This window comes from Chelonia mydas, chromosome 8, assembly GCF_015237465.2.
Source record: "Chelonia mydas isolate rCheMyd1 chromosome 8, rCheMyd1.pri.v2, whole genome shotgun sequence".
Lineage (NCBI taxonomy): Eukaryota > Metazoa > Chordata > Testudines > Cheloniidae > Chelonia > Chelonia mydas.
In genome coordinates this window covers 104,336,573-104,580,365 of record NC_057854.1, presented here as the reverse complement: position 1 = coordinate 104,580,365, position 243,793 = coordinate 104,336,573, and the positions used below count along the sequence as shown (strand labels likewise).

Sequence of the window (243,793 nt, the reverse complement as noted above, 5' to 3'; positions counted from 1 at the left end):
GGCAGACCCCCCGGCGAGGCCCCCGGCCGGCGCCCGGCCCCGCTGTCAGGCAGCCAGGGCAGCAGCGCCGGGGCGCGAGCGCGGCGCCCGCAGGCCTCGGACCCGCCCCCCCCGCGCCCCGCCCCGCCCTCCCCGCGCGCGCCCGCGCCCGCGCCCCGCCCCCCGCCGCGCGCCCGCCCGCCCGCGGCTGACTGAGGGCGCGGACAGACAGACAGACAGACCCCCCCCGGCGCCTCGCGCCCCCCCCGCCATGCCGCCCCCGCCGGGCCCCCCCGCGCTGGGCCGCTGAGGCGCCGGCAGCGCGAGCCCCCGCAGCCCCCCCGCGCAGCGATGGAGCGACGGGGGCCGGCGGCGCCGCAGAGCCTGGACTTCACGGTGGAGAACGTGGAGCAGGTGAGCGGGGCGGGGCCCGGACCCCCCCGGGATCGCACCCCCGCTGTGTCTGCCCCCCCCCGGGATCGCCCGGCCCCCACCGCTGTGTCTGCCCCCCCCCGGGATCGCCCGGCCCCCCCCCTGCTGTGTCTGCCCCCCCCCCGGGATCGCCCGGCCCCCCCCTCTGCTGTGTCTGCCCCCCCCGGGATCGCCCGGCCCCCCCCCCGCTGTGTCTGGCCCCCCCCGGGATCGCCCGGCCCCCCCCTGCTGTGTCTGCCCCCCCCCGGGATCGCCCGGCCCCCCCCCCTGCTGTGTCTGCCCCCCCCGGGATCGCCCGGCCCCCCCCCCTGCTGTGTCTGCCCCCCCCGGGATCGCCCGGCCCCCCCCCCTGCTGTGTCTGCCCCCCCCCGGGATCGCCCGGCCCCCCCCCCTGCTGTGTCTGCCCCCCCCCGGGATCGCCCGGCCCCCCCCCCTGCTGTGTCTGCCCCCCCCCGGGATCGCCCGGCCCCCCCCCCGCTGTGTCTGCCCCCCCCCGGGATCGCCCGGCCCCCCCCCTGCTGTGTCTGCCCCCCCCCCCCCGGGATCGCCCGGCCCCCCCCCGCTGTGTCTGCCGGCCCCCCCCCGCTGTGTCTGCCGGCCCCCGGGATCGCCCGGCCCCCCCCCGCTGTGTCTGCCCCCCCCCCGGGATCGCCCTGCCCCCCCCCGGGATCGCCCGCCCCCCCCCGCTGTGTCTGGCCCCCCCCCGGGATCGCCCGGCCCCCCCTCTGCTGTGCCTGCCCCCCCGCAGGATCGCTCTGCCCCCCCCCCGGGATCGCCCGGCCCCCCCCCTGCTGTGTCTGCCCCCCCGCAGGATCGCCCTGTGTCTGCCCCCCCCCCGGGATCTCCCAGCCCCCCCCCGCGCTGTGTCTGCCCCCCCGGGGATCGCCCCCCCCCCGGCTCTGCCCTGGGCTCCCCGGGGCATCGCTCCCCCCACGCCCCCAGCGCTGCAACTGTCCTGGCCCCCCGCCCTGGAGCATCACCTGCCCCAGCACAGTGACTGCTGTGGGCATCCCGGCTGGGCCCCCTGCCCTGGGGCATCGCCCCCCCCTTGGCAGCCGGGGCTTGGCCTGGGTGCAGGGCTGGTGCAGAGCCTGCCGGCCGTGCCTTGCCCAGCTGTCGCAGCTGGCGGCTGAGCTAGCGGCAGGGGGACTGCGCGTCAGTGTGGCGGAGCCTCGCCGGGCGGCTGGCATCCCTGCGGAGCAGCCAGACTGGGTTTTTCTTTGGTTTTTGCCTCCACCAAGGGGGTGTGCTGCTGTTGGGGTCAGTGACAAGAGCTGGTGCAGGTCAGCGGGTTTCACCCAGCCGCGGTGGTTTGCTCCGGCCTGTTTGCCTCACTGTGCCACTCCCCACTGGCCTTCCCCTCGGGCTGTGACCCCCAGGGCCCTCTTTGGAGACCGCCCTTAAAGGTGACCCGCAAAGGGGACAAAGAACGTGGGCTTGTGGCCTTTCTTGCCGATGGACATGAAGGGCTGGAAGGTGTGTTTCTTCCCCTGCTTGTTTTGTACATTGGACATTCAGATGCTGTCTGGCATGCCCGTGAAATGACACTACGAGAACCAACCTTCAGCAGCAGACCCGGGGCGGGGGGTGTTGTCATCATAACGTTCTGGAGAAAGGCCCTCTCAGTAAAAGATTCAGCATCTACGTCCTTCCACTGCACATCTCTGAGGCCCCCTAAGGCCTTGTCTCTGCGAGGGAAATCGGGGCCCAGAAGTCCCTGCTGGTGACACACTAATTGTGATCACAATGATGGAAATTGGAATGCAGACATTGGTCAGGTGTCTTTTAAAGTGTCACTGTCTTTTGAGCAGGGTTAGTGGACATGTGGCTGGTCTGCCCTGGGGAGCTGCTGTGGTGGGAGGATATGAGAAAACCTCGTAGTGCAGCCTGTGAAGTAGGTCAGGAGCATTCTCCCCATTTCACAGAGGAGGAGATCCAGGCCCAGAGCAGTCAAGTGATATGCCAGAGATCAGTCGCAAAGCTAGGGGTAGAATTTGGGCGTCTAGTGTTTTGCTGAGAGATTCAAGTTATTTAAACTTTTAATTTCTCTCTTCAAACCCCAAACTCAACAAAACAAACCCCTCCCAGGAGTTCTGACTCCCAGTCCTGTGCTCTAGTCACTGGTGTGAGCACCACAACTCTCCCCACAGCCCAGCAGCTCTTTGAGCAGAATGCTCCTCTCCGCTCCTCTTCTGCCCCATGGAGCAGCAGTGCCCGCTTGCTCATGCCATTGGTGTGTGTTTTGACTGATGATGCTGTTCTCCCAGGGAGGCTCCTAGCATTTCTTGCAAATATGCCAAGGGGCTATGAGCTAGTTACTTTCACCACCTCCCGCAGTTCCCACCCGGTCCTCTGGTTTTTTTTTTTTTTTTTTTTTTAAGAATAGGTTTTGTGGCTAACTGGGTGATCCATGTGCTGCAAACCCTACTCCGGTGTCACCAGATTCATGCCGTTCTTGGGGTGGTGGGTAACTATAATACGCACTTCTATCGTGCCGGTTGGTATAGTATTTGGGTGCGGTAATGGTCAGTTCGTTATGCAGCAGTCCAGTGGGTTATCAAGAAAGCAACTTTGTTAGCCTGCCACTCCCTTGGCTACAGAGGGTCAGATGAGCAGACTTCTGTGTATAGTCTTAGAATCGTAGGACTGGAAGAGACCTTGAGAGGACATCTAGACCAGTCCCCTGAACTCAAGGTAGGACTAAGTATTATCTAGACCATCCCTGACAGGTGTTTGTCTAGCCTGCTCTTAAAAATCTCTGACAGTGGAGATTCCACAACCTCCCTAGTCAATTTATTCCAGTGCTTAATCACCTTGACAGTTAGCAAGTTTTTCCTTATGTCCAACCTAAACCTCCCTTGCTGCAATTTAAGCCTGTTGCTTCAAGTCTATCCTCAGAGGTTAAGGAGAACAATTTTTCCCCTTCCTTGTAACAACCTTTTATGTACTTGAAACTGTTATCACGTCTCGCCCCCACCCCCGACCCCCAGTCGTCTTTTCTGCAGACTAAACAAACCCAGTTGTTTCAATCTTCCCTCATAGGTCATGTTTTCTAGACCTTTAGTCATTTTTGTTGCTCTTCTCTGGACTTTCTCTACTTTGTCCACATCTTTCCTGAAATGTGGCACCCATAACTGGACACAATACTCCAGCTGAGGCCTCATCAGTGCAGAGTAGAGCGGAAAAATTACTTCTTTTGTCTGGCTTACAACACTCCTAATACATCCCAGCATGAGGTTTGCTTTTTTTGCAACCATGTTACACTGTTGACTCATATTTAGCTTGTGGTCCACCCTGACCCCCAAATTCCCTCTGTAGTAACATAGTCCTCACTTGTACAGGACACTTCATCTGATGATGATAAAGCACTTTATAAATGTGAATTAATCGTCAGTCTCTCTGCAGAGAAGGTAAATCCTGTATAAATAGAGAGAGATGATGATGTGGCTGGCCTCAGGCTATGCAACGCCAGAGCTGGGAGTAGAACCCAGGTATCCAAGCCCTGTATTTGTACAGTGCCTAGCACAGTGGGCTCCTGGTCCATTACTCAGGCACCTGGATGCTATGGTAATATAAAGAATAATTAATAATAATCTCTCTCCTGCTTTAGAAACAAAAGGACACTGGCAGTTAGTTTTAGACCACAGTTATGTTTTTAAAAAGGCTTTTCAACAGAATAGAAATGTTAAGAATGTTCTACAGTATCAGTGAAAAGAGGGTTCTGGTTGCACATGTCCTCCTTCAGGGTTGTGGATCACACTAGAGCCTGGAGACCCCCAACGGTGGGGGGCAGTGTCAAGCATTGTCTCAAGCACTGGACAAATACATGAAAGAGGGAAATCTTACAACCTTCTATAAGGCAAAATAATGATTACAGGCAAGGAAAAGCTTCCATACAAAGAGAGCAGTTCTAAAGGGGATGTGGTAGAGGGTATAATAAATGATGACTGGGCTAGAGATGGTGGCCATCTGCCACGAGAACAAGAGTCAGCCAATTCCACTGAAAGATGACAAATGGAAAATTAAGCAAAAGAAATAGTTGTTTATGTAATTAACTTGTGGAACTCATTGCTACAAGGGGTCACTGAGATCAGGAGCTTAGTAGGATTAAGAAAAACTATTGGACGTGCATTTGGATAATAGAGGATCCATAAATACAGCTTTACTGATGGGAAGTGTGTATGTGTTGTGGGAGGTGCCAAGCAGTAAGGTCATTCCCTAATTGCCCAGTGGGTGGTTTCTTGTGCCTTCTGCTGAACCATCTGGTCCTGACCACTTGTGGAGACAGGACACTGGCATAGCCGGACCATGGGTTTGATTGGGTGTGGTGGCTGCTCTGTCCCTGAGAGACTGCAGTTGTTTGTAACAATTATATTGTACACTAGCCATGAGCACAGCGAGATTGTACAGAGTCATTCAGGTAGTAGGTAATATTTGGTATTTGCCCCTGCAGGCTACTGGCTTAACCATTGTCTGGAGCTAGAGAGCCAGAAGGTGACGCTGACCTGTCTGTTGTTGCTGTCTGAGACAAATTAAACATGGTAAAAATGATGGACAGGAAGTGGGAGCTGAGTGGCCCAGTGAACAGATGTTCTTCAGGACATTGTTACAAGGACCCAAGGTGGGGGGGGAATATGGTTCTGTCTGGGGCTTGAGCACCCCACTTGTCTACTTGCCTCTGGTGAGCGGGAGGATCCTACACTAGCAGTGTCTGCAGAACTTAGCTTTCATTGTCAGAAAATCAACCTGTTTCTAGCTCTCACAATGGTGAAGAGCTTTCAGGGTGTGACTGATAAGGTGAGATCTGCCTCAGCCTGCAGCCAGCTGCAGTGCCTCTGCTACTGCTCAAGGCCCTCCTAAGCAGTGGCAGAGTAAAATGAACGAGTCTGTGGTCAGTTGCATTGATGCTCTCTAGAATCCAGTGAGCAAGCTCCTGCTGCTTTCTGGAAAAGCTCTGAGCAGTATCAAGGCCAGCCAGGCATTTAAGTTAACCATGGAGTTGAGGACAACACATAAATGACTGCTGGCGAAGGCAGAGTAGCAGAGAACTTTCCTTACAGTAGCCAAATGGCTCTGGGGCTTGGTTTGAGGGGTGGGAGACAGAGGTTCTCTTTCACAGGCATATCTGTGGGATAGGTGAGCTTAAAATGGATTAGACGTGCACTCTCCAGGGGCTGCTCAACAGATGGATCCAGTAACAAGCTCCAGAGACAGCCAGTGGGAATCCCAGTATCCTCCCCTTTCCCAGAAAAAACAGATGTTGGTTTTCTCACCGAGGCGTTGCCCCTGGGCTCGCTCATGGGCACCTCATTCATGTTTGTCCCGGGTCTGTGTCTGGAAGGCTTACTCCTCTGCTTAGTAGGTGGCCTTGGTCAGGACTCTAATCCCATCTCCGACACTGCCATCCTTTGTGCCTTGGGTAAATCTCATCTCCTCTGCCTGGGATCTACCAAGTGGGGACAATGCCCCTGGGAAGGGTGTGGGGCTGGTAGTGAGGATTAGTGAATCTCTGCAAAGTGCTCTATAAACGCGGAGCTCTGCAGTCTAATCTGCATATGTTTAGTCTACTGGGTCATTCTGCTCCTGAATTTTCCCCCAAGGGCGCACGCAGACAGAGATGGCTCTTTTGTTTGCGCCAACAATAGAACGAATGTTGGCTCTCTGAAAGGTCAGTGGCACTCCGGGTGGTGATTAGCCCGGCATGTGCTGGGTGAGTTGCTGGTGTGCAGAAATGGAGCTCTCCGTGCTGCTCTGGAATGAGGCTCCCTGCAATCTGGGAGTAGGTGAATGTGCTCACTCGGATCTGCAGCTTCCCTTCCCCCAGCCTGCCTGAGCCTTTCCCTTTGCAGGCCTGGCAATCTCAATATTGTGCTTTCCTGTAGCTGCAGCTCCGTACTGGGTGGGCTCAGAACTGCTGGCGAGCTGTTCTGGGTGAGGGGCTTCACAATTTGGGGGTGTGGCCCTGTTGGTGGGAGTGGGGTTTTGGGGGCAGAGCCCCAGTATAATGAGTCACTGTCCAGATCGGGCATCAATAAGAATTAAAGGCAGCTTTAGAGACATGGGGCTGGAATCACTTAGTGCAGGGTAAGCAAAGCCCTGGGGTTCAAAAGCCCTTTGCAGTGACAGCAGGAAAATCTACTGCATCTCTGCTTTTCCAGAGCAGGGTTTTGGACTATTCTGAGACTAAGTAAGAAATTGGCTCTTGCTGGGGGCTGGACTCCTGGGAGGGCTACTGGGGGAGCAGCTTTGTCTGTTGAGTCTAACGAATAGACAGCGCTCCTACTGGGCTGGGTTTTCTCTGCCGTTTGAGTTTTATGGCAGCTCTAGTAATGACATCCGACAGGACTAGAAATGTGAGGTTCTGACTCCCATCTGGGTCAGGTTAATGCAAACACTGGTGCTTGGAATATGAATGGCTTAAGGGAATTGGGAATGGATTATGGAGCCTTTCATCTCCAGGCCACTTGATCTAAGCCAGCCCCAAATAATGGTGGAAGGTTATTATACACTGATTGTTGGTGGGGCGGCCTCCATCCAGACAAATGGCTGCAATTTAAACACTTTACTGGTGTCTCAGTAGAGCCCAAGGATAAGTCGGGAATCTTCTTTTGCCTGTATAGGGGGCAGGTGCACTTGCGGTCTGTGCTGCACTTGCTCTGTGGATATACAGGCTCTATGGTGTGTGAATCCAGCACCTTTTGCTTGCATGAAACTGCCAAAGAGAGAGAAAACTGGTGGGCAAGGTGGGGCTGTGAGGTTTTCCTCGGCACGGCAGCCATGGGCTCGGCCAGGTCTCCCTTTCACCCTCCTGCTGGTGCCTTGGTTTATCCTGAAAGCTCACTGCAAACAGCTAAGCAGCAGGTAATGCTGTTGGTTCCCAAGACAGTGCCAAGGGCTGCACCCTCCCCAGGTGCCTGGGAGAGCTCTCTGGAACCATATTGAAATGTGCAGCCCATAATCTTGCTCTGGTCTCTCAGTGCTGAGCTCCTTCCTGGCAGACAGGAGGGGAGAGGCCCCGTCTCTGGCTGATGAGGCTCAGGAAGGTTTTCCTTGCTGTCAGAGGGTTTCCCAGCTCTTGGGCTCTAGAACTTCATTGCTTTCTTAAGCCAGGCTTTACAGGCAGAAGCTGCACTGATTTAAGTTAAATCACTTTAAAAGCCAAATGACTTAAACGAGTGCAAGCCGGGGTGGCCGCACATGCATCAGTCAGTCCTGGCTGCTGTGCGCTCCCAGGGGGCCTGGGCTGGCTTCCCCTTCCCCTCACACCTGCTGGTGAATAAGGCTGAGCTCGCGCAGGTGGAAGAGTTGGCTTGGTGACAGGAAGGGCTCAACAAGCCAAGAACGCCAGCCAGTCCTCAGGGCCTGCTTCCTGAGGCATAGCCTGTGCGTAGGCAGGTAGGCAGAGGCATTGGGTCTTGCCCAAGGCAGGGCTGCCCTGACGGCACCAGCCTCATTTCCGGGAGGGAGGCATACACCACCCTGCAGTATGGCCTCCTCTCCGGTCTAGGTGGATTATTGCATGCTGATACCTGACCTCTGCTGGCCACACCTCCCTGTTAAAGCGGAGTCAGCAGGCTGCATTGTAGGACTCTTGTCTTGCCTTTTGGTCCTCGCTGGGTTGAGATCTGCGGTATCCAGCACTGCAGCTGGGGGACAGGGAAAGGAGGCTAAACCTCTCTTTCCCTGCTTTAGATGTATTTCATCTGCCCCAAATACCTCGCACCTTTGAAAACAAAGAAAAGCCCACAACTTTCCTGGATGATTCAATATCCAGGCTTCTATGGAAACCCCAGTTGCACCTGCTCCCTTTCTGCTGGAGCTGTGGCTGATCTCCTTTCTGCATCCTGCCCTTTGCTTCCCCGCCTTTCCCCCTTTGCAGTGCTGGAATATTTTGCTGATGTGCCCTCTCTGACACAGTATAGTGCGTATTTATAGGGCTGCGTATGTGACAGGTTGGATCACAGAAACACCCTTGGGGCTGCCAACTGATGTGTAGAGACTACTTCTGCCCCTGCTTTCCCTGCCCTCCCAGCTTGGGACTTCAGTGCCCTGCCTGGTTTGAGCCAGACCCACTAGCCTGCTGCAAACCCAGACCCAGGTCTGAACCAAGTCCCTTAACAGCTGTAGGCTTAGACTGAAAGCAGGTTAAGAAGTGTTCCTGTCTTTAACACTCAGATGCCCAACTCCCATTGGGGTCCAAACCCCAAATAAATCCATTTTACCCTGTATAATGTTTATACAGGGTAAACTCACAAATTGTTCGCCCTCTATATGTCACGGAGTGTGGGGGAGTCCGGGCCCTGCACCCCTCTTCCTGGGATCCACCATGACTCTCAGCCAGCCAGTAAAACAAAAGGTTTATTGGACAATAGGAACACAGTCTAAAACAGAGCTTGTGGGTACAACCAGGACCCCTCAGTCAAGTCCTTCTGGGGGGCAGGGAGCTTAGACCCCAGCCTTGGGGCTCCCTGCATTCCAGCACCAAACTGAAACCAAACACCCCCCCACCCCCCGCAGCAGGCTCTCGCCCGCAGCCTTTGTGCAGTTTCCCGGGCTGGGGTGTTACCTCCACCCTCCTCCCCACTCCTGGCTCAGGTGACAGGCTCTCAGGTCTCCCATCCCCAATGAAACTCCCCTGCCACATTCCCACGTCAACACTCCCCCCTCCCTGCTGCATCACATCTCTCCCCCTTTCAACACTGAACTGAGCGGGGTCACTCTCACCAGTGACCTGGGGAAGTTCAGGGCCCCCTTTCCGGGACAACGCATCCGCTATCATGTTGGCACTTCCCTTCACGTGGACCACGTCCATGTCCTAATCCTGCAGGAGCAGCCTCCACCTCAGGAGTTTGACGTTGGCTCCTTTCATCTGGTGTAGCCAGGTCAGGGGAGAGTGGTCGGTGTACACGGTGAAGTGTCGCCCGAAGAGATAGGGCTCTAGTTTCTTAAGGGTCCACACCATGGCCAGGCATTCCTCCTTGATGGCCGCGTAGTTCTGCTCCCGGGGTAGCAACTTCTTGCTCAGGTACACGATGGGGTGTGTCTCCCCCTTTTCATCCTCGTGCATTAATACCGCCCCCAGTCCCGTGTCGGAGGCGTCGGTGAACACCACAAAGGGTTTGTCAAAGTCTGGGTTTGCCAGAACTGGGCCACTGACCAGAGCCTCCTTCAGCGCCCGCAAAGCCTCCTGGCACTGCTCGGTCCAGACGACCTTCTCTGGCTAACCCTTCTTGCATAGCTCAGTGATGGGGGCGGCTATGGCACTAAAGCAGGACATAAACCTTCAATAGTATCCTGTCAACCCAATAAAAGCTTGGACCTGCTTTTTGGTGTGGGGAGCGGGCCAGTCTCTGATCACGTCCACCTTGGCTGGTTCCGGCTTTAGGCGGCCGCTCCCACCCAATGGCCCAGGTAAGATACTTCAGCCATCCCCACCTTGCACTTCTCCGCTTTTACGGTCAACCCAGCCCCCTGGAGTCGGTCCAGCACTTGTCTAACCTGGGACACATGGTCCTCCCAGGTCTGGCTAAAGACACAGATGTCATCAATATACGCCACAGCAAAACTCTCCATCCCCCTCAGTAGCTGATCCACCAGGCACTGGAAGGTGGCCAGTGCTCCCTTGAGGCCGAAAGGCAGGGTCAGGAACTCACAGAGCCCCAGAGGGGTGGTAAAGGCCGATTTCAGCCGGGCATCTGCATCCAGCGGCACTTGCCAGTAGCCCTTTGTAAGGTCCATGGTGGTAAGGTATCGAGCTCCTCCCAATTTGTCTAGGAGCTCGTCAGGCCTGGGCATGGGGTAGGCATCAGATACAGTGATGGCATTGAGCTTCCGATAGTCCACACAGAACCGGACCGACCCATCCTTTCTGGGGACCAGCACCACCGGTGAGGCCCAAGGGCTGGCAGATGGCTGGATCACCCCCAAAGCCAGGATGTCCCTGACCTCTCTTTCCAGGTTCTGAGCAGTTTTCCCTGTGACTTGGAAGGGGGAGCATCTTATCGGCGGGTGCGATCCTGTCTGACACAGTGGACAGTCAGATTAGTGCATCCAGGCTGGTTGGAAAACAGCTGTCGGTACGGATGCAGCACCCCCCTGATCTCAACTTGCTGGGCAGCGGTTAACTGATCCGAGAGGGGAATTGTTTCCAGGGGGGAGCCAGCCCTGGTCTCAGGGAATATATTTACCAAAGGGTCGTCTCCCTGCTCCTCCCGATGTCCACACACGGCCAGCACCACATTCCCCCTAGCATAATATGGCTTCATCATATTCACATGGTACACCCGGCGGTGGTGCACCCGGTTAGACAGCTCCACCACATAATTTACCTCATTGAGCTGCTTGACAACCTTGAAAGGGCCTTCCCAGGCGGCCTGTAGTTTTTTTCTCACGGGGATGAAAACCATCATCTGATCCCTGGTGGCGTAGGTGCGGGCCTGCACCGTGCGGTCATACCAGACCTTCTGCTTCCTCTGGGCTCTGGCCAGATTCTCCCTGGCCAGGCCCATGAGTTCAGCAAGTCTCTCTCGGAAGATCAGGACATACTCCACCACTGACTCTCCATCAGGAGGGGCCTTCCCCTCATGTTCGTCTCTCATCAGGTCCAGTGGGCCCCTTACCCTCCTTCTATATAACAGTTCGAAAGGTGAAAATCCGGTAGACTCCTGGGGTACCTCCCTGTACGCGAACAGCAGGTAAGGTAAGTGCTTGTCCCAGTCCTGCAGGTCCCTCTCCTCATGGTCCGTACCACACTGAGGTCAGCCAGGTCCCTGAGCTTCCACAAGGAGGGATCTTTCTGCAACTCGGCCTGGAACTCAGCGGCTGGGGAAGGGATGGGACCCGGTTCCCTCTCACTGGCTGGGTCTGAGGCCACAGCCTCTCTGAGCCGTGCCCCTTGGCGCTCCCTCCCCACCAGGGTAGGGTCCTGCGCCTCCAGTGTGGTACCCTCCCCGAGGTCAGGGCACAGTGCCCTCGCCAGCTCTGGCTATGGGTCACAACCAGGGTGGTCTGGGGGTTGCTTGGCCAGTCCTCTAGGTCCCTCCCCCAATCAAAACCTCAGTGGGCAAATGGTGGTGCACCCCCACATCCTTGGGCCCCTCCTTGGCCCCCCATTTCAGGTGTACCCTTGCCACGGGCACCTTGAATGGGGTCCCGCCCACCCCCATCAGGGTCAGGTAGGTGTCGGGCACCACCCGATCTGGGGCCACCACCTCAGGCCATGACAGCGTCACCTCCGCGCCCGTATCCCAGTATCCATTGACCTTCCTCCCATCCACCTCCAGGGGAACAAGGCACTCTCTCCGGAGGGACAGCCCTGCGCCCACCCTGTAAACGGAGAACCCTGAGTCCAGAGCATCCAGCCCTCCGGAGGAGCTGGCCTGGGGTTCTCTTCCCTCCTGAGCAGGTGGTAAGCTGGCATCCCCCCTTGCCTGGGCCGTCTGCCCCTCATCGAGCTGGGTCCCTACCCAGTTGACCGTGGGTAGGTTGGGTCTGCTCAGTCTGTCCCTGTGCCTGGGGCACTGGGTCTGTACGTGGCCTCTCTGGCCACAGTGATAGCAGCTCAGGTCACGTTGGTCCCCTCGAGCGGGTCGGATGGTCCTGACGCCAGGTGTTCCCCTTGGGGGAGGGGGTTCTCCATATTTCCCCGCTGGGAGGTCCCATGGTGACTCTCTCTCTGCATCGTGGGGGGGCCTGTTCTTTTGGGACTCTTCCCTGCTGCCCCCGACCGACTGTTCACAAACTCGTCGGCCAGCTGCCCTGCGTGCTGTGGGTTCTCTAGCTTTTTGTCCACCAGCCACAGCCTCAGGTCGGAAGGGCACTGTTCATACAGTTGCTCCAGTATGATTAGGTCAAGCGGGTCCTCTTTAGCTTGGGCCCCAGCTGTCCACTTGCGAGCATATCCCTGCATCCTGTTGGCCAGTTGTAGGTAGGTGACCTCAGGCGCTTTACGCTGACTCCGGAACCTTCTCCAGTACATCTTGGGGGTCAGCCCAAATTCACAGAGCAGGGTCTGTTTGAACAGTTCATAGTCCCCTGCCTCTGCCCCTGTCATTCGGCTGTACACCTCCACGGCTTTGGGGTCCAGTAAGGGGGTGAGGAACTGGAGCCTGTCTGCAGGGTCAACCCTGTGCATCTCGCAGGCATGCTCAAAGGCCATCAGGAAGCTATCTAGGTCCTCCCCCTCCTTACGCTGGGCCAGAAAGCACTTATCAAAGCTTCTTGCCGTCTTGGGTCCCCCCTCACTCACCGCAGCCGGAGCCCCACTGCTCCTCAGCCTGGCCAGCTCCAGTTCATGCTGATGTTGCTTCTCCTCCCGCTCATGCTCATGTCGCTTTTCATGATCCTCCAGCTCCCTCATTTTCATCTCCCTCTCCCATTCCAGCCGCCTCCGCTCCAGGGATGGGGAGCTCCGCCAGGAGGATCCCCTGCTGGCTGCTGGGGTCAGGGTGCCCTCGGTACTCACTGGGTTTCCCTTAACCCCTCCCCTAGGCATAGGTAGGAAGGGTCTCGGGATGTCCTGGGCAGCAGTCTGACTCCTCCCAGCCCGGTCAGGCCCCAGGGCCCACGCTGCGTCCCCCGGGCGGCTTCCCTCAGGGACAGGGATCGGGTCATCCAAGCGATCCTTCTCCTCCAGCTGGGCAATCAGCTGTTCCTTGGTGGACCTCCCAACATGCAGCTCCCTCTGCCTGCACAGCTCCACCAGGTCACTCTTAAGGCGTTTAGCGTACATCTCCCTGCTGGCCACTCGCAGGCCGGGCAGCTTTCCACGGTTTCCAGGAAGAACCCAGTCCTTCTTGAGGTCACCACATCTTTGCCAGGGTCGAGCTGCAGACTCCTCCGCCCCTGGGACCACTTGCTGCAATCCCCCGGGGGACCCTGTTACTGCAAAAGTCCTTCTCTCTGGTCACACACTCCCAGGGGTTAACTGCCCCCTGAAACCGTCTCTCTTTGAATCTTCAGCACTCCTGGTCCCCGTCAATTCCCCTTCATTTTATTGCTCCCCAGTCACTTACTGCAGGAAGTGCCGTCTACAGGGTGCAGCTCATCTCACCGCTACCACCAGTTGTCACGGAGTGTGGGGGAGTCCAGGCCCTGCACCCCTCTTCCTGGGATTTACCGTGACTCTCAGCCAGCCAGTAAAACGGAAGGTTTATTGGACAATAGGAACACAGTCTAAAACAGAGCTTGTGGGTACAACCAGGACCCCTCAGTCAAGTCCTTCTGGGGGGCAGGGAGCTTAGACCCCAGCCTTGGGGTTCTCTGCGTTCCACCACCCAGCACCAAACTGAAACCAAAGCCCCCCCAGTAGGCTCTCGCCTGCAGCCTTTGTCCAGTTTCCTGGGCAGAGGTGTTACCTCCGTCCTCCCCCCACTCCTGGCTCAGGTTACAGGCTCTCAGGTCTCCCATCCCCAATGAAACTCCCCTGCCACATTCCCAGGTCAACACTCCCCCCTTCCTGCTGCATCACGCCTGCTGCAAACCCAGACCCAGCTCTGAACCAAGTCCCCTAACAGCTGTAGGCTTAAACTGAAAGCAGCTTAAGAAGTGTTCCTGTCTTTAACACTCAGATACCCAGCTCCCAGTGGGGTCCAAACCTCAAATAAATCCATTTTACCCTGTATAATGTTTATACAGGGTAAACTCACAAATTGTTTGCCCTCTATAACACTGATAGAGAGATATGCACAGCTGTTTGCCTTCCCCCTCCCTCCCCCCCCCCCGTTATTAATACATACTGTGGGTTAATTAATAAGTAAAAAGTGATTTTATTAAATACAGAAAGTAGGATTTAAGTGGTTCCAAGTAGTAACAGACAGAACAAAGTGAATTACCAAGCGAAATAAATAAAATAAAACAAAACACGTAAGTCTAAGCCTAGTACAGTAGTAAAACTGAATACAGATAAAAACTCACCCTCAGAGATGTTTCAATAAGTTTCTTTCACAGACCGGACACCTTTCTAGTCTGGGCACAATCCTTTCCCCTGGTACAGCCCTTGTTCCAGCTCAGGTGGTAGCTAGGGGATTTCTCATGATGGCCGCCACATTTGTTCTGTTCTGCCCACTTATATATCTTTTGCATAAGGTCGGAATCGTTTGTCCCTCTGGGTTCCCACCCCTCTTCTCAATGGAAAAACACCAGGTTAAAGATGGATACCAGTTCAGGTGACATGATCACATTTCACTGTGAGACTTCATTACCCACTTGCCAGGACACACGTATACAGTGAATGCATCCGATGAAGTGAGCTGTAGCTCACGAAAGCTTATGCTCAGATAAATTGGTTAGTCTCTGAGGTGCCACAAGTACTCCTTTTGCGAATACAGACTAACACGGCTGCTACTCTGAAACACGTATACGGGAAGACTTACAAGTAAAACAGAGCCATCTATAGTCAATTGTCCTGGTTGATGGGAGCCATCAAGATTCCAAACCACCATTAATGGCCCACACTTTGCATAACTACAGTAGGCCCTCAGAGTTATATTTCATATTTCTAGTTTCAGATACAAGAGTGATACATTTACACAAATAGGATGACCACACCCAGTAGATTATGAGCTTTGTAATGATACCTTACAAGAGACCTTGTGCATGATGAAGCATATTCCAGTTACATTATATTCACGCTCGTTAGCGTATTTTTATAAAATCATATAGAGTGCAACGTCACAGCGTGAATTCCACTCAGCCTTCCCAGTGGGTCTTTGGGGAGCAGACACCCCAAGTCTCTTCCGTGGATAGTGAGAGTTGGTTTTGATCACCTCCTTTGAGACAGGGTGATACTGGACCTGCGTGCTGTGACAGTTGCCGTGGCTGCCTTCAGATGAGGAGACTGAGGAATAGAAAGACAGGTGCATCTGCTTTCTTCAGAAAATGTTACTGCCCATTTACTGATGCCAGAATAGAGAGATCTGCAGAGGCTTCTGAGGCACAGGGCTGGATTTGGAGGGGCTTTCTCTTTCCCAGTGTGTTGCTGAGAGCAGCAGCATCCCCTGAGCTGCATCTTCTCCCAAAGCAGCGGAGACGTGACTTAGATGGACGTATGGCCTTGCCAGAGGTGAGGGCAGGTGTTTGCGGGGAAGTGTTTTGAGGGTCCCTGGGACATTCACGATTGCATCAAGTTCCTTTGCTCCCAGAGTACCTTCTTCAGTAATATTAGATTTATTTAAACTCCACCCAGGGCAAACCTTTGCCACAGTTCTTAGAGCCTTCCTTTGCCCTGGTAGCTGAATAAATGGGATGTCAGCATGGCTGTCCAGTTCCCAGCTCCGGTGCTCTGTCCTGGCAGGCCCTGGGCTGGAACCTTCACTGCCAGCTGCATCCTGTCCTGCGTTCCGCCCCTGTTGCGAGGTGGGGGAATCTCTGTCTCTTACCTGTTTGCCTGAATTTGTCCCTGAAAGTGACAAAGCTGTTGGAAAGAAGCACTGTGTGTGCGGATGCTGAGGAAGCTCCTCTCACCATCAGCCCTCTGCCGAGGCTGCTCGGTCCATGACCCACGGTCTCCCTGCTGTTCCGGTCCTGCGCTCTCTTGCAGCTCTGCTGATGCACTTGTGCCATACAGGTGTTTTCCTATCCTACCTGTGCTGCTGCAATAGGGCGGGCTGTTGCTGCTGTAATTATTCTCCCCCTTCCCCTCCACCGCAGAAATAGCCAAGCCTAATGCCATCGCCTCAGGATGGTCCATTGAGGCTTCAGGCCCCCCCAGGCCTAACCTGCCATTGCTGAATTGAAAATGATCTGCCTGAGGAGTAACTGGCTTGGCTGGAGGCCCCTCAGTGTGTTGTGTAGGGAGGGGACGACATGGTTACTGCAGGATTGACCCAGCGTCATTGGCAAGGCCTGTGTCACCCCACCTTCCACCCACCTGGGGAGGCAGTGCTGGCTGCCAGCAACCCTGCAGGATCGCTGGGCCTGGCTGGCAGGAAGCAGCAGACTGCCCATTTGGTCTGAAAGAGAATGGGCTTGTACTTGGGGAGCCCAAAGAAAATGATGCTGGCTTGTCCCCAGTGACTGTGCTTGATGAGGAATGAGCTGGGAATTTCCATTTTGTGCCCTGTGTTTGACTGCCTGCTCTCGTTAGGCAGAACAGAGAGTCTCCCTATCCAGTCGTGGTGGGGGGAAGGTGGTTGGCTTTCCTGGGGGGCCTGGAGCTCTGGTTGCTTGGTGTAGCCATGGTTTCCGTTGCTTGGTGGCAGTAGGCAGGGCTGACGCAGGAATAGGATGCTGGCTGCGTGGGTCTGCCTTTGGCCAGTGGGAAAGGAGCATCTTCTGCAGGAGACAACGCAAGAATGATTCCTTCTGGACATAGCAGCATGATAGCTTCTGCCAGCCAACAGTGCCGTCCTTTAGAAGTGCAGCCCCCGCTGTCTTTGCTTTGTGGGGGCTGCCAGTGCTAGGTCGCTGGGGCCATGGCTCGCATACAGGCACTGTGCTCCTGAATTCGCTGCCTGATGTCTTCCAGACCTGCTTCGCAGGCGGTGCACCAGCACCTGTATTATCTCTGTTTGTTCAGCCAGATAAACCCCCTGAGGTGCGGCATCTTGCTTTCATGAGGCTCCTGGGGGATGGGATAGGCTAGTGTGAGAACATACAGTGAGTTCCTGGTATGTGGGATGCAGGCCTGACTCTGTACCTTACCCCCTACTGCAGGGCACTGTGAATCCTATCAGCCCTCCGACTCCACTGACCGCTCTTGTCTGGGCACCCATCTCTGGTGAGCCGGCAGCCCCCACTCTTATTTATTTACCTAGAGTGCTGTCAGGGAGACAAACTGCTATTTTTTTTTTTGCTCTGTGCAGAAACTCATAGAAGGTGAAGAAAGGGAGGGGAGGGCTCCAGGGATGCCAGGTCTCTGGCAGGTTCCAATGCTCCCTTCTTAAAATATTAGTACTAGGATGAAAGCTCTAAAGCCGTCAGCTGGCACTCAGGCTCCTGGGGCTTGCTTGTTACTCCTTTCTTTGCCCCCCAACATAACCAGATTAAAAGCCCTGAGCTGTCTCTAGTGGACATCTGCGCTGTCACAGTGGGAGGCTTGTCAGAGTTCCCAGGTGGCTGCTATGCTGTGCAGGTAGCTAGGACCTTACCAAAGCTTAATGCACAGCATTGTAGAGCAGACACACTCCCAGCTGACAGCAGGCTTACCTTACTTTCACTCCAGCAGAGTTCTGAGATGTTGGAGAAACCTCATCCTTTGGTCGAGAGCATGCCAGGCAGGCCGGGCTGTTTACGAGGTCTAAGGTTACCTGGTCAGCTGTGGAGAAGCCAGCTCTGGTGTCAGACACACAAACAGTGGGCGGGGCAGAATCCACAAAGTCCTCCCTGGAGCTGTCACTTCCCTCTCTATCCACCCCCCCACCCCCACCCCCACCCCCACACACTCTGAGTTTCATTCCTTTTTCTTTCCCTGGCATCAGACTAATGTGCTTGTGCTGGTGATCAGGAGACTTCATTCTAGAGCCGAAGCCATGGTCCAGCAGGACTGAAGCAGCCTGGAGTGACAGTCAAACAGCAGCAGGTGCCAACACTTGCCTCTCAAGTGCCCTGGCATGAGAACTTTGCAGTGACCTTGTCTTCTCTGCCTGGGGGCATGGGCACACCATGCACTGAGCGGGCATTCTGTAGAGCACAGGTAGCCCTGAAGCGTGCTCTCCCAGCTCAGCATGGTGGGGTGGGGAGAGAGCACTGCTGCACCCAGTGTAAGAAATTGGGTCAGATTAGACCAGATTTCAGTAGGTGCCTGTCCCAGTGGGTCTGCTAGCTGGATTTCTCACTGGCATGCTGCAGGCAGTGACAGATTCCGGGCACAAATGCAGCCAGTCAGAACACTCCACATCAAACCCGAATCAGCAAGCCCCAGCGCAAACACCTCTTCTTGTCTCTAGCTGCCTTCCTGTTTGGTTTCTTAATGCAAGTTCTGTTTCATAACAGGAGTGAGGTTCTCCAGGTAGCACATTGTTGGGTGAGGACTGTGCTTCTCAGGAGGCTCCTGGCTGCTATAGCTAGATGTGTAACGCTATGTGGAGATTTCGGAGTGGTTAAGCACTTAAACGTCAGGAAGTGCCAATGGCAAAGTCAACAGTGCACCCTTAACTCTACCCCCATGCTTGTGTGCAGCATTTGGATTCTCTCGTTACCTGATTGCACACTGCTTCCAAAATGTCGCAATATAATGTAGACACGTGCCTTGCCTTTGCCTCGCAGCAGGGAGCTCTTGTCCTAGCTTTCATTTTATGCACTCACATTTTTCTCAGTGTCACAGTGCACTAGCCAGGCGTGGATTTAGACTGTGTGCCAAGGTCTTTTGTGTCTAACACAGGTACAGTGTTTTAATAGTTTACACTGCAATCCTGCAGCTGGTCCTGGCTGGTCAGCCCCTCTGAAATCGGTGGGGTCCATGCAAGCACCAGGCTCTGCATGCTCAGAGCCAGTGGCAGGATCAGGCTCTCGTCAGCAACTGTGTATTACGTATTCTTTAGTCAGAACCCACTGCCACCTTCTAGTCACAGCTCAGAGGGTGGGCTTGCACCTGCATTAGCTTCGTAGTTGGGTGGGCTGTCTGTGCCAGCACATTTTCACCAGTCATCTGCCATGTTGTACTTAATGTGTAATGTTGTGTAAGAATTGTTTCCTGCGCGCTTGTCGTTTAAATGACTTTAATGGACACTGTCTGACATACACACAGGAGTTCACTGTACTACAAATTGCTGCACCCAAGCTTGTAGATGAAACTGCATGAAACCTTTGTATTTTATTTGACAAACTGTATGATTGAGTAATCACAGACTCTGATGTAATGCATAATGGTGCATGCAAAGGGGCAGAATTAGGGTTATAACTTCGGCCTTATCTTTGGCATCTCCTAACGATTATTATTCGACGCTTGTAATGCAGTAGCAACTAAAGGTCATGACCAGGTTGGGTCCCGTTGTGCCAGGTGCTGTACAGATGTGATGGTCCTTTAGCAGAGTACTCACCAGGTTCTCCACAGTTTGATGTGAGATTTTTTTAAATCCCCTGATATAGAGGTACTCAGCAGGACCTCTTGGACTGGCCTGACCACACACTTTGGGATGGCACAGGAGGAAGCTCCTCTCCTGCAAGCCTGGTACAGCTTCTGCCTTGCAAAGGGTACTGTGACAGCAAAGAAAGTGAGTTTTTTTTTGGCTGCAGGCAGCTGAGTTCTAGTCAATCAACCCTGGTTTTATGCTATCCCTCTTGCTTCCCTTCCAGGGTTCTGCAGCCACACTGAAATGCACAGCCTCCCAGAATCCTGCTGCCTGCTTTCTTACCCAAACTCCATCCTCTCCGGTCCCAGCTGGGACCTCTTTCATTTCAGAATTGCTCTCTGTAGTCTTAAGGCTCTACATGGGCTTCTGCCTGCCAGCCAGCCTCTGAGGACAAGTCTCTCCCTCCCTCCCACCCCTCCTTTCCCTGCTCAGTCTTCATTGAGGACAAGCCTCTTCTGCTGACCAGACAGCAAGTGTGAAAAATCAGGACATGGGGTGGGGGGTAATAGGAGCCTCTATGAGAAAAAGCCCCAAATATCAGGACTGTCCCTCTAAAATCAGGACCTTTGGTCACCCTGCCCCCACTGGAGGTTCAGGAGCCTTCTCCTGGGCATCTCCTGCCATCCAGAACAGCCTCCCTGTACGTCTCTCAGAAACTCTCCTATTTTCCCCCCTCCACAAATGTTGTCTAAAGCACCTTCGTTTCGTAAATCTCTTCCTTTATCCCCCCTCCTGCTACTGCCTTAAAAACAGACGCCCTGGACCATGTCTTCACCCTGCCGTTTTCTGTAACATATCCACCCCGCTGCCTGATCTCATGCTGGGAAGTGGGGAGGTTTGGTCAGGAGGGTTTACTCCTCTCCAAGGCCTGAGAGCCCCACGGGAATTCCATAGGTTTTCGAGGCTGGAGGGGGGGCGGGGGTGACTTGTGAGGCCCAAACAGAGGGAGGAGGTGTTGTGCTAGATCTTGACAAGCAGCAAATGACAGTGATGAGTCAGAAATGAAGCTGAGCCTGTTAGTGTCATGATCCAGACTAAGTGAAGGGCCTCAGCGGTGAGCGCAGACGTGTAAGAGAAGAAAAGGTTCTTAGCATCTGGGGATGCAAGGAGAATGGTAATGTCTCTCCAGCTCCCCCTGTCTCATGTGCTGTGGTGCAGTCCAGTGAAGCAGGTCACTTAAACCAGCTGCTCTAATCCAAGACATGGGAAGTGGGGTGGTCTCTTTGGAGACCTAGAGACCGAGTGCTTGGAGGGCTGGTTTTGGGGCCTGTCCCTTGTGCTGTTGACTGGCCATGGGGCGGGGGGTGAGCCATGGCCCAGCCCTGCTCCAGTTCCAGTGTGCTCTTCTCTCTCTTCCAGGCACTCCATCAGTTATATTACGACCCAAATATTGAGAACAAGAACCTGGCTCAGAAATGGCTGATGCAGGCACAGGTCTCGCCCCAGGCATGGCACTTCAGCTGGCTCCTCCTCAATCTGGACAAGGTGCCAGAGATCCAGTACTTCGGGGCCAGCGCCCTCCACATCAAGATCTCCCGGTACTGGAACGACATCCCTGCCGACCAGTACGAGAGCCTCAAGTCGCAACTCTTCAGCCAGATCACCCGCTTTGCCAGTGGCTCCAAGATCGTGCTTACCCGGCTCTGTGTGGCGCTGGCCTCGCTGGCACTCAGCATGATGCCTGAGGCCTGGCCCTGTGCTGTGGCGGACATGGTACGCATGTTCCAGGCGGAGGACTGCAATGTGGATGGACGGGCACGCTGCCTGGCACTCCTGGAACTGCTGACAGTGCTGCCGGAGGAGTTCCAGACCAGCCGCCTGCCCCAGTACCGCAAGGGGCAGGTGCGCAGTGTACTGGCCCAGGAGTGCGGTTCTGTCTTCCCTTTGTTGGAGCAGCTGCTGCAGCAGCCGGACTCCCCTGGTTTCATCAAGCAGAAGGTGCTGAAGTGTTTCTCCAGCTGGGTGCAGCTGGAGATCCCGCTAATGGACTGCGAGAACCTGATCCAGGCAGCCTTCACCTCCCTGCAGGACCCGGAGCTCTTCGACACGGCTGTGGAGGCCATTGTCAATGCAATTTCCCAACCGGATGCCCAGAGGTAAGAGTGGCATTCCCTACTCCCTGCGCAGGCCGGGTCGTTTGAGCCTGTTTGCCTGCAGGGATGGTCTGGTCCCCTTGGGTATGAGAGTGGAGGGGAAGCCTCTGGATTCTAGCTCACTGAGCTGGCTGCAGACGGAGGCATGATGTCAATGGCACAGGTGGGCATAGGAGCCTGGGGGAGGGGAAGAGAAGCCTTGGCCTTGAGGGTTTCAATGCGGTGCTAGTCTATCTTGGTGACTTCTTATCCTGCCTTACCCACAGGCCTGGAGGTCAGGGCTGCCAGCTCTCTACATACATGTTACTGCTACTGTCCATCCCACTGCAGGCTGCCCAGACGCCCGCACGCTGAGCTGGCTCAGGCTGGAGAAGAGGGACATGGTTAGCCATTTAGTCTTTCTAGTGACTGGAGAGCAGGGCCTTGAACTCCATGAGTGCCGTTCAGAGGCTCCTTGCCACTGACCCATGAGCTCTTCCTCAGACTCCTGCTTTGACAGACGCTCTGTCTGGGGCTGTCTCTGAGGGGCAGCAGCTGCCAGCTCTCAGCTCTCTGAAGAGCCCTCAGGAAGTAGATGCTATGCAGCTCTGCCCTTCTCTCCTGCAGACAGGGTTTCCTGTTGTCTCTGTGTCTGAGGAATGAAACACCTGGCTGAGAAACAACTGGCTCAGCTCAGTCCAGGGAGAGCTCTGCTTGGCTGCACTGCAGACACCGGGCAGCCAAAGAGCATATTTCATGTAGGCTTGTCTCCTCTCTCTGCGTCCCTAGCGGCTTTGTACGTCCAAGGTGTGTTGATTCCCCTTTGATCTTCGTTGCAACTCTCCCTGGAGAGCGGAGCCATGAGACAGCGAGGACTAGGGGAGAGGCCCCCTCGGACCATGGCTCTAGCGCCCTTTGACCCTAATTAGGCCGTATCTGAGCAGCAGCCATCTTCCAGGCCGTGGCGCTGATACCCACAAAATGGAGAGTACGTGGGTCTCATCGGTCACGTTCCCACTTCATTGCTTAGCACCTCTCCCCATTTTCCCTGGGAGGAGAAGGGCTGAATTACAGATCTGGGTGAGCTAGGTGTTGCTCTGCATCAAACTATGGCTCTTCCACAGGAGTCTGCGTAACTGCCGGCATTCCCAGCATTGGTGCAGACGCTGATTCTAGGGCAGAGGTTGCTGAAGTCTAGGCCAAGGTTCACAGGGTCTTCTAAGACACAGGTGCTTCTTCTGGAGACTAAAGGTCCCAGCATGCCTGATTGTTTGGATGGTGATGGAGCGTTGCTTCCTGGGAGCTGTAGTCTTCTTTACCAGCACTAAATGAGAATGGGCACAGTCTACTCCAGGCAAGCTCAGACACTGTGGTGATGGGCGTGATATGAAAAACCAGAGAAGCTGCTGCCATGTTCAGTTCTGTTAATTGCCTCAGACCATCGCCCTCTTTCCCAGGGCCCCAGCTGACTTGCTGACCCTGTGTGCCCTCCTTCCATCCTGCCTGTCCCCAGAAACAGCAGCAGGCACTGTTGGGGAGGGGAGCCCTGGATACCAGCTAGCATCCTGTGACTTACGATAGCTTCTCCTGGAGTGATTCCTCTAGCCCTTACCCTTCCCATCTCATGAGCCTGTGGCATGGTGTTTTGGGGTGTGATGACCTTACAGCTGGGCTTTGGACGTGAATTTGGGCCTGGTGAGAGGTGTTGGACTGACAGCCTGGGGAGCCATAAGGAAAGCCTTGCCAAGGACACAGGTACCTGGGGGGGTTTCTAGCATCCACTGCTGGCCCGCACAGCATTTCATAAACCAGTCCTCCCCAGGCCCGTGATGGAGCTCTGTGTTCTCCCCACCTCACAGATGGGAAACCAAGGTCACAGGGAGCCAAGTGACTGCCCAACGGCACATGGGAATTGGCCTCAAGGCTGGGACTAGAACTCAGGAATTCCTGGTTCCCAGCCTCCTACTTGGTCCGCTGGACTCTGCAGTCTGACCATCTCCCCTGGAGCAGGCAGGAACTTTAATCCCCCTCTCCCATGGTGTGCAGGGATGAGATACCCAGGCTTTGAGCGCACTGAGTGTTTATCACTTACTAATATGTAAAGCACCTTGCACTGAACACTATGGAACGTGTGCAAACCTGACCGTCCTGATCAGCGTGCATCGTTCTGGGGCTGCCGCGTCAGGAAAACAGAGATGAGACGTGTCATCAGCACAGACTCGGTGCCAGGCACCGCGCAGCACAGATCTCCGGGGGCGGGGATACCGCAAGAGGGGCAAGGTGAGGCACAAGGCCTTGCTCTGAGACATTGTTCTGCGCTGGCAGCTGCTCAGGAGAGGGATTGTCCGTAGCTCTTTACACAGTGCTGAGCGCGCACATCTGAGCAGTCAGTAAGGTGTGATAATGAATGGTGGGGGGCCGTGGGGGCTGATCCTGATGCAACAGTAGTAAATATAAAATGGGGAGGTGTTAGGGCTGCTAATACAGCTCCTCATGCTGTCAGTCAGCAGGCAAACATCCGTCTGTTTGAGCTGGGCATTGTGGGGTAGGTCAGTGTTGTCGCTGCTCTGTGGATAAGGGAGCTGAAGTGCTGAGGTGGTGATGTGACCACGGTGACAGTAGCAAAGGACCCAGCCCATCAGGACATGCCAAGGTGGCGGCTCCCAACATTGGGGCTGGATAGTGGGACTCCACTCCCCTTCTCTCCGCCTGCTGTTTCGGTCTGTCTGGCCTGCCAGGATGCATGAACCTGGGGCCTGAGTGCTCCTCCTTGGTGATGGCGGGTGTTGGGTCTGAGCTGCTGCTGCTGACACCGTTGCTCCTGTCTGTCCAGAGTAGCAGGTGCTCTCCCCGTAGGCTGTAGGTCTGTGGATCCTTGACCGTAGCCTCAGTGCATTACCGTTTGTCTCAGTCCAGCAGCCAGTTTCCTCCGTTCACTTTACGCTGCTGTCCTGCTCTTCCCCCGTCCTGGTTCTTTTATCATGCTGGTCGCTCTTGTGGCCCGAGGGGCACTGAGATCCATCAGCTTCCTGCCTGGCATTCACAGTCCCCTCCTTGCTGCCTTGCGTCCGTAAGTCTTATAGAACCAGAGCAGGCTAGTGGATGTCTGCTCTTTCGGGGTATGCCTCTGCTCCAATTAGACCTGTGGCTGGTCTGTGCCAGCATGCTTGGGCTAAGGGGATGTTTAATTGTGGTGTAGACATTCAGGCTTGTCTGGAACCCCCCATCTCACAGGGTCCTAGAGCCCAGGTTCCAGTCGGAGTCCGAACGTCTATATGGTAATTAAACAGCCCCTTAGCCTGAGCCCCTCGAGCCTGAGTCAGCTGCCATGGGCCAGCCATGGGTGTTTAATTGGTTATGTCTACACTGCAACGTGTCCCTCTCCATCATCGTTTGTTCTGCGGGTCACCAGCCAGCCATCCCTGTGCATCTGTCTCACCTGCGGGAACATCTCCCAGCTTGTTAGATATGACTCCCCACTGCGTTTCTCCCTGTGTCTATCTTTGGGAGCATAGGAGAGACATGAGGTTCTCTAGAAGGGACTCCATTGGCCTTGGGAGGGAACAGGGTGTGTTGGATGGGGGTATCTGACAGTATCCTGGGGCCAAACAGTGTTTCGTCTTGTAACAGCTCCTCCTTCACTGCATCCCCAGGCTCCTTGCAGCACTCTGAGTGGGCAGAGTCACCACGAGCAGCTGGCACACAGCGTTGGTCCACCCTGGCTCTGCCCTGCTTGTTTCTTCTCCTTCCTGGATGTGCTCAGCCCCACCCACTCCTGTCTGTGTTGCTCAGCGGTGAGAGGAGCCGCAGCCCATCCTGTTCTCCCAAAAGCCTCCAGGGAGTCTCCTGACCTTTTTGTCTGTCTGGCTCTTTCCACATCCATCTCTGAGGTTCCGGTTGCTTCTGAGCCACATTCCTCCCTGCTCTCCCATCTTTGTTCTTGCAGGTGCCTAGCCCTGGCACCTGTGCTGCTTGTGCACCCTCCCTGCCTCCCATCCTGGAGCTGCGGGCAGAGACCACCCTTAGTGTTCCTCCGCTGACCTGGACCATGATCGAGTGACAGACTCCACACAGTGAGTCACTCACCTCCCCAAGGAGGGCTGGTTCTGGCCTCCTGGGAAGCAGGGACTATGTAACTCACCTCCCCAAGGAGGGCTGGTTCTGGCCTCCTGGGAAGCAGGGACTCTGTAAAAGATTTGGGGTCTGGTGGACAGTCTACTCCTGGGGGAATTCTGCGACACTGCGCATGCACAGAATTTATGTCCCCCACAGATTTCTTTGCTTCCCTGCAAAAAAATGACTTTCTGAGGGGGAAGCAAAGGGAAGCCACAAGAGCAGTCATGCGACCGTCCCTAGCAGTATGTTTTGGGTGCCCATGGCAGCTAGCAGAGAGGTAAATCACAGTAGGGCGGGGGGAAGGATCGGGGAAGACCTGGCTGGTGGCTCCTACCCTGTGCCGGGCTCAGCTGGTAGTCTTGGCTGGGCTGGGTAGGACAGGACTTCCTCTTCCCCGGCACGGCATCCAGGGCAGACCCACCCCCGGATTTCCCTCCCAGCTGTAGGAAGCTCTGCAAATTCCACCCCAGCTTCCTGCACCCATCGCTTCTCAGCTGCAGGGGAAGGGATCACTGTACCGGAAGCTGCTCTCCCACCTGCCCAACAGCATGCATCCAGACCCCCGCATACCCAGACCCTCCCGCTGAGCCTCACACCCCCATGACGAGCCCCACTCCCCCTGCACCTAGACCACCCCGATGAGCCACCCGCACCCGGATCCCCACCAGACCGAGCTCCAACCAGCTGCATCTAGATTGCCACCCCACTGAGCCCTACTCCCCCAGCATCTGGCTCCCTCCACACCCAGACCCCTCTTGACGAGCTCTATCCCGCCACATCTGGGACACACACTCCCTCACTGAGCCCCAACCACCTTCACCTGGACCCCCCTGCAGCGTCCCATTACAGTTGGATCCAGAACCCCCTAACAAGCCCCTGTGCATCTAGATCCACCCTCACCTGGATCTCCCACTGAGCCACCTACACCCAGATGGCCCCACACAGAATGCTCTCAACCCACACCTGGATCCCCCCACACTAAGCCCCTCCGCACTTGAATCCTTCCAGAGTGGGCCTGCCTGCCCGCACCTGGCACGGAGGGGCAGGGCACGGCACTGGGGTGTTTCTGGGGCAGGGCCCGGTCCTTGCGCTGTGTCATGGTTGGGTGCAGCCTCACCACTGAGTCCGTGTTCTGGGGGAGGGCTGCAGAGTGATCTCCCACCTCTGTGCAGCCAGTGCCCTGTGCTCCATGCTGCAGCCTCCACATTTATTTGACAAAATGAGCAGAATTTTAAAATACGGTGTGCAAGATTTTTTTTTTTTTTTGCTTAGAATTTTTAATCGTTTGGTGTAGAATGCCCTTGGGAGTAACAGTCAGCGGATTCTATTCTCCTTGTACCTTGTTTGCAGCTTCAGATAAACTTTTCTGCTTCTCCACCCCGTTGTGATTATTGGGTGATGCACACCGGGCAACGAACCTTGCTGTTGTTCGCCTCTGGCACTGGGTGCTGGCAACAACCTCTTACCACGACAGCCCCACTAGGCATGGTATGTTGGCATTTCAGACTGTCAGGAGCTTCATTCAGAGAAACATTGGGTACATCTACACTGCAGTTAGACCCCTGCGGCTGCTTGTGCCAGCCAGCTCGGCCTACGGGGCTGTTTCCTTGCTAGACACTCAGGCTGGAGACTGGGCTCTGGGGCCCTGCGAGGGGGGAGGGTCCTAGAGCCCGGACTCCAGCCTGAGCCTGAACATCTACACTGCAGTTAAACAGCCCCTTAGTCTGAGCTCCCGGAGTCGGCTGGCACTGGTCAGCCATAGGTGTCTACTTGCAGTATAGGCATACCCAATGTGGCCTGGGAGCCCAGGACTCCTGGGTTCTGTTCCCAGCCCTGACACTGACTTACTAAGTAATCTATTCTCTCTGCACCTTACTGTCCTTCTCTCTAAGAAGGGGGGAGTAGTGCGTGCTTTGCTAGCTTGTGTGAGGTGGGACAAGGATCTCTGTAGCAGGAGAGCACATTATCTATTGTGGCAGTTTGCAGCCCTCTGTGCTTTACCAATGAACGGCAGCATTGACGAGGCAAGTGGCTTCGTGTCCCTCACCCTCCCACTGGCAGTGGTGCCAGGGAGGAGAGCAGTGCTGTGTGGGCTGACCTGGTAAGGGACTTGCTTAGAAACTGCTGGCTCCAGCATCTCTGCACAGACTAGGGGAGCCTTGGGAACTGCAGGCAGCTCCTGCGTAGACTTAGGGCCGGTGTGGGGAGAGACTGACTGAACTGGTGCCAATGAGAAGGCTGGGGTGGACCTACCTCCAGCGGTTGGAGAAAGGGGCGGAACTGGGTCTCTCCATCTGCCCAGCCCTTTCCATAGGCTGGGGGATATTACTTCATTTTTTGGTCTCTTTCTGCTAGTAGGATGACACATCGCCACTCCACGCCAGCATGTGGGGAGAATGGGAGCCAGGAGCTAAGGCTCGCCGTTTGAAATGGGCAGTTCCTGTCCCCTGAGAAGGTGCTGGGTGGATCACTTGGTGTCCTCTTTTGCTGTTCTTGGTCTGTCCTCTCCAGTAACCAGGCTACTGGATTCCCATCCCAGAAGAGGAAGCTTCTCTAGGAGAGCAGGCTCAGATCTTCCCCTGGTGGAGTGCACACAGATTCTTTAATCAGAAAACCCTTACGCTTTGCTGCTGGGTTGCTGGTCAGGGAAGATCAGATTGTCCCTCATTGTTCAGCCATTCTTTCTCTCCTGATAGTTAGATAAAGGATCTGTCCACAGTTCGATTGCGCTGGAATTTGATAGCAGGGCTCAGCAGAGAGCAGCCTCCTTTATACTGAGGCTCAGTTAGATGAGAATTTGATCTTCCATCAGGTCACTCAGGGCAACAAAATCCATCTTCTCCAGCACAGAATCCTAATGTCTCGCTTTGGGGTGGCCAGCTCTCTGCCTGTCATTACATGTTGTCTCAGTGCTCGTCGCTTAGTGCAGATTCCCCAGGCCCAGTCTCTCCTGGGTTTTGCCATATGGTAAAGGCACACTCCCCTGTTTTATTTTCATAGGTCCCAAGGCCAGAATGGACCGTTATGATCATCTAGTCTGACCTGTATAACAGGCCAGAGAGCTACCCCCAAATAATTCCTAGAACAGAGCTTCTAGAAGAACATCCAGTTGTGATTTTAAAATTGCCGGTGATGGAGAATCCACCATGACGCTTGGTAGATTGTTCCAATGGTTAATTCCCCTTCCTGTAAAAACTTAGGCCTTATTTCCAGTCTGAATTTGTCTAGCTTCAACTTCCAGCCATTGGATGGTGTTAGACCTTCCTCTGCTGGACTGAAGATCCCATTTGTAACTATTTGTTCCCCATGTAGATACTTAGACTGGAATCATCACCCCTCAACCTTCTTTATTAAGCTAAATAGATAGAGCTCTCTGGGTCTGTCACTAGAAGGCAGGTTTTCTTGTCCTTTAATCATTTTCGTGGCTCTTTTCTGAACCTTCTCCAGTTTATCAACATCCTGCTTGAATCATGGCCACCTAAACTGGACACAGGATTCCAGCAGCAGTTGCACCCAGTGCCAAAGACAGAGGTAAAATTACCTCTCTGCACCTACTCAAGGTCCCATTTATGCACCTCAGGATCCTGTTAGCTCTTTTGGCCACAGCATCCCACTGCAAGCTCGTGTTCAGTTCATTATCCACCATAACTCCGCAATCTTTTTCAGAGTCACTGCTGCCCAAGATAGAGTCCCTATCCTGCAAGTGGGGCCTGCATTGTTTGTTCCTAGATGTGTACATTTACATATAGCTGTATTTAAACACTGCATTGTTTGCTTGTACTCAGCTTACAAAGCAATCCGGATCGCTCTGTATCAGTGACCTGTCCTCTTCATCATATATTGCTCCCCCAATATTTGTGATCTGCAAACTTTATCAGTGATGATTTTGTGTTTTCTTCCAGGTCATTGATTCAAATACATTAAATAGTGTAGGGCCAACACCTGGCCTTGCGGGATCCCACCAGAAATATGCCCACTCAATGATTCCCCTTTCCCAGTTACGTTTTGAGATCTATCAGCTAGCTTTAATCCATTTGAGATGTGCCATGTTAATTTTCTATCTTTCTATCCTTGTCCCTGAGATCTCCACACCAGTGTGGTTTGAGGAGACCACGTTGCTGTTTCTGGGTTCTGGGAGGTCTCTAAGTGGTTTGCAGAGGGGTCTCTTCTTGGTCTTCAGGGTGAAGGCTGCTTTTGAATCCAGCAGAGCCCTCAGCCCGGTCCTGCCAGCTCCATGGGCTTGTAAAGAGTCTTTCAGCATTTTAAAGGCTTGCCAGAGTCATGGCTCTGAAACAGGAAAGGGTCTGTGGGGGAAGCACATACCTCTACTCTTCATCCTGCCCTTGGAGCCTTCACTTGGAAAGTCCTAACTCCTTTGCCATAAAATCTCAGCCTTCAAGCACGTTATCGTTCTTTGCATTTCCTTCTCTGACAGAAGACAATAAAAAGCCCCCAGTGAGCACTCTGCTCTGGTCCTACCCGTACTTCACTGGCCATTCCTCGTTCATTGGCAGTGGCACTCTCAAGTAAGGGCTGGGGGTGCTGGACCCCGCGTGGAGCTTGTGTGTCTGCATGTTCTCTCTGGCTGGGTGAGGGTGGTAGGGGAGCGCGGAATAGCTGCATCTCCAGATATTGTGCCTCAGTGACCAGGTAACTGACAGACTGCATATTAGCCTCCTGCACTGCCTCTCTCTGGGGGCCCATCAGCTGTTCTTCCCTGTCACTTCTCGCTTGTCGCCATGGTTATAATCCCTTATTGGCAGCCCTGAGTAGATTGACAAGCGTGGAATTGCTGCATGGTCTGGAATGCTGCTGTGCCGGGCAGCTATCGGGGGCCTAGGCACGGGAGATGGGTACGCATGCAGTAGTTGATCCTGGGAAAAGGGGGCCAGCTCGGCAAGAGGGGCAAGAGAGCCCTCCGTGGCGGCCTGGGGAAGGGAGAGATGGGACAGGAAGCATGCAGTGCCTTCTCTGTTGTAAAGCACTGCTGCACTGCGCATGCAGGAATGCCGGCTCAGAGAGCTCTGTTAGTGCCAGCTGTGGGGTGCCCGTAATTCAGGTGTGGCAGGCACTGCCCAGGTGCCATGACCTCCTTGCTGCAGCGTGTGTAACCCTGATGATGTTGCTCCCTGGAAACTTCACTCACTCCCCTACTTGGGGGCGCTGGTGCAAACAGTGTCCATGTGGTGTGGGAGCCGTCTGCCTCAGTGCAGGTGCAGCAAGTGTGAGTCTCCCACATGCAGCGTGGTGTGTAATGGTGATGGAGGTGCGTGGTGTGCTGAGTGGGCATGGCGCCAGGGGATGCCACCCCTGCTCTCAGGGCGCTGTCTCTAGGCTTGGGTGTTCTGCTCACGTGGAGTTATCAAGTGGCTTTCCATTACAGATGGCCCAGAAAGTACCCCCCCACTCCCCGGAGCTCCCTGCTGAGCAGGACTGGGGAGTCAGCGACTGAGGGGCAAGCGTCTCCTTGATGTACTCGAGGGATTTGTGTGAACGCTGACTGGTGTGCTGCTGCTGGAAGGCAGGCCCCTGCGTGTGAGCTGCCTGAGCCTCCTCACAGGGCCAGTGTATGGTGGCTGGGGCTCTCCCCAGAGCTGCTGCCAGCCCACCCTGCCTGGGGAGGTGAGGAGCATGGCAGAGTGATCCATGGCTCCTCCATGCACACAGAGTCTGGAGGGGAGGATGATTAAACCCACCCCCCCTCTGCTTCTTCTGGGGCCAGAGCTCCCATGGCTCCTGCCCAGGGCAGCACGTGCTGCTGGAGAGTTTTTGGGGAGCCTAGAGGTGACAGAGGGCCGGGGACTACCCCCTCAAGCCTGTTCTGTATTGATGCTGGTTCTGGGCCCCTCTCTCCTGCTGCATGGGCTCAGCTGTGGGAATGGTCCAGGAGGGCCTTGGGTCCCGCGTGGCCTTCCTGCTCAAGCCCATCTCCCGCTGATGGGAGGAGAGCATCCCTCTGGGGATGAGGAGCCAACCACTGGCTCGTCTGAGCCAAGAAGGAGAACATAAGAACGGCTATACTGGGTCAGACCAAAGGTCCATCTAGCCCAGTATCCTGTCTTCCGACAGTGGCCAATGCCAGGTGCCCCAGAGGGAATGAACAGGACAGGGAATCATCAAGTGATCCATCCCTTGTCACCCATTCTCAGCTTCTGGCAAACAGAGGCTAGGGACATCATCCCTGCTCATCCTGGCTAATAGCCATTGATGGACCTATCCTCCATGAATTTTATATAGTTCTTTTTTGAACGCTGTTATAGTCTTGGCCTTCACATCATCCTCTGGCAAGGAGTTCCACAGGTTGACAGTGTGTTGTGTGAAAAAATATTTCCTTCTGTTTGTTTTAAACCTGCTGCCCATCAATTTCATTTGGCGGCTCCTAGTTCTTGTATTATGAGAAGGAGTAAATAACACTTCCTTATTTACTTTCTCCACCCCAGTCATGATTTTATAGGTCTCTATCATATCCCCCCTTAGTCGTCTCTTTTCCAAGCTGAAAAGGCCCAGTCTTTATTACTCTCTCCTCCTATGGCAGCCATTCCATACCCTATATCATTTTTGTTGCTCTTTTCTGAACCTTTTCCAAGTCCAATATACCTTTTCTGAGATGGGGCGACCACATCTGCACGCAGTATTCAAGATGTGGGCGTACCATGGATTTACATAGAGACAATATATTTTCTGTCTACTATCGATCTCTTTCTTAATGATTCCCAACATTGTTCACTTTTTTGACGGCCGCTGCACATTGAGTGGATGTTTTCAGAGAACTATCCACAATGACTCCAAGATCTCTTTCTTGAGTGGTAACACCTAATTTAGACCCCATCATTTTATATATATAGTTGGGATTATGTTTTCCAATTTGCATTACTTTGCATTTATCAACACTGAATTTTATCTGCCATTTTGTTGCCCAGTCACCCAGATTTGTAGCTCTTCGCAGCCTGCCTGGGACTTAACAATCTTGAGTAGTTTTGTATCATCTGCGAATTTTGCCACCTCACTGTTTACCCCTTTTTCCAGATCATTTATGAATATGTTGAATAGGACTGGGCCCAGTACAGACCCCCTGGAGGACACCACTATTTACCCCTCTCCATTCTGAAAACGGACCATTTATTCCTACCCTTTGTTTCCTACCTTTTAACCGGTTACTTTTAACCAAAGACTTGGCCGTGTGGTGGGTGGGAGGGAGGGAAGGTGAGACCATCTCCTGGCAGGGGACAGGGCCTGTGGGGTGGGTGAATGTCTCCTTGTACCTGATGCAGGCTCTCCTCTGCTGGCAGGTACGTGAACACCCTGTTGAAGCTCATCCCCCCTGTGCTGGGCCTCCAGGAGCAGCTGCGCCAGGCCGTCCAGGGTGGGGACATGGAGACGTCGCATGGGATCTGCCGAATTGCTGTGGCCCTGGGAGAGAACCATTCCCGGTGAGTTGGGGATCCAAGGGCTTGGCATTGCCCTGGAAGTGCCCATGCTCTTGTGGAGGGGGAATGTTCGCTTGGGCTGATGCCATGATGTCCACTGGGGATGGGAGAGTGGGTACTTGGTCTCTACTGCGCCCCTCCTTATCGCTATGGCTGGGCAAATCTGCATGGTGCTGTGTCAGATTTCCTGGGGGGAGGGGGAAGGGGGAATGTCGCCTTCAAATGCTGAGCTGAACGGGCCATCCCCTGCTGCTCCTCCCACCTCGCCTCTGAGTGTGTATGGAGGAGCCCACGGGACCTGTCATCCTCCCCATCCCCTCCTGGGGCAGCCTGCTGCACTGGTTAGCAGGCCTGTGGGCATACCGGGTTCTTCACTAGAAAGGAATTTTAAGGGGGACTGAGTCCAGACTAGCCAGCTACACCAGCACAGCCTCACTTCAGAGATTGTGCCCAGCCATGGTGGCATATCCGTGCTCTCGGTGGGGCTTGGCCTTGCCCTGGGTCCTTATTAGTGTAGGGGCCTGTTATATTCATTTAGATGGAATATATGGGCCCAAAAAGCCAAAGATGTTAACTAGGGCTGTCAAGCGATTAAAAAAAATTAATCACAATTAATCGCGCAATTAAAAAAATTAATCATGCAATAAAACAATAATAGAATACCATTTATTTAAATATTTTGGATGTTTTCTACATTTTCAAATATATTGATTTAAATTACAACACAGAATAAAGTGTACAATGCTCACTTTATATTTTTCATTACAAATATTTGCACTGTAAAAAACAAAAGAAATAGTATATTTCAGTTCACCTAGTACAAGTACTATAGTACGATCTCTTTATAATGAAAGTTGAACTTACAAATGTAGAATTATGTACAAAAAAAACTGCATTCTAAAATAAAACAATGTAAAACTTTAGAACCTGCAAGTCCATTCAGTCCTACTTCAGCCAATCCTCAGACAAACAAGTTTGGTTTCAGTTTGCAGGAGACAATGCTGACCATGTCTTGTTTACAATGTCACCTGAAAGTGAGAACAGGCGTTCGCATGGCACTGTTGTAGCCGGCATCGTAAGATATTTACGTGCCAGATGTGCTAAAGATTCATATGTCCCTTCATGCTTCAACCACCATTCCAGGGGCCATGTGTCCATGCTGATGACGGGTTCTGCTCGATCACGATCCAAAGCAGAGCGGACCTACGCATGTTCATTTTCATCATCTGAGTCAGATACTAACAGCAGAAGGTTGATTTTCTTTTTGGTGGTTCGGGGTCTGTAGTTTCCGCATCAGAGTGTTGCTCTTTTAAGACTTCTGAAAGCACGCTCCACACCTCGTCCCTCTCAGGTTTTGGAAGGCACTTCAGATTCTTAAACCCTGGGTTATGTGCTGTAGCTATCTTTAGAAATCTCACATTGGTACCTTCTTTGTGTTTTGTCAAATCTGCAGTGAAAGTGTTCGTAAAACGAACAACATGTGCTGGGTCATCATCCGAGACTGCAATAACATAAAGTGTATGGCAGAATGCGGGTGAAACAGAGCAGTGGACATACAATTCTCCCCCAGGGAGTTCAGTCACAATTTTAATTAATGCATTATTTTTTTTAACAAGCATCATCAGCATGGAAGCATGTCCTCTGGAATGGTGGCCGAAGCATGAAGGGGCATATGAATATTTAGCATATCTGGCACGTAAATACCTTGCAATGCCGGCTACAAAAGTGCCATGTGAACGCCTGTTCTGGCTTTCAGGTGACATTGTCAATAAGAAGCCAGCAGCATTATCTCCTGTAAATTTAAACAAACTTGTTTGTCTTAGCGACTGGCTGAACAAGAAGTAGGACTGAGTGGATTTGTAGGCTCTAAAGTTTTACATTGGTTTGTTTTTGAGTGCAGCTATGTAACAAAAAACCCTACATTTGTAAGTTGCACTTCCATGATAAAGCGATTGCACGACAGTACTTGTATGAGGTAAATTGAAAAATACTGTTTCTTTTATCATTTTTACAGTGCAAATATTTGTAATAAAAAAGTAGTAATATAAAGTGAGCACTGTACACTTTGTATTCTGTGTTGTGATTGAAATCAGTGTATTTGAAAAAGTAGAAAAACATCCAAAATATTTAATACATTTCAATTGGTAGTCTATTGTTTAACAATAATTAATCACCATTAATTTTTTTAATCAGTTAATTTATTTTAGTTAATTGTGTGAATTAACTGTGATTAATCGACAGCCCTAGTGTTAACATGACCCTGAAACTGTCCAGCATTAAACAGTGTTAAACAAGGGGTCAGGGTTTGCTATCCAGAGACCTCGGACTGCTCTGTCCCAAGGCAGACACCAGGAACAACCCTTCAGCCTTTCGTTAAAGATACAGGAAAAGAAGGAAAACCAGTTGAAGCCTTTGAAATATGAAGTATTTAGTCAGGTTTTCGTTGTAACAACATCCCTTGTTTTAGAAAGCCCCCGCCCCCTCACTCGACATCCTGGTAGATGGTGTCAGAGACGGGAGTAACTGGCCTTTTGGGGTTAGTGGAGCTGGCATGGAGCTGCTGCTGTTGAAGTTTGATCCTGTTTCCTAGAAGATGAAACCAGACGAACACACATAAAAGTGGGAGAGAAAAGAGCAGCAGGGAGAGAGGCTGCAGCTCCTGTCTATGATATTGACGCTCTTGCATCCTCACTGCTGGAGAAACACAGGCCCAGCCCACAGGCATATCAGCCACTCCAAGGCTTGGCAAACTGGTACCGGCATCGGGCTATTTAGGGCATTGATTTTAGTTGCTTCTCTGGTCGCAAGCTTTCAGCAGCATTGCAGAATAAGACAGTATTGGCCGGCTCAGCCAAACTCTGCTGAGCCAGAAGGAGAGCTATAGGAGAGAGAAGAGATAAAGTGGGAAGAGAGAGGATACATGGGAGGTATGATAGTCTCCGTCTCAGGTGGTGGTTGGGAGATTAGCCAGAACCATTAGAGACAGAGGTGGCAATGTCATCTGGGTGCCTCTCTCTGGCCTGGCCTGGCTGGGACGTCTCTCAGGCCCAGGATGACAAAAGTCTGTTCCCCCCACCCCGCCCCCCGCTTAATGTTAGGGTAGATCCTGGGATCCCCGGAGACGGTGGGAGTGGCAGCCATGATAAAGCTTGTTTCAGCAATTGTCAGTAGACAGCTTATTCTTCTGCTGATGATTTTCCCCCCGAGACTTTTCTCTGCAAGCACCTGAGGGGAGTGGTGTGTGGAATAGCCCGTCCCCTCGTTATTTTGTTCACCAGTTAGGCCTAATTTCTGATACACCCATTTTGGCCTTTGATTTCTGGTCTCGCGCTGTTCTTGTGTACCAGCCGGGCTGTTAACGCAGTCCTCGAGTTCCAGTAGGGGCCTTTTTGTTTGGAGTAGTTTCGGCTGCCTTGCTGTTGGCACCTTTCCCCAGCAGCATTTTTAGTGGTGGGCTATTGAAAGTCTATAGCTTCCACTCGCTCCTTCTGTGGGCCCAGTTATCACAGCAGCCCGGGTGCCCTCTGCTGTCCCCCCAGAGCCCTGCTGGACCAGGTGCAGCATTGGCAGAGCTTCCTGGCGCTGGTCAACATGATCATGTTCTGCACTGGTATCCCCGGGCACTACCCTGTCAACGAAACCACCAGCTCCCTGACGCTCACCTTTTGGTACACGCTGCAGGTGAGTGACCGTCCCTCGTGCAGTGGCAGAGCTGTGGGGAAGTGGGCAGCTGGCTGGGGGTCCAGGCAGTGCCCAGGTCACTGCCATGCTCCCTGCTCTATTAGCACCTCAGAGCCCACACTGCAGCCCTGCATCTGTTTGGAAGGGGGGGCGAGAGCTGGGAGTCCTGCCCTCCCCAAGCATGCATTGCACTGGGCAGTTGTAGCCTGGAGCAGCTCATGGCCAAGTCAGGGCTCAGCCTCCTCTTGCAACTAAGTGTGGCTCGGTGGCAGAGCTGAGGGGCAGGCCCATGCGTGCAGGAACACACGACACTGCTCTCTGGCCCGGGGTCGCTGCTGTGTGAGCTAGAACACTGGGCGTTCCCCCACCACGTGGTCCCAGGCATGTCAGGGGAACTCAGTGGGCACTGGCTTGGTGAGGGACTGCGCACAGATGGGTATTGGGCTGCCTCCTCGTTTATGGCTCGAGCGCTGCACCCAGGCATTTACCCTCCATGTGAATGTCTGAAATGGGCCCTTTTCCCTGCAGTACTGCCCCCGTCGGGGTGTGGCTGAGCAGAGCTGGGAACAGAGCCCGGCTCCAGCCGGGAGAGGTTGCGGGGGGACCTGCTGGGAACTCACTGGGGCAAGTCACCGGTCAGCCATGGTAGAGGAGAGGCACGGGTCTGCTTGTCCTTCATAGAACTCCTGCCATGGCCGCCAGAACTTGCGGAGAGGGGCTTGGTGTGTGCCAGCCGGGGGCTCTCTGGGCAGGCCTGTCCTCTAAGTGTCTGCCTCCCTGCAGCTCTGCATGGCCAAAGTTTGGCCCCAGCAGTTCAAAGCCGTTGCAAGAGGGTGAGATTAGGAGCATGGGCCCTGTGACTCGGTTTCCCCACCCCCACATTCCCTTGGGGTCTGAGCTGGAACAAGTCTCTTTATAATGAGTTGCTTCCCCCGCTGAAGCAAGATGAAAGAGGCCAAGCACTTCCAGGGCCTCATTAGCATGGCTAATTAAAACTTCACACCCCCGCTTTGCCCAACAGCAGGCCTGATTGTCCAGCCCCTGGCTGCGTCTCTGGCTGCCAGCTGCAGAGGGAGTTGGGGTGACACATTATCTGTTGTTGGGCCTGCAGTCTTGTCTTCTCCTAAGCTGAAGAGGCTTCTGGCTTGGCCTCCAGGAGCACCGCCTGTCTCCTGGAGCCGGCCTGTTAGAATCTGATGGCCTTACCCCTGGGCTGTTTGGGGTCAGTGCAGGTGGCACGACTAGTGGACAGGGCTGGAATTTGCTACAGGTCTCCCTCCTCCTGGGCTTTTGCAACCCCCCTTTTCCTTGTGATGACACATCAGCTCAATGCAGAGGCTCCAGACCTTAGAGGCCTCCACGCCCTGGCAGGCTTTGCTGACTGCCTCACCCTGTGTGTGCCCTTCCCTTCCTCCGCCCCAGCATCTACGTTCGGATGAGAAACAGTCAAATGAAAAAAAGTATCATTCAATTACATCACGTAATGGCAGACAGCTGAAAAGTGACACGTTTTTAAAATGCTTATATACCAATGCTAGGAGTCTAAATAATACAATGGGTGAGCTAGAATGCCTCATATTCAGTGAGAATATTTATTTAAGAGGCATACAGAAACTTGGTGGAATGAGGATAATCAATGGGACACAGTAATACCAGGGTACAAAATCTTTCAGAAGGACGGAAGAGGTCGTGCTGGTGAGGGAGTGACATTAGATGTGAAAGAAAGTGTAGAATCAAATGAAGTAAAAATCTTAAATGAACCAAACTGTACCACAGAATCTCTATGGATAGTAATTCCATGCTTGAATAATGAGAATATAGCATTAAGGATATATTACCGACCACCTGACCAGGATGGTGATAGTGACTGTGAAATGCTCAGGGAGATTAGAGAGGCTATTAAAATTAAAAACTCACTAATAATGGTGGATTTCAACTATCCCCATATTGACTGGGTGCATGTCACCTCAGGATGGGATGCAGAGATGAAAGTTTCTTGACACTTTAAATGACTGCTTCTTGGAGCAGCTGGTCCTGGAACCCACAAGAGGAGAGGTAATTCTTGATTTAATCCTAAATGGAGCACAAGATCAGGTCCAAGAGGTGAATATAGCTGGACCGCTTTGTAATAGTGACTATAATATAATTAAATTTAACATCCCTGTGGCGGGGAAAACACCATAGCGGCCCAACACAGTAGCATTTAATTTCAGAAAGGGGAACTACACAAAAATGAGGAGGTTAAAGAGAAACTAAATGGTACAGAGCCTGCAAGCTGTATGGAAACTTTTTAAAGACACCATAATAGAGGCTCAACTTAGATGTATACCCCAAATTAAAAAACATAGTAAGAGAACCAAAAAAGTGCCACCCTGGCTAAACAACAAAGTAAGAGAACCAGTGAGAGGCAAAAAGGCATCCTTTAAAAAATGCAAGTTAAATCCTAGTGAGGAAAATAGAAGAGAGCATAAATTCTGGCAAATGAAATGTAAACATATATTTAGGAAGGCCAAAAAAGAATTTGAAGAACAGTTAGCCAAATACTCGAAAAGTAATAGCAATAATTTTTTTTAAGGACATCTGAAGCAGGAAGCTGCTAAACAACCAGTGGGGCCACTGAACAATCGAGGTGCTAAAGGAGCACACAAGGACGATAAGGCCATTGCGGAGAAACTAAATGAATTATTTGCATCTGTCTTCACGGCTGAGGATGTGAGGGAGAGTCCCAACCCTGAGCCATTCTTTTTAGGTGACAAATCTGAGGAACTGTTGCAGATTGTGTTGTTATTACAGGAGGTTTTGGAACAAATTGATCAGTAATAAGTCACCAGGGCCAGATGGTATCACCCAAGAGTTCTGAAGGAACTCAGATGTGAAATTGCAGGACTACTAACTGTAGTCTGTAACCTATCATTTAAATCCGCTTCTATACTAAGGGACTGGAGGATAGCCAATGTGACGCCAGTTTTTAAAAAGGGCTCCAGAGGTGATCCCGGCAATTACAAGCCGGTAAACCTGACTTCAGTACCAGGCAAACTGGTTGAAACTATAGTAAACATAATTTGTTGGGGAAGAGTCAACATGTTTTTTGTAAAGGGAAATCATGCCTCACCAATCTACTAGAATTCTTTGAAGGGGTCAACAAGCATGTGGGCAAGGGGGATCCAGTGGATAGAGTGATTTAGATTTTCAGAAAGCCTTTGACAAGGTCCCTCACCAAAGGCTCTTAAGCAAAGTAAGCTGTCATGGGATAAGAGGGAAGGTCCTTTCATGGATCAGTAACTGGTTAAAAGATAGGAAAGAAAGGGTAGGAATAAATGGTCAGTTTTCAAAATGGAGAGAGGTAAATAGTGGTGTCCCCCAAGGGGTCTGTACTGGGCCCAGTCCTATTCAACATATTCATAAATGATCTGGAAAAAGGGGTAAACAGTAAGATGGCAAAATTTGCAGATGATACAAAACTACTCAAGATAGTTAAGTCCCAGGCAGACTGTGAAGTGATACAGAAGGATCTCTCAAAACTAGGTGACTGGGCAACAAAATGGCAGATAAAATTCAATGTTGATAAATGCAAAGTAATGCAAATTAGAAAACATAATCCCAACTATATAGCTGTTACCACTCAAGAAAGAAATCTTGGAGTCATTGTGGGAAGTTCTCTTAAAACATCCACTCAATGTGCAGCAGCGGTCAAAAAAGTGAACAATGTTGGGAATCATTAAGAAAGGGATAGATAATAAGACAGAAAATATCATATTGCCTCTATATCAATCTATGGTACGCCCACATCTTGAATACTGCATGCAGATGTGGTCGCCCCATCTCAAAAAAGATATATTGGACTTGGAAAAGGTTCAGAAAAGAGCAGCAAATATGGTGAGGGGTCTGGAATGGCTGCCATATGAGGAGAGATTAATAAAACTGGGACTTTTCAGCTTGGAAAAGAGACGACTAAGGCGGGATATGATAGAGGTCTATCAAATCATGACAGGTGTGGAGAAAGTAAATAAGGAAGTGTTATTTACTCCTTCTCATAACACAAGATCAAGGGGTCACCAAATGAAATTAATAGGCAGCACGTTTAAAACAAACAAAAGGAAATATTTTTTCACACAACGCACCTGTGGAACTCTTTGCTGGGGATGTTGTGAAGGCCAGGACTATAACAGGGTTCAAAAAAGAACTATATAAGTTCATGGAGGACAGGTCCATCAATGGCTATTAGCCAGGATGGGCAGGGATGATGTCCCTAGCCTCTGTTTGCCAGGAGCTGGGAATGGGCGAGAGGGGATGGATCACTGGGTGATTCCCTGTTCTGTTCATTCCCTCTGGGGCACCTGGCACTGGCCACTGTCAGGGACTGGGCTAGATGGACCTTTGGTCTGACCCAGTCTGGCCGTTCTTACGTTCCTCCGAATCCTCCCAGGACCAGTTGTGGGGTGAGCCGATGACTGGGGTAGCGGTCTTGGGAGCCCTGGTTTCACCGGTGGTTCCTTGGCCTCCTTTAGCACACAGCCAGCGGCATTGTTGTCGTCCTTCGTGTATCGTGGCTAGGCTGAGCCCGCGAGGCTCCAGCGCTCAGCCCCCCGTGGTAGGGCTGGTGAAGAACCTGCACGGGACAGCGAGATCTGAAGCTGGGCTGCTGATCCCCTGCCACTCCCAGCCCCTTGTGCTGCCATGTTGGCCAGTACCTCTGTGCTGAAGCAGGGAGCACAGCTCCTAACTTCCCGAGCAGTGCGTGCCATGCATCCTGCTGCCAGCAGCCAGATATGGGGCAGGAGCTCCCCACTGCTGTCCCGACCAGACTGCCTGAGGCTAGCCCTCACAGCTTCGGAGACCCCTGGGACCTGGAGCTCCGGCTGATGGCTGAGCTCCTTGGCCTGATCTCTCTCTGGCTGTTGTGTGGAGGCAGGGCACAAATGCACAGGGCCATGGGCTGTGTCCCTGCTGGTTGACGTGCCCTAGCCACTCTGCAGTGCAAGCCGCGCTTCCCTTGTGTGGCAGTGAGGAGAGACAGCGGGTCCCTCAGTGGCGCAGGATTAACCCTGGACTGGGATGTGCCCTGGTGTCTGCCTGCTGTGGGAATATGGCCCTTTGCAGGCAATCTCTGCATCTCTCCAGGAGACAACTGTGCTCAGGCACTGGGGTCTGTCCTGACTGCGGGGCGAGCGCCCCAGCCTGCAGCTCCATGGCAGTATTCACCAGGCGCCAGCCCCTCTTAGCAGGTGTCACAGGAGAGCACAGCCCACATCTTGCTGTGGGAGTGGGGGTGGGGAGAGCCTGAGGCTCTGTCTGCCCCTGCTGGGAGTGGAGCTGAGCAAACGCTCCTGTCTGCCTCTGTCCCCCGCTGGAAAGAGGCAGCAGAATGTCACCACCAAGGTAATGGTCTATTTTTAGCCCCTAGTTCAACCTCTGTGCTCCTTCCTTTGCTTTCTGCTCTGCAGCTGCCAAGGTGCTGCTGATTGTGGGCGGGGGAAGGGGGGTTGTCAGCTCAGTGCTGGCTGCTCTGACGCCAGCCAGGGCTCAGCCAAGTGGCTGGTCTCCAGGCAGCCCCAAGGGAGAACGTGGAACCCTTGACCTTTACTTTGAGTCCACGTCAGCCCCCTGCTGTCGCTCACAGAGTGGGGAATTCTCGGGGCTTGGGTCTGAGGGTGCTGCGAGGAGGAGGAAGTTGCCCCCTACCTGGGGCAGAGTCGGCTGGGTCTTGTGAGCCTTCCCTGAAAGCATTGGCTAAGCAGAGTTTGCATGCAGGGGGAGTGTGTGCCCTGGATCCCGAGCCTGGAGCCCAATGAAGAGCATGCCAGGGGGCGTGACATGGGCCATGCTGTGGGCTGTGAAGGCCAGCAGGTCTGCCACGGCCCTTGGCATCTCCTCCAGGGACACGGCCCCAAGAGCTATCCTGGGCTGGGGCTCCAGCAAGTTCTGCCCAGGCCCTGCCAGCCCCTGGAGGGGCCTGTTCCTCCAGGGCCCAGATCCTGCCAGCCCCTGGAGGGGCTGTGTTGGTGAATCTCCAGCAGATCCCTCCTAACCCTGGGGAGACAGCTAAGGGATCCTGGGATGTCAGTGCTGTTGGACCAGAGGCGGGCTGCCGCCTCCTCTCTGAGGTGTGGTTTGTGTCTGCCCTCCCAGGACGATATCCTGTCCTTCGAGCCCGACAAGCAGGCCGTGTACCAGCAGGTTTACCGGCCCGTCTACTTCCAGCTGGTGGACGTGCTGCTGCACAAGGCCCAGTTCCCCTCCGACGAGGAGTACGGGTTCTGGTCCTCGGATGAGAAGGAGCAGTTCCGGATCTACAGGTAGGCTGGGGCCGTGCCATGGGGGGTGCCAATGCCCCTCCCTGCCTGGAATCGTTTCCCCTGGGGGTGACGGGAGGAGAGCATGCTGTTCTGTGCCCCTAGGGGCGGTGTGCATAACAGGCAGCGGATGGCATGGGATAACCGCCTGTCTGGCAGGGTGGCCTGACCTCTCCAGGAAATGCAGAGCCCCCGGGGGATCCCTGTGGATGGTCAGTGGGCACTTTGCTTCCTCGGGGAGGAGTGCAGCGTGAACCTCTCTGGGGGCACAAATGGCTCTCTTGGGGAAGGGACTGCGGGGGTGGGTTGGGGTTTGGAGCTGACCTTGGGGTGCTGACGGCTCGGAGCGCCTCCCAAAGCGGCTGGGAGATGGTAGAGCAGTCTGTGACGGGAAGGGCAGTGCTCAGCGGTGTGATTCAGATGGGTGGAGGCACTGTCCCCCTTCTCCCCTGCCAGGGACCCAGAGGGCAGAGCTCTTTGGGTGCGGGGCGCTGCCGACAAAGTGCCGGGGGAAGGTGGGCAGCGCTCGGTGACTCCCATGGAGGCTTCCCTCCCCCAGGGTGGACATCTCCGACACCCTGATGTACGTGTACGAGATGCTGGGAGCGGAGCTGCTGAGCAGCCTCTATGACAAGTTGGGCCGCCTCCTCACCAGCACAGAGCAGCCGTCCTCGTGGCAGGTAAGCAAGGAGCCGCGCTGGCCCCTGGGGCCTGGGTCCCCCTCTTTGGGCAGGGCTTGGCAGAGGAAGGGAGAACAAAAATACCAGCCTGCGTGGGGACCGAACAGCCGAAGCCGTTACCCCCGGGCGTGTGCTGGGGGGCATCCGGAAGGGTGCCCAGTGCCTCGTCTACAGGCTCACCATAAACTAGTTAGGCAGCGTCGGGGCCGGGCCAAGCCAGCTCCGGTGCTGCGGCATGGGAGCTGAGGGAGGGCCAGGGCGCTGCTGTGCGCTCATCCGCATGTATCGTCAGCCCGCGAGCTCTGTCAATCGCACCTCCTTCATCACTGTCAGCCGGCGGGAGTGCTGATTCGCAGCCCAGCCACTGCCAGCACTGATGGCTGCAGCCTCCCTGGGCGGGCTGCCCCTGCTGCCGGACTGTGTCCCACCTTCCCGTCTGGTGGTCAGTGTCCATCCGGAAGGACTGCGGGCAAGTGGCCAGGCCCCTGCTCGGGCATACAACAGCGATATGGAGTGAGCAATGGCTCTGAATCACGCACCCAGGGTAGGGGCTCTGGGGGCCCAGCCCTGCCCTCAGTTACCATGTTTCTGTACTGACGGACACAATGTAGACATTGTCAGGGGTCAGAGCACCCTAGAGGCTTGAGCAGCTGGGAAGGGGGTAGTGGGGCTTTTGGCTTGTGGGGTCAGCTGGCTGTTTCTGCTAAAGGGGTGTTGCCACCGACGGTCCCATCTCTCCAGGGTTGGCTATGTGCCCTAATGTAATGAGAAGGTTAGTGTGTAGGTGGGCGCCAAGGGAAAACAGCATGGCCCACCTACACACTAACCTTCTCACTACATAAGGGCACATAGTCAACCCTGGAGAGATGGGACCGTCGGTGGCAACACCCCTTTAGCAGAAACAGCCAGCTGACCCCACAAGCCAAGAGGGCAGCATTCTTCCTAGGGAGAACACTGGGGACTCTGCTTTTCACAGCCTAGCAGCCCTGCAGCCCCCTTCTAGCCCAGCCCTGGATTCCCCCTCCCCCCACAGCTCTGCTGGTGCCTCTCCCTCCCTGTGCGCAGCCCCCTGCTAGCCCAGCCCTGGGCTCCCCCACAGCTCTGCCAGTGCCCCTCACTCCAGACCCACAGCCTCCTGCTAGCTCAGCCCTGTGCACCCCCACAGCTCTGCCAGTGCCCCTCACTCCAGACCCACAGTCTCCTGCTAGCTCAGCCCTGGGCACCCCCACAGCTCTGCCAGTGCCCCTCACTCCAGACCCACAGTCTCCTGCTAGCTCAGCCCTGGGCTCCCTGTTCTCCCCCACCTCACTTGCAGGCAGTGAAACCAGGAGTCCTTTTGCCCATGTGGGTAACTGTTTAACCCTCTGGCTGAAATTCACTCACCAAGCCCCAGCAGCGTGCAAAGGAGCTGGAAGGTGCTGCAGATCTCAGCACAGGACTGGAACCTGGGTGGGGTGCTCCTAGGGGTGGGGCAGGGCTCTGACTTGGTGTGTGTGTCTGCCCCGGTAGCACACGGAAGCCTTACTCTACGGGTTCCAGTCCATCGCAGAGACCATAGACGTGAACTACTCTGACGTGGTGCCGGGTCTGATTGGCCTCATCCCCCGGATCAGTATCAGCAACGTGCAGCTGGCCGACACTGTCATGTTCACCATCGGTGAGATGTCTGGAGGGGAGGTGCGCTCGCCGGGGGCTAGGGGAGGGAGGGCGCCCTGCAGAGGAGCTGACCCCTTCCCTCTTCTCCTACTTCCAGGCTCCAGCTGCTAGGCCCTGCTTCCTCCTCCCCATTGGCAGCCCTTCATGGTGCAGCCGCTCACAACATTGTGCCTTGAGAGCCACAAGCCACTGGCTGCAGGGCCAGGCCTTCTGCTGCCTTGACACTGAGCATCCCCGCCCCGCCCACCTGCCTTTCTGGGGAGCCGGGCTGGGGTCTGGCAGGGCTCTCCTGGGGAAAGAGGCTGTAGGCTGTTGCAGTGAGAGGCAGAGAGCGGGATGAGTGGCCTGCGGCATGGTGGCGCCGCTCTGCAGTCTGACCCTGCCTCCCGTCCGCTGTGCGCAGGGGCCCTGTCCGAGTGGCTGGCTGACCACCCCGTCATGATCAACAACGTGCTGCCCCTAGTGCTCCAGGCCTTGGGCAACCCAGAGCTCTCCATCTCCAGCGTCTCCACCCTGAAGAAGATCTGCCGGGAGTGCAAGTACGACCTGCCCCCCTACGCCGCCAACATCGTTGCTGTGTCCCAGGTAAGGCGTAGGTGTGGCCCGGCAGCGAGGGGGAGCCTGGAGCACGCGGTCATGGAGCCCGTCCTTGTTCTCCTGGGCCAGGCCGGAGTCTGGGGGCAGGGAGGGGGGTGGGGCTGCCCAGCATAGGCCCACGTACCCTGCACTGGCCCAAGGGTGCAAGGGCAGCATCGGGCTAGGGAGCAGAAGTGGACAGCGGAGCAGGAAGCGGAAGCGGAGTAGTACTGGGGAGGCGACTTGCCAGGCCACTGAGCCAGTGACATCAGCGAGGGGGCTGGACTGCACTGAATTCAGCCTGGGCCTGTTGGTGCTGCATTCAGTGGGGACTGTTCTCCACGCCACGAGGAGGGGCCCTGCCCACCCAGAGGGCTGCTTCCTGAGCCTTGAAGGAGGCACCTATCAGGGAAGCCCAGCCCTCCTTAAGCTGCCTGCTGAGCTCCCTTCTGCAGTGCCGCTGTGGGGTGTTCCCTGGGGCCTGCTCGGTGCCAGAGATCAGCCGCTCTGTGCACTAAAGATCTAGGAGCAAAGAGTGGGTTCGTTTGCTCCTTGTCCAGCCTTATGCCCTGCCCAGCTCTTCCAGGGCTGCCTTGGGGCTCCCGCCGTGCCCTACCTGTGAGCAGAAAATGGCAGGTAGAGGCCAGGAGCTCACAGGAGCGCCGTCCTGGCTGTTAGAAACCAAGGAAGGCCCCGCCCCTAGAGCCCAGGGCTCACTCTGCCCTGGCGCCGCGGGGCCGGCACTCAGAGCACAGACTGGTGCACACCTAGCATCAGCACGTCCCCCCCAGGAGAGCTGTGGGATGGGGGGGGAGCGGCTTGAGTTGTCCAGCCACGTAACTGGGCCACAGCACGGGGTCAGGTGCAGCGGAAAGCTCCGAGCGCCCAGATCGGCTGCTGACCTTCCTCTGGGACTTGGACTGATAGGGCCAGCAGGTGCGAGTCCCTGGGGCTCCAGAGCTTGGCCCGGTTCAGCCCCACAGCCGGGGCCAGGGTAAATTGTTTTGGGTCTGGTGGGAGACTTTGGTCAGATGCAGAGCAGGTTCTGTGCGCTCCTGCGGGGCGTGTGGCTGGTCTGGTCTGGTCTGGTCGACAAGCCGGTGTTCAGGTGGCACCAAGGGAAGCGCGGGTCTGGGCCCTGCAATCCTGCTGTGCTCTGACCCAACCCTGGGGCTCCCCAGCACCCATCACTGCACAGGGGAACGGAATCGGCTGGAGAGCCCCTGTCCTGGCTCAGGAGGCTCTGCTGGGGAAAGAGGGATGGATTTAACTCCTCCTCCTCCTGCTGGTTGTGAGGGGGCCCCAGCAGCGTCGGGTGCATGGAGAGCCGCGCGCCGTTCCCGTCTGCCAGGCGGCACAGAGTTGAATTTGCTCAGCAGTTGTAGCTTGCCCTCCCGAGATTCAGACTCTCTCTCTCTCTCTCTCTCCACCCCCCCCCCCCCTTTCAGGATGTGTTAATGAAGCAGATCCACAAGGTAAGGCATGCTCCTTCCCCTCTTCGGTAGTGCCACCGGCTCACCCAGGGGCCCTGCTCCCACGGCACAGCTCAGCATCCTGGCAAGGCAGAGAAGGACGGAGACCTGGATGGGGAAAGCCCAAGGCAGTCGTGGGAAGGCATGGTCCAAAGGGCGACCTTACGGTTGCCTCGGTGGCACAGCTCTTGTCTCCGGGCTGCCTCCTTAGCTTGACCTGGAAGCAAACGGCATTGCAGAAAGGGACTCGGTGCGACGCAGGGGCCAGCCTGGAATGGGCCTCACAGACCTTAGCGTCTGTGATGGCTCCCTGCCGCTCTGGGGGCTGCCCACCAGCCACCTCTGGCCAGAGGGGATGGCAGGTCTCTACCTCTGTCCAGACAGGAACCTCTCCACCTAGCCCATTCAGCAGGAGGGGGTCTTTTCAAGCAGGCAGGCAGAGGGCAGATGTCACCCCAGAGATGAGTTAGTAGAGGCAGGTGGCAGCCAGAGCGCGATTGTTGTTGTTTGGGACATGGCTGTCCCTCTACCCAGCTCGGGGCAGGCACCCCTAGCATATCTTGTCAGTGTTGGGCCTCTCCCCTGGCCCAGAGCTCTTAGCCACAGTGTGTGCTCAGGGCAGGGGCTTGAAGGTGACAGGCTGGGCCATGACTTATCCCCCAAATCTTCTCCCCAGACGAGTCAGTGCATGTGGCTGATGCAGGCTCTGGGCTTCCTGCTCTCGGCGCTGCAAGTGGAGGAGATCCTGAAGAACCTGCATTCCCTCATCACTCCCTACATCCAGCAGCTGGAGAAGCTGGCTGACGAAACAGTGAGTCCCCAGCCCCTGGGGTTCCTCCTCTCTGGCCAGTTCTGCCGCTGCCCTTAGCCCTGCCCGGCCCCACTCCCAGCTCGGCTGGCCGAGGCTCCCTTTGGAGGGAGGAGCTGCTGAACAAAAGGTGCTTTTCCTCCCAGCATAGCCCCCCATCAGACCCAGAGATGCGGGGCCCTTGCCATGGGGTGCAGGTTGCCTTTGCTGTCCCCTCTGCCCCCGTGGATCTGCAAGCCTCCATCCTGTGCACCAGAGACTCCCTGGGCTCTCATGGGCAGCAGTTCCCTGGCCCCTCGGGGTCATGTCATGGGGCAGACTGGTGCCAGACAGGCTGCGTGTTAGCTGTGCCACCTGGCCTGGCTCACAGCAAGTGTCCGTGACGGCTCTCTCCCCCCCTCCTGCTGCTGCCAACAGCTGGGACTTTGCTCCATCCAGGGGAAGCACACGGGGCTCCCTGAAGTCACTGGGGCTCCTCAGCTGGGAGTTGTGCTGGTAGGAGGGTGTGGCGGGGTGAAGGTGGGGGGTGCATTGGCCCTTGACCAGGTGTGGGGAGTGACTTGGGTGGGGCTGTCTGCGGGAATCCCAGTGCGGTTCTGGGCTGGGAGAGGCTCCGTCCCATGTGTGGGCGGCCTGGAGCTGATGGCTTTGCTTCCCCTGACAGCCCAACCCCTCCAACAAACTGGCCATCATCCACATCCTGGGCCTGCTCTCCAACCTCTTCACCACGCTGGACATCAGCCACCACGACGACGACCACGAGAGCGCAGAGGTCAAGAAGCTGCCCGTGCCGCAGGGACCCAACCCGGTAGGTGCAGCAGATGTTAGGCTCCAACACTTCCCCACCCTCCCTTAGTGACAGGCTCTGAGCAAAGGGCAGCCCTGCTGGGGCTGTCTAACTGTCACCTTCACCAGCCCACGGAGCAGCTGGCCTGCAGCCTAGCCAGAGCCACCCCTGCAGGCTGGCTGCGTGAGGCTGGTACAGCTGGGCAATGGAGAGGCAGCTAACGCAGGTCATGTCTTGTGGATGATGGTGCTGGGAACCCAGCTGCGCTGCTTTCCTCGCCTCTCCTGCCTTGCTGAGCGCAGGGGCTTTAGCAGGATCCTCGCTGGCTGCTCTGGCTGGTGGCTGCATTGTGGGTTGCCCATCTGGTGGGGGAGGCGTCTGTCTGGTGTGGAGGAGGGAAGGGTGTTGCAGTCTCTGAATGCGCAAGGGTTTGGGTCTGGGCCTTGTTTAACACCCACCATCCACACAAATCCCAGAAGTGGGCAGAGCCCTGTCCGTGACAGGGGACTCCGGTAGGGCAGCTGGGTGCGGTATAGCCGAGTGACTGGGCTGTCCCCTCTCCTCCCTGGCAGGTGGTGGTGGTTCTGCAGCAAGTCTTCCAGCTCATCCAGAAGGTTCTGAGCAAGTGGCTGAACGATGCCCAGGTGGTGGAGGTAACTGGCACCTGCTGGGTCAGACTGATGTGCCACAGTGCAGCCTCACCCAGAGAGGGCAGTCCGATCGGCAGGGATGGGCAGGGCACTGGGTGACACCACTGGCCACCTGCTGTGGGCAGAGCCTTTCTGTTCTGCAGATGGAGGGGCACCGGCAGAGCTGGGGGAACCCTGGGCAGGGATAGCGGGGGGCTGCGGATTGGGAGTTGCTGGCAGAGCTGGAGGAGGGGGGGCCAAGGCTGGGATAGCAGGGACTGCAGGTTGGGAGAGAGGGGCATCGGCAGAGCTGTGTGTGGGGAGCCCAAGGCTGGGATAGCAGGGGCTGCGGGTCGGGAGTGAGGGGCACCGGATGGGCTGAGATAGCAGGAGCTGTGGGTCGGGAGTGAGGGGCACCAGATGAGCTGTGAGGAGCCCAGGGCTGGAATAGCAGGGGCTGCGGGTCGGGAGGGGCACCGGATGAGCTGTGAGGAGCCCAGGGCTGGAATAGCAGGGGCTGCGGGTCGGGAGGGGCACCGGATGAGCTGTGAGGAGCCCAGGGCTGGAATAGCAGGAGCTGTGGGTCGGGAGTGAGGGGCATCGGCAGAGCTGTGTGTGGGGAGCCCAGGGCTGGAATAGCAGGGGCTGTGGGTCGGGAGTGAGGGGCATCGGCAGAGCTGTGTGTGGGGAGCCCAGGGCTGGGATAGCAGGGGCTGTGGGTCGGGAGTGAGGAGCACCGGATGGGCTGGGATAGCAGGAGCTGTGGGTCGGGAGTGAGGGGCACCGGATGAGCTGTGAGGAGCCCAGGGCTGGAATAGCAGGGGCTGCGGGTCGGGAGTGAGGGGCACTGGCAGAGCTGTGTGTGGGGAGCCCAGGGCTGGAATAGCAGGGGCTGTGGGTTGGGAGTGAGGGGCACCAGATGAGCTGTGGGGAGCCCAGGACTGGGATACTGGGTGGAGGGAGGGAGGTGCATTGCCAGTTAAGTTAATCTGCACAGTGCAGCATGCTTCTCGGTCTGGCTAGTCTCTGAGCCCGTAATGCTGGCTCCTTCCCTCCCACTGCACCTGTTCTGCCCTGCGTGGTGCTGGGTGTGTGCTCTGAAGTGTGACTCACAAGGCCCCTCCTGTCTCCGCAGTCCGTCTGCGCCATCTTTGAGAAGTCCGTGAAGACCCTGCTTGATGACTTTGCCCCCATGGTTCCCCAGCTGTGTGAGATGCTGGGTCAGATGTACAGCACCATCCCCCAAGCGTCTGCGCTGGACCTCACTCGGCAGGTACGTGTCAGTGCTGCCTGGCCACCGCGTGTGCCAGGCACTGGGATTTCGGATCTGGGGCCAGAACCCCACTTGCTGTTTTTGCTGGCTTGGGTTGTTCGCTTCTCGCCAGTTGCCTCTCTTGCTCCTGCTGCAGGAGGGCATCCCACGCAGGCCTTATGATCCAGCCCTGCTGCTGGGGCTGGTCCCCTGACCTAGGAGAGCAGTCTGTGTTGTAGAGGTGACCCCACAGCTGCTCCCTTGGCCTCCAGCTCCCTGTAAGCGGGGAAGGGCAGGGGTCTCTCTGCCCATCCAGCCTGGAAGCAGGCAGGGCATTGCTTTGCGTGCTGGGCTAGAGCGCCTGCTGCTGGCGTGCCCCTGCAGCGCGCGTGCTGGGGACAAAGCAAGGCCTGCAGCTGGGCTTGCAGCTCCGTCTAGACTCCCTGCAGCCCTGGGTGGGTCACAGGCCACCCATAGCTTCCATTCTCTCTCTTCCAGCTGGTTCACATCTTTGCTCATGAGCCTGCCCACTTCCCTCCCATCAAAGCCCTCTTCCTGCTTGTCACCTCCGTCACACTCACCCTCTTCCAGCAAGGTACGTGTACAAACTCTCCCTCCTGCTGGGGCCTGGTCAGCCTGTTACATGCATGGGCTCTCGGGTGTCTTCCCAGGAATGGCCATTTTCACTCCTAGCCGAGCTCACGGGGCCCCCTCTGCTCCTGGGAGGCGGGTCCCTTCCCCTCCGGCCCAGTGGAAGTGACAGACGTCTCCTCCCCCCAGTGCAGAACTGTGAGTTCGGCTCACAGCCCAGCCCCACGCAAGCTGCTGAGAGCACATCCCAGGGGGCTGGTGTACGTTGCAGGAAAGCAGAGCCTCAGTCCAGGGTTGGCGGTGCCCTGCAGTGTGGAGCGGCCCTGCTGGCAGTTCTAGCCGTGCCTGGGCTGCTCTCATGGGACGTGTAGCGCTGGCTGGCATCAAAGGGTTAATGTAAAGCTGGTATTGGGGTGGTTCTCACAGGCCAGTGGCGTTCTAGTCACCCCAGCACCCAGCAGGTGCAGGAGCAGACAGGGACATCCCTCTTCAAAGCTCCTGCTCCCCTTCCATGGGCCAACCCCAGAGCCTGGATTCCTTAGGGGCAGGGTCGCCCCCGACCCAGCCCAGAGCTGAGCTCTCAGGAGTTCTCTTCCCCTGGGGTGTGGTGGAGCTAGGAGCTCTGGAGCAGCTCTCTCTCACTGGTGGAACCGGGTGCACGGGCCCCCTGGCCTCTCAGACCATGTCAGCTGTGCTGTGCACTGCCCCCAAACGGGTTTGGGGACATGCAGCCAGCCCTGCACTGGGGCGAGGCAAGGGCCCTCCCCGGCGTGGTGTGTCCCGAGCCCAAGGGGGCTTGCTGGGGTGAGGGGCCTGTGCTAATGATGTAGTTCTGGATTTCTGTCAAACGGCTGGGCCTGCTCCCATGGAAGTCTGTGCAGAACTCTGCTGATGTCAGTGGGAGCAGCTTTTGGGGGGGTCGGGAGGGGGGGGATCAGGGTGTGTCTATGTCCAGTAGAAGCTCTTCGGCCCAGGGCAGCAATGGTCCTGGCTCTGAGGAGCGGTGGGTAGAGAGCCTCACTCGTTTCAAAGGGCTGGGAAATGAGCACGGTCCAAAGCTGCCGAACCAGCACCAGGGGAGACCTCCTGCCCGAGTGCAGCTCAGCACCCTCTAGCCACGGGGGCTTCACCCCCTTCAGGAGCTGGGGACCCTGTTCTGTGGCAAACAGCCCTGAGCCAAGCAAGTGGATTCTGTGTGCGCGTGCTGGCCGGGCCTGCACAGGGAGCTGGACTGAATGCCTGACCTGTGTTAGCTGAGAGAGGCTTGTGTAGAATCAGAGGCCAGGTGGCCGTGCCGTGGAGTTCTCGAAGCTGAGAGCGCAAGCACAGAAGGGACATGGGGAGCCGGCACTCGGCTTCCTGCACGCAGAGTGGATCGCAAAGCCAGTCGAGCGTCTGGGGAGCAGGCCGGGGAGGGTGGCTGTGCCAGAGACTCCGGTGACTCGGGAGCCTGAGCCCCCTCCTGGCCTGTTGAGCACTTGCTGAGGTTTGTCATTTATTTGCAGTTATTTTTCAGGACTGAATGGTTTTGCAGACGTCCGTTCAGTCCCCCAGTGCAAACACTCTAATTCTCCTCGTGGAGATGGTGCCCAGCTAGTCCTCCCGCTCCTCCTCCACTCCTCCTCCTCTCCAAGACACGAAGAGCTCCTCCTGGGCGCTTGGCCGCAGTCCCTGGGGGCTTCGGACCCTTTCCTTTGCGGTTTCTTTTTGTTCTTGGGTTCTCCAGTTTCATGATTTTTGTATGTTTTGTTTCTTTAACTTGCTTCAAGCTGCTCATGTCCCCCCTCCTCCCCCCTCGCACCCCTACCCTCTCCCCCCACACTCCTGTTTTCACTTGTAAATTCTTTCCGTATCACATAACTATATGATGTTGAGTTGCTGTTTGTATGATTTTCTCTTAAGTTACATCTTTATTATATTTTTAGGGCCCAGGGATCATCCTGATATTGTTGATTCATTTATGCAACTCCTGGCACAGGTGTGTTTTAGTTTCTTATTCATTCACTTTCTGTTCTCTCTCTTTCTCTTATTTAATTCAATTTAAACCTATTTTTAGCTTTCTGTTGACAACGTTTTTTTCCTTTTAGTTGAATATCGAGTTTCTCCATCTGTTTCCGTGGAAGTTGAAAACAAAACATTCTCCTTTAGTTCTGGGTTTGCGCCATCCCCCGGGCAGTGCCCTGCTCTGCAGGAGACTCGGAGCTGCCGCCTCCCGGCGAAATGCTGGGGGGGGGGCGGCTGGACCCGGGACGGGATACCTCTTGCTGCTCCGAGCTCAGACTTGTTCTCAAGAAAACTAGAGCGTGTTCCACTCCTCCAGCTGCCTCTCTGCCACGTGGGAGGTCCTCTGGAGCCGAGTCCAGCCTAGCTAGATGGCTCTCTCGTTGGGAGTAGTGACCCCAGCCATTGCAGCGTGGCCCCAAACTGCCCTTTAGCGAGGCAGGCTCCATCCAAGCCTGGAGGGGGAGCAGCGTCTGGGGCTCAATCTGGAGCCATCTAGTAATGGGAGCGAGATGTCTGTGGTGGCAGCTGGGCGCCAGCCTGTCTGCCCCGTGGGTCCAGGGAGCCTCTTCTGCCGCCTGGTGTCGGCTCGGGGAGAGCCCTGCACTCGTCCTGTGCCGCCCACCCGCAGCCTGCTCTCACGCCGGGGCACTGGCTCAGGGATGCTGAGACCCGAGCCCAGGGTGGTCCTGGAAATGCAGTTTCTGAGGGCAGGCCCTGAAGCCGCATGGGGGATGCTGCCTGGCTCTTTGGCACGGGAGCAGATGGGGCGGAGACAGGGCGGTCTGTCCCAGGGACGGCAGAGTTGGTGTGTGCAGGTCTCTGACACAACGTGCGCTGGCCGACCCTCTTCAGATCTCTGGGCTCGGTGCCTTTCTCTGGGCTGCTGAGCCTCGAGGTGAGGGCAGGCTCCCGCCTGCCGGAGGCTGGCCACGCAGGGCTTTGAGAGCTCCGGCTCTGCCGCGTGGCAGCGTGAAAGGCCTGCTTCGCCAGAGGCAGCACCGGCTGCCGGCACAAGGGGCGCTGTCCGAGCCAGCCCAGCTGTCAGAGCGCCCGTGGTTTGGAGGGGCTGGAGCGCAGCGCTGCGTGGAGGCAGGAGTCTGTGTTATGCTGGTGTGTATATACACCTCTCGGGGAGACAGAACGCTGGCACCTCGCCCCAACCCGGGAGCCAGCTTCCCAAAGGGAACCTCTGACACCCTCAGCAGGAGCAGGGCAGCCTCTGGGCGCAATGCTGTGTGCAGCTCCCGCTTCCCAGGACAGGGGGACCTCTCACCAGGGCCTGGAATTGGCCTGGGCCTCGCCCTCGTGGTGGGTTTGAAGAAACCCCACCAAGGAGCTGGCACGCTGCTCTCCTCAGTAACGAAATGGCCAGGCCTTTGATGGTGCCTGCACTGTGCGGGTGCCTCAGACAGGGCCGGGCCTCTCTGGACTGATGGGTGGAGCAGCCTCCTGACTGGGTCGGCTGGATCCCAGCCTCCAGGCCCTACAGACATGGTCGCCATGGGCTGGCCTAGGCAGTCGGTGGGGTGGGGTTGGGCTGGACGCAGTTGCGATGAGCGGGCCCCACGGCCCGCTGCGACACAGGCTGAGTCGTGTGTGGGTCCAGCCTGGCTGGCTCACTTGCTGTGGCCATGTCCGCCATTGGGAGCGGATCGAGACGGCACCTGCTGCTCCAGGAGAGCCAGGCTGGTCAGCGAGTCACAACCCCTAGCTCCCAGGCCAGGGCCGCCAGGCTCCAGTGTGTGGTGCCCGGGACCCGCCCTCTGTGGGGAATGCTGGCACCAGCTGCTTCCTCCAGTCTGATGTTCTTACAGGTGCTCTGTCTGCCTGCACAGTGATGCACCAGCGCATGTGTCTGGGCCCCACAAACCCGCGTGGCTGGAGCACACACTGCAGTGGGCTGTAGATACAGGTACGTCTGTCCTGCGCTGCTCCTCACTGAGCTCCGCTCCCTCCTGCTGCGCTCTCTAGCATAGAACAATACAAGCCCAGCCACCACTTGGCTTTTGTTTTCCAGCTGTGCGGCACCTCCCAGCCTCTGCCCTAGCTGCTGTACCCTGCAGCCAGCAAGAGCACTGGGCAGCCGGGGCCTGGGATCTCGAGTGCAGCGTGGAGGGGAGTGGGGTGGGGGCCTTGTGCTAGAGCCTCGGCCAGCGCCCTTCTGCCTCTGAAATGTGCCCAGTTCTTTCAAGTGCAGAACTGGCTGGTGCTGGAACGGGGCAGTTAGTACGGGGGGCGTCCTGGCAGCCCTCCTGAGCTCTTCCTAGCATTCCCGGCTACCAGTTTCCTGCCAACTTCCTGCCCGCCCTGGCTTTCCCCTGTAGATTGTCCAGCTGCCCCCTCTAGTGGGTGGAGCTGGCAAGGGAGTGGGCGGTGAATTATCTTGCATTTCACAGATTCGCTTTGCCTGACATTGGTGTAATGAAAACTAATATATAAATGTGGTGTTTTGAAACTCAGCCTTCTGACCCCAGCCTACTTCTACCCACCTGACGCGAGAGGGACTTCCCAGGGGCTGGTCGCTTCCCACTGACATCCAGAACAGTCATGAGACTATTGCGGTGTCTTGAAAATGTTGAGTTTCCTCTGAGCCCTCCCAAGCTGCCGTGACCCCTCCTCTGTGCAGAGATGCAGCAAAGGCTCAGCCTGGCTCCTCCGCCCATCCCGGATAATGCCACACCCGCTGGCCTCCCAAGGCCGGAAAGAGCAGGTTTTTCTGGGCATTGCCCCTGCCCCGCCAGAACTTGGTGGTTGCCCATGCGCCCAGCCTTCCTGCCCCCAGGAGCACTGCTGGCAGCTGGCACAGTGTCTATTTCTCCTGGGAACATCTCTCTCCTGCCTGCCCCAGCATCTCTGTCGGTGGAGGGAAGGACTCCGCATCAGGGGTGTCTGTTAGGGTCAGGTGGGAGATGCAGCGACTGCACCCCACCCCTCCCAAAGCCAGTCTCTGCCTCAGCATCTGTTGGATGCTCATCATCCCCCTGCCCTTCCTCGCCCCTCTCTGGCAGCCCCATGCATCCCCCTCTGGGACGGCAGCCTCTCCATGGGGCACAGCGTTTCTCCGCCACACGTTACAGCTGAAGGCCACGTGTTTTAATGCAGTCTCCCAAGCCCTTCTGGCTTGTCCTAGCTGTAGCTGCCACCTCTTCTCTGGCCACCTCTTTCTCTAGACAGACTCTGAGGAATTGCCTTGTGCAGAGGAAGGCAAAATCTCCTCCTCCTGAGGACTCTGATTCCAGGAGCTGGTCTGACGACGTGGGCCTGGACGGCCTCACTCACCACATCCAAGTGCAGCTGATTTCTGATGGAGAATCCACCATTGCCCAGGCACTTTGGTCCAGCAGTTAATCACCTTCCCCGTTCGAAACCTGGGCCTGATCTGACTGAATTTGTCTGGCTTCAGCTTCCAGCCCTGGGTCCTTGGCCAGCCTCTCTCTGCTTGTTCAAGAGCCCTTCAGTACCTGGGATTTCCCCCCCAGGCAGGTGCCTGCAGATAGTTGGCCGGTCAACTCTCGGCCTTTGTTTTGATAAATTGAACAGACGGAGCTCTTCAAATCTCTCACTGTCAGGCATTTCCTCCAGCCCTCCAAACAATTTTGTGGCTCTTTCCTGCACCCTCTTCAGTTTTTCCACATCCTTTTAAAAATGTGGCCCCCAGTGCAGGATGCAGTGTGCCAGTGTGAGTCTTGTCATTGCGGCGTACAGAGCTGTAATCCCCGCCCTACTCCCACTCCCTGCTCTTCTGTGGCTTTATCCCTTTGTGCCACAGCAGGGCACTGGGAGCTCCTACTGAGTGGCTTGTCTGCTATGACCACTGGATCCTGCTTTCCAGGATACCGCCCCAGGCTGCAGGGGCGGCAGGCATTCCTTGTTCTCTGATGGATGACTTTGCATTCGGCTTGGTTCCCTGGGCCCAGCTTGTCAAGCCATCCGGTTTGCTCCATATGACTGTCCTGTCCTCATTACTTAACATGCTGCCAGACTTCGTGCCACCCAGAGATCTTCTCAGCAGTGATTCTGTGTTTGGTGTCAGGCCTCGATCCGGTTCCTGGGGGACCCCACTAGAAACACCCCATTTGATGAGTTCTGTCAGCCAGACAATTCTTTTCTTTAAGAACATGACAACATGAGAATGGCCAGACTGGGTCAGGCCAGTGGTCCAGTTAGCCCAATATCCCGTCTTCCGACAGGTTGATGCCAGGTGCCCCAGAGGGAAGGAACAGAACTGGGCAGTGATCCATCCCCTGTCGCTCATTCCCAGCTTCTGGCAGTCATTTATTTAGTATGTATAAATCTAGTTTATATTTATTTATTTTTTTCACTTTCTTATACTAACCCAAACATTCTAGGTGCCAGCCTATAGGAGCACTACACACCAGAAGTGAGAGAGCAGCAGATTCATGAAATCTTGGGTTTCCGCATGTTTCCAGAACATGGATTTTTATGGCACATGTTGGGGAGGAGAAAGAGAAGTTAACTAGTTCTTAACCCCTTTATCATGTGCTTTCTTGTAGGTGTTTAGTGCTAGTTTTTATTCCGAATTTCATGCCAAACATCTACAAAAGTCAAAATGTTCCATCTGTGCACTCACCTTCATCAGCCGGACTTGTGGTCTCAGCAAAGAATGGAATCCGATTTGTGTAGCAGAGCCTGCTTTCCATAAAGCCGTGCTGGCTGGCATTGATTACATCCCCATTCTTTATCAATTGAACCCAGGCCCGCTTTTCTATTATTCTGCTTGGGACTGGGGTCTCCCCCCAACCTGAGCAAGCCTCTGGCCATGTCTGCCATGTGCTTTATAAGGTCCAGAAGCACTTGTGCCTCCAGACCAATGTGGATGCCTTGAGCCCGAAGCCACCCAGAGAGTTTGGGTCTCTGGCTCAGGGCTCTGCCTCCCGCTCAGACTCAGCGGGTGCATGTGGGAGCGGTTGCTCCGACACCAGCATGGGGCCCCCTGCTTCCTTTGCATTACGCTGGCCCTGTGGGACACAGATCAGACTCCCCTCCCCTTAGCCCCTAGCCTGGAGAAGGAGGAGAGGCCATGTTTTTCATTATCTGGGCAGCCCTCATTCCCACTGCCTCTGTCTCAGCGGAGCCGTCTGTCAGCAGCAGGAAGAAGCGCACTCTTGCTCCTTCCCAAGCTTTGAGCTGCCTGGGAGCCCGGTTCCTGGTGCAGCAGAGCCCCTCCTTCCATTCAGCAGTGCCTCCAAGGCCCCAGGCATGTTCCAGGCCTGCTTTCCTGTCCACATGTGTCAGCAGGCCAGGGGCTCAGGACTGTGCTACAGGTGAGGCCCCTCCAGGCCTTCCTCCTCTCTGGCCTGGTGGTGCTCTCCATCCTAGTCTGTCAGTCTCTGGGATGGGGGCTGCTGGGGAGTCATGTGACTCACCCAGAATCCCAGCGGATGCTAGCCTGCCCACAGGGGGCAGGACTGGGGCGTGAGCTCCCAGAGAGAGTCCACAAGACCAGGCTTGGAGCAGAGGGCCCAGCCCCTTTGCACTTTCTCCACCACACTTGATTCAAACAGGATGTCGCAGTTGGGCAGCAGGTGCCTGTTACTGCCTGGGCAGCCCCAAGAGCTTCTTCCTCGGCACCCAGGCTCTCCACATCTCCGCCCAAGTAGAGCGCACCCATCGGACCAGGCTGGCCCCCTATGTCCGTGGGAAGCTGGATCTAGGCAGATTGGATGAGCAGAATATCCCTTTACTCAGTTGAATCCTGCAACCCTCGGCAGTGCTGCTCCATGTGGGGCCTCCGTCCCAGCTCAGCAAGCAGCTCCCGGTGTGTCCTCCAGCTGTGGTGGGCGCACACCTTCCTCTTCCATTGCTTGGGGCTTGGGCAGACCTTTCCCAGGTAGGTCAGAGGGTACTGACTGGGGGTAACTCTCATTGCCTTCCCCAACCCTTGGTCCTGCTGGGCCACGGCTTCGTCTCCGGGGACTCCCCTCTGGCAGGAGCCATGCTGCAATGGGAGATGGAGCTACTGAACTTACGGGGCTGGAGGTTGACTGGCTGCTCCCATCTCTCAGCTGATCCCTGAGAGATAGAAGGCATTTTGCACAAGCCATCGGCAGCCTGGCCGCCCTTTCCATGGCATGAGACTCAAAGCCTTTGTCCTTATGGGTGTGATGATTTCCCCAAGCTGAGTTTAGTAGGGGGCCCAGCTACAGGGCTCTGTAGGAACTGCTGCTGCCTTGGAGCTCAGCTACAGAGCCCGTCCGGGCAGCTGCTCACGTCTCAGGCCCGCTCGCAAGGGCCTGTCAAGAAGTGGAGTTTCAGTTTGGCCCCTTGTGTTCTCACCATGGCTCCTGTGAGCCTCCTAGAAACACTTCTCCATCTCCACCCACAGAGCAGCTACCTCTGAGCAAGGAGCCCTTCCTGGAGGGGCCCCTGCCCGGGTGAGCTTCCCAGCTCCCATCGGCTTGTCCCCTCAAGAGCTGGCTGCTCCCTCTTTGTGCCCTACCCCATCCTCCAAAGGAAGCAGCTCTGCCTCATCTGACAAGCCAGGCCTGTGGCCACTGCACTAAGGGACAGCGAGACCAAGGCTCTGCTCTCTGTGCAAAGTGCCCCTAGAGCCCTCTCCTGGACTCGGCTCGCTCCCATCGGCCTTGCCCCGAGGAGGACAGAGCCTCCTATGGCCACAGCTGTGAAGCTGCTCCCCAGGCCTCTGGCTGCAGCCTGCCTGCCTTCCTCCTCTGTTCTACTGCGTACTGCTCCGCTCTCTTCCGGGCCTGCACCCTTCCAGAGTGGCCCTCTTTGCCTGGCTCTTCTCTGGGGCTTTGGGCGCCAGCATGGCCCGAAGGGTACGTCTACACACACCTCCTGGGCCAGCTGATTTGGGCTCAGGCTGTGGAGCTGTACAATGGCTGTGTAGATGGTCGGGCGCAGGCTGGAACGTGGGGGCTGGGATCACACGAAGGGGATGTACCGCACGGGCTGTGCATGGATACATGTGGATACGGCGCCTACATACAAGGAATATGATGGATCATCCAAATGTTACACTGAGCTGTCTCCCGTGGCATTATGGTACATGGCTGAGGTGGAGGCAGGGAAGTCAGCTGCCCCCAACCAGTGCAGAGAAATCTAGTTCCAGCAGCAGGCTGCACGGCTTGATTTATAGCAGACCTGTGCTGTGGGCCCACAGACCGGGTAGATGGCTCTCATTCCTCGGGCCTGTGTCACTGGCCGACTCCCGTAGTGCCCGAGAGGTCAGTCTTCGCAGAGTGAGACGCTGGTCACAGCAGCAGGCATGCAGGCAGGGAGCTGCCCGTCAGCAGAGGCTGATGTCCCAAATTGATGAGAACAGCTGCAGCGACGCTATGCTAGAAATGGGGGGTCTCAGTGCTCACGCTTCAGAGCACAAAACTTCCATGCCATCCTACAGAGAGGTGCAACTTCCTGCAAACCTGGGCCGTTAGCCTGTCACGTAGGGATGTCGGGCCAGCCAGCCCGCTGCTCTGATGTGGGGAGAGCCCTGTGCAGTCACCACAGCCGCTCTAGGGAAAGGGTCAGGGAACTATTTTATTTTTTACGGTAGACGTCCCAGCCTTTCCCACTGCCCTGTGAGCAGACGGGGCCGCTGGCTGCCATGGGGCATGGAGAGCTGCGTCCTGTTTGTCTATACACACCTGCATAATCAGACCCCCCCGTCACAGCTGTAGAACCAGCCCTGTTTGCGAGGAGCACAGCTCATGGCCGGCCTGTCACTCAGCTGGCTCAGGGTGGCTGAGGCCAGGGTGGAGCTTGTGAGAAGGGCAGGGGGCAGTCTGTTGGGATCGCGGGTGGTGGGCTGCTTGCCAGTCTGCAGCATGCTGAGGGGCTGGCATGATCCAGGGCAATGGGAATCAGGCAGCGGCAGGTGTCTAGGTCTGCGCCTGCCCCAGTAGCTGGGCACGCTGCTCAGCGAGAGGGTGGTCAAAGACCCGCTGGGGCAGAAGCCGGTTTCCCGGTTGGTGTTTGTCACTGGTAGCTTGCCCCTACCCTCCGGCTATGTGCACAGGGCGTGGGCCCTGTCTGCTGGCCGGTGTTTCTCTGGGCACCGAGAGCTGCAGCTGCTCGGTGACCAGGCTGGGAAGGATGGTCAGCTGCGCTGTCCGTGGTGCTGGTGAGCCGCGCTGGGCACTAGCCAGGCCAGCAGTGTGTGTCCTCCAGGCTCCCTTGCAGGCTGTGGAAACGGCATGCGAAGCTGCCCCTCTGCCCGGCCAGTCCCTCCTGCCGTGGGAGGGCTCTGGGATCAGGGAATTCCTTGGCTTTCTTCCGCTGGGCAGAGGTTCTGCCCTAGAGAGGGCTGGGTCCACGCCAGAGCAGCTTGGTTTGAATCCCTCCATTTCCCGTTAACTGGCGACGGAAATCCCCTGTCTCGGCGAGGGTGTCACAAGCCACCTGGCTGGAGGTGGCCTGGCGTGCCAGGGCATAGGGCACCCCTCCCACCAAGGGAGGTGGCTGAACAGCAAACGTCTGAGCCTGCCAGTCAGCAGAAGGCCGAAGCTCCTCATGCTACAGAGCTGCTTGCTAGTCGGGAGATGCCAAGCAGCCTAGAGCTGATTCCCCTTCTCCAGTCCCCCCTTGATCTCGGCCCCCCAGAACCAAGGTGTAAGGGGGTGACATGTTCAGACCTGGTGGCCTGGAAGCAGGGCTGTTGCTCTGACCCGGTAAACCCCGTTAGCCCCCCAAGGGGAAACTCCTCTGTTCGTAAGGAAAGGGGTGGCCTAAACCTGAGTGTTTCTACTGCCCCTGCTGAGCCGGGCTCTGCTCGGCCCTGGCAGCGTCCCTCTGCCGCGGTGGGAAGAGACGAGCTCCGTCCGCGTCCGTGTGCCAGCAGTGTGCACGGAACAGCCGTGGCCGCCGGCCGCAGAGTCCCGGGGCCTAGGGGAGCACCGGGATGGGCTCGATGGGTGTTTTCTGGGGGAAATGGGTTTTCCCTTTCTGCCGTGGGAAAGCTGCTCTTCAGACTGGCTGCGCCAGGTAAGTGTGTGCCCAGTGGTGGGGCAGTGGTGAGCTCTGGGTTCGCTCTGTCTGCTGGCTCTGCAGAGCGGGTTATTGTGGCTGTGTGTCTGCTTTGCAGGCTCTCAAAAGGAAGCCCGACCTGTTCCTCTGCAGCACCCTGGACGTCCAAGCGGTGTTCCAGTGCGGTGAGTAGCCCTGGCAGCCGGGGCCGTGGCAGCCAGCCCCAAACCCTCTGGGGAACCGCCTCCCCCTTGTGGGGAGACTGCAGAGGGCCAGGGTAGGGGTGGGGGGTGTCCTGGGGAGGAGGGGTGGCTCTTCTGGCTGCTAACCCTGGTGGTTTCTGCCCCTCAGGTGTCCTCTCCCTGAAGTTCCCTGAGGCCCTGACCGTCAAAGCCTCCTGTGGCTTTTTTGTGAGTGTTGCGGCTTCTCTCTCTGGCTGGTGCTGGTCGTGCGGCTGCACTACAGGGGCCTGCTTCGGGGGAGTTGTTCCCCTGGGGCCCAGGCCGGCAGGCCCCATCCCTGGGTATGGAGGAGGAAGGCTTAGATGACCAGGGCTCCTCTTCTGCTGCAGCTCTGGGACTTGGTGCCCTGACCCTAGCTGGGTCCCCTGCACCCTGGGGTTGGGTGCCGTAACCAGCTGGGCCCTGCCGTGCAATGTTCTGTGCCCCTCCCCCGTGGCTCTGCAGGCACCGGGTGTCCTGCTCCTTTGGGCCCTGGGGCTTCTCTGGGTTGTGCTCCAAATTCACTGGCCCTGCTACGGAGGAGGGGCTAGAGGCGATGGGCTTGGGGGCTCCTAGGCAAGTGACTGCCCTGTGCCCTGGGGGTGGGGGAGGGTGGGGGAATGGCGGCTCTCCGGGCCCACTCCTTGGGCGCTGCCTGAAGGGCTGGTCTCTGGGGCTGAGCTGAACTCCCCCTGTCCTGTTGCAGACGGAGCTGCTGCCTCGGTGTGGAGAAGTCCCCCCTGTGGGGCAGGTGGTGCATGAGCATGGCAAGCTGCTGCTGCAGGCTGTGCTGGAGGTAAGGGGGCAGGCCCCGGAGATGGGGGAGGGGCAGGGTTTGGGCCAGGGGCCTGGGGGGCACAGAAGGAGTTGGGGGGGCGGACCCTGGGGCACGTATTACCTGCCAACGTAGCTTCCCCTCAGCAGGCCTTGGCCAAGCGTTGAGTCCTCCCTGCGTGGACCTGTGCCGGGTGGGTCTTCCCACAGGCGGGTCTGCACTGTCCCTGGCAGCTCCTTGCGCCCTGGGCAGTGCGTTGTTGGTGCTGCTACGTCAGGGCTCCCCCCAGGAGCGGGGGCTCCGAAAATCGGGCCCTTGGCTGGTGCTGCCAGGCCAGCACTCCTCTGGCACGCGCTCAGCAGGGTCTGTGCTTCGCAGGGCGTCGGGGGCCAGGCCTCCCGCAGCCTGATGGATCACTTTGCAGAGATCCTCTTCACCCTGAGCAAGCACTGCTTCAGCTACCTGAGCGTCTGGATGAAGGAGGCCATGCAGCAGGAGGGCTTCCCCTCGGCCCGCGTCAGCCCGGAGCAGAAGGACACCTTCAGCCAGCAGATCCTCAGGTGGGGCTGACCTGGGGAGCTCACAGCCCAGGCTGATCCCAGAGGGGAGGCGCCCCTTGCAGGAGCAAACCTCTTCCCCCCCCGCCCCCCAAGCTCTGCGTGCCAGCTGGCCCTGCCTGTGGAGCCCCCCCCCAGCTCTGTGTGCTATCCAGCCCCGCAAGGGGAGCCCCTGCCCCCCCAGCTCTGCACACCTGCTGGCCCCACAAGGGGAGCCCCCCCGGCTCTGTGTGCTATCTAGCCCCACAAGGGGAACCCCTGCCCCCCCCAGCTCTGCACACCTGCTGGCCCCACAAGGGGAGCCCCCCCGGGTCTGTGTGCTATCCAGCCCTGCAAGGGGAACCCCTGCCCCCCCAGCTCTGCACACCTGCTGGCCCCATAAGGGGAGCCCCCCCCAGCTCTGTGTGCTATCCAGCCCCACAAGGGGAGCCCCTGCCCCCCACCTGCACACCAGCCGGCCCCGCAGGGGGAGCCCCCCCGGATCTGTGTGCTATCCTGCCCCCCAGCTCTGCACACCAGCCGGCCCCGCAAGGGGAGCCCCCCCAGATCTGTGTGCTATCCAGCCCCGCAAGGGGAGCCCCTGCCCCCCAGCTCTGCACACCAGCCGGCCCCGCAAGGGGAGCCCCCAGCTTTGCATGCTGCGTCCACCTGCTCTCCCCTCTGGCTCTCCCGTGCCGGTGCTGCTGGTCCCTCGGGCAGCGGGCTGGCTGTGGGCCAGGGGCGAGCACTGGCAGAGTCTGTCCCTTCTGTCTGGCTCACGCGTGTCCCTGTCTCCGTGTTAGCAGAGAGCGCGTGAACAAGAGGCGCGTGAAGGAGATGGTGAAGGAGTTCACCCTGCTGTGCCGGGGACTGCATGGCACGGAGTACACAGCCGACTACTGAGAGCCCCGCCAGGAGAGCAGACGGACCGCCCAGGCCGGCTCTTCCCCGCACGGCAGCCCCCGTCCTCCCCGCCCCGCTGCAATCGGCTCGTAGAATAACCCTCCACCTAGAAGTAATCCGCTCCGGATGCTGCTCAGCTACGACCCTGCGTTCCCCAGCATGCTCCCCCCGGCAGGGGCTGGGAGCGGGCAGCAGCAGCTGCAGGACATGGTGGGGAGGCTGGACAGACGGACCTGGCACAGTGACTGCCCTTGCTGTGGCTTGGCTGCCAGCCCTTCCCGTGGGCAGCCATGGGCTGGAGTCCCTGCAGGAGGCTGCTCCCTCGCGTGTCCATGGTGGTGACCGTCCCGCACCGGGGGCCTTGCCCTCTGGCCGTGTGTATATGGTTGGGGGGAGCCCTGCACCTAATTATAGTCAGGATATTTCTATGCTGCGGCCGTGCTTCTTCTGCTGTGCCTGGGGAACCCCCCAGAGCCTCCCCTCTCCGTGCGGCCTTGGTACTCCTCTGCACATGGCCAGCAGGGGCCACTCAGGCTGCAACCCAGGGGGAGAGGAGCTCAGCACGCAGGGGTGCTGGGAGCTGCTGTCTGCCAGGGGTTTGGCTAGTTGCTTCGTGCAGCAGCCCCCTTGCCCGGCTGCTCTCTGAACAGGCTCTGGGCCCTGGGAGCCCAGGGCAAAGAGTGGCCAAGGGGAGCTGGCGTGAGGCTGGCACGGATGGGTGGAGGGGCTTTGCCCTAGCTGTGGCTTGGGAGCCCTGGCTAGCTGCCCGAGGGGAAGCACCAGGCCAGGCGAGCTGGTGGCCGTGCTGCAGGCACCGGCCTGAGCACAGAGCCAGTAGTCGATGCATCTGACTGCAGCTCGGCGCTAGCCAAAGTGGCCTGCAGCAGAGCAGGCCAAGGCTTGTCTGCCTGTCCATCTGGTCTGGTGAGGGGGCGGCTCTCACAGGGGCCAGGGCTGGAGTGTGTCTATGGCCCAGTGACGCCCAGGTGCCGGAGAGCCCTTCTCTTCACAACTGCCCTGCGGCCCCTCTCAGCAGGGGAAGGGGCTGCCGCAGAACCGGCCCAACTTTCAGGGGTCCAGCAGCTCCTTGGGTCGCCCAGCTGATGGGCCCAGCTACGCATCAGCCCTGTGACCTGGGGTGGGCAGGGCCCTTCATCCCTAGGGCTGCAGGCTCATCCGGCCTGCACCAATGCAAGCCCCAGAGTGAGCGAGAGCAGCTGCTTCTACGTCTCAGCTGGCCAAGCCTCCTGCCCCCAAGGCTTGAAACTCAGCTGGGCAGCCTGGCCCAGCCCCTGGCCATTCTTGTGCTTAGCGGGCCTTGGGGATGCTCAGTTAGGGGTGGCTCTGGGCCTGGCACAAGCAGGGTGGGAACAGCCCCCACATGCTGCCAGTTTGCGCTCTCATTTGGGACCCTGCCTGGTTCATCCCAGTCTCACCGGCTTCTCTCCAGCCTCAGTTAGTGGGAGGCCACGTGGGTTTCTCAAGCGGGTCGGGGAGAGGCTGCCCCATGGCATGGGGCCAGGTTTAATTTCCCCCGCCATACTTAGCCTGCCACTGTGTGATACTGTTGCATCAACCTCGTAGGTTTCCTTTGATATGGGGCAAAGGCTGGAGCTGATGCATCTCCCCACTGCCCCCCCAGGTGTGGGGCAGCCCAGTGCCTGGGCCTGGTGGCTCCCTGCCCCTCATGCCTTGTCCTTAGCAGTGGGTCAGTGGGGTGGAGTGCAGCAGGATGCGCTGGTGAGGAAAGGCGCACACTGGGCAGGGCATGTTGAGACCCAGCTCTGGGAGGCAGGGCCCGAGCCTGGCCCAGACTGGTGCACGAACAGCCAAGGCAGCCCCTCCCGGGCCTATTAGAGCCACCCTAGCCCCAGCCCGAACGGGGGCCGAGAGGGGCAGAGGCGCAAGCCGCTTTTCCAGCGCTGTGGGGCCAGGCTGCCCCTTGCTGCTGCCACCAGGGCCCTGCTGGGAGTTGGCTCCCAGTCACCCAGGGTGTGGATGGCTGATGTGCCCGCTGCTTCCTGCACCATGCACCCTGGGGCTGCAGGAGGGAGCTGTGGGAACAGCCCCGCTTGAGGGCAGCAGGCTCCAGCTCCTGGCAGCCTTTCCAGGCTAGGCGGGGGAGCACCAGATGACAGTAGGAGCAGGGGGTGCCCTGCCCCTCCCTCCCTCCCAGCCTGCCTCAGTTGTGTCTGGCGTCCTGTGGGTCAGCAGGCCTGGCAGGGAGCGGGTCAGCCCCCTCCTCCCCCCCCCCCCCCCCCCCGCCCATGTCATGGACAGCCTGGGGCGAGCCCTGCCCCGCTGGTGCCCGTTCCTCAGGAGGAGCTGCCAGGGCGGTGGCCGGCTTAGGGGCAAGCTCCAGCCATCATGGGCCCCCCCCCCCCCCCCCCGTCAGCCCCCAAAACCCTGGAGCCGGAGGATGGGTCTGTAGAGTGTGATCCCAGCTCTGCTGGTTCCCCTCAACCCTGACCCATAGCCCCTGCTCATGTCCCATTGCACTAGGCACTGTGCCGCTGGGGGGGGGGGGGGGGTTTGTGGGTACAGGGCCATCCCCGTGGGGTGAGCCCCACATCTTTTATCCCCCAGGTTCCAGTAGCTCCTCCTCCCATCCCTTTGCAACACCTTCCTGGGCCAGCCCCCTAGCGGCGGTGCTCTGGGGCTAGGCCCTTTGGTCCCACCTGGGACTGCAGCCTCCAGCAAGCCAGGCTCTCTCTCGGGGTCCTCTCACGCGGGTGTCCCCCCAATGTCCCCTGATCTCTCGCCTGCAGTGACTCTCTGAAGCGGGCACAGGCTCAGCGCCATCAAGCTGCATCTTTCCCCATCCAGGGGGCTCAGGCTGCTCTTTGTCCCCCCTCCTCCAGCCACCCCTAACCAGCTCACGGGGGCCCGCGCTCCTTGCCCTTCCACGTGCTAGAGCGGGCTGGTTCCCCGAAGGGCTGGGCGGCCAGGGCACCAGGGACGAAGTTCAGCAGTGTCCGGGCTGGAGGCAAGGTCACACCTGGCCCTGGGCATACATGGGGCGCAGACACGCATTACTCATGCTACTCCCCCACTTCGTCACCCCCCAGGGCCCCCCGCAATGAGCTGGAAGGGCGGGGGTGAGTGAGGACACCCTTGTGCAGGTTAGCTGGGACCAGCGAGGCCTGAGCGCAAGGCAGAGAGCCCTGCCCCAGCCGCGGGGGGCAGATTCCTGCCCCGGGAAGTGTTTGCGTTGGACCCAGTTCCCAGGGGTCGGGCTGCACAGTGCGGTCATTGCAGTGACGCTTTGCCTGGAGCCTGGGCACTGGGAGGGCTCTGCCCACTCCCTGGGGCAACCCGCACCCTGCGTCTGCCCCTCAGGGTCACATGCTGTCACTGGCGTCAGCCCCTTGGCTTCCACCCTCCTGGGACCGACCTCGGACCCTCCCACAGGGCTGGGGCAAGCCAGGCGCACCCCACAGCGAGTCTGCCTGGCTACACCCCGCAGGGAGCGTCCCCCCAACGCCCTGACTCTGGGTGACTGCATCAGCAGGGTAAGAGCAGGAGGGTTTCTGGACACGGGGTCAAGCACCCCTGCTTAGCAGAGAGCAGCAATTCAGTGGGTCAGCCTGGAGCCCCCGCGTGCTCTTCTGAGCCTTTCTGTGGCCCCAGCCAGGTGCTTCCCTGACTCCAGCAGCCCGCACTTACCCCCCCCCCCCAGCCTTTGTCCTTGTTCCTGGGGAACCCGCGTCACCTGGCCACCACCTCAGGCCTCCGCTCTGCAAAGGGCTGCCTTCCAGAGAGGGCAGCCCCCAGGCGCTAGTTGGTAGGTACCCACCGTCCGGGCAATTGGACTCTCCATGGAATGGGGCCAGGCCCAGCTAGGCATTAGTCACACACTGCAGAGTAAACAATCTCCCCAGCCCTAGTTAACCATGCAGCTCTTAGGGGAAACTGAGGCACACACCGTAGTCATCCCACAGGAAAAAGCCCCCCCTCTCAAAGGATGAGAGTTCATGTTTGGGTGGCTCATTCATTCCAGGCAGCAGGTTAAACACAAACAAGAGGAAGTATTTCTTCACACACCACACAGTCAACCTGTGGAACTGGTTGTTAGGGGATGTTGTGAAGGCCAAGACTGTAACAGGGTTCAAAAAAGAACTAGGGAAATTCATGGAGGGTAGGTCCATCGATGGCTGTTAGCCAGGATGGGCAGGGATGGTGTCCCTAGGCTGTTTGCCAGGAGCTGGGAATGGGCGATGGGATGGATCGCTGGGCGATGCCCTCTTCTGTTCATTCCCTCTGGGGCCCCTGGCAGCGGGCACTGTTGGCAGACAGGACATGGGGCTGGACGGACCTTTGGTTTGAGCCAGTCTGGCCCTTCTTAGGGCCAGCACCCCGACGCCACGCCCTGTAATGTGCTGTGCCAGCAGCTGGCAGGGCCCCTTGTGACCAGTGAGTGTGACGCACCCAGGCCAGGGAACAGCCCCCACGCAGAGCTGGGGCTGTCAGTGTTGGGGGGACGTGTCCCTGGAGGTTTCATACCATGACATGTGCTTTCCCAAGATTACCCTTTAATTCCTGGTGACCCCAGGGCACTCCTGGAGGGCTGGCCACCCTACGCAGCCCATCTCCATGTAAGGGGGCACACGGGTTTCCGCCCCAGGCAAGAAGGGGTTAATGGACCACCTGAAGGCCCTGTTGGAGCAGGGGGCAGGCGTCTGGGCAGGGAGGAGGAGAGCGGGCAGTGCGTGTGGGGGGCAGGGGAGGTAGGCCCAGGGCAGGCTGGGGAGGCCGGTCTGCTGGAGAGAAGCGAAGCGTTCAGGTCATTTCCTACATGTTTTGGACAGGGAGGGGCAGAGCTGGGTCACCACGGCAGGGAAACCGAGGCTCAGTGGTTCCACACACGGCCAGCAACACCCCATCCAGCGGGCCTGGGGGCAGGGGTGGAGCCGGAGGGGCTGCCAGGCAGGCTGGAGGAGCAGGCGAGCGAGGGGTGGTGCGGTGCTGGACGGGAGCGTGACAGGGGCAGCCGGGGCCCAGGGCTGGGCGCTGGGGAGACCCGGGCTCTTACTGGTTCTGCCACTCGTCCTGTGACCCTGGGAAGGTCATGCCAGGCCTGGACGCACCAGATGGAAGCAGGGCCTCCCCCTCACTCGGCTGGTCCGGCAGGTGCTGCTAAACCAGGGCCAAGGCCACAGCGGGAGCAAACTGCAGCAGGGGGCTTGTGGGCAGGCATCAGCTCCACTCCTCCGCCCCCTCAGCGCTGGCCTGGCTTCGCCTTCACAAACCTTTAGCCCGCAGACTGTGAGGAGCTCAGAGCCGCGGGCACAGCCAGGGCAGGGGGGAGGGGAACACACAGGCCCCCCAGGGCAGGTCCGTGGAGCCTCTGGCAGCAGCCCCAGGCCTGTTCCGGCTTGGATGAGCTCCCTGGCGCTGCTGCTCCGGGCCAGGCCTGCCTGGGCGCCGCCTCCCGCCTTCAACCACGGCTGCCTGGCCTCGCTGTCCTCAGGCTAGCGCTGCCAGGGGAGCCGGGGGGACGCCGAGCTCCTCTACCTGCCCCCCGGCGCTGGGCAGGGGACCCAGGCTCAGGGCGGAGGCCAGGCCCTGCCCAGCCCAGGCCTTGCCCCTGGTCGCTGCCGGCTGGGGTAGCGAGGAGGGGAGGTCACTCCCCTGTGCCCTCTGTCCAAGGTGGCCATGGAGGCTCGTGGGGGAGTGGGCCGGGGGTGTCCGCCTGCCCTGCGGAGTCGCACCCCGAATGCCATCGGGTTCTCTAAGGCACAGCTGTATCCAGGCCAGCGTCACCAGCAGCCCCAAGGATCCTGCACTCCCCAGTCTCCAATGCCAGGCCCCAGCGGGAGAGGGCCACTCTTGGCATCGGCCCCAGGACTGAGCTGCAGACGGGCCCAGGGCGACCCAGGGCAGGAGGCTGGAGCCCCACAGGGCCCATCTCCCAGCAGTGGCGTCCCGCAGGGTCAGGGTCACCCACAAGCCTCGTCTTCGTAGGCGATCGCGATCCCCCTCCGGCCCGGCACGGCCTTTGTCACGGGCGTCTGGCCCAGCTGCTGCTCCAAGCCCCGCCAACTGCGCGACTCCAGGAAGGAAGCTGGGAGCAAGGGAGGGGGAGAGCGGTTAGTGGGAACCGGGCACAGGCCTGTGGGGGAGTCCCGGCTGCTCCAGCCCGGGCTTCTCCCAGCAGGGGGCACTGCAGGGACAGGAGCACTGGCTGGGGGTGGGGGTCCCGGCTATTCCAATCCCAGCAGGGGGCACTGTGGGGAGTGGGGCAGGCTGGGTGGGGTTCCGGATACTCCAGCCCCAGCAGGAGGCGCTGTGGGACGGGGAGGGCTGGCTGGGTCGGGTTCTGGATACTCCAGCCCCAGCAGGGGGCGCTGTGGGCAGAGGTTTGGCATCACTTTATGGGGTGGAGAGGGTGGACAGGGGAGACACAGGGAGGGTAAATAAAGCAAAGTACAAACCCGCCGGGCTGATCTCGGCCAGTGCGAGCGCCGGGTTCCTGCAGGCCAGGGCAGAGCTGGAGGATGGGGCCGGGGAGCTGGAGAGCCCAGCTGCGCGCAGCTCCCCAGTGATCAGTGACACATCGGGAACGTCGCCTTCTCCGGGGACCGTGTCTGGGAAGCCGACATGTGCACAGCCACCTGCCCGGGTGAGAGTCATCAGAGAGCAGCCTCCGGTGGCAGCCAGCCCCAAATCCACCCTACCAGGCTGGGGCCCACACCCACAGCTACCCACACTGGGGTTACCCTGCATCTGGAGCCTCACACGGTCCAGCTCACCCAGCGAGTCAGGGTGGGAGCCGTGTGGCCACATAACGTGAGAACTGGGTATGGCAGGGCTCCCGGCTACTCCAGCCCCGGCCTCTCCCAGCAGGAGGTGCTGTGGGGAGCAGGACAAAGTGCTGGCTTGGGGGGAGCCCCAGCCCCGGCCAGCAGGGGGCGCTGCAATAGCTCCCGGTGGCTCTGGCGCTGCCCCCTTGGCACGGAGCCGGCCGGGTACCTGGCAGCAGGTCTCTGAAGTCAGTGACGTAGAGGCTGCTCCGTTCCCGGGCTGGGTTGCAGGCCAGCTCCAGCTCGTAGGGTGTCACCACGGGCCGGTAGAAGTCCCTGGAGTCCAGCAGGGAGTTCTGGGGACAGGCCACCAGCACGAAGACGTCCACCTCCAGGAAGTTGGCCAGCTTGGCGGGGCTCAGCTTGCCCATGGCCAGGGTGTAGCTGCGCTTGCCGGCCCGGCTCAGGGTGCCCCGCAAGTGTTCCAGGATGGAGAGGTAGCCGGCCACGCCCAGCGTGCCCACCAGGATGCCCACCACGCGGGCGTCCCGCGCCCGCTCCACCAGGTAGAGGCGCCGCAGCAGCGCCCGGTTGCTGTCGAGGCTCTCGCGCCGGCCGTGGCCCGTGGCCGGGTCGAAGGAGCTGAAGGGGCAGTGGTTCCAGCTCAGCATGAAGTTGGTGAGGGCCAGGCCTTCGGCGCCCACGTAGAACATGGCGTAGTCCTTCAGCCCGCTCTGCGTCTCCACTGCAAAGAGGCGCCCGAACTGCCGCACCAGCCCCGGGCCCTGCGGGCAGTTGGGGGCCTCGTCACTCGCCAGGCGGGAGAAGACGACGTGGGGGTACTCCGGGCCCAGCAGCTGCTCCAGCTCACCTGGGGGGAAGGGGATGACAGGCTGAGCAGGCCCCACGCAGGCCAGCCCCATGCAGAGAGCCCGCCGGGCAGGGACAGGAGAGGGCTGCCAGGCGGGGGCATCGGTAGGCCTGTGTATGGGGGACCCAGGCCGGGGCAGCAGGGGCCCGTGGAGCTCAGGGGATCGGACGGGCTAGCCAGCCTGGTTTGGTTCCTGCTGCTGCTCTGACCCATCCCCCCAGGCGAGGAGCAGTGCGGCAGCGGGCGCGCGACCCCCCCTGCACGCTGTGACAATGCACCCCATACTCCCCACAGTGATAGGATGAGGATGATGCATCTGGTACAAGGGTCTCCGGAAAAGTGATGACTTGCTGGATAGGATCACCCGATCCGTGGGCATGTGTCAGTTTTGTATCTGGAGTTACAAATATTGACTGGGGACCTGCACTTCAAATGGGCTCTCCCTGGGCGACACCCACAGCCAGCCTGTCAGGTACAGCAAGGAAGAAGCTTGACTGTGCCGATGGCCTGTCAGCAAAGCCAATGGACCATGGAAAAGCTTAGCCTTCCAGTGAACGTTTCAGCCAGCCAATGACTAATGGCTGCTATGACCCAGCAAGGACATGTCACCAGACCACATGACCCTGAACTCCATTTTGGTACCTGTATTTTTCCACAAACTGGGCTGGGAACTTAGCTGGGATCAAAGGGTTCCTGCCAAAGGGAGAGACTATATAAGGTGTGGAGTGAGATCATGATTGTTCTTCACTCCCCCACAACTCAACACCTGGAAGCAGCTTCAAAAGACAAAGGACTTGGAATGGGGGAGGGGAACCCAGGTTGCCCAGCAATTGTAGTCTTTGCCTTAACAATCTGCAAGCCGGCTTGTCCCATCAGTCAGGGTGAGAAGCAGCTAATTCAAATGCCATGTCTAGTATGTTAGGCTTAGTTGCGGTTTTGTTTATTTGCTAGGTAATCTGCTTTGATCTGTTTGCTATCCCTTATAATCACTTACAATCTCTTTCTGTAGTTAATACACTTGTTTTAAGTTTTATCTTAACCAGTGTGACTTTAAGTGAAGCATCTGGAAAATCTCAGCTTGGTTAACGCGGGCTTGTTGTGCATCTCTCGCCCTCATTGAGGGAACAATATTAACGAGCTTGCACTGTATAGATCCCTGTGCAGTGCAAGATACTATAATACTGGGTTTATACTCCAGTAGGGGTGCAAGGCTGGGGAGCTGGGAAATTGGCTGGTGTCTCCTGTTTGTCCTTGAGTGGCTTAGGTAAAGCACTCAGGTAGCTCAGCTGGGTGTGTGGCACCACCTGCTGTTGTGTTGGGTGATAACAGGGCCTGGAGAGGCTGGCTGAATCACTAGCACAGCAGCGTGAGAAGGGCCAGCCCAGCTGGATGATTTAGGGGGTACAGTGGTTCACACAGCCCCCAGACTGCACCCCGGGGGTGACAACCCATCAGGCATGGCCCACCCTGGACGCAGCTCTCACCTAGCGCATGGGCGTAGACCACATCACTCAGCACCACCACGTGGCTCTGGCGGTCAGGGTAGAGCTCCCGGAAGGCCCCGGCGCAGCGCTCCGTGTCCAGAGGCTGCCGGCCAAACACGTGCAGCACCAGCAACTTCCTGCAGGGGCTGAGACACGCTGGGCCATAGTGCACCACGGCCTCCGCCCCCACGTGCTCCGCAGCCACCTCGTCCACACAGCAGCTACCGGAGGAAGGGAAAGTGTCAGCCGGAGACACGGCGACCTCAGGGAACGCAGCACAGGAGGCTGCTCTCCTCTGCCCCCACCTCCTCCCGCTGGGCCCTGCGCTCCGACACCGGGGTGCCCGGCCACTCTAGGCACAGTCGCAGCGGGCCCAGCATCGCTTTGGTCAACCTCCCCGGAGCCTGCACTGGCCACGGTGGGAGAGGGGGGCCCGACAGCCCAGCAGTGAGCAACGCGCCCTGCTCCTCACGGAGCCTCCCAGGGGAGGGCAGAGGAACGGGGATTCACAGGAGCCCCTCAAACTGATGGGGATGGCACGGGCGACCCATCAGTCAAATCAAGCCCAAAGCTGCCGTTGCTTACGGGGCGGGGTACAAGTCACGCCCCTCCCCGGAGGGGAGCAGCCGGTTGCTCACTGTAGTGGGACCTGGCACAGAATGATCAGACGGGCGTGTTAACAGGACCCAGGGCGAGCAGCGAGAGAGCCAGAGGGGCCGCAGGACAGGAGGAAAAATGGGGGGGGGAGCCCTCTGAGCCCCAAGAGGAGGCAGGGGCCCAATCGGAGGGGGATGGGCCGTGCCACCTGGCAGCCCAAGGCTGGGCGCACAGCAGCTCCTGTCCTGGGGGGCAGCTTCTCACCTCCCACGGATCCAGCATGGGGGAAGGGCTGAGGCTGGAGCCCAACCTGAGCCCAGGTGTGGGGGGCCCCACGCCGCCCCTCCGCGGCACCTACCTGCCGTACGACGTGTCCCCCAGGATGTACATTTTGCTGCCGGTCGCCTCCTCCATCTTGGCTGCGACGGCGGCTGAGTCTGCCAGGAGCTCGTCGGGGAACTGCAGGGCAACCTGCCGGCAGGGCCAGCACAGGGAGACGTGGGTACATGCAAGGCCCAGCCCCCCGCGTATGGAGCCCCTGCCCAGCCACGCTTAGGGCAGCCCCACCGAGCAGAACAGGGATCTCTGCAGCCAGCTGTGGCCCCATCGTGGGCTGCCTGGGTCAGGGAGCCCAGGAGCCATTCAGTTCTCTCTGACACCCCCTCAGCCCCGGGGTGCTGCTGCCCGCTCCACCGGCAGGCCGGGGCGCCAGGACAATCCCCAGCTCCCCAGGGAACCTGCCCCAGCTATCGGGAGAGGCGCAGCCAGGCTGAAGGGCGCGTGCGGCCAATCTCTGTGGGAGGGTCACTGGCAGCGCCAGCTGGTGTGGGCCTGCACCTGGGGTGGGAGGTGGGTCTGACACCAGCACGCTACCCAGGGGAGCTAAGGGACCACGGACAGGCCTGGGGGGAGAACGTCCAAGCTCTCGACACCGACTCACCCTGCGAAACCCGCTCGCTGTGACGAAGGCCGCGGCTCGCTCCAGCTCGTAGAACTCATCGAGGGCCTCGGCAGGGGTCCTGCCGCTCGACTCCTTGACAGCCAGGGCCCTCTGGACCACCTCGGCCCCATCGTGACTGAAGAGGGTCGCCATGGTTACCCCAGCATCACCTGCACCCACAGGCCGTGGGGAAGGAAGGTGGAGCATTTATCAGGGTTTGGCCGCGCTCCGGAGGCTGCAGTGGCCTGGCTGTGACGGGTCAGTGCAGCCGTTACAGTGCCAGGGAACCCCCCGGGTCGGTGTAGGTCCCCCGCCTCCCTCCCACCAGCCTAGCGCCGGCCACGCGGGGCTTAGGTCACTTTCCCCATGGCGCTCACGGCCCCGAGCGATGCTGCGCTGAGCGCAGCCTGGCCTCAGTCTCTGCACCTGAGCGGCCGCTCGGCGAGGGTGTCGCCGGGCCCCACCCGGCCCCTGGGAAAGGAGAGGGGCAGGAAAGCACTGGGCAGAGCTCCCCAGCTGGGACCAGCGCTCAGGGGCCCCTGCACTGACCTGGCTCCCGAGCCTGGGGCAGGGGACTCAGGGCCTTTCGCCGCTAGGGGGCGCCGACCCCGATCCAGCTCCAGGGGGGCGGTCTGGCTGGCTCGGGGTGGGGGGGTGTCGGAGGGACTGGCTGGCTCGGGGAGCGCCATGGGGGCGGGACTGGGGGTCAGAGTGGAGGGCAGGGGGGAAGCTGGGGCAGGCTGGCTCAGGGAGAGCCCTGGAGGAGGGGCTGGGGGGGCAGAGTGGGGGGCGGGAGGAAGCTGGGGCGGGCTGGCTCGGGGAGAGCCATGGGGGAGGGACTGGGGTGCAGAGTGGGGGGCGGAGGGGGGAGCTGGGGCGGGCTGGCTCGGGGAGAGCCCTGGAGGAGGGGCTGGTGGGTCAGAGTGGGGGGCGGGGGGGGGAAGCTGGGGCGGGCTGGCTCTGGGAGAGCCGTGGGGGGAGGGGCTGTGGGGGGCGGGGGTCTGGCTGCCGTGGGGGGCGGGACTGGGGGGCTGGAGGGGGCTGTGGGGGGCGGGGGTCTGGCTGCCGTGGGGGGCGGGACTGGGGCGCTGGAGGGGGCTGTGGGGGGCGGGGGTCTGGCTGCCGTGGGGGGCGGGGCTGGAGGGGGCTGTGGGGAGCGGGGGTCTGGCTGCCGTGGGGGGCGGGACTGGGGGGCTGGAGGGGGCTGTGGGGGGCGGGGGTCTGGCTGCCTGGGGGGTCCCAGCGGGCTCCGATAAGGAGCCCGGCGCCCAGGTCTGGCCGTCACTAGGGCCCAGAGTGAACAGCCACCGTCCCACGCGGGGTCCCAGCCTCCCCCACTCACCGGCCTCCCCGGCAGAAACCACGTGGACTCGCCCGAGACTCGCTCCCAGGGCAAGGACAGAGCCAGCCAATGACGAGCCGGCATTGTCCCCGCCCGGAAATCCCGCCCCAGAGCCCGGAGCCAATCGCAACACGTGTGGGAAGAGGGTGCGGCCGCAGCCAATGGGAGGAGCCGGCACGGACGTGCGGTGAGGAAGGGGCTGGCGCGGAGCACTCTGGGCTTTGTAGTTTGGTCCCCTGGTACCGCCCGCCCGCCCGGGAGCCAATCGCCAGCCTCGCCTCGGTCACGTGCCGGGGCCCCGGCCCGCCCGGTCACATGGTGTGAGTCAGGTGACCTGCCCCCGTCCCGGCCGGTCCTTCCCCGCAGTCCGCGCTGAGGAGCCGCCGCCATGTCCGGGCCCCTCCTGCTGTACGCGGGCCTCGGCCTCGCCTTCTGGAGCGCGCTGGCCGGCGTGGGTGAGCGGCGGGGCTGGGGGGCCGGGGAAGGGGGGTTAGTTGGGGGGGAAGGGGTCAGAGTTGGGGGTGTTGGGGGTCTGGGGAAAGGGGGGGGTTAGTTGGGGGGTGCAGAGATGGAGGGGGCCGGGGGAAGGGGGGTTAGTTGGGGGGTGCAGAGATGGAGGGGGAAGGGGGGTTAGTTGGGGGGAAGGGGTCAGAGTTGGGGGTGTTGGGGGGCTGGGGAAAGGGGGGGTTAGTTGGGGGGTGCAGAGGTGGAGGGGGCCGGGGGAAGGGGGGGGTTAGTTGGGGGGTGCAGAGGTGGAGGGGGCCGGGGGAAGGGGGGGGTTAGTTGGGGGGTGCAGAGGGGGCCGGGGGAAGGGGGGGGTTAGTTGGGGGGTGCAGAGGGGGCCGGGGGAAGGGGGGGGTTAGTTGGGGGGTGCAGAGGGGGCCGGGGGAAGGGGGGGGTTAGTTGGGGGGTGCAGAGGGGGCCGGGGGAAGGGGGGGGTTAGTTGGGGGGTGCAGAGGGGGCCGGGGGAAGGGGGGGGTTAGTTGGGGGGTGCAGAGGGGGCCGGGGGAAGGGGGGGGTTAGTTGGGGGGTGCAGAGGGGGCCGGGGGAAGGGGGGGGTTAGTTGGGGGGTGCAGAGGGGGCCGGGGGAAGGGGGGGGTTAGGGGTGGGGGCTGGGGGGTTAGTTGAGCGGCCGGGGGAGATGGTCAGTTGCGGGAGGCGGAAGGGGTCAGAGTTGGGGGGAAGGGGACGGGCTGGGGGGGCAGTGGCAGGAGTCCCGGTGTGTGAAGTCCCTTCTGTCTGGGCAGGGATCTGCCTCGCACCCCCTGCCCCAGGGCAGCGCCCTCCTGCCTTCGTTGGCACCTGCTGGGGCAGGAGAGTCGGACGGGGCTGGCTCCAGGCAGGAGCTTGGGGCTTCTTGCTCCTGTCGCCCATTTCGCTGAGCCCAGGCCAGTGGCGACCCGCAGACCGTGGCAATGGGACAGGGGGCCCTGCCTCTCCTGCTGCGGGGTGCTCCCAATCTCCTCTTTGATCACAGGCAGCTAAGGTTGGCCCGCTGCCTGGTGGGCTCTGAGCGTTCCTCCTGTCCGGTTTGGCTCTGGCTGTGGTGCGTGGGCTGAGCTGCAGTTTGTACCAGTGTGCTTTGCCCCTAGGCTGCGTTCCTTAGCTGGGCATTCGCTTGCAAGCGTCTGCCACAGTGGGGTAGAGCTGTCCGGTTCGTAGTGAGTCCAGAGCCCCCATCTGTCCCCTTTGGCAGCCCCTGCAAAGGCCAGGAATGAATGACCCTGGAGACTGAGCCCCTTGTGCCCGAGCATGAAAGGACCTGCAGTGTGGGGGCTCTTCCGGACAGGGTTCAGAGGCATCAGTGGGGGGCTGTGGCAGGTTTGCGTCGCTGCTGTCTGCTGGACAGGTCCTGTGGACAAGCTGGGGGGGAGCTGGACTGGTCCTGTGGACCAGCGAGGGCCCAGTCTCCCTTCGCTGCAAGGATTCTCCCGCTAAGACTTCCCTCGGGTAGGAGTTTCTCTTCCCTGCTGCGCCCGCAGGACTCTTACGCTAATCTGTAGTAGTTCTTGGTCAGCATCCCCTGGGAGTGTCTTCAGCTGGATCTAGTCAGTCACTTTTTGGGGGGCATTTCATCCCCTCATGTTGAAGGGGACAGGTCTACCAGGCAGAGCACAGAACTGGGAGCCAGGCCTCCTGGGTTCTATTCCTGGCTCTCTGACCCACCCTGCTTCACCTCTTCCCCGTTGGTAAACAGGGGTGACCGGTGGTGTTGTGGGGGCTTGTCTGTGTCTATCAAGTGCCAGGCAAGTTGTCATTTGGCTCAAAAAGGGAGGAGGGGCAGCAGCAGGACTGGAGGAAAGCAAGTAACTCTGGCTTTCCGGATGGAGGAACCCAGCCTCTTCCAGGCTGAGAAGCTGGCTCTCCTTCGTGGTTGTCAGAACTATGTTGTTTTGAGTAGGTGCACAAGTTTTTCCAGCTTTGGCTTGAAGCCGGTGGCGTAACAATTCTGCAGCGCAAAGGAAATGCCCCATGGAAGGGCAGCCCTCCTGGCAGTGGGGTCAGACTGTCTGGTATCCTCGTGGTGACCATGGTTTTGAAGGTCAGAGCGTCCCTGAGCACTGAGGACTAGTCAGGCTGTACTTTGATGGAGTTGCAGGTTAGCGCCTGCTCTCACAGCCTGGCTCCTCTGAGAGACAACTCCAGGCTCGGTGCTCAGCTGAAGGGGCAACTGAATAACAAGGTGACCGTGCTGCTGGCTCGCTAGTTCGGTCAGGATCTCCCTGGAGGTCCTATGGGCCTGCACCGCTCTAATCCACCCCCTGCTGAAGTGAACACCACATCCAGAGTCGGCTTAATGAGATCCACAAATCAGGCAGCTCTCGGGGACATGCTGAGTGCAGCATCGGGGACGTGTGCTTGCCGAGCCATCGGGGAATGGTTTCTAGTTGAGACCAGGCATTGACTGCCCATGTCTGGTGCAATCCCGGCTCCAGTAAAGAGCAGGCAGGGACCGATCTGTGCCTTTGTTTCTGCATTCTTGCATGGTCAGCAAAGTGCCAGAGAACTACCACCGGGAATGCGACAGGGCTCGCTGGCAGCACCGCTGCAGCCTGCAGTGACCCCCGCCTCTGGCCTCGCACCTGCGCTGTGCAGTGTGGGAGCTGGCACACAGTGGAAACCGTGTCTGTCACCCGGCCTGTTTTGTCAATAAAACCCAGGGCCGAATATGTTCTGAGCCAGTGAGAAGGTGCTGTAGGAACCTGCTTTGGGTTTGGCCCCGTGCTAGTCAGTGGCAGCTGTGACTGGCTGGGCCTGGTGGCAGGACCCCAGTCTGTAGAGCAGGAACTGTAGAACCCAAAACAGTAAACAGCCCCAGTGCAGACAAGTCTGCCCTGGCAGAGACACTCGGGCATCTGGGCACACGCGGGAGTGGGGAGAAGGGAAAGGGGCCTGCAATGCTTCTGCCCATGCTATAGGAGTGGTCCCTGCCAGGAACAGCTTCCCTCCCCTGCGGGAGCAGTGCCGTTCCTTGTGCGGGTTGCTCAACTGCCAAGAATGACTCGTTCCTTCCTCCTTTCGTGGGGGGGCCTTCTGGGAATAGCTTTGCTTCCTCTCTTGCGCTCCTCACCCCGTGGCAACTCCAGCCAGAGCTTGGGGTGTTAGTTCACCCTCCCCCAGGTAGCGAGGGGCCCCCGCTTGGCATGTTGCAGTCAGGCTGGCCGTAACTGACCGGTGTGTGGTGACTCCAGTCTTCCAGCTCCTAGCATGGGGAGAACACCAGCCACTGAGGCCCTGGGGCTATTGTTGGGGGTGTCTCCAATGGGCCCAGGATAGATCTCGGCAAACTGCCCTGGAGAGGCCTGCACTTTGTCCCAGATCACAGGGTGTGGGGGCAGGAGTGGGCAGGGCCGGGGTGGTGGGTCCTGGGCATCGCAGACACCTGTTTCTCAACAGAAGCGAGACCCAGCAGGCTGGAATAATCTCCCGGCAGGCACACGGCTCATCTGGAGCAGGGCAGGGCTAGATACCTACCTTGCCCAGCTTCCCTGCCCCAGCCCTTGCTGGCTAGAGGCTGGGAGGCAGGCAGGGTGTAGTGGGTTCTGAGCTGCTTTTAATGCCATTTGAGCACTGTCAGGTGAAGAGCCAGCACCATGTGAGCTGCCAACCCCAGTGATTCACGGGCTAGAGGCTGGGGGTCCCTGGGTGACTGGCTGCATAGTGCTTGCTGTCGTCAGTGGTCAAACGGCAGGGCCGAGCCTGGCTCCCCTGCATGCAGCCAGGACTGGCCCCTCTGCTGGCTGGCTGGAGCATTGACGCTGCCCAGAGCAAGCGCCCCAGCCAGCCTGGTGGGTTAACTCTGGGCGAGCCCCTCCGGCTAGAGGCTGAGCAGCGCGGCTGGCCACGGATGTGATGGGCCAGTGCAGCCAGCCACCTTCCCTCAGGGCTTGTGGTGCCAATCGTCACCCTAAGGCCTTTGGGGGACCCTGGGTGCCGTCCTCCATGCAGGCCACCCTGTGTGTTCTGACCCGTGTGGGGTGGCTGGGCTAGCTGCCAGGTGACCCTCTGCGAAGGTCTGCTCAATGCACTGAACGCTCGGTGCTTTAGAGACCGCCCGAAGGCCAGCTCCCTGCCCCAAAGAGCCTGTGAGCGCCCGGCACGCGAGGCACCCGGCTGGTCTGCATGCAGGGTGAGAACCGGCATGGCAGCAGCAATTCAGCACTCGGCCAAATCAGAGCCCGCTGAAGGGCAGTGATCCCTCAAGAGCTGGTTCAGTCGGCGCAGCTTGGTGGTGGACAAGGCCTAAACGGGGCTCGGCAGCGCATAGAGGGAGGGGAGCGGGCCGGGGCTGATGTGGGCCTGCTGATCCGCCCACTCCCTGTTGGGGCTGTGTTTATGGCAGTGACTAAGGGGCACAGGCCCATGGCGAGCCTGTGAATTCTGCGGGGGCTGGCGAAGCCATGGATTCTGGCCTTGGCGTACGAGGGAAGGTATTTGAAGCTGTTTTGGAGGTGACTTGCCGCTCTCTCTTCCTCCATGTTCCCTTCTAACCCTGCTTTGCTGAAGGTGTGATTGACGTGCTGCATGCACCATCCAGCCTTCGCGCTGCTGCTGCCGTCTCCGGGGGTTACCCACCCCATGTATCTGGTGTGATGCCAAGGCTGTAATGTCTGCCTTCCCTTATCTGCTCCTCGGAGCCGGAGCGAGGCTTCCTCTCTGCCTGGGACACACCCTGTCTGTTTCTGGGGCTGTATAAACAATGCATGTCTTCTCCATTCTGCAGCTCCATTTTCCAGCTTGCGCTTCCTAGTGCCCCTTGGGAAGCGCGAAGGAGATGTGCCGTTAGTGAGGGGAAACTTCGGACAGCCAGTGTCCAAGGCAGGGCTGGGCTGGCCTGCTGGAAACCTTTCTGATTCAGGTGTCCCCGCACTGGAGGGGGGGCTAAGTGCATGTGAATTTCAAACTCTGTAAAGGGGGGAGCTGGACTGGATGGAGCTGGGCCCTGCTGCTGGCCCTTAGCTGTCCTTGTTTGAGGCCCAGGTTCTTGGCTGTGACCTGACAGATGAGTTGTTGGCCTTTTCCTCCTGCAGGCAGAAATTGGTTCAGGCTTTAGGCTCCGCACAGCATGCTGCGATTCAGAGCCTCTCCTGCTCCGAGCACTGGTCAAGCTGTCCCCGATTGGGGAGCGTTCGAACCCCCTGGCTGGGTGCTCGTTACTCACCTCTTCAGAGCTACTTGTTTTTACAACGCAGCGTTTGTACCTGTGGGGTGAGGCGGCTCCCTCCCCGCCAGCCAGAGAACTCTGCCCAGCTTCAGCTGTCGCATCAAGCTTCTGGCCCCGATGCGGCGTCACCTTCTGGCGTCACCGGTGCCTGCCACTGCTCAGAGGGCGCAGAGAGAGATGGACATGGCACTGGGCAGCTCCCTGCTGCAAAGGGGAAACCTGGGGGCAGTCAGGAAACTGACCCAAGGCTTGTTAATTTCACGCTGCTCTTGCTTGGGCAGGCTCTGAGCAGCAGCTGGCCCTGAATCTGAGCGGTGGCTGCTCCCTCTCAGTCTCTCTCTTGTATCCCCTCTGGCTGGCTGGGGAGTGGGGTGCCTTCAAGTCCTGATTTGGGGGCCGGGGGAGTTGAACTATTGATTTAGGAAGTTTTACTAGGTTTACGAGTCCCTGCCATGTAACCCTCAGAAACAAACCAGTCATTACAACAGTGTGCCTTTGTTTGAAGAGACTTGTGAAGGATTTAGTCACCAGCTCTGGTGGTGTGAGCGTGTTAGTGAGCTTCGGTGCAATGCCCGGGCCACGCGGTTTCTAGTGATCGCATTAAAGCGGATGCACTGATTGCAGGGGAGCAAGCCTTGCGCTGTGTACCCCTCCGTACAGCAGGTTGTGTCCATGGGGAGGGTTTGCTAGGCCTAGTGTGTCTAGCAGGGCTTGTGCACGGCAGCTGCTGTGGGTGCCAGGGAAATAAGGAGATTCATAGATTCATAGATATTTAGGTCAGAAGGGACCATTATGATCATCTAGTCTGACCTCAAATTCTGATTAATTCTGGGGGAAGAGGCCAAGTGCTGAGGCATGAGAAATACCTTTACAAGCAAGACTGTCATGGGAAGGAGGGGGCTGAGTCCCCTCCACCAGCCACTGGCACGGGAGAAATGGCCCCAGGCTACAGGGGAGGCCAGTTTCAGTTAGACTCCACCACGCCTCCTTTACGATGGGCACTAGGGCGCTGCTGGGGATGCTCAGGGATATGCTGAGCAGGGCGTGGAGGCCTCTCCTAGCCCACCTGAGCTGGGCTCCTTGCAGCTCTCGATGTCACCGTAATGGGCTGACCAGATAGGCTGCTAGTGGGTGAGACTCATCCCCACCAGAGCGTGGCCTGCTGCCCCAGCACGCAGAGAGCGCAGGAGCACGTCCCCTGCAGCTCCCTCACCAGCCACCACAGTGCTGGGCCCCCCGCGCTGTTGAAGCAAGCAGAGAGAGGTTTTTCAGGAGTCACGGAAGAGAACAAGCCACGAGGTGGAAGGTCAGGTGATGGGCAGAGCCCACGCAGCTTCCATGGCTCCTGCAGGGCCAGGATCTCTGCCAGCGCGAGGGCCTGTGTCCCAGGGTGACGGCCCAGGGAGCCCCACAGGATTGTACCCACCTGTGGACCAGAGGGGCAGGGCTGCAGCACAGCTGTGTGCCTGGCTGGGCGAGGTGACGCTGTGGCCAAGAGCACCAGAGGCGCTGCCCTTGGGCTCCTGGGTGTCAGGTCCCCCATGGGTTGGTGCCGAACCGCAGGGGACCGTACAGTCCACAGACAGCTGCATGTCCTAGCGGGAACACAGTCCTCCTAGAGTCCGCTCCTGGGTGAGCAGGGGCCCAGGCCGACCTGGGATCCTCCTTGAGCAAGGGGCCGGTGGGTGCGCTTGGGCTGGCACGTGCTCCTCAGTCCTGGGGAGGCTGCTCCGGCTCATTTGTGTGTTTGGGGGCAATGTGCTCTCGTGCAGCGATTCTCAACCCGCCGGCCACTTGCGGCCCATCAGCTCACAGCTGCAGCCCATGTGACCCCCTCCGGGCCATACAGGCAGCATATATATTGTGTGGATGGGGCCCACATAACAGAGGGAGCCGCATATGCGGCCCATGATGGTAGATAGGTTGAGAGCCAGTGGCCTAGCGGTTGGAGCATGGCTCTGGGAGCCCGGAAGGGCAGAGTTCTAGTCCTGATTGCTGCTCAGCCCCTGCTCCATATTCTGCTGGCCCCTGCCGGCACTCAGCGCATGCCCAGGCTGCTCCTCGGCCATTCCCCCGCAGGGCTGTCAGACCTAGTGCCCCAGAGCTGAGCTGTGGGACAGCCCAGACCCATCACTGATTGCTGTGCCCAGCCGGCTGCAGACTGTCCCTGCCCTGTGGCGCTCCCGGGGCGACTGTCAGTGACTAGTGCTGGCCCTGACTCATGGTGCGGTCGCAGGCTCAGGGTGACGGGGCAGCATGTGAGGATCAGTAGTAAAGGAACCCGGCCTCTGTGCTGTGGAAGGAATGAGCCAGCCTTGCCGAGCGCTCACTCACACTCTCTTGGAGTCAGGGGCCCCCGCTGGCTGGAGGGGCAGGGCACTGGGTGAGCTGGACAGACCCCGCTGTGCCCTGAGGGCTCCCTTGCCCAGGCTGGGGGAAGGGGCATGGCGGGCGACCTCTTCTGTGCCTTCAGGGCCAGATTGGCCCCCGTGGTCCTGCTGGAATGGGGCGATGGTCTCTCGCTGCTGACCCTGCTTTGTGGGTGGAGGAGGGGCCAGATACCATGGTGATGGGCACAGTAGCAGCACGCACAGGATCTGTCTCCAGTCAGTGTTGGTGCGACGCCCCCTATGCGTGCGAATCAGATGGTCGTCAGGCTGGACCATGGCTGCTTTCAGCGTCTCTGGCGGGAATTGCCGGGATAGCTGCTGCCGGGGGGAAGCCACGGGGAATCCTTCCCACCCTAAGCTCCCCAGAGCAGGGTGTCTGTCTGGAGGGCCATGCCCCAGAATGCTGCCTGACACGGGGCTTCCTGGTGCCCTTCTGTCCACTGGCAGCCAGGCTGCGCGGTTGGTGTGGGTGGCTCACAGCAGCCGGGCTGGGCAGGGTGGGAGCAGGCAGGCCAGGCGGGGGCTTGGGCCGACTGAAGGTTTCCCTCTTGCTCTTGTTTTCAGGTATCTGCTACACGATATTTGACCTGGGTTTCCGTTTCGATGTGGCCTGGTAAGGTGGCTACACCTGGCTGGGCCAGTGCCCTGCTCACTCCCACCATGCACTGTCCCATTCCACTGCTGGATCCTGCCACAGGGTGCCGGGCTGCGGCTCCCCTCCCCACCCCTCCCCATTGCAGCCAGCAAAGCCTGCACCCTGCCCTCAGTGTCCAGTCGCACTCTGCTGCCCCTGCCCTGGCCCTCCACAGCTGCCTGTGGTGCTCTTTGCCGGCAGGCACTAGCCAGATTGCCCTGGGCTGGGCTGGCTGATTCCCCCAGCAGCCAGCCCTCCGCCTTCCTCCACCAAGGGCAATGGGAACAGGGCTTTCAAGTGTTCTCCTGCCTGGCCTGGCCTGCACTGCAGGAGGAGCCTGCCCGGCCATGTCAGGGCTCTGGGGGTGAAGGCTGGGGACAAGGAGTGGCTGGGTCTGCTTGGAGCCCCGGGCAGCGTCGGGCTGGTCTCTTACCGAGTTCATGGCTCTGCCACGTGCTGGGGAAGGACAGGTGGGCCCTGGGGTTCCTTGCTATGTGCGGCAGACCCGAGGCTGGTGACTCCCCTCCCCTTTCATTGGGCACCCACGTGGGTCTGGGGTGGTCAGGAAAGCCAGTGAAGTGTCTCCGTGTGCTGGCTGTGTGGTGCTGCAGGAGGGGGTGGGGGGGAGCCGCAAGGCAGGCAGCCGTCTCGCCTGCTGCCCTCCTCCCGTGGAAGGGAGGCGCTGGGCTGTCGTCCCCTGGCCTGTGGCCCTCAAATGCTGGGGTGGGTAGGGCCAGCCCAGACTCTGCACTAACGAGGTTCCCTTCTGCGTCTAGGTTCTTAACGGAAACCTCCCCCTTCATGTGGTCCAACCTGGGCATCGGTCTGGCCATCTCGCTGTCCGTGGTGGGCGCAGCCTGGTGAGTTGGGTCCCATTGTCTGGGACTGCCGGTCCCATGGGGTTTGCTGCTCCCAGAGCCTGTCTGCTGGGCTGGGGGCAGGGGAGACGTGCCCTGGGGGCGGGGACTTGCTATCAGCCGATGCCTGAGTCAGCCCCTCGGCAGTGGCCTGGCTCCAACCTCATGGCAGGGCCCCCTCGGGTCTGGGGCAGCGCTCTGACTGGCCTCGTGCTCCTGCTGGCGGCCTGGGAGATGTCAGATGTCTGGCTGGTCTCCGTGGGTTCTGTGCCAGCGAGTTCCAGTCAGGCTGGCGGCTGCCCTGTGTCCCTAGGTGCCGCTGCTTTTCCCAGCCCGTCTCACCGTGCGCGCCTGTGGTGTGAGCAGGAAGGGCCGGGCATTCAGCTCCCGCTGAGCTTGCTGCGAGCTCTCTCCAGTCAGCGCTCGGCTCTGCTCCAGGGAGGCACCATCTCCTCGTTGGCAGCCACTAGCTCCTTCCGGGCTCCTGCAGGCAGGTGCCCACCCCCGGGCTCCCTCACTGACTGGCCTGTCTCTCGCAGGGGCATCTACATCACTGGCTCCAGCATCATCGGTGGGGGAGTTAAGGCCCCCAGGATCAAAACCAAGAACCTGGTCAGGTAAGGACAGCTGGTACCCCGTGCTTGATGCTCTGGGACAGATCCTGGCACCTGGAGCGCACAGTGCCCCAGGGGGCTAGTCAGCGGTTCACCTGAGCTGCTCACACTTCCCCAGCACCCGGGCCCCTCTGGGCAGGGCCTTGTGCTGTACAGTGCTGACCCTGCTGGTCTGCGGCTGCGTCCGGTGCTGGGATCCCAGCCCTGCTAGTGGTTGGGCTGGATCACTGTGCAGCTGCCGGATCGAACAGCTCCCCACCCCACAGCCCGCCCCCTTCTCTGGCCCACGCGCCCTGGTGTGCGGGGGCACCGGTCAGTCCCCACCTGAAGGAAACGGCTCCTGACCAGGCCTCGGGGCTCTGCACCCTTGGACTGGAAATGTGAAACATCCTGAAGCACCAGCGCATGCTGGGAAAGGCAGTGCTTCCTGTCCCTGGCTGGCTGCAGGCCTGTGTGGGGTACAAGGCCCCCCACCCGTGTGTCTGCCTGTTGGATTGCTGTGGGATGCTTCCCATCTGTGCTGGGATGGCTAAGGGCCAGCACTGCCCCCCACAGAGTGTCTCAGCCTGGGGGCCGAGCAGGGGGAGATGCCCTGGGTGGGGTCAGTGTGGGGGCCCTCGCAGGGAGACAACTTGTCTGTCAGCACGACAGGCAGCTGTGGGGGGCAGAGGCTGGGCCGTGGGCTGCTGGGTCTGGTTGCTAACGCTGCCCATCATCCACAGCATCATCTTCTGTGAGGCCGTGGCCATCTACGGGATCATCATGGCGATTGTCATCAGCAACATGGCTGAGGTGCCAGGGCCTGGCTGGGCTGCCTGCCGCCGGAGTGGGGTGGCGGGAGGGTGCAGCCCCTGGAGATCTGCACAGTCTCTCCGACACGTTCTTACGGGGGAGGAGGGGCATAGCCAAGGCTCGGGGTCTCTTCACTGCTTCCCTCAAATATCGCTGGGCAGAGCAGTAAACCCAGTGCAGGCTCCTGGCGGGGGGAGCCTCTGCCACATGGGGTGTCCCTTGGCTCCCCTGGCCTGTGGTCCTGGCTCTAACTGGCCTGTATCAGCTGCGGCAGTGGGCAGAGCTTGGCGCCCCATCGGGCTCGGTGCTGGCTGCCCACAGGGCGTTTTTTGGCTGGGATAATGGGCGCAGGGATCCAGGCTCTGTGAAGCCACTGAGGCATGGAGGAGCTGAGCTGGGCTTCAGGAGGGGAGATGGCAGGGCTCTGGTAAAACCCTGTTATTCCAGCCTAACCCGGGCAAGAGGCAGTGCCCGAGCTCGCTGCCAGAGCAGGCTGGGCCCTCTCAGGAAGGGTTGTGGTTCCCTTGTCCAGAGCAGGGCAGGACTCGCCCCGGGTCCCACCGTGACTTGAACCAGACCTGGCTGTGAGTCCCAGCCCATCTCCAAGGCAGGGCCATTTCTCCCTAGCCCGCCAGTCACTCTGGGGAGCCGGGGAGAGTTTGTCCAGTGCAGCGCGGGTGGTGCTGCTTGGCCAGGGCAGTGCGACACAGCAGGGTCCTTGCCACCATATGCCCGCTCAGACAGACCCAGACGCTGGTTATGTGCTGGGGGAATCTCCCTGTGCCCCAGCATGTGGCGGGGAGGGGCCTGTGGAGCAGGTAGCTAAGGCCCTGGACTGGGACTCTGGGGATTTGGGTCCCAGCTCTGGGCAGCCTGTGCCTGTCCCCATGGCAGGGAGCTCTGGCCAGGCTGCTGTACCCCTACCGCTAACCCTGCTCCATGTGTCTCCTTCCAGCCTTTCAGCGGCACCACCCCAGAGACCATCGGAGCCAAGAACTACCATGCAGGTAAGCGGCGCCCTTCCCCATGTCTGGAGGGGCCTGTGGGGCCAGCGGGCTTTTCCCTGAGTGGAGGGAGGCTCCTGCACCCTGGCCCCATGCCAGTGCCTGTTCTCGCTGCACGCTCCGGCATGCTCTTCCCCAATGGGTGCACAGTGGTCCTAGTTCGCGCTCCCCAGTGAGCGACGGGCCCCTATGTGCTCAGTGCAGCCCTCCCTGGGAAGTTTGGCAGCAGCCGGACCCCTGCGAGAGCAGCTGTGAGCCCTGCCCCTGCAGGTCCAGCTGTTCAGGGTGGTGTCACGGAGTCCCTGGGCGATACTCTGGAACTGCTCCCCATGAAGCCAGTCAGGACTCTGGGGCAGTCGCCTTTCTGTGAGCAGCCTGTCTTCAGGACACACAGCTCACACAGCTTCCACCTTCCTGGGTCTGACCTCGGAGCATTCAGCATCCTCTGCCCCTCCGTGCGCTTCCCCCAGCGAGTCCGCTCAGGCAGGGCTCCTGGGGAAGCCAGAGGGTCCTGCACCCCAACTTCGCAGTCAGACTTGACTCTCAGCCAGCCAGTAAAACAGAGGTTTATTAGATGACAGGAACATGGTCTAAAACAGAGCTTGCAGGTGCAGAGAACAGGACCCCTCAGCTGGGTCCATTTTGGGGGGGGGGGGGGCAGTGAGCCAGACAACCACGTCTGCACTTCACTCCATGTCCCAGCCAGCCCCAAACTGAAAACTCCCTCCAGCCCCTCCTCCTCTGGGCTTTGTTCCTTTCCCGGGCCAGGAGGTCACCTGACTCCTTTGTTCTCCAACCCCTTAGCTCTCACCTTGCATGGGGGAAGGGCCCAGGCCATCAGTTGCCAGGAAACAGGGTGTCGGCCATCCTCTGTGTCCAGACCCCTGCACACACCTGCCCTCTAGGGCTCTGCAGTGATCATACACCCTTACCCCACCCCCTAGATACTTAAGAACTGCCTAGGGGAAACTGAGGCACCCCCACAATATTCGGAGGAAACATTAAGAACAGTCCCACTTCGTCACGGTGGCTCGCCTGGCCTAGCATTGGGAATGGGGGTGTCTGGGCTGGGTGGAACCCAGCCCTTGGGCCCTTTCCTGAGTCTGCCAGCGGAGCGCCCTCTGCTCTCCCAGACTCCATCCTGCTGGGCACCTGCAGCGGGCTCTGGACCTAGGGCGGCTGCCGCAGGGCAGGGCAACGTTGTTGCCCCTCAGGTGTGCCTATGTGGCCATATTTGGGGGTCCAGTCTCTGGGGGCATCTACCTTGGTAGCTGGGGCTCTGGGTTCGCTACCTCTGCTTCCCCTGCCCCAAACGCAGGGTATCACCCGCTCTTGGTGCGCGGCGGCTATTTGAGCTCGCCCTGGCGCTGCTGGAGCGGGTCCATGGCCGGCTGAGTGCACAGGGCCCTGCCTGGCAAAGGTACTTCAGGGAAATGGCTGGAATTTGGCAGCCTTGGTTTGTCCTCTTCATGTTCTGCTCTGTCCCCTTAACTCTGCCCCTGGCAGCTCCTAACAGTTTCCTAGCCTGGGCCAGTGCCCGGAGCACCCTAGCGGGCTCTTGCAGGAGGAGGCCGAGCCCCTGTGCAAGGCAGGCCCTGGCCTGAGACCTGCCGCGTCTCACTGCTCCGTGCCCCACCCCTCCAGGTTACTCCATGTTTGGAGCCGGCCTGACCGTGGGCCTCTCCAACCTGTTCTGCGGGGTGTGCGTGGGCATCGTGGGCAGCGGGGCTGCGCTGGCCGACGCCCAGAACCCCAGCCTCTTCGTCAAGATCCTGATCGTGGAGATCTTCGGCAGCGCCATCGGGCTCTTCGGGGTCATAGTCGCCATCCTGCAGGTACTGGCTCCTGCCCTGCTGGGCCCAGCATGCTCCTGGGGCCCCCAGCCCCACATCTGCCCCAGGCATGGGCTGCCCAGCTCATCAGACAGGCCTAGGCGTCTGCAGGGCCTCTGGAGGGCTGCAGCCACTGCTCTCTGGTGAACAGAGAAGTCCACCCGGGGGACACTGGCGGGCGGAGGAAATGATGCAGTGGCTCCATCTAGCCTGGCTGCTGGAACCCATCTTGGCACTGCCAGTCCCCCTCCGTCCCCCCGCCTCTCCCCCAGCAGTCACAGGGAATGGTTCAACTGGGCACCGGAATTGGAGCTGATTGTGCACAGGGCTGATCGGGGAGGAGCAGCCTGCAGGTCCTGCAGCTTCAGGCAGGCTGCCTGATCAAGGCAGTTGGGGGGGCACCTGGCAGGGTGTGCTCCTGGGAGGGGCTCGGGGCATGCTCTGACCTGTCTCCTTTCTCTCTGCAGACATCTAAAGTAAAAATGGGGGACTGAGCCCCTGCCCGTTCCGGCCTGGCCCCCTGCGGGTGCGTCTGTACATATTTATTTAATGTTTCTATTTCCTGATCGGGGGCATCGCTTCGCCGCCTCGGGCGCGGGAGCCCAGGTGTATAGAACCGTCCCTGCTGATCCACTGCCCTCTGGCCCCATGGAGGAAATAATCATCTGTGTGTGAATTCGGCTCCCTCCTGTCGGCCCAGCCAGGTGGGGGGGAGGGGGTTGCTGCCTGAGTGTTCCCGGTGTGTGTAGAAATCAATCGACCAGTGTAAGTCAGTGTCACGTGAAATAAACATGGTTCCTGTCCCCGCCTGCTGCATTCTGTCTGTGCCATGTGCTCCCCTACTGCCCTCAGGGCATGCCGGGGCACTGCCAGCCCTGCCTGGCCACGGACATGGCACTGGTGTTCCCAGAGCCCTCTTCCAGCGGTGGCAGGGCTAGCCCAGATCTAGCTCAGCGCTGCAGGCAGCTGCCAGCCCTGGTGCTGCCCCCTGCTAGCGCCCGGGGAGGCACGAGAAGAAAATTCTTACGCTGGTGTGGACCTGTGCCCAGTGTCCCAATGGGTTGGTGGAAGGGCAGCCTGCCTGAGTGTCCTCATACAGCTGCCTCAGATCACTGCTGCAGCCGAGGGAGGCCCAGGGGTGGGGCTGGCTCAGAGCTGAGGGTTGGGAGTGTCTTGGACTGACATCAGGCTAACTGGGCTATAGCTTGCTGGGTCAACCCGTTCCCCACCTTTCAATAGTGGTGCAACCTTAGCTTTTCCTCAGTGCTCTGGTGGAGCATGTTCAAAATGACGTAATGGATTTAGAGAGCTCCTCGGCCAAGTCTTTTAATAGGTTTGGGTGCAAGTTATCCAGGCCTGCGGATTCCAAAGGTTTCACTTTAATACTTGCTGTCTCACATTCGCCCTAGTCCCTGAGGGATTAGGAAGTGTTTCATTATCACACTCAGCTATGGACGTATCATCCTGCATCTTCCCAAATATATAAGAGAAATAGTTGTTGAGTACTTCTGTGATTGACGATTTTAGCATCCTGCTCTAATACTGGCCACGGACCAGTGCTAGGATTTGGCTTGTTCCTGATCTATTGAAGGGATTCCTTCTCGGTCCTTACCCCTCCCGACCATATTCCTTGCTGATACCTTTAGCTTCCTGAACAACTGTCTGCATTTCCTAACGTCCAATTTCTACTCATTGCTACCAACTTCTCATTTTTCCATTTTGGTTTAGGTGTGAGGTGGGGAGAGGTCGGGTAGCAGCTGTCTTCACCTCCCCTCTTTTAACCCAAGAAGGCACCTGTCATGATTGCGGAGTTGGTTTCTGGGGGTCGAACGCTGCATCCTTAAGCAGTTCTTTGCCTTCACGTGTTTTGTTGACATTTGTCCTCCCAGTCACCCACCATTGCTCACGATTCTTTTCAGCCTTGGGGAAACGGGTCCTTTTAAAGCCCAAGTCTGGCTATTACCAGTTGGGACATTGCCATGCTCACAAATGAGCTTAGTTCGTGGTCGCTAGCATCCAGGTGTGACAGGTTCGGTCACAGAGACCCCCTTGGGACTGTCACCCAATGTGCTCTGAGCCCTTTTCCCTGTCGGCTTGGGACTCCAGAACCCTGTCTTGTTAAGCCACTCAGCAGGTTACCTGTCTCCAGCTCCCAATGGGATCCAAACCCCAAATAAATCCGTTTTCCTCTGTATAAAGCTTATACAGGGTAAACTCATAAATTGTCCGTCCTCTATAACACTGATAGAGATGCACAGCTGTTTGCTCCCCCAGGTATTAATCACTTACTCTGAGTTTAATAATAAACAAAAGTGATTTTATTAAGTATAAAAAGTAGGATTTAAGTGGTTTCAGGTAATAACAGACCGAACAAAGTAAGTTGCCAAGCAAAATAAAACAAAACATGCAAGTCTAAGCCTAATACATTAAGAAACTGATTACAGGTAAATCTCAGCCTCCGAGATGTTCCAATAAGTTTCTTTCACAGACTAGATGCCTTCCTAATCTGGGCCCAATCCCTTCCCCGGTACAGTCCTTGTTAGCTCCAGCTCAGGTGGTAACTAGGGGATTTCTCATGAGTGGCAGTCCACTTTGTTCTGTTCCACCCCCTTTTATAGCTTTGGCACAAGGTGGGAATCTCTTGTCTCTCTGGGTTCCCACCCCTCCTTCTAAATGGAAAAGCACTAGGTTTAAGATGGATTCCCAGTACCAGGTGAGATAGTCACATGTGTTGCGAATTATACCTGACAGGTCACGCGCAGTTCGAGTCTAGGCTGAGGCACATGAACAAAGTCCACAACTGCAGAGTTCCCAAAGATATTAAGTTTATTATGCTTGAGCGTGGTGCCCCCCCGCTAGTCAGAAGGGGACCCCGAATGCAGGTTATACAAAGATTATATACCTTTTAGCAAAGCATGTTGCCCTCGTGCATCGGAAACCTTAGCCAGTAGACAAACCCTTCCCTTATCTACCACCTATCCCTGCTAGGTACATTCCCCACACTAAACCGTTACTTCAGCTACACAACCTGGCTCTAAAGCAATGCGCCAGTAGCCTTTCTTATCAGGACGGGAGGCTCACATCAAGGCCAGAAGGCAGGGAGTGAGGAACAGACAAAGAACAGAAACCGGGAGTCGAGACAGGCTGTAAACAAGGGGGAGGGTTTTCACAGGAATGCAGTATGGAAGGAACACTCCTCCTAGTGCATCATGTGCTTGCTTTTAGACAATGGTGGGCCCCAAACCAAAATGGAGTCATATATGCTAACTTTTCCTTAACACATGTCACTGTAAGACCTCATTCTTCATTACCCACAGGCTGGCCCCCACATCTATAAGAAGGCTTGCAGGTAAATAACCCATCTACAACCAGGTTTCAGAGTAGCAGCCGTGTTAGTCTGTATTTGCAAAAAGAAAAGGAGGACTTGTGGCACCTTAGAGATTAACCAATTTATTTGAGCTTAAGCTTTCGTGAGCTACAGCTCACTTCATCGGATGCATTCAGTGGAAAAAAAAATACAACCAATTGTCCTAGTCCATGGGAGCCATCAAGATTCTAAACCACCATTAATGACTCACACTTTGCATAATTACAGTAGGGCCCCAGAGTTATAGTTTATATTTCTAGTTTCAGATACAAGAATGATACATACATACAAATAGGATGACCACATTCAGTAGATTATAAGCCTTGTAATGATACCTTACAAGAGACCTTTTGTGTAAAGTATATTCCAGTTACATTATATTCACACTCTATAAGCATATTTCCATAAACATAGGGAGTGCAACCTCACACCAGGCAGCCATAATTTTTTAGAGGGACAAGGTGGGTGTATTGGCCCAGCCTCTGGGGGTGAGAGAGACGCTGTCGAGCTTACACAGAACTAGACATCTTGGTCTAATGCCTGCGTCCCACCTGGCTATAGCAACCCTGCATCCATCAGGTTTTAGGTCAGTGAAGAATTCAGTGTGATCAGTGTGTCTAATACAAACTTGGCTCTTGTTGGTTGCAATACTGTTTGTGTAGAAAGTTCTGTTTTCGACTGGCCCACTGAGCTCTGCAGCTTGTGTCCCACAACCTGAAATCCCCCGTGATCACACGGGGTTTCTTTCTGCACAGTGGGATGTTGGAGGAGCAGCTCCACGTGTTCCCTGTCTGACTGGGGGGCTCTAGCCAAGCCCTCTCGCGTTTTGGGATGCATGGGAACGTTGACCCAGGAGCACCCTGGAGCCTGTCCTGCAGTAGCAGTAATGCCAGAGCAGGGGATGGTGTCTCCAAGACCGAGGGCCACCTGCCTGCCCGTGACACCCCCAGCCCCCATTCCCAAATGGAGCAGAGCCAGCGTTGAACATGGCAGCCGGGGACTCCCCCCACATGTGTAGCACACTTGGTGTCATACACCAGTGTTTTTAATTCCTCTTGTCTATTACCCAGGAGTCTGGTGTTGGTGCCCAGGCCCCTACCCCCAGGGCACGGCCCTCTGCCCCCCAGCCCACTCGCTGGTGCACAGGCCCCCACTCCCACCCAGTGGTGCCACCCCACCTGCTCCCTGGTGCCCCTTCCCTGCACCACCCACACCCTTGGTGCCCCCGTCCTGCATCACCGCCACCCAGCGGTGCCCACCTACACTTGTCCCCCTGGTGCCTCCACCCTGCCCTGCCCCACCCCCACTTGCTGGTGCCCCCTTACTGCCCTGTCCCCGCTCACTGGTGCCCAAGCTCCAGGGCCCTGCCCCAGACAAGGGGGGGTTCCCGCCAGGAGTCTGCCTTGGGGGTCCCATTGCAGGGGTGGTGCCCGACGCTGTAGGGACCGAGGGGAGGGGATTGGGGGCAGGGATGGAGCGAGGGCGTTGCTAGGCCTGAAGGTGGGGCCTATTGATGGAGGGGGCACGGCTGGTCTTTGGTGGGGGCGGAGAGGTCATGACCTATGGAAGGAGTGGGCCGGGCAGGTCCTGGGGTCACAGCAAGGGTGGGATTAGGGAAAGCGGGGGCGGGGGCGGGGCCGGTCCCGGGGGCGGGGCCTAGGGCAGTGGAGGCGGATCGGGGGCGGGGCCGGTCCTGGGGGCGGGGCCTAGGGCGGCAGCGGGGCGGGGCCGAGCGGGGCGGGGCCCAGGGCGGCGGCGCTGCGGTGCGGGAGCGGCCGGGCCTGGTCGCTGCGGAGCGGAGGGCGGAGCGGAGCGGGCCGGAGGCCCCGCAGCCCGCGATGGGCGCCCCGTGGCCCGGAGCGGGCGCTGCCGCTGCAGACGGGGCCGGGCTGCGGGGCTGGCGGGGGAGCCGGAGCCGCCCGCACTGAGCCCGGCCGGGCCGGGGGAGCCGCCGCGTCCCGCAGCCGCCCGGCCCCCGACACCCGGACCGGTGAGTGCGGCCCCCCGACACCGAGCCCCCCCCCCGTCCACCCCCCCGTCCTCCCAGAGTCAGCAGCCCCCGGGGGCGGGGCGGGGCCCCCCAGCTCCCGCCGCCTCCCTCCCCCCCCGGTGGGGCGGCCCGTGTCTGCCCGGGGGGGCCGCAGGCCGGGGCAGAGCGAGCGGCCCCAGGGCCCCTGTTTGTAACCCGGGGCTGGGGGGGGGGAGTCCCTGCTCAGGCCCCCCCAGGCTAGCCCCGCCCCCGGCAGCCCCCCCCCGCCCAGCTCCTCCTCGCCTTTATCCCCAGCCGTCTCGCCCACCCCACCCAAAATGGCTCCGGCGCGGCGCCTCGGGCCGCCCCCCCAGGAGCGGGGCCGGGCGGCCCGCGGGGGGAGCGGGGCCGGGCGCGGGGCCGGGCGGCCCGCGGGGGGAGCGGGGCCGGGCGCGGGGCCGGGCGGCCCGCGGGGGGAGCGGGGCCGGGCGCGGGGCCGGGCGGCCCGCGGGGGGAGCGGGGCCGGGCGCGGGGCCGGGCGGCCCGCGGGGGGAGCGGGGCCGGGCGCGGGGCCGGGCGGCTCGCTGCTGGGCGCGGCAGGAGGCTGCGGGCCGGGCGCGGGGCCGGGCGGCTCGCTGCTGGGCGCGGCAGGAGGCTGCGGGCCGGGCGCGGGGGGCCCCGTGGGAACGGCGCAGTCCTGGGGGGCAGGCAGCCTGGCTCATAGCGTCGGGGGGCTGGGGCGGACGCCAGCGGGGAAGAGAGGGGGGTTGCCGGGTTCCCAGCGGGGCTGTGCCCTGGCGCCACTTGCTCCTTGTCTCTGGCAGCTGGGTGGGCTCCGCAGCGGGCCCTGGGCAGAGACCGGGGGAGGTGACTGCGGGTGCGAGAGACAAGCCCTGGCAGGCGCCGGTCCAAGCCAAGCGGTGACCCCGGCCGCCTTGTCGCCCGGGTCCTGGGACCCAGCAGCGCTGGCAGCTCTGGGGGCTGCGGGAGACTCGCCCCCCCAGCAGCCGTCGTTGCTCTGGGGCCCTGCTCCGGGCGCCCGCCGGACCGCCTGCGGAAGCGGGTCGGGCTGCCAGGTCCGGATGGGGCTCCCCGGGGGCAGCGCGTCCAGCTTTGAGTGGCCTTTGGACGGGGCACCCGCCAGTGCAGGACTGTCGCTCAAATCACGTTCTGGGCAACGGGTACACGTGGGCATTCGCACCTGCCATCTGCCCGCACGGGGCGACTCCGGAGCGGGGAGGACAGCCACCCACCCATGCTGCGGGGAGGCTTGGCTTGAATCCTGACCAGCCGTGACCCTGTTTCTTTGCACTCTGCCAGTGTTTGTGCCAGCAGCGTTTCTCTCTGGGAGTGGCTGCTGATCCCGGCCTTCACACGGGACCGGGGGTATTGGGGCTCCAACAGCGGTATTTGCTAGGCCAAAAGTTTCCCTCATCCAGTCGGGCCGCGGAAGAGGGAACTTCTGCCTTGGGCGACCCGTCCTGGCTGGTCAGAATGGCCGGAGCCCCAAATGAGCCGTTTCTGAGGCCCGGAGACCTGACTGTAATCGCTGTTCTCACGGGCAGTTTGCAAAAAGCCTGAACTGACCCAGTTATTCACAACAAGTAACTGGCCTGGCTCTGCTCAGATGCCGCAAACTCCATTAATGGCCTATTCAAATCACCCTCGGCCTCCTTCCCCGCTTGCTGGCACACCCTGCCTGGGCCAGGCCTTAACGGCTCCATTGAGCTACGCGCTTTAGAAGGGGGTGTGACGGAGCAGGGAGTGGGGCGGATTGACCTGGGACTGTCCCCATTGGGGATGGGATGGCAGGGGGTGGCTTCACTGGAGGGACGATACCTGAGCCAGGAGCTGGGGCCAGGTGACGCCTTCTGCCCGGGAAGCTGGACCAAGGCTGGAGGAGGAGTCAGGGGGAGGCTGGGGGAGTCAGCTGGAGGGGGTTTTGAGTTGGGAGTGGACTGGGGAAATGGAGGGAATCCCAAGGCTGGGGTCTAAGCTCCCTGCCCCCAAGAAGGACCTGAATGGGGGGTCCTGGTTGTACCAAACAAGCTCTGTTTTCGACTGTGTTCCTGTCGTCCATTAAACCTTCCGTTTTGCTGGCTGGCTGAGAGTCATGGGGAATCGCAGGAAGAGGGGGGTGCAGGGCCCGGACTCCCCCACACTCCGTGGCAACAGGAAAGAAATAGAAAATTTCTCAGATGGGCCACCCTTGACCCTGCATTTCCACACCCCGGGGTTCCTAGCATCCCAGCCCCAGCGACTGAATTGCTGCCTTTAAAAAAAATAATAATTTAAATTAAAGAAAGGTAAAATAGGAAGGAAACTGGCTTGTGGATGCTGTGGGGTGGGAGGCAGCGCTGCTCTGGTCCTTAGCAAAGTTCACTTGTGTTTAGACTCCTAGATCCCAAAGCCAGAAGGGACCATTGCAATCCGCTGGTCTGACCTCCTGTGTCTCACCGGCCCAGAACTCCTGGAGCAGAGCTGCTAAACTGAGTCTGGATGTTTTTCTAATACTTGCCAGTGACGGAGAATCCACCCCCACCCTTGAAGGGTTAATTACCCTCACTCTGAAAAATGGTGTCCTTGGCAGGTTTTCCACCCCTCTCCTCATTCTCGTGGCTCTTCTCTGACCCCTCCCCAATTTATCAGCATCCTCCCTGAACTGTGGCCACCAGCCCTGGACACGGGATTCCCGCAGCGGGGCACCAGGGCCCCACACGGTACAAGAACCTCTCTGCTCCTCCTCGAGATTCCCGTTTATGCACCCCAGGGTCCGACTCTCTCAGCCTCGCACTGGGCGCTCAGGTTCAGCTGATCTCGCCCCCCCCCCCACCCCCGAATCATTTTCAGAGTCCCGGCCCCCCGGGATCGAGTCCCCTCTCCTGTAGGTACGGCCGGCGTTCTTTGTTCCTAGGTGTACCCAGCGGACGCCTCAGCCTGCCGGTAAAGAAGGGGTGTTTCTCTCTCGCTCAGTACGGGCTCTGTGTCTTAGGGGCAGTTCCTGCTAGCCTGGCTGATTTCCAGCGTGGCCTGGTGAGGTCCCTTTCCAGGCAGGCCGCGGCTCCTGTGGGCCCCGGGAACGGGGTGGCCGGGCAGGCGAACGAGAAGGAAGATGTAGTTCCAAACCAACGGCAGAGACATTGCTCCGCGTGAAACGCTCCTGGAGCAGCGCAGCCCCAGAGGCACGTGGAAGGGAGTCGGGGCCCTGGGCGCTGTGTGGCAAGCTGCCCCCGGGTTCTGTGACCTGCCCTGCGGCCAGTGGGGCTTGCAGGGCTGCCCTGTGGAGGTGAACGCCTGGGGTCCGCCAAGGGGACGGGCAGGAGTTGGGGAGGCGCAAGCAAGCTGGTGACTCCCCTGCCCAGCTGACTCTGAATAGACTAGCGGGGCTCCGTGTCCCCCCCTTCCTTCCTCCACCCCCCCCCCGGTGCCCTGGGCTCTGTGTCCCCCCTTCCTTCCTCCACCCCCCCCCCCCGGTGCCCTGGGCTCTGTGTCCCCCCTTCCTTCCTCCCCCCCCCCGCGTGCCACGGGCTCTGTGTCCCCCCTTCCTTCCTCCACCCCCCCCCCGGTGCCCTGGGCTCTGTGTCCCCCCTTCCTTCCTCCCCCCCCACGTGCCACAGGCTCTGTGTCCCCCCCTTCCTTCCTTCCCTCCCGCATGCCACGGGCTCTGTGTCCCCCCTTCCTTCCTCCTCCCCCCCCTGCGTGCCACGGGCTCTGTGTCCCCCCTTCCTTCCTTCCTCCCCCCCGCGTGCCACGGGCTCTGTGTCCCCCCTTCCTTCCTCCCCCCCACGTGCCACGGGCTCTGTGTCCCCCCCTTCCTTCCTCCACCCCCCCCCGGTGCCCTGGGCTCTGTGTCCCCCCCTTCCTTCCTCCCCCCCCAGTGCCACGGGCTCTGTGTCCCCCCCCCTTCCTTCCTCCCCCCCCTCCGCGTGCCCTGGGCTCTGTGTCCCCCCTTCCTTCCTCCCCCACCCCCGCGTGCCACGGGCTCTGTGTCCCCCCTTCCTTCCTCCACCCCCCCCGGTGCCCTGGGCTCTGTGTCCCCCCTTCCTTCCTCCACCCCCCCCGGTGCCCTGGGCTCTGTGTCCCCCCTTCCTTCCTTCCCCCCCCCACGTGCCACGGGCTCTGTGTCCCCCCCTTCCTTCCTTCCCTCCCGCATGCCACGGGCTCTGTGTCCCCCCTTCCTTCCTCCTCCCCCCCCTGCGTGCCACGGGCTCTGTGTCCCCCCTTCCTTCCTTCCTCCCCCCCCCGCGTGCCACGGGCTCTGTGTCCCCCCTTCCTTCCTTCCTCCCCCCCCGCGTGCCACGGGCTCTGTGTCCCCCCTTCCTTCCTTCCTCCCCCCCCGCGTGCCACGGGCTCTGTGTCCCCCCTTCCTTCCTCCACCCCCCCCGCGTGCCACGGGCTCTGTGTCCCCCCTTCCTTCCTCCACCCCCCCGCTTGCCACGGGCTCTGTGTCCCCCCTTCCTTCCTCCCCCCCCCCCCAGTGCCACGGGCTCTGTGTCCCCCCTTCCTTCCTCCCCCCCCCCCAGTGCCACGGGCTCTGTGTCCCCCCTTCCTTCCTCCCCCCGCCCCGCGTGCCACGGGCTCTGTGTCCCCCCCTTCCTTCCCCCCCCCGCGTGCCACGGGCTCTGTGTCCCCCCCTTCCTTCCCCCCCCCCCGCGTGCCACGGGCTCTGTGTCCCCCCTTCCTTCCCCCCCCCCCACGTGCCACGGGCTCTGTGTTCCCCCCCTTCCTTCCTCCACTCCCCCCGCGTGCCACGGGCTCTGTGTCCCCCCTTCCTTCCTTCCTCCCCCCCCCATGTGCTGCAGGCTCTGTGCCCCACCTTCCTTCCTCCTGCCCCCCCCCGTGCCCTGGGCTCTGTGTCCCCCCCTTCTTTCCTCCCCACTGCGTGCCACGGGCTCTGTGTCCTCTCTTCCTCTCCCTCCACTAGGCTCTGTGTCCCCCACTTCCTCTCCCCCTCCCACGCCACAGGCTCTGTGTCCCCCCTTCCTCCTCCTCCCCCCCCCGTGCTGTGGGCTCTGTTCCTCCCCTCCCCCCACCGTTCGTAGTGGTCTCTCTCTCTGGGAGAGACGTTCTTCTGGGTGCCAGCCTGTTACCTCTCTTGGGGCCGGGCAGGGTGGGCTGGGGGCACTAGTGGCTGCCCTCAGCCAGGGCTGTGATCTGGAGACCCCTGCAGCAGTGCTGGAAGCCGTGTCTGTGCCCGCGGGATGCCAGGGCTCCAGGTGTGACGGGACGGGCATGCGGAGAGGTACCATCAAGGCGAGCGTGGGCTCTCCCGAGCTTGGCCGGCCAGCCAGGCCGGGGGTGGGCGCGGGGAGGGCTGGTACCTGCTCTGGTGAGCCGGGGGTGGGCACGGGGAGGGCTCATACACTAGCTGAGAGAATACGGCTCCTTCCTGATCTTGTGCTTTCAAGTCTGTGACCCTGCGGTGGGGGGTCCTCCCAAGCCTGCCCTGAAGGGCCCAGCCGGCCAGTGGGGCTGTGGGGAATGACGACAGGGAAGCCTTACCTGGAAGAAGACGCTGCCTATGGAGCAGGCCGTGGGGAAAGGCTGCAGTGGCTCCCTGGGTGGAGGGGGGGCTTGGAGGTGGCAGAGACATGTAGGCTGGGAGGGCGAGTGCCAGGGTAGGAAAGGGCTCAGGGAAATGCAGCAAGCTCTGGGGTGGAACAGGCCTGGGCTGCAGACGGGAGGGTCCCTGAGCTGGAACCGAGAGTAAAGGGCGGGCCCAGCCCCTGGGGACGTGGCACCGGCGGGGCAGTGAACAGGAAGACTGCTTGAGCCTGTTCGTGAGAAGAGATTTTCCTGCCCCCAGAAGGGGAAACCCCGAGTGTGACCTAGCTGGAGGCTGTGTCCTGAGGCCGGGGCGGCTCCTGGGGCGAGAGGGGCTGCAGACAGGGGTAGAGGGACAGTGAAGGGGCATCGACCTCACGAGCCAGGCCCCAGCATGGCCAGGTGGAGGCGCCAGCTGGCGGTGAGTGACGCCCCCATCCGAGCCCAGAGGAGCAGGTTTTCTCCCAGACGGGAGGGGGACGGTGGCTGGCTCCCTGTCTACAGCGAAGTTATGCCAGAGTGCGCCCAAAGCCAGTGGGCGCCCCCTTTCCAGCCGCGTGCCGAGGAAGGGGCGACCAGCGGGAGCTCACCCTGCGCGCGGGACAGAACAGTGTGTTTGGGAAGCTGAGACGAGCCGGCGTGCAACGGCTGGACGGACGCGAGGTGCCGGAGTGCGTGCGAGCTGAGGAGGAAGGGCTGTTCTGCCGGGGGCCTTGGAGTCTCTGGGGCCTGAGGAGAGGTGCGCCCCAGCTGCTTGCGCGGCCCCTCCTGCTGCTCTGGCAGGCCCTGGCAGAGAGCCGGCCATGGCTGGAAGGGGGAGGACCAGAAAGACCCCAGGCTGTAGCTTGCAAAGTTCAGTCCGAGCCCCTCGGAAGCGTGTGACTCTGATTTGCTTGTAGCTGGTTTGTCTTTATCCCTGGTACTTGAATTCTCCTAAAATCCTCGGTGTTCGTAAACGGGTTCCCGGCGTGGGGCTGGCCGGGAACGGGCGGGATCGGGAACTTGGGGAGCCAGGCTTTTGTCTCTGCGCAGGAGCAACAAACCTAAGAGTTTTCTGTGCCCCAGGAGAGGGCTGGGCACGTCGGGGCAGACGGCTTGGGCGGGCCTGCAGGGCATTGGGGTCGCTTCGCTGGGGGAGACCAGCATGGGGCTGGGGAGTAACAAGCAGCTGGAATCGGAGTGGCTGAGCTGGGGCACGCTCGTACGCTGGCTGGATGCGTCCGGACGGGGCACCGGGTTACAGGACACGTGGGGACCCGACCTCTCCCTGGGCTGGGTGGGGTACAGGGGCTCCCTGGGGCGCAGGGGCCTTGTCCTGACTGGTGGTGTCCCCTGGGCAGGACTGGTGCCTTGGCGGGAGCCGCCCCAGAGCTCGGCGCACATGCATGCCCGCCAGTGCCCAGAAGATGACCAGGCTGCTCCTGGGGGTGACCCTGGAGAGGATCTGCAAGGCCGTGTTGCTGCTATGCCTGCTGCACTTCGTCATCATCGTGATTCTCTACTTCGACGTCTACGCCCAGCACCTGGACTTCTTCAGCCACTTCAGTGGCAGGAACGTCTCCCGGGCCCAGCCCTCCTCCAGCTCCTCCCGGCCCAACGGCACCGCCCCCAGCTGTGGGCCGGCCGGTGCTGACCCAGCCTCCAGCGCCAACCACTCCGGCACCGAGAAGCCCTTACTGCCCTGCCAGGAGGTGCCGCCTGGCTTAGGTGAGTCGCTGGGGCCAGGGAGCTGGCTGGGCTGGGGGAGGGTGGGGAGCTGGCTGGGGCGGGGGGCTGGCTGGCTGGGGCAGGGCGGAGCAGGGAGCTGGAAGGGGCGAGGCTGGGCTGGCTGGCCAGGGTAGGGCGGGGGGCTGGGTTGGGGCAGGGCTGGGCTGGCTGGGCCAGGGGAGGGCGGGTTGGGGCAGGGTGGGGAGCTGGATGGGGCGAGGCTGGGCTGGCTGGGGTGGGGCAGGGCGGGGAGCTGGAAGGAGCAAGGCTGGGCTGGGCGGGGCGGGGCAGGGCTGGGCTGGGTTGGGGAAGGGTGGGGAGCTGGACAGGGCGAGGCTGGGCTGGCTGGGGTGGGGCACGGCACGGCTGGGCTGGCTGGGACGGGGCAGGGCAGGGCTGGGCTGGGTCGGCTGGGCATGCCCATGTGTGGCCAATGCTGGCCTGGCCCTGTGGGGTTGAGACTGACTCTTCCAGAGCTGCCAGCTGCCTCCTTTCGCTGCCCTGTGGCCGTGAGGGTGGGAGTGTGACGAAGCGGGACTGTTCTTAATGGTTTCTCGGAATAGTGTGGGGGTGCCTCAGTTTCCCCTTGGCAGTTCTTAAGTATCTAGGTGGTGGGATAAGGGTGTATGATCATTGCAGAGCCCGAGAGGGCAGGTGTGTGCAGGGGTCTGGACACAGACAATGGCTGACACCCTGTTTCCTGGCACCTGATGGCCTGGGCCCTTCCCCCCTGCAAGGTGAGAGCTAAAGGGTTGGAGAACAAAGGAATCCGGTGCCCTCCTGGCCCGGGAAAGGGACAAAGCCCAGAGGAGGAGGGGGCTGGAGGGAGTTTCAGTTTGGGGCTGGCTGGGGACATGGAGTGAAGTGCAGACGGGGTTGTCTGGCTCACTGCCCCCCAAAATGGACCCAGCTGAGGGGTCCTGTTCTCTGCACCTACAAGCTCTGTGTTAGGCCATGTTCCTGTCGTCTAATAAGCCTTCTGTTTTACTGGCTGGCTGAGAGTCATGTCTGACTGCGGAGTTGGGGGGCAGGACCCTCTGGCTTCCCCAGGACCCTGCCTGGGCGGACTCACTGTGGGAAGCGCACGGAGGGGCAGAGGAGGCTGAATGCTCCGAGGTCAGACCCAGGAAGGTGGAAGCTGTGTGTCCCAAAGACAGGCTGCTCCCAGAGAGGAGACTTTCCCAGAGTCCTGCCTGGCTTCATGGGGAGCAGTTCCAGAGCATCGCCCAGGACAGGGTGACTGCCCTGCGCAGCATCGGGGGTGGCCTGGGGGCCGCCTGGGATCTGGCTTCCTAGCCATTCCCAGTCCCTGGCCGTGCCCCCAGCCAGCAGGGGCTCACAGCCGCGGCCCCATGGGAACGTCAGATTTCCCCCATGCCCCGCGCCGGGGTCGGCACCAAGAGACCAGCCCCTGGGCTGGGCAGGAGGTCGCCTGCCAGGGCCGAGTGGAGCAGGCCTGAAGCCAGCTAGGGTACAGAGCCCTGCCTGTACCATGGCTCCCCCCTGCAGCGCCCAGCACTGAGCTCCCTGCCCGGTGTGCCCGTCCTGCCACAGGCCCCATCGGGGTGGGGGCACCGCCAGCTGCAAGCCTGAGGTGTGTTGTGGGGCTGATTGCCAAGTGCTCGCTGAGCTGCCAGGGCGCAGTCCCTGGGAGCACCAGCCAGGCTCACTGGCACATGCTGGAGGCTAACCCTGCTGACGCGTGGCCGGGCTGGGCCTTTTCCGGCTAGGCCCCGACTGGCCCCATCTCCCCTCGGGGCTCGCCCTGTGAAATCGCCGTGGACATGGGGAGCACTGCGGAGGTCGGAGTCCTGGCAGGTGACTGTCTCCTCAGCCCTGCTGCACGGCGGGGTCGGGGCAGGTCTGCAAAGGTGTTGACGCCAGGTCCCTTCTCCCAGCACCTTGGCACTGACCGCTCGTTAGCGGGGCTGCCAATGGGCTTGTGGGGGGGGGGGGGCATTGCTGCACTGACATGGGAGCAGCCCTGCACCCCAGGGTAGGGGAGAGGGAGCCTTGCCCGGGGGGGTCCCTGGGCACACCCGATTCACCGGGGCATTGGGGCTGGGGGCTTTGCATTCCTGATGCCAGTGGGTTCACCGTTGCCCCGTCAGAAGCGATTGCACCCGATTCCTCGGGCACTGCCAGTCCCGGGTGGGGAGCCCAGGGCGGGGTTGCCGGGGGCTGTGGGTCAGCACTGAGGGCACTGGCAGAGCTGTCACAGCTCCCCTCTTGCCAGTGAGCCCTGCCTGCTGCTCCAGGGGCTGCGCGTGGGGCACCTGGTAACCGGCTCCCCCAATTCCCTGCAGTTGGCCGGCTCCTCATCGAGTTCAGCTCGCCCATGAGCATGGAGCGGGTGCAGCGGGAGAACCCAGACGTGAGGGAGGGTGGCAAGTACGTGCCCCCAGACTGCCAGCCCCGCCAGAAGGTCGCCATCCTCATCCCCTTCCGCCACCGGGAGCACCACCTGCGGTACTGGCTGCATTACCTGCACCCCATCCTGCGCCGGCAGAAGGTTGCCTACGGCATCTACATCATCAACCAGGTGGGGGGCCTGGGGGCAGGACAACAGCCCCTGCCCCAGATGTCAGGGGCCCAGCTCAGGGTTCTCCCATTCCCAGCGGGAGGCTGAGCCCCGGCAGAACTCGGCCCCCGAGGAGGGCCCTGCAGTCTGGCCTGTGCATGGCGTATTCGGGGCTGGCTCCGTGCACCCTGCCGGCTGAGCCCAGGGCAGACCGCGTGGCTGCTCCTCCGGCCCTGGCTGGCTTGGCTCCCTCCCTGGCTGGGTTCCAGGGATGCCCCTGGGGCGAGCTGCGCTAAACGGACCCGTTTGCCTGTGGCAGCTGGCCGAGACCTGCCGGCCGGATTTGAGGCCTGGCTCCGCTCATGGCCCCGCCGGTGCCCCTCAATGCTGACCCGCAGCCCTTCCGACAGTGCCCGTGGTTACGGTGGCTCCAGCCAAGCAGGGCGAGCCGGGGACACGAGGCTGCTGCCCAGAAGTGACTGGGCAGGGCCCGTGGGCTGGGCCGGCGGCAGAGGGCCCTTTCCTATCGCTACTCACTCAGCGCCTCCCTCCAGGAAGGGCCCTTCGAGCGCCTCTCCCTGGCGGGACAGCCCAGTGCGGGGGTGCTGGGCTGCTGGGGCCGGCGGGGCGTGCAGGAACGGGGCAGCACAGTGGGGTGCTCGGGGGGTGGGGCTGTTCGTACAGCTGGGCGACGCGTCTGAGTGCGTAGGGCAGGAGTGCCGGGGGGGGCAGGCGGCTGGCACTGGCCTGGTAGCCCCCCCTAACGCTTGTCCCCCCACCCCTGCGCAGTACGGCGAGGACACCTTCAACCGGGCCAAGCTGCTCAACGTGGGCTTCCTGGAGGCCCTGAAGGACGAGGACGACTACGACTGCTTCGTCTTCAGCGACGTGGACCTGGTCCCCATGGACGACCGCAACTTGTACCGCTGCTACGAGCAGCCGCGGCACTTCGCCATCGCCATGGACAAGTTCAGCTTCAGGTGCGTGCCGGGGGGGCCGCGGATGGAGCCGTGGCGCGAGCCAGCCCTGGCCCCGTGTGCAGGGCCCCGCTCGGCGGGCAAGGAGGTGGCTCTCTGGGAGGGAGGTTAAGTGGGAGGGGCGGCGCGTGCCCTGGGACTGCGGGGAGCCTGGGGGCAGAGGGGTGGGAGTGGGTGGCGGAGGTGCCGTGCTGGGCATCGCAGAGGGGCAGGGGGTGCCACTTGGCAGAGAAGCGGGCCATGGGGGGAGAGGGAGACGGGGGCTGGTGGGCTGGCAGCAGCTTTCCTTGCAGGCTCTCGGTCCTTGGGAGCCTGGCCCCCTTCCTGAGCCAGAGCAGAGCCCAGACAGCGCCCGGGGGGCAGAGAGCACTGCCCCCGGCTCTCCCTTGGCCTGCCCGCGCTGATGCGGCTGCTGCTTGTCCCTGCAGGCTGCCATACGCTGGCTACTTCGGGGGCGTCTCAGGCCTGAGCAGGTCCCAGTTCCTGAAGATCAACGGCTTCCCCAATGAGTACTGGGGCTGGGGAGGCGAGGATGACGACATCTTTAACCGGTGGGTGACCCCCGGTGCTGCGTGCCAGGTCCCTTGGTGAGCTCCCCTCAGTGCCGCTGTGCCAGCCCAGAGCCCAGCCCTCCACTGCGGCTGGAGGGCCCGGAGCCCAACCGTGAGGCCCTGAAAGAGACACCTGCCCCTCAAAGCACCTCCCGTCGGTCAGGCTCCCAGGCAGCCCCACCCACGGATGTCACAGGCCCCGGCATGCGGCGCTCTGCCCCCCTGCGGCCGGACTTGGGATGGACAGGGCTGGCTGGGGGTGTGTGTAGGTGTGGTCAGGAACGCAGCTGCTTTGGATTGGGGCCCCATGGAGCGGGCTGGGCAGGGCGAGGGCTCCTGGGTCCTGCCCGCCATTCGGCTTGCCCCTTGCTGCCTCCCCCGGCAGGGCCTGTATGCTGCACCTGTGCCAGGCAGCGGGGTGGAGCGCCCAGCTCCGGGGGGCGGAGGGGAGGCGCCATCTCTGCAGTCTCGTCCATCCCACTGCCAGGGAGAGGAGCCGGCCGTGCAGCCAGCCCAGTGTGACCGGCCCGGCGAGCCCCGCTGAGCTGCCTGGCACTTCACATGCCCTCCGTGGTGCGGCATGGCTGCATCACGTTGCTGTGCCCTGCCTTACGTTGGGAGGGGCTGGTCGGGCCCAGCTGGGCATGCCCTGTTGGCATCTGTGGTGGGCCCGGTGCAGGATCTGCCCCCGAGCTGCTCTTGCTGCCCTGGCGCTTTCCCGGCTCTTGCGGGACTTGTCGCCTCGGTGGCCACGTAGATGCCGTCGAGGTGGAGATGTGGCTTAGTGCTGCCACGGGGCAAAGCCAACGCGTGGTACTGGGTCCAAGACGCAACTGGGATGGGGGCACGTGGGGAGAGGGGCTGTGCCAGTGTGTTGCACCAGGCTGGGCATGGAGCAGGGCAGCGCCTGGCCTGGGGAGACGGAGAAGCTGCCACTGATGGATCAGGGAGTGCTTGCGAAGCGGTTGGGGCTGGGTGAGTCTCATTCCCTAGGCCAGCAGCTCCCTGCAGTGGCTGGCTCCAGGTGGCTCAGACTCGTGCCCGGAGGCCACTCGGCAGCAGGGCGGTTTGATTGAAATCCTCGGGTTCAGTCATGGTTTGCATTGGTCCATTTGAGTTTTGTCCATTGGTGGGGGGCCAGCACCGACTACGTGGCTTTGTAACCCCAGAGAGCCTCCCGCTCAGCCCGGGGCTGCCGTCTGCAGCTGGCTTGGGGCTGATGTTAGCAATTCCCTCGCTTAGCATGCATGTACGTGTCCCTTGGTCCCCGTGCCCTGGGTTAGAACGTGGGGAGGGACACGGCTCTGGTTTGCTCAGTGGTGACATTTTACTCCTGGCTGGGCTCAAACTGGATTTGGATGGAAATTGGAGGTCAGTTAAAATGCGCAAAACCCAACCCTTGAAACCCACCCTGGTGGCTGGAGACCCCAGAAGAAAGAAGCCCTCAGACTGTGTTTGGTATTGACGGGGCTGTGTTAAAGCAGTGGCGGGTGGGCTGTAGTTACTGAGTTGAGATTGTTTATGCTTCCCAGGGCCCAGGCTCCAAAGGGATTTAGGAGCCTAAAGATGCAGCTAGGTCGCTAGTGGGACTTTGGAAGCAGGGTTAGGTGAGGTGCCCGACTCCCACGAAATCCAGCTCAGGAGCTCTTGAAATCCCCCCTTGCCCCCTGGCTTCCTCTTTAGGTGCCTGCCCACCTTCGACCATCTGGCCGCAGCCTTTGTGTGGGGGTTGGCAGCTCTCCTCCTCTCCCAGCTGGTTTGCAAGGGGAAACCAGCTGACCTGCTTCCTCACCTCCTGGTGGGTTCCTCGATCTGGAATGAACTAGTCCAAAGGGAGGGAGGGGTCCGATGCACCTGCCAGTCAACCTGGCACCTAAAGGCCTAGTGGCAATGGCTTTTTGGCTGGGATGGTGCTGACCCGGCCGAGCGGGACTGGCAGCGTTGTCTCCGTCATGGAGGGGGAAGCCCTGGGTCTGGCTAGTTCAGGCAGTTCCTGGCGCGGTTCTGAAGCTGGAGCTGACCTCGGAAGCTGAGAGGTTTCCCCGTTTGTGTAAATTACGCAAGGAGCCGGGCCTTGAACTCCCCAGTGCGCGGAGGGCTCCGTGCGCAGCCCCTTTTTAGTATTTATTTAAATGTTAACGGGTCGCGGGGAGCGTTGGCTGCGGGGCGGGGGGGCAGGCGGGGAGCGTTGGCTGCGGCGCGGGCGGGCAGGGTGGGAGCGTTGGCTGCGGCGCGGGCGGGCGGGGTGGGAGCGTTGGCTGCGGCGGGGGCGGGGAGGCGGGCGGGCGGGGTGCGTTGGCTGCGGCGCGGGGGGGCGGGCGGGCGGGGAGCGTTGGCTGCGGCGCGGGGGGGGCGGGGGGGGAGCGTTGGCTGGGGCGCGGGCGGGGTGGGAACGTTGGCTGCGGCGCGGGGGGGCGGGGGGGCAGGCGGGGAGCGTTGGCTGCGGCGCGGGCGGGCGGGGGGGCAGGCGGGGAGCGTTGGCTGCGGCGCGGGCGGGCGGGGAGGCAGGCGGGGAGCGTTGGCTGCGGCGCGGGCAGGGTGGGAACGTTGGCTGCGGCGGGGGGAGCGTGGGCGGGGGGGCGGGCAGGGTGGGAACGTTGGCTGCGGCGCAGGGGGGCGGGCGGGGAGCGTTGGCTGCAGGCAGGCGGGGTGGGAGCGTTGGCTGCGGCGCGGGCGGGCAGGAGGGCAGGCGGGGAGCGTTGGCTGCGGCGCGGGCGGGGTGGGAACGTTGGCTGCGGTGTGGGCGGGGTGGGAATGTTGGCTGCGGCGGGCGGGGAGCGTTGGCGGGGGGGGCGGGCGGGGTGGGAACGTTGGCTGCGGCACAGGGGGGCGGGCGGGGAGCGTTGGTTGCGGTGCGCAGCTTGACTTGATTTCATAGTTCATGTCAGTCAGGATGATCACAAAGAAACGATTTCAAAGCCCCTGGATTTGCCCTCGCCCCGGTCAGCAGTGCGGTCCTGCTCCAGGGCCCTGGTGGTGACTGCCCCCTGCTGGCGTCCCAGTGGTGGTGCAGGTGGGGCCTGTGGGCATGGCGGTCTCCCTGAGCAGCCAGCAGCATCTGGCCTTGTGCTGCCTTGGCCCTGCCCTTGCTCCGCTCCCCGGTCACGCTCGGAGCGGCAGGAGCCCTGGTGCTAGCTGGGCCCCGTGGAGGTGTGGAGGGGCTCAGGCCAGTCGCTACAGACTCGGGGGGCATAGGGCTCCAATCCCTTTCCTGCTTGTAGCGACGGCAGAGGGCCGGGCCCACCGGGGCTGGGGCCAGATCCCAGCTGGCCCAAACCGTGTGCCCCTCTTGCCAGCCTGGCTCACTCTGTCCCCAGGATCTCTCTGAACGGCATGAAGGTGTCGCGCCCCGACGCCCGCATCGGGAGGTACCGCATGATCAAACATGAGCGCGACAAACACAACGAGCCCAACCCACAGAGGTGAGACCCCGGGCCCGGCCTGCCCCGCGCCCCCCAGCTGGTCACCGCCTCCAACGCCCCATGTGTTGCCTTGGCTCCGTGGCTTGGCACTGCCTGCGGGAAGCCTGCCTAGGAAAGCTCCCCCCCGCCCCATCCAAGAGCCCTCTCCAGGCCGTGGGGTCATTCAGGCCCAGACCCCACCCGCCCCCAGCTGAGGCTGCTGGAGAGGGGCCAGGGGAGCCAGCTCTGCCTCCAGATGGGCACCTCAGCAGGCAGCAGAGGGTGGGGACAGCTGCGGGGTAAACGCTGGGGTGTGGTGCTGGGAGCCAGGATGCCTGGGTTCTCTTCCCTTCTCTGCCACTGACTCACTGTGTGGCCTTGGAGAGGCGCCCCCGCCCCTTTCTCTGTGCCTCAGTTTCCCCCACCCCCGGGTGAACCTGCTCCTTTGCACACCTGGTGCTCTCTGGCTGGGTGAGAGGGAAGCCCTGCTGTGCAGCGCTGGGCTCCTCACCCTGGGCTGGCATTGCCAGGCAGGGACCACGGCCCCAAGGGCCACCCCGGGCTGTGCCCTCTGGGGCTCCTGCTGGCCAGGGGAGAGCTCAGCGTGCACTCACCTCTCTGCACCTCTGGCAGGTTCACCAAGATCCAGAACACCAAGGTGACGATGAAACGGGACGGCATCAGTTCCCTGCAGTACCGGCTGGTGGAGGTGACGCGCCGGCCCATGTACACGAACGTCACGGTGGACATCGGCAAGCCGCCCCCACGCCCAGCCCGGGGCTAGCACCTTCCCCCAGCCCACGGGAGCTGGCCGTGCCCTGGCAGGGGAGGCTCTGTGCCCTGGGCTGGCTGGATGCGGAGCCGCCTTGCCCTGGCCCAGGGGTGCGGATCGAACCGGGACGTGTTCGGCCCACGCTGTCTGCCTTCTGGATGTGGCTGCGCCTCAGACTCCCCCCTCACAGCGCGGTGGTTAGCCCTGCCCCGCGGGCCGGGGACAATGCAGCAGCCCCCCCACTCTCCAAAACGGCCCCAGCCAGGGGCTTGTGAGAGCTTCAGGCTCTGGCTAACAAACCCCAGCCCTTGACGAGGAGATCCAAGCACTGAACTCCGTCTGCAGCTTCCTCGGGACCGGGCATGCTCTGCGCTGTGGTCCTGGCCGGGCGTGTCACCCGCAGGGTCCATCGCTGCCCCAACCGGCTCAGTCTGGGCCAGCGGCAGAAGGGGCTCTGTGCCCTGCGTGTTCAGTTCTAGCTGGGCCAGGGCTCGTTTCTGTGGGTGCTCGCAGGGCTCCTGTGGGGCAGTGTGACTGGGAGAGGGGCCAGTGCCCTCCGCCTGGCCCCGTCAGGCTCCCTGCCACCTGCTCCCCCTCCTGCCCTGCCCTGTGGATGCTTTGCTCCCAGCAGGGCACAGGGCTCTGAGCACAGACGCAGCCCCTCTCGCTGTCTTCCTCAGCCGTGTCAGCTAGTGCTTACAGCCCAGGCCAGGACACCTGGGTCCTAATCTCAGCTCTGCCCCAGGGGCAGACCTTGGGCAAGTTTTGTGCCTCAGTTTCCCCCATACCAGGGGCTCATGGGCTGGCCCCTCCCGCACGCTGTGGCTGTGTGTGTGGGTGTACTGTATCCCTGAGAGGCTTCAAAGGGACTATTCCCATCCTGGCCCTGCCGATGGGCTGCGCTGAGGGTGTCACAAAGCGGGGGAGCCCTTCTCTGCCCCCCTCACTCCCTACAACCCCCCTGTGCGGATGCTCCACTTAGCGGGGGAAGGCGTCTCGCAGCCTGGGGAGGTGGGTCACACCAAAATGGCTGCTTCTGGAAGGAAGGTTGGTGGCTCTGTGGATATCCCCAGCTGTGGGCGGGGGCGCAATGCAAGCCTAGACCCAGCCCCTCGCTCGCTGTCCCCTGGTGCTTCCTGCCAGGCAGCCCTGTGCCTCCCCCGCCCGCCGACTCCAGCCGCGCCTGGTGCTGCACCCACCCAAGGGCCCTTTTTCCAGCACAGAACACTGCAGCCCAGCTCTTCTCTAGGGCCGGGCCCTCAGCAGGGGGCGGACATGATCTCCAGAACTAGTTTGCCTGGTGCCCTAGGAAGGGGAGGGCTCCTTGGTGGGGATGGGCACTGCTGGCCCTGGGGGGCAGGAGCTGGTGGTGGGGCAGAGCCCTGGGGGTTCCCTCCCTCTCTCCAGCCCAGGGCCATTGCACTGGCATGGAGCTCTATGTATAGTTTAACCTGTCCACCCCCCCTCCCCAAGACATGGCCCCATCCCTCGCTGCCTGTCCCGGCTGGGCCCCAAGCCTGATGCGTGCGAGAACACTGCCAGGGGGCAAGGAACCAGCACCACCTTGACTGCCAGGAAGTGGGGGGCACAGCATCCTGCCACCCCCCCTCCCTTGTACTGCTGCCCCCCAAGCCCTGCCATGTACCACTGCTCCCCGCCCCCCCCATTCTGAGCCCCCGAGTCATGGCCTGGTCCCAGCCCTGCCCTGGAGCGATGAGAGAGAAGCAACCAGTGCCTGGGTGGGGCGACTGCCCCTGCCCCCAGCGGTGATGTTCCCTCTGCACGCTGGGGGGCAGGGAAGGCGGCGGGCAGCACGCCCAGGCCAGGGACACCGCTGTCTTCTGTCCGTTTGAATGTTTGACCGGTTTTGAGCGTATCCCGAATGCAGCCTTTGGTCCCAGCGACCAGACTTTTGTATTTAATAAAGTTTCAAAAATTCAGAGACTGTAATGTGGAGTCAGCGGAAGGGGACAGAGGCTAGGCCCGGGGCAGAGTAATTATGTCTGTTCTCACCCCCCCAGCCTGGGCCCCCTTTGTGTTGGTTAAAGCCAGGGTGGTGGGGCCAACCCTGCAGCCCCCCCCCCCCCCCCCCACAGCTACACTCTGGGCTGGGGGACCCTAGCAACTTCCAAATCTGATGGTGGGGCAGGGCCATCTTCTGCCCCCAGGGTCTGTGAGCCAGCCAAGCCCCCCAGCTCCTCAGGCCCAGGGTGGGGGCAGGTCCTGACAAGAAGCCGCCAGAGGGAGTCGAACCAGAAAGTAGCTTTGTTGCCAGTGGCTCAGGGCTGTCCATGCTGGAGCCGCTCGGACCCCAGGCGGGGGCTGGGTTTCAGGGTCTTCCCAGCAAGGCTGCGGGCGGGAGCTGCACGGCAGAGGGGCGTGGGGGACTCTGGGGTGCCCCCTAAGCACCCTGCTGGTGTGGGCATCCCAGGCCCCACAGGGGCCCTGCTCAGGGACAGGCTGGGAGCCCACCCTGCGGGGTCCATGGCAGGGATGGGTGGGGTGGCTGCCACTCGGCTCCCTGCCACAAGGCTGGGGGTGGGTGGGGGGACTCCAGAGGGAGCCTGGCCAGGGCTGAGGGGGGCGCTGGAGCTGGGCTGGGGAGGGGGCCCGTGGTGCAGCCTAGCTGGGGGAAGGGGGTGTTGGGGAAGAGCCATGGGGCTGGGAAAGGGTTGGGGTGGGGCCCATGTCCAGAGGAGCCTAGTGGCATAGCTGGGAAGGGGTCAGTGGTGCAGCTGAGGGTGCTCTGCGACCCAAGGGGAAGGTGAGGGAGGGGTGTCTGTGATTGGGCCAGGTTGAAGGGGGGCTCTGCGGCCCAGCGGGACATAGGAGAGGGGTGTTGCAGGGGGAGGAGAGGGAGTTGGGGGGGGAGGGGGCTCTGGGGCCCAGCGGGAGGAAGGGGAGGGGTGTTGCAGGGGGAGGGGGGCTCTGCAGCCCAGCGGGAGGAAGGGGAGGGGTGTTGCGGGGGGAGGGGGGCTCTGGGGCCCAGCGGGGGGGGGGGAAGGGGTGTTGCGGGGGGGGGGGGGCGTTCTGGGGTCCAGCGGGAGGGGGGAGGCGGCTCTGGGGCCCAGCGGGAGGGGGGCGTTCTGGGGCCCAGCGGGAGGGGGGGAGGGGTGTTGCGGGGGCTTTGGGGCCCAGCGGGAGGGGGGGGCTCTGGGGCCCAGCGGGAGGAAGGGGAGGGGTGTTGCGGGGCGAGGGGGCTCTGGGGCCCAGCGGGAGGAAGGGGAGGGGTGTTGCGGGGCGAGGGGGCTCTGGGGCCCAGCGGGAGGAAGGGGAGGGGTGTTGCGGGGGGGAGGGGGCTCTGGGGCCCAGCGGAGGGGTGTTGCGGGGGGGAGGGGGCTCTGGGGCCCAGCGGGAGGGGTGTTGCGGGGGGAGGGGGCTCTGGGGCCCAGCGGGAGGGGGGAGGGGTGTTGCGGGGGGAGGGGCCCAGCGGGAGGAAGGGGAGGGGTGTTGCGGGGGGAGGGGGCTCTGGGGCCCAGCGGGAGGAAGGGGAGGGGTGTTGCGGCGGGAGGGGGGGAGGGGTGTTGCGGGGGGAGGGGGGCTCTGGGGTCCAGCGGGGGGGTGTTGCGGGGGGGAGGGGGCTCTGGGGCCCAGCGGGAGGGGGGGGAGGGGGCTCTGGGGCCCAGCGCGAGGGGGGGAGGGGTGTTGCGGGGGGGAGGGGGCTCTGGGGCCCAGCGCGAGGGGGGGAGGGGTGTTGCGGGGGGGAGGGGGCTCTGGGGCCCAGCGGGAGGGAGGGAGGGGTGTTGCGGGAGGGGGGGGCTCTGGGGCCCAGCGGGAGGAGGGAGGGGTGTTGCGGGGGGGAGGGGGCTCTGGGGCCCAGCGGGAGGGGGGGAGGGGTGTTGCGGGAGGAGGGGGCTCTGGGGCCCAGCGGGGGGGTGTTGCGGGGGGGAGGGGGCTCTGGGGCCCAGCGGGAGGGGGGGAGGGGTGTTGCGGGAGGAGGGGGGCTCTGGGGCCCAGCGGGAGGAAGGGGAGGGGTGTTGCGGGGGGAGGGGGCTCTGGGGCCCAGTGGGAGGGGTGTTGCGGGGGGAGGGGGGCTCTGGGGCCCAGCGGGGGGAGGGGGGCTCTGGGGCCCAGCGGGAGGAGGGAGGGGTGTTGCGGGGGGAGGGGGCTCTGGGGCCCAGCGCGAGGGGGGGAGGGGTGTTGCGGGGGGAGGGGGCTCTGGGGCCCAGCGGGAGGGGGGGAGGGGTGTTGCGGGGGGGAGGGGGCTCTGGGGCCCAGCGGGAGGAAGGGGAGGGGTGTTGCGGGGGGAGGGGGCTCTGGGGCCCAGCGCGAGGGGGGGAGGGGTGTTGCGGGGGGAGGGGGCTCTGGGGCCCAGCGGGAGGGGGGGAGGGGTGTTGTGGGGCGAGGGGGCTCTGGGGCCCAGCGGGAGAAGGGAGGGGTGTTGCGGGGGGAGGGGGCTCTGGGGCCCAGCGGGAGGGGGGGAGGGGTGTTGCGGGGGAAGGGGGCTCTGGGGCCCAGCGGGAGGAAGGGGAGGGGTGTTGTGGGGCGAGGGGGCTCTGGGGCCCGGGGGGAGGGGTGTTGCGGGGGGAGGGGGCTCTGGGGCCCAGTGGGAGGAAGGGGAGGGGTGTTGTGGGAGGGGGGGGGCTCTGGGGCCCAGCGGGAGGAGGGGAGGGGTGTTGCGGGGGGAGGGGGCTCTGGGGCCCAGCGGGAGGGGGGGGCTCTGGGGCCCAGCGGGAGGGGGGAGGGGTGTTGCGGGGGGGAGGGGGCTCTGGGGCCCAGCGGGAGGAAGGGGAGGGGTGTTGCGGGGGGAGGGGGCTCTGAGGCCCAGCGGGAGGGGGGGAGGGGTGTTGCGGGAGGAGGGGGCTCTGGGGCCCAGCGGGAGGAGGGAGGGGTGTTGCGGGAGGAGGGGACTCTGGGGCCCAGCGGGAGAAGGGAGGGGTGTTGCGGGGGGAGGGGGCTCTGGGGCCCAGCGGGAGGAGGGGAGGGGTGTTGCGGGAGGGGGGGGCTCTGGGGCCCAGCGGGAGGAGGGAGGGGTGTTGCGGGAGGGGGGGCTCTGGGGCCCAGCGGGAGGAGGGAGGGGTGTTGCGGGAGGAGGGGACTCTGGGGCCCAGCGGGAGAAGGGAGGGGTGTTGCGGGAGGGGGGGGCTCTGGGGCCCAGCGGGAGGAGGGGAGGGGTGTTGCGGGAGGAGGGGGGCTCTGGGGCCCAGCGGGGGGGGGGTGCTCAGGAGTTGTGCCGGGCCAGCGGGCGGCAGGTGCGAAGCCGCTCGCACTTGGCCACCCGGTTGCCCTCCCAGTAGCCCGCGTCCTGGCCGTCGTGGCAGCGGCACCGGGTGCAGGGCTCCACCCAGACGGCCTCTCCGGCGGGGATGACGCGCGTCCGGCTCCTGTCCGCATAGCAGTTGGGACCTGGGGGTGGGGGGCTCCGGTCAGCAGCAGGCACGGCCGGGTGGCTCCTGCTACTGCCAGGCCGCCTGCCACGGGAGACTCCAGCCCGGGCCCCCCAGCCGGGCAGAGCCTGTGCCCCCATGGGCCCAGAGCAGGGCCCTGTCCAGCCCCACCCCATCCAGGGCCATTCCCCAAACTTCAGGCTTTGCCTTCCCCTCCCCATTACCTGGCCTCCCCTCTCATTCTCCGCCCCACAGCTGAGCACCTTCCCCCCCCCGCCCAGATCCCCACAGCAACTGCACCTCTCACTGCCTCTGGGGGTTCTGAAAATGCCCCCGCCCCAGGGCCACCACACCCCCTGTGCTTTCCGCCTTCCCCCAAGCCCCTTCCCCATGCTCACCGTCCTGGCACGTGGGGCAGCACCGGCCCTTCTCGTAGACGGCGTTGACGCAGGGCGGGGGGGCGCAGTCGGCCACCAGGCAGCGAGCGATGCCGTCCGGGTCACAGGTGCATTGCTCACACTCCGAGGGCTGGGGGACAACAGGCCGTGGGTCAGAGGTGAGCTGACCCCAAGGGAGCATCCTCCCCACTCCCTCGCTGGGGGTACAGGGCTGCCCCCCACGTGCTCGGCTCCCAACACCCTCAGTGCCCCTCTTGGCCCCACTCTGAAATCCACCAGCTCTGTTCCCAGTTGGGTGGCCCAGCCAAGGGGGCACAAACCCACATGCGCTCTGGGACCCCTGGTCCCGCCCATGCCATTGCTCGAGCAGCAGACGTCGGGCACCTGTCCTAGCCACCAGGCCCAGTGCCAGGCTCTGCACCCTGGGGGGGCACCCTGTGACGAAGTGGGACTGTTCTTAATGGTTCCTCTGAATAGTGTGGGGGTGCCTCAGTTTCCCCTAGGTAGTTCTTAAGTATCTAGGGGGTGGGGTAAGGGTGTATGATCATTGCAGAGCCTTAGAGGGCAGGGGTATGCAGGGGTCTGGACACACACAATGGCCGACACCCTGTTTCCTGGCACCTGATGGCCTGGGCCCTTCCCCCCTGCAAGGTGAGAGCTAAAGGGTTGGAGAACAAAGGAATCCGGTGACCTCCTGGCCCGGGAAAGGGGCAAAGCCCCGAGGAGGAGGGGCTGGAGGGGGAGTCAGTTTGGGGCTGGCTGGGGACATGGAGTGAAGGGCAGACGTGGTTGTCTGGCTCACTGCCCCCCAAAATGGACCCAACTGAGGGGTCCTGTTCTCTGCACTGACAAGCTCTGTGTTAGACCATGTTCCTGTCGTCTAATAAACCTTCTGTTTTACTGGCTGGCTGAGAGTCCCATCTGACCGCGGAGTTGGGGGGCAGGACCCTCTGGCCCCCCCAGGACCCCGCCTGGGTGGACTCGCTGGGGGAAGTGCACGGAGGGGCAGAGGATGCTGAATGCTCCGAGGTCAGACCCAGGAAGGTGGAAGCCGTGTGAGCTGTGTGTCCTGCAGACACGCTGCTCCCAGAGAGGAGACTTCCCCAGAGTCCTGCCTGGCTTCATGGGGAGCAGTTTCAGAGCATCGCCCGGGGACTCCGTGACACATGCGCCCCCCCCCGGTGAAGCGATCCCACAAGGGGAGGTGGGAGCCCAAGATGGGAAACACCCCATGAGCCAGCCAGTTCCTCTGCCCTGGGGCTGACTGAGAACCGGTGCCTCCTCCAGGGGAAGTCTCTGTACCCCATTCGCCATGCCCACGAGCCCCCGGCATCTGGGCTTTGGGAAGCCTCTGCTGGCAGCACCCCAGCTTGGCCGGCACCTGTTGTCAGAGCCCGGCGTGCCCAGAACCGAGCTGCGCCAACTCCTAGGCCAGGCTGTTTCGGACGTGCCCCTTTGCACATTTGGCTGGCAGAGGAAATGTGGCAGCAGAAGGGGCCATGCCCCGGGGGCACACTGAGGCTGGAGGACATGGGCACTGGCCATAGGAACCCGGGGATGCCTGGGCGCCAACCCCTCCCTGGCTCTAGGATCCCACCTGGCAGGAGCAGGCCAGCGGGGTCCTGCCTCCCCATGCTCCTGACAGGCCAGAGCAGGGCTGGGCCCTTGGCCAGGCCCCACCAGTGCCCCAGGGATGGGGATCGGACTGACTCCGCTCCGCTAGAATCCCCTGCACAGTCACGTCCGTGCTGCTCCGCCAGTCCCGGCGCTTATCCCCGTCGGCTCCGGGATGGGGACATGGGCACAGACAGCTGGACCCACCTCCCCGGCACCACCCACCAGACCCCCCAACCCGCGAGCCTGGAACAGAGCCCAGAGGAGTCCTGGTGCTCAGCTGGACCCACCAGTCCTCCCTCTGGCGCTGCCCCTGGAGACGGCACTGGCCCTTGGTGCCTTTTAACCAGCCCCTTGGCGGTGGCACGAGCCCGTAGACCCTGGCCCATGACTGCAGCAAATCCCCCAGCCCAGTGCCCATCCCTGGTGCCCAGCCTGTCCCCTCGCTCAGTGCCCACCTCTGACCAGCACCATCCCAGCCCCCACCGCTCGGTGCCCACCCCCTGGTGCCCAGCCCCACCCCCCACTCAGTGCCCACCCCCCCGGTGCGCCCCCGCGACCAGCCCCCACCGCTCAGTGCCCACCTCCCAGTGTGCCCCCCCAACCAGCCCCCATTGCTCAGTGCCCACCCCCTGGTGGCCAGCCCCACCCCGTCCCCCACTCAGTGCCCACCCCCCCGGTGCGCCCCGCGACCAGCCCCCAACGCTCAGTGCCCACCCCAGGTGCCCAGACCCGCCCCCCCCGCTCAGTGCCCCCCCCGACCAACCTCATCCCGGCCCCCCCGCTCAGTGCCCAGCCCCGCTCAGTGCCCCCCCCGACCAGACCCTGACGCATGGTGCCCAACCCCTTGTGCCCAGCCCCGCCCCCCCGCTCAGTGCCCACTCCCCGACCAACCCCATCCCGGCCCCCCCCGCTCCGTGCCCCCCGGCGCCCAGCCCCGCCCCGTGCCCGGCCCGGGGGCGCACCTGGAAGCGCTGGCCCAGCCCGTAGACGCGGCCGCGGTGCTCGCAGCCGACGCGCTCGCAGCGGGGGCAGCAGGCGGCCGGGTAGCGGCTCACGTGGATGCAGGCGGGCGGCAGGGCCGGGCAGGGGGCGCGGGCGCAGGCGGGGCCCCGGGCCGTGCACTCGCAGCGGCTGCAGGGCTCGCCCGGCGGCACGAACCGCTCGCCCGCCGCGTAGCGCCGCCCGCCCGCCTCGCAGAGCCCCGCCGGGCCCGCCGCCGCCTCGCCCGGCAGCGCCGCCGCCAGCAGCAGCAGCCGCAGCAGCAGCAGGGGCCGCATGGCTCCGGGGCCGGGCCGCCGCGCAGCGCCCGCGGTCCGCGCTGCGAGTCCCGCCGGCCGGGCGAGCCCCCCGACCCGCCCCCCGCGCCAGCCCCCAGCTCCGCCCCCCGTGCCAGCCCCCCAGCTCCGCCCCCCGCGCCCCCCGCGCCAGCCCCCCAGCTCCGCCCCCCGCGCCCCCCGCGCCAGCCCCCCAGCTCCGCCCCCTGTGCCCCCCGCGCCAGCCCCCCAGCTCCGCCCCCTGTGCCCCCCGCGCCAGCCCCCAGCTCCGCCCCCCGTGCCCCCCGCGCCAGCCCCCCAGCTCCGCCCCCCGTGCCCCCGCGCCAGCCCCCCCGCTCCGCCCCCCGCGCCAGCCCCCCAGCTCCGCCCTCTGTACCCCCCGCGCCAGCCCCCAGCTCCGCCCCCTGTGCCCCCTGCGCCAGCCCCCCCAGCTCCGCCCCCTGTGCCCCCCGCGCCAGCCCCCCCAGCTCCGCCCCCTGTGCCCCCCGCGCAGCCCCCCAGCTCCGCCCCCTGTGCCCCCCGCGCCAGCCCCCAGCTCCGCCCCCTGTGCCCCCCGCGCCAGCCCCCAGCTCTGCCCCCTGTGCCCCCCGCGCCAGCCCCCAGCTCCGCCCCCTGTGCCCCCCGCGCAGCCCCCCAGCTCCGCCCCCCCCAGCTCCGCCCCTGCCCCCCGTGACCCCACGCCAGCTCCCCAGCTCCGCCCGCTGCCTCGCCCCCTGTGCCCCCGCGCAGCCCCCGTGCCCCGCCTCCTGTGCCCCCCGCGCCAGCTCCCCAACTCCGCCCCCCACGCCCCTGCGCCAGCCCCCCAGCTCCGCGCCCCTAAGCCAGCCCCCCCAGCTCCGCCCCCTGTGCCCCCGCGCAGCCCCCTAGCTCCCCCCCTTCCCCGCCCCCTGTGCCCCCCAAGCCAGCCCCGCCAGCTCCGCCCGCTGCCCCCCGTGCCCCCACGCTAGCCCCCAGCTCCGCCCCCTGTACCCCGCTGCGAGTCACGGGGGGGGGGGCCACCGGCACCTTTTGGTCCCTTCCCCTTTAAGGGGCCGAGCGGGCGGGAGGAGGCGGGGCGTCACTATGGAGACGGGGAGTTTATCCTGGTAACGAGGGGGCGGGGCGAGGAGCGTCGGGCTGGAAGGGGCGGAGCCACCCCCCGCCTGGGGCTGTGCGGGTTCGGTGGGGCAGGGCCTGGGGGGGCTCCATGGGGCGCAGGGTAGAGGAGGTAGATGGGGCAGGGGTAGATGGGATGTGGGGATAGAGCGATGTGTGGGGCAGTGGGGGGGTAGACAAGGGTGTGGGGTGGCAGAAAGAGAGTGGGGCTGTGGGGGGCAGACGGGGTGGGCAGTGGGGCCACAGACGGGGTGTGGGGGGCAGATGGGGTGGAGCAGTGGGGCAGCAGACGGGAGTGGGGGGCAGACGGGCGGTGGGGCGGCAGACAGGGGGTGGGGCTGTGGGGGGCAGAGGGGGGTGGGGCAGTGGGGCAGCAGACGGGGTATGGGGGCAGATGGGGTGGGGCAGTGGGGTAGCAGACGGGGTGTGGGGCTGTGGGGGGCAGATGGGGTGGGGCAGTGGGGCAGCAGACGGGGGGCGGGGGCAGACGGGAGTGGGGGGCAGACGGGCGGTGGGGTGGCAGACGGGGTGGGGCAGTGGGGCAGCAGATGGGGGTGGGGTAGTGAGGCAGCAGACAGGGTGTGGGGGCAGAGGGGGTGGGGCAGTGGGGCAGCAGACGGGGTGTGGGGGCAGAGGGGGGTGGGGCAGTGGGGCAGCAGACAGGGTGTGGGGGGCAGAGGGGGGTGGGGCAGTGGGGCAGCAGACAGGGTGTGGGGGGCAGAGGGGGGTGGGGCAGTGGGGCAGCAGACGGGGTGTGGGGGCAGAGGGGGGTGGGGCAGTGGGGCAGCAGACGGGGTGTGGGGGCAGAGGGGGGTGGGGCAGTGGGGCAGCAGATGGGGGTGGGGGCAGATGGGGGTGGGGCAGTGAGGCAGCAGACGGGGTGTGGGGGGCAGAGGGGGGTGGGGCAGTGGGGCAGCAGACAGGGTGTGGGGGCAGAGGGGGGTGGGGCAGTGAGGCAGCAGACAGGGTGTGGGGGCAGTGGGGCAGCAGACGGGGTGTGGGGGGCAGAGGGGGGTGGGGCAGTGGGGCAGCAGACGGGGTGTGGGGGCAGAGGGGGGTGGGGCAGTGGGGCAGCAGACGGGGTGTGGGGGGCAGAGGGGGGTGGGGCAGTGGGGCAACAGACAGGGTGTGGGGCAGAGGGGGGTGGGGCAGTGGGGCAGCAGACAGGGTGTGGGGCGGCAGACGGGCGGTGGGGCGGCAGACGGGGTGGGGGCTGCGGGAGATGTCGGGGGATAGGGGCAGGGTGTGGGGCTCAGCCTAAGATTAGGGGCCTGCCTGCGCTGAGCCAGCCTGACCACCCCTCTCTCCGCCCCGCAGCGGGCGCTGCCCCCATGTTCCCTGCCCCCTTGCAGCCGCTGCCCTCGCTCTGGAGGCTGGTGGAGGAGCAGGTGGTGCCCAGCGAGAAGCCCGAGGTGAAGAGCATCCTGGGGGTGGACGTGGTGGAGCGCAGCTTGGAGCTGCACGCGGAGGTGAGCCCCCCGGCCAGCCCTGGGTCCGGCCCCAAGCCCAGGGAGCTGCCCCCATCCCGCAGGAGCAGTTCATTTCCCTTGGGGTGTAGCCACCTGCACCCAGCCCAGTGCCCCTTCTGGCTGGGTGCAGGCAGCTCCCCTGCTTGGGGGGGAGGGTTCCCAGTGGGGTGAGGGGGCCTTGTGGGGCGAGGCAGGATCCTGGCGTTGAACGAGCCGGGCTGGGATATCAGGGACGCCGCCTGAGGGCAACCCTGCCAGGTGGGGTGGGAGTAGGGCGTGCCCATCAGAGAGCCAGGCCCCTGCTCTCCTGCAGCCTCCCTTCACGAGAGCTGCTCACAGCCTCAGCAGATGTGGGTCCCCCTCCCCGGTCCCCTGCAGTGGGGCCCTGTCCCATGCCAAGGGCTGGGCTCAGCTGTTCCCCAGCGAGCTGTGGGGGCTGGGCGGGGGCGGGGGGGACGGGACAGACAGTTCTTTCCCCAGTGGGAGAAGCATCATTCTTTGGCACTGTGGATGGTGCCACCCTGGCCACGGGCCCCTCCTGCGTCGAGAGTCCAGCCCCTAACAGAAATGCCCGCAACCAGGGAACGTGGGGTGTTGGGTGGGGGGGGGTTGCAGCCACTGGGCAGCCTTAACTCTGTGTTCCCCACCCAGCCCCCTCCAGGATGCTGCCAGCGCGCCCAGCCCTGGCCACACACCCAAGGGCCCCCACCCCCCGGCGCTTGCCGCCCCAGGCTGGGCCCCTGGGTGAAGGGCTTCCATGTAATCCCCGCCCCCCACAGGGGGTGTGTGTCTTCTTCACCCTCCTTCAGGCCCATCTCTGTTGTCAGCTGCTGGGCTGGCCCTGCGATGCCCTCGGGGCAATGCCAGAGCTGCAGCCCGGCTCCTTTCACATGCTTCCCTGCAGGCCCCTAAACAGCCCTTCCCGACCAGCCCGTTGTCCCCTGCCCCTCACCCTGCCCCCCGTGACCTGCACTCATTTCTCCATGGCAGTGGCCTCAGAACTGGGGGCAGGGCAAGGGGCAGCAGCTTCAGGCCTTTTCGGGAGCCCGAAAGCTGCTGGCTGCGGGCCTGTGCCCTCTGCCCCGGCTGTGGGGTCATGGTGCCCTGGGCCGGATGGTGCTGCGGGCTCCTGCCTGGGGACGGGATGGCGGGGGTGCCTGCCTGTGTGTGTGGGGTGCACGTGGGAGGGGTGTCCTCATCCCTGCTGCCGGAAGGGGTCCGTGGGGGCCTCCCTGCCCCTCTCCCTCCATGCAGAGTCCCACTTGAGCCGTGGGTGGGGCCAGACCTGGTGCGGTGCCATGGGGCTGAGGTGGGGCTCAGGGCTGCATTCCCAGCTAACGCCTCTCCTGCCCCTTGCTGTCTAGGTGGAGACCCTGGTGGAGCTGTGGCGGGAGGAGCGCTCGGCCTGCGCCGGGCTGGATCAGTGCCCCCGGCAGGGGGCTGGGGGCTGGGCTCTCCTGACAGCCCCCACCCACCTCAAGGAGCTGGTGAGACGGGAGCTCCGGATGCTGCTGCTCAGTCTCCAGCAGAAGGCGTCCCAGGAGGGCAGGTACCAGGGCTGGGCGGCGTCCTGGGCACTGAGCCCCCCATGGCCCTGTCATGGACCCCCAGGACCTTGCCCCTCCCGCTGCTTGGGAGCCGTGTCTGGGAGGAACCTTCAGTGCACCAGACCCCCATGGGGCCCCTCTCTGCCTCCAGGGCCGGCAGCACCGCCTCCGAGACAGCTCTGGGCACCCTCCTGCTCCATTCAGCGCGTGCACCAAGACACCCCTGGGGGAGCCCGGTGCCCGGCGCAGGGACACACGCACCCCCTGCCTGCAGCGAGGCTCCCGCAGCGGGGCCGAGCCAGGGGGGTTTATTGGTCAGCCGGACGCAGCATGGGCCTCCCTCCTCAGCCCGAGCCCATGGCTTGGCCTGTGTTGGTCTGACCCCGAGGAGCCCCCGACTCCTTCCTGCAGCCTCCCCCACCAGTCCTTTTTTCTGGGCTCAGCTTCCCTGCGGAGAGGTGGGCAATCCAGCTCCTTTGGGCCCCTCCACCAGTCCTTTTCCATGGCCCATCCTGGCTCAAACAGCTGCGCCATCCTTATCTCCGTCTCCCAGCCTGCCTGTCCCCCTCCCCGCCCCGGTAACACTGACAATAGAGGGGAAACTGAGGCACACAGACGCTTCATGAAAATACGACAGAAAATTTCCCCTTTGTCAGACTCCTCCGGGGGGGAGTTGTCTCTGCTCGGTACCCAGCAATGGAGCCCCGTCTCCTCACTCCAGCCTCCCCAGGGCCCCCAGCCCTTCCTGATCGCTGCCCCGCTCCAGGAGCGCTGTGTGTGGGGAGCTATCCCACCCTGAGACCTGCATGCCCCAGTCGGCATGGGGGGCCCTTTGGGGTGGGGGTTACCCTGGCGCTGACCCCGCTGTGCTGTAGGGCTCGGTGCTCTGCATGGTGCTGCTGGAAGGGCCCTGCTGGGGGTGGGGAGCCGAGGACCCACACGCAGCCAGCCCCAGCTGGAATTCCTGGCTGCCTGGCAGTGCCGGGGAGTGCAGGGGCATTGGGCCTGGCTGCGCTCATGGCTGGCTGAGCCCTTCTCCCTGCCCGGGGGCTGGGATTGCAGAACTGCTGACTCAGCAGCCGCCCGGCTTAGCCCCTTCTCTGGGCCAGCTTAGACTCCAGGAGCACTTCAAAGGGCTCTGGGAGCCGGCATTGGCCAGCTGCAGCACCCGGGGCGGAGCAGTCCCCCGGCAGCGCTGGAGATGCTGCTTGGGCCAGGCGCGAGGGGCCATGTGCGGGGCACCTGCAGCTGGAGGGGGCTGGGGCAGAGTGGGGAGGTGCCCTGGGATGTGCTGGGCACTGAGGACTCCACCAGGCAGCAGGGCGCCGGGTCCTGTCCATTGCCGCTGACTCCCTGTGCCTGCGCTCGCTTTGTCCTCTCCCCCGGCTCTGCCAGTGCCCCTCGATCCCGACAGCCCTGGGCTGGCACTGTGCCCGTCTGTGTCAGCATGAGCAGCTCTGGGTGCTCTGTGCTGGGCCATGTCTGGCCGGAGCCTGGGCTCCCTGCTTGGGGGGCATCCCTCATTCCAGCCCTTCATGCCCACCTGGGCCTGCTTCTTGGGGTGCCTACAGCCCCCAGCCCATGAGCTGCCCAGCCTGGCCCAGCCGTGGCTACTGAGCCCCTCCAGCTGGTGACCCTCCCCAGCCCAGTCCCCCAGGGCCCAACCCAGGCCAGGGGGCTCACACCACGTCTCCTCCTCGCCACAGGGACGCAGCTGGGGCCATCGCCAAGTACAGCCCCCACGTGGTCAGCTTCGCCCTGGGGCCACACGCTGGAGGGGAGTGCGCAGCACAGGACAGGTCCCTGTCTGGGGGCACCAGCACAAGGTGGGTCTGTGCCCGGGCACGGCGAGTGCTGCTCCTGCCCCTCAGCTGGACAGATGGTCTACCTAGCTGGCCCCCATCCCGTGGTGTCTGGGCCCCAGTCACCCACCGCCCTGGGAGCAGGACTGGGCTCGTCTCCACTGGACAGATGGGAACTGGGCCACCCACGAACTGACACCCTACTGGGCAGCCCTCCCTCCTGTGGGTCAGCAGCAGGGCGCTCCTGGGGCATGGGGGTGGTGGCCGGAGGGCGGGTGGTGCAGTCAGTGTGGGGCCAGCCCTGTGTATGCCAGATCCTGGCTACTGCATTGGAGCGCTCCTGGAGCTGGGCACCGTGAGGGTGCCACCCACCCGAGTGCTCCGCCCCAGTCGTCCCCACTGTCTGGTGTCACGGAGTGTGGGGGAGTCCAGGCCCTGCACCCCTCTTCCTGGGATTCACTGAGACTCTCAGCCAGCCAGTAAAACAGAAGGTTTATTGGACAACAGGAACACAGTCCAAAACAGCGCTTGTGGGTACACCCAGGACCCCTCAGTCAAGTCCTTCTGGGGGAGCAGGGAGCTTAGACCCCAGCCCTGGGGTTCCCTGTGTTCCTCCACCCAGCCCCAACCTGAAAACTAAACCTCCTAGCAGCTCTCTCCTGCAGCCTCTGTTCACATTCCTGGGCAGAGGTGTTACCTCCCCCTCCCCCACCTGGCTCAGGTTACCGGCTCTCAGGTCTCCCATCCCCAGGGCACATTCCCAAGTCAACACTTCACCCCTCTCTGCTGCGTCACATCGGCACATCTGGTAACTCTGGAACCTAATGGTGACAGGATACTGCCAACTGGCTCTTTCCGAACCCCCAGCTCCTGGTGCTCTGGTTACAGTGGGAACGTGTACACATCTCGGACCCCAAACTGCCCCTGACACTTCCCCAAGGACTCAAAGTCCTGCTATCCCCTTCCCACCCTCCCGCTCCTCCCTGCCAGTGACTCTGCCACCCAGCCCTGCGCCAGGGCTGAACCACTCGCTCACCAGCGGCCTCTCTGTGGGGTTCCTGGGGGCTGGCTGTGGGGCCCAGCCCAGGGCCCAGGTCTGTGAGCGCGTGGAATGCCCCTGCCCCAGTCAGGGGGGGACGAGCCAGAGCTGCCAGCCCTTCCCCCACCAGAGGTGTTGCTCCCTACACCCCTAATGGTTCTGGGAAAGGGGCCCCCCGCCATGGTCCCCTGGCAAACCCTGTCTGTCCTCTGCCCCAGCCCAGACCCCGACCTTGTCCACCACCTGGAGCCCCTCAAGGACAAGCTGAGCGTCTCCCGCATCCACGAGGCGCAGACCCATCTCCGGTAGGTGAGCCAGGGGCTGGCAGAGACCGTGCGCCCCACCCCAACCCAGACCCGCCTTCGGGGAGCCGGGGAGAGGCCCAGCGGCTGGGCCTGGGAGCAGAGGGGGACTGGAGCGAGCGCCCCGTGGGGCACGGGGAATGGAGGGGTGGGCTGGAGCAAGGGGCCATGCCAGGGCTCAGAGCGATGCCCCCGGTGCTGCAGCTCTGCCCTTCCAGCCCAGCGCTGCTGTGGGCTCACTCTGGGCTTTGCTCCCAGAAAGCCTCCCAGCCTTGCCCCCATCGCTGTGCCCTGCCCTGCAGCAGGCTCCTGGCAAGAGCCAAGCGCTAACGCCTCCCTTTGGGTGCTCGCCCCAGCTGAGGGTTGGGACTGAGGGGCACTGCAGAGCTGTGGGGGGGAGCCCAGGGCTGGGATAACAGGGGCTGTGGGTCGGGAGTGAGGGGCACTGGCAGAGCTCGGGTGAGTCTGGCTTCCCGCTGGGTAATGGGTTGTTTCCCTGGCGGCGTTGGCATGTCAATATCTCGACCCTCCCCGGGAGCAGCCCCTTGTGTGGGAGGTGCCGGAAGTGGGACTGTGGCAGGGGAATATCAGCGCCTGAGGGGGGTGTAACGAGGCTGGTTCTGACGGGACACAACTGAGAGGCGCCAATTCAGGACAAATTGCTTAGAGCAGGGCAGTTACAGCCCCAGGCTGGGGTTCCTATGCCCACCAAGGCAAACCAAATCAGCCAGACAGAGGACTTCAGTTTTACCCCATTGGCTAACCACAAGTCACACAAGCAATTCCCTTAGACACCCCAGTTTCCTGGTATCCCCACCAGGGCCACTCGTTATGGGGACAGATGGTTATAAAAACCAATACCCCAGTAAAAGAAAAAAAGTTCCCTCGATCCCAAAGGCCCAAGCCCCAGACCCAGGTCAATATACAAATCAGATCTTACCCACAAATCACGCTGTTGCCGATCCCTTAGAATCTAAAGGTTTATTCATTAAAGGAAAAAGACAGAGACGAGAGCTAGAATGGGTTCAGTGGAATCAATGACACACAGTGATGGCCAAGTTCTTGGTTCAGGCTTGCAGCAGTGATGGAATAAATGGCAGGTTCAAATCAAGTCTCTGGAGAACATCCCCAGCTGGGATGGGTCTTTCAGTCCTTGGGTCAAAGCTTCAGTGTAGCCAAGTCCCTCCAGAGGTTGGAAGCAGGATTGAAGACCAGATGGAGGAGCTGCAGCAGGTTTTTATAGTCTCTTGCCATGTGGTCTCTTTGTTTGTCCCAAGGACAAGCTGCCCATCCCATGGCCTGGAAACACCTCAGAGTTCTGTCCCTAGGCAGGTCCCTGCATACCTGGCTGAGTCCCAAGGTGTGTCTGCCTTCTCTCACTGGGTCAGTTGTGTCGCTGAGGGTCCTTAATGGGCCACCCAGCAGGCTGGGCAGAGCTGACACCAGCTTGTCTGGGGTGTCCCCCGGAAGCAGAGCACAAGTTTGAAATACAGACAGGACAGAGCCAATACTTACAACTTTAACTACAAAAAAGATACACACATACAGACAGCATAACCCTAACCAGCCAACTAGAACCTCGTCTTAGACACCTCATTAGACCCCCTGTATACAAGATTTGGTGCCACTACAGGACCTTGGTTGCAACAATGATCTATACGGTCCCAGTTCAAGTCAATAACGTCACAGGGGGGCCATGCCCCAGCGTCCCCCGGCCTCCTTCACTGGCTGTCTCCCGTGTGCAGAGCCTGGCAGCCGGGACTGGGGCCCGTGGCTTGGAGAGAACAAAGGGCGGATTGTGCGGAATGAGGAACTAACGGGGCCAGAGGGGAAGCAGGTGGTCCTGTGGTCTGTCTGGGCTGCCCTGCCCCCTCGCTGCCTGGCCCCTGTGTGCTGCCAGCTGGGGGGCAGCCAGGCCTCCTGGAGGGGAGGGGCACTTGGGGGCCAGTGGCCGTTCCACCCCTGCAGGGCCCAGGGACAACCTCCTGCCTGGTGACGTGCGCAGGGGGTGTCTCTCTGCTCCCCGGCAGCCTGGGGTGGGGCGGTGCCTCCTGCTGATCCTGCCATCCCAGGGTCCTCGGTGGGATGGGCTGTGCACAGAGAGGGGAGAGGAACCCTCACCACCCCACTGCACAGCTCCTGGCCTGGGCCCAGGGCTGGGGGGTCCAGCGTGGGCTGGGGTGTCAGGCTCCATCCCTGGCACTGCCACTGGCTCCCTGGGGTGCATTCCTTCCCCGCTCTGTGCCTGTCCCGAGGGTCAGGGGTCGTGATGGCTCCCAGCCCCGGGACGGGGAGGCCTCTCCCATGTGGGCACCAGGGGTTACCTGTACCCAGCCTCCAGGCGAACCCCTTCTGTCCAGCCCCTCCTCCAGACATGGGTTCCCATCCCAGGAGGTTGGTCCTCTGTCCGCTCTTGTGACCCTTCCCAGCCACCCTGCCCAGCCACACAGCTCCAGGGCTGGGGGGTCTCTGGGAGGCGGGTTAACCCTGGCATCTGGTGAGACAAGGTCCCACTGCCATGTGCTGTGAGGGTGCATGTGCCCAAGTGCCAGGGGTTGTGCCCAGGGGCCCCAGGGCATGGCAGGGAAATGTTTAAAGCAGACGCTGACCCTTGTCCCGGCCCCCTTCATTCCCGTGCATCTGGTGCCCACCTAACCCACCTGTCTCTTCTGCCAGGGCCCTGCTGGAGGAGGAGTGCCGTGCCCTGGAGAGACACATCTGCCAGCTCCGGGTAGGACCCCTGGGATGGCGGGATCAGCAGGGGGCACTGGCCCCTGCCATGGAGTCCCCGGGCAATGCTCTGGAACTGCTCCCCACGAAGCCAGGCAGGACTCTGGGGAAGTCTCCTTTCTGTGAGCAGCCTGTCTGCAGGACACACAGCTCACCCGGCTCCCACCTTCCTGGGTCTGACCTCGGAGCATTCAGCATCCTCTGCCCCTCCGTGCGCTTCCCCCAGCGAGTCCGCCCAGGCGGGGTCCTGGGGAAGCCAGAGGATCCTGCCCCCCAACTCCGCAGTCAGACGGGACTCTCAGCCAGCCAGTAAAACAGAAGGTTTATTAGGCGACAGGAACATGGTCTAAAACAGAGCTTGTAGGTGCAGAGAACAGGACCCCTCAGCCGGGTCCATTTTGGGGGGCAGTGAGCCAGACAACCACGTCTGCCCTTCACTCCATGTCCCCAGCCAGCCCCAAACTGAAAACTCCCTCCAGCCCCTCCTCCTCTGGGCTTTGTCCCTGTCCCCGGCCAGGAGGTCACCTGATTCCTTTGTTCTCCAACCCTTTAGCTCTCACCTTGCAGGGGGGAAGGGCCCAGGCCATCCCTTGCAGGAAACAGGGTGTCGGCCATTGTGTGTGTCCAGACCCCTGCACACCTCTGCCCTCTAGGGCTCTGCAACGATCATACACCCTTATCCCACCCCCTAGATACTTAAGAACTGCACAGGGAGACTGAGGCACCCCCACACTATTCAGAGGAAACATTAAGAACAGTCCCACTTCGTCACACCCACCCCCTAGATACTTAAGAACTGCCTAGGGGAAACTGAGGCACCCCCACAATATTCAGAGGAAACATTAAGAACAGTCCCGCTTCGTCACAGCCCCGCCCTGGGCTGTCTGGGAGCAGAGAGACACCCCCTGAGCCACCCTGCGCACCTCACCAGGCGGGAGGCTGCCCTTGGTCACGCCAGGCCATGGCCCCCACCGGAGCAGCCTGCTGTGCCGTGCAGGGATGGACTTGCCCTGCCCCACAGCAGCCACCCTCACCCTGGTCCCCAGGGCGCGTGTGCAGGGGAAGGGCTGCTGGCAGGAGTACTGGGAGTTGGGGCTGGGACTCCTGGGTTTGATCCCTGACTCTGGGAGAGGAGCGGGGTCTAGTGGGTTAGAGCGGGGGAGGGCTGGGACCCAGGACTCCTGGGTTCTGTCCCCAGCTCTGAGAGGGGAGTGGGGTCTAGTGGATTAGAGCCGGGGAGGGCTGGGAGCCAGGACTCCTGGGTTCTATCCCCAGCTCTGGGAGGGGAGTGGGGTCTAGTGGGTTAGAGCAGGAGCCTGGGAGCCAGGACTCCTGGGTTCTATCCCCAGCTCTGGGAGGGGAGCGGGGTCTAGTGGGGTAGAGCCGGGGAGGGCTGGGAGCCAGGACTCCTGGGTTCTATCCCCAGCTCTGAGAGGGGAGTGGGGTCTAGTGGATTAGAGCGGGGGAGGGCTGGGAGCCAGGACTCCTGGGTTCTATCCCCAGCTCTGGGAGGGGAGCGGGGTCTAGTGGGGTAGAGCCGGGGAGGGCTGGGAGCCAGGACTCCTGGGTTCTATCCCCAGCTCTGAGAGGGGAGTGGGGTCTAGTGGATTAGAGTGGGGGAGGGCTGGGAGCCAGGACTCCTGGGTTCTATCCCCAGCTCTGGGAGGCGAGCGGGGTCTAGTGGATTAGAGCGGGGGAGGGCTGGGAACCAGGACTCCTGGGTTCTATCCCCAGCTCTGGGAGGGGAGCGGGGTCTAGTGGGTTATAGCCAGGGAGGGCTGGGAGCCAGGACTCCTGGGTTCTATCCCCAGCTCTGGGAGGCGAGCGGGGTCTAGTGGATTAGAGCGGGGGAGGGCTGGGAACCAGGACTCCTGGGTTCTATCCTCAGCTCTGGGAGGGGAGTGGGGTCTAGTGGGTTATAGCCAGGGAGGGCTGGGAGCCAGGACTCCTGGGTTCTGTGGCACTGTGCTGGGGAGGGGTTTGTGGCTGCGTGAAGTGGTAGCGCCCTCTGCTGGGGGCCGGTGGCTTGGCCACGGCATGGTTGTGCTCTGGGTTTCCCAGTCCAGCGTGTGCTGGTGAAATATTTCACCGGGCCTCTTCTGGGCAGTGCCATGGCGATGGGCCAGGACCAGCCCCCCTGTGGGACTGCTCCGGCCCCTGGAGGCGATCAGTACAGGGGTGGCTGTTGCAGACACTCCTGGTGGGGGGGCTCGCCCTGCTCTGAGAGACCCTACAATAACATGCCCCCCCACACCTGGGGGGCAGTGGGCAGGCAGTGCTCTGACTCTCCCCCCCTCTCCCCAGCGCTGCCTGGAGCAGGAACACCGAGCCGCTGCAGGGCCAGCGCAGGAGCCAACGATGGCTGGTAAGGGACCTGCCCGACCTCTCCCCGGGGAGCACAAAGCCAGTGTCCCGGCCCAGCCTCCTTGCCCCGGTCGGGGTGCAGTGCCACGTCCCCATCACGGAGATGCAGCTGGCTCTGGGGAGGGTTGCAGGGTGTTTAACAGCCACACAGGGACAATACCCAGTCGTGCAGGGCAGCCAGGAGCTGCGAGCTCACTCAGCACCCCCGCAGGCCCCACTCTGCACCCCCCTGGGCAGTGCTTGGGGCAGGCCAGCGAGGGGCGCTCTGCCTCTCATCAGCACTTCCCTTCTGTGCAGAGCTGCAGGAGCAGAGACGAGCCATGGAGCGGGACCTGCAGCTGGGCCAGCTGGACCCCAGGCCTGGCTTCTCCCAGGAGGTCCAGTGCCCTGAGCCTGTGGCCCCGCGACAGCCCAGGTAACCCCCTTTGAAGAAATTGCCCAGGGGAACCCTGCGTACCAGCAAATACAAGCACCTCAGGCTTGGGACTGAGGGGCACCGGCAGGGCTGTGTGTGGGGAGGAGAGGGGCCCCAGGGATGGGGTGGGCTGTGGGTCAGATCGAGGGGCACTGGCAGGGCTACAGGGACCCCAGCGGGCAGCAGGTCATAGTGAGGGGCACTGGCAGGGCTTCAGGGGGCAGGCTGGGACTCTGGGGGGCAGCGGGTTGGAGTAAGGGGCACTGGCAGGGCTGCAAGCTGGGACCCCAGGGGGGGCTGGCTGGGACCCTGGGGGGCAGCGGATCGTAGTGAGGGGCACTGGCAGGGCTGCAGGGGGCAGGCTGGGACCCCGGGGGTGGCAGGTCACATAGGCCGTGCTGGTTGCAGGGGGCCCCATTGCAGGATTATTGCAGGGCCTCAGGCTATCACTGCAGGCTGGGGCGGTGGGTTCGGGGTCGGTCCTGGCTGAACCCTGCCCCCTGGACGTGAGCCTGTCTTCGGATGTGGGGCGGGGCGGGGCGGGCGGTGCTCTGTCCCGGCGGGGCTCTGCTGACGGCACTGTCTCCCTGGCTCTGCAGGTGTCCCGTGGGCCTGGAGAGCCCGGCACCAGCCAGCGTGTCCACCCGCCTGGCACCAGCCGCTCCGTCCCCGTCGGGCCGCCAAGAACCAGCCCCGCCAGCCCCGAGCGCTGTGCTGGGCCGAGTGCCCCTCGACGGGTGCAGCTGCAATTTGGGCAGCCTGGCTGGGGGGCTCCACGGAGGGGCTGCAACCCCCGGCTGGGCCTCTGGGCACCAGGACCTGGCCGCGCCATCACCCCCAGGAGCTGGGGTTCCCCCTGCAAGCCCAGCCTGCAGCCGCCTGGCCCCCCTGCCAGCAGGGCCCAGCCTGGCCTTCCTCCCCTCGCCACCCGCAGAGCAGCGCCCGCCCCTGCGCCCCCTCTCCGGCCGCCACCTGAGGCTGCTGGGGTGCCAGGGGCCGAGCTAGCGCAGGGAGCCTCTCCCCGCCTGCCCTGGGGCACGGGGCGGGGAGCCTGGGGCAGCCTGGCATGGGCAGGAGGTCCTGCCCCATCTCCGCCCCAGCTCCAGCGCCGCTTCCTGCCCCGCTGGGTCCCTCTGTCCCCGGCTCGGCCTTGCTCTGCCCTGGAGGCACCCAACCCGCAGGGGCATTGTCGTCCCCTCCACCCCGGTATCAGCCCCCTCCACGTCTTGGGGGGCAGCTCCTGAGCTGAGCCCTGGGCCTGGCCCGCAACGCCCCCTCCTGGCTGCCCCCTGCCATGGTGCGCGGGGAGCCGTGCAGCGTGCACTGGCCTAGGGGTCGGGTGGGGGAGGGGCGCAGGTACCGTGTGCCCAGGGGGTGGGGGGCAGAGGGGGAAGGGAAGCTGTCTGGGGCCTGGGCACTTCTCAGTGCTCCTGCCTCTGGGGGGGATGGGCCCTTGGAGCCAGAGGCAGGTGCTGGGGTCTGGCACCGTGCCCTCTCTGCGGGGCCCCCTGCCCTCACCCACCCTGGGCAGGACCCACACAGCTGCCCCGTGGGGCTAGGAGCTCTGCCCAGCTGTGGGGGGGAGCTGGGACCTGCTGTGGGCATGCCGGGTGCCTCTGCCCAGCACCAGCAGGTAGCAAGGCCAGGCGTGGGGGGCAGGGCCTGGGCCCCTCCGTGCAGCCTGGCGGCTGGGAACGGGACCCGTCGATCTCCTGGCTGCACCAGGCCACAGCATCTGGGCCAGGCCTGGGCGGGCAGTGCCGTGGGGACGGGGTACCAGGGTCGCTCACGCGTGCCTCCCCCCCTGCCCCCCGCCAAAGAAAGGCAGCCGGCACGCGGACGCAGGAATATAAATTTCATTAAAATCTATCAGACTTTAAAACTCTACACGGGGTGTCACTGGCGCGGGCGGCGCGGCCCAGGCCCCAGCACCGTATTGCTAACAATTAGACGGGAAGAGGAGCGTGGGCATCACTGGCACACGGGGCAGGGCACAGGATCCATGCAGGAAGTAGTGCAGCTCCGCGTCGGCTGGGGGGGGCAGGGCGGGTGGGGGGCGGGGAGAGGTGCCCACAGGGTGCCGCAGGCCCCCACCCAGCGTTGGCACCTTCCCCAGCCGCTGCCTGGGTGGCAGAAGTGGGGCCGGCTCCGCTGCCAGTGGTCCCTGTCCCGGGGGCGTTGGTAAGTCCCACCAAACTCACTTCACTGATGGCCTGCGCAGCCCCAGGGCACTGCCCGCCCCCTGCCCTGCCCGTGAGGCTCGGCTTTGTTCGGTGCCCGGGCATGGTGGTGGCGAGGCCGTGCCTGGCCCAGGGGGGCACTGGGCTCCCGGCTGGAGGGGGAGCACCCGAAGGAGTGTGCCTGCCCCCCTGCTTGGGCCAGGCCCAAAGCTGGGGGTGGGGGAAGGCCCAGCTGCTCCCCGGCCCCTGACACACACGGAGTCATGGCTGGACACCTCCACGCACCGTGCAGGCTGGGGGCCGGTCCCCCTCATGCCCGGCTGGAGAGCGGGTACAGGGACCCAGGGCCTGTCTGAGCCAGCCCAGCCCAATGCCGTGGGCACCCTCCTGTGGGGGGGCTGTGGGCAGTGATCTGGGGAGCACCCCCTGTTGCAGTGAGGGGCTGTATGCAGCCCCTCCCCCGTTAACACTCATCTGACACAGAGGAAAGTGCCTATTGGGGGAAGCCCCCCCACGTAGTGCTTCTGGCCCCAGGGGCCTCGTGTGCATCTCCTTAGCAGCAGGCTGGGGCGATGCCCCTCCCCCTGGCTGGCTGCCCCTCACCACCATGGGGGCTGTGGGGCCCAGGGTGAATCCAGCTGGGTCAAGCAAACTCCTTCGCAGTAGGGTTTGGAACCAGCCCCCTGGCCCATAAAGTGCTTTCCCCCCCCAGGGCAGAGCCATGAGGGTGCAGGGCCACCCTGCAGCCCCATGCTCAGCCGCACCAGCAGGGAGAGACAAGGCCATGGGTCCTGCTCGCTCAGTGAAGGGGGAGCCCCAGGGCAGGGCTGAGCCCACGGAGAGGACCCCCCCACCCCGCCATGCCAGCCACAGCCTAACCCTTGCAGCCTGCTGCGGCTGGCTGATGGCGCAGGCGCCGGGCTGGACCCAGCCCAACTGCAGCCCCTCATGGGACACAGCACCGGGGGGGGACCTGGCCTGGGCTGGCCCTGCACCCCCAGGCAATGTGCATGAGAGTGCTGTGCGGGGGGGGGGGGGGCGCGTATGTGCATGCATATGCCTGGGCCGTGCATGTGTGTCGGCACGTGTGCTGTGCGTGTCTGGGCCGTGCATGTCTGCACGTGCCGTGCGTGTGTGTGTGAGAGAGAGTCCTGCGTGTCGGCCCATGTGCTGTGCGTGTCTGGGCCGTGCATGTCTGCACGTGCCGTGCGTGTGTGCGCCGGGCTTTTGTGTGTGCTGCGAGTGTGCTCTATGCCGTGCGTGTCTGCACGTGGGCCGTGCATGGGCCGGGGGGGCAGTGCATGTGGGAACGCATGCTGGCAAAGGGCTCCCCCCCTCAGCCCTGCATCTCCATGGCCATCCCTCTCCAAGTGCCCCTCCCTTGGCGCCAGCTGGGGGGGCTCCCGGGGAGATGGTGCCACACTACGGCTTGGGCCATGCCTGGGGCACAGGTAGGAGTCCTGCCAGGTGGGTTGAATCCTGCCTGCCCCAGACACAACCCTGGCCTTGGCACTGCCCCCCGCCCCCCGCCAGTCTCAGCCAGACACCATCTCCCTCCACGGTAACAGCAGCCCCCACCCCGCTTCGGCCCAGCCAGGACGGGAGGGCCTGGAAGACAGAGCAAAGGGCTGGGCTAGCCTGACCCAGCTGCTGCCTGCCTGTCACCCCCCCAACCTCCACCCCATTGACTCTCTGCTCCCCTCCCCTTCGCTCCCCCTACGCAGCGGGGCGCGGCTCCTCCTGGCCCTGGCAGCCGCTCTCCTGGGCCCCCTCCTCCCAGAGCCACAGCTGCGCGGCCTGCGTGGTCCGTGGCCCCTGTGCCGCTTTGGGCCACGTGGCAGCTGGGACCCCCCATCTCACAGGGCACGGCCCCCAGCCCAGACACTTGGGCCCCGGCTTCCCCATCCCCCAGTCACACACTGGGCAGGGGCTGAGCCGCCCCTGGGCTCAGGCTTGCTCCCCCCTGGTCCGCACACCCGCCACGGCTCCTTCGGCGCTTGCCAAGCGGAGCTGGGCAGCCGCTCCCCTGCGGCCGGCGGTGCGCTGGGCCCGGCTGCGGGGCCCTTACTGTAAACACGAGGGGTGACACACACCGTGGGGAGGGGCGGGGGGTGGGGACGCACACACGGGGAGCCCCTGGCGGTGCCCGGTGCAGCCTGGGCTCCCCCAGCAGGGGGCACTGCAGTGCGTCACCGAGCAGGGCGGGTTGGGGGCGCAGGGGCTGGCGCCGGGTCACAGTCTGGAGTCCTGGCTGTGGGCTGAGCCGTTGCTGCCCTGCACCGGGAGGGCGACGTCCTCGCTCCGTGGCTTCTCGGGGTTCAGCGGCTGCACATCCAGGCAGACCGCGGAGCTGGGGGCGTAGCGCCCGGCCCGGTGCTCAGCCAGCGCTGGGCCCCAGTCCTGGCTGGGCTTGGTGGCGTTTTTCAAACGCTAGAGAGAGGGAGAAGGGACGTTAGCTTGGCCACGTGGGCACCGGCCCAGTGCCCGTAGGGCCCCAGCCCAGAGCCTCGATCGCCCGCCTCCACCTCAGACCCCTTCGTGACCCCCAAGTGGGGCAGCAGCCAGACATTCAGCCAGGCCCGAGGGGCTGGCAGGGACCCCCAGCCACCTCCAGGGCAGGAATCTCCAAGCCAACCCACTAGACCCCACTGCCTCCTAGAGAGAACCCAGGAGTCCTGGCTCCCAGCCCCAACTCCCAGTGCTGGGCCTGTCAGCCTCCTGCCCGGGGGAGCAGATGCCTGGGGGGAGGGCAGGCTTTGCTGGCCAGGGCACCGGCGCCCGCCCCACGGGCCTGGATCTCCCCCGCACCTGGAGCAGCGTGTCGCCGTCCGCACGGCAGAGCTTGTAGACGGCGTAGAGCGGGATGCAGAGCACGGAGGACAGCGCCATGAGGAACCCGATGCTGACGGCCCAGGTGGGGTAGACGTAGGTGTTGTAGGCAATGGGCCGGTACTGGATCACCGTGAACACCAGGATGAACTGGGGGGCACAGAAGGGGGAGTGTGGGCTCAGCCGGGAACCCCAGGCCTGCCCGTGGCCCCTGCACTGGGGTGAAGGGCAGAGCAGGTCCCTGTGTCCCACGGGCCCCACACCGACCAGCCCCACATCCCTGCCAGCCCATCACCCCTGCCCCATCACTGCCATCCCCACCAGCCTCCCATCACCACCCCCACGCGGCCTGACATCTACCATCCCCCCCAACCTGTCACCTCTGCCCCCATCTCTGCCACCCCACCAGACCCGCAGCCTGCCAGCCCCCCGTGGCACAGGTACACCCAGACATGCCCAGGCAGGTCTGTCTGACCAGCCTCTCGGTACCCGGCCAGCGGGGCGGGGGCTCAGTGCCAGCCCAGCACCACGGCTGTGGCCAGATGCCTGTGTGGGAAACGCGTGACGGTCAGAGGCGTGGGGCTGGAAAGGCCCTGATGGGGCACCTGGTCCGGCCCCTGCGCTGAGGCGGGACCAAGGACTAGCCGGACCGTCCCTCACAGGCATGTGTCTAACCTGCCTCCCCCGGGACCTGCCCCGGTGCCGAGCCGCCCGGCAAGGCAAGTGGTTTCTCCTGGCAAAGAGTCACTCCGGGTACCCTGCACCCACCCATCACGGTGTCGCGGTGATCGAGCAGCGGCTTTGCACCCAGCCCAGCCCGGGTTTCCAGCCTGGCGCGGAGCAAGCGACCCCACGAGAGGCTCTGACGAGGGGCCCTCCGGGCTGAGCTGGCGCGAGTGAGATGCCACGGCTGGGACAGCAGGAGAGCTGAGCGAAGGGCACATGCTGGCACCCGTGACAGAGACAAAGCCCTGCACGGTGGGGGTCCACGTTTCCTGTTAGCTGCATGGCCGCGGCCTCTTTAGCGCCCTGCAGGCGCTCAGGGAACCTGCCCGGGGACCTGCCGGGGCCGGGGGAGGGACGCCTATCCTGCAGCCCCAGCCCCAGAGCTGGCGGGGCGGGGAGAGACACCCCCCCCCCTAAGTGCTGCTGTGGGGAGAGAGAACTGGGGGGAGTCATCTCTCCCCAACATAGCCCCAGAGCACCCTCCTGCACCCCAAACCCCTCATCCCCGGCCCCACTCTAGAGCCCATACCCCCAGCTGGAGCCCTCACCCCCCCACACCCCAACCCTCTGCCCCAGACCTGAGCCCCCTCCCACACTCGGCCCCACCCTGCCCCATGAATTTTGTTCTGTGCACCAATATGGAGGTGATGGGTCACGCAGGGTCATGTCACACATCACCTCCATATTGGTGCACTTAATAAAATTAATTCCACACACGGCTGGGAAAATGAGAGGGACACTGGTGGGGGGTCCCGTGAAAAGGGGATCCTGGCTCGCTGCACTGGCCAAGCTCTGAAAGACCCTCTGAGCTGGGCTGGAACATGCTCATGAGGCCACGTCTACGTGATGAGCGTGCCAGGGCCCAGCGCCGCTTGCCCTGGCGACGGCAGGGTCCCCAGTGCTGTGAAGCCCCCCGAGAAGGAGGAGCTGGGCTGGCAGAATTCCCCGCCGGCCTCGCTGCATCGAGGGGGGTGAAGCCAACCAAACTGTTGCACAGGGTGCAAACTCCTCCCCTGTGGGGCGAGGTTGCCAGGCCGGGGTCTGTGCCAGGGGAGCCCAGGGTCCGGAGCGGCTCTGCGCTGTGGGTCGTCCCTAGCCCGGCATTTCCAATCCTTTCCCTTGCATCTGGTCTTTCTCCATTTCTCCTGCTCGGGTACCTGCTCGGCCGTTTGGCCTCGCTGGGACACAGTGCTGCGGCCACGTGGGCAGCGGATGGGGGCACCGGCTGGTGTCCAGAAAACACGGCACTGGGTGGTTGAGGGGCGAGTGGGGCCCCCAGGACCCGGAGCGGAGCACCTGTGCTTCCAGCAGAGTGGGGCAGGTGTCCCCAGCCCTGCCCCCCAGACCCTCCCAGCCACTGCCATGCCCCTCCCCCATAGCAACCCCATGCCCGAGCCATAAACTCCCTCCCAACCTGCCACCACTCAAGCCGAGCGCCCAGGGATCGCCAGGTGGGTCCAGCTCTGACAGTGGCCAGGGCTGGGTGCAGCCAAGGGAGGGTGTGACGTTAGGAGTGTAATATAATATCTCATTGAAAGGTGACACAGGTCCAGAAAGAGTTAATGACCTCCCAGCCTGACCTGACCCAGGGCCCAACTTTAAAGACTTGTTAGGAAGAGATGGAAATGAACAGGGCCCTGAAATGCAAGTCTGCATTGTTAGAGAGAAGGGGAGATGTTTGCTCAGGTCTTGTGAGGTCGGCAAACAAGTCTTGTCTATGGCTATGGCTTTGATTCAAAGATCAAAAAGGGAATATTAACATTTAGGAAGACTCTTGAGTGACATAGTATTGTTGTCTCTATGTCTCTTTGAAGGTTGGGGTAACCTGTATCTGAACTGTTCAATGGATAAATTGCCCTGTGCTAATTGCCACAATGTTTGGGAGAAGGAAAGTTAAGTCTCTTCTTTTCTCAGGCCAAAAGACTGCTGGAAATGTATAAAAACCTTGGGACACGATCCTTCTTCATCTAAGATCTGCTTTGGGTTTCAAGAAGGGAAACCCTGAGCCATAAGGATTGAGATCCCCAGTCACTGACTGGCGTCACCCTGAGTATGGACACTGGACTATAACCTGTGGACTATTTCTAAAAGGACTTTTGGCCACTACAAACTCACCATCTCTGCTATGTACCTGGACCTCAAGAATTGAATTCAAGTCTGTCAACCAACTCTCTCTCTTTTCTTTTTAAATAATTTTTAGTTTAGTTAATAAGAATTGACTGTAAGTGTGTATTTGGGGTAAGATCGAAGTTATCATTTGACCTGGATCTGGGGCTTGGTCCTTTGGAGTCAGGAGAACCTTTTCTAATACAGAGGCTGGTTTGGGCTGGCTGGGTAACTCTAAGGAGTGGAATATCCACCAGCGTTTGGGGACTGTCTGCCCCGGTCTGTTTGCCGTGCACCCTGATTGAGTGACCTCAGCTGGCTCCCACGGGCAGCATCGTCACAGAGGGGCAGAGCCCAGCAGAGCAAGGTGGGGATGAGCTACCCCAATGCAGGTCTCACCCCGAGGCAGGAGTTTTTGGACTGTTCGCTGTCACAGGGACGCCTACCCCTGCCGTGAGATGAGCTGGGATTTGCACCTGCCCCCGTAAGAGCAGGCTTGTGCGCTGGCACAGGCTGGCGACCCCTACCCCCCATGGGCTGGCACACCCATCCTGCCCCCGCCCCTCCATGGGATGGCACACCCCTGTTCTGCCCCCCACCCCTCCACGGGCTGACATATCCCTGTCCCTGTCCAGGCTGGCACACCCCTACCCTGCCCTCACACCCCCATTGGCTGGCACACCCCTCTCCCCAGGCTGGCATCCCCCCATGGGCTGGCAACCCCCTGCCTTTCCCTCACCCCTCTGTGGGCTGGCACAGCCCTCCACTCCCCCCTCCCCATGGTCTGTCACATCCCTTGCCCAGCCCCCCCACATGGGCTGGCACCCCCCGCCCCATCCCTGCCACAGGAGGGGCGCAGCACTTACGAAGATGATGGCGGGCGAGAAGAACCTCCAGCAGATTTGGAAGAAGAGAGGAGGCGGGAAGCCCAGCATCATCTCGATGTCCTTGAAATAGTTCCGGTGTCCTGGTGGGAGCAGACAGGGACACTCACTAGGAGAACAGCGCCTGGGGGTTTGGGGACAGGCGATGCCGCCTGAACGCACACGCACTCCCCTGGGAAACCTGGATCTGGGTTGGAACCACCGCGCACAGTGCTCAATTTGTGCCAGGGCCTGGCAGGTCAGAGCCCCGGCACCGCCGGGCCTGGCAGCTCAGAGCCCCGGCACCGCCGGGCCTGGCAGGTCAGAGCCCCGGCACCGCCGGGCCTGGCAGCTCAGAGCCCCGGCACCGCCGGGCCTGGCAGCTCAGAGCCCCGGCACCGCCGGGCCTGGCAGCTCAGAGCCCCGGCACCGCCGGGCCTGGCAGGTCAGAGCCCCGGCACCGCTGGGCCGGGCAGGTCAGAGCCCCGGCACCGCTGGGCCTGGCAGGTCAGAGCTCCGGCACCTCCGGGTCTGGCAGTTCACAGCCCCGGCACCGCTGGGCCTGGCAGGTCAGAGCCCCGGCACCGCTGGGCTTGCTGCAGCAGTTATGAATGTAAAACAATTGCTTGAGCTCTGGCACCTCTTCCATAATAAATGAAATACTGCCGGCACCCCCTGCCCATCACCAGCACCCCCAGTTCGGGAGCTCAGCCCTGCACCCCACAGAGCAACACAGAGAGGCAGTGGGCAGTGGAAACAGAACCCAGGAGTCCTGGCTCCCTCCCCCCGCCGCCATTAGACTCCATTCCTCGCCCAGGGCTGGGGATGGAACCCAGGAGTCCTGCTCCTGTCTGGCACTGCCCTAGAGTTGCTCTTTGGGCATGCGGCCCAGCCAATCAGAACGTGGCCTATTCCTGATGACTCTGGTGTCTGTATCAGCTGGGCTCCCATTGGCTGCTGACAGGCCAGGTGCCCCACCTGTGACCGCGGGGCGGAGGCTACGGGCCACCGTTGCCATGGCGCCAGCACGTGGGGACCTACCGTAGATGTACATGATGGAGACGCACATGATGCAGGAGATGATGACCAGGGAGAAGCTGGCGGCGTAATTGTCCATCAGCAGTAGCCAGTATATCCCAGCCTGGAGAGAACAGGGGTCAGAGTCAGATAGTCTGGGGACCGCCTTCCTCGCCTGGCACCGCTGCCGGGCACTGCCACCCCCACCTGGCACCACTGCTGGGCACCGCCTTCCTCACCTGGCACCACTGCCTGGCACTGCCTTCCCCGCCTGGCACCACTGCCTGGCACTGCCTTCCTCACCTGGCACCACTGCCTGGCACCGCCTTCCTCGCCTGGCACCGCTGCCGGGCACTGCCACCCCCACCTGGCACCACTGCCTGGCACTGCAATCCCTGCCTGGCACCACTGCCGGGCACCGCCTTCCTCACCTGGCACCGCTGCCGGGCACTGCCCCCCCACCTAGCACCACTGCCTGGCACCGCCTTCCCCGCCTGGCACCACTGCCTGGCACCGCCTTCCTCACCTGGCACCACTGCCGGGCACTGCCCCCCCACCTAGCACCACTGCCTGGCACCGCCTTCCCCGCCTGGCACCACTGCCTGGCACTGCCTTCCTCACCTGGCACCACTGCCTGGCACCGCCTTCCTCACCTGGCACCACTGCCGGGCACTGCCACCCCCACCTGGCACCACTGCCTGGCACTGCCTTCCTCACCTGGCACCACTGCCGGGCACTGCCACCCCCACCTGGCACCACTGCTGGGCACCGCCTTCCTCACCTGGCACCACTGCCTGGCACTGCCTTCCCCGCCTGGCACCACTGCCTGGCACTGCCTTCCTCACCTGGCACCACTGCCGGGCACTGCCACCCCCACCTGGCATCACTGCCTGGCACTGCAATCCCTGCCTGGCACCACTGCCTGGCACTGCAATCCCTGCCTGGCACCACTGCCGGGCACCGCCTTCCTCACCTGGCACCACTGCCTGGCATCGCCTTCCTCGCCTGGCACCGCTGCCGGGCACTGCCACCCCCACCTGGCACCACTGCTGGGCACCGCCTTCCTCACCTGGCACCACTGCCTGGCACTGCCTTCCCCACCTGGCACCACTGCCTGGCACTGCCTTCCTCACCTGGCACCACTGCCGGGCACTGCAATCCCTGCCTGGCACCACTGCCTGGCACTGCCTTCCTCACCTGGCACTGCTGCCGGGCACTGCCACCCCCACCTGGCACCACTGCCTGGCACCGCCTTCCCCACCTGGCACCCCTGCCTGGCACTGCCTTCCCCGCCTGGCACCACTGCCTGGCACTGCAATCCCTGCCTGGCACTGCTGCCTGGCACCACCTTCCCCACCTGGCACCACTGCCTGTCACTGCAATCCCTGCCTGGCACCACTGCCTGGCACTGCAATCTCCGCCTGGCACCACTGCCTGGCACTGCAATCCCTGCCTGGCACCACTGCCTGGCACCACCTTCCCCACCTGGCACCACTGCCTGGCACTGCAATCTCCGCCTGGCACCACTGCCTGGCACTGCAATCTCCGCCTGGCACCACTGCCTGGCACTGCAATCGCTGCCTGACACTGCAATCCCTGCCTGGCACTGCTGCCTGGCACCACCTTCCCTACCTGGTACCACTGCCTGGCACTGCCTTCCCCACCTGGCACCGCTGCCTGGCACTGCAATCCCTGCCTGGCACCGCTGCCTGGCACCACTATCCCTGCCTGTAATGGGCATCACCCCCTGGCACCACCATCCCCAATTGGCACTGCCACCCCCACCCAGCAATGCTGCCTGGCACTGCCATCCCTGCCTGGCACCACCACCCAGCACAGCCTTCCCCACCTGGCATGGGCACTGTTGCCTGGCACCACCATCTCCACTCAGCACCACCGCTGCCACCAGGCACCACTGTCATTGCCCAGCACTGCCATCCCCACCCAGCACGGCACCGGAATCACCATCCCTGCCAGGCATGTGTCTCGCCACCCAGCCCGGGCGTCGGCACAGGCATGGCCCTCTGGGAAGGGAGGGGAGGAGATGCAGAGGGCATACGATGGGGACCAGCTGGAGCTAGACGTTGCAAAGCGGAGCCAGCCTGCACACCCTGAACCTGGCAGGAGCCCGGCTGGCATCACCAACACCCCAAGTTCTGCTCGCTGCTTTCCATCAGCCAGGCTCGTCTCGCCCACTGCTTCAGTTCAGGCCTCAGGCCAGGCCCATGTCTCCGGCTCTCTCTCTCCTCACTGCCCAGCAGGGTCCATAACGCTACCACGCGGGGCCCATGGGTGGGGAGCAGACAGACCGAGGGGGCAGGAAGGAAGGGGGCTGGGAGAAGAGCCCCTGAGGCACTGGAGGGACGGGTCAAAGGGGGCTCAGCAGGGCGAGGCCTCTTGCTCCCCCCACAGGGCATTGGCGGGTGCCCTGGTGCCCATGCAGGGAGCCCCGCGCCCGTACCTGGGTGGTGAGTGGGACGCCCAGCAGGAAGCCCACCACGGCCATGCCCAGCGTCACAAACATCTTCCTGCGGATGATCCAGTCGTTCCCCACCTCGTCCACAATGGCCGTCACCAGCGTCTCCAGCAGGCAGAACTGGGCAGGGAGCCAGGGTCAGCCAGTGCCTGGCCTGGGCATGGTGCCCCGGCTCCTCAGGCTGCCCCCAGCCCCCCCCCAGCTGCCCCCAACTCCCCCGGCTCCTCAGGCTGCCCCCAGCCCCCCCCCCCGGCTGCCCCCAACTCCCCCGGCTCCTCAGGCTGCCCCCAGCCCCCCCCCCGGCTGCCCCCCAGATCCCCCAGCTCCTCACGCTGCCCCCCAGCCCCCCCCCAGCTGCCCCCAACTCCCCCGGCTCCTCACGCTGCCCCCAGCCCTCCCGGCTGCCTCCCAACTCCCCCGGCTCCTCACGCCGCCCCCAGCCCCCCTGGCTGCCCCCCAGCTCCCCCCGGCTGCCCCCCAACTCCCCCGGCTCCTCAGGCTGCCCCCCAGCCCCCCGGCCACCCCCAACTCCCCCGGCTCCTCACGCTGCCCCCCAGCCCCTCCAGCTTTCCAGGCTGCCCCCAGCGCCCTCGGCTACCACCCCCCAGCCCCTCCCCAACTGCCCTCAACCCCCTGTGCCCTTTCCATCCCCCTGGGACCCCTCCCCTCACCCCCACTGCCCTTCCCACCCCCCTGGCACCCCTCCGTGCACCTCCCTCTGCCCTCACCACCCCCAGGGGCCCCTCCCTGCATCCCCCTATGCCCTTCCCACCCCCTTGTGCCCCTTCCCCGCACCCCCTCTGCCCTTTCCATCCCCCTGGGGCCTCATCCTGCATCCCTCTCTGCCCTTTCCACCCCCTTAGGGCATCTCCCCACACCCCCTCTGCCCTTCCCACCTCCCTGGGGCCCCTCCCCTCACCCCCGCTGCCCTCCCCACCCCCTGCGGCCTCTTCCCTCCCCCCTCTGCCCTCCCCACCCCCCTGTGGCCTCTCCCCACCCCTCTGGCGCCCCCACCCCCTGGCGCCCCCCCGCTCTCCCCGCGCCCCAGGCCCTGGTACCTGCGTGCCCAGCCCCAGCAGGATGAGCATGAAGAAGAAGAGGATGGACCAGAGGGGCGAGATGGGCAGCAGCGTCAGGGCCTCGGGGTAGGCCACGAAGGCCAGGCCAGGCCCATGGTCGGCCACCTGGGAGACGTCCACGCCCAGGTGCTGGGCCATGAAGCCCAGGATGGAGAAGATGACGAAGCCGGCGTAGATGCTGGTGGCGCAGTTGGTGATGCTGATGATGATGCTGTCCCTGCAGGGCAGGCGGGTCAGAGAGCCGGGGGCTCGGTGCACCGGGGGGCGGGCACCTGGCCTGGCCGGCTGGGGAGGGCTGGGTGCAGTCAGGACGGGGGCTCAGCGCTGACAGAGCAGGGGGAGCGAGAAGGGGTGGGGGGCTCGGGTCACTGGGGTTGGGGAGAGAATTCACCTGGCAGAGGGTGGGGTCGGGGGAGGGGGGTGTGGCCTGGGGGGAACACAGCCAGGCAGAGGGAAGTGGGGGGTGCAGTGAGACCGCAGAGGTGGGAGTTGGGGGCATGGCTCAGCAGGGGGGTGAGAGTTAGGGGGGCATGGTCAGGTGGGGTGGGAGTCGGGGGGTGTGGCCCAGCAGGGGGGGTGGGAATTGGGACCTGGCTCAGCAGGGGGGTGGGAGTCGGGCGGTGTGGCCCAGCAGGGGGTGGGAGTCGGGGCCTGGCCCAGCAGGGGGGTGGGAGTCGGGCGGTGTGGCCCAGCAGGGGAGTGGGAGTCAGGGGCGTGGCCCAGCAGGGGAGTGGGAGTCGGGGGCGTGGCCTGGCCTGGGGTGGGAGTCGGGGGCGTGGCCCAGCAGGGGGGTGGGAGTCGGGTGGTGTGGCCCAGCAGTGGGTGGGAGTCAGGGGCGTGGCCCAGCAGGGGGTGGGAGTCAGGGGCGTGGCCCAGCAGGGGGGTGGGAGTCGGGGCCTGGCCCAGCAGGGGGGTGGGAGTCGGGGGCCTGGCCCAGCAGGGGGGTGGGAGTCGGGGGCGTGGCCTGGGCTGGGGTGGGAGTCGGGGGCGTGGCCTGGGCTGGGGTGGGAGTCGGGTGGTGTGGCCCAGCAGTGGGTGGGAGTCAGGGGCGTGGCCCAGCAGGGGGGTGGGAGTCAGGGGCGTGGCCCAGCAGGGGGTGGGAGTCAGGGGCGTGGCCTGGGCTGGGGTGGGAGTCGGCGGCGTGGCCTGGGCTGGGGTGGGAGTCGGGGGCGTGGCCTGGGCAGGCGTGGCTCACCTGTAGCAGTTGTTGTGGAACTTGTTGTAGGATGCCATGGTGATGAGCCCCCCCCAGGCGCAGCCCAGAGAGTAGAAGATCTGGGAGGCAGCGTCTCCCCAGACCTGGCAGACACAGAGATGTTACCACTGGCAGAGAGGGCACCGGGCTCTGCCCTACACAATGCCGTGGGGCAGGAGCCCAGCCCCGGGTCACCCTCACATCACACAGCCAGTGTTGGTAGCCGGAGACGGCCCAGGGCTGGGTAGTGGGGGGCTGCGGGTCGGGACCGAGGGGCGCTGGCAGCGCTGTGGGCCAGGGGCTGGGCTAGCAGGGGGCCTGGGGTCAGGCCCATGTGGGACCCAATGCTGCCTCCTCACGGCTCCTGTGTGGCCAAGAGTCTCTCCCTTCCCCTCCCGTCCGTCTGTGGGGCAGGGCGGGGGACCTGGTGACCACACTGGGGGCCGGGGGGCCGGGTGAGGCGTTCCTGGGGTGTTCACAGCCGGGCCTGAGCAAGGGAAGGATCCTGTGCCCCAGGGAGGGCAGGACCCCCTGCCCCGTGGGGACTGACACCGCACTGCGTGCTGGAAGGGCAGAGCGCCGCCCCCGGCTCAGACCCACCTTGGCATCCAGGATCTTGTCCCACTGGGGCGTCAGGTAGTACATGATCCCGGTGACGGCGCCCTCCAGGGTGATGCCACGCACAAAGAGGATGGTGAGCACCACGTAGGGGAAGGTGGCCGTGAAGTACACCACCTGGACGGACGGACAGACAGCCACGGCTCAGCCACGGCCCCCCACCCCCGTCCAGCCGGGCCAGGGAGCGAGGAGGGGCCCCCCATGGGCTCGGCCGGGGGCGCCATTTGAACCCACAATGGAGGCTGCCGGGAAGGCGGCTCAGCGAGCCCGGGGCCAGGAGGAGGGTGGGGCCGGGGGGAGCCCTGTGTGACGAAGGCGGGAGTTCTCGGTAATACCCGGAGGAGGGAGCTGTATGGCTCCGTGCCAGCCCCCTTGGCAGAGCGACCCATGGGGCGTCACGGATTCGTTTGCTCCCACGCTCGAGACAGAGGGCGTCAGCCGCGGGCCCGGCACACAAAGCGATCCCCACGACCGACGAGGCAGCCGGCCAGGGGATCGCAGCCTGGCGAACACGGGGGGGGGCAGGGTCTGTGGGACCTGCGGAGACGTGGGGCTCTGACCCAGCACTGCTAGAACCAAGGCGCGGGGACAGGGCGGCAGGTGCCACTCCTGCCAACCCAGCACTCCCGGTGCCAGGCCAGGTGGGTGCCAAACCCGGCCCGTTCGAAGAGGGCTGCCGGGGGGTCACGGAGCCCTCCGGAGCCTGAGAGTCTCCTCCAGGTGCCTGTGTCGGGGGGCTTGCTGCACAGAGCTGCACTGCGGAACGGGGGGGCTGGAGCCTGGAGGCGGTGGGGCCGCGGGGCTTGCCCTGGAGGAAGGGGGCAGGGCCCCTTGGGGGGCCAGTGCACTGAGGGTTCCTCCAAGGGCAGGGCTTAAATTCTCATTGAGTATTTCCTGGAGCCCCCCACCCCCACCCCTCAACATGCCATAAAAATTCTAGGGCCCAGTGGGTGGGGCTCCGGGCTCCGGGCTTCAGCTGCTGGGCTGGGCGGGGTGTGTGGGAGCTTGGGGCTTCAGCCCTGCAGGGCAGTGGGACGCCGGGCTTTAGCCATGGGGACGGGGGCAGGGGGGTGATGGGGCTAGTGGCTTCTGCCCCACGGGTAAGAAAATATTTCCTGGAGCTCTGCCCCACACAGCTCCGGCTGGACTGAAGCCCTCTCCAGGGGACAGTCAGAAAGCTGGGGTGTAGCACAGAGCCTGTGGGTCTGGGACCAGGCACAAGGGAAGAGGAGAGAAACATGGGGAGGGGAGGAGCCAGGCACAGGGAGGGGAGGAGCTATGGAGGGGGAGGAGCCAGGGTCAGGGAGGGGAGGAGCTATGGAGGGGGAGGAGCCAGGGTCAGGGAGGGGAGGAGCTATGGAGAGGGGAGGAGCCAGGCACAGGGAGGGGAGGAGCTATGGAGAGGGGAGGAGCCAGGCACAGGGAGGGGAGGAGCTATGGAGAGGGGAGGAGCCATGCCAGGGATGAGAGGAGCTATGGAGGGGTAGGAGCCAGGCTCAAGGAGGGGAGGAGCTATGGAGAGGGGAGGAGCCAGGCACGGGGAGGGGAGGAGCTATGGAGGGGGGAGGAGCCATGCCAGGGATGAGAGGAGCTATGGAGGGCGAGGAGCCAGGGTCAGGGAGGGGAGGAGCTATGGAGAGGGGAGGAGCCAAGCACAGGGAGGGGAGGAGCTATGGAGAGGGGAGGAGCCAGGCACGGGGAGGGGAGGAGCTATGGAGAGGGGAGGAGCCATGCCAGGGATGAGAGGAGCTATGGAGGGCGAGGAGCCAGGGTCAGGGAGGGGAGGAGCTATGGAGAGGGGAGGAGCCAAGCACAGGGAGGGGAGGAGCTATGGAGAGGGGAGGAGCCAGGCACGGGGAGGGGAGGAGCTATGGAGAGGGGAGGAGCCATGCCAGGGATGAGAGGAGCTATGGAGGGGGAGGAGCCAGGCACAGGGAGGAGAGGAGCCAGGCTCAGGGAGGGGAGGAGCTATGGAGAGGGGAGGAGCCAAGCACAGGGAGGGGAGGAGCTATGGAGAGGGGAGGAGCCAGGCACGGGGAGGGGAGGAGCTATGGAGAGGGGAGGAGCCATGCCAGGGATGAGAGGAGCTATGGAGGGGGAGGAGCCAGGCACAGGGAGGAGAGGAGCCAGGCTCAGGGAGGGGAGGAGCTATGGAGAGGGGAGGAGCTATGGAGGGGGAGGAGCCAGGCTCAGGGAGGGGAGGAGCTATGGAGGGGGAGGAGCCAGGCCCAGGGAGGGGAGGAGCTATGGAGGGGGAGGAGCCAGGCTCAGGGAGGGGAGGGGGAGGACAGACTCTACTTGCTTTTCCTGATGACTTGACGCCCTTGAAGAGGCAGAGGAAGACGATGACCCAGGAGATGCCCAGGCAGCCCAGCAGGGGGAGCCGCACCTCGCCCAGGTTCCCGATGTCGTCCGAGAGCTTCAGCACGTACCGCCTGCCCCACGGGGACACAGCGCGTGAGACGCCAGCTGCAGCCGTCTGCCCGCCCCCGCCCCGGAGCCCCACCCCTCTGCCCCGGAGCCCCACCCCTCTTCCCCAGAGCCCCACCCATCTGCCCCAGAGCTCCCCGCCTCTGCCCCGGAGCCCCACCCCTCTGCCCTGGAGCCTCAACTGTCTGCCCCAGAGCTCCCCGCCTCTGCCCCGGAGCCCCACCCCTCTGCCCCAGAGCCCTGCCTGTCTTCCCCAGAGCCCTACCCCTCTGCCCCAGAGCCCTGTCCCAGAGCCCCCCCTCTGCCCAAGAGCCCCACCCCTCTGCCCTGGAGCCCACCCTGTCTTCTCCAGAGCCCCACCCCTCTGCCCTGGAGCCCCCACTCTGTTCCAAAGCCCCGCCCCTCTTCTCTGGAGCCCCGTCCCTCTGCCCCAGAGCCCCACCCTGGACCTCTGCTCTGGCCACAGCAGCCCTGCCCCTCCCCCAGAGCCCCAGCCCTCTGCAATGGGGAGTGCAATCCCCTCTGCCCTAGGCAGTCAGGAGACCCTGACCCCCGTCCCCACTGCCAGCGGGGCCCGGGTTTCCCCTGTGCCTGGCGAGGCCAGGCTGGGCTCTGCCTCAGGGCCCCGTGGGGCTGGCACCTCCAGAACTCCTCGCTGGGGCTGGTGCGCTTGAGCGTGTGGTTGAGGAGCTGGGTGAGGTTGAGGGGGGGCGCGGCGGAACCGTTGGCGGCGTCCAGCACCCCGGAGCAGTCGGGCGTGTTCCAGGGGTTGGTGCAGTAGGTCCAGGGCAGCACCCGCGTCATGGAGGAGAAGAAGTAGTAGAAGGCAAGGCAGATCACCACGTTGTAGTAGATGCCAATGTACGTGGAGACCACCATCATGCCATAGCCCACGCCTGGGGGGACAGGCAGCACGTGAGGGGGGGGCAGACCTGGGGGGACGAGCATGTACGTGCCAGGGCGGAACAGGAGTGAGGGCAGGGTGAGTGTGCAAAACGAGTGGGGTGGTACCAGAGCAAGTATGTGTGTGTGCAAGTGTGCAACAATTGTGTTCACATATAAGTGTATATTAATGTGTGCAACAAGTGTGTGTCTGTGTGACAAAGTGGGACTGTTCTTAATGTTTGTTCTGAATAGTGTGGGGGTGCCTCAGTTTCCCTATGCAGTTCTTAAGTATCTAGGGGGTGGGATAAGGGTGTATGATCATTGCAGAGCCCGAGAGGGCAGGTGTGAGCTGGGGTCTGGACACAGACAATGGCCGACACCCTGTTTCCTGGCAACGGATGGCCTGGGCCCTTCCCCCCTGCAAGGTGAGAGCTAAAGGGTTGGAGAACAAAGGAATCCGGTGACCTCCTGGCCCGGGAAAGGGACAAAGCCCAGAGGAGGGGGGGCTGGAGAGAGTTTCAGTTTGGGGGCTGGCTGGGGACGTGGAGTGAAGGGCAGACGTGGTTGTCTGGCTCACTGCCCCCCAAAATGGACCCGGCTGAGGGGTCCTGTTCTCTGCACCTACAAGCTCTGTGTTAGACCATGTTCCTGTCGCCTAATAAACCTCTGTTTTACTGGCTGGCTGAGAGTCACGTCTGACTGCGGAGTTGGGGGTCAGGACCCTCTGGCTTCCCCACGACCCCGCCTGGGCGGACTCGCTGGGGGAAGCGCAGGGAGGGGCAGAGGATGCTGAATGCTCCGAGGTCAGACCCAGGAAGGTGGAGCCGGGTGAGCTGTGTGTCCTGCAGACAGGCTGCTCCCAGAGAGGAGACTTCCCCAGAGTCCTGCCTGGCTTCGTAGGGAGCAGTTCCAGAGCATTGCCCGGGGACTCCGTGACACATGCAAACACGTGTGTGCATATGCATGTACAAGAGTGTGTCAGAGCACGTGTGAACATACAGGTAAGTATGCAATGAGGCTGTTCAGAGATGAGTGTGTTTGTGTACAGCAGTGAATGTGTGAGTGTGTGCATGTGAATGGACAGGCTGGGTGTGTTTACAGGGTCAAGGGTGTAAGAAAGTGTACACATGAGCATGCAATAAGAGTGTATGCACAGGTGAGTGTGCAGGTTGAGTGTACAGGAGCAAGCGTGCCAAAGTGTGTGCAGCCTGTGGGCGTGTTGGTGCATGAGAGGGAACACACGTGCACATGTTGATGGCGTAGGAGAGCATGGAGGAGCGTGAATGGGTGTGTGCAAACCTGAGCCTGTGCTCCCAAGAGCGTCTGAGGGCAGGTGCGTGAGCATGAGGAGGGCTGGGCATGAGCGTGCACATGGCCAGGCATAAGTGTGCATGGGGGGCATGAGCGTGTGCAGGGCTGGGTGTGAGCGTGTGCAGGGGTGGGTGTGAGTGTGCGCAGGGCCAGGGGTGAGCGTGCACTGGGGGGCATGAGTGTGCACAGGGTGAGCATAAGCATGCACAGAGTGGTTGAGAGCATGCACTGGGCAGGGCATTAGTGTGCAGGACTGGGCATGAGTGTGTGCAGGGTGGTTGTGAGCATGCACAGGGCAGGCATGAGCGTGCTCAGGGTGAGCATGCAGAGGTCAGGTGTGAGCAGACATAAGTGTGCACAGGTTGGGTGTGAGCATGGGCAGGGTGGGCATGAGTGCACTGGGGTGTACAAAGAGCAGGCATGAGTGTTCACTGGGTGGACATAAGTATGCACAGTCTGGGCATGAGAGTGTACTGGGTGGGCGTGAGGATGCACAGTCTGGGCGTGAGCATCCACAGTCTGGGCGTGAGTGTGCACAGGGCAGGTGCAAGCGTGCACAGGGCAGGCATGAGCGTGCACAGTCTCGGCGTGAGCATGCTCAGTCTGGGTGCAAGCGTGCACAGAGCAGGCGTGAGCGTGCCCAGGGTGTGGGTGAGTGTGCACAGGGCAGGTGTGAGCATGCAGAGTCTGGGCGTGAGTGTGCGCTGGGCGGGTGTAAGTGTGCACAGGGCAGGCGTGAGCGCCCTCTCACCTTTGAACATGGGGCTGATCCTCCAGACGCCCAGGCAGCCCTGGCTGGCGAACTGGCCGAAGGAGAGCTCCATGAAGAAGAGGGGGATGCCGCAGAAAACCAGCATGATGAAGTAGGGGAACATGAAGGCTCCTGGCGGGAGGCGCAGAGAGGTGAGGGCGGGGCAGGGGCAGGGGCAGGGCCAGGGCGGGCTGGGGCCCGTTGCCCTCTGGCCCTGAGAGCCAGCCCTGGCCTGCAATACCAGCCCCCCTGCTGACCCGCCTGCCTCCCACGGCCCAGCGCCCCCTGCTGACCCCACCCTGCTCCCCGCAGCCCAGCGCCCCCCTGCTGACCCCTCCCGCAGCCCAGCACCCCCGACAGCCCAGCGCCCCCTGCTGACCCCACCCTGCTCCCCGCAGCCCAGCACCCCCCTGCTGACCCCGCCCGCTCCCCGTAGTCCAGCACCCCCCTGCTGACCCCACCCTGCTCCCCGCAGCCCAGCGCCCCCCTGCTGACCCGCCTGCCTCCCACGGCCCAGCGTCCCCCTGCTGACCCCGCCCGCTCCCCATAGCCCAGCGCCCCCTGCTGACCCCTCCCGCAGCCCAGCACCCCCGACAGCCCAGCGCCCCCTGCTGACCCCGCCCTGCTCCCCGCAGCCCAGCGCCCCCCTGCTGACCCCGCCCGCTCCCCGCAGCCCAGCGCCCCCCTGCTGACCCCACCCTGCTCCCCGCAGCCCAGCGCCCCCCTGCTGACCCCGCCCGCTCCCCGTAGTCCAGCGCCCCCCTGCTGACCCCTCCCGCAGCCCAGCACCCCCGACAGCCCAGCGCCCCCCTGCTGACCCCGCCCTGCTCCCCGCAGCCCAGCGCCCCCCTGCTGACCCCGCCCGCTCCCCGCAGCCCAGCGCCCCCCTGCTGACCCCACCCTGCTCCCCGCAGCCCAGCGCCCCCCTGCTGACCCCGCCCGCTCCCCGTAGTCCAGCACCCCCCTGCTGACCCCTGCCCACACCCCGCAGCCCAGCGCCCCCCTGCTGACCCCGTCTGCTCCCTGTAGCCCAGCGCCCCTCACTGCCCAGCGCCCCCTGCTGACCCCACCCTGCTCCCTGCAGCCCAGCGCCCCCCTGCTGACCCCTCCTGCAGCCCAGCACCCCCCACAGCCCAGTGGCCCCTGCCCACACCCTGTAGCCCAGCACCCCCCGCAGCCCAGCGCCCCCCTGCTGACCCCGCCTGCTCCCCGCAGCCCAGCGCCCCCCGCAGCCCAGTGCCCCCCTGCTGATCCCGCCCACTCCCCATAGCCCAGCACCCCCCGCAGCCCAGCGCCCCCCTGCTGACCCCGTCTGCTCCCTGTAGCCCAGCACCTCTCGCAGCCCAGCACCCCCTGCTGACCCCACCCTGCTCCCTGCAGCCCAGCGCCCCCCTGCTGACCCCGCCCGCTCCCCATAGCCCAGCGCCCCCTGCTGACCCCACCCTGCTCCCCGCAGCCCAGCGCCCCCTGCTGACCCCACCCTGCTCCCCGCAGCCCAGCGCCCCCCTGCTGACCCCGCCCGCTCCCCGTAGTCCAGCACCCCCCTGCTGACCCCGTCTGCTCCCTGTAGCCCAGCGCCCCTCGCTGCCCAGCGCCCCCTGCTGACCCCACCCTGCTCCCCGCAGCCCAGCGCCCCCCTGCTGACCCCTCCCGCAGCCCAGCACCCCCGACAGCCCAGCGCCCCCTGCTGACCCCACCCTGCTCCCCGCAGCCCAGCGCCCCCCTGCTGACCCCTCCCGCAGCCCAGCACCCCCGACAGCCCAGTGGCCCCTGCTGACCCCACCCTGCTCCCCGCAGCCCAGCGCCCCCCTGCTGACCCCGCCCGCTCCCCGTAGTCCAGCACCCCCCTGCTGACCCCGCCCTGCTCCCTGCAGCCCAGCGCCCCCCTGCTGACCCCGCCCGCAGCCCAGCACCCCCGACAGCCCAGTGGCCCCTGCTGACCCCACCCTGCTCCCCGCAGCCCAGCGCCCCCCTGCTGACCCCGCCCGCAGCCCAGCACCCCCGACAGCCCAGTGGCCCCTGCTGACCCCACCCTGCTCCCCGCAGCCCAGCGCCCCCCTGCTGACCCCACCCTGCTCCCCGCAGCCCAGCGCCCCCCTGCTGACCCCGCCCGCCTCCCACAGCCCAGCGCCCCCTGCTGACCCCGCCTGCTCCCCGTAGTCCAGCACCCCCCTGCTGACCCCGTCTGCTCCCTGTAGCCCAGCGCCCCCCTGCTGACCCCGCCCGCTCCCCGTAGTCCAGCACCCCCCTGCTGACCCCTGCCCACACCCCGCAGCCCAGCGCCCCCCTGCTGACCCCGTCTGCTCCCTGTAGCCCAGCGCCCCTCGCTGCCCAGCGCCCCCTGCTGACCCCACCCTGCTCCCCGCAGCCCAGCGCCCCCCTGCTGACCCCTCCTGCAGCCCAGCACCCCCCACAGCCCAGTGGCCCCTGCCCACACCCTGTAGCCCAGCACCCCCCGCAGCCCAGCGCCCCCCTGCTGACCCCGCCTGCTCCCCGCAGCCCAGCGCCCCCCTGCTGACCCCACCCTGCTCCCCGCAGCCCAGCGCCCCCCTGCTGACCCCGCCCGCAGCCCAGCACCCCCGACAGCCCAGTGGCCCCTGCTGACCCCACCCTGCTCCCCGCAGCCCAGCGCCCCCCTGCTGACCCCGCCCGCAGCCCAGCACCCCCGCAGCCCAGCGCCCCCTGCTGACCCCACCCTGCTCCCCGCAGCCCAGCGCCCCCCTGCTGACCCCGCCCGCTCCCCGTAGTCCAGCACCCCCCTGCTGACCCCTGCCCACACCCCGCAGCCCAGCGCCCCCCTGCTGACCCCGTCTGCTCCCTGTAGCCCAGCGCCCCTCGCTGCCCAGCGCCCCCTGCTGACCCCACCCTGCTCCCTGCAGCCCAGCGCCCCCCTGCTGACCCCTCCTGCAGCCCAGCACCCCCCACAGCCCAGTGGCCCCTGCCCACACCCTGTAGCCCAGCACCCCCCGCAGTCCAGCGCCCCCCTGCTGACCCCGCCTGCTCCCCGCAGCCCAGCGCCCCCCTGCTGATCCCGCCCACTCCCCATAGCCCAGCACCCCCCGCAGCCCAGCGCCCCCCTGCTGACCCCGTCTGCTCCCTGTAGCCCAGCGCCCCTCGCAGCCCAGCACCCCCTGCTGACCCCACCCTGCTCCCTGCAGCCCAGTGCCCCCCTGCTGACCCCTCCCGCAGCCCAGCACCCCCCGCAGCCCAGCGCCCCCCTGCTGACCCCTCCCGCAGCCCAGCACCCCCGACAGCCCAGTGGCCCCTGCTGACCCCACCCTGCTCCCCGCAGCCCAGCGCCCCCCTGCTGACCCCGCCCGCTCCCCGTAGCCCAGCGCCCCCCTGCTGACCCCTGCCCACACCCCGCAGCCCAGCGCCCCCCTGCTGACCCCGTCTGCTCCCTGTAGCCCAGCGCCCCTCGCTGCCCAGCGCCCCCTGCTGACCCCACCCTGCTCCCCGCAGCCCAGCGCCCCCCTGCTGACCCCGTCTGCTCCCTGTAGCCCAGCACCCCTCGCAGCCCAGCGCCCCCTGCTGACCCCACCCTGCTCCCCGCAGCCCAGCGCCCCCCTGCTGACCCCTCCCGCAGCCCAGCACCCCCGACAGCCCAGTGGCCCCTGCTGACCCCACCCTGCTCCCCGCAGCCCAGCGCCCCCCTGCTGACCCCGCCCGCTCCCCGTAGTCCAGCACCCCCCTGCTGACCCCTGCCCACACCCCGCAGCCCAGCGCCCCCCTGCTGACCCCGTCTGCTCCCTGTAGCCCAGTGCCCCTCGCTGCCCAGCGCCCCCTGCTGACCCCACCCTGCTCCCTGCAGCCCAGCGCCCCCCTGCTGACCCCTCCTGCAGCCCAGCACCCCCCACAGCCCAGTGGCCCCTGCCCACACCCTGTAGCCCAGCACCCCCCGCAGCCCAGCGCCCCCCTGCTGACCCCGCCTGCTCCCCGCAGCCCAGCGCCCCCCTGCTGATCCCGCCCACTCCCCATAGCCCAGCACCCCCCACAGCCCAGCGCCCCCCTGCTGACCCCGTCTGCTCCCTGTAGCCCAGCGCCCCTCGCAGCCCAGCACCCCCTGCTGACCCCACCCTGCTCCCTGCAGCCCAGTGCCCCCCTGCTGACCCCTCCCGCAGCCCAGCACCCCCCACAGCCCAGTGGCCCCTGCTGACCCCACCCTGCTCCCCGCAGCCCAGCGCCCCCCTGCTGACCCCGCCCGCCTCCCACAGCCCAGCGCCCCCTGCTGACCCCGTCTGCTCCCTGTAGCCCAGCGCCCCTCGCTGCCCAGCGCCCCCTGCTGACCCCACCCTGCTCCCTGCAGCCCAGCGCCCCCCTGCTGACCCCTCCTGCAGCCCAGCACCCCCCACAGCCCAGTGGCCCCTGCCCACACCCTGTAGCCCAGCACCCCCCGCAGCCCAGCGCCCCCCTGCTGACCCCGCCTGCTCCCCGCAGCCCAGCGCCCCCCTGCTGATCCCGCCCACTCCCCATAGCCCAGCACCCCCCGCAGCCCAGCGCCCCCCTGCTGACCCCGTCTGCTCCCTGTAGCCCAGCACCTCTCGCAGCCCAGCACCCCCTGCTGACCCCACCCTGCTCCCTGCAGCCCAGCGCCCCCCTGCTGACCCCTCCCGCAGCCCAGCACCCCCCACAGCCCAGTGGCCCCTGCTGACCCCACCCTGCTCCCCGCAGCCCAGCGCCCCCCTGCTGACCCCGCCCGCCTCCCACAGCCCAGCGCCCCCTGCTGACCCCGCCTGCTCCCTGTAGCCCAGCGCCCCTCGCAGCCCAGCGCCCCCCTGCTGACCCCCGCCTGCTCCCCGCAGCCCAGTGCCCCCTGCTGACCCCCGCAGCCCAGCGCCCCCTGCTGACCCCACCCTCCTCCCCGCAGCCCAGCGCCCCCCTGCTGACCCCACCCACTCCTGCTGCCAGGCCGCACTGGGGCACGCACCTCCCCCATTGCGGTAGCAGAGGTAGGGGAAGCGCCACACGTTGCCCAGCCCCACGGCGTAGCCCACGCTCGTCAGCACAAACTCAATCTGGTTGGTCCAGTTGCCCCGTTTCACGTTCTCGTCTCTCTTGGTCACCTCCCCAGGGACGGCGCCGTTCTGCGGAGAGAGGGGGCAGGTGCCATTAGCAATGGGGTGCCCCCCAGGGCCCTGCCCAGCTGGAAGCAGCCCCCCCATGGGAGAAAATGGGGGAGGGGAGATACTGCGCTACGCAGCCAGCTTCCCCCCTATCCCGGCCCCCGTGGCTGCTCCAATCCTCCTCCCTGGATGCGGGGGCCCCCAGCCCTGCAGGGATGGGGGAGGACCCCAGCCCCTGTAGGGAGGAGGAGGGGGACCCCGGCTCTGCAGAGAGGGGGCAGGGGAGGGGGACTCCAGCCCCTGCAGGGGGAGGAGGCAGTGGGTCCCCAGCTGTGCCCCCTGCCCCCCGCCCCTGCTGCAGGGAAGCTGGAGTCTGCGACTCATACAAAGCAGGGCTGAGCCGAGGCAGCACAAAGCCGCCTCTGTTCCCACGGTCCCCCCGCCCCCCGGCCCGCCTGCGGGGCCGCGCTGGGCAGCCGGAGCCTCCGGCACAGTGAGCCTAGAGCCGCGGGGGGAGGGGATTGACCCCCCAGCCCCCACCACATCCACAGGTGGGTGGCAAAGTGACACCCCCAAGGGTGGGGACAGCAGCAGTGCCAGAAAGCTGGCACTGGGGGGCTGGGGGCCAGGACTCCTGGGTTCCCACCCCAGCTCAGGGAACAGGATCTAGGGCAGGGGCTCTCAGCTTTGCCAGGCTCCTGTACCCCTTGCAGGGGCTGAGGTGTGTGGCGCCCCCCAAGTTACACCTCACTTAAAAACCACTTGATCCAGACTCAGACAGGAAACTACAGACATGCCCCAGCTGCTGGTACTGGACCATTTCCTCCATTCTCCTGGTACCAAATCAGGAGAAATCAATGGGCTGGAATATAACACTGGCCTTGTGTGTCAGTGTGTAGCACACCCAGCACTAGGCACAGCTCCCTGACTGTGCAACTGCAGCTTGTACTGACTCGGTTGGTGCTTCTCATTGGCCCAGGCAAATCCCTTCCCCCCAGAAGAGCTCGGGGCCCCCCGGGGTACATGCATCCCTGGCTGAGACCCACTGCGCCATGGGAAAGTGTCTCCCCCGTCTTCTCGTGCTGGGAGACAAGAGCCCCGACCTCCCTTCTCCGGCCCGGTCAGCAGGGCCGTGGGTCTCAACCTGGGGTACCCCTGGGGCACGCAGAGGTCCTGCAGGGGGCATGTCAACTCATCTAGGTCAGTGTTTCTCATGCTGGGGTTGTGACCCCCAGGGGGGTTACAGGGCAGGTTTAGGGGGCTGGCATTAAGGGGCAAGTGCACGGGGCCCCACAGGGGGAAGTGCACTGTTCTTAATGTTTCTTCTGAATAGTGTGGGGGTGCCTCAGTTTCCCCTATGCAGTTCTTAAGTATCTAGGTGGCGGGGTAAGGGTGTATGATCGTTGCAGAGCCCTAGAGGGCAGGTGTGGGCAGGGGTCTGGACACAGAGAATGGCCGACACCCTGTTTCCTGGCCACTGATGGCCTGGGCCCTTCCCCCCTGCAAGGTGAGAGCTAAAGGGTTGGAGAACAAAGGAATCAGGTGCCCTCCTGGCCCGGGAAAGGGACAAAGCCCAGAGGAGGAGGGGCTGAGGGGAGTTTCAGTTGGGGGCTGGCTGGAGACATGGAGTGAAGGGCAGATGTGGTTGTCTGGCTCACTGCCCCCCAGAATGGACCCAGCTGAGGGGTCCTGTTCTCTGCACCTACAAGCTCTGTTTTAGACCGTGTTCCTGTTGTCTAATAAACCTTCTGTTTTACTGGCTGGCTGAGAGTCACGTCTGACTGCGGAGTTGGGGGGCAGGACCCTCTGGCTTCCCCAGGACGCCGCCAGAGTGGACTTGCTGTGGGAAGCACACGGAGGGGCAGAGAAGGCTGAATGCTCCGAGGTCAGACCCAGGAAGGTGGAAGCCGTGTGAGCTTCTTGTCCTGGAGACAGTCTGCTCCCCGAGAAAGAAGAATCCTGCCTGGCTTCGTAGGGAGCAGTTCCAGAGTATCGCCCGGGGACTCCGTCACAACTGGTGGCAGAAGTGGGATCTACTGCACCCCGTGGGTGGTGCTTCCTGCAGTAAGTGACTGGGGAGCAGTAAAACGAAGGGGGATTGACGAGGACCAGGCTTGCTGAAGGCTCAGAGAGGAGCGGTTTCGGGGGGCGGTTAACCCCTGGGAGTGTGTGACCAGCGAGAAGGACTGTGCAGTAATGGGGTCCCCTTGGGGACTGCAGTGAGCAGTCTCAGGGGCTGAGGAGCCTGTGGCTTGGCCCTGGGAGAGAGGAGGACTTTTGCAGTAACAGGGTCCCCCGGGGGATTGCAGCGAGCGGTCCCAGGGGCGGAGGAGTCTGCAGCTCGACCCTGGCAAAGAGGGGGTGACCTCGAGAAGGGCTGGCACACTAGGGGTTCTCCCTGGAAACCATGGGGAGCTGAGAGCACACAGGCCTGTGAGTCCACAACAACTTGGGAACAGCGGAGTGATGGCCCGTCACTGTCTCCTTAAGAAGGACATTGTAACCCTGTGCAGAAAGAGAGGGTTGCACAGGGGAAAGTTCACCAGAGCACAGTTCATCGTGCAGCTGGAGGAGGATGACCGCTCTAAGGGACAGATTCCTGACCCCAAAGGGGGCTATAGCAGGATCTGGGAGCAGCTGGAGTGGGAGCCAGGCATCCCCAAGACTCCTGTCCACAACCAGACGGGGGTCTTCACGATCGGGTTCCCCATCGGGGGATCGGAGACAGACGGGATTGGAGCTGAGTCCCAGAGAGCGAGAGGACTGTGGGAGACAGCGAGAGCCCGAGAAAGAGCTGCAGAAGCAGCAGCAGCATGAACTGGCGGTGGGGGAGCGGAGAGGCCTAAGGGACCTCCCAAGGGTGAGTGGGGACAGACCCCGGGGGGCCAGTTCCGCAGGGAACCTCGAGACTGAATTGCTGCCCCTGGTTAAGGAAGGGGGGGATGTGGATTCCCACCCCACTGCCTTTGAGCAGGCTGGCGATTTGAACCAGGGGGACCCTGCAGAAAAGCCCCGGTGTCTAGCTCCCTTGCTGGGTCCCAAGGCCACAGACTCCGTCAGCCAGATGGGTGGGGAGGTGGACAGGCTCCCACTCCTGACCCCAACCTATATGTCTGTGTGGAGTTTCCTGGGTCCAGGCCCCTCGGACCCCCAGTGGGAGTGGAAGGTGATGGTCAATGGGGAGACATTCCTGGGGTTTCAGAGTAGCAGCCGTGTTAGTCTGTATTCGCAAAAAGAAAAGGAGGACTTGTGGCACCTTAGAGACTAACCAATGTATTTGAACATAAGCTTTCATGAGCTACAGCTCACTTCATCGGATGCATTCAGTGGAAAATACAGTGGGGAGATTTATATACACAGAGAACATGAAACAATGGGTGTGACCATACACACTGTAAAGAGAGTGATCAGGTAAGGTGAGCTATTACCAGCAGGAGAGCAGGGGCGGCGGGAGGGGGGGGTGGGGGGGGGACCTTTTTTCATGATAATCAAGGTGGGCCATTTCCAGCAGTTGACAAGAAAGTTTGAGGAACAGCGGGGCGGGGGGGATGGGGAATAAACATGGGGAAATAGTTTTACTTTGTTGTAATGACACATCCACTCCCAGTCTTTATTCAAGCCTAATGTAATGGTGTCCAGTTTGCAAATTAATTCCAATTCAGCAGTCTCTCGTTGGAGTCTGGTTTTGAAGTTTTGTTGTTGAAGAATTGCCACTTTTAGGTCTGTAATCGCGTGACCAGAGAGATTGAAGTGTTCTCTGACTGGTTTTTGAATGTTATAATTCTTGACATCTGATTTGTGTCCATTTATTCTTTTAGAATCATAGAATCATAGAATCATAGAATATCAGGGTTGGAAGGGACCCCAGAAGGTCATCTAGTCCAACCCCCTGCTCGAAGCAGGACCAAGTCCCAGTTAAATCATCCCAGCCAGGGCTTTGTCAAGCCTGACCTTAAAAACCTCTAAGGAAGGAGATTCTACCACCTCCCTAGGTAACGCATTCCAGTGTTTCACCACCCTCTTAGTGAAAAAGTTTTTCCTAATATCCAATCTAAACCTCCCCCATTGCAACTTGAGACCATTACTCCTCGTTCTGTCATCTGCTACCATTGAGAACAGTCTAGAGCCATCCTCTTTGGAACCCCCTTTCAGGTAGCTGAAAGCAGCTATCAAATCCCCCCTCATTCTTCTCTTCTGCAGACTAAACAATCCCAGCTCCCTCAGCCTCTCCTCATAACTCATGTGCTCTAGACCCCTAATCATTTTTGTTGCCCTTCGCTGGACTCTTTCCAATTTATCCACATCCTTCTTGTAGTGTGGGGCCCAAAACTGGACACAGTACTCCAGATGAGGCCTCACCAGTGTCGAATAGAGGGGAACGATCACGTCCCTCGATCTGCTCGCTATGCCCCTACTTATACATCCCAAAATGCCATTGGCCTTCTTGGCAACAAGGGCACACTGCTGACTCATATCCAGCTTCTCGTCTACTGTCACCCCTAGGTCCTTTTCTGCAGAACTGCTGCCTAGCCATTCGGTCCCTAGTCTGTAGCGGTGCATTGGATTCTTCCATCCTAAGTGCAGGACCCTGCACTTATCCTTATTGAACCTCATTAGATTTCTTTTGGCCCAATCCTCCAATTTGTCTAGGTCCTTCTGTATCCTATCCCTCCCCTCCAGCGTATCTACCACTCCTCCCAGTTTAGTATCATCCGCAAATTTGCTGAGAGTGCAATCCACACCATCCTCCAGATCATTTATGAAGATATTGAACAAAACGGGCCCCAGGACCGACCCCTGGGGCACTCCACTTGACACCGGCTGCCAACTAGACATGGAGCCATTGATCACTACCCGTTGAGCCCGACAATCTAGCCAGCTTTCTACCCACCTTATAGTGCATTCATCCAGCCCATACTTCTTTAACTTGCTGGCAAGAATGCTGTGGGAGACCGTGTCAAAAGCTTTGCTAAAGTCAAGAAACAATACATCCACTGCTTTCCCTTCATCCACAGAACCAGTAATCTCATCATAAAAGGCGATTAGATTAGTCAGGCATGACCTTCCCTTGGTGAATTTTACGTAGAGACTGTCCAGTTTGACCAATGTACACAGCAGAGGGGCATTGCTGGCACATGATGGCATAGATCACATTGGTAGAATTATAACATTCAAAACCAGTCGGAGAACACGTCAATCTCTCTGGTCACTCGATAGGTGCAGGCTCAGATGGAGGAAGGCAGATGGCTCAGCACCAGGGCGCTGGGACAGTGTGTGTCCAGGGCTGATTTGGGAGCAAGTCACTTCTAAAGGAGGTGAAACGTGGGGTCCGCAAGACAGGCCAGCTCCCTGCCAGGGGTCGCAGTCTGGGCAGGCTGAGAGGCGCTGCCATACAGCCTGTGTTAGCCTGCGGAACTGGCTGCCACAGGGAGTCGTCGAGGTCACAGCCTCGACTCAGAGAGGGATGAGGTGTGTGTCGGGGTGACAGACGGCCCAGAGTCATCACAGTTCACGCTCGCGCAGAGCACAGGGAGGGGCGGACCCCCTCTCCAGGGCAGGGTCCCGAAGCCGACCTCTGACCATGAGGGTCAGGGTGGGCCCTGGGTGGGGGATCGTCCCCCATCTGCTGCTGCGGGGTTCCAGCTCCCCCATCCACACACGGTGCTGGGCACTGCCGGTGCTGGGACAAGGGGCTGGATGGGCCAAGGGGAAGCGTGCCTGGTGAGCCCTGCACCCCGATGCTCGGAGCCCACGGGGACAGGGCTGCAGATGTCCTGACGAGACGGGGGGCAGTAGCAAGGTTGTGCGGGCAACCAGCCCACCCTGCTGGGAGAGGGGGGGAATTGGGAGGGGCACCTGGGTTCTAGGTCACCCCAGGCACCACCAGAGGGGAGACCAGACCGGCTCCTGGGGGGTGACAAAATCCTTGGGGGAGCTCTAGGCCCCCCTGCAAGCCCCACCCCCTGCTGTGAGAGAAGTCCCTGGCACCCCTGCCCAGAGAATGCACAGCGGAGATTACGGGGCCCGGGGCTGCTCTCAGTTACGCCTGTGCCCAGCTTTGCACCCCCCAGCAGGGGCCCTGGGCCCTGCCCCATGGCACCGAGAGCTCAGTGGCAGGGTGGGAGCTGGGTGCCCGATGCCAGGTGGGCACTTCCAGCACATCCCAGAATGAGCTCATTCTCTGGGGGCAAGAATGGCGCTTTGTCCCGGGCCTAAGGCCCCCTCCTGCTGCGGGGCGGCTGATGTCGGCGCTGTGTTGGGCTCACAATGCAGCCTCACACCAGGGCCCAACAAAGGAGCGGCTGCGGCTGGCGGCAGCCTGGGGGGCCCAGCACCCTGTGAGCGAGGGGCACACAGCATGCACTGTGACCTTGCCCTTGGCCAGGCTGGCACCTTGCACAAGGGCCCCCCGGGAACCCAGCCCCCCGGTGCCCTCACTCACCATGGCTGGGCCTGCTTCAGTTTTGCCTCGTGTGCCCTGGCCCAGGCCGAACTGATTCGCCTTCACGGGCGCGAGAGAGCCCCTGCCCTCCCCAGGGTTGTTGGGAGTGGAGCCCCCAGCTCCGGTGAACCCCCTCTGCTCACTGGCTGCGCCCCTGTGTCCTGCATACAGGCTCCCCCTCCAGAGACACAGCACCACCGCGCCTGTCTCCTGCCCCCCGCCTGCCCCTGGCCTTGCCCCTGCGGAGCAGCGCCCGCTCTGAGCGGCCCCCAGCCCAGCCACCGCCACGGAGCCCAGCCAGGTACGGGGAGGGGCCCCCCTCCTGCCACAGCTCCCACCTGGTGAGCTCCCAGGCTGGGCCTGGCAGTGACCCCGGGCCAGCACCCCGATGCCCGGCTGGGCAGGGAGACGGCACCCCAGGGCTTTAGGGGATCTGTGTCTCCTTGCCCCGGGGGCGTGGGGTGGGGGCACCGGGCGAGCTCTCAGCCCTGCACTGGGAGCTGAGGAGATGCCGGCCGTTCGCCCCGCACCACGTGTGGCCTCCGATCGCTAACAGCTGCTGCGAGCGCCCTGCCAATGCAGCCGTGGCTTCGGATCTGCCTCAGGCGCGAGGGGCGCTGGACCGTGTTATTCCATTAGCACCCGGAGCAGCCGGGCGGCTGCAGCCACTCATCCGGCACAGCTCGGCCAAGCCAGCATCTGCTGAGAGCCGCCCAGCCCACCACCGCTGCCCCCCAGCCGAGCCCCAGCCTGGGCAGGGGGACGGGCAGGATGTCCTACCCTCAGAGAGAAGCCACAGCCCCACTGAGCCAGTGGGGATCCTGGCCCCAGGGCTGTGAATGGGGGTCCCCCAGCTCACAGGGGATGGGAGGGGGCGCGTCGGGGCTCTCTTCTCCCAGCCTGCCCCATTCCCGATGGGCCCCCAGTCCCTGCCCTGCCACATGCCACATGGGGCACTCAGAGCCCAGCAGATCTGGAGTGGGGCGCTGGGCCCTCCCTGCTGCGCACGAGGGCCCAGGGCGGCTCTCCAGCCCCACACACTGCAGGAGGCTGCCAGCCCATGCCTCGCCCTGCCACTCCCAGAGCCTTCGATGCTGACCCATGGCGGGTGCAACGGGGGCTGTGTGGGAGCCTGGCCTAGGCGGGCAGGAAGTGACTCCAACCCCCATCCCGGCAAGCTCGAGACACAGCTGCATGCCCCATTTGCGGGCTTACATGCCTGGCTGCCCAGCCTGCGTGGGGGGCACGAGGTGCACAATTGCGCAGGGATTTCAGCATGGAGCTGTGGGCTGAGAGCAGCACCCGGCTCGTCTCTGCAGCGCCCGGCTCGTCTCTGCAGCACCCGGCTGGGGGAACAGCTGCCCACATCTCCTGCAGCCCCCGCAGTCCTCTTCCATCCTGCAGGCCTTTACCTCTGCCCTCCGGGCCTGCCCGGGCTCCTCTTGCCCCCCACAGGCAGGGAGCCGGGGGCTGGCACGTGCGGCGAGCAGGTCTCCCTGGGTGCTGCCAGCCTCTCTGCGAGATGGGGTGTGCTGGCCCTGACCCCTTTGCCGGGGGAGGACGCACGGGGGGAATGGGGGGGGGGCTGTGCAGCCCACGTGCGCAGGCTAATTGCCTGATTGACTTGCAGAGCAGTGGAAGAACCGCTAACGAGGCTGGCTGATGTTCAGCCTAATCAGCAGCAGCATCCCTGGGCCAGGGGCTGGGCGCTGCCCTCGCGAGGGGCTGGGCGCCCGCCCCCGCAGGTGAAGCCACGAGGAGTCAGGTTCAGACCCAGGCGATGACCCTGGGGGCAGCCGTGCCAGGGGAGTGCCTGGTGCCTGGCATGGGGGGCCCTGGCTCCATGGGCAGCCCCTTGCAGCACTAAGGGGGGCAAGGGGGCAAAGCAGCCTGTCGGGCCAGACCCAGCGCCCCGGCCCCTGCCACGAGGCCCTATCTGCCCCCCTGCCCTGGCAGACAGGGCCCTCAAGCTCTGCTCCCGGGGGAGGGGCCCAGAGCCCAAGTCCTGCTCACCCCACGACCTCACGGGGCGTGATGGTGCCACAGTCATGCCCAGCCAATGAGATGCGGCGGGACGCCAGGGCTGTGCCTATGGCCCTCACCCCACCTTGGACCTGCCTTGGCTTGGGACAGGCACCTGGGCCCCCTGCCCGGGCCCCCGGGAAGAGCCCTGCCCCGGGAGAGATGCGCCAACCCCTGCCGTGAGCCCAGCCGCGGGCAGTCCCAGTGCGCGGCCAGGCCTGTTGGACGGGGCACCCCGCTGCCCTGCGCGCCAGGGAGCACGGCAGCCCATCCCGGCGCAGGCCCGAGCTGTCGGCACCCACTGCCCCGTGCCCCACACTACTTGGATCCCGCACGCCCCCGGCCCCCCGGCGGCTGCCTCCCCAGCTCGGTCCGCGTCGCTCCCACAGCCAGCCATGGACAGGCCCCCGCCTGCCTCACCCCGCAGCCTGCAAGGACACACGCGCCCACTGCCCCGGTCATCTCAGCCCTGGAGCAAACGCAGCCCAACACAGTCCCCACTGGGAGCCCAGCAACCAGCGTAACCAGAGCCACGGCCCCCCGTGGGCCCTGGCACCAGCCCGGCTCGAAGGTGGCTCTGCTCTGAGCCCCGACGCACAGGGGGCCTCGCTCTCAGCCAGGCCCCGTGGACTGAGTCCGGCTGACGGCACTGGGTGCGCACACACACACACGCTTACACGCACACCCCTGCACTGCTGCAGGTACACACACACACAGGAGCCAGCTTACCCCAGCCCTTTGCCCTCCCTGGTGCCGGAGCCTCACCCTTCACACCGACGCCGGTGGGGTGGGCCAGGGCCAGGCGCTCACTCCCGCGGGCCCCGGCGGGAAGGGACTTGCCCGACATCACGCATGGGCTAGGCGAGAACCCAGGCGTCCTGGCTCCTTCCCCTGCCTTCGCCAAACACCCCTCCCCCCAGGCTGGCCCAGTGAGCAGCACGTGAGGGCGGCCAGGCGGGCATCACGCCCCAACGCGCTCCCAGGCCCGTCACAGTCCCCAGCTCAGAGTCTCAAAGGGCAGAAGGGGCCATCGTGATCTGGTCTGACCCGCACATGGCCCAGCCCCTCACCCCCCTTCCTGTAACAGACCCCGACCTCTGGCTGAGTTGCTGACGCCCTCGAGTCATGGGGTAGGCGTCACAGTACAGAGCACCTGCCACGTACCCTCCTTCAGACCAGCGAGTGCCCTGTGCCCCGTGCTGCAGGGGAAGGCGAAACGCCCCCGCGGTCTCTGCCAGTCTGACTCGGGGGAAATTCCTTCCCCACCACAAACCTGGTGACCTGTTAGCATGGCGAGACCCCCGCAGCGAGACACGCGGGCGAGAATTCTCCGCCGGGGATGGCCCCACAGATGGGGGAGGGTGGGCTGGAGCACACACAGCCCTGGTCTGGCCCCGGGCCGGGCAGGCATCAGCACTCAGCCTGCCTGGTTCGGATCCTGCCACAGCAGCCTGCCCTAGGCAGCCCGGCCTGGCCGTGCGCCCCATCTCCCGGCCTGGGGTCTGGGCAGACGGGGGAATTCGCCGAGGGTCCGACTCCCTGCAGGGAGCTCCAGGCGCTGTCCCACCTCCCAGCATCTGGGGTCACAAGCGTTTCCGGGGCCAGACTGATCCCTGACCTGACCCCAGCCCCCGCAGGGTCACTAGGCCAGACTGCCCCGGGTCACAACCATGCCTCAGTCGGGAGTCACCCCCGGCGGTGCAGGGGGAGGAGCGGGTCCCCAGCCCAGGCTCTGGACCAGCTGCCCCCTCTCTGTGCCGGGGCCCGGCTGTGAGCCTCGCTGGGGGCAGCAGCCGGGCCAGGGCGCCCTGGGCACCGAGAACGCCCCCCCCGACATCATCAGCCTCTGGCGCCAACCTCACAGCTGGTTCCCGTGGGGAGGGCTGTGGGGTCACAGGCAGAGAGCTGGGGGGGCACAGTGAGGTATAACCAGATGCTAATTAAATGTTTCTAAATAGCCAGTTCCCAGCCCTTCCCCCAGCAGCCCCTCCCCGGGGACACCCCCCAGCGTGGCTTGGGGGAGGGGACGCTGCACCAAGGGGGCCTTCCTGGACCAGCCTGCCACCCTCTGGGTCCCAACCCTGCCCCGGGACAGGGAGCCCCACTGCAGCGCAGGCTCCGGGGAGGGGGTGCTGGGCTGACAGTCCAGCCACGGGGCGGGGCGCTGTTCGGCCCACGTGTCCTCCTCCCTTGGCAGCTCCTGGAGCCCGCCGGTGGGGGGCACTGCCTGCCCCGGGCCCATCTGCTCCTGCTCTCCTCTAGCTGCGCGGGGACAGGGGCGCTCCGGGGTTGGCTGCAGGGGACGGCTCCTGCCAGCCTGCACCTCCTACGGCAGCTCGGGGCCCGGGCCGGCACTGGGCCCCTTCCGCCCGCCACCCTGGTGCCACGCGAACCCGGCCACGGATCCCCTGCTGCAGACTGGGAGCAGGCTGGGCTCCACCCCAGCAGCGGGCGCAACTGTCTGTGTCACAGGCCGCCCGAGAGGGGCAGATGAACACAGCAAATGTGTGTGTGTGTAACTGTGTGTGTAACTCTGCATCTGTGTGTAACTCTGTGTGTGTGTAACTGTGCATCTGTGTGCAACTCTGTGTGTGTAACTCCCCTCCCCCAGCTCATCTGTGTGCCCCTCACTCCTGACCCGCAGCCCCTGCTATCCCAGCCCTGGGCTCCCCACACAAGGGCCTGTCTACACGGAGATATCTGAACCGATGCAAACCCCAGTTTGGATGCGCTGACTCCACCAAGACATGGCTCTGCCAGCCCCGGAGATGCAAAGACCCTGCAGCCAGATTGCGCCATGTCCCAACCGCCCGGCCAGTTTGGGGGAAGCTCAGCTTGCCCTTCGGGGCCCTGGGCTTCCATCCTCCCCACGTCCCCAGCGAGAAGCTGAGGCCATTCACATGGGGAGCACCCTGCCCAGACACCCCAGCCCTACTGCTCCCCTTGGATTGGCTTTAACTTCCTAAGCAGATACACGGCTGTTAAAGGGTTGCTGCGTTCCAGCCCAGAGCTGGCTGCAGCTCAGTGATGGGAGAGCGCAGGAGCCCACTGCGCTGGGGCCAGGAGGGAGTGAGGGCCCAGGTGACAGAGCCACAGACTTTCAAGCAGGTCATTCCCCTTCCTCCCTGTCACGGAGTCCCCGGGCGATGCTCTGGAACTGCTCCCCATGAAGCCAGACAGGACTCTGGGGAATTCTCCTCTCTGGGAGCAGCCTGTCTGCAGGGCACACAGCTCACCCAGCTTCCACCTTCCTGGCTCTGACCTCGGAGCATTCAGCCTCCTCTGCCCCTCCGTGCGCTTCCCACAGCGAGTCCACCCAGGCGGGGCTCCTGGGGAAGCCAGAGGGTCCTGCCCCCCAACTCCGCAGTCAGACGGGACTCTCAGCCAGCCAGTAACACAGAAGGTTTATTAGACGACAGGAACATGGTCTAAAACAGAACTTGTAGGTGCAGAGAACAGGACCCCTCAGCCGGGTCCATCTTGGGGGGCAGTGAGCCAGACAACCACGTCTGCCATTCACTCCATCTCTCCTGCCAGCCCCAAACTGAAACTCTCTCCAGCCGCTCCTCTCCTCCTCGGGGCTTTGTCCCTTTCCTGGGCCAGGAGGTCACCGGATTCCTTTGTTCTCCAACCCTTTAGCTCTCAACTTGCAGGGGGGAAGGGCCCAGGACAGGGTGTCGGCCATTCTCAGTGTCCAGACCCCTGCACACACCTGCCCTCTAGGGCTCTGCAAGGATCATACACCCTTACCCCACCACCTAGATACTTAAGAACTGCACAGGGGAAACTGAGGCACCCCCACACTATTCAGAGGAAACATTAAGAACAGTCCCACTTCGTCACATCCCCCAAAATCCCCAGCTGGAGGCTCTGCTCCTGCCGGTGTTTCCACCCCTTGCTCCTGGATAGTGCGACCTGGGGCCAGCCGCTGCCTTCAAGGCCTGTCTCCGTCTGCTCTGCTGAAGGGAAACTGAGGCACAGAGTGGGACCGAGTCGCTGCAGCCAATGGCAGGCAAAGGCAAGGAGCTTGGTCCCCGGGCAGGGCAGCACCTGTTTAAAGCCCTTATCTGCCACGGAACGGGTCAGGGCTGCTCTGTCCCGGTGGGCACAGGATGGCACCGCAGGACTAGGGGACTGCAGCAGCTTGGCCGGGTCAGACACGCTGGGCACCAGGGGGCACCAACTTAATTACACCCTCAAGCGAAGAGCGCCTCCACACGCCCAGCCCTCCCCCCCACGTCCAGCTCTCCAGCCTATAACCTGGGCACCAGCGACTCAGACCCACCCTGGCCTCCTCCGGGCCAGGCTGGGCCTGAATCTCCCTGATTCTCTCTGCAGGACACCTGGAAGATGCGGCCTTTGCTGCTGGTTCAAACCCTCAGCCAGGCTGGTCTCCCAGCTCCCCTTGGTCCTGTTACTGCGGGCAGGACAAACGCAGCCCTGCCCCACTCAGCTCCCTTCAGAGCCCTGCTGCAAGGCTCCCGCTCCTCGCCCGGCCCTTTGCCCACATCCCTTCTCTCTGCAGCCCCCTGCGGCCTGCCCCTTCTCTGCTGCAGCAAAGGGAACCTGCTCAGCCGTCTGCACAGCCTTACCCAGCACCTGCCAGTCTGAGGGGTCAGCTCCCGCCAGCCCCTGCGCTCACGTGTTAGATGTTCAAACCAGCCCCTCTGTGCTCCCGCCCCGCCCCGCACTGCAGGGAGCAGCTCCCCAGACACGCCAGCTTCTCGGCCTCCTCCCGAGCCCTCCTGAGAACCCTCCTCTGCCTTCATGCCTGTGGACACGGCCGGGGTAGGCCACTGGCGCTGAGACCCTGCCTCTCCTGCTGCCCAGCATCGCCTGTCTCCTTGTCTCCCCCATCTGCACCCAGCTGTCGTTTCTTATCTTATGCTTGGATTGGCAGCTCCCCGGGGCAGCGGGAGTCTGTACAGCGCCTAGCGCAGCGGGACCTGCTCCCGATTGGGTCTCCTCTCACTCGTCTGGGACCGTCAGGGGGTGGGGGGTGCAAACACCCTGGCTTTGAATAAGGGGATGCGAGCCCTGCCCGCAGGTAACGACGGGGGTGGGCTCACCTGAACTTCACCCACAACATCACGCCTCGCCCACAGGTGCTGTCACTAGGCTGGTGCTGTCACTAGGCTCCAGGGTTAATGGCACAGTGAGGGCACACCAGACTGGGCACAGATGTCCCTGCCATGGTCCCACGCAGGCACTGTGTCCACAAACCAGAGCTGAAATCCTGCATGAGCTGAGGGGCCCCACAACACAATGACCCCCCATGCACCCCCCATGCCCACAGCCCCAGCCCCACCAGTTCCACAAAGCCCGGACAAAGCTGGGTGTGATGGGGGGCTGGGTGTGATGGGGGAGGGGGCTGGGTGTGACGGGGGCTGGGTGTGACAAGGGCCGGGTGTGACAGGGGAGGGGGCCGTTCACATGGCTGCCCTGCCCCACGCAGCCGTGCTGGGATCTAGTTGGTGCCCTGGTCCCAGAGAGGTGGGTGAGAGAAGCCGGGGAAGGCAGCTCGTCCTGGCCAGCCCAGGGGCCCGCATGGCCCAGAGCCGGCCCCAGCTGGGCACAGGGGGGTGGCTCTCGGCTTGGGGAGGGCTGGTGTCCCTATGAAGCCAGCCGGGAGGGACATGTCATTCTGCACCCCTGTCCCCTGAGACACCCCCGGCACATCCAGCCCAGTGGGGCAGGGACAGGCCTGGCCGCCGGCACCCGCCATCCTGGGGGAGACCCTTGGAGCTGCTATTCTTCTGCAACCTCATTCACACCCCTGGGCTCAGCGTGGCCAGCGGCCCCGGCCCCTCCCCTGCGTGCTCCTCGCTCGCTTGGGGACTTGGCATTACTTTCGGCTCAGCTCCTCTGGTGCGGCGCTGTCCCCCACCCGGCTCCGCTCTCTCGCTAGCAGAACAGCTCGCCCCCCAGCAAGGGGGCTGGCAGTGCCCAGGGCTCCCCCGCCCGCCCCCAGATCCCGCGGGCACGAGCCCCTGGCTCAGGGCCATGGCACAACCGCGCAGCCCGCTCCCCGAAGCAGCCGCTCACTGGCCAGGGCCGTGAGGGTCGCCGGGGTAGCGGCCCGAGCTCAGGACAGGGCTCCAGCCCCTGAGCCAAGAGCAGGCAGCGAGGCCAGCACCCAATGGGGGGCTGCACCCCAGGGACTGGGAGATGGGGGGGCCTGGAGCGTCACTCACAGGCTCCGAGCGCCAGGCGGGTGCAGGCTATGGGGCTTGATGTGACCCTGCCCCACCAGACCCCACGCAGCACTGGGGAGCCAGAACAGCTCCTTGCCCCCCCCGGGGGCCCGATCCTGCTCTCTGGCACGCCCGCAGGCTGAGATCAGGATCAGGCCCCACCACTCCTATCACCAGTGACTCCAGCCTGTCAGTGGCCTTGGGCCAAGTCACCTGGCCGAGAGGACTCCCGAAGAGCGACGCCACCAAACCCATGCAACGCACCACACCATGCCTCAGTTTCCCCATTTCCCCTACCCCCTGGGGAAGAGGATTTACTGGTCCTTGCTGGTGACAGACTTAGGGACAGGGACAGAGAGGCTCCTTGGGGGTCAGGATTGAGGGGCACAGGCAGAGCTGTGGGAGGGGGGGAGCCCAGGGCTGGCTTAGTAGGGGATCTGTGGGGCAGGATTGAGGGGGCCCAGCAGAGCTGGGGGGCAGGTCTAGGGCAGCGGGGGGCTGCGGGTTGGGAGTGAGGGGCCCTGGCAGAGCTGGGGGGCAGGTCTAGGGCAGCGGGGAGCTGCAGGTCGGGAGTGAGGGGCCCCAGCTGGGGGCAGGGCGAGCTTGATTCGCCCTTTCTCTCCCAGCCCCCCAGGATCGTGGCGTAGCCCCGAGGGACTCACAGCCCAGGGGTGACCCCTGCTGACAGCTCTTGCCTCAGCGTTTGGGGGCCCTTTGCTAAATCGGGGTGAGCGGCGCAGGGGCCCGGCAGCCCGTTGGGCTCCCGCAGGACGGCACCGGGGGAGCTGGGCTCCAGGAGGGATTCAACCTGCACGGGCCAGAGACGCTTCTGCCCCCTGACAAGCCCCAGAGACCTGCCCCACCCCGCGGGGTTCTGCTCCAGGGCACTGCTCTGCCAGTGGGGCAGCACCTGACAAACCGCCCCCCTGAGACCAGAGCTGCCAGCTGGGGGTGCCCCCCCTCCCGGCTGGGCAGCCAGCGCAGTTTGGCCTTAATGAAGCCTCATTAGTGGGACCCAGCTGCTGGCAGCCCCTCCCTGCTGCACTGGCAGAGCTCCTTCTCCCCCCCCCCCCCCCAGCCCATAGCATCTACCTGGGGGCAGCGCAGTGCAGGGCACTGGGGGCTGCTGGCCATCCCACCTGTGCCCGTGAGAGGAGCCAGCATGGGGGTGACCCTGTCTCCAAGCCGGCGTCCAGCTCCCTCTCCCCCCAGAGAGATGGACCTTACCAGTGCCCCCACACCCTGCCACAGGGATCCAGGGACCCCAGCAGAGAAGGGCAGGCTGAGACCTTGCTGGAGACCTGCCTGCCCCAGTACTCAGGGCCTGGCCCTGCCTGGGGTTCTGGGCCCCACCCTGCCGGGTACAGTCCCAGGGCTCATCCCATCCCTGCCGGCCACCCCTCGCTCAGAGCCCTGCGGAGCATCCGCCTTGCTTTGCCCCTCCGGTGCCTGCCCCGCCCCCCGCCGGCCAGGGGAAGGGGGCTCGGTCGGTGCCGTGAGGATCCCAAAGCAAGGAGAGAGCCTCGGACTCACTATGGGGTCACTGCTCCCGTCTGCCCCATCTCCACCCAGCTCCCCGCACCACGATTCCCCCTTCTCCCTGCCGCACGGCATCGGCCTGGGGAACTCCCCGCCACAGGCAGGCGAGGGCGACAGCAGGGAATGGAGAATTAGCTTAGACCAAGACATCAGAGATCGGCGCCAGGGCTGCAGGCACTGGGCTAGTGTCGCCTGCCCCGAGCCTCCAACCGCCCTGCCCCCAGCCCGCTCCTCCCCTCCTGCCGGCCCTCTTGCATGGGGCCTTCTGGCCCAGCCTGTCCCCAAGGCACTGCCAAGGCCCCTAGGCGCTGCTCAGGTCACCCTGGCCTGGCTCCATGCGGCAGCCCCTGGCCCGGGGGCCCATGTCCGTGTCCTGGCCCAGCCAGCTCATCCACAGACCCCAGCACGCCTCCCCCGGCTGCCTGCACACCATGTGCACAGATTCTTGCTGCTATTTAAATCCCCTGCCCTCGCCTGCCCTGGCCTTGGCCCACCTGTTCTGGGGCATCCTGCCTGGCAGCGCCGCTGGGGGCCGGAGCTGGGGGCAGGGGCAGGAGCACACCCCAGGGTGACGGCTGGCGCTGGGCCTGCAGGTGTGGTGCAGACCGGCGGGGGGGAGCTGCCAACTACATGGGGGGGGGCGAGCAGCTAGAATGAGTCCGTGACACCCTCTGACATACATGGGCACACGCACTGGGCATGTATGCACACCAGGTGATTTGGGGACCAAGCCCCCCTTAGCCTGTGGGGCCGTGGGGTGTGACGCCCCCCAGGGTGGAGGGACTCTGGGCTCCTGGGCACACAGGGACTGCCAGGTGGGCTCAGCCCTGAGGCTCCTCCAGCTCCGTGTCCCAGTAGTGCCAGTGCCTGGGAGGAGGTGTGGCGAGAGGATGGGGTGGTGGGGGGAGGCGTGGCGGGGGGAGGTGTGGCAGGAGGAGGTGTGGCAGGAGGAGGCGTGGCGGGGAGAGGCGTGACGGGGGAGGCGTGGCGGGGGAGGCATGGCAGGAGGAGGCGTGGCAGGAGGAGGCGTGGCGGGGAGAGGCGTGGCGGGGGAGGCGTGGCGGGGGGAGGCGTGGTGGGGGAGGCGTGGCAGGAGGAGGTGTGGCAGGAGGAGGCGTGGCGGGGGAGGCGTGGCGGGGGAGGCATGGCAGGAGGAGGCGTGGCAGGAGGAGGCGTGGCGGGGGAGGCGTGGCGGGGGGAGGCGTGGTGGGGGAGGCGTGGCAGGAGGAGGTGTGGCAGGAGGAGGCGTGACGGGGGAGGCGTGGTGGGGGAGGCGTGGCAGGAGGAGGCGTGGCAGGAGGATGGGGCGGCGGGAGGATGGCGTGGCGGGAGGCGGCATGGCTCAGTGGAATGCCGGGCCTAGCATTCAGCGTGACCACCTCTGAGCCCCCAGGGTGCGAGCAGCTCCTCACTGCATTAATGAAGACGTGGCTCATTAGCCCAGAAAGCTGGTTCCACGCCTGCCCCTCTGGGACCCAGCCTCCCTGGGGAGGGAGCAGCTGCCGTGTGCCCATCGGCCTGGGCGCTTACATTGGCATCCACCAGCGCAGAGCCGGAGTGCCCCTTCCCAGGCCCCGGGGAGAGGAGCAGCTGGTCGGACCGTAGGGCAAAGCAGGCTAGCTGGAGAGAGACCGGGACAGGGGCGACTTAGCCTCCAGCCCCCTGCAAGAGCGGGCAGCCTGCACCCAGTGCCACACAGGGAGCCAGCGCCGAGGGGGCCCAGGGCTGCACCATGGCTCAGCCCAGCTGGCTGGTCAGTTCCTTTAACGTCTCCTCCCCCTGCGGGTGGGCACCAGGGCCGGGGCAGAGAGTGGGGCGTGCTGTCCCCCCAAAGCTGGATACGTCGTAGAGGTGACACTTGGGGGCACCCAGATTTCTCCCGTCTGGTGACACTTGGGGGCACCCAGATTTCTCCCGTCTGGGGGGTGAGTGGTGATGCCAGGTGCTCTGTGCATCCGGGCCAGATTCCCCCACATGGGCTGCCTAGGGGGAAGGCGGCTCCTGCGCCTCCCAGCACGGCTCCACCTGGGGCCGTTTCAGTTTTACTAGCCTATAAAATGAGAGACGTGCCCCACAAACACGGGTCTGGACGGGCCCAGGTGCGGATCGGCGCCAGTGGCCTCGGGTGCAGCGCGGCACGGGCTGGGACAAGCCCAGGGCAGGGAAGGAGGACCTGGGCAGGTAACGCGGGAGGGGACGTGCTGAGGCAGATGGGGAGGGGCAGGCGTTAGCGAGGGACTGGCGTGGGGCGGGCAGCGCGTGTGTGTGTCTCTAGGCCCCGGAGCCGGGCTCAGGGCAGGACGGTGCTCGGGTCGGGCTGGTTTCTATGCTCTTGTTGAGCTGTAAGTGGCCACTGCTAAACATGGCGAATAATGAAGTTAAAACAGAAACTGAGGGTGATTAAAGGAGGAGCGTGACCCGACCTGTACCGGTGACTTCACGTGCCCCGTGGTGTAAGTGCCACTAATCGTCGGTGACTCAGAGCTAGACGAGACCTGTTATTAACGGGACTGAGCCAAACTCTGCCCCCGGCCAGGGCGGGGGCGGCTGGGGGCCCGTGCAGCAAGGGCAGAGGGAGGAGACGAAAGGGGCTGGAGGTGGGGGTAGGGGCAGGATGAGCAGGTCAGAGGGGGTGGGGGGCTGCAGAAAGGGCAGCCTGAGGGTCCTGATCTTGGCACACAGGGAGCGAGAGGGCTGGCGCTGGGCGCCGGGTGAGGAAGGAGATCTGGGCAGGCCGGGCCCAGGATGTGCCAGCCACTGGTGCCCAAAGGACACTGAGGACTTACTGGGGCCACCGGCCTGAGGCCTACGCACTCAGCCAGCCCCGCCCGGGGGGCAGTGCAGCCGATGGGTCCCAGGGCTGGGGGCCGCGGGCGTGCGGGAAGGCCTGGGGGGAAGGGAGGCTCCGGCACTGCCCAGAGAGGAGCTGCCCGGTGCCCAGGGCAGATGGGCTCGGACGTCTTGCCGAGGACGCACCCGGGCATTGCTCCCCCGCACACACACTGGGGGCTCGGAGCGTCTCTCTAGGCTCTCGCCCCTCACCCCCTGGTGCCTGCGGGCAGCCTGGTGGGTCTGCAGGGCCTGGCTCCGCGGCTGCCCCGTGGAGAGCTGGGCCTGCCGAGGCCGGTACCACCCCGCACGGTTGGGCGATGGCTTCCCTAGCGAGCTGCGGCCCCCAGCTGCTCCCCCGCCCCGGGGGCTCTGTGGGGAACAGGAGCCCAGCACCGGCTGTTCAGTCTCTTCTGACATCGTCAGGCCCCATTTGCGACCCACACTTGTCTCCATGGCAATGCCTGTCGAGGTCACCGCGCATCAGCCCGGCCATCTGGCTCTCAGGAGGGCTCCCCTCGGCGGTGTGGGAAGCCGGCGCTCCCCTACCACCCGGGCACCCTGGGCTCATGCGGGGGGCCGGGGCCGTCTCCCCTCCCGCCCTTCACCCAGCTGCCCCAGCCGTGGTGCGGTCCTGCCAGCGCCCTGGCATGGTCCAGCCCAGCCCAGCCTGCCCCACAGGGGGCTCGCGCCTGGGTCCCTCTCTTCCCCATGAGACGTCCCTGCCCCGGCCGCCCGGCGTGCTGGCGCTGATGTGCCCCCCACTTAGCTCGGAGCACCCCAGCTGTTCCCGGGCAGGCGGGAGCCAGCCAAGCTCCCTTTCGGGAGAACACGTCCAAGGTGCCCAGCGAGGCGTGAATGACAGACCGTGGAGGGGGGCTGGGCTTTCTGGAGACCATCTGGGGTCCGGGGAGTGGGTGGAGGAGGCCACACGACCACACGTCACAGCACACGTGTGTGGGCATGGGCCAGCGCTGGGCTGTCACGCGCAAGGACACGTGGGCGCCAGCTCGCCAGGCAGCACGCGCCTCCGGGTCGGCCCCGGCCCGCCCCCACTCGCCAGCTCTGGCAAAGCCAGAGAGAAGCCAGCAGCATGGGGCTGCGGGGGGCAAGGAAATGCCCAGGGGACGGGGAGGTGGGTGACCCGAAATGCTAATTGTAAAGCTGCCCCATGCGGGCCGTCACCACCTGCATCCGAGCTCCCATCAGATGCCTGAGGAACTACGCAAACAGCCCCCAGGCATGTCCCCCTCTTGCCCCCGCGCTGGGTGTGGCTGGGCCCCCTGCAGCCCTGTGCAGTCACAGCCACGGTGGTTGTTCTGGCCCCAAACCACAGACCGGGGGGAACGACAGTCCCCACTACCCAGACCCTAGAAATCAGTGGGGCAGCCTCAGCTGGACGCTACCTGCAGCACCAGCCACCCCACCCCGTCAGGAGCCAGAGGGGGTCAGAGATGAGCAACGGGAACAAGCAGGGGCCTCAGAGAGGAGACGGCATCCAAGTCTGTAACATACTGACTGGGCCAGAGACAGGGTTTGGGCCCGGCTGCTCCCCCATCTCCCAGCTACGGCCCCTCCTTTGCAGGGTTCACTGATTGTCACCCGCAGTTTGGACCCCTCCAGCGCAGGAAGGTACGATCCTGGTCCGATAATCCAGGCTCTGTTGTTAGCTACCGTTGCGTTAACGAGGAGCTAATCCAAGTGTAAATCCAGGCTGTCTCAGCGTAAGGCAACGGCGTGGAAGATACGTGTGTGTGTGAGTGTGCACCGGGAGCCCAGTCCAGGAAATAAACCACAGCCGTCACCTGCTTTTGCTTTCAGTACTCTTATGTCCTCCTTCGTTGCTTTTTTCTGCCTCCCGCCCCCTAATATCGATGTTGATATTTACCCACAAACCTACAGGGTTACCTTTGTGTGCTGATTTTCACCCAGTTATTATCCTAAACCCTGATCCATCCCCAGGAAGTTTTAAACAAAACACCAACGGAAAACAAAGGGCTTTGCTCCCAGCACGAGACCCAGAGGCCATTTAATTAAATGGAAAGGGGGGAACTCAAAGGCCATCACAATCAGCCGGTGGAACTCCCTGCCACAGGAAGTCGAGGCCAAGACCTTTGTGAGGTTCAAAGAGGGACTGGATGTTTGCGCGGGTGACAAGACACTCCAGAGATCTTGATAAAGATGCCGGCGGGGAGAGTGAAAACAGTGTCGGAGACCAGAACGAGACCTCCCATGGGGTGGGTCAGCCCCCATCTGCTCTGGCACCAAACTCTGCAGCAGCTGGGCTGGCGGAGACGGCGCGGGGCCTGAGCGCGCCTGGTGACTGCTGTGTTCGCGGGCTAAGGCTGGGGCAGCATGCACAGCACTGGCCAGGACCTCCCTGCCGCTCACCTGCCCGGACCACGGGCACCTCCTGCCGAAGGTCTCTCCCCCTCCCCTGGTTGGGGGTGTCCGCACAGGGCTCCCCCGCTCTGCCTTTTCCCTGGGGGTCTCTCCTGCAGCACTGGGGATCCCGGCTTCCCTGCCTCTCCCCCTCCCCCCAGAAGTCTCTGGCCCCCCATTCATTCATGCCCTTTCCTTGCTCCCCCTCGGGGTCTCTGGCCCAGCCCCCCATGTTGCTGGGGAGGGGGATGTCTGTGCGCTCCCTTCCTTTCCTCCCTAGGGGCATGAGTTCTCCCCCAGTCCCTCATTGCTGAGAGGGGGGTTTCAGGCCGCACTGGCTGCCCTCTGCCCCACAGCACCCCTGGGAATGGGGTGTCCGAGGGGCCAAGTGCAGGCAGTGCCCAATGGGGAGGAAGGACGGACAGCCCCTCTTCCCATCTCTCTGGCCTGGTGGCTCGGGACTGGGCCAGACCTGGGGGAGCACAGACTGCTCCCCACACTGCCTGCGGGCTCTCCCGGGTGTCTCCCCTGGACCAGGCACGAGATCCCAGCTACCCCAGCGGGGTGTAGTCCCGTCAACCCCCACTCCCCCGCCCCATGCCACTGGCCCTCACCCACTATGCTTCAGCCTGCGGGATCACCCCCTCCCAGCACTGCCCGACCCCTCTGCCGTCCCCCAGCCCCAGCAGGCCCTGGCTGGAGGGGTGCCAGGGGCTGTGCCTGCTGCCCCCCTTGAGCCTGCCCCAGGGACTGGATGTGGGGGATCCCATGGGACCCACTGTTGCCTCGGGATCCCCACAGAAGAGCAGCGCTGCCAAGCCCCCTCCAGCTGGACAGCCGCAGCCGCGTCCACTCCCGTCCATGGGGCTGCCCCCCGGCAACACCTCCCCCCACGCCTCGCCCCCTGGCCACATGGTGCCGCGCGGAGCTGGCGCCCAGGAGGCCGAGCAGCCTCACAGCAGCGGCCTGGAGGTTGGCGCCAGGTGCCACGGGCCAGGGCAGCGCGTGGAGGGCTCCAGCCCTGGGGGAGGCCCGGGGCAGCGTGCCAGGTGCAGGCAGCAGGCTCTGGGGGTGCCACGGGGCAGCCCATCCCCAGCTGGGGTGGAGGATCGGGCCGTAGACCCCCCTGGCTTCGTGACACCAGCGGTCACGCTCCTGGGGGCACCAGTGGGCCCCGAGGGTGGGTGCAGAGTGGGGGCCTGGGCAGGGCTCAGCTGCTGGTGCAGAAGGGCACCGCTGGGCACCGTGGGCCCCGGGCCAGGCACAGCCAGACCTGAGCTGACTCTTCCATTCAACGGGCGCGGACTCCATTTTCCCGGGGCGCTCAGGCAGAAAATCCCCCAGTGCCCCCCCGCCCGGGCGGCCCCTTGCTATGCTGGGCCACGCGCTCCAGCCAAGTGTGGTCTGTGCAGCGCGGCAGCAGGCAGGCGGGGGGGTGGGGGGGGTTGTTTGAGATAAGCCTGGGACTCCGCCCCCCCTTAGTCCTTTACCCCCCCCCCGGGCTTTGCCGGGGCGCCTGCACCCAGGTGGCACCAGTGCCCAAGCCAGGACTCGGAGTGGGGTGCGGCACAAGCACCTCCTCCTGGCCCCATCGGCTGGGGCGACCCCCCAGAGCAGGTGGGGGGCGGCTCCCCGAGAATCCACCGCAGCCCCTCTGGGGGCGTGGGGACCAGACCCGGGAGCGCTTCGGACAGGAGCGGGGAGCTGTGCCAATGCCCTGACGCACTCAGGACTTTCCCTGGAGACCCCTTGGCGCCCCCTCGCTCCCCCAGGCCAGAGCTCCCCCCAACACTGGGGTGGGCGCTGCCCCTGATGAGACAGCAGCCCGCTCCCCCGCTGATCTACCCGCGCTGGGAGTGTGGCCCAAGGAGCTCCCTCCTGCAGTGGGGTACCAGCACCCGGGCCTGTGCTGCCCGGCCTCTAGCTGGGCACAGGGGCAGCGGGCTGCCGTCCTCAGGCCCCTCTGCAGCCCCTGCCCCGAGAGCCAACGGGACTCAAGAAGAGCCCACCAGGCTGGGCGCGGGGCACGCGCAGGGTACTCTCCTGGCCCTCGGGCACTGCCAGCCCTGCCTCCTCCCGCCCTGGCATCAGCACGGCTCCCCGGCCTCACCCCTCCAGGATCGGGCCCATCCTCCTCGCCTCCCTCTCTGGGCTGGGGGTGAGTTTGCCCCCTGAGCGCTGAACGCCCCCACGCACACGCAGAGCCAGGGGGAGAAGTCTGGCTACGGCAGCTCCCGGGGCTGGCACAGGACTTGCACACTTCACCCCTGCTCTGCTGGTGCCCCTCAGCCCCGACCTGCAGCCCCTGGCTCTCCCTGGTGCCGTGTGGGGCAGAGACATGACACTGGAGGAGCCAGGGTCAGTGCAGTGCTGGGGCAGCCGGCCGCCGGGCAGGGCAGAGACGGCGCTGGGGCAGCCAGTGCAATGGGGTGCACAGTTAATGCCCCACAGAGGCATGGGGCAGTGCCCCCACCCAGAGCTCGGGGCAGCACAGACTTGGAGGCCATGATCCGGGGCCCCAGGCTCGGCCCTCGAGCCTGGGACCAGTGTGACCGGCCCCGGGCAGGCAGAACCCCACATGGCAGCCGCTCCCGGAAAGGCCTTGGGGGGTGCCAGCAGGGCCAGACACCCCAGGCTGGCACCGGGCCCCCGCCAGGGTCAGAGGCTGACCTGGTGAGCGCTGGGCCCTGCCTGCAGTCACAGCACCGGCGGGGGAGGGTTGGGGGGGACGCACCGGCTGGCAGGATTAGGGGGCAGGGCTGGGCCACGGGTGCAGCCGGGTTTACGATGCTATTTCTATGGCCTTGGAGGCTATCCAAGGGGATTAGCTCCCTTCCTTATGGCCCCGACAGCTCAGCAGCCACCGCCTCCGGCCCAGGGCAGGGCACCACAGGGAGCCCCTCCTGCTGGCCCCCCAGGACCCCCACTCCCCCGTGCTGCCGGGAGCTGAGCTGCGAGCAGTCGCCCCGGGGGGCCCTGACCTACCCCATCCCAAACAGGGCCGTGGGTTGCCACCCCTCAGCCCTGACAGCTCCCGCCTTGCCCCCCGCACCGCTGGCTTGCCCCCCCGGGACGCTCTCTACCTCAGCCCTGCTTGGGGGCCGGGGCACCCCTCCCGGACAGGGAGAAAAGGTCACAAGCCCAATACCGAGAAGGCAGGGGGCTGGGTGGGGAGCCCAGGGCTGGGATAGAGGGCGCTGCGGGTCAGGATTGAGGGGCATCAGCAGAGCTGGGGGGGGCCAGCCAGGTGACTTCCAGTCCCTCCTCCCCTCACTGACATCCTGCCTTCCCGAACTGAGCTGGGCCTGGGTATTTTCCAGGAAGTTGTTAAAGATTCACCCGGAGAGGATCTGGGACCTCACGCCTGCCTGGCTCCCTGCCAGGCCCCCATGTATCGGTGCCAGGGCTCCCCCGCACAGGCGTTTGTGCCAGCCCCCCCCCCGCACACTCAGGTGTCGCTGCTGGGCTCCCCCCAGCGCAGGGAATTGCAAAGCAGTGTCTGGGGTGCTGGGAGGGAGTTGTGCCAGGGCAAAGGGGAGCAGGGAAGCGCGTGAGTGCACGGGGGTCTGTGCGTGAGCGCACGGGGGCAGCACGTGAGCGCACGGGGGCAGCGCATGAATGCACAGGCACATGAGCGTGAGCAGCTGTGTGTACGAGGGCAGCCTGTGCCCCACTGCACTGGGGCGGGGGGGCTGGAGAGGCCAGCCAGCATCAGAGCCTGGTGACCAGTGGGGTTGGCAGTGCTAGCAGGCCAGCCTCCCCCTGGTGCCCCGCAGGGCAAGGGACTGGAGGCGGGCACAGGTAGGCACGGCGTGTGCGCCGGGGGCTCCTATACTGCATGAAATATATGCCCACCTGAGGCCCAGTGCCTGTTGACAGCGAGCCCGGAGCTGAACCCAGGGCCACAGCGGCCGCCCCTGCCCAACGGGCAACATAGCAGCAGACTTCCTCGCCATGCCACGTGCCGCCAGCCACAGGCGTGCGTGCAAGAGCGGGTGTGCGTGCCCAGAGCCGAAAGGTGGCAAAGGGGGGTACCCGTCCTGTGCAGCGCAGCCCCGGTGCCAACCCTGGGGCCCAGGCCTCCCATTGCAGCAGGCACAGGGCGAGATTCCCGCGCGCTCTGGGCAGGGAACACGAGGGCGAGCTGGCTAAGATCAGGGGGTTTATACCACTGCCCATCACCACAGCCTCTGGGCCCCTCCACCTCAACCAACAGCAATGGCCATGGGGTCTCTGGCTCCTCAGCCTGCCAGGGGGAGATCTCGGCTTGAGGGTGGGGTATTCAGCTGGGCGTGAGCTGGTCACCCAGGGGCAGGCTGTTACAAGCGGCAGGGCTGTGGGGCCCTGCTCCCTGGCCGAATCTGCTCCTCCCAAAGCTACCGGGGAAACAGCCTGGCCCCACAACCACCAGGCGTGTCCCACCCCGACGCCCATCAGCCCCTGGCCCGGCTGCCGCAGAGCCCTGCCGGAGCCGCTGCAGCGTACTCCACCCCCAGAAGGTCTCCTGGTCTCCGACAGCGAGAGGTTGGGTTTGTCCCTGACTACGGACAGCTTCGCGCCAGCCACGATAACGCCAGATACTCCAATAGCCACCGGAACAACCCAGCTCTCGCTTGGCCCCAGAGGCCCCCTGTGCCAGGAGTCTCACCGGCTAATCACACCCCGCCTGGTGCCTCTCCCCCTCTCTGTCTCACTGCATGCCCCATCCCCGAGGGACGCAGAGACATGGCCCCATGTGCTGGAGCAACCTGCCCCGGGGCAGAAATGGAGCCCGGAGCCGAGCCCAGACCCAGCGTGAGCACCCTTCCCCCACCCACGCAGGGGGACAGCTCACACACACACTCCTCTGAACGGGTGTGTGCAGAGCGCACGCGCGTGTGCACAGGCAGGATTGTGCGTGCGTAGGAGCACCACACACACTCGCTGGCACACACCACTCCCTCCCCACCAGCTCTCATGCTTCCCAGGAAAGTCCTGGCTCTGTTCCCTTTGGCTGGGGCGCAGGGCTATTTTGGGAGGCCCCCGGGAGTGGGAGGGACCTGCCCCCGATTCATCCTGGGATCTTTATTCCCATCTGCTGGGGAAAATAAAACTACAGCCAAGCCCAGGTGCAGGGAGGGGCCGGGCCGCCTGGACCTGCCGGGACCTGCACCTTCCCCAGAACCCAGTGATGCTGCTTTGGGTACCGGTGACATTATCGCCTGTTGCCAGGGGAACAGGAGGGCTGGGCAGGTGAGGGCAGGCGAGGCAGATGGCAGGCTCTGGGACGAGCCCAGGCTCAGTCGCCGACAGGGAGAGGGGGGCCCCCGGGCGCTGCTCCCTGCACTGCAGGAGACTCTCCCCTGCTGGGAGCAGTACGGGGTCCTGAGATGCTGCGGTGCATCCAGCGGGGGCCGTGGCACACGCGGGGCAGGTCACCAGCTGGGCACAGCCCACACGCTCTGCTTGGCCCAGAGCCGCGAGGGCCACAGCGCCCCAAGAGGCCTCTTCTGAGAGGGGACTCCTGGCCCCCGGCTCGGGTGCCCGCTGGCAGCGAGCGACAGGGGAAGGGGCAGGGCCAGCGGCTCCCAGGAGAAGAGGCTGAGATGCGGGAGGCTCCGGGGCAGGCAGTTTGGGGCAGAGGGGGTGGCAGAGGGCGGCGCCCTGGGCAGGGGCATCAGCACTGACTGTACGTGAGAGATGGGGAGCAGGACACGGGCACAGGGCCACAGGGTGCACCGGCATGGGGGGTAGGGCGGGGCGGGACCTGGCATCCCACCCACGGGTATCGGACCTGCAGTCACCCCTCACTGAGAGCAGCCTCTGCCCCCGCGGGCACCTGCAGCTGGACCCGTTAGAAATGCCATAGCCGGCCTCTGCCCCCGGGAGCCTCCCCAGCCCCTCAGAGACCTGGCCTGGGAGGGGGGCGGGTCCAGGCTTGGCTGAGCTCGCAGCTGCTCCAGCGTTTCCTGCAGCCGGAGCCGTTCCCGAGGCAGGCACTGCATCTCCTGCCACGTCCCCAGCCCGCGCGGGGGGCGGGGGGGGCCATGTGGGGAGGCAGAGCCAGGCTCTCCTCCTGCCTCGCAATAGGGGGATCCCGCCCCAGCCTGCCTGGGGGGACCCCGAGCCCTGGGAGGCTGCACTGCATCCCCACACACAGGAACCCCTGGGGACAACTCTGCAGCGCCTTGGACTAGAGACATCCTCTCCCCTTCCCCACCCCTCACTGCAGATCTGCCCAGCCACACCCCAGGGCAGGGCAGGGCTCTCCGCAGCCTTTTGCCCCCACTCAGCCCCCTTTCTGCACCCTGCCACGGCAGCACACGAGAGGGGCAAGGGAAGGTGCCGGTGGGCCCCAGACACCCCCGATACTGACTAGGCTCAGGGCCAGCGCCCCTTTGTGACAGTGGGGGGGCCACAGGCGAGCACAATGGAGACGACGATGGGGGAGGGGACTCCGCTCTGCGTCCGGAGGAGCCCGGGGCGGGGGTGATAAGGGGGAAGCAGAGTGCCTGGGAAGGCGATACCACGGGCACCACACCCACAGGCCCCCCAGAGGTCACAGGAGTGGGTCCTCGTGGTCAGAGCACAGTCCTGTGAGCCGATCGGCCCCTGGGTCCAGGGGCACCGTGGGAGCCGATGGGAACGGCAGCAGCTCCTGCTCCCTGTGCACGGGGCCGGGCACGGGGGCCTGCGGGGCCAGCCCACCGGTGAGTGTGCACAGACCTCACGCGGGCGGACGTGCGAGGCCGGGAACCCTCGCTCCAGAACGCGGCTCCTCGGCTCAGCTGCGGCGCCTCGCGCGGCCCGGGGCAATCCCTGGGGTGCTGGCCCCGCGAGCGGCGGTCATACGAGCACCACGCGACTAGGACTCCCTCGCGGTGGGGCTCTCGCCACGAAGGGTTAACAGGGCACACACTCACCCCCCCCAGTTCATGCTGGGAGATGGAGTCTCTATGGGCCACCCCTCGGGCTCAGAGCAACTGCTGCCAGGGGCCCTGCCAGAGACAGCCCCAGGGGGACCAGCCGGGACCATCCAGCTCGTGCTTCCCAGGGGAAACCGAGGCACAGAAAGGGACGCAGCCTTCACAGTGAGTCAGTAGGGAACCCAGGAGTCCTGGCTCCCGGTCCAGCGCCCTCACCACAGAGTAAGAGGCGTTGTTCTGGGGATGGCTGTGCTCAGCCCTGGCACCTCCAGGGCAGCCCCCGCCCTCCCCTGCCAGCCAAGCCCCTGATGCAGCCTCCCCACCCCTCCGGAGACAGCCATGGGCCAATGCACAAGACTTCCTGCTCCGCGCCCCCGCGCCCCCAGCCAGAACTGGAGAGGGTGGCACAGCGACCGGGAGGGAGGGGGTCTCAGCCCCCCATCAGCACACTCGATGCATTCCAAGGGAGCCAGCAGCGCCGAGATCTAAACCGCACTCTGCAAGCTGGAGTCAGCCCAGTTCCTGCCCGGATCCCGTGCCTGGCGCCACCCCCCCCCGGAACAACGGGGACGGGCAGTGCCAGAGCCACCACACGGAGAGTCCAGCAGGGTGCCGTGGGGCAGAGCCCAGCCCTTGCACCGGCACCAACTGGGGCATGGGGGGCGCTGCCGATCCTCCCACAGCTGCCCAGACAGCAAATGGAACAGCAGGGGCCTCCGGAAATGCCATGGACAGACCCCGGGACAGAGCAACTGCAACGCCAGCCATTCCCCCGGCCCCTCCAGGCCAGCCTGCCAGACAGATGGGGAAACTGAGGCACGGGTTGGTGGTGGAACACAACAAATCAGGATAGGACCAGGAAGAGGACCCAGGAGTCCTGACCACCAGGCTCCTGCTCCAGCCTCTCCCTCGTGACAGCCTGGCCCAGAACAGTCAGCTCTCATGCTCCAGGGAGTCAGATGGCATCGCCCCCGCAACCCTCCTGCAGTAATGCACAGCTGGCCTTCCCGGCTTCTCCCAGAGACTTAGCCTGCCAGCCACTGACCCACAGGGTGCCTGGCACCATGCAACCCCCAGCAAAGCCCAGGCAATGGGACCCCCAGCACTCACCAGTAACCCCCCGCTGCATTTATCCACCATGGCTGGGGGTTCGGGCATGTTCTGCGCAGCCCGCCACGGGGGCTCCTGCCTGCCCACTCTCCGTCTCGCTGGCTGCACCCGGCTGGCACAGAGACGTCGGCACCGAGCGGTTCAGTCCACAGACAGCGCAGGAGAGAGCTGGGGAGAAACAAGACGGGAGTGACTTGCGGTCACAGGGGAACAGAGCCGGTCGGGAAGCATCCCTGCCCCCACCCTCATCGGGAAGCACACCCATCCTGCACCCCCACCCCTACTCTCCCGGTGGGGGGCACTCCCACTCCTACCCTCCTGGGGGGGGGCACTCTATTCCTGCACCCTCCCGGGGGGGCACCCCATCCTGCACCTCCAAAATCTGGATTCATTCCTAGATCAGGGCCCATTCCTCTAGTCAGGCTGGTCTCTGGGGGGCCACTTCTTGCCATCAGAGAATCAACCGTCTTGCAGCTATGCTTAGGAGAAGGCCCAGGGCGGCGCTAGCAGGGGGCTGTGGGTCGGGACCCAGGGGCACGGGGAGAGTTTGGGGGGCAGGGCTGGGCTAGCAGGGGGCTGCGGGTCGGGACCCAGGGGCACGGGCAGAGTTGGGGGGCAGGGCTGGGCTAGCAGGGGGCTGCGGGTCGGGACCCAGGGGCATGGGGAGAGTTGGAGGGGGGGAGCTTGCCCAATGCTCACCCCACACAAAGACTGAGGTGACGGTGGCACGTGGCTGAGCCTGGCGCTGCGGGGGGCAGAGGGACTCGGCCGGAGCAGGGCCGGCCTGGAGCTCAGCTGCGTGGAGGGCACAGATGGGAGGCGATTTCCTTCTGCCCCGCTGCCCCCTGCATGCTACTGCCTGGGTCGGAGCTGGCAGCCGCTGCCAGGGACCAGCTGCTGCCAGACCTGGGGGGGTGCTGCCACCCCCCATTCCTCAGCGGGCCGCACGCTCGGGCTGCCCTGCTCACTGTCACAGCCCTGCTCGGGCCCTGACCAAGCCCTGCCTCGCTGTCACCGTGCCATGCCCGGAGCTCGCCGGGCTGCCAGGAGCCCTCTGGCCAGGGCCCAGACTCAGCACCACCTCAACAGTGCCCCGCACCCCCCTGCCCCTTGTCTGCAGCCCAGCATGGCTCCAGCCCCCGCCGGAGGGCGAGCTAGGGCCGGGGAGGTGCCGGGGGAGTGGGGCCACCCCCTGGCAGGGCCTGGAGCAGGCCGGGGTGGGGGCGTTGGCCTGCAGGGAGGAGGTGGGGCTGGAGCAGGGTGCAGGGCCCCCGGAGCCAGGCCAGCTGGGCTGCAGCAGGACCTGAGCGGGTGAGATAAGGAGCAGGAGGCACCGCCCAGGGCCAATGGCTCCTGGGCCAACCCCCAGCCCCTGCCTCCTACCCAGGAGCTCTGAGGGTGCAGGGACGGGGTCCCGGGCGGGGGCCCAGCGGGGGCACGAACCCAGGCACAGCCCCCAGCCCTGCCGGCCTGGTCAGGGCGCCGGCTGCTTGGGGCAGGTGCATTACAGGCACTGCACAGAGCAGGCAGGGTTGGGGGGTTACTCAACCCCTCCCTGGTGCTGAGCCCATCCCAACGCCCTGGGCCATGCTCCCAACTCCTTTCTTCCCTCCAGGAGGCCCCAGCCCACCCTCCCCCATGGCTAGCGGGGCCCAGCTGCTGCTGAGCTCCGGGGTCGGCAGGGATCTGGCTCCGTGTCGCCCCCCCCCGTCCCCCCCGCCCCCCTGTAAGGATGCTAGAAAACCTCTCCCAGCATCTCGCTGCCCCAGCAGTCACCGGGCCCGCAGTGCGGCGCGTCTATTTCAGAGAGGGGCTTCCGGGCGAGACGGAAACCGACAGCCTGCCTGGCACACAGGACACTAGCCACCCCAAGCCACCTTCCCTCCTGCTGCCCTGGATCTGCACCGTGGCCACCGCAGCCTGCCTCTCTGCCCCTCCCCTCCCCACAGGAGCCTCCTTCCCCTGCCTCTCCTAACCTCTGGTCTGGTCAAAGAGCTACTGCCCCCCACCCCAGAGGTGGCTGCATTTCAGTGGTGAGCGAAGGGTACAGTCCCAGCTACCAGTCCTCCGGGATGGAACATGCCACCACCAAGATTGGGTTCTGGCAATTTGCATGTAGGCAAATCAGGTTTCTGCTGTCTCCCTCCCACCCCACGCCCAGCCCTGCTCACTCCCATGAGGGGAGGGACATAAATCAGAGCCACTGGCCCTGCTCCAAGCACTGGTGAAGACCCAGTTCTAGAGCAGAATCCGAGTCAGAAAGGCCCAGAGCTCAAGGGCGGAAGGAACCACGCCGGCGATTGTCCCACCCGACGCCCTGTCTAGCACGGCCCAGAGACCGTCACCCAGGTACCCTGTACTGAGCCCGAGAATGTGTGTCTGGCAGCAGGGCTGGATCTGAGAGCAGCACTGCCCAGGGCCCCTTCACCACCCATGCCACACACGTGTGCCCGGCTTCTCATTGTCATTTGTCCGGACGCTGGTTCTCGTTCTCCGCTAGGTACTAGCCAGGGGGCGTAGGGCGTTGTACAGAGATGGAGGGGGCTGAGACAGAAGGGGAGAGGTAGCATCCCTTTAAGAGTTAAAGGGGCTCTCTCATCTCCTCCGGAACTAGATCCCGGGGCGGTGGGCAGCGGTGCCATCCCTTTCAGAGGGGACTGGGCTCTGGCACGGTGTCCTGCCTCTCCAAGACCTGCTGGAGTACACTGTTCCTTTCAGAGGATCAGGCCCAGACAACTGCCCTTTCGGGGGGTGCATGGCCCCTTTAAGGGCTGGCGGGGGCTGCGTCACCCACAGATGCCTGACCATGGACCTGGCTCACCGGGGCCCGACACCCAAGTGCTCCTGTGACTTCAAAGTGGCCAGCAATGGAGAATGCATCCGACCCTCAGTGGGGGTATGGCTCCCGCTTGGGGCTGGACTCCGACCACAGGCGAGGGGGGAGAACATCCCAGAGGGTGGCAGGAGAACTGTGTCTTTCAGGGAGCCAGAGGCCTTCCTGACGCATGTGCTGAACCCTGAAGCATGAGAGCTGATGCCCCTTCCTGCAGCTCACACAGCTACCCCACTGGTCACACGCTCAGCCAGCCCCCTATAAACGTAGCCTCGGGTCCGGATTCTGCAGCCTCTGGGGCAGGGAGCGCTGTGGGTCACATGGCGCATCGTGAATTGTTTCCTTTTCGAGCGTCTGCCAAGCCCGCCGCACTGCAGGGTCTGGGAATCAGACTAACCGGACCTGCCCACTCCCCTCGCGCTGGCCCTCTGTCTGCCACGGGACATGGCACCCCAGGCCCTGCCCTCCCTCCCAACCCCCCCAGGCCCTTGGCACTGACCTTTCCAGGTGCTCGCACTAATCACCACCCAGCGCCCACGAGCTCCAAGCCCGTCCCGTCTGGAAGCTCCAGCCTCACTGAGCCCAGCTCAAGTGCTCTGCCCACCCCCACTCACACACAGGGCGATGGGCGTGACTGACCAGATCCACGGCCTGGCACCCTCCGCCAGCGCCACCCCATCACGGCCCCCTCCTCCCCCCGTCAGCGGCTGCAGGCTGAGGCCAGACGGACTGGCAATAAGGTGTGCATGTTTCACGGCCAGAGTAATTATCTGTTGGAACAATTTCCCCAGGGTCGGGTGGATTCTCCAGGGCTGGCAACCTAAACCGAAGTTGGCTGTTTGTCTAAGAGGAGTGACCGGGGGCAGGGCTCTGGCCTGGGCTGTACAGGGGGTCAGACCGGGTCGCAACGGCCCCAGCCCCACGCCAGCTCCGGGATGCCTCCCCCCAGCCCGCGGAGTCAGGGGCTCTCACGGCTCCTCTTGCTGCCCGGGGTTAGGTACCCCCGCGCCCCCCACACCCAGCAGGGTCTTAACCCAACAGAACACTTTGCCCTGACTCTGCGAGGCTACTGACCGCAGGGGAGAGCCCCCCACATCCCTATGGATGGGTCAGTGGCCCCCCAGGAAGGAGAGCCCCCCACATCCCTAGGGGGGGCCAGTGGCCCCAAGGGAGGAGAGCCCCCTCAGGTCCCCATGGGGGGGGCCAGTGGCTCTCAGGGAGGAGAGCCCCCAGTGGCCCCAGCAGAGCCCAAAGCCATCCCCAGTAGAGGCTCCGGCTCCTTTAAGCAGCGGGATGGGGGGGGGGGGTTACATCAGCTGCCACATGGTTACTCCTCGGCCCTGCCCCTCCACATGCCGGGTGGAAAATTACTGAGATGGGGACCCCCTGGCCCGCCCCCCTCGGGGTCCCCCTGCCCCCCGGCCCCGGCTATGACCGACCCCGGCCCCCCGGGTCTCCAGCGGGCGGAGCACGGGCCCCGTGGGAACAGCGGGGGCGACCCGGGCAGCTCCGGCCCCCGCCGGCCTGGGGCGCCCCGAGGCGGGAAGATGCGCGTCGGGCTCGCCGAGCCTCAGAGCAACTAACGTAACCAAGGAGCGGAGCTACCCTGGGCCCACGGGGAGGCGAGGGGGCCCCATGACCCAGCCCCCCCCGGGCACCGCCCCCAGGGCATCCCCCTTCCCTGGGCACCGCCCCCACCCCTGTACTGCCTTGGACATTCCGCCCCCCCCGGGCACCGCCTCCCAGCGGTGCTGGAACAATTTTGACAGTGGGGGGGCTGATGACGGGAACCATGGAAACCACGGATTCCCTGTTTGTTGTTACTACTCCAAGCCAGGGGTGCGGCAGCCCCCCTAGTTCCAGCGCCACTGAACCCCCCGCCCCCCCCCAGCTCCTGGCCACCCCCCTCGGACATCGGCCCCCCCAGCGCCTGACATACCCCCCTCCCCATGTACCGACCCCCGGGCAGCGCCCCTCACTGACCCCTCCCCGCCCCCCAGCGCTCTGAGCCCCCCGGAGCCAGCTCCGCCCGGTCTCCCGGACCGGCAACAACCAGCGCACGGGGGGCAAAGCGCCGCCTCCGGCGCCCCCCAGCCCGACCGCCGCCGGCCCCCAGGCTCTGCGCCCCCCGGTTCCCCCAGCTGGTTCTGCGCCCCCTCACTGGCTCTGCGCCCCTCGCCCTCCAGTGACTCTGTGCCCCCCCCCAGCTGGCTCTGCGCCCCCCGGTGCCCCCTGGCTCTGCACCCCGCCCCTTACCCCCTCCATGCCGCCCGGGGCCGGCTCCCAGCCCGGCCAGGTGGATCCCCGCGGGGACGTTGCGTCAGCCCAGGGCAGCCCGGATCCAGCCCGCGGGCCCCGCTGCTCCTTCCCCGCCCGGGCTCCGCTGGGGACGCGGCGGCTGCTTCGCGGGGCTTCTGCTGCCGAGTTGCCGGAAAGTTTGGGAGGCTGGGGGGCAAAACCAGGCAAGCCCCGCCCCGCCGGCCGGCCCCGCCCCCCGCCGGCCGGCTCCAGCCCCGAGGCCCCCTGTGCCGCGGCCCCGCGCCCTCCTGGGGCTGGGGGGAGTGTGCTCCGCGTTCCTTCAGTGCGCGTGTAAACACAGCCTGGTGTCAGCCGGGGGCGGGGAGCCGGGCCCGCCACGGGCACGCAGAGCCATGGACACGGCCACACACACCCCGCCTTGGAGACACACACACACACATACAGCCATGGACATAGCTAGATACACACACACACATCGCCTTGGAGACACACACACACACACACACAGAGATACACCCCGCCATGGAGAGACACACACACACACATACAGCCATGGACATAGCTAGATACACACACACCCCGCCATGGAGAGACACACACCCCCTGGAGACACACTCAGAGCCCTGCACGCAGATCTAGACACACACACGCACCAGCCTGGAGACACGGCTACACACCGCCCCGGGGACACGCAGAGCCCTGGACACGGACAGCTACACCCCCGCCGCCTGGGGACAATCACACACACACACCGGGCGCGCCGTGGAGACAGGCGGGGACACACCCACCCACCCCGGGCGCGCACGCAGCACCATGGACAGACCCCGAGCCCTGCGCACAGGCTCCGCCGGGGCCGAGCCCGAGGCGCTGGAACCCGCTGATCCGGGCTCGCCGGGCCCGGCTCGGCTCCGCTCGGCCCGAGCTCAGGAGCCGGGGAGCGCGCCCCGAGCCTGGCGAGCCCGGCGGCCGCAGACGCGCGCTGGGCCGGGCTCGGGGCAGGCGGAGCTGCGCGCCGCCTTCCCAGCCGGGAGCTGGAAGCGCTCGGCGGCAGGAGGGCCCCCTCGCCCTCCCTCCCAAATCCGGACCAGATGTTTCCAGCGAAGCGCAGGAGGCAGGGACGCAGATGGGGCTGCAGGGCCCCAGCCCCCGGCCCCGGGCCGGGCCAATTCCCCCTGCCGCGCTCCGAGTGAATTCGGCCGGAGAATTTGCTAACTCCGCTTTCCGCTGCCTGCCCTCCCCTGAGCCCCGGCCCCCCGTGTAAACACCTGCGTCACGCGCGCTCTGCCCTCCGCCGAACGGGGCAGGGCACAGCTGGGCGCCTGCGAGTCACCATCGGCTTCGCTTTCATGCCGCGCCTTCCCTGCCAAGCGCCGCGGAACCGTGTCTTTGGACGGCCCGTCTCTCCTGCCCCCTGCCAGGGACATGCAGCCACCTCTGGCGTGGAGCCAGCCGCGGCACAGCTGCTGGGGCAGCAAGCCAAGCCCAGTGCCGCAGGAGGGGCAGGGGGCGGTCGGGAGGCCGGGTCATTCCCCCAGGGGGGGTTAGCAGGGACAGCTGGGCTCAGACCTCCAGGCCCTGAGGGGCTGCAGGGCTCAGCTGCTTAGTGTGACAGTGTCTGACACACAGAGCCCCAGACCGGGGGCAATGCAGTGCCGCCTTCTGGGCCCCCTTCACTGCTGCCTCCTGCGGGGACAGTGGGGTCAGCACTGTGCCCGGGGAGAGGTCCCCATGGAGCCCACGCTGCCCCCTGCGGACGCTGGGTCTGCCACCCGGTTCTGACTGCGGCCCAGTCTGACTGGGCACATGGGCTCTGGCGAGGTCACGGCCCCGGGGGGGCGCCGGCTGCAGGGAGCTGGTGTCTTCGTGGCCTCTGTGTGTGGGCGTCTCCATTTCTGCCCTCAGCTGCACAGGTGCCCGGGTTCTCCAGTGCGGCTCCCGGCCTGGTGCTCTCCAGCCCCTTAGCCCAGAGGGCACAGGCCGTGTATGGCCCCCACGCTGTAGGAAGGTGGCGTCTCTTCGGGGCGAGGTGGGACAGTGCTGCTGCTCCTGCTCTGTCTGCTTTCAGTCTGGGGGGCTGGCGGAAGTGGGGACTTACCTGCAGCCGGGGAGGGAAGAAGCCAGCGGAACCGGAGACCTTACAGCCCCCCGACCTCCATGCCACACCTGGGGCTGCAGGCTGGCTGCTGCTCTGCGTCTGGCCCAAGGGAGCTCCCTGGCTCAGGGGCACTGCCCAGGCAGCCTGGTGCTACTTCACACCTGCCCCCCACCCCCACACCTCCCGGCACCCAGGGAGTCAGGGACAGAGCGGGGACCCCCATTCCTCAGCTCTCACCACTAGCCCAGACTCCTCGGGCTGAGTCCCTGGCGAAATCCTCTGATCTGTGCTGGGCACAGCAGTGCCATGGGGTCGGTGTGCTGGTGGGTGGGGGCTGGTCTGCCCTTTCTCTGTGTTGCCCTTTCTCTGCTCTGAGCCTGGCATTTAACCCCTCACCCCCTGCCCACTGAGGCAAAGGAGAACACAAGGACTGAGGGGCCTACGTTGGGGTGAGAGCTTGAACCCCCCCTGCTCCCCACTCTGGGACCCTGAGGCTGCGAGGCCAATGCACCGAGCATTTCCTTCTCCTTTGTTCAAACAGCACGTGGCAGGAAGGAGGGTGCTGCCCAGCGAAGCATTTCAGCTGGATCAGGGGACGGCAAAGTGAACCTCAGTGCAGGTGCCAGCTCTGCTTTGCCATCTGCTGCGCGCTAACATCTCCCTTCCGCGCTGCACCCACACAGCGCAATACAGCAGCGCATGGCTCCTCTGTCTCCTGAAACCCACCTGGGCCGTAGCTCGTAGTGCTGCCAAGGCCTGGCGGGCCCTGGAAGGCCTGGATCTGAAACATACAGTGAACAGCGTCCCGGGATCGGGGGACTGACGAGATGCACTGGGCTGGCTGCTCTGCACAGGGGTGAACCCGCCCTCAGACAGTAACTGACCGTCACGCTTGAGATTCCCAGCACAGACCAGGGGACGGACCTGCTTAGGTGCCTTTGTCCAGGACAGTTCTTGTATGGCTGTAATGGCTTTAAGGCGACGCTGGGGAATTCTCTCCTGAGTCTCCCACTGGCAGGCCATATCCGCCTTGCCTTCCTACTTCTGAGCTGCCAGGACCAACACTGCTCAGCTCCCCAGGGGATAAACACAGAGCCAGAGAGTTGTACGCTTCCTGCTAGCAGGTAGCGCCGGGCCCTGCTTGCGAGCCTCAGCCCCGCTCCTCTCCAAGGCACTGAGCACTACAGCCCAGTCCCACTTCCCTCCACATTTGAAAGAAAAGCTCCCCATAGTAACAAACCTGACACACTCTGGGTATTTTTGATGACTACAAGTGGCTAAAATCCTGCAATCCAGAATGTTTAGCTCAGGTTCCTAGAGCTCGTTAGCCAGGCTGGCTGTTCAGAAGGGTGAATCAGCAGAGAAATAATACAGGCTTTCTTTACCACAGTTAAAGCCATTAAAATATCAATATTAGATAAATCTGATAAGGCCGTATTCTGCCATCATTACTCTAGCTAAGTAGTACCTTACTCCGCAAGAATTAGAGGGGGCTCAAAGAAGGGAGACAAGAATGAAGGGCCTGGATAAACTCAGCTGAAGAGAGACAGAAAAGATGGGAGGTGAAAAGAGAGGGGATGAATCAGAGGGGACTGGACAGAAGTGGATGAATGGAATACGCAAGCTAGATGGGAATGTTTGTTCACCCTGTGTCTGAACCCAAGAATAAAGGGGCAGTTCAGTGACAATGAAAGTGGACAAACGCAAAATGAAGAAAAGGAAATACACACATATCCGGTGGAACTCACTGCCACTGGATGTCACTGACGCCATAACTTAGCAAGATTTGAAAAACGATCAGCGGTTTCTCTGGATAGTGAGACTGAGTTATAATAACAAATATTAAACAATAGTCAAGAGTTTTAGAAGGAATATTAACCCCCCCCCCCCGTCAAAGAGACCATTAGCTCATCTAATCTGACCCCTGTGTAGCACAGGCCAGAGAATTTCATCAAGAGATGGGGAATTCACCATTGCCCTCGGTATCTTGTTCCAGTGGTTAATCAGCCTCGCTGTTAGAAATGAGTCTGTGTCTCCTTTACTTTGTGCACTGGCTGCGGAATAAGGAACAATGGATCCACCACAGGAATAAAAGCACAAGGGCACATCAGGAACCAGCATTTGATGCTGATGATGTCATATTATTTTTATCTAAACCAAATATTTTCCTAAAATTTGTTTTTAGAGAAGTGCAGGACTTTGGGCAAGCGTCTGGATTTAAAGTCAATTACGCCAAATCTGAAATGTTCCCTATAAACCTGCCAGAGTCTGAAAAGTCTCTCTTCCTGAAAATGTTCAGGTACAAAATGGGCAACAAATTCTATAAGATAGGTGAGAATTCAAATCTCAGACAGCCTAGAATTGCTCTATGATTTAAATGTGAAGACACAGCATCAGGAAATGAGCAGGGCCCTGGAGGGCTGGGGGAAGCCTGCGATTTCTGGGTTGGGAAGAATAGCCACAGTCAAAAGGATTATTCCACCAAGGATAGCTTTCCTGTTTCAAAATGTCTCTGTTGTTACCCCAGATAAAACCCTAGCAGGACCACAAAGGATGTTATAAGACTTTATATGGAGTAAGAAAAGACCAGGGAAGCGAGCAGATGCTTTGTACAAGACCATTGAACAGGGTGGGCTCACTGTTCCAAATTTTCTCTGGTGCTATCAAGCTAGTCAGCTCAAAGCAGTACTGGGGGTGCTCTAACCTGGACAAACCTTGGGTCTTTATGGAACAAGAAACTTGGGGCAGTGTAAACATCCCTAGGCTACCACGGATTGATAAAAAAAAATCACACCGGAAATTTACACACCTCTTTTAGCAAAGGCTGCTCTGTGGGTTTGGGCTACAACTAGGGACCACATCAGTTCTTTTCCCTCACCAATGACACCCCCTGAAAATAATCCAGCTCTTAACCCCAATCGCAAACCAGATTGCTTCACAGGTCGGGAGAGCCCTGGAATACACACGGATGGCCAGCCGTTCAGTAAAGACACTTCTCTAACTTATTTAGAGATCAAAACCAACTTTAACTGGCCCACTTTCCCCTGGTACGAGTACTTCAAGTCAGGCATTAGGTTTCTCAGCTTTCTAGAACACCTAGGCAGCAAGCTAACTTTAATAGAAGCCATGGCATCTGGTCAGTTAGGAAACAAAAAATTATAACTAATTCAAACCAGCCTTTGCAGGTAGCTTTCCTAACAAAAAAAGGGTCCATAGACGACCTGCTGGGAAAAGGATGAGGGGAGACAAATTACCCCAGAGGAATGGGGCTTGATCGGGAAAAGAGGACATCAGTGACCTCCGTCTGTAGCACAAAAAAGAAAATGTTTTTAAGACACGGTTGCGGTGATACCTCACACAAGGCAGGTGTCATAAATATCAAGGGAAGGGTAAACCCCTTTAAAATCCCTCCTGGCCAGAGGAAAAATCCTTTCACCTGTAAAGGGTTAAGAAGCTCGGATAACCTCGCTGGCACCTGACCAAAATGACCAATGAGGAGACAAGATACTTCCAAAAGCTTGGGGGAGGGAAAAACAAAGGGTCTGTCTGTGTGATGCTTTTGCCGGGGACAGAACAGGAATGGAGTCTTAGAATTTAGTAAGTAATCTAGTTAGATCTGCGTTAGATTCTGATTTCTTTAAATGGCTGAGAAATTGAGCTGTGCTGAAAGGAATGGATATTTCTGTCTTTGTGTCTTTTTGTAACTTAAGGTTTAGCCTAGAGGGATTCTCTATGTTTTGAATCTAATTACCCTGTAAGGTATTTACCATCCTGATTTTACAGAGGTGATTCTTTTTTACTTTTTACTTCTTCTATTAAAATCCTTCTTTTCAGAAACTGATTGCTTTTTCATTGTTCTTAAGATCCAAGGGTTTGGGTCTGTGGTCACCTATGCAAATTGGTGAGGATTTTTACCAAACCTTCCCCAGGAAGTGGGGTGCAAGGGTTGGGAGGATTTGGTGGGGGGGGAAGACGTTTCCAAACAACGCTTTCCTAATAAAAATAAACCCAGATAAACGTTTGGTGGTGGCAGTGGAAGTCCAAGGGCAAAGGGTAAAATAGTTTGTACCTTGGGGAAGTTTTAACCTAAGCTGGTAAAAGTAAGCTTAGGAGGTTTTCATGCAGGTCCCCACATCTGTACCCTAGAGTTCAGAGTGGGGAAGGAACCTTGACAGCAGATTAAAAACACACTGAATAGGGATGCATGTTGGGGAAATGGTGGTGAAAGAGGAGGTTTTGTGCAGAGGTGGTGGACCTCTAGACAAATTAGAGGATTGGGCCAAAAGAAATCTAATGAGGTTCAACAAGGACAAGTGCAGAGTCCTGCACTTAGGACGGAAGAATCCCATGCACTGCTACAGACTAGGGACCGAATGGCTCGGCAGCAGTTCAGCAGGAAAGGACCTAGGGGTTACAGTGGACGAGAAGCTGGATAGGAGTCAACAGTGTGCCCTTGTTGCCAAGAAGGCCAGTGGCATTTATAAGTATATGTATAAGTAGGGGCATTGCCAGCAGATCGAGGGACGTGATCATTCCCCTCTATTCGGCATTGGTGAGGCCTCATCTGGAGTACTGTGTCCAGTTTTGGGCCCCACACTACAAGAAGGATGTGGAAAAATTGGAAAGAGTCCAGCGGAGGGCAACAAAAATGATTAGGGGGCTGGAGCACATAACTTATGAGGAGAGGCTGAGGGAACTGGGATTGTTTAGTCTGCGGAAGAGAAGAATGAGGGGGGATTTGATAGCTGCTTTCAACTACCTGAAAGGGGGTTCCAAAGAGGATGGATCTAGACTGTTCTCAGTGGTAGAAGAGGACAGGACAAGGAGTAATGGTCTCAAGTTGCAGTGGGGGAGGTTTAGGTTGGATATTAGGAAACACTTTTTCACTAGGAGGGTGGTGAAGCACTGGAATGCATTACCTAGGGAGGTGGTGGAATCTCCTTCCTTAGAAGTTTTTAAGGTCAGGCTTGACAAAGCCCTGGCTGGGATGATTTAATTGGGGATTGGTCCTGCTCTGGGCAGGGGGTTGGACTAGATGACCTCCTGAGGTCCCTTCCAACCCTGATATTCTATGATTCTATGACCTGGCCAGTCATTGGAGGGTCTGGGGATGCAGTCCGTACCCACACATCCCAAACGGATGGGTATTGCCAAATGACCCTTTGCTAATCCTCCTGGGGCTTCCTAGCTGGAACAGTCACACGGGGAGGAATGAAGAATTAACCTCTCAGCTGCTCGTGGCTGCTTGGCTGTTAGTGGCCTCTCAGTCCTCACTGGAAAAAGAAAAACAGCCCAATCATCGAGGAATGGTTAAAAAAATGTGGGAGGTTGTGGTTATGGAAAAAGTATGTATCCAGCCAAACAGACAGAGGGCAGGTGGATACTTAGGGATCTGGTTACCTTTATTCAGAACGCAGACAAAGTACCTTCTCCTGCAAAACGCCCAGCACACCTGGCCAGTTTTTTTTTAAATGTTAACAGTTAACAGCCGTACCTGATCTGGTAAATATGTGTATAGAGAGATTTCACTGAACTGAATAAAATCACTAGAAACGACACAGGTGTTCAGTGATGCTCACTCTGCGCTATGGTGACACCCCGTTAAATAGAAGGATCTGACATTGTCCAATGTCTCTTTAAGCACAAGCTCACTCTCGTAATGACGGTTGAGTTTCTGATATTTACATGGCAGGATTTGTGATCGTGTTAACACTTCTGAAATAAGGAGGTTTTTGGTTTTGGTTTTGAAAGAAGAAGAAATCAGGACATTTCTAGCCTTTGTGGTTGCAGCAAAACACTTGAAAATGTGAACAGTAGAGCCTCAAAAACTAGAGCACAAATGAAAACAATCCAAAATTTAAAAAAAAAGAGAGAAAAAGAAATGTGGTCTGATCTCTGAGCGAACTTGTCTGGCTTCAGATTTCAGTCCTGGGTCTGTTAGTACCGGATTTTCTCCCTGGGAAGGTCCTTACTTCCTCTCACCAGGCCGCCTCTCTCTTTGTTTGGACAAGCTGAACAGCCCGAGCTCTGCGGCTCTCGTCTCTCGCTGTCAGGGATTTTCTCCAGCCCTCCATTCAGTTTTTGCACCTTCTCCAATTTTCTCAACATCCTTTTAAAAACATGGACCCCAGAACTGGCTGCAGTGCCCAGAATCCGTCTCCCCAGTGGCATAAGCAGAGGTAAACCCCCCTCCTTGCCCCCACTCTCCTGTATATACACTCCAGGATCACATCAGCCCTTGGGCTCACAGCATGGCCCTGGGAGCTGACAAGGAGTCTTTTGTCCACTCTGCCCCCTGGATCCTTCCTGGAATACAGCCCCCCTCTCTGCAGATGTGGTCAGAATCCCTTGTTCCTACATGTAGGACCTGGCATCTGGCTGTTTCAGCAAACCTCTACTGATTAGAGCGGAAGATGACTGTCATGGAGGCAGATTATTTTACCTTGCCCCTTCCCCTGAGCAATGGGTACTAGCCGCTGTTGGACTAGCAGGACCTGGGGTCTGGCGGCCTGGCAGTTCTATGTTCCTTGCAGATCTGGCAGAATTAGGCCTCGAATTCCCCACCCCCACATTTAACCAATGGATATTTCAATGCACCCAGACCCCCTGGGGTCCTGCTTTCTGACCACCAGGGAATGTCCGCAATGTTCCTCATCCCCGTCCTTGGAAGGCACAGCTGGGGCCGCAGAGACGTCTCCCTCCTAGGGAGGAAGGCTGGGGGCACGTGGCATTAATCTGGCACCAGTCGTTGGTCGGTAGCTGCAGGCTAGAGTCATGGTGCCCTGGATGGGCGGAAAGCACCGCAGTGCAGAGCGCCTGGCACAGGACCTAGACACGACCTGGTTCACGCACAACAGGGAACAAGTTTGTTCCCACCTCAGTTACAAATAGCAGAAGACGATCCCTCCCCCCAGCGCTTGCAGACTCCAGCCCCTCTCATGCACAGGTGGCCCAGCCCCCGCAGCCTCCCAAGCTGGCATGGCTGGCGCTGCGAGGGGGCTCCCAGACCAGGCAGATCCCTCAGCGAGGCCCAGATGAGCCTGTCACAGCCAATGTTCCTGCTGCCACGTCTTGCCGCCCTCTGACGCGTGGCACAGCACAGCATGCTGCCAGCTGGGGATGGCAGCCGGCGCCGAGACATCCAGGCCACGCTCACCAACCACGAGGAGCAGCGCCCTGCCCGCAGCACCCAGCCTGCCATGTGCCCCCCTCCCACACTAACATCTCCGAATCCTGGCTTCACACTCCCAGCTCCGGGAGAGTCAGGGCCCAGCCCCCCACGTGAGCTCCCCGGGGCACCCTCCTGACTCCCCAGAGCTGCCCTTTGCCTCCCAGCACCCCCAGGACCATGCTCAAGCCAACCCCTCCTCTGCCGGCAGCCTCCTGAAGACCTGCGCCCCATCCATCCGCGAGTGCTGTGCCCTGTGCCCCTGACCCCATGAGGAGATGGCTGGGGGGGTGTGTGTGTGCGGGGGGCTGGCTTGGAGGGTTTGTCCCCAGCTGCACAGAGCGACTGTGATGTTCTCACTGTGAAGCAGCAGCAGGCTGGGCTGGGGTCCCCTGGAAGCAGCGTTGACCTTGAACCCCGCCCCCAACTCCTGCTGCACCCCCCTGCAGGCTGCGGCTTGGCAGGGGAAGATTTCTGTGGCCGTTCCCCTGCAGAGCAGCAAAGGGCCTGTCTCTCCACTGGCGTGAGCAGTGCCAGGGCCCCCAGCTGGCCCCAGACCCACCATGTGGTCCCAGCCGCGGGGCCTGGTCCCTCCGAGGGGGCTCCGAGGCGCCAGGGCCCGGGTCGGTCTGCAGCACAAGCCCAGCTCCTCTCCCTTGCTGGCTTCCTCGCAGCAGGGCAGCTCCACGCCCGCTCTGCCTGGTGCCGCCAGGCCTGGGGCACGACTCTGAGATGCAGCCACTGCTTGGGGGGAGCCCAGCCGGAGAGGTGCCGGGCCAGGTACGGGCACCCCAGCTGCTGCTCACGAAGGCCTGGCGGGGGGTTTATTGACCCCAGTGGATTATCCACCCCCAACTCCCCTGCCCCTCTGGCATCACAGCCTCCACCCCCTGGCCCTGCCGAGCGAGGCCTCGGGGTGGTGCCTTCGCGGTGCCCGGCTGAGGGATGGTGGCTACGGGATGACAGCAGTTCCCACCAGGGGACTGCAGCCCTGGGCCCGAGTGACGGGAGGGAGACTGTGGGCTGGACCCACCCCTGGCATAAATCACTGGGGTGCCCTCAGCTTGGGCAGCTGCCCTGGGAGGCCAGCGCTGCGGGATGGGGCAAGACTGCAGGTGATGCTTCCCCAGTGCAGCTCCTCCTGGTTCGCTCCACACCGTCACTGCAAGGGGGAGAGGGCAGGCGGTGGGGGGTGGGACGGGCCGGCCGGCCGGGGGGGGCATTGGTCTGCGAGCCAGCAGGCGGCTATAACCAGTGCGTCTCTTGCTTTCTCCTCCTTTCCTGACAGCTTGCTGGTCGCCGTGGTGGGGGGCAGTGTTCTATAGGCCACCATTGATTGTTGTGGATGGTGGGGAGGGGTCTGAGGGGGGCCGAGGCCTTGCCAGACACTTTGGGATCTGAGATGGAAGCACCGGGGCGGGGGCAGCTGGGGCGGGAAGGAGCCTTGTGTGTCTCACAGGGCAGAAATGCCCCCTCAGCCCCGCCCCCCCCGGCAGAGCCCTGAATGCCAGGTGCCCAGACATGGCATCAGCCCTCTGCACTCGGGCCAAATCTCCCCTCCTAAGCTCCCCTGCCCCCCAAGAGCTAAGGGGGCCCAGGTGGGTTTGATCACACGCCTCCCTAGCAATTGTAGGGGGGCTGGTTAGGGGGGCAAGGTGCTGAGGCAGGGGTAATCAGCCCTGCCTGGGCTTTCGGGGAGGTGTGTCCCAGAGCGGCAGGGTTAGACGCTCACGCAGGCCAAGCCCAGCGCTCGGCTTCTGCCTTTCCCCTATTTATCCCAGAGGAACTGGGACCGGGTCCAGGTGCAGTTAGAGGTGCCCCACCCCGCTGCTCCTTTCCCCACCCCTGGGTGCAGCGGGGATGCAGTGGGGCAGGGGTGAAAGGTGCCAGCTTCCTGGTGCAGCATGAGTCCAGGGGGGAACCGGCCGAAATCATCCCCTTGTCCCCAGCCTCTGAGGGTGCTAGCCAGCCCCAAGACACGCCCCCCCCCGAGCTCTTCCTCGGCCCCCCTGCTGCAGCTCCCGCTGGGCCACTGCAGCCCAGGCCCCTCTGCCGGCTGCCAGGGGCCAGGTCCAGCCTCTGAATGCAGCAGAACTAGTTTGCCGGCTGCTCAGGTGCTGAGCAACAAGGAATTGGAGCTATTGCCCTGACCTTGCCCGCCCTGACCTTGCCCTCCCTTTGCGGGAAAGGGGCAGCCTTGACCGTGGGGAGGAGGGAGAGGGGAAGAACGGGCGGCATGGTGCCCCCCAGTGGTGCCAGGCCCCACACAGAGGCAGCTGCAGGAAAGCCCCTGGTGCAGGGTTCAGTGATCGCCTGTCCCCAGGGGGAGTGGGGGGCACTAACCCCAGACAGTCAGGGCCAGATTAATCTTTTGTGGGCCTGGCGCCAAACATATTTGTGGGCTCCCATAGGGGCAATGGAGCCTGGTGTGGAGAGGTCAGTCCCCAGAGCGAGGGGCGGCCAGGGACAATGGGGCATGGCATGCAGGGGCGGTGCCGCTCCGCCCAGCCCAGTGCGAGGGCACTGTTCACAAACCGCCAGACGCACACTGGCCTCCATGGCCCTGTGGTGCCAACATGCCCCTTCCCCTCTGGGGCGGGCCCATGCCATGCCACGCAGCCCCCCCCACCCAACATCCCCCCAACTCCCTAGGGCCAGAGCCCCCCGAACCTGCTATGACCGGCGCCCCCTCAGACCCCCCCCCACAAACGCACAGCGCCCTGCACAACACCACCCCGCCCACAGCCCCACCACAACTGCCCAGCACCTCACACAGAACCCCCACGCCCTAGTGCCCAACACACACAGATCCTCCCCGCCCCTTCACAGCCCAGCACCGCCCCCGGCCCCCCCCAGACCCAGTCCCCAAGCCCTGCCGGGAGGCGACTATATCTCCCAGGCTGAGCCGGCAGCATAGCCAGGGCCGGTCCCAGGGCCGGGAATCACTCCGGCCCCTCGGGAGTGGTGAGATCAGCCAGGCCAGGACCTGCCCCAGCCACGGTCCCTCAGGACTGACTTGCCTGGAGGGGCCCAGCCAAGTCTCCCACATGTCCTGTCCCCCCCCAAGCTGAGACTGGCCAGGCTTCTGCCCCAGTCCCAGGAGGCTCAGCTCCAGGGAGACAGGTGGGGCCCCACAGATGGTGGGAAGCAGAGACTGGAGTCCGGCCAGGGGGCAGAGAGGAGCAGGGAGGGGGGCCAGGGGGCAGAGAGGAACCCTCGGGCAGCCGGCGGGCAGGCCAAGAGGAGCAAGTGGTGGGCGGGGGGAGCCAGCGGGGTCTCGGGGCGCAGGGCAAGCGGAGCAGGCTGGGGCCCCTTCTGAGCATGGCCCGGCTCCATGGAGCGCGGTAAACCCAGCACAGCGGGCAGCCGGTGAGCCGGAGGATCAGTCCCTGCTTTACTCTGCTGGGATTCTGGGGTTTCTCATTCTCAGAGGAAAGCCGGACCCTCCGGTGTCTGTGCTGGGGCTGGGGTAGGAACGAGCTTCGTACCCACCACGCCGGGGGCAGAGCCCTGTGCTCAGCCCCACGGGTGTGGGCGGCTCTGCAGCGGGGCTGGCCCTGGTGTGAGCCCTGCCCAGGGATGTGTCCCCCGGCCAGCAAAGAGCCCCAAGATGTGGGCGACTGCACGTCTCTCTAGCACTGGCAGGGGGCGCTAGTTTGGGGGTCCGATTCCCGGCCTCACTGATCTCCTGTGGCAGTGAGTTCCCAATCCATAGGCCCCAGCCGCCTCGTGGGAAACACTCCGGCATTCTCCGTTTGGGCTTCTGTGGCCTCTCCCCTCCCACTCCCCGGCCCGCCCCCTGTGCTTGGACCCATGGTAAGTTGGAGGGCGCGACCCAGTGTCTCCACCCCAGTCATTAGAGGGGATTGCTCAACCCCAGCTCTCTGAAGTAACCAGTTCCAGCCCCCTCAGGCGAGACCCTCTCCAGGCCGCTGACTGCATCCGGCTCTGAGCCCCTCTGTTCTGCCTGAGACAGGAAGTCCAGAGCTGCCCACGGCTGCGCCCCGCGGCTTCACGCAACATTTCCCGTCGTTCTCGTCCCCTCCTGCTTGTTTGCTTTCCTGCCCCAGCGGCGGCCCACGCCGAGCCCCACGCCGTGCGGCCTGAGGGGTGCGTGGCCTCCGGCTCTGCCGGGCTCCGCCTTGCTCAGCAGTGGCCTGGCAGGGTGATCATTGTCAGTTCCTCCAGCCTGAAAGAACCGTAAGTCACGTCCTGGTGACACGCCTGAACTCCAGGGCCTTAAGAACACACTGTTCCATATTGATACATAGCTCCTCTCTATCATGTACAGATGTTTTGCAACGATTCAGATGACAGCGGGCTACTCGCCCAAGAGAAAGACCTCACACGCCAGCTGTGACCGGGATCTCAGGGCTACGCCAAGATTGCAAACTGCAAAGAATGGGGCAGACAATCCCCAGAACCGGTGGTTATTCTAATACTTAGATTTACCAAGTCAGTGACAAAACAGCTTCTACAGCACCTTACTGGTTACCCGGAAGCCAAAACACAGTTCCCTAAAAGCAACCCAGCCTTGGGCTTCCTCTCAGACAGCCAAGTTAAATATGATGAGGATTACTGAAAATCTTGTTCATCATCTGAAAAAGTTCTACCAATCCCAAAGGATCGGACACAGTACCCGCCCGGGTCAATGAATATTTCAGATCTTACCCAAACACAAGCTTACAGCCAATTCTTATTAACTAAACTCCGATTTATTAAAAAAGAAAAGAGAGTAGTGTTGGTTAGAAAATCATTGTACAGACAGACTGGAATAAAAGTCTTAGGTTAGTTTCACAGTAGAGATGGTGAGCTCAGAGGTGCACCGAGTTCTTTCAGTCCAATGTTCAATACCGGAGTGACCCAGAATGGAACTGGAGAGCTGTCTTGTGGCTCAAATCTCCCCTGATGAAGCATAAGCAGATTTGAGACGAAAGGATCAGGTCCCAAAAGCCCTTTATACATTTTCAGCCTCTTGACCCAGGCAGTCCTGGGGTGAACAACAGTGTCTTGGAAGTAACCTTCTCTTTCCTAAACATCACCGGAAATTAGCTACATGGATTAACGTAAGGCAATTGCCTGTCTCCCACCATTTGCAGGTGGTTTGCTGTATACTTCAAAGAGAAATCGAGACAGTGATATCACTACGATACACTTCATTTAAATGTTAATATCTGCTTTTGATCTCTGAATTAACAGAATACAGCGACAGGACAGAACGGAACTGTTTGGTTACATTGTCAACCTCTAACAGTATATATGTAAAAAGAAAAGGAGGACTCGTGGCACCTTAGAGACTAACCAATTTATCTGAGCATAAGCTTTCGTGAGCTACAGCTCACTTCAACACGGCTGTTACTCTGAAACAATACCTATGTAAACACACAAAACCACAAACATTATCTACCAATGCCTTTAAAGGTTGAGTCTGGGTTAATTAGCCTGCTGGTTGTGTCACCCTTTCTGGCCCTGTGTCACACCAACTTTGCGCAGATATCCCTATAAAACCCTCGGCGCCCCATGTGCCTGCTGCCAGCTGGCAGAAAGCGGCCCCTGGCTCACAGGTCTTTGTCTCTGTGCGTGGCCCGGGGGGGTCACTATATAACCCCCCTTTGAGGGGCAGGCGAAGTTGAGAAGATGGGGAGGGGCCAGAGGCTAGGGTGCCCATGTTGGTTGTGAGCACATGGGCGGCTGAGCCCAGGGATCTGTGCCACACGCCAGCGCAGCGTGGAGGAGAGCAGGCTGCTCCCTGCTGCACTAGCTCAGGGAGAATCAGCCACCCAGCTGGGCAGCCCATTAGCTCAGGACATTCTCGCTAGCTCGTGAGCCGGGATCACCCCAAGTTATCCCCGCCATAGGCGCCATGCTCAGCACCCGCAAGCGGCCCTGCCAATCAGCTCCTCCCCCTCCCGCCCAGCGCCTCCCGCCATCAGCGGTTCCGCAGCCTGCAGGAGGCGCTGGTGGGTGAGGACCGGGGGCAGGAAAAGGCAGGTGGAGGGGGGCAGAATGGGGTGGGGGTGGGGCAGAATAGGGTCCTGGGGCGGGGTGGGGTTGAGCCCCTCCGGGAACTTGGTGCCTCAGATCCCCCTAGCAACCCCTGTGCCATTCGGGGGGCCAGGCCGGGCAGCTGGTGGGCTGGAACACGCAGCGGCCCTCGGAACGTCACATCTGTGCCTGGCTTAGGACAATCCAGTCCGCTGCTGCCTCAGCGCCGGGCTCTGCTCCCACTTACTCTGGTGTCAATCCGGAGTGAGTCCCCTGCCTGCATTGAGGCTGGCATCATGGGGAGCAGGATGGTGCCCGGTTCCTACGATCCGTGTTGCAGTGGTGCCCAGCAGCCGGCTTGGGAGGGTCCCATGGCACTGGGCTCAGCACACAAGCAGGATGGTGCTGCGTCTCCAGCAGCTCCCACGGTCAGCGCTCAGGGGGTCTGCAGACCCCTGGCACTCACTGTGCCCTGGGGCAGTTCCCTGCCTCTGCACATGGGCAGATTCCCACCCCACCCGGGTTCCTCGTGGCTCCAGCCTGTGGCCCCAGCTCGTGGGTTTGCCCCTTGGCAGGCAGGAGCACATAGGCCTTGCCATTCCCGGGTGCCCCCCAGTGCTCCAGAGGAGAGACCATGGGCTGAGCCCTGGCTGGCTCGGAGGGGGCTGTTTGTACCCACAGCTCGGTAGCATGGTCCACACAAGCACGCCAGCAGAGGGCAGGGCTGCCCAGCAGGGCAAGAGAAGCAGCTCCCAGGGGTAGATGTGGAGATTTTCCCGCCTGGTCACTGGCTGTCTTGGGTAGGGACAGCCCCCATCCAAATCCCTGTAAAGGAGCCTCCTGGCCTGGTGCCCCAGCCCCCGTGGTGGGAACAGCCCCACCCCAGGGAATATCCCATCACGCTGCCACCCTGGGAGCAACAGCAGGGGCGGGGCGGGACCCCCTGTGACGTTATTGACTTGAACTGGGACCGTATAGATCATTGTTGCAACCAAGGTCCTGTAGTGGCACCAAATCTTGTATAAAGGGGGTCAAACGAGGTGTCTAAGACGAGGTTCTGGTTGGCTGGTTAGGATTATGCTGTCTATACGTGTGTATCATTTTTGTAGTTAAAGTTGTAAGTATTGGCTCTGTGCTGTCTGTAGTTCAAACTTGTGCTCCGCTTCTGGGTGACACCCCAGACAAGTTGGTGTCAGCTCTGCCTAGCCTGCTGGGTGGCCCATTAAGGACCCTCAGCGACACAACTGACCCAGTGAGAGAAGGCAGACACGCCTGGGGACTCAGCCAGGTGTGCAGGGACCTGCCTAGGGACAGAACTTTGAGGTGTTTCCAGGCCATGGGATGGGCAGCTTGTCCTTGGGACAAACAAAGAGACCACATGGCAAGAGACTATAAAAACCTGCTGCAGCTCCTCCATCTGGTCTTCAGTCCTGCTTCCTACCTCTGGAGGGACTTGGCTACACTGAAGCTTTGACCCAAGGACTGAAAGACTCCTCCCAGCTGGGGATGTTCTCCAGAGACTTGATTTGAACCTGCCGTTTATTCCGTCACTGCTGCAAGCCTGAACCAAGAACTTGGCCATCACTGTGTGTCATTGATTCCATTGAACCCATTCTAGCTCTCGTCTCTCTCTTTTTCCTTTAATGAATAAACCTTTAGATTCTAAGGGATCGGCAACAGCGTGATTTGTGGGTAAGATCTGATTTGTATATTGACCTGGGTCTGGGGCTTGGGCCTTTGGGATCGAGGGAACTTTTTTTCTTTTACTGGGGTATTGGTTTTCATAACCATTCGTCCCCATGCCGAGTGGCCCTGGTGGGGATACCAGGAAACTGGGGTGTCTAAGGGAATTGCTTGTGTGACTTGTGGTTAGCCAGTGGGGTAAAACTGAAGTCCTCTGTCTGGCTGGTTTGGTTTGCCTTGGTGGGCATAGGAACCCCAGCCTGGGGCTGTAACTGCCCTGCTCTAAGCAATTTGTCCTGAATTGGCGCCTCTCCGTTGGGTCCCGTCAGAACCAGCCTCGTTGCAGTGGCGTAGTCGTGCTAGGATCCACAGAACCAGGTCAATTAAGCTTTGGGTCAGAGCCCCACGCTACCCAAATTTGAATTTTGGTATTGGGAGTTTGGTTGGTTAAAGAGCAGCTGCAGTGGGTGGGCAAAGAGCATACGAGGCCTTGGCAAAAAAGCCCTGGATCGTTTGTGTTCAGAAAAGGGGATCAGCTTTAGAAAGAAAGCTACGAATCAAGCACTGAGAGATCTGTTAATGGGCAGTGATCAGGAGGCAGGAGCACAGCCCTTACCTGGTGCCAAAGACGCTGCAGAAACAATGAAACTGCAAGCCCTGAGCGACGGCCTGCAGCCGGAACATGAACAAAACCTGGCAGAAATTCGAATGAGAGAGAAGCAAGCCTGGGCCCAGCTGGAGAAGGAGGCTGATGAAAGAAAGGAAAGGGCTGGCAGGGGGCATCTGGGGCTGCTGGCTGCTGCGGGGAAAGCTCAACAAATGCAAGAGGAGACGGCTAGACTCCAGATCCAAGTCAAAAAAGCAACGGAAGAACAGCAGAAACTGTATCCTCTTGAAAGTCCGGTTTACAACCCTGTTGATATATTGTATTACTCCGAGCAGTTTTCTGTGTTGAAGCAGTTGTGCTATGGCCAGGGAGCGGGGACTCTAACCTGGAGGGAAATAGCTGTTTGTCTGTGCAAAAAAGCTGTTTGTCTATGAATGAAGTTTCTGACTGTCTGTCTAATGTCTCAGAAGTGAATCTGGAGTTAGACCAAGAGCAGAAAGATCTCATGGGTCAGGACGGTGCTTCTCAGGAGCAGGTTAAAGTGGATGGCTGGGCTGAAGCCCTCACTGAGGAAGGAAAGGGTGGATTTTTGATGGGCGATGGATTGTTGGCTAGTACAGCTTGTGAAAGTGAACCTGGAAAGGGAAACTGTGATTTGCTGGAAGCAGCTCAGGGTAGTGAGAAGAGCAGCAGGGGATCTGTGGGGAGTGGCAAGGTGCTGGGTAAGGAGAGTCTGGATGAGCCTAGGCAGCCTTGTGAGCCGATGGCTGCGTCTAGTCAGCAGGGTGGGAAGGCGAGGAGGGTGGAAGATGAGTGTCCCTGGACCTTACCTGGTACCTGGGTGGAGAATTGTGAGAGTGAAGGAAATGTGCCTGTGTCTGTCAGGGGTATTGACTTGCCTATGGAGGGAGCTACCCCGGTCTCCAAGCAGTTGTCTGTGACCAGCCCTGTGTGCTGGGACCAGGGGAATGAGATCAGTTGTCACGGAGTCCCTGGGCGATGCTCTGGAACTGCTCCCCATGAAGCCAGTCAGGACTCTGGGGCAGTCGCCTTTCTGTGAGCAGCCTGTCTTCAGGACACACAGCTCACACAGCTTCCACCTTCCTGGGTCTGACCTCAGAGCATTCAGCATCCTCTGCCCCTCCATGCGCTTCCCCCAGCGAGTCCGCTCAGGCAGGGCTCCTGGGGAAGCCAGAGGGTCCTGCACCCCAACTTCGCAGTCAGACTTGACTCTCAGCCAGCCAGTAAAACAGAGGTTTATTAGATGACAGGAACATGGTCTAAAACAGAGCTTGCAGGTGCAGAGAACAGGACCCCTCAGCTGGGTCCATTTTCGGGGGGGGGGGGGGGGGGCAGTGAGCCAGACAACCACGTCTGCACTTCACTCCATGTCCCAGCCAGCCCCAAACTGAAAACTCCCCCCAGCCCCTCCTCCTCTGGGCTTTGTTCCTTTCCCGGGCCAGGAGGTCACCTGATTCCTTTGTTCTCCAACCCTTTAGCTCTCACCTTGCAGGGGGGAAGGGCTCAGGCCATCAGTTGCCAGGAAACAGGGTGTCGGCCATTCTCTGTGTCCAGACTCCTGCACACACCTGCCCTCTAGGGCTCTGCAATGATCATACACCCTTACCCCACCCGCTAGATACTTAAGAACTTCATAGGGGAACTGAATCACCCCCACACTATTCAGAGGAAACATTAAGAACAGTCCCACTTCGTCACATCTCTCCCCCCTTCGAGATCGAACTGAGCGGGGTCACTTTAGCCAGTGACCTGGGGAAGTTCGAAGCCACCAACGTTCCCATGGATGCCCCAGCATCTCTCCCATTCCTTGGTAGGAGTTACACCAGGCCCTTCCAGTTTCACGCCCTCCCTTAGGTCGGGGGTGGTCGATAGCACTCACAGGCCGCATGTGGGAAGGTTTATGCGGCCCGTGCCCTTTGGCCACCCCAAAACCCCAGGGGGTCAAACTGGGATTGGGTCTTCTCCCCATCAAGCCTGCCAAACACAGCCACTTGGTTATAGGACGGTTTAACTTTCTTAACAGCTTTCACTTCATCTGAGACCTTCTCAAGGCTCTCCACACTGGATCTTTCAACAGGACAGTCAGTGGATCCATTCACAACAGAAAATTTCTGGCTGTTAGGAACTGAAACTGTCTTGATTAAATCACTTTCACACCCTTCAGTGGCAGTAAACTGCTTGCAAAGACTCCATGAGGATTCCTTTCCCTAGGGCTTTTCTATGCAACAATTCACCCCTCACAGAAATTCTGCCCTTACCCTCTTTACCTAGGGCTTGCTCGAGAGGAACACTTTCCTGAGCAACAACAGACCCTTTCTGGGTCTCCCTTACATCCAGAATTACCTCTGGCCCATCCGGCGGATTCCTACACAATCCCCTTTCAGGCAAACTGACAGACTTCCTAGAGAAAAGGTCAGAAGCATTCTCCTTCCCTTTGCCACACACAAGTTCAGGAATCTTTTCCTTCTTGCTACAGGTTTCCACACCCTCAGTAGGTAACACAATCACACACCTTCATGCTCTCCTTGTGCCCTGGCTAGGATCTCACCCTGGTTAGACAGAGTTGCGACACCCTTTCCCAACAGAACACTAGCAACAGGCAAAATACAAGCACCAGAATTGTCTGGGCTCTGGGATTTTACATAGACACTAACTGGATGCGACCTAGTTACAGGGCCATTCTCCTGAGCAGACCCAAACTTAGGACCCTTCCCTTCCTGGGCTTTAGCTGAATCCAGAACCAACTCTGAGGCAACTGCACTATCCTCAACCATCACAGGCTGAAAGGCCCCTTCTGTCTGCTCCACAGACAAAGAAGAGCCGGACACACTTTCTCCTTTCCTAGACACACAGCTTGGGATCTCATTCCCCTTGTCCCAGCACACAAGGCTGGTCACAGACAACTGCTTGGAGATCAGGGTAGCTCCCTCCATAGGCAAGTCAATACCCCTGACAGACACAGGCACGTTTCCTTCACTGTCACAATTCTCCACCCAGCTAACAGGTAAGGTCCAGGGACTCTCATCTTCCACTCTCCTCGCCTTCCCACCCTGCTGACTAGACACAGCCATCGGCTCACAAGGCTGCCTAGGCTCATCCAGACTTTCCTTACCAACACCTTGCCACTCCCCACAGATCCCCTGCCCTGCCTGTGTCTCCCCCAACTCAGCTGGGGTCTTATCTTCCCCCTTGCTCAGCACTGCCCTTGCTGTCCCAGTGAGGGTAGGCAGCGAGCTCGCTGCTTTCCTCACAGCATCAGAGCCAGCGTGAGCCCCTTCTCCAGTGTGCAAGGGCGCAGGGAGCATCTCTCTGTCCCACCCAGCCCCAGGGGTCTGGTTACAGGCAGGCAGGTAGCCTGAGCCTAGCCGCTCCTCCCTGCTGCCAGCCAGGTCATCTGCATTTTCACTGACCATTTCCCTCTCCACCGATTGGTTCCCTGGATTCAAATTCAAACCCTTGGCAGTTACAGGAGCAGGGCCTGGATCCTGTCCCAAAGAGACACAGTCACCCCACAACAGGGTCTCGCAGCCGATATCCCGGAGAACCCCAACAACCAGCCAGCCTGACCCCTCCTGGGTCTGCACAGGGATCTGGGCAGTAGGCAGGGCGAGGGGCTTCATCCCTGGGACCCTTACCCAGCTCACACAGCCCCTCAGCATCTGAGGCTGCACCACCCAGGGCCTGACAACAGTTCTCTCTGTCCCAGGATCTCGCCACCCCAGGAATGTCTCCCCATTGACCATCACCTTCCGCTCCCCCTGGGGGTCCGAGGGGTCCGACCCCAGGAAACTCCACACAGACATATAGGTTGGGACCAGGAGTGGGAGCCCGTCCACCTCCCCATCCATCTGGCTGACGGAGTCTACGGCCTTGGGACCCAGCAAGGGAGCTAGACACCGGGGCTTTTCCGCAGGGTCCCCCTGGTTCAGATCTCCAGCCTGCTCAAAGGCAGTGAGGTGGGCATCCACATCCCCCCACTCCTTAACCAGGGGCAGCAATTTAGTCTCGAGGTTCCCTGCGGAACTGGCCCCCCGGGGTCTATCCCCACTCACCCCTGGGAGGTCCCCTAGGCCTCTCCGCTCCCCCACCGCCAGTTCATGCTGCTGCTGCTTCTGCAGCTCTTGCTCGGGCTCTCGCTGTCTCTCACAGTCCTCTTGCTCTCTCGGACTCAGCTCCAACCCATGCATCTCCGATCCCCGGATGGGGAACCCGATCGTGAAGACCCTCGTCTGGTCGGGGACAGGAGTCTTGGGGATGCCTGGCTACCACTCCAGCTGCTCCCAGATCCTGCGATAGCCCCATTTGGGTCAGGAATCTGTTCCTAGAGCGGTCCTCCTCCTCCAGCTGCACGATTAACTGTGCCTTGGTGAACTTTCCAATGCTCAACCCTAGCTTTCTGCACAGGGTTACAATGTCCTTCTTAAGGAAACAGTGACAGGCCGTCACTCCGCTCTTCCCACGTTGTTGTGGACTCACAAGCCTGTGTGCTCTCAGCTCCCCACGGTTTCCAGGAAGAACCCCAAGTATGCCAGCTTTTTCGAGGTCACCACCTCTTTGCCAGGGTCGAGCCGCAGACTCCTCCGCCCCTTGGACTGCTCGCTGCAATCCCCAGGGGAACCCTGTTACTGCAAAAGTCCTTCTCTCTCCCAGGGCCAAGCCGCAGGCTCCTCCACCCCTGAGCCTGCTCACTGCAGTCCCCAGGGGGACCCCATTACTGCACAGTCCTTCTCGCTGGTCACACACTCCCAGGGGTTTACCGCCCCCTGAAACCGCTCCTCTCTGAGCCTTCAGCACGCCTGGTCCTCGTCAATCCCCCTTCGTTTTACTGCTCCCCAGTCACTTACTGCAGGAAGCGCCATCCACGGGGTGCAGTAGATCCCACCGCTGCCACCAGTTGTCACGGAGTCCCTGGGCGATGCTCTGGAACTGCTCCCCATGAAGCCAGTCAGGACTCTGGGGCAGTCGCCTTTCTGTGAGCAGCCTGTCTTCAGGACACACAGCTCACACAGCTTCCACCTTCCTGGGTCTGACCTCAGAGCATTCAGCATCCTCTGCCCCTCCATGCGCTTCCCCCAGCGAGTCCGCTCAGGCAGGGCTCCTGGGGAAGCCAGAGGGTCCTGCACCCCAACTTCGCAGTCAGACTTGACTCTCAGCCAGCCAGTAAAACAGAGGTTTATTAGATGACAGGAACATGGTCTAAAACAGAGCTTGCAGGTGCAGAGAACAGGACCCCTCAGCTGGGTCCATTTTCGGGGGGGGGGGGGGCAGTGAGCCAGACAACCACGTCTGCACTTCACTCCATGTCCCAGCCAGCCCCAAACTGAAAACTCCCCCCAGCCCCTCCTCCTCTGGGCTTTGTTCCTTTCCCGGGCCAGGAGGTCACCTGATTCCTTTGTTCTCCAACCCTTTAGCTCTCACCTTGCAGGGGGGAAGGGCTCAGGCCATCAGTTGCCAGGAAACAGGGTGTCGGCCATTCTCTGTGTCCAGACTCCTGCACACACCTGCCCTCTAGGGCTCTGCAATGATCATACACCCTTACCCCACCCGCTAGATACTTAAGAACTTCATAGGGGAACTGAATCACCCCCACACTATTCAGAGGAAACATTAAGAACAGTCCCACTTCGTCACATGGGACCAGGGGAATGAGATCCCAAGCTGTGTGTCTGGGAAAGGAGAAAGTGTGTCCAGCTCTTCTTTGTCTGGAGTGGACAGAAGGGGCTTTTCAGCCTGTGATGGTTGAGAATGATCTCAGAGTTGGTTCTGGATTCAGCTAAAGGCCAGGAAGGGAATGGTCCTAAGTTTGTGTCTGCTCAGGAGAATGGCCCTGTAACTAGGTCGCATCCAGTTAGTGTCCTAGCAAAATCCCAGAGCCCAGACAATTCTGGTGCTTGTATTTTGCCTGTTGCTAGTGTGTGGCTGGGAAAGGGTGGAGCAACTCTGTCTGATCAGGGTGATGCCCTAGCCAGGGCACAAGGAGAGCATGAAGGTGATGTGATTGTGTTACCTACTGAGGGTGTGGAAGCCTGTAGCAAGAAGGAAAAGATTCCTGAACTTGTGTGTGGCAAAGGGAAGGAGAATGCTTCTGACCTTTTCTCTAGGAAGTCTGTCAGTTTGCCTGAAAGGGGATTGTGTAGGAATCCGCCGGATGGGCCAGAGGTAATTCTGGATGTAAGGGAGACCCAGAAAGAGTCTGTTGTTGCTCAGGAAAGTGTTCCTCTAGAGCAAGCCCTAGGTAAAGAGGGTAAGAGCAGAATTTCTGTGAAGGGTGATCTGTTGCATAGAAAAGCCCCTAGGGAAAGGAATCCTCATGGAGCCTTTGCAAGCAGTTTACTGCAGCTGAAGGGTGTGAAAGTGATTTCACCAAGAAAGTTTCAGTTCCTAACAGCCAGAAATTTTCTGCTGTGAATGGATCCACTGACTCTCCTGTTGAAAGACCCAGTGTGGGTAGCTTTGAGAAGGTCTCAGATGGAGTGAAAGCTGTTAAGAAAGTTGAACAGTCCTATAACCAAGTGGCTGTGTCTGGCCAGCTTGCTGGGGAGACAAGGTTGTTGAGAGAGGAACGTCTCCATGCTGATCCTTTGAGTGAGCAGTCTGTGTCTCAGGTTCAGAGGGGAGACTGGGTAGCTGAGTCTGCAGAGCAGAACAACTGTGCAGTTAATCTCTCGAGAATGCAGGGGATGGCAGGTAAACTCTCCTCTCTAGACACTTTGGATATTACTTGTATTCTCTCAGTGAACTTAAAAAGAACAGGAGGACTTGTGGCACCTTAGAGACTAACCAATTTATTTGAGCATCAGCTTTCGTGAGCTACAGCTCACTTCATCGGATGCATTCAGTGGAAAATACAGTGAGGAGATTTATATACATAGAGAACATGAAAAAATGGGTGTTTATCATGCACACTGTAAGGAGAGTGATCACTTAAGATGAGCTATTACCAGCAGGGGCGGGGGGGGGGGGGAGAGAAAACCCTTTGTAGTGATAATCAAGGTGGGCCACTTCCAGCAGTTAACAAGAACGTCTGAGGAACAGTGTGTGCGCGGGGGGGGGGGGGGGGGGGGGGGGGAATAAACAAGGGGAAATAGTTTTACTTTGTGTAATGACTCAACCACTTTGCCCCGGGCTTTGCCATCACTGTATGTCATTGAGACCATTTCACCCCTTCTAGCTCTCATCTCTATCTTTTTCCTTTTATGAATAAGCCTTTAGATTCTAAAGGATCGGCAACAGCGTGATTTGTGGGTAAGATCTGATTTGTATATTGACCTGGGTCTGGGGCGTGGTCCTTTGGGATCGAGAGAACCTTTTTTCTTTTACTGGGGTATTGGTTTTCATAACCATTCGTCCCCATGCCGAGTGGCACTGGTGGGGATACTGGGAAACTGGAGTGTCTAAGGGAATTGCTTGTGTGACTTGTGGTTAGCCAGTGGGGTAAAACTGAAGTCCTCTGTCTGGCTGGTTTGGTTTGCCTTGCCTTGGTGGGCATAGGAACCCCAGCCTGGGGCTGTAACTGCCCTGCTCTAAGCAGTTTGTCCTGAATTGACGCCTCTCCGTTGGATCCCACCAGAACCAGCCTCGTTACACCCCCTACTCCAACGTGTCCTTGTTGGCACATGAGTCAAACTGCCTCCCGCTGATGATCCAGAGCTCTGGGGGCCTCAGGGGCTTGGAGCCGGGGGGGTGGGGGTGGTCCAGAACGGTTCTCTCCAATTCCCTCTTCCCTCGGACACTCCCACCATGTCCCCCGTTTCCCTGGCAGGCTGAGCAGCCGGGACGCAGGATGGCGCGGAGATGCCCCCGTGGCCCGAAGAGGAAGGGATTTGGGTTCACGGTCTATGCAGCTCTGTCCATCAAATGCCTGAGAAACACTGGGGAGAAAGCCCCCTGGGTTAAAACCCCATACCCTCTTGTCTCTTCAGCCTCCAGCCACCACTCCAAGCCCTCCTGGGAACCTCCACAAGCCCGGGGCCAAGCAATCCTTCCGGAGAGCCTGGAGAGGGACCACAGGGCCTCTTCCGCCTCCAGCCGGGGACACAAGCCCTCTGCCCTCCAGCCCGCGCAGGGAGCTGCCTAGCCAAAGGGAGCCACTTGCATCTGTCACTCAGCCTGGGCACCCCGATCTTCCCAGCTGGCAGGAAGCCCCCTGTGCCCGCCACAGCCCACGCCGCCCCCGGCAGGGCCCCAGCCAATGTCCCAGGATGTGCTGGGACCCACCGCTGGCTTGCCCACGGTGCTCTGCGCTGCACAAGCGTGGCCCTGCCAAGCCGTGCTCCAGGGAGAGGCGTGTAACCTTGCTGCAGGGTGCGCCTGTCTGTGCCCAGCCCCTCCCGCGGCCCCGCACCAGCACATTTCCTGGCCCGTTCATTGCCCAGTTCTCGGCTCCTGGCAGGCCCCGTGGGTCACTCGCCCCCCGCGGCTCTGTCTATAGTGGGTCGGCGACTCACCGGTGCAGCGCCTCCTGCTGGTCGTCCAGGGAATTAGCTCACCAGCCTCCGGAGCGCCCTTTGCAGGGCGGTGTCCCGCTTGCCACTGGGCCCCGAGTCCCTCCCGGACCCCAGTGCCCCTTTCACGCCAGGGTGCTGTCCCCTGGCAGTACCCCCAGAGATCTGGGTCTCCCCCCTTGGGGATCCCCCACCCTCTATCCCCACCTCGCCTCAGTCTTTGGCTACTGCCAGGCACCATCTAGCCCCCGCTCCCTGGGGCCGACTGCAGTGTAATTGCCCCTCATCATTGGCAAGGAGGGTCTGGACCTGCTGCTTCTGCCAACGTTGGGCTGTCCTCTGCAACCCCAGTACCCCTTTTCCAAGGCCTTCATCAAGGCCTGGGGGTTTCCCAGGCCAGAGCCCCCAGCTCCTCTGGCCTTTCCCCAGCCCTGCTCAGCTCCCAGCAGTCAGGCCTCTCCCACTCAACATCTAGAGGGAGCCTGTGGCCTCCTGGCCCACTGCCCTCTTATAAAGGCCAGCTGGGCCCTGAGTGGGGTGTGGCCGCAAGTTCCCCAGTCAGCCGCGGCTTGCTGCTTTCCCTAGCCGCAGCCCTCTCCCCGGGCTGGTTTCAAGCCCTTCGGGGCAGGACTGGGTGACCACCCGCTACACAGCCGCACAGGAGTGCAACAGCCGATGCTCCGCTCACCCCCCTCTCAGCTGACTGGGGCGTATGCCTCTGAGGGGCAAGGCGGGCAGCTTTTTGCCTTCCAGGGCCTGGCTCCCCTGAGGGCCAAGCCGTGGGCCAGCGTAGCCAGAGCCCAGCCAGCCCCTGCCATCCCGACACACCGTGGGGCAGAGGGCATCAATGAGCCACGGGAGACAGGGCTGCTCTGCCTGCCCTCTGCTGCCCCTGATGCTGGCGTACACAGGCACGGCTCCATGGCCCCCCACGTGCCAGGAAGGGGGTGCGTCTGGGGCGCTGGGTTCCCCAGGCAGTTCCTTATCCCCTTTGTGCCTAGCTGTGGGGTGAGGGAATCGCAGGGCAGACGTCCCGGCCAGTCCCTGCCCTGTGCAGCCCTGGCACTGCCCTCCTTGCCCAAAGAGTCCCGCAGACCCCGGCGCTGTCCCCTTGTCTCTCAGTCCCGTCAGGCCGGAGCCTCGCTGCAGCTTTGTGCATCAGACCGTATGCCAACCCCCCAGCCCCAGCCAGAGGTCCCCCTGCGAGCCACGCCTGGGGAGCACTGGCCACAGCTGGTGGGAGCTTTTGTCCCGGCCCATCCTCCCACCCTGCTGCCCTACAGAGCTGTGGGGCCAGGGCCTGGCAAGCCCGAGTCACAGGAACTGCCCCAGGCCCAGGAGGGGGAGGTTGTCTGAATAAACGGCATTAGAAAACTTATAATGTCCTTTGGGTCAGATCCTGCTGGGGCAGACGCTGCAAGGCTGACTTGAAGGCCCCATTATGCCTCCCCCTGGTGCTGGTCTCTATTCGGCCCTGGAGTAGGTCAGAGCAGTCACAAGGTGGCTCTAAATTGATCTAGGCTGGGAGGGCCCTAGCCAGACATTGCTGGAGCACCACACACCCAGGCCATGCTCCCTTCCCCTGGCCACTGCCCCCTTGTGCCCCGCAGCAGGGTGCCAGGGGAGCCCACCTCTGGGGAGCATAGCATGGTGCCGACACTGTGTGGGTGTCTGCACAGGGCCTGTCCAAGACCTTTGCCAGCCTACCTGGGCCCCAGTGAGGTCTCCTGGCAGAGAACACCAGGCACAAGTCACTGCCCTAATCCTCAACTCCTTGCCCCCAGCCCTGTGCCCTCCCCTATCGGCTCAGGTCTGGGCCACCCACCTTACCCCGGTGGGGGCCTGTGGCCAAGAGGACTTCACCCAGTGCCCGGCCCTTCCCGGGGCTCTCAGCTCCGGCCTCTCCTGCCCCGGCAGGGGGCACACGGCCGCTTCCCCACTCCTCTTGTGCGAAGCACAACAGCTGAAGAGTCTGGGGCTGCCCAAAATAGCCGCCCGCCCGCCCGCCTGGGAGAGCTATCCCGTGACGGCTCCCCAGAGAGCTGGCGGCAGCTGGCCAGCAACACCTGACCCGGCCACTCGAATTCAGCTGCAGATTCCCCGGGGCCAGCGCAAGCCGGGGGCTGGGGTGGGGCGGTTGTCCGTGCTGCCCCCAGGAGGGGGTGCTCTCACCCTGCATCAGCCCGGGGAGCTTCCCTTCCTGAGCACAGCATGGCATGGGCGGTGAGGGGAGCCCCGTGGAGACCCCCGCTCCCGCAGTCGCTGGGGGCTCGGCGACGGGGCGGGGGGGCTGGGCTCTCTGTCGAGAGGCACTTGGGCCTGTGTTGCTTACGGCCTCCCGTGCATGAGGGGGGCCCCGCTGGGGCTGGGACCAATGGACCTGTGAGTCCCCGGAGCGCCCACCGGGCCTGCTGCGGGCGGGGTGAGCCAGCTCGGTGCTCCATCCCCCACATCTCCGGCACACCCCCTAAGGGGAACAGCTGCCCCTGCCCCCCGCTGTCACTGCTTGTGCTGTGCCAGCACCCACAGGCTCCCAGCAGGGCCCACTGCACCGGGCGCCTGGTTCTGCCCTGAGGAGCTTGCTGCCTGCCACGAGGGGCAGGTGGGGGGAGCAGCACGTGGCCGGGGGCTGCGCTGGCTGCAGCACTGGAAGGGTTAAGCCAAGTCTCAAGGGGGCAGACAGACTTCAGCACAGTTCCACGGACTCCCCTGCACCCCACAGACCCTGCCCAGCACAGCTGTTCCCGGGGCACCCACAGCCCCATGGATCCAGGGACCCCCTGCTCTGGGATCCCCCGCATAGTCTGCGCTCTGGGGAGGCTGGGTGCTTCCCTGGAGCTTGAGGGAAGCTGTGGGTTTGGTGCATGATGTCACAATCTCAGTTCCTGTCTGGGCACTGCCCGAAACCCAGGGATCCTGAAAGTCACCAAACCGCAGTGGGGATGGGGAGTTGGCAGACATTCTGGGACAAGGCCAGAGGGATGCTGGAAACAAGTAGGGGGTCCCCCGCCAGCCCCGATGTGCAACATAAAAACATTCCCCAAACGGAAACCTCCAGATTCCCCTGGGGACTTTTTACAGAACAAAGTTTTGCCTGTGGAATTCACTGCCACCAGACATCACAGAGCCGTGGCTGGGACGGCCAGAAGGGGCCATCCTGGTCATCTGGGCTGGCCTCCCGCATGCCCAGGCAGTAACGTGGCTCCTTGGGGCAAGGATCTTCGCAGGGTTCAGAGGAGCACGGGGTGCTCCATGGGGTGCTCCAAGAGGGAAGCGGGCAGAGGGTCTGATCCAGAGTGGTGCAGAGGGTCCAGGGTGCAGAGGCCCTGGGCTGAGGTGGGTTCACATGTTGGGGGAATCCAGGGAAATTCTGGCTTCAGACATTCAGTAACATCCCAGCTGGGGCCAGACTCTCCTCCAGCCAGGCCAGACCCCAACCCCTGTTCCAGCAGCAGTAATGGGGCAAGGCCAGGGCAGGAGTGCGAATGGGGCAGGAGCCGGGGAGAAGCACCCCGGGGCTTGTGTTCCCATCTGTGACACAGCAGGGAGGGGGGAGTGTTGACCTGGGAATGTGGCAGGGGGGTTTCTCTGGGGATGGGAGACCTGAGAGCCTGTAACCTGAGCCGGGAGGGGGAGGTAACACCTCTGCCCGGGACTGTGAACAGAGGCTGCAGGCGAGAGCCTGCTGGGGCGGGGGGGGGGGGGGCGGGTTCGTTTCAGTTTGGGCTGGGTGGTGGAACACAGGGAACCCCAAGGCTGGGGTCTAAGCTCCCTGCTCCCCAGAAGGACTTGACTGAGGGGTCCTGGTTGTACCCACAAGCTCTGTGTTAGACCATGTTCCTATTGTCCAATAAACCTTCTGTTTTACTGGCTGGCTGAGAGTCATGGTAAATCCCAGGAAGAGGGGTGCAGGGCCCGGACTCCCCCACACTCTGTGACAACTGGTGGTAGCCGTGGGATGAGCTGCACCCTGTAGACGGCACTTCCTGCAGTAAGTGACTGGGGAGCAGTAAAACGAAGGGGGATTGACGGGGACCAGGCGTGCTGAAGATTCAAAGAGAGACGGTTTCAGGGGGCGGTTAACCCCTGGGAGTGTGTGACCAGCAAGAAGGACTTTTGCAGTAACAGGGTCCCCCGGGGGATTGCAGCGAGCGGTCCCAGGGGCGGAGGAGTCTGCAGCTCGACCCTGGCAAAGACGTGGTGACCTCAAGAAGGACTGGCACACGAGGGGTTCTTCCTGGAAACCGTGGAAAGCTGCCCGGCCTGCGAGCGGCCGGCAGGGAGATGTACGCTAAACGCCTTAAGAGCGACCTGGTGGAGCTGTGCAGGCAGAGGGGGCTGCGCATTGGGAGGTCGACCAAGGAACAGCTGATTGCCCAGTTGGAAGAGAGGGATCGCTTGGACGACCCGATCCCTGTCCCTGAGGGAAGCCGCCCGGCGGACGCAGCGTGGGCCCTGAGGCCTGACCAGGCTGGGATGGGTCAGACTGCTGCCGAGGACATCCCGAGACCCTTCCTACCTATGCCTGGGGAAGGGTTGGGGAAGCCCAGTGAATACCCTGACCCCGGCAGCGAGCAGGGGATCCTCGCTGCAGAGCTCCCCATCCCTGGAGTGGAGGCGGCTGGAATGGGAGAGGGAGATGAAAATGATGGAGCTGGAGGATCATGAAAAGCAACATCAGCATGAGCGGGAGGAGAAGGAGAGGGAACGTCAGGAGAAGGAGAGGGAGCGTCAGGAGAAGGAGCGGGAGCGTCAGGAGAAGGAGAGGGAACGTCAGGAGAAGGAGAGGCAACGTCAGCATGAGCTGGAGCTGGCCAGGCTGAGGAGCAGTGGGGCCCCGGCTGCGGTGAGTGTGGGGGGACCCAAGACTGCAAGGAGCTTTGATAAGTGCTTCCTGGCCCAGCGTAAGGAGGGGGAGGACCTAGATAGCTTCCTGACGGCCTTTGAGAATGCCTGCGAGATGCACAGGGTTGACCCTGCAGACAGGCTCCAGTTTCTCACCCCCTTACTGGACCCCAAAGCCGTGGAGGTGTACAGCCGAATGACAGGGGCAGAGGCAGGGGACTATGAACTGTTCAAACAGGCCCTGCTCCGTGAGTTTGGGCTGACCCCCGAGATGTACCGGAGAAGGTTCCGGAGTCAGCGTAAAACGCCTGAGGTCACCTACCTACAACTGGTCAACAGGATGCAGGGATATGCCCGCAAGTGGACAGCGGGGGCCCAAGCTAAAGACGACCCGCTTGACCTAATCGTACTGGAGCACCTGTATGAACAGTGCCCTTCCGACCTGAGGCTGTGGTTGGTGGACAAAAAGCTCGCGAACCCCCAGCACGCAGGGCAGCTGGCCGACGAGTTTGTGAACAGTCGGTCAGGGGGTAGCCGGGAGGAGTCCCAAAAGAACAGGCCCCCCCCGATGCAGAGAGAGAGTCACCATGGGGCCTCCCAGCGGGGAAATAGGGAGAACCCCCTCCAAAGGGGAACGCCTGGCGTCGGGCCCCTCCGACCCGCTCGAGGGGACCAACGTGACCTGAGCTGCTATCACTGTGGCCAGAGAGGCCACGTACGGACCCAGAGCCCTGGGCTCAGGGACAAACTGAGCAGACCCAACCTACCCAGGGTTAACTGGGTAGGGACCCAGCTGGACGAGGGGCAGACGACCCAGGCAAGGGGGGCTGCCAGTTTACCACCTGCTCAGGAGGGAAGAGAACCCCAGGCCAGCTCCTCCGGAGGGCTGGAGACTCTGGACTCAGGGTTCTCAGTTTACAGGGTGGGCGCGGGGCTGTCCCTCCGGAGAGAGTGCCTTGTTCCCCTGGAGGTGGATGGGAGGAAGGTCAATGGATACTGGGATACGGGCGCGGAGGTGACGCTGGCACGGCCCGAGGTGGTGGCCCCAGATTGGGTGGTGCCCGACACCTACCTGACCCTGAGGGGGTGGGCAGGACCCCAATCAAGGTGCCCGTGGCAAAGATACACCTGAAATAGGGGGTCAAGGAGGGCCCCCAGGACGTGGGGGTGCACCACCATTTGCCCACTGAGGTTTTGATGTGGGGGGGATCTAGGGGACTGGCCTAGAGGACTTCCAGTGCCTGGTCGATCAGCTACTGAGGGGGATGGAGAGTTTTGCTGTGGCGTATATTGATGACATCTGTGTCTTTAGCCAGACCTGGGAGGACCACGTGTCCCAGGTTAGACAAGTGCTGGACCGACTCCAGGGGGCTGGGCTGACTGTCAAAGCGGAGAAGTGCAAGGTGGGGATGGCTGAAGTATCTTACCTGGGCCATCGGGTGGGGAGCGGCCGCCTAAAGCCGGAACCAGCCAAGGTGGAGGTGATCAGAGACTGGCCCGCTCCCCACACCAAAAAGCAGGTCCAAGCCTTTATTGGGTTGGCAGGATACTGTCGAAGGTTTGTGTCCTGCTTTAGCGCCATAGCCGCCCCCATCACTGAGCTATGCAAGAAGGGGAAGCCAGAGAAGGTCGTCTGGACCGAGCAGTGCCAGGAGGCTTTCCGGGCGCTGAAGGAGGCTCTGGTCAGTGGCCCAGTTCTGGCAAACCCAGACTTTGACAAGCCCTTTATGGTGTTCACCGACACCTCAGACACGGGACTGGGGGCGGTGTTAATGCAGGAGGATGAAAAGGGGGAGACACACCCCATCGTGTACCTGAGCAAGAAGTTGCTACCCCGGGAGCAACACTATGCGGCCATCGAGAAGGAGTGCCTGGCCATGGTGTGGGCCCTCAAGAAACTAGAGCCCTATCTCTTCGGGCGACACTTCACCGTCTACACCGACCACTCTCCCCTGACCTGGCTGCACCAGATGAAAGGAGCCAACGTCAAACTCCTGAGGTGGAGGCTGCTCCTGCAGGATTACGACATGGACGTGGTCCACGTGAAGGGAAGGGCCAACATGATAGCGGATGCATTGTCCCGGAGAAGGGGCCCTGAACTTCCCCAGGTCACTGGTCACAGTGACCCCGCTCAGTTCAGTCTCAAAGGGGGGAGAGATGTGATGCAGCAGGGAGGGGGGAGTGTTGACATGGGAATGTGGCAGGGGAGTTTCACTGGGGATGGGAGACCTGAGAGCCTGTCACCTGAGCCAGGAGTGGGGGAGAGAGGGGAGGTAACACCCATGCCCGGGAAACTCCACAAAGGCTGCAGGCGAGAGAAACATCACATGCCAGGCAGCTCCCTCTGCCCATCCAGCGGAGCCTCAGCGCCCAGGACAGCCCCCGTGAGAGCGACCACGCCTGCCCCGCCGTTCCCGGGGGCTCCAGGGCAGGGGGCTGCACACATCCAGCTGCCAGCTCACCCCGTCGATGCCCGAGGGGTCTGTGGCACGGCGGTGAGAGACCGCTTGTCTCATGGGGCACGGAACAGGCCGTGTGGGGGCACGTGCCATCGCCGATGCAGAGGGGTACATTCCCAGAGGCCTGCGGGGGAAGGGCTCTGTGTCCCCAAACCAGCCCAAGCTGTCCTCTCCCCACACGTCAGCATGTCGGAGACCCTGCAGCAAGGGGCCCGGAGAGTGGGCGTGTTGGGAGGGATCCCAGCTGCTGGCACCAGGCGCACCTGCCGCTCTGCCAAGCGGGCTGGCGCCCTGCGCTGGACAGGCCAGGTTGTGGGGTCAGTGGGGGGGCCTGTGATGCCCTAGGGCTGCAGAGGATCAAGGGACGGACCCAGGCCAGGGCCCTGTGGGCCTGGCGGGGCCCCTGAAATGCAGCCCTGGCACCTCCGGCCGGCGGGCTCCAAAGGGCTCCGGGTCCCTCTAGTGGTGGCTCAGCCTCATCGCCCCGGCGAGCGACGGGTCGGCCTGGAAGGACGAGATTTCCACGGGGAAACGTCGTTAACACGCAAACCGAGGAAGGAATATTTCCAGCCCTGCTCACCCCGAGCTACAGCCGGAAAGCGCGGCCTGTTTGCAGTTCGGTGTAAGGTTGTTTGCTCCGGTGACAATCCGCGACGGCACAGTTATAAAGCTTCGCCTTTCTGAATCTCAGCATCCACTGGCATTAAATACTTATCGTCTGCCCCCCCCCCCCCCCCCCCGTTCTCTGACCCCGCCGTAACGTCCCACAACTGACAGCTTAGAGCGATAACCATCAGAGGAGATGTGTGAACTCTCATTTTGCACAGCTGGGAACATTTAAATGGACAGAAAAATGCTTAAACCCAAACATCAACATTATCCATCGACATTCATCTAAAGCAATGAACCCCGGCCGCTGCCCAGCCTCGCCACGAGGGCCTCGGCCACTGCGCTTCCCGGGCTCAGCGCCTGTGTACACGTGGCTGCTCCCCGGCTGTGAGCGGCCCCCGCCTGGGCCACTGAGCAGCTCTCCAGCAGCCGTGGAGTTAATGCTGCTCGAGCCCCCGGCCCGGAGCCCAGACTCCAGGCGATGGGGTTTTATGACCCCACCCCCACCCCTACGGCCCTGCTGCTTACAGAGCGGGCGTAGCCATGGGGCTCGGGCTGGGCCAGGGGTGGCCAGGCTATGGAGCAGCACCAGGCTGGGCTTTTCAGAGAGGGGGTCCAAAGCAGGGCAGGGGCCAAGATCGTCCCAGGAGGGGGGGTTGGGGTCCCGACTGAGACCCCCCCTCCAGGCCAGGATCTCTCACAGCACGGAGCGCCGGCTGGCTCAGCCCCAAGTGACTAGCCTGAGCCCCGCACCCCTCGTGGGGCCCTTGCGGGAGCAGCCCGGTTGCCGCTGCTCTGCACCCAGGGGAGCTGAGGGCGCGCGGTCCCCATGGAAGCCGGTCCCTTGGAGCCGGACGTTGGGACCCCCTTGGGCAGCCCACAGCCCGCGGTTTCAATGGGGAGCGGGGCTCTTGCCAGTGCCACAGGCCAGCGTTCCCCCCGTCCTCCCGGTCCCCCCGGCTGGTGCGGCCCGTCATGGCTGAGCGCGGCGCAGCGGCTCTGTCCCCACCTGGTGCCCCCCGCGCCCCATGCTGGTCTCTCTTCCCACCTCTTGGCCCTCCAGCCGGGTCACACTCTAGGGTAACACACCAGCTGCCCCTCAGTCAGGTCTCTGCTCCCTCCTCCGGCCCCCGTGTGCCTCGCCCCCGGCTCAGGGCGCTCTGCCCAGTGGCCCCAGCCCCCCGCAGGATGCTGGAACCTGAGTAGAAGTGGGGGGGGCCACCGCCACCAGGACGCTGGCCCTAGCCCCTGCTCTGCCTCTTCCCCGCAGGGCCCTCCCTGCCCCGGCCAGGCCAGAAGCCGGAGCCGGGCAGTGGTAAGTGCTGCCCAGGAAACCCAGGCTGCTATGGGGAGACCGGACCCTCCACCTGCCCTGGGCGGGGGTCTGGGTGCCCGAGAGCAGCCCCAGCCCATGTCCCCGCCACCCGGGCATGGTGCTGCCAGTGGGATCCAGCCTGCAGATGCTCTGTGGGGAGAGGGGCCCTGCCCCACCTGGGAGGTCACAGGCAGCCAGGAGCCAGGAACCGGGCAGGGTGGCTCCTCTGGTGCAGCTCCCATGGCTGCTGGCCCGGCCTCACTCCACCCGGGCTCGCGCAGGGCCTGTGCCCGGCTCCCGGTGACTGGCTGGCCCCGCCGGGCTTCCTCCGCGACCCCAGAGAGAGAGGGCAGACTCCCACCTGCAGCCCCTCCCTATCTGCAGCCCCCTCCTAACCCCAGAGCCCCAGCTGGGTGTCACCGTCAGCGAGGTCTCTCAGGCCCACACTGCCCCAGCCCCAGCCTGTGGGGGGACACACCCCTAACCCCGCCCCACGTGGGCTCTCTGGGGCAGCCAATGACTCTGGCAGAGGACACAGCAGCCCTTTCAGCCAACCCCCCACCCCCAACCCAGAGGTGAGGTGGGGAGGCATCAGCTGCTGGGACTGGGCATGTGTGCTGCTCCGCTCGCATGGGGCAGGCTGCCCGGGCACACACAGCTCTCCCACAGTGCCCAGCGTGGGGCAGGGAGCCCGGGGACACACAGCTCTCCCGCAGTGTCCAGCGTGGGGCAGGGAGCCCGGGGACACACAGCTCTCCCGCAGTGCCCAGCGTGGGGCAGGCTGCCAGGGGACACATAGCTCTCCCGCAGTGCCCAGCGTGGGGCAGGCTGCCCAGGCACACACAGCTCTCCCGTAGTGCCCAGCGTGGGGCAGGGAGCCCGGGGACACACAGCTCTCCCGCAGTGTCCAGCGTGGGGCAGGCTGCCCGGGGACACACAGCTCTCCCGTAGTGCCCAGCGTGGGGCAGGCTGCCCGGGCACACACAGCTCTCCCGCAGTGCCTAGCTTGGGGCAGGGAGCCCGGGGACACACAGCTCTCCCGCAGTGCCCAGCGTGGGGCAGGCTGCCAGGGGACACACAGCTCTCCCGTAGTGCCGAGCCGGGGCAGGCTGCCCGGGCACACACAGCTCTCCCGTAGTGCCCAGCGTGGGGCAGGCTGCCCGGGCCCACACAGCTCTCCTGTAGTGCCCAGCATGGGGCAGGCTGCCCGGGGACACACAGCTCTCCCCCGCAGTGCCCAGCGTGGGGCAGGCTGCCAGGGGACACACAGCTCTCCCGCAGTGCCCAGCGTGGGGCAGGCTGCCCGCGGACACACAGCTCTCCCGCAGTGCCCAGCGTGGGGCAGGCTGCCCAGGCACACACAGCTCTCCCGTAGTGCCCAGCGTGGGGCAGGCTGCCCAGGCACACACAGCTCTCCCGTAGTGCCCAGCGTGGGGCAGGGAGCCCGGGGACACACAGCTCTCCCGCAGTGGCCAGCGTGGGGCAGGCTGCCCAGGCACACACAGCTCTCCCGCAGTGCCCAGCGTGGGGCAGGCTGCCCAGGCACACACAGCTCTCCCGCAGTGCCCAGCGTGGGGCAGGCTGCCCGGGCACACACAGCTCTCCCGCAGTGCCCAGCGTGGGGCAGGCTGCCCGGGGACACACAGCTCTCCCGCAGTGGCCAGCGTGGGGCAGGCTGCCCGGGCACACACAGCTCTCCCGTAGTGCCCAGCGTGGGGCAGGCTGCCAGGGGACACACAGCTCTCCCGTAGTGCCCAGCGTGGGGCAGGCTGCCCGGGGACACACAGCTCCCCCGTAGTGCCCAGCGTGGGGCAGGGAGCCCGGGGACACACAGCTCTCCCGCAGTGCCCAGCGTGGGGCAGGCTTCTCGGGCACACACAGCTCTCCCGCAGTGCCCAGCGTGGGGCAGGCTGCCCGGGGACACACAGCTCTCCCGCAGTGCCCAGCGTGGGGCAGGCTGCCCGGGGACACACAGCTCTCCCGCAGTGCCCAGCGTGGGGCAGGCTGCCAGGGTTCACACAGCTCTCCCATAGTGCCCAGCGTGGGGCAGGCTGCCCGGGGACACACAGCTCACCAGCAGTGCCCAGCGTGGGGCAGGCTGCCCGGGCACACACAGCTCTCCCGTAGTGCCCAGCGTGGGGCAGGCTGCCCGGGCACACACAGCTCTCCCACAGTGCCCAGCGTGGGACAGGCTTCCCCGGCACACACAGCTCTCCCGCAGTGCCCAGCATGGGGCAGGCTGCCCGCGGACACACAGCTCTCCCGCAGTGCCCAGCGTGGGGCAGGCTGCCCGGGGACACACAGCTCTCCCGCAGTGCCCAGCGTGGGGCAGGCTGCCCGGGCACACACAGCTCTCCTGTAGTGCCCAGCATGGAGTAGGCTGCCCGGGCCCACACAGCTCTCCTGTAGTGCCCAGCATGGGGCAGGCTGCCCGGGCACACACAGCTCTCCCGCAGTGCCCAGCGTGGGGCAGGCTGCCCGGGCCCACACAGCTCTCCTGTAGTGCCCAGCATGGGGCAGGCTGCCCCGGCACAAACAGCTCTCCCGCAGTGCCCAGCGTGGGGCAGGCTGCCCGGGGACACACAGCTCTCCCGCAGTGCCCAGCGTGGGGCAGGCTGCCCGGGCACACACAGCTCTCCTGTAGTGCCCAGCATGGGGCAGGCTGCCCGGGCACACACAGCTCTCCCGCAGTGCCCAGCGTGGGGCAGGCTGCCCGGGCACACACAGCTCTCCCGCAGTGCCCAGCATGGGGCAGGCTGCCCGCGGACACACAGCTCTCCCGCAGTGCCCAGCGTGGGACAGGCTGCCCGGGCACACACAGCTCTCCCGCAGTGCCCAGCGTGGGGCAGGCTGCCAGGGGACACACAGCTCTCCCGCAGTGCCCAGCGTGGGGCAGGCTGCCCGCGGACACACAGCTCTCCCGCAGTGCCCAGCGTGGGACAGGCTGCCCGGGCACACACAGCTCTCCCGCAGTGCCCAGCGTGGGGCAGGCTGCCCGGGCACACACAGCTCTCCCGCAGTGCCCAGCGTGGGGCAGGCTGCCTGGGCACACACAGCTCTCCCGCAGTGCCCAGCATGGGGCAGGCTGCCCGCGGACACACAGCTCTCCCGCAGTGCCCAGCGTGGGACAGGCTGCCCGGGCACACACAGCTCTCCCGCAGGGCCCAGCGTGGGGCAGGCTGCCCGCGGACACACAGCTCTCCCGCAGTGCCCAGCGTGGGACAGGCTGCCCGGGCACACACAGCTCTCCCGCAGGGCCCAGCGTGGGGCAGGCTGCCCGGGGACACACAGCTCTCCCGCAGTGCCCAGCGTGGGGCAGGCTGCCAGGGGACACACAGCTCTCCCGCAGTGCCCAGCGTGGGGCAGGCTGCCAGGGGACACACAGCTCTCCCGTAGTGCCCAGCCCAGAGCAGACTCCTGCCAGGTGAGATGTGGGCCCCCAGTCAGTCATGGGTGTGGTGTTCTCGGAATATCTCCGGGGGGAGCTGCTCCCATCCATCCGCTGTGGTACAAGTGACCCCGCAGAGCAGGAAACTCCGGCTGCTTGGCAGATCGGCTGCATCTCACGCAAGGGAGGCTGCCCGGCGGCATTCTGCGCTTTGCACCGGGAACAGCCTGGCTCCTTGGGTAGTTGGACTCGGCAACTCTCACGCACCACGCCCCTGGGCCCAGCCCTCCCCCACTTCCCATCATGGCCAAGCCTGCAGAACCGTCCCTTTTTCCTTTCCAGTTTGTAAAGCGAGTTTGTTAGGCAGGGCAGCAACAGTCAGGCCCCCGGGGGCTCCTCCTGCACTAGCTCTGGGCAGCCGAACGCAGGGCCGCTGCCGGCTAGGAACCTTTCTGTGCGTGGGGGAATGGAACTGGTGTCACGCCAGCCTGGGGGCAGAGACGGCCAGCGGACAGAAAAGGGGGTGTGGTCAGTGTGGCCCTATATAAGAGGCCGGCACAGGCCCTCCTGGGGCGTGCTTGGGAGTCATGCTGAGGGAGGGGTTGGGTTGGGTTCCTGCTAGCCCTGCTCCAGCTGGAGTTCCCTGCTCTTTGGAAACCAGTTCGTTTAGTATTTTCGTAGCTGGGGAATCAGACATCTGGGAGGATCCCGGGGCTGGGGGACTCGGCGGAGAGCTAGAAACCCTGAGAGACGTAGGGGGCTGGATGTATTTAGCTTATCCAAGGGATGGTTTGGGGGTGACTGGATCAGGGTCTGTAGGGACCTGCCCGGGGGGCTCTCTAATTTAGCAGGCGGAGGCTGACCGAGAGCCAGTGCAGGCAGCTGAAGCCAGACACCTCCCTGTCAATACATGCATCGGATTTCCAATTTGAGTTTAAGTGACCAATGCAGCAACTTACCCAGGGACATGTATCCGAGGGGGAGCCGGGTCAGTCTGTATCCACAGTAACAACGGGGAGTCCGGTGGCACCTTAAAGACTAACAGATTTATTGGGGCAGAAGCTTTCGTGGGTAAGAAACCACTTCTCCAGGGACATGCTAGATTCTGTCACATGGAGTCATTAAACCCAGACTGATGGCTGCCTACAAGAGACACCAGCTCCCCCACAGGTGACTGGGCTCAGTGCAGGAGCCTGTGGGGCAGGTCTCTGGCCTGGGCTATGGGGGAGGGTGGGGGGTCTCAGACTAGATCACAGTGGTCCCTTCTGGCCTTAGCTCTGAAGCTATGAGAGCCTTGAGCTGTCTGTCTGTCTGTCTGTCTGTCTGTCACCCCGCTGGGCTGCTCAGAGAGGCTTTCACGGCTGTCAGGAAACACTGAAGTTGGATCTCACAGGATCTCCAGCAGAACCTTCCTCATCAGACATTTTAAAAGGTTTGGTTCCTTCTGTCCTGCAGGCAAAGGAATAAATAGGGGGCAGCTGTGTAGCACCCACAGTGCCTGGGAGAGGGAGCAGAGCTTGAGTGTGCACCCATGGGGGGCCTTGGAGATTTGCAGACTAATTAGCCAGATTGGCATTCAGCTGGGATGCTGCGGCAGCGTGCAGTGGCTTCCTGCCTGAACACAGGCAGCCAAGGCATCTGCTTTAGGGCTTCTCAGAGAGTTGGTGGTTGCTAGTGATCATGACCAGATTGTATTCATTATGGACAAACAGATACTCCTGGGGGAATTCTGTGCCAAAAAATTAAAAATTCTGCACACAATATTTTAAAATTCTGCAAAATTCTGAACATTTTATTTGTCAAAATAACACAATATAATCATGCTGGTTTCAATTATTTTGATAATTTATTTAAACTACAATACAATAGATGGAGAATGGGAGTTGGGGGGAGCATTGGAGGAGATCCCCAAACCCCCTTTGTCTAATAGTAACGTAGCTAGGTTTGAACCTTTATTTCTAGTTATTAGTCAACAAATATATGCAGCCACATGCTCAGTGTTGCATCATAGGCAACTGAAGAGCAAGTGAGGGCTGGGAAATCAAACTCACAATTTATATTCGCTACTGACCATCTCCAGAAAGGTCCATAGCAAACAGTTCATGGAGCACATTGTGATAGGAAATGTTTTCAGTCCAAAAATTCAGACCAGTTCTAATCAGTGAAGCACCATAAGCATTTCTAAGGCCATACTGTCCTTTACCCCACTCTGGCAATGTAAAGGAGCCTTAAAACTTTGACACCTGTTTTATACTCCTGGGAGAATTCACAAAGACAATGGGAACAATTCACTAAGCAGGCAGGCTGCTAAATTATGTTCTGTCTGAGGGGACATAGCCTGCCCTTCGCCTACCTCCTCCGAAACATCCTGAATCCCTGCCCCGCCATGCTGAGCATACTGCTATAGCAAACCAAAGGGACAGAGTGTCTTTCTATCTGCCCAGCAACCTCCCCACCCCACCTCCAGTGGTGATTTAGCTGCTCTGGGCACGCATACCAACCTGCCTGAATGGTTGGGGAGGGGCATGTGACCACTCTTGTGGGTTCCCTTGGTTTCCCTGTCAGAAGTCATTTTTCTGCGGGGAAGCAAATAAATCTGTGGGGGACATGAATTCTGCGCATGTGCAGTGACACAGAATTCCACCAGGAGTAAACAGAGGAGAGGCCCAACAAGTGATATGTATGCTTGGAGCATCTCAGCTTTGGAGAACTAGGTTTTGTGGAAAGCTATGGGCAAAATTGATTTGGTCAGAAAATGTGAATAAAAATTGGGAGTTCTTTAAGAGTTTATTAGGTGGGCAAAAAAACACAGTTCCACATTAAAGAGAGAGGACAAATTTAGCTAACATCCCACACTGGTTCAGTGGCAAAGTGAAGGCATATATTTGAAATAAAAAAGTAACATATAACACATGGGGGGAAACAGGGAACTAGGCAACAGTGAATATAAATTAGAAACTATGAAGTATAGAAAATTGATAAGGGATGCTAAAGACATCAGGAAAATCCGTGGCTGACTAGGCTAAGGACAATAAGAAGAGAATTTTAAATCCATCAGGAAGAAAAAAAATCCAGACAATGGTGTTGGCCCATTACTAGAGAGAGATGGTAAAACTATTAATAGTGATGCAGAAAAGATACAAATATTCAATAAATTGTTCTGTTCTGTCTTTGGAAAGAAGAAGGATGAAATACTTGTATCACGCAAGATCCATTAGTAGCTAAGGAGGATGTTAAACAGCATCTACAAGGATAAACATTTTTAGACCATCAGGCCTGGATAACATGCACCCAAGAGTCCTAAAAGAGCTGGCTGAGGAGATTTCTGGCCTGCAGAAGTTACTTTTTAATAAATCTTGGAATACTGAGAAAATTCCAGAACACTGGCAGAGTTCTAAGGCTGTGACAATATTTACAAAAGGCAAGTGGAATGACCTGGGTAATTATAGGCCAGTTAGTCTAACATAAATCCTGGACAAAATAATGGAAAAGCTGATATAGGATTCAATTTCCAAAGCATTACATGACAGGAATATAGTTTATGCCAGTCAAAATGGCTTTATCAAAACTGGATCTTGTTGCCCAAACCTGATTTCATTTTTTGATGAGCTTACAAGTCTGTCTGATAACAACAGCTGCATTGATGTAATATATGACACTGAGACTTTTGTTAGGTGTGTGACTTAGACTTGCACAATATTCTCATTCAGAAATGAGCACTAGCCAATGCCAGTGAAACCTTTGTTATGTGGAGTAAGAACAGGCTCTGACAACTCTCAAAGAGTAAATGTCATGGGGAATCCTCAGCTAGTGGGGTAATGCAGGGGGTTTAACATTTTCATCAATGGCCTGGAAGCAAATATAAAATCACTGCTGATTAAAATTTCCCAATGACACCAAAGCTGGAGGAAAGGTAAATCCTGCTGAGAATGGGGCCATCACACAGAGCGACCTGGATCTCTGAGCCAGCTGGGCCCATTCAAACAAAATTTGGTTTAATGCAGCCAAATGCGTGGTCATACCTCTGGGAACGCTGGCCCCACCGGCAGAGCGGACGCTGTTCTGGAAAGCAGGGCCGCTGGAAGGGATTCCGGGGTCCCAATGGACAAGCAGCTCAACGTGCGCTCCCGCTGTGGTCCCGTGGCTCAGACTGGCCTTGGCTATAGAAGCAGGGGGAGAAGTGAGACCCAGGTTGGCACGCTGCATCCAGTCCTGGGGGCCACATTCTGAAAAGGATGTTGAAGAACTAGGGAGGGTGCAGGAAAAAATCCCCCAAATGGAGGAAATCCCTGACAGTGACAGCCTTAAAGAGCAGCTGAGTCTGTTCCGTGTATGAATAGAAGACTGAGCCATGACTCCTTCCCAGGGAGAAAATCCCAGATCCCAAAGGGCCCTGTAGTCTAGGGGAGAAAGGCCAAGCTGTGATACCTAGCCTTATACCAGCCGATCTCAGAGCGCTTCGTAGCCTTTGGAAATGTATTTATCCTATGCAGCCCGAGAGGCAGGGCAGGGCTGGGCTGGTGTCCCTGTTGCACAGATGGGAGCTGAGGCACCGAGGGATTTGCCCAGGGTCACACAGGCAGGCTGTGGCAGAGCAGAGACCTGACTCCTGCTCCCCCCAGACAAATTCTGACTCGAAAGGAGGCATCCGGGTTTAGCAGGGAGGGTGGCTGACCCCTGGAACGAACTCCCAGAGCAGGGGTAGATTGTCCACTGCTTGATGTCTTCAAACCCAGCCAGGCTGCCTCTGTAACCGATGCTTTAGCCAAGCCACAAGTTGGGCTCAGTGTGCGGGGACCTGGGTGAGTGTAATGGCCTGTGTGATGCTGGGGGTCAGGCTAGCTGATCCAATGGGGCCCTCTGGTGGAGGGTGGGTTATAGCCCTTCTCAAGCTCTTGGTTATCAGTGTTTCCTGTTATAACGCACAGCTTCTCCATGTCTAGAGCAATCGCAAATCCTGTGACGTTCTGGCCTCGTTGTCGTCCAGTGGCAGTGAGTTCCACAGGCTGACCATGTGTCTTTCCTGATCACGCTATATCTGACCTGTCAGTCCTCATGCTGAAAGGAAACCTAAACGGCACTTTCAGAAGACAGGCCCGGGAGCTGCAGGTCATTACTCTGCTAGTCACTAAGAATCATGGTCTGAACAGAGACACTGGATTTATGGCTTATTGCAACAATCTGTAACCCACTAACCCCCTGCCAGCTGCTACCCCTCTTTCTTCCCCTCGTGCCCGTGACTGGAGGGGTGTTAACAGGCCCCTTCACCCTGAACGGCCCCTTGAAAGGTGTGCTAAACAACCCTCTCCACCTTGTGTGTAGCAGTGACCCTCAGCACCTTCCCCAGACCTGAAGAAGAGCTTGTGTGGCTCCAAAGCTTCTCTCTTGCCACCAGCACTTGGTCCAATCACAGACCTGACCTCGCCTCCTTGTCTCTGTATTTCCTTTACCAGTTCTGAGTTCGCCCCCTTTCATTTTCACCCAGTGTAACGGGCCCCTCTGGCCTCAAACACTCCAGGTCCGTGGCTGTGTCTGGATCATGGTGTTTGGGGCCAGCATGATGCATCTGTGGGGCAGGAAAGGAGCCTGAATCCCTGACAGGCTGGGGGCAACATGCAGCCCCCAGCGCTTGAGAAAGTGATGGAGGGACAGGTGCAAAATCCTGTCTCAGCACGAGGGGGAGCCAGCCACCAGGAGAACCAGCCAGTCTCCCGGTAGTGGCTTGTATTCCCTGCCTGAGAAGGGTGCCCACCTGTCCGCCTCTGAGTCGGGCACATGCCCCTGGCGACAGATCCTGCATGGGGCAGACGTGCCACCTGCCTGCGCCCGTCCTGGCTGCATCGTCCTGCAGAGCTGATGCATCCTGCTGGAGTGTGAGACCCAGAATAGCCAGGGCCGTCCCGCCAGCTTTGGGATGGAGCGTGGGACCCACAGCCCTTTCTGTGAGGTCAAGGGGCCCTGGCCGACCTCCCCGTGAGGGGCCCCGGCTGACCTCCCCCCGACCCCCACGTGGGCGACTGCCTCCCCCTCCCATGGCCCCATGGTCTCTGACAGGTTCCCCAGCTGGGGCCGAGTCTCCATGAGGGGCTCAGGGTGGCATCCCTCGTTCACTGGGCTGACCCTCATGGGCCGGGCTCAGCCCCCCGGTGACGAGCCCCATGTCAGGACGGGCCTCAACCAGAAGCAGGGAATGTCACATGACAGCATCTCCCACCTGCCCCTGCCCATGTGCCTGGTGCTTCCTCTGCCAGGGTCGTCCTGCCCCCCAGCCCCTCGCTCCCCATTCCCCGGTGTGGCAGGGTCCGGCATCCACCTCCTGCATCCTCCCCTTGCCTGCAACAAGGCCCAGCCCCAGCTCGCCAGCTCTCCCTGGGCACCGAGATCCCTGCTACGGCCGCAGCAGGGCCAAGGGCCCCGTTGGCACTCAGGGCGACGCTGCATCGCACAAGCCTGCCGCAGCCGGGAGCAGGGGGCTCAGCCCCCAGCGGCACCGGCAGGTCCAGCCCAGGGCAGGTGGAGGTTACCTGGGCGAGGTCTCTGCCTGCTTCCTGCCAGGCGCCCGGCAGGCACATGCCAGGGGCGGGGTGGCACTGGGCAGGACAGTCTCCGGAGCCCAGGGGATGAGCCAGGATGTTCTGTTTGGGTCCGGAGCTGAGGGGTGACAGGCTCTGGGCTTTGCTCACGGTGGGCTGCATAGCCCCTTTCTCCAGGGCTGGCCCGGCTCCCCAGCCTGCAGTGGTGCGGGGAGGGGCCGTCGGGGAGCAGGGGATCGCTGGGCCCTAATTCGGTTAATTTTTCCCTACGGGACACCTCCCCCTCATTCCAGGCATGGCCCCCACATTGCAGCAGAGACAATCCATCTAGAAACTCCAAACAGGGACCAGTGCGGGGCAACGAGCCTGGGTCGCGGCCGGCTGAATCTGGGCCTGGGGCCTGGCCGGATACCAGAGTGATGGGCACAGTCGATGGCTAGCTATAGATCCCTGTGTATCTCCAGCTGGGGACTCCTCTGGCCCTGGGAGACCCCAGCAGGCACTGCCAGTTCCCACACCAGCCGCCCCACCGCGCTGGCCCCGGAGACATGTAAAGGACGGGGAGGGGCCTGGCTGGAGCACACTGCGGTCTGGGGTGCCCTGGAGGAGCATCACCAGCACCCCCAAGCTGCTCTAAGCTAGGCAGGGGCTGGGGCTGGGCAGGGCAGAGTCCTTCCCGACCCCTCTGTCTGCGGTGCTGAGTCAATCTGTGCTGGGAAGCAGGGAGGGAGGGGCAGGCCTGGGGTCCCTGGGCAGGAGGCCTGCATGGGGCTGGGTCGCTGATCCCTGTCGGTGCTGCTGGCCTGGGGAATGCTGGATGCCAGCCCAGCTGGGGGCCGTGACCAGTCGCTGAGCTTGTTGGGTGCAGCGTGTTCCTCGGGATAAATCACAGCTGAGTGGAGCTGCAGGCAGGGCCCCTCTTCTGCTCTCTGCCCCGGTGCAGCCCCCTCCCACTCTGGCCAGAGGGAGAATCCCTGGGCCAGCGACACCCACCCCGGGACGGGAAAGGTGGGCCCCCTGCCCCAGGCAGCCCCGGATGCCCTGAGCTGCTCCCTGCATGTGGGTTGGGATCTAGGGAGAGAAAAGACCCCCGGGGTCCCAGCCAGCCCTGAGCCAGGCAGGATCGTACCCTGTGCTGCATTCCCCAGGGCCTGCCCCACCTGCCCAGCAGGAAGCCCTGCTCCACTTTGGCCCCATCCCTTCTGGATTGCCCTCACTACCCCCATGGGTTCGGGGCCCCTCCTTAGCCCTGCCCAGAGCTCAGCCCCTGCCACTCCGGGGCTCCCCGAACACCCGCCAATGGTCAGTGTCCTCCGGGAAGGAGGTGCCCAGAACTGAGTCTCATAGGGAGGGGCTGTCCCCTCCTGGCTCTGGGCCAGGAGGCTGCTGGGCTGGGGGGTCTCCCTGGAGCTGTGCAGAGGGATGTCTCCCCCGGGTGGGACGGGGTGGTTCTGTGGGCACAGCCCCCAGCCCTCTCTCTTCGCCTGGGCTCAGCCCCTGGGGAGGCACCTGCCAGCGGGTCTGGCCCCGGTGCAGCGCATCTCTCGCTGGATGAGCTGTGGGAGCCATCAGGCCACGAGTGCCCTGGGCTAATTTTAAAGGCCTCTGGGCTATAAATAGCCTTGTCCATTAACAAACAAAGCAGTTAGCTGTTTGTCGGTGAGTCTCTGCAGCCGGGCTTCTGCTAGCTAGCGGGCACAGAGTGGCTGGCCCTGGGGTGATGCGGAAATGAGGGCACGGGAGATGTCCCCCCAGCGAGGCAGTGGGCTCTGGCTCACTCCTCCTGAGTCAACAGCTCCCCGCTGGTGCCCATGCCCCCGGGCACTGCCTCCGATCCACCAGCCATGGGGATCCCCCCTGGAAGCACCCCCACCGGCCCCTCTCAACCCTCTGGGCACTGCACTGGGCATGAACTCTGACACACACTGTTTATTCTGCCAAAATGTTGATCCAACCTGTTTGCTTGGTGCCTGCGAAACCAGGAGGGCTCCTTCCCCACACAGGGCTCGGCCCCACTAATCCTGCTCAAACATTGCCAGCGAAGGAGTGCCCCTGTTTGCTCAGCGCAGGGCAGAACGTGATGGGAACTTGCTGCTGGGCAAGAAGGGCTACGCGGTCCGTGCAGGTGGGGCATGGCCCAGGTGTGGGGCATGGGGGCCATGGCTCGGGCCTGTGGGGGGCTGCCCTGGGCACACCAAAGCCCCACACTCAGAAGTGTTATGGCCCAAGCGCCGGCGGGAGCTCCTTGCCCAGGGACGAAGTGGGGATTCACCCTCAATAGCTCCTGCTCCAATACGTCTGTTAGTCTATACGGTGCCACAGGACTCTTTGCCGCTTTTACAGATCCCGACTAACACGGCCACCCCTCTGACACTTGCCCAGGGACCAGCTCGCCTTCCCAGCTCCGTGGCTGAGGGAGGAGGGGCGCAACGAGCCGCATGCCTGCACTCCGCGGGGATGGCACACCAGCCGGGCCGGCTCTGTGTCGGGCTTCTACGCCTTGGTTGTTCCAAACTCCTAGGGGCGAAGCTGGGGCTAGGAACTGCTGTACGTGGGGGGTGGGAGGGTGCCCGCTGCTACCGCACCCGCAGGGGAATGGAGAGGCTGGAGCTGACAGGCACGACCGTCAGGTTCCAGGAGGGGGAGGAGCCAAAATCAGGAGGGGGCGGAGCCAAATGATGAGGGGCGGAGTCACAGACAGTGGGGGCGGAGCTGCAGCCAGGAAATAGATGGATTTGCCCGGGAAGGAAAGCCCCTGCCCAGGGCAGAGTGGGGTGTGGCTGACCCTCCACTCCACTGCCTCAGCTCCACGGGGCAGGGCCCTGGTCGTCAGACCCGCCTGCGTGGAGCCCTGCGTGGGGTTGGTGCACCAGAGCTGCCAGGAGACCGCACCGCGGAGACCGGGGTGGCAGAGCCAGCCCATGGGTTGGACCCCATGTCACGGTCTCTAGGGCTCACCAGCCTGATGTGCTACGGGGCATTCTGCCATCAGCCAATAACACCCCAGGCCAGCCTTCTGGGGACTGATTGTCCAAAGCTTGCCCACTGCCCACGCAGCCTGGCTCTGCCAGCCTGCCCGGCTGGGGCATGAGGAGATACCGAGGGGTGGTTGGCACCACCAGGCAAGGGGCAATGGAGGGATCCTTGCAGGAGGGATCCTTCCAGCACGTTGCTGGGGGATCTCTGCCCTGGCACTGCGGGGACATGCCCACGGCAGTGGGGGAGGCCCCGTCTCTGTGCCCCCGGAGGGCTGGTACGTGGAGGAGCCCGAGTGCCTGCTCAGAGACCCGTGCCCACCTGCCCCTGCTACACTCATTGCTCGTGACCACCTCTGAGACACAGCCTGGGGGGGGGGCCAGAGCAGGGTCTGGCCCCAGCCCGGCCCAGACCCACAGCACCAGGCAGTGCCGAGGGGCATTTGCCCAGCGCTGGCTCACAGGCAGCGAGGGCATGAGCTGGGGGCATGGCAGCCGGTAAAGGAGAAGACGTTCCGGGACCCGGAGGTCAGGTGGGCCCGTCAGGCTGGGGGCTGGTGGAAGGAAGCGGACGCAGCGCCTGCCCCCACGCCAGCGCTTAGCTAGGGCCCAGCCCCTTGGCACGTGGGGTGTGCGAGCGACTTGCGAGTGTGTGCGCGACTCAGGCCTGCGAGCGGCTATCTCCAGTGCCCGCGAGCCTGTGATTGATTGGTTTAGCTCCAGAACATGGGTGGGAACTTGGAGAATTATTGGAAAACCGGTTAACGTCCTCAGTCCTGGGCTGACGCCTGGGCCCCCCCTGCAAACGCAGGCGCTCCCCTGGGCAGGGACGGAGCCTCTCACCTTCAGCAGCAGCGCTTGGCACGTGCCACACTCAGCCCCGAAACCCCTGGGCAAAGGGCTCGGGGTTCCTGGGGAATTACTGGAGCTGGAGCTGTGGGGCAGGGGGAGTCTGTGCCTAGCCGGGCTCTAGAGATCAGCCCTGCTAGAGCTTGGCCCATCCCTGGGACAGGAGGTGCGAATGGTGGGATATGGGGAATTCCCTGCCCTGTGGGGCCGGGCTGGGCAAGCCCAGCGTTTAGCTTCACTGGAAAGGTTAGCAGGTGAATTTGGTCCAGGCCCGGCCCAGGGAGGGGCCAGGCCAGTTTCCCAGCCGCACAGGGCCCAGTCGCTGTGCACACGCCCGCTCACACCCAGCTGCAGAGGGTCAGTCCCCAGTGACGCGTTCACATGGGGTCTCGCAGGGATGGGGCAGGCACCGCGTCTGGTGCCAGAGCCCCGTGAGTCCTGACCCTCCGCTCCTCCAGTCTCCCCTTGCTGGGCCTCACGCCCTGCTCCGCGGATCCCCCCGCACCGGGCCAGGGTTCTGCTGGACCTGGCCGGGCGAGCCTCAGCTGGCTGACACGTCGCACCCCGAGAGCGCTGGGGAACCCCTCCCACCCTCCGTCCCTGGAGTTACTGGCTGGGGACCGAGGCCTTCGCTAAGGAGGGGAAAAGCTGACCCAGAAACACAATGCCGCTGGTCCCCTGCATCAGCCTCTTGCCCCAGGCTGAGGCCGGCGAGAGGCTGCTGGAGCCCTAGGGAGCGTGCCCCCAGCTGGGTGGTTACTGATCGAGAGCTGGGCAGAGACCCAGACCCCAGGAGCTGAGGGCCCAGACAGTAGACGAGGGGCAGGGGGCTGGTCCACGTTTGAGATGTTGCTCGAAGCTTATTTTGTATGGAATCCGCTCAGGACATTGACCGTGTGCAGGTCAGACAGGCCCTGGATGTGGGGTGCGGGCGTGTCTGTCTGTCTGTCTGTCTGGCTGCCTGACGGCCCCGGCTTTCTGCGCTCAGCAGCCGTTCGATCGTTTCCGTGTTGGATGAAATGGATGCACCTTGCTCCTGAGTCTCCCACGTGCCCCCAGCCGGCCTGGGTGGGAGACCGGGGCTGCTGGGGAATGAGGCCGGCAGGCTGCCCCGCTGACGTCCCGGGAGCAGGGCTGGCCCCTCAGGATTCCTGGCCCCCCAAAGGGGCTATATGGGGCCGACCCCTCAGTAAAGGCACTAGCACCGGCTAAAAGGTGTCATTGTTTGCTTGCAGCCCCTGCCCTGCGCTGGCAAACTGTTCCCTGCTGGCATGCTGCCCACCCCTCACCATCTGCAGCTCCCGGTTAATGAGTAGCTCCCGGGTACACAGCTGGAGGGTCATTAAAGAGCCGCAGAACAAGCCCCTCGGGTTCCCTGGAACAAAGGGGGGCTGAGTCACTGTTTGCCCTGCCATAATATTTACTGTGGCCTTAGCAAGGGAATGTTTGTGGAGTGCCGGGCAGGATGGCAGGTCGGGGGCGTGGGGCAGGCCCCGGGGTGCCCTGCCCAGCCCCTGCTGATTGGCCTGCGGGACGGCCTCGTGGGAGGGGAACAAACCCAGTCACGACAGTAAAGGCCTGCGAGTCACGTTTCCATGGCAGAGCCCTGGCCGGAGTCCCAGCTGGTGCGACCAGACCGCGTTCAATGGGCGCGGTCACACTGCGCCAGCTCCCACCAGCAGGGCATGCGAGCCCCGGGGCCACCCCCTCGGCTCCGGTGCGGCTGCGTGGGCACTGGGCCCTCTCTGCGGCCACCACGGAAATGCAGCTGCCTCTGGGGTGCAGGGCGGATAGCTGCCCCTTCTGTGCTGAGCGCACCCGATTTCTGGGGGTGGGGCTGAAGAGACCCCTGAGGGAACTCAGGCCCCGGGAGGTGCCAGGGCCCCCGACTCTGGATGGCAGGAGCCCCCCGTCTGGACCCTGGGCCATTCTGTTGGAACATGAGACCCTCAGATTTCAGGACCGGGACCCTGG

At 62.3% G+C, this 243,793-nt stretch overlaps 7 protein-coding genes across 22 annotated transcripts; 4 read left to right on the top strand and 3 right to left on the bottom strand.

Moving 5' to 3' along the window:
* The first annotated feature begins 234 nt into the window (after positions 1-234).
* On the top strand, positions 235-65,274 carry IPO13 (importin 13). 4 transcript variants are annotated; one of them, XM_037906558.2, is made up of 20 exons: positions 235-393; positions 20,781-21,517; positions 32,899-33,039; positions 36,576-36,717; positions 42,847-43,013; positions 43,570-43,690; positions 45,200-45,347; positions 45,750-45,931; positions 47,371-47,397; positions 48,071-48,205; positions 48,867-49,010; positions 49,562-49,642; positions 50,754-50,891; positions 51,369-51,465; positions 53,387-53,439; positions 62,530-62,596; positions 62,763-62,821; positions 63,339-63,428; positions 63,786-63,967; positions 64,747-65,274. In XM_037906558.2, the coding sequence occupies exons 1-20, from the start codon at positions 331-333 to the stop codon at positions 64,844-64,846; spliced, it is 2,874 nt and encodes a 957-aa protein (XP_037762486.1). In that variant the 5' UTR covers positions 235-330; the 3' UTR covers positions 64,847-65,274. The 4 variants fall into 4 exon arrangements, with proteins under 4 accessions (XP_037762486.1, XP_043376844.1, XP_043376845.1 ...); XM_043520909.1 differs by having other exon boundaries at positions 237-393; positions 64,750-65,274; XM_043520910.1 differs by lacking the exon at positions 235-393 and adding an exon at positions 4,168-4,270 and having other exon boundaries at positions 20,780-21,517; positions 62,763-62,827.
* A 3,531-nt stretch (positions 65,275-68,805) lies between these two features.
* DPH2 (diphthamide biosynthesis 2) lies at positions 68,806-76,999 on the bottom strand. Of its 2 annotated transcripts, XM_043520911.1 has the most exons (8): positions 76,824-76,999; positions 75,482-75,651; positions 74,900-75,012; positions 73,945-74,165; positions 71,819-72,460; positions 71,281-71,460; positions 70,758-70,910; positions 68,806-70,708 (listed from the first exon to the last, which is right to left on the bottom strand). In XM_043520911.1, exons 2-7 carry the CDS (start codon positions 75,632-75,634, stop codon positions 70,786-70,788), a joined length of 1,434 nt encoding a protein of 477 aa, XP_043376846.1. In that variant the 5' UTR covers positions 75,635-75,651; positions 76,824-76,999; the 3' UTR covers positions 68,806-70,708; positions 70,758-70,785. The 2 variants fall into 2 exon arrangements, with proteins under 2 accessions (XP_043376846.1, XP_043376847.1); XM_043520912.1 differs by lacking the exon at positions 76,824-76,999 and adding an exon at positions 76,031-76,095 and having other exon boundaries at positions 68,806-70,910.
* A 54-nt stretch (positions 77,000-77,053) lies between these two features.
* On the top strand, positions 77,054-91,414 carry ATP6V0B (ATPase H+ transporting V0 subunit b). The gene is made up of 8 exons (XM_037907192.2): positions 77,054-77,278; positions 85,443-85,491; positions 86,289-86,372; positions 86,909-86,986; positions 87,706-87,775; positions 88,731-88,782; positions 90,424-90,614; positions 91,079-91,414. Exons 1-8 carry the CDS (start codon positions 77,212-77,214, stop codon positions 91,103-91,105), a joined length of 618 nt encoding a protein of 205 aa, XP_037763120.1. The 5' UTR covers positions 77,054-77,211; the 3' UTR covers positions 91,106-91,414.
* Positions 91,415-95,720: 4,306 nt separating this feature from the next.
* B4GALT2 (beta-1,4-galactosyltransferase 2) lies at positions 95,721-113,360 on the top strand. 6 transcript variants are annotated; one of them, XM_037907068.2, is made up of 7 exons: positions 95,721-95,953; positions 102,831-103,198; positions 105,505-105,740; positions 106,509-106,699; positions 107,125-107,283; positions 110,565-110,669; positions 111,282-113,360. In XM_037907068.2, exons 2-7 carry the CDS (start codon positions 102,877-102,879, stop codon positions 111,430-111,432), a joined length of 1,164 nt encoding a protein of 387 aa, XP_037762996.1. In that variant the 5' UTR covers positions 95,721-95,953; positions 102,831-102,876; the 3' UTR covers positions 111,433-113,360. The 6 variants fall into 6 exon arrangements, with proteins under 6 accessions (XP_037762996.1, XP_037762995.1, XP_037763001.1 ...); XM_037907067.2 differs by having other exon boundaries at positions 95,721-95,968; positions 102,832-103,198; XM_037907072.2 differs by having other exon boundaries at positions 95,724-95,968; positions 102,832-103,198; positions 107,125-107,247.
* Positions 113,361-116,513: 3,153 nt separating this feature from the next.
* On the bottom strand, positions 116,514-120,082 carry LOC114019881 (von Willebrand factor C domain-containing protein 2-like). The gene is made up of 3 exons (XM_037907955.2): positions 119,725-120,082; positions 117,146-117,275; positions 116,514-116,766 (listed from the first exon to the last, which is right to left on the bottom strand). The coding sequence occupies exons 1-3, from the start codon at positions 120,037-120,039 to the stop codon at positions 116,582-116,584; spliced, it is 630 nt and encodes a 209-aa protein (XP_037763883.1). The 5' UTR covers positions 120,040-120,082; the 3' UTR covers positions 116,514-116,581.
* A 939-nt stretch (positions 120,083-121,021) lies between these two features.
* Positions 121,022-134,681, top strand: CCDC24 (coiled-coil domain containing 24). Of its 5 annotated transcripts, none has more exons than XM_043520906.1 (9): positions 121,022-121,121; positions 122,449-122,600; positions 123,965-124,149; positions 125,854-125,973; positions 127,207-127,293; positions 129,967-130,021; positions 132,325-132,385; positions 132,682-132,799; positions 133,399-134,158. In XM_043520906.1, the coding sequence occupies exons 2-9, from the start codon at positions 122,463-122,465 to the stop codon at positions 133,802-133,804; spliced, it is 1,170 nt and encodes a 389-aa protein (XP_043376841.1). In that variant the 5' UTR covers positions 121,022-121,121; positions 122,449-122,462; the 3' UTR covers positions 133,805-134,158. The 5 variants fall into 5 exon arrangements, with proteins under 5 accessions (XP_043376841.1, XP_043376839.1, XP_037762794.1 ...); XM_043520904.1 differs by having other exon boundaries at positions 121,028-121,121; positions 123,965-124,145; positions 133,399-134,159; XM_037906866.2 differs by lacking the exon at positions 121,022-121,121 and adding an exon at positions 121,143-121,243 and having other exon boundaries at positions 133,399-134,157.
* SLC6A9 (solute carrier family 6 member 9) lies at positions 134,642-194,128 on the bottom strand. Of its 3 annotated transcripts, none has more exons than XM_037906864.2 (14): positions 194,109-194,128; positions 187,752-187,919; positions 158,193-158,349; positions 153,266-153,397; positions 150,959-151,214; positions 150,191-150,323; positions 147,871-148,005; positions 147,271-147,374; positions 146,055-146,292; positions 144,982-145,116; positions 142,545-142,644; positions 141,507-141,607; positions 137,788-137,958; positions 134,642-137,409 (listed from the first exon to the last, which is right to left on the bottom strand). In XM_037906864.2, exons 2-14 carry the CDS (start codon positions 187,797-187,799, stop codon positions 137,212-137,214), a joined length of 1,908 nt encoding a protein of 635 aa, XP_037762792.1. In that variant the 5' UTR covers positions 187,800-187,919; positions 194,109-194,128; the 3' UTR covers positions 134,642-137,211. The 3 variants fall into 3 exon arrangements, with proteins under 3 accessions (XP_037762792.1, XP_037762790.1, XP_037762791.1); XM_037906862.2 differs by lacking the exon at positions 194,109-194,128 and adding an exon at positions 192,841-193,046; XM_037906863.2 differs by lacking the exon at positions 194,109-194,128 and adding an exon at positions 188,451-188,875.
* Between the last annotated feature and the right edge of the window lie 49,665 nt (positions 194,129-243,793).

What these genes read in the sequence shown, in the direction of transcription:
- IPO13 (XM_037906558.2), top strand. Translation starts at nt 331, where the DNA reads ATGGAGCGACGGGGGCCGGCGGCGCCGCAGAGCCTGGACTTCACGGTG. An exon ending in TCCCAACCGGATGCCCAGAG is followed by an intron (nt 21,518 to 32,898) that starts GTAAGAGTGGCA and finishes CTCTGCTGGCAG; the next exon opens with GTACGTGAACACCCTGTTGA. An exon ending in TGCCGCAGGGACCCAACCCG is followed by an intron (nt 49,011 to 49,561) that starts GTAGGTGCAGCA and finishes CCTCCCTGGCAG; the next exon opens with GTGGTGGTGGTTCTGCAGCA.
- DPH2 (XM_043520911.1), bottom strand. Translation starts at nt 75,634, where the DNA reads ATGGCGACCCTCTTCAGTCACGATGGGGCCGAGGTGGTCCAGAGGGCC. An exon ending in CAGCGAGCGGGTTTCGCAGG is followed by an intron (nt 75,013 to 75,481) that starts GTGAGTCGGTGT and finishes CCCTGCCGGCAG; the next exon opens with GTTGCCCTGCAGTTCCCCGA. An exon ending in GGTCTACGCCCATGCGCTAG is followed by an intron (nt 72,461 to 73,944) that starts GTGAGAGCTGCG and finishes CCTTCCCCCCAG; the next exon opens with GTGAGCTGGAGCAGCTGCTG.
- ATP6V0B (XM_037907192.2), top strand. Translation starts at nt 77,212, where the DNA reads ATGTCCGGGCCCCTCCTGCTGTACGCGGGCCTCGGCCTCGCCTTCTGG. An exon ending in TTCCGTTTCGATGTGGCCTG is followed by an intron (nt 85,492 to 86,288) that starts GTAAGGTGGCTA and finishes TTCTGCGTCTAG; the next exon opens with GTTCTTAACGGAAACCTCCC. An exon ending in TCCGTGGTGGGCGCAGCCTG is followed by an intron (nt 86,373 to 86,908) that starts GTGAGTTGGGTC and finishes TGTCTCTCGCAG; the next exon opens with GGGCATCTACATCACTGGCT.
- B4GALT2 (XM_037907068.2), top strand. Translation starts at nt 102,877, where the DNA reads ATGCCCGCCAGTGCCCAGAAGATGACCAGGCTGCTCCTGGGGGTGACC. An exon ending in GGAGGTGCCGCCTGGCTTAG is followed by an intron (nt 103,199 to 105,504) that starts GTGAGTCGCTGG and finishes AATTCCCTGCAG; the next exon opens with TTGGCCGGCTCCTCATCGAG. An exon ending in GCATCTACATCATCAACCAG is followed by an intron (nt 105,741 to 106,508) that starts GTGGGGGGCCTG and finishes ACCCCTGCGCAG; the next exon opens with TACGGCGAGGACACCTTCAA.
- LOC114019881 (XM_037907955.2), bottom strand. Translation starts at nt 120,039, where the DNA reads ATGCGGCCCCTGCTGCTGCTGCGGCTGCTGCTGCTGGCGGCGGCGCTG. An exon ending in GGCTGGGCCAGCGCTTCCAG is followed by an intron (nt 117,276 to 119,724) that starts GTGCGCCCCCGG and finishes GTTGTCCCCCAG; the next exon opens with CCCTCGGAGTGTGAGCAATG. An exon ending in CTGCCCCACGTGCCAGGACG is followed by an intron (nt 116,767 to 117,145) that starts GTGAGCATGGGG and finishes CCCCACCCCCAG; the next exon opens with GTCCCAACTGCTATGCGGAC.
- CCDC24 (XM_043520904.1), top strand. Translation starts at nt 121,099, where the DNA reads ATGGAGACGGGGAGTTTATCCTG. An exon ending in GACACATCTGCCAGCTCCGG is followed by an intron (nt 130,022 to 132,324) that starts GTAGGACCCCTG and finishes CCCTCTCCCCAG; the next exon opens with CGCTGCCTGGAGCAGGAACA. An exon ending in GCAGGAGCCAACGATGGCTG is followed by an intron (nt 132,386 to 132,681) that starts GTAAGGGACCTG and finishes CCTTCTGTGCAG; the next exon opens with AGCTGCAGGAGCAGAGACGA.
- SLC6A9 (XM_037906864.2), bottom strand. Translation starts at nt 187,799, where the DNA reads ATGCCCGAACCCCCAGCCATGGTGGATAAATGCAGCGGGGGGTTACTG. An exon ending in TTCCACAACAACTGCTACAG is followed by an intron (nt 146,293 to 147,270) that starts GTGAGCCACGCC and finishes CCTGCCCTGCAG; the next exon opens with GGACAGCATCATCATCAGCA. An exon ending in CTCCATCATGTACATCTACG is followed by an intron (nt 141,608 to 142,544) that starts GTAGGTCCCCAC and finishes TGCTCCCACCAG; the next exon opens with GACACCGGAACTATTTCAAG.